The following is a 288,358-nucleotide window of genomic DNA, read 5'->3' as shown; positions in this document are numbered from 1 at the left end:
CTGCCACACTCAGACTCGCCGACCCTCCTGGCTGATCCGTGGACCCGGGACACAAATGCTTCTCACCTAATGGAACGTCCGGGTCCTCTTAGGCTCAGCTCAAGCGCCCGTCAGAACGTTACCCTCCTTCACGTCCACGTCCACACTTCTACTCCCACGTCCACGTCCACCCTCGTGAGGGCAGCGGCCACAACAGACCTTTGTGAGGTGCTAACTGTGTGCTGGGCACTGAGCGGTGGTCCTAAACAAGCCGCCTCATCTCATTCTTACAACTACACGGGGTTGTTGCTACCCCCCACTTTACAGATGACAAAACTGAGGCCCCGAGAGGTGAAGCAACTTACCCAGGGTCACACAGCCTGGACGCGGCAGAGACAAAACGGTAGCGGAGGCCTTTCTGACCCAGACCCCACTCCCCACATCCCAAACTCTGAACCCCCCAGCCAGTGGGCATTTTAGATTCACTACAGGAGAAGGTGCTGGTTCCAGATGTCCAAGTGTTCAGGTTTGAAATGGACGGGGAATCAGGAGGGGAAGGGGAAGAGAGACTGGGAGAGTGAGGGGGGAGTCGTCATTCGGAGGCACCTCTGGCCAGTGAGCAGAGAGGCAGAGAACCACAGGTGACAGGGCAGAGCGGGAAGAAAGGCAGAGATGAAACGTGCTGGAAGCACCAAGTTAATGGAACTATTAAGTGGTTCATCCTTCCCAGCTAATGAGGCCCCCTCTACGGGAGGGAGGGGCCGGGACAAGAAGGCACTGTGGCTCAGTTTCTCAAGGCACTGGAGCTAATGAAGTCACCGGAGACTCGGAATTCCTTGGGCACATCTGGCTCCGCTCCGTGGCGACGCTATTTTAAGTTCAGTCTGAGGATGACCAAAGGAGAGAGAGTCCCCTGTTAACATGATGAGCTTGGGGGACAGGAATTTGGAGGTGGGGGACAGGAGCTCAGAACTTGTCTAACACGGACAAAGGACCCAGGATGGATGCAGGGATGCAGGGACCCGGAGGGGGCTTCCAGGAAACGTGTTTGAAAGGGTGGAATGAAGCTGCAGCCCACAGGGTGAAGCCAGGGTTCGAGGGCAGGTGTGACTTGCTGTCCTGGGAGGTGGCGTGGCATGCACACTGCAGACACACTCAAACACACGATGAAACCCGTCAGCTAATATTTATCCAGCACCTCATGTGTGCAAAGGGCAGAGACCAGTAAGGCTCGGATCCCACGGGGCCGAGGTCTGTGGGACTCCCAGCTTGAAGCACCATCCTGCTTCTCTCGGCAGGAAGCCCGCGCTCCTCCGGGGCTGTCTCTGCCTCCTCTCTGGACACGTCTGCCGTGACCTCCTCCCTCCCCAGGGCACCGGCCTCCTGGGTCCTTCCTTCAGCTCCTCCCTCCGGGCTCCGGGCCTTTGCACCTGCCATTCCTTCTGCCTGGCGCACTCTCTGCCGTTAGCTCCCATACAACCTCAGGTCTCTGCTCCAACGTCACCTCCTCAAGGGACTGCCCCTGACTCCCTACAGGGTTGGTTCCCTCTGGAGGCTCTGACTTAATCTGTCCCACGCCTCTCTCCCAGCTTCTGGTGGCTTCTGGTAATCACTGGTGTTCCTTGGCTTTTGGCCAAATCACTCCAATCTCTGTGCCCATCTTCACATCACCCTTTCCTCTGTGTGTCTGGGTCTTCTTTTCAGTCTCTTATAAGGACACTGTCATTGGCTTTAGGGCCCACCCTAATCCAGGGTGATCTCAATCCAAGGTCCTCACCCTATTACATCTGCAAAGGCCCTTATTCCAAATAAGGTCACATACTGAGGTTCCAGGTGGACATGGCTTTTGGGAGGACGCTATTCAACTCATCCCCTGGCTGTAGAAAATTCATCACAACTGGAAATAATCCGTTATTGGTGTAATTGTCTGTTGGATGCCTGTCTTTCCTGTTGGACGTTCAGGTCTATGAGAACAAAGACTGGACTGGGCTACTCCTGCAGCCTCTGCAGTGTCCAGTCAGGGCAGGCACACTGTGACTGTTTGCAGAATGAATGTTGAGGCTGGCAGGCTCCTGGAAAGGAGGTGAAAAAGGGCACGCCCAGGGCCACCCCTGCCTTGTGCTGCATCTCCCGATCCCAGGGGGAGGAGGGTCCAGGAGGTCCCACAGATAGTAAGAGCTAGAAGTGTTCCTGCAGATTGGCTGGCTGTCGGCAAGTCCTCAGGACAGGATGGGAGGGCACAGGCGGGGGGCCCCGAGGGGCTCTCAGATGGGGGTGCCAAGGAGAGGGTACCACAGGCCAGAGTCACTCCCAGTCGCTTAGACATCAGGAGTTTCCTCTCCGTGTCTTCAGTTTTCCTTTAAATCTTTTCATTTTGCTTAATTATCGTCCAGGTGAACAGTAAGTGAGAAGGACACAAAGGGTTAAGGAGGGCCGAGAGAAACTTACCTCAGGGCTGTGAGCTGGAAGAGGGGAGGATGTGGGGATGCAGAGGCCGAGGGAGATGGAGAGTCTGGTCACAGCATTAAAACGTTTTGTTCCCTTCACGAGGCCAGCAGGTCAGCGTGGCTAAGAGAGTGGGCTCTGCACTTAGACTGGCCTGGGCTTGAAACCCACATCGCCACTCGCTAACTCGGGGAACTTGGGTGAGTTCTTTAGCCTCTCGGAGCCTTGTTCCCCCAACTGTAACACCAGAATAATTGTGTCTCCTTCCAAAATGCATTGACAGGATGTGCTGAGAGCACCACACTGTGCCTGGCACAGGGTAAGGGCTCAATACGTGATGGTGATGAAACACAACAGAGGTCAGGGGAGGTGTGGGGCAACTCAGGGCGTTGTAACTAGGTTCAAAATCTCCGAGCTGGATTCTAAACGGCTTTTCCATTCAGTCTTGAAGGCGGGGCCATGCCTGTCCAGTCACCCGTGTAACTGTCCCAGCACCCAGCGAGGCTCTAGCGTGTGAAGGACCTCCATAAATACTGTTTAATTGACTAGAAGTTGAATGAATGAGTAAATGAATGCCAGCAACCCTTCTGTTCTCCAGCTGCCGAGGACGCTGGGTTATTTCTCACTCGACTGGCTTTTCCTGCTTTCTGAGGTCCTCGACCAGCCTCCAGACTGCGTTGGGACAATTGCTATTCACAGAATCCTTTCTAGTGTTGATTGCTGAGGTGGAACAGCCCCCCACCCCAAACTCGGCCACCTTCCTCACCCCTCTCCACCACTGGTGACTCCGGTGAGTTTCATGATCAATTCCCCTCCAGAAACGTTCTGATGAAGCCGCAGGCTTGCGCCAGGCAACCTCCCAGATCAAGGATTATTTCACCAAGCTGCTTTCCTCTGTGACTTGTGTTCATTAGCTGCTGCAAGGGTCACACAGTTTTGCTGGTTCAGAGAGGCCATCTCTGAGCAGACAGTCCCCCTGGAGGGAGGCTCTCCCCAGCCTGCCCCCTGGGAGAGTGGGGAGTGACTGGAAGGTCACTACTGACCAGACCCAGTGGCCTGGAGTCTGTGGAGGGAAGCAGATACCTGGCAGGGGGTGGGATGTTCTCAAAGAAGAAGATATATATATATATATATATATTTTTTTTTTTTTTGCGGTACGCGGGCCTCTCACTGTTGTGGCCCCTCCCTCCGCGGAGCACAGGCTCCGGACGCGCAGGCTCAGCGGCCATGGCTCACGGGCCCAGCCGCTCCGCGGCATGTGGGATCTTCGCGCACCGGGGCACAAACCCGTGTCCCCTGCATCGGCAGGCGGACTCCCAACCACTGCGCCACCAGGGAAGCCCTCAAAGGAGAAGATATTAAGATGAGCCATATGATATTTCTGATATTCAGCCATTTGTCGACTCAGGAAAACGGCATTTCAACCTAATAGGACCATCTAAGTTGCTCCTATAGAGAGGGAGTGTAGGAAGAGGTGAAAGGAGTCAGGAACCAGGTCCGGTCCTGCTCCACTACTGGTCAGCTGGGCGGCTGAGGGAGCTTGGCCTCGTCGCTCTGCGCCTGCTTGTTGAGCACCAGTAACCATGGCACCGCCTCACAGGGAGGGCCTGCAGCTTCCCCGCACCTGTACGCATCACCACCTGCCTCGGTGGTCACTGCAGAGCCAGGGCACAGTCAACAGCAGCTGCTTCAGCATTAACTAGCAGCTCCTCGGGGCACTGGCAGGGTGTGGCTGTTCTCCTGTTAGCTTTCCCACCACTCGCTTCTTCAGAGTTGCTTTTCTGGCAAAGGCACCCCGGAGCTTCCAGAGACTTTGGGGAAAATGCGCGTTAGCTGATACCAGAGAGGTCCTCTGTGGCCCACTCCCGTTGGCAGGTAAGCCGAGGCCTCGCATCAATACATTGCCTGACACACATAGTATACTCAGCAAACGCTTGCGGAATGGATGGGCAGATGTTTTTGTTGACTTCTTGGGAGACTGAGAACTAGGCTTTGTGAGTATGAGACACACACACACACACACACACGTCGGGAGTGGAGGTCTGAGAGTGGGCACAGTAGGAGAGCGTGACCAGCAGTCAGAGTAGAGGAGGTGAGGCTTTTATGGGGCCATGGAAATCACTGGCATTTCCAGCCCACCGTCCAGGTAGGGCTTGCCCCCCGGGTACTCTCCGTGGTGCTGAGCCACCATCTTGGACCAGGGGCCCAGCAGCCTCGCCTCTCTGCCGGGGCTCAGTTGAAGCCTCTCCGAATTCCGAGCCAGGGGAGACAAGAAGTGGCGGGGTGGCGAAGGGCGGATAGAGAGTGAGAGGTGACACCAGACAAAGGCTGCTGGTCAGACACAACCAATGCCGGACCACTGGAGGGTGGGGCTTTTCTTTTTACATGACTGCAACCCCTAAGCAATAACCCCCCACTGTGGGAAACTTGGGCACTTCTCCCACACCCACTGTGCGCTGATAACACCTTTACGGTGAAAAGCAAACCCATTCCACGTCTCCAGACCTATGATCTGTGCTCACACCCCTCGCCCTTGTCCACCAGCTCTTTGCAGGCCATTGCACTCACTCTGTTCCTTTCAGCCCAGGCCTTTTGCTCACCTTCCCACTGTCTCATCTATCCAGCCCTTACCTCCTTCCAGGCCCATCCTCAGTGTAGCCTCCCCCAGGAAGCCTCTCTTGACCACTGCAGCCCCCTCTGCCCTCCTACTGAACTTAGAGCCAAGTTTAGCAAGCAGTGCTTCTCTAGCTGCTCCCCACGAGCTTTCTCCTTCTCACCACCCAGCCGCGGGCTCTCAGAGGACCTGATTCTTGTCCAGAAGAGCCGAGCCTGGACTGTGCGAGAACATCCCCGTCATCATCACCATCAGCGGACCGTCAACCGCCATGAATGAGCGCTAACGCCGTGCAATGGCCGTGCTGGCACTTCTTCTGCTTTATCTCACTGAAAACTCAGAATAACTCTTTGAAGCAGGTCCAGTTATTATCGTCGTTATAATGGGAGGCTCAGAGGGACTGAGTAACTTGCCCGAAGCCATAGATGCACCAGAGCCAGGGTTCAAGAGAAGGTCTGTCTGACCTCAGAGTCCAGCTCTTAACCGCCAGTCCAGCAGATTCATAGCAATGACCCATAACTGAAACACACGCTGAAACCAGCTCAGCTCTGCTCTTTACTTACGGTGGAACTCCACCCCCCAGAGAATCAATGCTAGAAGAATCAGAGACAGTACGGTTTTTTACCGGGATGGACCAGAGCCCTGCAACGTTCCCCTGCCTCTAAGAGTTGCACTAATTTCTACAAACATTTATGGAGTTCCCATTGCATGCCATGCAGTATGCAGTATGACGAGTACTGAGTCAGATGGTCATAAATACAACACATGCTGACACTGTCAACCTGTGACAGAAGGTTTTAGAGAATCAGGAAAGGAGTTGGTGGCCCAGCCCCATCTTTCTCCTGGAGGCCCAGCCAATAGGTGGCACCAGCTTCTCTGCTTTCAGAAAGACCTTGGAGTATTCTGAAAATTGCACGGACTCCTGGAGAGACAAGAGGGACATTTGGGACAGGGGCTCTGGAGTGTTCAGGAGACAGTGAACCATAGATACGCCTTATCTGGTGGCTGCTTTGCATTGTCAGGCTGTCGGATAACACCAAACCAGCCAGGGAGCCAAGCCGGTCCATCAGGATGGGATTCTGTGTATGTGTGTGGTGTCTGTGTGGTGAGTGGTGCACATGCATGCCTGTGCACTTCTGCATTTCTTTTCAATTAGAGATACACCAATCCTGACAAGGAACAGGTGCAGGAACACGATGAAATCATAAGGTTATTGGAGCATGGGTGTATGATGGGGAAAATAAGGTAAGTGAAAATCACTTCCCTCTGTGTGTGTGTGTGTGTGTGTGTGTGAGAAATATCCAGCCAATGAGAAAATGCTGCTTCCGCCGCTCTCAGAGCTGATGCTGAGCAGAGCAGGGTCTACCTGGGGAGCTCTTGGAGTTGCAAGGTTGGGGTTAACAGGGGCCACTAAGATGCTTGTGAAGGGGCCTGGTCAAGCTTCTCTCCCTCCATTATTCTCCAACATGGCCCTCTGGGCCGTTCCTTCCTGCTCTGAGCCTCCCCTGCCCCTTGTACCCTCTTCGCTGTATCTTTCCCAAAGGGGCTGTTGTCATGTCAGAAGCCCAGGGCTTTTAAAAAAGCCTTTCTCTCCTCATCCTTTGATTCTGCCCCTGTTTCCCCCGGGTCTGCTAGAGAACAAAGTGCATGAGTGAGCGGGAATGGAATGGGTCCCTCGTGTCAGCCTTCCTTTCAGGCTCCTGTCGATGGGGGGAGTTTCGATTGCTGGCTCAGTGGCTTCCTCCTCTCCCCGCTGTAGGGAAGTCAATGTCCCCATGTCCTTGAGAGTGAGAAGGGCCTCTCAGTCACGACCACTCAAAAGCAGGATTCTATCACTCCACAAATATTAGTGCCTACTGTATGCCAGACACCATTATAGTTGAGGGGATCAAGCAGATGTTGAACCTTTAGACAAAAGCTTTGGCTCTCCTGGAGTGGCTTTGCCATTTACCAGCTGTCAGACCTTGAGCAAATAACCTCCTTTTTTCCATCTTCAAAATGGAGAGAACAAGAGTGTATTGTTGGGACTTCCCTGGTGGCGCAGTGGTTAAGAATCCATCTGCCAATGCAGGGAATACGGGTTCAAGCCCTGGTCTGGGAAGATCCCACGTGCCGTGGAGCAACTAAGCCCGTGTGCCACAACTACTGAGCCTGCGCTCTGGAGCCCGCGTGCCACTACTACTGAAGCCTGCGAGCCACAACTACTGAGTCTGCGAGCCACAACTACTGAAGCCTGCGCGCCTAGAGCCTGAGCTCCGAAAAGAGAGAAGCTACCGCAATGAGAAGTCCGTGCACCGCAACAAAGAGAAGCCCCCGCTCACCACAACTAGAGAAAGCCTGCGCGCAGCAACGAAGACCCAACAATGAAGACCCAAAGCAGCCAAAAAAAAAAAAAAAAAAGAGTATATCGTTTATTGCTACTATAATGCTGCATAACAAACAACCCCCAAATCTCAGTGGCATGCAAAAATAAGCACTTATTTCTGTGGGTGGAAGTAATATATGCCACTTCCAGGCCTGGCCCCCAAAGCCTGCTGTATGATCCCCCAGAGCTTTCTCTTTTTTGGTCTCATCAGATACAGAGGGCCCAGTGAGGGACTCCAAGGCTCTAGGGCAGTGGTGGGAAAGCTATGACCTCCCTCTGTTTTTGTAAATGAAGTTTTATTGGAACATGGTCATGCTCATTCCGTTCTGTGTTGTCTATGTCTGCTTTCATACCACATTGGCAGAATTGAGTAGTTGCCACTGTATGGCCTGCAAAGCCTAAAATATTTGCTATCTAGCCCTTTACAGAAAAAGCTTGCTGGCTCCTGCTCTGGGGGATGGTGGAGCCACTAGCTGGAAGAAGCCTAGGTCTCTGGATGACTGCATGGGGCACAGTCTCCCCTCCTGCAATAAGCTTCATTGGAATGTGCCACAAACAAGAAAGAAACCTTCATTGTGTTGAGCTACTGAGGTCGGGGGCCATGAATACACACTGCCCAGAGCTCCGATTCTGGCAGATTCTGGCAGCATCAGAAACACGGCTGCCAGGCTGTCCTCTCACCCTGTGCCCTGCACACCCTGGTAGGGAGGCTTGTCTTCAGGCCAGGGCTCCTGCAGGACCACAGTCACTTAGGCCTGGTGACCTTGAACTGTGGTCTGGGTGAGGTTACTTTTACAGAGTGGTGGGGACCCTTTTCTCCTCATGGGAGATAAAGTAGTAAGAAGACCTGAGTGTGGGGAGAGGGAAGCCCATGGGCAGCCTGTACTGGTGCCAGCCTGTTGGTCTTGGAGAGGCAGCCTTGTTCTCAGGACGGTCATCTTAGGGAACATGACCTTGAGGGTTTGTCAATTACTGGCTGTGTGATGCTGGATAAATTACTTAACTCTCCCTCCCCAAGCTTCAGTTTTCTTATCTGTGAAACGTGATCAAGAGGATCTCTCTCCTAGAGTTGCTGGTAATGTGGGACCTTCGGCAGGGAGGCATGTCCCCCCCCTCCCCCTCCCCAGTGGCATTTACATATGGTGTCCCTTCTCGCTTGTATTCTCAGTGCTTTGGCCCCTGGAGCCCTATCCCTACTGAGGATACCCTGCCCACAGCCCTGGGTCCCCAGGCACAGCCCTGACACCCTGGGCACCGCTGCCTGCACTGGGGAGCCCGTGCTCATCTGTAGATGGGGCTGAGCCATCCGCCTTTCTCTCCTGGGATTCTGACCTAGGAGGGACTGGGATGATGTGTCAGCGGAGAGGTCATGCTGGACCACGTACCAGAGGAGCAATCGGAGGAATATCCAATGAGAGAGAAGAGTGAAGCAGACCCAGGAAGAGGAAAACCCACGTCTCTAGGAAACAGTCCGTCCAGTAGCACCTTCTGATGTGCTGTGTCCGCACGGCCAGCCGGGGCGGGCGGTGGCTCTCAGGCTCAGCCTCGGTTATAACGTGTGGCTACTGACCACCTGAGGTGTGACAAGCGCAGCTGAGCCAATGGGCAGTGGGCTTCAGTTACGTGAGAGAAACGTAAACTCTGCTCACATTTATTTCATTAAATTAGTTCTAATTCAAATGTGGCAGCTGGCGGTCACCTCGGACAGCGAAGCTCTAGTGCCTTGCTGCCGTTCCTCCAGGCCGAGGTCTTTCCTGGGTAGAGGGGCCGGGAGCAACCCCTGCCACCGCGATTAAGCTGCCCCGGGTGGGGTTTCCCAGGCTGGGGGCTGGGGCCTCCCAAGGCTATAGCTGCGTGCGTGTGAGTGTGAGTGTCCGTGCACGGTGGGAGAGCATGCCACTCGGGAAGGGAGGTCAGGCCAGGCAGGCCTGATGGAGCAGCAGGTGAGGCCCACCTTCTCCCCTCCAAGGGCGTGGCCTAGAACCTCAGTTTTTGTGTAGTAGTTTCCCTGAGTAGAGCCCTTAACGACAGAACTTTTGAAGTGAGCTGCCCTGGGAATACGTCTGCCAGGCCATGAATTCCTTAAGCAGCATCATTTACGCCTTTCCTTCTCTGGCCAGCTCTTCATTCTGCTCCTGCGTCTGACAGCTCTGGTCACCCTGGGCAAGTTAGTTAACCTCTCTGGGTCTCAGGTGACTCATCTGTCGAGATGGGGAAGTGAGCCACAGAGAAGGCCTTACAGTGGGCCAGGGCCTGGTAGCTGGGTCACGCCACACACGCTGCCTGCTGAGCCCAGAGACGGCCAGCAACTTGCTTATAAGCACACAGCCGGTAAGGAACAAACACAGCCGAAGTGCCAACTGCCATAACTCGGTACCTTCACACTTTGGAAATGAAGGAACTCCACAGACAATTAGATCTGAATCCTAGGCTAATGTGTAAAAGGGGAAAAGCTGAGGCAGGTGATGGGGGGCTGAGGAGCTGCAGAGCTGGGGGGCAGCACCAGGGCACTTCAGAGCATGGGGGGTGGGGGGGGTGCCGTGATCCTAACTAGGATCTTGGAGCCGGAGTGACTGTGGGGCTCCTGGGAAGAGAATTTGGAGGCCAAGGGGCCGTGTCCCCGCCCTCCCACCTTGGCTGAAATGTTGGCAGATTCCATGATCCTGACTGAGCCTTGGTTTTCTCATCTGTAAAATGGGATAATCTTAGCAACTAGGTTACATACATGAGGGGGTTGTGAGAACTCACGGCGCTGTTGTATCTAAAGCCGGCGCACAGTAGGTACGCGATCAGTGGTAAAGGTTGAAAACTCCAGCGGGTGCAGAGGAAGGCTGTTCAGAGAAAGAACTAGGAAACAGCCTGTTGGCACCTCTCCTAAGAACAGTCCCTCCTAAAGCAAGGCTGAGAGGGACCCTGACAGAGGAGTCCTGGGTGGGAGGGGCCTGGCCGTGACCTTGGGTGACCCTTCCAACTCTAAAAGGCAGGAGGACGCGGGGAACCTCCTGGTCCTTCAGTTGAACCCCCCCCCCCCACCCGTTAAGGAGACGCAGGGGAGGGGAAGGAGGAAGTGTTTTGGCTTCTATCCACCCTGACTTGCCCTGGGGTTCCCGAGAACCTTGACTTCATTAGCGACTGCAGCTCTGAGCCTTGATTCAAAAGAGGCATCTTTTTTCCCCTTTCTCTTTCCCCCTCAGTTCTTTCCTGAGCAGTGATTTCAATTTGCAGCCGACTCTCTGGGATGGGGAAGAGGACGGGGCTGGGAGCGAGCTCCCCGCCTACCCAGCCTCCTCTCCCCTCCCTTTCCTCCTCTCCCCCTCCCTCCCCTCCCTCCCCCTTCCCTACGCCCACAGTTGCAGGCCTGGATCCGACACACCTGCAGTGCGCATTGATTGCCTGATTAAGGGGGAGATTGATTGGTCCCTGCTGTCATTAGCATACAGTTAGCAGTGACCTCTCTGCCTGGCCTCCCGCGGGTGGCTCTGACCTGAATGGATCAGCGAGCCTGACAGGAAATGGGAACCTGGGGAGAGGAGGGGCAGAGCAAGGGTGGGGGGGACCTGAGGCTTCCCAGTGCCCAGGTGGGCCGGGAGTGGGCGAGTGTAGGGGGAGGCCCCTCGCCTGGCTTGGCCCAGGACCTTCCACTGCGACCAATGGACCTCAGTTTTCCTCGCTTCTAAATGGGGAGATGAAGTGCAGTGTTTCCTAAGAAAGTTTTGTCCGAGTCAGAAAAGCGGGGGGCCCTTGCCACCCCAAACTCTTCATCATCTCCCCCACCCTCCCAGCCCCTCTGCCCACCCGGACCGGAAGCCCCCTGAAGCTGAGCTCTCCCTTCTCTCTCCAAGTACTTTCACCCTCATTGTCCCGCAGAGAGGAACGGCAGCTGCTGGGGTGTGGGCAATGGAAAAGCTGGGCGTGGTTGGAAGGTCCAGGCCCACCCCTGGGGCGCCCACAGACCTTGATATGCACCCACACAGGACCTGAGAGCCATTGGGGGGCTGAGGGCGGGGTCCCGGGTTTATCCACATCTGTGGTCCAGCACAAACACTCTGTAGTGGGCTGAGGGCTGCCTGTCCCCCTCCCAATTCCCAGAGAATGATTTGAAGCTGTCAAGAGTATGGAAAACTAGCTCCATACACTGTAAAACAAAGCCACTCTTCTATTTGCTCAGTGGCTGTGTGACTCGAAACTTTTTCATAAAGCAACATTCGGAAACGCCAGGTGCTCTGAGAGAGGTTGGGGGTAGGGGGTGACCCCAGAGCCCCCGGCCTGGTGGAACTGTCCCTCCTGGTCCTCAGAACGACACCCTGTGCAGAGCATGTGGGCCGAGCCTGGAGAGGGAGCATGCCAGGGTGGTCTCAGCACAAACTTTGGGGTCAAGTTTGAACCCCAAATGGGTCCCTTAGCAACTCTGTCACCTTCTGCAAGCTCACAACCTCTCCGAGCATCGCCTTCCTCATCTGTGACGTCGGGTGATATTAACTACCCTGAAAGGATCTTTGAAGGGCTTAAGTGAGATCGCCGATGCGTGGTGTGGAGTGGGCCCTCGCGATGAGCCGTAGGAGGAGGACTGACTTGGTTGTTTTCACCCTGGTGAGCGAGGATATGACGCTGTATAATACGCTTTGCTTATTGACCTCCCGAAAGCATATGCCTTGAAAACAAACGTAAAGGATCACTGTGAGTTCTGTAACCACAGCAAAGCCCAGTCTGATCCGTCCTAATGTGATCGACAGCGCTGCCCAGTACCTGGAACACTGCAGGTGTGCAGATGTCGGGCGAGGTGAGGCATCTTGGACTCAGAGTGCTCCCAGGCTCTGTCCCAGGGTGCCTGGCTCAGCCCTGTGGGTTGGGACACCTCCTCCAGGGCTCTCACAAGGTGACGATGAAGTCAAGCCCAGACCACTCCCCCAGCTCCTCGGAAGGGAGATTTCCACCTGGCCGCAGCGAGGGGATATACGGACCAGTGGATGGCCGTGGCGGGGGCTGGGTGGGCATGACAGGAGAGCAGGCCTGGTGAGCACCCCTGGGCTGGGCAGATGTCTGTGTCCAGGCCACATGCTGAGATCCTGGGGGGTGGAGCCCTTGAGATGGGAGGCCTCTTGGGTAAGGTCATGTATTCCTTTGCCAGAGCTGCTCTGACAGAGCACTGCAAACCGGGCATCTTAAACAGCTGACAGTTGTCCGGAGGCCAGAAGCTTGGGGTCAGTGTGTCGGCAGGAGTGGCTCTTCCCAAGGGCCCCAAGGAAAGGATCTGCCCCAGGCCTCTCTCCTTGGCTTGTGGATGGCCGCCTTCTACCTGAGTCTCTTCTCTCTGTGCGTGCCTGTGTCCACGTGTCCCCCTTTTGTAAGGACATCATCTTGGAGTAGAACCCGCCCTAAGGACCTCATTTTTTTTTTTTTTTTTTTTTCGCGGTACGCGGGTCTCTCACTGTTGTGGCCTCTCCCGTTGCGGAGCACAGGCTCCAGACGCGCAGGCTCAGCGGCCATGACTCACGGGCCCAGCTGCTCCGCGGCATGTGGGATCCTCCCGGACCGGGACACGAACCCACACCCCTTGCATCGGCAGGCGGACTCCCAACCACTGCGCCACCAGGGAAGCCCAGGGCCTCACTTTAACTACGACCTCTACAAAGACCTTGTCTCCAAACAAGGTCACACTCTGAGATACTCGGGGTTAGGACCTCAACATATGAATCTGGAAGCACGGCTGCGCCGGCGCACCGAGGGGAAGCGGTAGCAGCCGTGATGGACGTGCTCCGCACGATCCGGCGCCACAAGACCACCATCTTCACGGACGCCAAGGAATCGAGCACCGTGTTCGAGCTGAAACGCATCGTCGAGGGCATCCTCAGGCGGCCGCCGGAGGAGCAGCGGCTGTACTAGGACAACCAGCTTCCGGATGATGGCAGGACACTGGGCGAGTGTGGCTTCACCAGCAAGACAGCACAGCCTCAGGCCCCAGCCACTGTGGGGCCAGCCTTCAGGGCCCAGGAAGCCTTTGAGGCCCTGTGCATTGAGCCCTTCTCCAGCACATGCGAGCTTCTGGCTGTGACGAAGCCGCCGGACCCAGGAAGCCGCGCCAGTGAACAAACTGTGTGGTGAGAGACCACTCCGCTGCCCCCCCGCAATAAAGGAGATTCGGGTGTCCCCCCAGCAAACTATGAATTTGGGTGGGGGGCACACATCAACCTAGAACAGGTCACTTTGAGCTCAGAGCAAGGATGGGACAGAGAGGTAGCTGTGGAGAGCTTCCTGCCTGGTCCAGCCCACGGGAGGGCAGACAGAAAGCCCCAGGGACTCAGGAAGCAGCAGCTCTTAGGGGACAAGCACGGGGGGCCGGGCTTTCAGCTGCTGGCACCTGGCTGAGACACTGGGAGCCTCGAGCAGGGCCTGGCAAACACGGGCGGTACCGGCCAGGGATGCAGGCCCAGCTGGCTGGGCCGGAGAAGGCTTCCTGTGAAGTCGCAGCCTTTGAAACCTTGACTAATAAGGTTTTCTTCTCTTTCTAAGTTGAATGCATCAGTGGCTTCATATAGGATCCCATCTGTCCGCTCCATTGCTGCCAGTCGGATTCTAGGCCCCTGGCCAATTAAAAAAACCAAACCAGCTTAGCATGAATATGCTTGACAAATAGTTTTGTGAGCGTTCTGTTTTCCCTCGGTGGAAGAGAGGCCTCTTGACTGCCCTTCTGGGTCCTGCTTCCAGAATAAATCTAGAATCCTGAAGCCAAGGAGCCTGGGTGGCGTTTGAATTAGCACCAGGAGGTGGAAAGCGACAAGGAGACGGCTGTCAGCTAAATGCAAGGAAGGCGTTTTCCACCACGTTGCTCAAGGTTGGAATGGAGGACCCACGGCACCCTGGGCCTGTTTCAGGTTTAGCACTTGGTCCATGGTAGTGTGAGCTTTTCTTCACCTGGACGTCTCTCCCACGGGCCCCTCGAGCACAGTGCTCGACGCTTGTCATTAATAATTAATAACTTGTCATTAATTGTGGGATGATGAACAAGCGCCCAGGGAGGGAGCCAGGGCGTCACCAGGACTGGTCACCTATGGGTGTTTGGTCTCTTGGTGGGACCCTGGGAGGACATCCACACCGCAGCTGGCCGATGGCAGCGCCCTGGGATTCCCCAAGGCCGGACATGTTGCTGGAGGGGGTGTGTGTGGAGCGGTGGCAGGGGGTGGTGGGGGGGGCGATGTTTGCTGCTGGGCAGTTACCTGACTTCTCTGTGAGAGGGTGTGTGCCTAATGGCGGGAGCTCATGAGGGCAGGCGCCACCCAGAGGCCAGGCTCCAGCAAAGAGTAAGCAGAATCCCTAGTGGGGGTCAGAAGAGTGGCTGCGAAAACCAGACATCTTGCTCAGACACAGCTCTTCCAGCAACAGGCAGACACGAAGCGGTCTGTGCCCGGCCTGCAGCTGAGCAGAGAAGGCCTCAGCTCCTGTGACAGCGGGCGGCCCCCAGTAGCAGAGAGACAACATCTGTCAACAGAGGAAGCAGGCAGAGGACACTACACTGGGGGCTATTTCTGCAGGGGAGACACCTCGCAGGACAGTCGACCTGTTAATATGCTCAACAGATCTCCAACAAACCCTGATGTTTTTAGGACCCTCACCACGTTCTATCAGAGCCCGGCCCTGCCCTCCAGCTGCCCTGGCCTGTGGTTCCCTGAATCCTCCATGTCCGTGACCCCTCACCACAGGGCCTTTGCACACACGGTTCCCTCTGCTCCAGGGCTCTCTACTCCCCTCCCCCAGCAGCCGACCTCTGTCTTTTGATGCCGACATGATCAGATGTCAGATCAAGCCTTCCTTTCCTGCCTTCCCTGACTCCTAGGCCGGCCCAGGGCCCTTTGTCCCGGGTTCTCGACCAAACCTCACCACTTTCCCTCCGAGCGGGACTCTCAGCTTGATGCCACACTCCGAATCACATGCCATGTGCCCGCCTGGCTGTAGGATTCCCGGGAGAGGGGACGTTGTCTTACTCGGTCACTCTTTTAGCCCCAGAGGCCAGCACAGGCTTGGCTCACAGGGTTTCTCAGAGGAGTGATGCCACCAGAGCAGGAGCCCGTGCTCCTTGGAGTGGCCAGAACTCCTGACAAGGGGGGTCAGTGGTTTAGAGAGTGTTCCTAGACCCGGCCCTGGGTTCGAATTTCCATTCTGCCATTGACTGACTTAGTGGTGGCTTCAGGTAAGTCAGGTAACCTCTCTCTCTGAGAGGTGGTGTCACCTGTTCCGTAAACAGGGCAGTGGGAGGAGTCAGTGAGAATATAAAGGCCAAGGAGCCCTGGGTGCAGGGCCTGGCACAGGGCGGGCTTGGCTGCCAGGGGGGCCAGCGATTCTGCCAGTCCCTCTCTCTCTGCAGGCCTGGATGCTGCTTATTCTTGCCCCAGGGTGGGAGCAGGGGACCTCCTCTGGCTGCCCCGGAGCCATGCAAAGCGGCAGCTGCCCTGAGCTGGCCGGGTAGGCAGGGCCCTGTGGAGACCTGGAAGGCTCTGGGCTGCAGGCACAGTCGGTGGCAGTGGCTCCAGTCCAGCCCAATGACTCTGAGAGGGGCTACTGGCACTCACCACCGGCCCCTCTGCGTCCTGGGCCAGCGGAGCCTTTGGGAAGAACAAGGAGGGGTGGGCGCCCTGCAGGAAGCCGGCTACCTACGCCTGCCCGGACCCGCTGCCCCGGGAGCCCATGGCTTCCCCAGAGCTGCTCAGACACCAGGAGATGTCCAGCTGGGATGGAAGCCAGCAGCACAATCTCGAGGGGCTCACTTAACCTCTGGAGGCTCAGTTTCCTCATCTGTGGGTTGGGGGTGAAGATCCCTACTGTGTGCAATGCGAAGACATTCACAAAACTGCCTGGCACGAAATAGGTCCTTAACAGTCTCGGTTCCTGACTCTCAGCCCACAACTTCCCTGCACTGTGCTCCTGTCCCCTCACCTCCATCCTAGAAGCAGGGTCCTTCTCTATGGTCTTAGGAGAGGATCCCAATCCCTCTCCGACGGCAGAGTTCAGGCACAGAACGGCTTCTCCCCAGCAGGAGGCAGCGTTGATGAGAAAGACTGCCATTAGCATGGGAACTGGGCAGCAACGGTGACATTTCAGGACTGGCTCTTGGGGCAAGAGATTTTCAGGCTGAATGTGACGAATGAGGGGGTGGGAGGAGGGAGAGTGAGGAGACGCTGGTGTCCCCCTAAGATAAGGCGTGAAATCCAGCTTCTCCACTCCCTGGCTGTGTGACCTTGGATAAGCCTCTTGACCTCTCTGAGCTTCCTCCTCTGTGAAATGTGGGCGGTAACTGGTGCCGATTCCTATCCCCCAGGACTGCTCTGAGGACCACATGGGCTCCATAGGTGAAGCCTCTAGGCTGGTGCCCAGCATGCGGCACGCCCTGCCCTTCCTAGTTGCTGCTGCTGCTGCTGTGCTTACTTTCTATACCAGGAGCTGGTAGAGCATTCGAAAAATTCATCAGCCCCAAAACCTCGTCTCCCCAGCAACGGCAGCAGGGCTATGGGAATACAGCTCGAGGCCTGGGGAGGGGCAGACATTTCCAGACTCCTACCAACCTGGCTGCTTTGAGAAAATACCTAACTTTTTGCCCTTGGACTGGCCAACCGTGTTCACGGCTGGACTGGCTTCTAGAGGGAGTGGAGGCCCAGAGAGGCCGAGAGACTCGGCCAAGGTCACTGTGCCCGAGAACCTAGAACCTATGTTTCTCCATAAGCCAAGCTGCCTTCTCCCAGTGCTGCTGGTATTCCTGAGGGCCTGGCCGGTGAGAGCACTGGGGAGGGGGAAGCTCTGGACAGCCAGCATCTTGAGGCCATGGGACGGTTGGAATTTTCCAGGACCTGCCTGCAGGAGCAGCGACCCTGGCCAACCTGCCAGTCTGTGCAGAGCTCCTGGCACTGACCCAGAGGCAGCTTCCAAACATTCTTAGGCAGAGGGCACTGGGAGGCAGCCCAGGCTCCCCCGATACCCGGGAGGGGAGTCGCCTGTCTCCGCCCAGAAGGCAGAGGGGGGAGGCTGACCAGGGCCTGGCATGGAGAGGGAGATGGCAAGGGTACAGCCGGGTGACAGGCATCTCTGTCCCCATCTCCCCTTCCTGCAGACAAGCAGAAGGGCCAGATGAGGAGGGAAAGCAGGGAGATGCAGAGGGGGAGGGGAAAGAGAGACAAGGCAGGGGGGCCTCCTTGGCCATTAAGCAGGAGTGAGGGAGGTGGCCTGGCTGTGTCCCCATGGATGTCATCATACGCTGCCATGGCCCGGGAGCAGTGCTTTTCCCGTGAAATGGCCAGGGTTTCCTTCCCTCCCTCAATGTCACCTTCCTCTGGGGTTTGACACCATCCTAGTAGAAGAAGTAATTAGGTGACCAAGTGGCCACTATGGTGGCCACTCCAAGGGTCACACTCCTATGACCCTGTCCCAGGTGGGGCCCACCTCTCCTCCCCCAGGAAGCCTTCCTGGATTGCCCTCAGCTCCACTGAGCACCTTTACCCCTCTGGGCCCGGCCACACTCTAAGCAGTTGCCATGAGGCATATGGAGGGGTGGAGGGGGCGCAGGTCATTTCACATCCATGGAATAGTGGACCCTTCACAGTGAACCATCCAGTTCTGAGGGCCTGACGGTGTCCAAGCAGCTTCCCAAGTTCACGGTCAGTATCCTGAGATGGACCAGTCTTTCCTCTGTGTGTGTCTGACACACTGGGGGCAGGGAAGGAGGGGGAAGGGAGGAAGAGACTTTGACTCTTTTTCTTAGGCTGGTTTAGTGGCATGAATGATGTTAGATGGCCCTTCGGTACATTGAGTAAGAAAACAGCAATGCTGCCCCCACTTTTTCAGCACTTCTTACTTGCAGGGACCAGGCTAAGTGCCTCCTACGCATGCACCTCTGAGATGGGCCTGACACTGTCCCCACCTTACAAAACAGAGGCCTGGAAGTGGCCCAGGGTCTCACAGCCATGGCAGGAACTGGCTCTCAGCCAATGGGGAGCGTTCGAAGCCAGATGAATCACCAGCCCCACCCGTGAATTCATCCCCGTTTTAGAGACCAGAAAATAGAGGCCAGTGAGTTCAATGACCACCTCGAGGTATCACGGGTAGTCGGGTAGATCTAGAGCCTGGGGTTCTTCCCCCTGACCGGGGATGGCAGACGTTTCACTGGCTGCCTGCCACGAGTCGATCTGGCTGCCTGGAGCCCTGGGCTAAGAAGGATTCAGAAGCCATGTTTGGGCCCAGTGGGAAAGGGCACTGGGGTTGATTAGCAATGTCTGCCAAGGGTGTGGGCAGGGGAGCAGTGGCCTGCCTGTCACACGTTGCCCTGCTGGATTATACCCTGTTAGCCCTGAGCTGACGGACGCCTTCCTACCCTGGCAGTCAAGAAGTCAATTTGATTTCCCTGGGGGCCTTACAGGCCCATCGGTCCTAGAGCTACAGTCTGGGGGCTTCATGGAGGGACTTAGGGGACTGTGACAGCCTTTGAGAACCTGAGCTGGCACATCCACTGGGCATTAGTGGTGATGCCCTGGTGCCCAAGGCTTTCTGCACTTTGGGTTTTAGCCTGAGCCACAGCAGGGAGAATGCTGGGGGTTTTAATAAACCTTTCCAGAGAACAGCTTTTGGAGCTGGTCTGTATTATCATAGAAGAACTGCCCTGGGATCTGAAGACGAGGGGGGCCATTCGGAATCTACGGCACCATTTTCATAAGAGCCAAATGAAATTCAAGCTCCAGCTGCCTTTGGCTCCCAAACCACGACCTCGGGCTGCTTCTGCATCTCAATGCTGCAATAATAAATCTTCCTCCGTGACGCGTGCAGAGGTGCACTTCCCCGACCCGCTGTGGGTGTTGGGAGGCAGCGCAGGTCCTTGCGACATCGAGGGTGTATTACGTGTGTCAGAGAAAGGAAGGAACAAGTGTGCAAGTACGGCACTGGACCTGCTTAGCTGTGCTGACCATGCTGGCTAAAAAGAGTTCGTCTCGGAAATTGGTTTTCCGCCTTTGTTTGTCCTACCTTACAGGGCTCAGGAAACGGGGGCTCATGGTCCTCATCCAGAGCAGAGGAATCTGGAAGTGGAAATGGACAGGAGAGTAAGAAAGGCAATGGTGATGGTAATCACAGTGACGTGCCAGGTCCCACGTGCCGGGGGCTGACCTCGTGCCAGGCTCTGTGCTAAGTGATTCAGGTTAATTTCTGCAACAGCCCCATCAATGGGTGGTGTTACTAGTCACAGATGAGGGGATGGAAGTCCAGAGAGGGTATGTGACTTGCCGGGGGTCACACAGTCAGTAAGAGGCAGGGCTGGGATTACTGCCGCTGGCTTCTAAAGCCTCTGCTACTAGACGCATCTGTGGTGGAATTGGGCTGCCCTGGCTTTGGTGTGTAAGGCTATAGGGCCAGCCCCGGGTCAGGAGGGAGCTGGAGCCTCTATCCCAGGGGAGGTATGGGTGGGATCTTCCCAGTTCCTTCCCCTGGTCCCTCTTGGACTCCTAGTCTTGGAACTGGACCTTAAGCCAGGGCTGGGTCTCACCCAGGAGGTTTTAGAGCTTTCTGGACTGCCAGAACCTTTAGAATGTAGCAAAAAATGATCACACTTTGATCCACTGGCTTGTTGGCATGAGTCTGGACTGCAGCTGGGAACAAATACATTCTACTGGAGGCCTCCAGGGACAAGGTGAAGGCACCTCAGAGGTCACCCAGGTCAGAGATCACAATGTCAGGTAAGGAAAAAGGCTCCTGGTGGGGTATGGTAACCCAGAGCATGCCCCACCTTTCCCCCTCCACCCAGTTTTTGTTTGTTTGCCTTTAAGTATAACCCACATAGGAAAGTGCCCAGAGCGTACGTGAGTATGTGAATGAGTGCCCACGAGTGTATTAATTTACACACACTGGACGCCCGTGTAACCAGCACCCCAGAAGGTCCCTCCCATCTATGTGTGCATTTCTTGTAAGTGAAATCATACAGCATGTCCTCTTTGTGTCTGGCCCGTGTCACTCAAAATCATGCCTGGGAGATTCACCCATGTTGTTGCCTGTCATGGTAGATGACTCATTCTCATTGCTGTACAGTATTCCTTTGGGTGAGACTATTGACAGTTTACCCTTGCTACTGTTGTTGGGCCTCTGGGTAGTTATACACATGCTATGAATGGTCTGAGGCATGTCTTTCCTGAACATGTTTATGCGTTTCTGGTTGGAGCAGAATTGCTGGGTCATTGGGTATGCCTATGTTCAGCTTTATTAGATTTGCCACACAGTTTTCCAGTGTTGTTCCAATCTACCTTCTACCAGCAATGCATGACAGCTGCAGTTGTTCCACATCCTTGCCAACTTCTTGGTATTCTCCATCGTTTCATTTTAGCTGTTCTAGGGGGTGTGTAGTGGGATCACACCATGGCTGCTCTTTGCATTTCCCCGATGGCCAGTGAGGTTGAGCCTCTTGTTATATGGTTATTGACCATTTTTCTGGGCCATGGTTCTGGCCCCTTTTTTCTCCTGGTATGTTTGTCCTTTTCTTACTGGTTTATAGGCATGTTTTAAATACAAGTCCTTTTATTGCAAATAACTTCTGTGGATTACCTTTTCCTTCTCTTAGTAGGTTCTTCTGTTGAGTAGATATTCTTACAACAGTCCAATCTATTAATTTTTTAAATTTATGGTTAGTGCTTTTTTTTTGCCATATTTAAGACATCTTTGCCTATTCTGAGGTCACAAAGATGCATCCTCTAAATGCTTTATTGCTTTGCCTTTCACATGTAGAGCTGTGATCCACGTGGAGTGTGTTTTTTGTAATTTGTGAGGTATGTTTTTTTTTTTTTTTTTTTTTTTTTTTTTTGCGGTATGCGGGCCTCTCACTGTTGTGGCCTCCCCCGCTGCGGAGCACAGGCTCCGGACGCGCAGGCTCAGCGGCCATGGCTCACGGGCCCAGCCGCTCCGCGGCATATGGGATCCTCCCAGACCGGGGCACGAACCCGTATCCCCTGCATCGGCAGGCGGACTCTCAACCACTTGCGCCACCAGGGAGGCCCGTGAGGTATGTTTTTGAGGTGACTTCCTTCCACCATTATACTGTAGGGGTGCCCCTGTTGACTGTGCTGGGTGGGTGGGGGGAGCCTCTGTTTTTGGAATCTCTCTGTCCCATTGGTCACAATGTCTATCCTTGTGCCAGTCCCATGCTGTCCTAATTACCAGGGCCTCAGAATAGGTGCCATCTTGCTCTGTTTTCAAGGTCTTCTTGTTTGTTCTTGGCTCTTTGCTTTTTCATATAAAATTTTACATCAGCTTGTCAATTTCTACCACAAAGAAACCACTGGCATTTTGGTTGGCATTGCATTGAGTTTAGGTATTAATCAGGGGGAAAGCATATTTACAGTATTGTAGTTTTCCAATCCATGAACAGAGTATATTCCTCTATAACCTCATTAATTTCTCTCAATAACATTTTGTATGTTTCAGTGTAAAGGTCTTGGGTGTCTTCATAGGCTTCTTCCGACTTTCAAATTTACAGCTAATTCACAAGAATAAAATAATGGCAATTCTAAACCTTGCCCACCTGCCCTAAAGATACAGCTGTTCTGCCCCCAGCTGAGTCGGCCTGTGGGAGAGGGGCCCGTCATGGCCAAATGGTCTTCAATTTTGTTTTAAATCTTGGACTTTAAAAACCCTAGACTTTGGTGTGTGTGCAGGAAAGGGGTAGCTGTGCCATAGCAGGCCTGAGACAGCTACCCTTTGAAAGGCCTGCATGCAAGGTGGGCCTTGGACTGGCATCTGGGAACTTGGATTTTGGGAGAGTGCCCACCACTCCCTAATATATGAGTGGCTCACTGTGCCCAAACTGTTGGTGCAAACCATGTGGTTTGCACCAACATGTGGGATCTAGTTCCCTGACTAGGGATTGAACCTGGGCCCCCTGCACAGGGAGCGTGGAGTCTTAACTGCTGGACCACCAGGCAAGTCCCGGGGAATCTGGATTTCTGGCATGTGCTGGGCAGAAGGTGGCTACGTGACCAGCTGCCAATAAAAACCCTGGGTGCTGAGTCTCTAAGGAGCTTCCCTGGGGGACAACACTACAAGAGCATCCTGCATGACTCCACTGGGAGAAGACTCTTGGAAGCCCGCACCTGGCTTCTTCTGGATTTTGTCCCATCCGCCTTCCCCTTTGCTGATTTTGCTTTGTGTCCTTTTGCTGCAATCAGTCATAGCTGTGATACAACTATATGCTGAGTCCTGCCAGCCTTTCAGTGAATCGCCAGTCCTGGGGGTGGTCTTGAGGACCCCCGACACAAGAGGATCAGAGCCTGCTGCTCCTGGGTCAGGACTGCTTCCAGGAGGGTGTAACTGCTGGGAGAAGAAGTAGGAGGAAGCAGGTTACATTTCACCTTCTGACGGGAGAATGTTTGCAATCTAACGCTGTGCGAAAAAGAAGTGGGTACAGAGCAGTCTGTACCACACGACATAATTTCATTTCATAAATAGGATGTCTCAGCATTAAGAAGTAAGGAAATCCTGACTCATGCTACAGCTTGGATGAACCTGGAGGATATTTTGCTACGTGAAACAAGCCAGACACAGAAGGACAAACACTGTATAATTCCACGTGTATGAGGTCCCTAGAGAAATCGAATTCATACAGACAGGTAGTAGAATGGTGGTTGTCAGGGGCTGGGGGAGGGGAAACTGGGAATTAGTGTTTAATGGGGCAGAGTTTCAGTTTGGGGAGATGAAAAGGTCTGGAGATGGATGGTGGTGATGGCTGCACAGCAATGTGAATGTACTTAATGCCCCTGAACTGTACACTTAAAAATGGTTAGAATGGTAAATTTTGTGCTACGTATATTTTACCACAGAAAAAAAAAAAAAAAAAAAAAAAAAGAATACAATAAAATAGGATGTCTCTGTGTTCACACGGTCACAGTCCTGGAAAGGCACAGACCGACCCATTCATTCATGGCCGTCACCTCCGGGTGAAGGGATTGTGGGAGATAGTTTTCTTTCTGCTTTTCTATTTCCCACTTTTTTTGGCATGGGATATATATTGCTTTTTTAATGTGAAAAATTTCAAATACAGAAAAGCATGGAGAAAAATAAACCAAACATTTATGTACATATTACTTTTGTAATTTGGAGAAAAATTCTATTAACAATAGATACTATGAGGGGGAAGAATATCAATGTCCTCAACCAAACAGAAATATTGGAAAAATAAGGACAACCTACTTGTTTTGCAAAAACACCTCAAGCCATACTCCAATTGGAAAATACTCTGTGGAACGTGCCAAGGCCTCTTCTGAGGAAACTGTTTCTGGCTGGGCAGTGGCCACCGGGGTCATGACTGGGAGGCCCGCATGGATTCCTGGCCACCCAGACCTCCGACTCGGAGTCCCTAGGGGGCCCGGGTGCTGCACGGTAAAAATTCCAGGTGGTCTGACGGTTCACTGGGCTTGGGAACCCCTGTCTCTAGGTTCCCTGACACTGCGTTTGCAAAGGCCTCCTTCACCTGCTGTGGCTCTATTCCTGTTTGGTTTGGATTCTGATCCGAGTGTGAACTGGGTCCTTAAAGCCCGTCTGTAGCCAGACCCCAGGAAGTGGTGCCGTCACCCCCAGGGAGCCAAGTGGAAAAGATGGGATGTGCTAGAAGAATCCGTCACCTCTAACAGCGATGGCCCAAGGTGCTCGCCCGTGGAGGGAAAGCGCCTCACCCCACATTGTCACTGGGATTCTACAGGGAGAGGGCAGGGCTCAGGCAGCCTGTGTGACCTGTCCAAGGTCATCCAGCTAGTGGGTCTGCAGGACGGAGGGGTCCTGCAGCCCCGACTCCATAGGCCCTCTGGAAGGGCGCTGTCAGGCTGACACGGAGGGAGCGGGCTGTGTCCCGTGGCCCTTGTCTCTGGGACGGCAGACCCTGGACCGCTTTTCCGAGGACCGCTCTCTCCCAGCCCCAGAACCTCGCTTTAGCTCTTTTCCACCTCCTGGAGAAACATCTGGGGGCGACAGCAGTGGGGGGACCAGCAGAGGGACAGGCGGGGGCAGGTCCCGTCTCCCCACCCATACCCGCTCCCCACACCCTTCGCTCCAGCCCAGCTTCGCGGTGGAAGAGGTCTGCTCAGAATTCACAGCTGCTCAGGGGCTCATGAATTATGTACGGGCGCCAGATCAATCTGTCAGCACCCTGTCAGAGAGGAATCAAAGGCCCCGGCGGCTGGCCGACGGCTCTCTCTGTGCGGAGCAGCAGCGACGTGGCTTTCAAGGCCGCCGTGTGAGCCCTGTGCCCGTGCTGGCGGAGCCCTGGGCTCTCTGCTCCCCGCCCCTCCCCAGTGCCCCGTCTCTCTGTTTCTCTGCCAGGCGCAGATTTGACAAATGTCTTTAAAGGCAGGGGAGGGGGTAACAACAGAAAACCCCGGCCCGTGTGTTTTGAGCGCGTTCCCAGATGCTCCTTGGGAATAATTGATGCCAGCGCCAGGTTTGTCATGAGACGGTCACCTTGGGTGGGGAGAGTTTCAGCCACATCACAAGCTTCCTGTGGAGCTGACGAGATGGCCTCTCCCAGCCCACACCCCCATCCCAGGGGCGGGTGGTCTGGCTCCTGAACAGGAGGTTCTGAGTTGCTCCGTCCAGGACTCAACAGCTGGCTAAGCGGAGGGCAGGGGAGAGCCAAAGCAAGAGAGTGGAGGCGGGTGGGTGGCCACTGGGCAGCCCTGCCCTCAGAGAAGCTGGAGATGGACCTGGGAGGGCGATATATCCATAACAGATGCCAACAGACCGCGTGGCTCAAGATGACAGAAATGTACCTTCTCATAGTTCAGGAGGCCAGCGTCCAAAGTATCAGCAGACGGAGGCTCCGAGGGAGAATCTGTTGCTTCCCCTTTCCTAGCGTCTGGAGGCTCCGGCACGCCCCAGCCTTCCTTGGTTTGTGGACACATCACTGCGGTCTCTGCTTCCATCTTCACACGCTGTGTTCTCCTTTGTGTTTCTGTATCTGTGTCTCTCCTTTCTATAAGGACACCTGTCCCTGGATTTAGGGCCCACCCTAATTCAAGATGATCTCAAGATCCCTATCTTAATTACAACTGAAAAGACTCTTATTCCAAATAAGGTTGAGCTGAGGTTCTGGGTGGACACATCTTTGCGTGGGGGGCCAGCATTCAACCCACTTCAGCGGGAGACACAGCAGCACGAGGTACAACAGGGCCAGAGCCGCCTGGGCCAGACGGTTGCTGTGACCTCCTCCTCTCAGGGCACAGCTGGGCCCCAAGTCCCGCCTGGGACGGAGTCCCAGGACCCCGAAAGGAAACCTCTGGGAGCCTCTGCTGGCCTACCTCCCCACGGCAGCCCACCGCGCCCAGGTTCCAGCTGCTCTGGCTGGGACGGGATGTTTTATTACCACTTAGGAGACGAGGGCTGTGAAACTCAGAGGAAGTGACTTTCTCGGAGACCCAGGCCAGGGAGCAGCGGCTGGGTCATGGTTGGCGTCTGGGTGACCTGGGGACTCTACCTTCTCTCGCTCTGGGCTGCCCAGCTGTGCTCCGGCCCCTCTGTGCTCCATCGTCTGTGATGCCGCTTCTACCTGCGCCCATCCCCCAGCCTCGTCTGCCCTCCCTCAGCCACACCCTCCGGGCCAGCCACTGCGGCCTCTTTGTGGTCTATGGTTCTCAACGCTATGGTACATTCAGGTTCCCAACCCTGGAAATTCAGATTGAAGGGAGCGGGGTGTGTGTTTTCCAGGCACACAGCTCATCCTCCAAATAGCCTTGTACTCCTGTTGAGCAGGGGAGCCCTCTGAGCATGGGCGTAGCCCCTCCCCGCTCCCCCAGGGCCCTGCACACAGGAGGTCCTACTGCAGCTGAAAGGGGGCTGGCTCCGATGAGCTCCTCGTGGCCCCGTGGTTCAGAAACACATGACAGTCTCCCCTCCTGGATCAGTCAGGGTTATTGGGGTCTAAGCAACAGAAAGTGATGCTGGCTAATATCAGGAAGAATAAAGAAGGATTTGTGGAAGGAAATGGGGCTCACAGAATCAAAAGCAGCAGTAAACGTCTCACACCCACCAGGACGGCAATGATCAAAAAGCCAGAATACAGCAGGTATGGTGAGGGTGTGGACAACTACGAAACCTTGTGCACTGCTGGTGGGAATGTAAAATGGTGCAGCCACTGTGGAGGGGTCCTCAAAAACTTAAACATAGAATTGCCATTTGATCTAGTCATTCCATCCTGGGTATATTCTCAAAATCGAAAACGGACTTGAACAGATGTTTGTACACCCGTGTTCACAGCAGCATTATTCACAACAGCCAAGAGGCGGACACAACGTAAATGTCCCTTGACGGATGATAGATAAACAAAACGCGGTCCATCCACACAATGGAATGTTACTCAGTCTTAAAAAGGAAGGAAATCCCAACACAAGCTGCAACGTGGATGAACCTTAAAGACATTATGTAAGTGAAATAAGCCAGACACAAAAGGACAAATACTGTATGACTTCACTGATGTGGGGTATCGAGAGTGGCCCAATTCTCAGAGACAGGAAGTAGAATGGTGGGTGCAGGGGCTGGGGGGAGGGGGATGGGGAATTAGTGTTTCATGGGGGCAGAGTTTCAGTTTGGGAAGATGGAAAGTTCTGTGGACGTATCGTGGTGACGGTTGCACAGCACCGTGAATGTACTTAATGCCACTGAACTGTGCACTTAAAAATGGTTAAAATTAGGCTTCCCTGGTGGTACAGTGATTAAGAATCCTCCTGCCAATGCAGGGGACATGGGTTCGAGCCCTGGTCCGGGAAGATCCCACATGCCGCAGAGCAACTAAGTCCGTGCGCCACAACTACTGAGCCTGCGCTCTAGAGCCCGTGAGCCCCAACTACTGAAGCTCGCGTGCCACAACTACTGAAGCCCACATACCACCACTACTGAAGCTCACGTGCCTAGAGCCCATGCTCTGCAACAAGAGAAGCCACCACAATGAGAAGCCCGCACACTGCAATGAATAGTAGCCCCCGCTCGCCGCAACTAGAGAAAGCCCACACGCAGCAACGAAGACCCAACGCAGCCAAAAATAAATAAATAAAATAAAATAATTTTAAAAAACATTTAAAAAATGGTTAAAATGGTAAATCTCATGTTATGTATATTTTGCTACAATAAGAAAAATTAAACCGAAAAATACAAAGCAAAGGTGAAGAAGTCGGCGGCGGAAAGGGCAGGTGGGAGGCAGCTCGGGGGCGAGGGGAACAGGAGTGAGGCCAGGCTCTTCCTGGCTCTGAGGAAGAAGAGGCTCCAGCCGGCGTCCAGCCCTCGGATCCCTCAGCTCAGGGGTCAGCATCCCAGGGAGCGGGGGCCAGCTGGCTTGGTGAGGGCCTCGTGTCCATCCCTTGTTCAGGGGAAGGGGGCGCCTCCAAGGACAGCCCTTCCAAGACAGCATACGAGTGTCTGGCCTGGGCTGGGGGCTCCCAAAGTCACCTCAGGGTGCTGCCTCAGGATACGGTGGGACGGATGCTGGGCCCGCAGAAACGAGCACGGCTGTGCCGGGAGAGCATGAGCAGCACTTGGAAGCCCGCCGACCACCGCAGAGTCTGAACTCGGGGACACCAGCTGTGGCTCCAGGGACGTGTGCAAGGTCAGCTGCACGAGCTGCCTGGGAGCTGGAGCTCGGTGAGCTGCTGGTGGGACCTCCTATCTGGCCTCCTCCGCCCGCTGTACAGAAGCTGAGACACTTCTCCGCTGCTCACTCTGTGAGTGGGAACCGGGAGCTCCAGTCGGGTAGACCCAATCTCACCCAACGATCAACCCGTCGCTTTGGGCAAACGAACTTCCCGAGTCCCACACGGCACTACTCCTTCCCAACCTGGCTGCTTGTGGTGCAGGAAATGGGATGGCGGCTGACGGCAGGGGTCTGTGGGTGCACAGCAGCTCCATCCTCGCAACTCTCTGCTGGGAGTGGCTGCCCAGGAGCCCTCAGGACTGAGCACTACTGGTGAGGCTTCAGGTAATGTCCCGACGGTCCCTCTTGCCTGGGCCCTGGGGTGCTTGCTCTCTGGCTGGCCCGGTCCCTCTTCCCAGCCCCTCTGCGCCTCCCCCGTGTGCTCCAAGTGACCCCTGGCCTCTTATCAACCATCGCAGCCTCGGCTGCAGGGTCCTCACCACTTTGCGAGCTGGCCCCACAGACTCTCAGCTGCTTCCAGGCATGTGGGGTCGCTGCAACCCATCCAGGCCATAGGGGAGCCGCAGGGGCCAGGGTTTCCCAGGTTGGCTGCGGGCAGCCTGGGAAGTGATCTTTTCCCAGAGTCTCAAATGTGAACTTGGACAGAAACCTCCCTGCTCCCAGTTTTCCTCTGGACCAATGTAGCATCCCTTTGGGCCAAAGTCTGGAGAGGGGGCACGGGGACACGTGTTCCCCTCCTACTCTCCTCTGCATTTCTCCACTTCCTGCCCTTCCCTGTCTACCTGGAACTTCCTCTAGTTTGCACGGGCGGGAAGGGCTGGGCTTCAGGCTTCCCACTTCCTCTCCATAAAGAGAACATGCAGGGATGGATTGGTAATGTCTGCCATGGACAAGGCAGTGAGGAGGCAGGTCTGTGTGCTACTCATTTGCCACCTGGGGCTTATCCACTTCTGGCTCTGAGACATGTCTGGCCATGTCTAGCAAATGTTGGGTGGGACCGAGGACCCCTGAGTGAGAAGCTGTCCTCTGGGGAGAGGGCATCGGTTGACTAGCCTGATGGAGCAACAAACCTCAGTGTCCCCTGGTGGAGATACCATTCTGAATTGGACAGTTACTTGAGTTTACCCTAGGTCTACCTCCTCAAAGATTCACACCCACGTCCAGAGGACAGGGAGGATGTGGTTGAAAACTGAAAGATTCCACTGAGATCTCTCTAACAGAATGTAACAAAAAACGAGGAGATCCTGCTGAGCTTGGAGGGTTGAAAACTCAGGAAGTCCCACCAAGAAGCTCACCCTGATGATGCTTCTCCACCAGGTTTCAGGACTGTCTCCCTTTTGCTGGGAAGACAATGATCATCAATTTCTACATGTTCCTTTTGATGACTGCTCGAGGATGCCGGTTTCAGCATTCTGGCTCCTCCAAGGGAGGACTAAGTGATATTGGTTTCTAGACGTGGTATTCACTCCTGCCAGCAAAATCATCCATCATTGTGTGCAAACGGCTTGCCTCCTAAAGGCCACATTATGAGAAGATGCCAATAAGCGTATTTACATTTGCCGTTGCTCCATCAGGGCAGCCGTGCAGGAGCATCTGCTGAGTCTGGACTTTTGTCCACATCCCCATCTGCTCCTCCAGCCCTCTTCATCAATTGTAGATTGAGTCCGTCTTGGGTAACCAATTGTTGGTGGGTTGCTGGGCATTTTCTTTTCCTTTTAATTTTCTGTATCAGGTTTAATTAAACCAAGGTGTGCCTGACCCTGTCAAATCATATCAAAACAGGTCTCCCTGCTGCAGGAGGAAAAACACCAGCATAAATTATCGATTAATCTTCATTCAAACGAATCTATCAATGACTTTCTCCAGCTCGGTGGACCTGGGGAGCCCTTAGATATTTCAACGCAAACAACATTTGAAAGCTTCATTTCAAAGACGTCTGAGACTCATTCAATAGCAGTCAATTGCTTCAGCAGCAGTGGGGGGCTGCCCCTGAAATGCTGAAGTGCAATCATTCACTTTGGCCCCAGTTCAGCAGTGCCTGTGATGTGTCCTGTCTAGTCAGGGAGTTCCATCTGGTCCCTGCTCTAGGAAGGGGGCAGCTCACGGCTCAGTGCGGGGGAAGAAGGGGACAAAGATAGACACATGCACAGAACATGCAGATATAATTTGTTGGGTGCTATGATAAGGGTATTATGGAGTAATACTGATAATCACACAGAAACCTATTGTGATCATATGGAGATCTAATGTTTAAACTGACTTGGGGAAGATATCAGGAATAGCTTTATGCAGATAAATTTGAAAAGTGAATGAAACAGACAAAATGTTTTAAAAACATAACTTATCAAAACTATCACAAGAAAAATACCTATCTATTAAAGAAATTAAATCCAAAATTAAAACTCTCTGACAAAGAAATTTCCATATGGCTTCACTGGTGAAATCTACTAAACATTTAAGGAAGAAATAACCCCAATTTTACACAAAATCTCCCAGAGAGTACAGAAAGAAGGGATACTTCCAAGTCATTTTATGGGGCTAGCATAACCTTAATACTAAATCCTGACAAGGACATAACAATGAAGGAATATTATGGATCAATTATTTTCAAGAAAATAGATGCAAAAATGCTTAACAAAATATTACCATATCAAATAAAACAATATCAAAACCAAGTGGAATTTATTTTAGGAATGCAAGGTTGGCTTAACACTCAAAAATCAATCATAATATAATAAAGGAAAAAAATACATGATCATCTTCATTGATGCTAAAAAATTATTTGATGGAATTCGATACCACCCATGAAAAGAAAGCTCTTAGCAAACCAGAAATAGAATGGGACGTCCTTAACTTGATAAATGATATATATTAAAAATCTACAGCAAACAGCATACTTAATGGTAGATTACAGAAACTTCCACTTCCCCGAACCTCAATCCTGAGACTGGAAGTGAAACAAGGTTTCCCATTACTATCACTTTTATTCTACATTGTACTGGCAATTCTAAACAATGCAGTAAAGCAAGAAAAAAAATATAAGGAGTGAAAGAAAAAAATGCACACTTGTCATTAGTTATAGATGATATCACCATATACATTGAAATTCCAACAGAATTTACAACAAACTACCAGAATTCATAAGAGAATTTAGCAAGATTCTGGAAACAATGTCAGAATACTCACTTTGCTTATTCCAGAAACAAACAAAAAAGAAATGAAATGGAAAATAACATTTACAATAAAATAAAACATAAAATACTGAGGAATCAATCTATGGAAAGACATACAAGACCTGCCACTATACTGAATAAAGCCTGTAGTCTGTTTAACAGCATTGTACTGATGCCCATTTCCCGGTTTGGATATTGTCGTGTAATTATGTAAGATGTCACCATTGTGGGAATCTCGGGGGAAGGGTACACAGGACTCTCTCTGCTATTTCTGCAACTTCCTGTGAGTCATCATGATTTCAAAATAAAAAGTCTTTAAAAAGTGTACACCCCTTGATTTAGTAATCCTGTTTTTGTGATTCCAGCCTAAGAAAAAATTAAAACGTACTCAAAGGTTGAAAGGATACTATATTTTTGTGCTATAGGACTGCCATGACCCAGAACCAGAGACTGGGTGGCTTTAATAACACAAAGTCATTTTCTCACAGTTCTGGAGGCCAGAAGTCCAAGATCAAGGTGTGGGCAGGATTGGTATCTTCTGAGGCCTCTATCCTTGGCTTGCAGACGGCCACTTCCTTGCTGTGTCCTCACATGGCCCTCCATCAGTGTGTGTTGTGTCCCAATCTCCTCTTTATAAGGACAGCACGTACATTGAATTAGAGCCCATCCATGTGACCTCATTTTACCTAATTCCCTCTTTAAAGGCCCTGTCTCCAAACAGTCACATGCTCAGGTATTGAGGGTTAGGATTTCAACACATGAATTTGGGGAGGGGGGGGGACATAATTCAGCCCACATTATCTTATCCAAGCATTGTCTCTAGTAATGAAAAACTGAAAACAACCTATGTGTCCACTAATGGGGGATTGGTGGACTGAACTGGGGGGCACGTATGTGATGGAACACTAGGTAGTTATTTGAAAGGACAGAAACGTATGCTTATTAATGTTTAAAGATGTTTACAAGATGCTTGCGAGTAAAAGAGCCAGTTACACTATGGCATATAGTAGTATAACCTGATTTTTTTTTTTTTTTTTTTTTTGTGGTACGCGGGCCTCTCACTGTTGTGGCCTCTCCCGTTGCGGAGCACAGGCTCCGGACGTGCAGGCCCAGCGGCCATGGCTCACGGGCCCAGACACTCCGCGGCATGTGGGATCCTCCCGGACCGGGGCACGAACCCATGTCCCCTGCATCAGCAGGCGGACTCCCAACCACTGCGCCACCGGGGAAGCCCTAACCTGATATTCGTTAAGAAAAAAATCTGTATCTATATCTGGAAGGGTTTGCATCCCCATAGTAACTGTGCTTCTTTCTGAGTGTCATGCTTATGAGGAATTTTTATTTCTTCTTAGTGATATTTTCTATTTCTTTCCTTTAAAAGTAATGAACATGTATTATTTATATAATAACTTTTTAAAAAACTTATTGAAAAAGAACTTTATAGCACATTTTATTGCCCTGGGAGTTCACTAGAGAAAATCACGAAGAGAAATTCCAACAACTAACAGTGTTCTTATTTGTAAGCAATAGAACTAGTTTCTAGCTGATTTAAGCAGAACATGGATTCATTAGAAGGGTGCGGGGCTCACAGACTCTCTGGAAGAGGCCGAGGACCCAGCTCAGAGCCCCTGAAGCCAAGGGGGAAGAACCAAAGCCAACAGGATGGGTTAGTGAAGACGCCGCGCTGCCGCTGGGCACAAGATGCCGTGGGTGCTCTGACTACCGCTGCCCCCGGCGCGCCATCACCCATCACCAGGACTGATTCCGCAAGGTCCTCACCGCTCGCCTCTGGCCAAGGTCGGGGTGGGTGCCGCTAATGGGCCGAGTCTGGGGCACATCCGCCATGGTCAGCTTTGACAGTGGAAGGGGGAGGCCTCCGCAGACCCAGGAAGGCATTTCAGGTGTTGGTGACCAAACAGAATGGCATCCTCGGCCCTTATGAACCAAGAACAGGGTCAGCAAACTAGGGTCCGTGGGCCGAATCCAGCCCAAAGCCTGTTTTTGTATAGCTCGTGAGCTAAGAATTGCTTTACATTTTTAAATACAGTAGTAAAAAAAAATTAAAAGAAAAATAGTATTTCTGGACATGGGACAATGTAATGAAAGGATAATTTCAGTGTCTATAAAGTTTTATTGGCACATGGCCACATCACATATTGTCCATGTTTTTTTTTTTTTTTGCGGTACGCGGGCCTCTCACTGCTGTGGCCTCTCCCGTTGCGGAGCACAGGCTCCGGACGCGCAGGCTCAGCAGCCACGGCTCACGGGCCCAGCCACTCCATGGTATGTGGGATCTTCCCGGACCGGGGCACGAACCCGCGTCCCCTGCATCGGCAGGCGGACTCTCAACCACTGCGCCACCAGGGAAGCCCCGTCCATGGTTGCTTTTGCACGATGATGGCAACTTCAACAGGGATGAGCAAAGTTGTAAATATTTATGCTCAGGCTCTTTACAGAAAGTTTGCTGACCCCTGACCCAGAACGATGATGGCCTCCAGCCACAACCATGCCCTGTTCACTGTTCTCGTTCGTAAGGACCAAGGGATCTTTTGGGGCTCATGCCCAGGCAGGATGTAAGATGGGAGCCGGGTCCTCACATTGAGCTGCTTTGAGCATGTCTCAGGTGTGTCTCCTGGTCTCTGCTTCTCATCCTGCATCTCATCAGAGCTCCTGCTACCCACCTGCTTCTTTACTGTCTTCTCTAGAGCTTTTCTCGGTAGCTCTGGGTTTTTGCTTTCTCGCAGTTTCTGATTCCTCATCGTCCCAGCTTGCTCCTGGCCCTTTCCAGGCCCTCGCTCCACCTCAGGACCCTCTCTCCCTGAATCTTCTCAGCTCGGCTCTCTGGTTGGTCCAGCCTATCTAGGCAAAACTTCTTACACCAGGTCCCCTTGTGGGCCAGTGACCAGTAAGGGCCTAGCCACTCTTGGTCCCCTCAGCATGGCCGGGGCGGGGGAGCCATGAGATACATGGCATGGACACCTACAGCTGCCCACGCACAGGGAGATGTTTCCCTTTGAAGATGCTGGAGGGGTTGGCAGATACCACCATGTCCAAGGAAACCATGGAGTGATGCAGACCAGCGATGCAAATCCTGCACACATTGCGATGCATTCAGAGGCATGGAGGAGGGCCGTGCAGAGCTGCTGAGAGTGTTCCAGGCACCCTTTCCATATACTGGGCCATTTACTCCTCATATAACCTTGAGAGGGAGACCAGTGGGCTGGCCAAGCCTGTCTCCCTTTTCTCCCAGGCACATAGCTGGACGACATTTCCTAGCTTCCTTTGCAGTTTGGTGGAACCATGTGCTGAATTCAGGCCACGGAACATGCGTGGAAGTGATAGATGCCACTTCCAGGGCTGGCTTATAAAATCCTCCTGTGTCAACTCCCTGCTTTCTCTTTGCCAGGATCTGCCAGCTGGACGTTGATACCAGGGCAACCTTGGAAGCTACATGTAGAAAATGACAGAGTGCCTTTAAGCCTGGGTCCCTGAGTCACTGTATGGAGCAGAGACCCTCCTGGTCTGTGTCCCTGAGTCACTGTTTGGAACAGAGCTCTTCCTGGCTGCTGACTGCACTTTTCACGAATGTAGTAGATTAAAGATGGTCACAAATTCTGTGAACTTTTCCCATTGAAAGGAGGGGTCTATATTCCTTCCCCTGAAATGAGTGGGCCTGCTAACTGCTTCAACCAACAGAATACAGTGGAAATGATACCATGTCTATTTCTGGCCCCAATCCTGTTTCTTGGAGCACAGGCTCTCGGGGCTGAGCTGCTGTGTGAAGAGGGTCTACCCTGCTGGAGAGACCACAGGGAGAGGCCACAAGACCACAGGGAGAGGGAGAGGACCAGTAGAGGCCAGGCTTCCGGTGTCTATGCCAAGGCACCAGATGGCTGGCAAGTGAAGCCACCTTGAACCCTCCAGACAAGCTCAGCCACCAGTTATTTCAGTCAATGCCACATGGAACACAAGCTCACCCAGCCAAGCTTTGCCTGAATCCCTGGCCCCCGAAATCATGAGAATAAAAAAAATGGTTGCGTTGTAAGCCACAGTTTTCAAAGTAGTTTCTTTTTTTTTAAAGTAAAGTGGTAGATAACCAGAACTATGAGTGAGAAATAAATTTCTATTATGTCATATCATTGACGTTTTGGGGTTTGTGTGGGTGCTGGTGTTCCCTTAACTAATTTGGGAGATGCTATTATTAGGCCCCCATTCCAGGTGAGGCACAGGATGTCCTGCCCAAGCTGATGGATAGGTGGTAAGTGCCAGAGTGAGGAAGCGGCTCCGGACCGGCTGATCTGGGCTGGCTCGGTTGGCCGACTCTGCTCCTGGCTGGTCTGGCTCGACTGCTGGGTAGATCCAGGTCTGCTCTATCCGTGTTCATTCTGGGGCAGCTCTTAACGCAAGAGGCAAGCCCTGCTGTGCAAGCACAACGTTAGCCAGTGCTTGTGGTGAATCTGCTTATCTTCACGGGCCCAAGCCAGTCCCAAGGCCACGCCCAGGGTCAAGGGGTGGAGGAAGTCCACTTCGCCCACTGGGAGGCCACAGCAAGGGGTGAGGACACACTGCTGTAGGGAGGGGAGGGATCGGGACCAATAATTCAATGTATCCCAGGAGGCCGAAGTCTGGCTGGATGGGAAGACGAGGAGGAGGCGACTTCAGGCTAAAGGAAAAACCACCTGGAGCTCCTAGTCTTAATACTTTAGTCCACGTGTGACAGCCTCAGCCCATCTTGGGTATTTTGTCCTCTGTCCACATTTTTTTTTTTTTCTGGTACACAGCCCTCTCATTGTTGTGGCCTCTCCTGTTGCGGAGCACAGGCTCCGGACGCGCAGGCTCAGCGGCCACGGCTCACAGGCCCAGTCACTCCGTGGCACGTGGGATCTTCCTGGACCGGGGCACGAACCCGCGTCCCCTGCATCGGCAGGCGGACTTTCAACCACTGCGCCACCAGGGAAGCCCCTCTGTCCACATTTTGACAATGAGAGTTCTTGTCCCCTGGGGGAGGTGAGCTGTGGGTCCTCCACCCGGTCCCTGGGGGCTCTGGACCACCCTTCCTCCCAAGCCCCTGGGCCGGGCGGCCCTCTTCTCCCCCTCGGCTTGTTCTGTCCCCCTTGCAGGTGTGAGCAGCCTTTGGTCGCCGAAGATTTCCAGTCCTGCCAGACTGACCCTCCCCATCGCAGGCCCACTGGCCTGGGGGCAGATGAAGGGTGCCCCCCACTGCCCTCTCCCTGCACAGAGCAGAATCGATACAAACTATCCACGCAGCTGGCAGACTTGTCAGAGGGAGCCTGGCGAGAAACTCGGGCTCCACTGGGAGAGGCAGGCCTTAAAGACGAAGGTATTTTCAGCCGGAAATTTTATGAGAAGAAAGGCTGTCAGGCCCGAGAGGGCCTGTTGTCCATCGCGGCCGAGGCTCCTCTGCAAGAGGGGAGAAGCCCCACGCCGGCTTGAAGAACCCCTGCTGCTGGGGGTGGTGTCCCCTCCCAGAGCTTCTGAAGACCATGCGAAAGTGCTTGCTGACTAAGGGATTCGCAATTCCCGACCTCCAGCTTTCCAAAGTGTGGGAGTGAACCTTTCTGCTCAATAGCTGTGTTTTCTCTTTAGTGGGAGATGCTCCAAAGTGTCTGGGGCCCTTCTCTCATCCCAGCGTTGTAGAACCTTCTGGGTCCTGGTCCCCTTTGATGGAGGCTGTAGACCTTCCCCCCCCCATCTCGTGCAAGTTTGCCAATGAAGTCAACTTGTCTGTCATGGGGCCCTGGAGCTGAGAGAGACCCCTGGGGTCCATGGATCCCCGATTCAGATGGCCTCCCTACTCTACGGGGCACTGGACACAGGGGCTTCCCTGCTACCCTACCTCTCTCCTAGGGCAGGGGGAAGGCAGGGGTTTTTGAATTCCAGCCGTGGGACTTGGCCTCTGGTAGGAGGTGCTGGGTGAGCCAGGCTCTCAGTGATGGCAGCTCCTGTCCCAGTTTTCTGGACCAGCCTGCAGGTTTCCCACAGATGCTCACAACCCCAGCACCTCTTGCTCAAAATCCACCTGTCCTTCCAGGCTCATTTCAAATGCCACCGCCTCCAGGAAGCCCTCCTTGATACCCAGGACCCTTTTCTCAATTCCCCGTAGCCTTTGTCTGTTCTTTCCTGAGGGCCTTGTGACCCCCCACTGGACTGCATGCATCCAGAGGGAAGAGCCCGAGCCCCAGAAGTGGCAAAGCTTTGGTGCACACAGCTCTGGGGTGAAAGCCTACCTCCTCTACCTTATAGCTTGTGACCTGGGGCAAGTCCCTTATCTGCTGGTGGGCAGTGAGACTGTGGGCAGGGGGAAGGTTCCCCTAGAGAGGGAAGGGGGAAGCTGGTGGGCAGCCGAGCCTGGGATCCTGCCCTGACCCAGGCTGGAGCTGGGCTTCGGGAGGGAGGACAGGTACAGCTTTGGGGTGCCTGCCCCCTACTTCCAGTTCCCCATGGACGGCGCTTCTGGTGATGACACCTCACTGGGAGTTGTCAGGCCCCGGTGTCTCTGTGTCTCATTTCCTTCACACCCTCGACCTGTGACCTCCGAGGTCGTATCACTGCCCTCCCCCTCACCATCCCCCTCCCTGTACTAGCCAGCCGAGGAATAGGAGGCGGTTCTGTTATGAACACTGGCCTTGAAAGGGGAAACACATTCACACTGAAAAACACATTCATGAAAAATTCCGGCTTTTAGTACAACTAATGATCTGGGGGCCAAAACAGATCTGGAATTTCACTTCCTATTCCCCCCACTTTCTCTTCTTTAAGAAAACAGCATGTCCACACATCTCAAAAGCCTGGGTCCTCTGGTTGTTTGGGATGGAGCCAGTCCCGAACTCACTGGAGCATTGTCCCAGCTCACTGCGTAAAATGAGGCTGATTATGCCAAGGACAGACCTACCCTCTTCTTTCCCTCTGAAGGATGTTTCATTTTCAGCCTGGAAACCAAACATGGGGCTGGGCTAAGAATCCAAGTGCTTTGCTTTAAACTGATCCCAAATTACTGTCATAGCCACGACCAACAGTAACAACAAAACAGCAGCAGCAGCTGACTTTTATCTAACGTGTTTGTTGAATCTGCACAAAATCGAGGTATCATTCCTGTCAAGGAGGCCTCCAGACTGTGCTTGTTTGCCTCTCTCAAGAGGGAACTTACTACTGCGAGCCACTGAGTTTAGAGGATTCCAGGCGCGTGCACCCAGTGTCTTCTCGGGGTGCTGGCAGACGCTGCAATGCTTTTGCTTTCAGACAGCAGGGCTCCTGGTTGCAACAGCCTAAATGGACTTTGGCATCTCATACAGGAAAGCATGGGAATGGAGGGATGTCGGAAGCTTCCAGAATCAATAAGAGAAGCAGAGAAAGGCAGGAGCCGAGGCTGGCGGGGCAGCCGGAACCACAGCTGGGCAGGCGGCTGCTGCTGCCGGCACCCGGACTGGCACCAAGGCCACCGGATGGGCACTCAACTGTCCCTGAATCTTCGCTCCGTTCTCCCAGAATCCGAAGCCTCCAACTGGTTGAGCCAGGCCCATGCCTGGCCCAGCTGTTAGTGGGGCGGGAGGTGGGGAAGAGAGGGCGGGAGGTGACAGGAAGAGCCGACGTCCTCCTAGGACTCACACGCTGGGAACCCCGAGCAGGATGGGTGAACTCGGGCTCCCAGGCAACTACTGGGCTCACCACAGCCCAGGCCAGAGGGTCAAGTCGGACCAAGTTTTACGTGACACCCTTCTCCCCAGACACAGCCTCCTTCCATCACTAGAATAATACACATGCTGAAATAAGCAGTAGGTTATCTGGAGGGGCAGGAAAAGAGCCTGTCAATGTGCTGCCTGCCCCGGCTGCCCTGGGGGTTTCGTCTCAGGATTGTTTCTCATGGTTTTGGCCTCATGTTTCCAGTGGTCGCAGCAAACCCCACATCTTGGTACCAAGGAGGGCCTGAATGACTGCCTTTTGCTCCTTCTCAAGGTCTGGAACCAAGAGAGAAGATAAAGACCCATGTGACATCTGTCCTAGAAGTCACCCAGCAGGGAGGAGCCAGGATCCCAGCTTCACTGTCGAATGAAGCCGTGGCACAGGAAGAAAGGTGGAATCACCGGCTGGCCAACCTGTGGAAAGGGAAACCCAGAACACGATAACCCCTTTCCCTGGCGGGAGCCAGGTGGTCAGACAGAGCATGGTGTCTGCTCCTTAGGATGAGGAAGGGCCAGTCACCTCAATTTCATCTTTAAAATCCTACTATTCGGCCTGAGAGGCAGTGCGATGGTGGTTATGAACTTGGGCCCTGCAGCCAGGAAAATGTCCAGCAGCATGCGAGCTGTGTGACCTTGGGCAAGTGACTTAACCTCTCTGAGCCTGCGGCCTCATCTGCAAAAGCACCTCAGGGTTCTGTTCTGATGGCAAAGTTGGGTCATGCAGACAAAGGGCTTGTGGCGGACATGGAAAGGCGCTGCCCGTGTCATCTCCAGGAAGGACCTGCTGCCCAGCTGCTGCAGTGTGGTCACCAGAAGGGCCCGGCTCTCAGCTCCTTCAGCGGGGCCTGGACTGCAGAGACCTGCCTCTCCACCCCAGGCTGTGTTCTTGGGGACAGTCGGCATCCAGTGACTGAGAGAGGCAGGCGTATAGGTCTGGCTGTTTGGGACCAGCGTGGGACCCTTGGAAAGACAGTGCTCGTCTGAGCTCCCCCCAGGCTGGCTGAGTCCTCACAGGGACTCCATTCAGTGTCACAGTGTCACCATTCAGCCACTCCCTCCGCCCAGTCCTGCTTCTGCTCTCTCCCCTTCGCAGGTGCTGATCGCTAATAAACCTCTTGCATCCATCTCAGATCCTGCTTCCAGAACCCAAGCCACAGTAGGGCTTTGCACCACGCTGGGCACACGGCGAGTCTCCCTGAGTGTCCTATTAGTCCTGTTACATCATCACCACCACCACCACCATCAGCAGCATCAGCATCAGCATCATCATCACCACCATCATCATCAGCATCAGCATCATCATCATCATCACCACCATCATCATCATCACCATCACCATCATCATCAGCATCATCAACATCACCATCATCATCAGCATCAGCATCATCACCACCATCATCAGCAGCATCATCATCACCACCACCACCATCATCATCAGCCTCATCATCATGCCTATCCAAATATCAGGTTGAAAGACAAGTAGATAAGTTCAAAATTGGGTGGAAATGAAAAACCAGTGGCCAAAACAAAGTGAAATGTCCAAAGAGCAGGCAAAAAGTCCTGTCTGGGAGAGGGGCTTGGGGACCTGCCCTCAAAGTAGCTGAGACTCTTAAAGGCCCAGGAGCCAGAATTTAGAAATGCATGTAAATCGAGGTAAGAAAAAGAAAATCCAAGAAGTGATTTAAACAGGGGGTGCTGTCATTGGTCACATGTGTGGCTTCTGATGTTTTAACTTGGGGTGCTGGCCACATCTGCAGACCGAGCTGTTCTAAGCCCAAATGCCAGCCTCTTGCTGGCACCCTTGTCTGTATCACCGCCCATCCAAGTTCACGGGTGGCAGGTGACAATGTCTCATACTCCTCGGCATGTCCAACTGCATGAATCAGGGCTTGGGGGAGTCGGAACTTGGACTAGAATATCTTGGTATTTAATAACAGCGAGAAAGGATGTGGATGGGGAAATCAAAGGACTTTGTCGCTAAATGCCTTAAAAAGCTATTTTAAGTGGAGTTGATGTTTTAAGTAAATTCCACTCAGCCCTCCCATTAACCCCTTGAAATTGGTTGTGAAAGATTTTGCTCAGTGATGGTCAGAGAACCATCCGTGGAGCTGGAGGGCAGCGACGGCTCTGGCTGCACCTGGGGGAGAATTAGCTCAAGGCGGAGATGCCGGCCCCCTCGGGCCTCTCCAGGGAGCTGGGCAGCACCTGCTTGGGTCCACACTGACCACATCACTCAAGGCCACGCTTAGGAACAAACTCTTTGTCCCCGTCTGAATCCCTCCACACCTGGCACCAGTCACCCGCCAGAGGAGCAAAGGGACAGATGGGGGATTTTACAGGGCGGACACTCAGGCTAGAGTGAGAGGGGAACTCAGGGCTCCCTCATTCAGTCAGTAAGTCTCCGGATGAGGTGCTGGGACACACAGGGACTCAGTGCCTGCCTTTCACTCCAGGGGGACACAGGACACTGCTGTGAGGTCCTGCATGAGGTGGGTTGGGGTGCTGCATATATGCATTTTTCTGAGCCACTCGAAGGTAAGCTGAAGACATTCTAACCTGCTCCCCTCAGTACATCAGACCGTGTCTCCTAAGAACAGGATACGTTCCAGCATCAGCCCCCAGAAAACGGACGCTGATGCCCTGTGATCTGCTGTGCAATCCCCACTCTAATTTCTCCAGCACCTGGGACCACATCTCAGGCCGCCCTCCCCAGCATGTGAGTATTGACTCCTCCCTTCCTTCACTCCACAAACATTTACTGAGCGTCACTATCTGCCAGGCCCTGTGCTAGGTGCAGGTGATGCAGAGTGAACAAGAGGATCCAGGTCCCTGCCCCTGGGGTGGGGGGCACCCGCTAGTCGGGGAGAGAAAGTCAGCAGGAAGTGAGCAAAGCAATTCTGGAGATTGACACGGGCCGTGAAGCACATAAACTGAGTGACAGACTTGGAGGTGACTTCTGGGCTGGGACTTGGACGACAGGCAGGGACAGCCATGCCCCTTTGTATCGGGGTTCCAGACGGCTCCTTCATTCATTCACTCACCCACTGTCTAGGGAGCGAAGGCACCCCTGGTGCCCAGCGCTGCCCCAGGAGCTAGGGACGAGGGAGGCGTTTTCTCCCGTGCCTGACCCGGGCCTGTGAGGGCAGATCACTTGGCTCTTAGCTCACAGCTCTCCAGGTAGAAGGGAAGTGAACTCCAGGAGCTGCACTTAAGGGACCGTCTATTGTGAGGAGCTCCCTCCTACCTGGATGACGAGACCAGGACTTGGAGCCAATGCTGTGACGGGCTGAGACTTTTTTGCAGTGGGGAGTATGTCTGCACATCCACTTGTGTCCAGAGGGCACAGTGTGATAATTTGAATATGTCCACAAAGTGTGTGGCACGTCCTCCTATGACGGAGCCTAATTCCGCTTCCCTTGACTTAGTGACTCATTTCTAACAAAGAGAAAACAAGCGGAAGAGATGGCACAGGAGGCTAGGTCATAGGAGGCGCTGCGGGTTCCTGCTTGCTCTTTCTCTCGGTCCCTTGCTCTGCGGTGGTTGGCTACCATGCGGTCAGCACCCTTAAGAAGCCCTGCGGAGGCCTTCCCTGGTGGCGCAGTGGTTGAGTCCACCTGCCGATACAGGGGACACAGGTTCGTGCCCTGGTCCGGGAAGATCCCACATGCTGCGGAGTGGCTGGGCCTGTAAGCCATGGCCTCTGAGCCTGCGCGTCCGGAGCCTGTGCTCCGCAACGGGAGAGGCCACAACAGTGAGAGGCCTGCGTACCGCACAAAAAAAAAAAAAAAGAGAAGCCCTGTGGAGGTGCCCATCTGGCAAGGAACTGGGGCCTGAGTGACATCTAAATCGAGGATGTGGTTTCTTTTAAGTTCATCTTCTTGATTATCCAAAACACCCACAAAACAAGGGCAGGGCCAGGTAGAGGCTAGTGGTGGGCAGGATGTGGAAAAATCCTCTGCTGGTGGTGAAACGTAAGCGGGGAACACGGTACAAGGTGAGGAAGAGAAGTGAGGACCTGGAAGTTGTTTGCTGTTACTTGAAGGCTTAATCAGCCGATCAATACAGTTCACAGGGCAGAGGGAGTTGCAGGCGTAGTGAGTCGACATGAAAAACGCACGAGGGGCTGGGGGCCTGGGAGGAGAGAATGAAAGAGCCAGCCTGTTCTATTTGTCCAACACTGGCCAAGAAATTAAATCGGAGAGGAGGAGACGGGGCGCCACGGGGATGCTGCAACTCAGAACATACGTGTGCAGCCACTTGCTCTTCACGAGGCCAAAACATGCTGATTAAGTGGCTTTCCTTAACTAAAGATGGATTCAATAACCTTTAGCAGTGTTGAACACCAGCAGAAACCAAAATCGTGTGGGTCTCCAAAGAGGCAATAGGGGTGTTAACGGTCTTGAGAAAGGCAGCCAACGTGCCACAGGGGAAGGAGCGCTCTCAGCACTGGCAGGGCCTTGAGTGCAGCTGTGATGAACACCACATCCAGGAACGAAAAACGGCAATTGGGGGCTTCCCTGGTGGCGCAGTGGTTGAGAGTCTGCCTGCCGATGCAGCGGACGCGGGTTCGTGCCCCGGTCCAGGAGGATCCCACATGCCGCGGAGCGGCTGGGCCCGTGAGCCATGGCCGCTGAGCCTGCGCATCCGGAGCTTGTGCTCCGCAACGGGAGAGGCCACAACAGTGAGAGGCCCGCGTACCACAAAAAAAAAAACAAAAAAAACCAAACGGCAATTAACTGGAACTCTCAATTAGCTCCCCAGTAAGGTGAGAGAGAAAGAGGAAAACAGGCCTCTACTGAGGTTTGTTTTAAAAACCCAACTTCACCAGTTGTCCTTGTGCCCATTAGGATCAAACTCAGCCATAAGTGAAAGTACATCCAGAACAATGGTGCCTTCAACAAGACATTCTAGCCTTCTCCTACATAAAAGAAGAGCAGGGATGGATGTCAAAGTTACCAGAGAGCCAGGCTCCTTCCGTCCTGCTGCTGTGGCATCCTCAGCATGTGGCTTCTACCTCATGGTCCAGCTTGGCTGCCTGAGCCCAGCCATCATGTCCACACTTCCACCATCAGGAAGAAAGAAGGTGCAGAAAAGGCCTCCCTCCTCTCACCCCCCACTTAAGAACCCCCTCCAGCAGCTGGACATCATCTGAGTCACATCTCAATGGCCATTTAACTGTAAAGGAGCTGGGATATGAAGTCTTTATCCCAGGCTCAAATTGGGAGCCTTATTAGGGAGGGAAGAATGGAAGTGTGGCTACTGGCGAAGGCAAATAGCAGACTCTGGCCATGTCCTGAAGTCAGAATACATTCAGCCCGAATCAAAATGATGTCTCATGTCAAAACAAGACATTGCCCTTGAGTGCAATGCGAGAGAAGGGGAGATCGACAAAGGCGGAGCATAAGCCCCACCCGGAAGGGGGAAAATGTAATGCGACAGAATGTTAAAAGGACACAGAATTAGTCATGCAAACTCTGACATTTAAGTCATGATGCTATTCATGCTGTATAGTACAGAAAAGGTAAACTTTATCCAGACAGAAAAGAAAAGCCTACCTGACCATATCCACGTATTCAGCTCTCCAGCTGGCCCTCAGCACCCCGATACTTTAGTCCCACTTAAGGCATGGCAAGGTCCTCAGTCTGGACCCTGGGCTCCATGGCATGAGAAAGGTCTGCAGTTAGTCTTCTTGATCCGCACAGTTAACCATGAAACAAGCCACGAAAAAAGAAAATCCTAGGTTCCTCATATATACCTACTAACGTGCTTACAACCTATCAGGGTGACAGTCAGACACTGATCAAATATGTCCATGAACAAATAGAACGTTCCCCACGCAGTCAAGGCCAAGAAAGCCAGTAAGGGGGCGTGTTAGGACCGGATTAGGCTGTGAGGGGTGGAAGACACGTGTAACTGTGGCTGAGACAGATGCTGACTTCTCTCTCGACCTCTAGGGCTGGGGGTGGCAGCCTTGCGGTGCATCTGTCCTAACTTGCTCTGCACAGCAGCCTCCTTGGTCCCAGAGGGTGGCTCCTCCTCCCACAGCATGACCAGGAAGGGCGGCCCCCATTCTGGTTTTTAGACAAGTTCACACATTCTTGACACACCTCTTATTTAGAGATGGGGATTAAGGAGGCCACTGGTGAGGCCTGAAAGGGGAGTGAGGAGAGAAGGGGACCCTTGTCAGGCAGTGGCAGGGAGTTGGGCAACGCTGTCCCTGTGGATCAAGTGCGAGCCAGGAAACCGCCCAATGGACTCAATCATCCTCTTAAGGATACTTCCAGGCTCCCAGTTAAAGAAGCTGCCTTGCTTCTTATGGGCTAAAAGGAAACTTCTCAGTTTTTAAACTTAAAGGAAATATAAAGGAGCCATAACTTGCTGGGTTTGAAAATAAAGCTGTTTCTCATTCCTAGCCTCTCCAGATGGTGTGGGGGCAAAAAGAAAAAAAAAAAAAAGAAAAATCTCAAATTAAAAACTGGCTTCTGGGCAAAGATCAAACCAGGGAAGGCTTGTGCAATACCTCAGAGACACCTAGAGCACGGCCTCACAGCGCCAGTCACCAATTTACTGCCTTTCAGCTGCAAATTCACCCTTCATTGCCTGATCTATACAATGGATCTGGGCCCTTCGAATACTTCTTCTTTGCCTGCTGGCCCTATGTTAAGCACTGACCGCACACACTGCAGGAAAAGGGACCTTCCCCTTCCCCACCTGGCCCAAGCTGCACAGGAGTGAGCTAGGTTCCTGCAGGGGGCCCTCCAGCTCCTGGTTCCAGCAGCTTCTCAACTCCCTCTGTTCAAGTTCCATGGAAACCAGTGGTACTCTTCTCTTAGCACCCCAGCAAGACATAACTGTGTGTCTTTGGTGGGGTTAGAGCACGTGCCCACCCCTGAACCAATCATAGTAGGACTGTGTGTGTTGGGTGAATCTGATACTAAGATTGGCCAGGACTTCCTTCCCCTGGAGTGGGGGTGGGGAAGGGCACACTGATGAGAGACAATCTAATCGAAGCAGGTGGATTGACAGGAGGCATCAGGGGTTGGTCCCCCAGAGGCAAGGCAAGCTCCTGTTTTATCCCAAGAAGGGTGACACCACCACGGTGTCTGGATTCCTGTGGTCACGTGCTCCCCATGCACAAATGCGGCTCGTGGTAGGACAGAATCCCTGACATGCACTTGGCTGCCTGGGGCACTCAGTCATCAGGCTGTGGCTCCTGAGAACCCACAGCCTCTATGCAGTGAGGTGCTGAACTTGGAAATGCTCAGGCCCAGGTACAAGATTCAGCAATGAGACACCTTCACTGTGGGCAATGGAACTAGACTCATCTTATCCCACTTGCCTCACATCACGGGTATTTATATTCTGAGAAAGGAGGCAGCTGTAGGGCCCCCCTTGTCCCTTGTCACCTTCAGCCCTTCCCCTGCAGTCCAGGTACGGCACTCCCTGCCCTGAGCAGGTGGCCTGGCCTGGGGTCCCTCACCGAGGCTGAAGACACGCTAAACAGTGTCACAATTCACCCATTTACAGGTTGTCCAGGCCCCCGTGTGTCAGGCCCACGGTTAGGACTGGCTCACACGGTATTCAGTGTCTCTTGCTGGTATGATCTCATAACCACCCTTCGGCTATGGCCCCTAAGTTCTACAAAAAAAGTTTTATAACTACCTGCCTGCTTCCTAATTAGATCCCTACTCTTTCATGCTCAGAAGTTTTCTTGAACTTTGCTGGTTTGCAAACTAATGGAAAGAAACAGGTAGGAGAGCAAATTAACTCTGGCCTTTTGGCGATCATTAATATGACCAACTACCCTTTGGAAATGAAAGGCCAGTGTGTATTAGCTTTAGGGGCATCGAGTGCAAAGTCAAATATCAAAAGGCCATGGCAAGAAAGGGACTCGATTCTAATCAAGGCAGGGAGATGCGGCACGTTTCACAGAAATGCAGATAGGATCGGGAAATGGGGCGGTGTCCCGAGACCCTGACATTCTCTTCTGAGTACTTCTGCTTTCCAAATGGCATTTTAAATCTCTTGTGCTTAAAAGATGATCTTGATGCACAGCTGAGGCTGCTTCACAGAGGGGAAGCCTTCCCTTGGGGTTGCCGCCTACCCTCTGGATTCCTTGCTCTGAATATTTTCTTCAGAGCAAGCAAAGAGAGACGAGTGGGTGTCACCAAGGCCATGGCAGAAGATGGAACAGGCCCACCTGGGTGACCACTGCCCCAGAACAAACTCACTGTGCCTGCAATGGATGTCACTGACAAAGCTGTCTTCACTGTCGGGCCCTTTCTCGTTTGCCATGTGAATTGCATCCCTGGCACCTAGTACCTGCACACAGTAGGTGCACAATAAATATTTGGTGTGATCACTAACAGGACTTCCGCACTGGATGGCCAGAGTCACTGGCCCAATTCACAGATGAAGTACCCACACTCAGAGGGATCAAGTGACAGCCCGCCGTCACCTACTTAGGAGCAGAGAAGACACCTGAGCCTGGCTTTCTTATTCCTTCCCACTTTCGGCAAATATTTATTAAGCACCTACTGTGTGCAAGGGGACAGGGCAGTGCCCTAGACAGACACGGTTCCTTCTTCATGGAGTGGACCCTCTTGTAGGGGGCGTGGACAAGATAAACAAACAACTAATGTCCAGTGTGGTGGGCGCTCTGAAGAACAGCAGAGGAAAGGGGCAGGAAGGCATGGAATGTCCACGCTTTTAGCGAACGGCCAGGAAGGCCTGTCTGATAAGGTTGCTCCTCCTGGGAGAACAAGAGAACAGCCTGAGCTGGCACTCTGTGTGCCCTCTTCTAATTGAAGTGAAAGATGACTCGGACTCAAGCTAAGGTAGGAACGGGAGAAACAGTAACCTCTACCATCTAAAAAGAACCTACTGTCTGTGGCATTGTTTCCAGTGTATCTGTATGATGTTTGGGATAAATGACGCTAGCAGCTACTATAAAAAGAACACCCCAAATCTCAGTGATGTAACACAATAAAAGCTTTAGAAGTTTACTTCTCTCACACAAAATCCGCCACAGAAGCTCCTGGCTGGGTGGCTCACTGGGGCAGCTCGCCTCCAGGCAGTGACTCAGGGATTCAGAATCCTTTCATCCTCTAACCCTACTATTGTTGCGTGCCTCAGAAAAGGAAGAGAGAGCATGGGAAATGCGTGTCTTCTTTTAGCTGCCTCTTCTGCTCATGTTCCACGGCCCCACATAGATGCAAGTGGCCCAGGCAATTGTCTGGCTGGGTGTTTAAGAAGAGGAACTAGGTTGGGTGAGCATATGATTAATCTGGAAAAATAAAAAAAGAGCAAACCATGGGGCTTCCTGGAGGCAGGATGTCTGGGCAGAGAACAGCTCAGAGGCCAGGAGGTGGGAACGTTTGGCGCTTCCTGAAAAGGATTCCACGTTGGAGGCTCTTTCCACGCCCCAGCCCGGTGCCCCTCCCCCCGCCATGTTTGAGGATGGTGTCCTCCCAGAGGAAGGTGACAGCAAGCATGAGGCTGGGGTGATGACAACCCCTTGTCCTGAGTGTGGGCCCCCAGGAGCCTGTGGGGGAGGGACCCTAACCCTAACTCTGGGCATCCTTGGGCATGTGGGGTCCTGCCTGGGAGGGATGGGTGCTGAGTGCATCACGGGAAAGGGGCGGGCAATCTGCTGAGGCAGATAGCTCCTGCACCCGGCACATCTCTGGGCCCCCTCCGTCCCCTTCCCACAACAGAGCCATCAGCATGTGGTTTGGGTGGCTTGGCAGTCTGGAGGGTGGCAGCTGTGATGGGGGTGGGCGTCACCCCCAGGAAGCTCTCCCAGATTCACCTAGCAACCTCACACAGGCCTGGTTAAGTGCTAGGGACTCGGCCCCCAGCTGCCCATCTGACCGCAGGATGCTGCCCGACTGCCATCCCATGACAGGGAGGGCGAAAACCCCTGATATTAGACCATGCCTAGCAGAGGGGCTGTATCAGAGCACTGCTCTCCGGGGCCCAGGCCGAGCGGTAGAAACAAGTCTGTCACTGCCAACGCTTTCTTTTAATACGCTGTGCTGTAGCAGATCTATTTCATTTGGACACTGCAGTTCAAGTGTTTTCCTGAGAAGAGTTTTGGGGAAGTGGAAATCACGTTGACTGAGGGAGTTTCGTTCTGGTCCCCACGCTGTCCCTGACCTGCTGGGTGAGTGAGGAACAGGGCTGCAGGCCTTGGACGCCCTGAGTGACTGTCTAATAGACAGGCTGAACGAGAAGGCAGCTAAGGTCCCTGCTGGGAGAGGGGGAGAGACAGAGACAGAGGCAGAGACAGAGAGAGATGGAAGGGTTGGGGGGACCTCCAGACAGAGGGACAGAGAGAGAGACAGAGAGAGAGAGAGGGAGAGAGAAGGGTGGGGGAGGGGGGAGGTAAGGGCGAGCAACAACGTTCACTACAGCAAAACCACAATCTGAAACCCAGAAGGTTAGGCTCAACACCAAAAGCACAACCCATGATCAAAAAATTTCATAAATTGGACCTCATCAAAACTGAATATATCTGCTTTGCAAAAGACCCCATTAAGAGGATGAAAAGAAAAGTGACAGTTGGGAGAAAATATGTGCAAATCATATGCCTGCCAAGGATTCATATGTAGAATATATAAAGAACTCTCAAAACTCAGCATTTAAAAACAATCTAATTAGAAAATGTGCAAAAGACATGCACAGACAGTTCACCTAAGACAATATCCAGATGGTAAAGAAGCACATGAAAAGTGGCTCAACATCATTAGCCACTGGAGGAATGCAAGTAAAAAACACAATGAGGTATCACTCCACACCTAACAGAATGGTCAAAATAAGAAATAGTGACACTACCAAATGCTGGTAAAGATGTGGAGAAACCGGATTACTCATACACTGCTGGTGTGAATGTAATATGATACAGTTTGGCATTTCCTTTTAAAGCTAAAAATGGACTTAATATATGACCCAGCAATTGTACTCATGGGCATATATATTCCACAGAAATGAAAACTTATTTTCATGCAGAAATCTGTACATGAGTGTCCATAGCAGCTTTATTGATAATGGCCACAAACTGGAAACAACCAAACGTCCTCCAGTGGATAAATGGTTAAACAAGTGTGGAAACCACTGGAATATTACTCAGCAACTAAAAGGAATGGATTATTGATACACACAGCAACTTGGATGAGCCTCAAAGAAATTATGCTGAGTGAAAAAAGCCAACTTCAAAAGGACGCATACGGCAGGATTCCATGTATATAACATTCATGAAATAAAATCGTTCTGGAGATGGAGAACAGCTTACGGGGTGGCCAGGGGTTAGGCATGGGGAAGGAGGTGTGTGTTGTTTGAAAACGGTAGCATGAGGGAGTCTTGCAGGGAGGGTACGGTTAGATATCTTGATGGTGTGGTGGTTCCACGAAGCTACACACATGGTAAAACTGTGTGGAGCTACATGCAGACACACAATCACACAGACACATAAATGAGTGCATGTGTAGCTGGCGAAATCCAAGCAAGCTCTATGCATCGTACCAATGTCAACTTCGTGGTTTGAACGTTGTGCTGATACTACAGTCGTGCAAGACGCTGACATTGGGGGAGGCTGGTGAAGGGTACACAGGACCTCCCTATACACGCCTTGGTAACTTCCTGTGAATCCATAATTATTTCAAAATAAAAACCTAAACATCCAGGAGAGATTCATTGCCTAAATTATGGTCATCAAAGCGTGGAAGGCCACTGCCACACAAAACCCAAGGACAGATGAAACAAGGAACACAAAACCCTCAGGGCAGCATCACTTCCCACGCTCCTGACACAGGAGAGCATGCTGCTCGGCGGAGGCTGCTCCCTTCTCTTTCAGAACAAGGGTTTCCGCCGGACCCACAGGGGCCCGGTTAGAGACTGCATCCTCCCAGCAGCCCTTGCAACCAGGTCTGCCATGTGACTAAGTCCTTGTTAATGAAGGTCAAGTGGAACTGATCCATGCCAGTGCTGGGTCTGGTCTTACAACACCTGTGCGTTTTACCCTTTTTGTAAACTCAGAAGGTGCCTGTGACTCAGCTTCCACCATGCAGACCATGTCCCAGGTCACGTGGGTGAGACGACGGAGGAACAGGCTCCCTGAGTGACCACGTGGAGGACAGCAGCCCTGGGGTCTGAAGCGCTCCCTTCTTCTGGGGCGCTGAAGTGGAAGAGAAGTAAGTGTCTATATTCTTTAAGCCACTGTTTTGGGGCCTCTGTGTTGGAGTAACTTAGCCTTGGCTAAACAGAAAAAAGCAGGTTTCAAAACAGTACACAGTACGATCTGCTTTTTTTACAAAAAATGTGCACGCACCAACACGTCCATAGCAAGGTCTGGAAAGGTATACACCAAAGTGCTCTGGTCATTGTCTCTTGCTAGTGGGAGTGATGGGTATTATCTTCTTTGCTTGTCCACATTACCTAATTCTCTATAAAAGGAACACACGTATTCCTTCTGGAATTAAGAAAGCGAGGCTATGATCGAGATGACGGCCAAGAATCAGACAAGGGTGAGTAACGCGTTAAGTAACGATCCACCCCACAGGTGGGGGGCTGGTGGAGCTTGCTGGCGGCCCAGGCTGGCTCTCAAGCTCATGGCCTCTTACTGTCCTCCACCCTCCCCTCATCGCCCCCCTCGTCCCCTACCTTCCCCGTACCTTTCTTGGCCAGAGGGACACTTCACTCTTTTGTCTCTATCAAGCTGGGGGACCCATGATGCAGATGAAGCCCGCTGGTGGCAGGACCCACCTGTTCAGTTAGCACTAAGCCACCGCTCCCACTGTCCCTGAGGACAGCCAATGTGCAGCTGAAATTTCAAACTCAATTAGCACAGAGACAGGCTGAAGCTGTTCTTGAGTAACTAATCATCTAAAAGCTGCCAAGGCGATGCTCTACCTGGGATGTGCCTGTGAACTTGAAGGTTTATCTCTTTGAGTACTAATAACAGGGAACAGCCAACCAGCAGTTTAAAATGCAACTTGGGGGTTTCCCTGGTGGCGCAGTGGTTGAGAATCTGCCTGCCAATGCAGGGGACATGGGTTCGAGCCCCAGTCCGGGAAGATCCCACGTGCCGCGGGGCAACTAAGCCTGTGTGCCACAACTACTGAGCCTGCCTGTCTGGAGCCTGTGCTCCGCAACAAGAGAGTCTGCGATAGTGAGAGGCCCGCACGCTGCGATGAAGAGTGGCCCCCGCTTGCCACAACTAGAGAAAGCCCTCGCACAGAAATGAAGACCCAACACAGCAAAAATATAAATTAAAAAATATATATATATAAAATGCAACTTGGGAGTGATGTTTTGAGGTTCCTTCCATGAATTCAAGGAGCGGGGGTGGGGATGAGAATGGGGGAAGGATGGCAGAGACGGGGAGAAAAACCTGCCTGTCCTAGAAAGTGAAGCCTAATTATTTCCCGAGCAGACCAACTGGAGGACAGGTTTGTCCACGAACGCCCCGCACAGGCTCATCTCTGATGCACGTATGGTGTGGCCTTGAATGAGCTCTGCCTGCGGTGGACCAGCCCTGCTGGCTGCACCCCAAGAAGCAGGTGGAGTGGAATTGGCCCACCCTTCCCTGTCGAAGGCAGGACAGTGGAAGCCCCCCCGCTCAACTTCGGCACGCCAGTGGGGACGCGGACGCTGTGAGGCGCCGACGAGCAAGGTGGGTCGTCCTCTATCTACAGACCCGACGGCCCCAAGACGCCTCCCGTCGAGTCGGCGGGGGTTCGGGACCTTGTGAGAATCCTGGCGGCTGAAGTCGCCATTCCTTCTCCTCCTCCCAGCTCGAGTGACCTTAAAAGGCTCTCGATATAGCATCAGGCCCACACTCTGACACTCTAAATGCGATGGAGAGTTTGCACATTAACACTGAAAGATCATCATTTTGTGCCTGCAGCTTTCCGTCAGGAGTGTGAAGTGTAAAAACATCACTCGATACCAAAAGGCCAATTCCCAATTTAGTGCGGGGAAAAAAAGTCTGGACAACCTTTTACGGCCCTCCTCATCCCATTCTGTCAGCTCCTAACGGGCGCCCTGCTGATTAACAGTAACCCGGCCGGCAGAAAGTACGGGGTAGATGCATCGCTGCTTATCCTGGCACAGAAGCATCTGTAAGACAGAGGTTTCCAAGCTCGGGCCGAGTGCTTCTCGGGCAATTCTTGACACGACACACTCAGCAGAGCAGGGACTGGTTAGTCTCTTTGCTTCTGGGGAGGAAGCTTTGCTGTTGAGTAGCCATGGAGCTCGACAACGCGGGCAGCGGGATACCCAGGCCCTCCGGGCCTTGAGCACACAACAGGGAAAACAGCACGAACCCGCCGGGAGTAAAGCAGACAGCATATGGAAAGCGCCTGGCACAGAGGAGATGCTGAGCTGTCAGGTGGTAATTAAGTCACGTAAAATACCTCGTCGTTCTGGCCTGGGGCTCCCCCGTGCACAGTCTCAGGAATGGGGGGCTGGCACACCCGTTGATGGCCATGCTCCTTTCTGTAAGGGGTACCAAAGGATGCTTCCAGACCCAGTGGCTAAGCCCACAGCAGCATTAGGTCCCAGCTTCCTCCCAATCCACATCATGGAACTGATCCCAACCCACCTCCAGCCTCTACTTTGGCCCACTTCAGGTCAACATGTTCTCTAGATTTGAACGGTTGACACACAAAGCCAGGCTCTCTCATGGGTGTCTCTTAGACACCAAGTGTTCGGGGACCTGGTGAACAAGCCCCTCCCCCTCCGGCCCCTCTCACCTTTCCAGAGCCCAGCCCCCTCCCTTTCAGCTTCCCCCACTCGGCACTGAAGAAGAAGGTCAAAGGGGGGAACGCCCTAAAGGTTGACTAGCTGGACCCTTATATTGTTTCCCCTTTTAATGAGGGAAAGTTAAAAAAAAAAAAATAGAAGAGTAGCACGCATCACCCACCTATCCAATGTCCAGCCTCAGTAGTTATCTGCTCATGGCCAATCATGTTTCGTCTACAAGCCCCCGGCCCCCTCCAACTCTCCTGCCTCGCCATCACTGGGCCATCAGCCGGGCGTCTTGTGGGAGAGGGGACGGGGTCTCACAGAGGACGAGCGACTTGTCTGAGTGCTACAGCTGGGAGTAGGAGGCCAGAGTTGAGGCCCGGGCCCAGGCACGCCCTTGGCACTTTTTGTTGTTGCTACACTCTACCTGTGCTCTCGTTTATTTGTTTATTTTTATTTTTTATTGAAGTAGAGTTGATTTACAATGCTGTGTTAGCTTCTGGTGTGTGCTATTATTTAGTATTTTTCTTTAATGGTCTCACTTTTTCGCCTAAGTGCCTTAGTTTCACATGGAAGCTTCTTATCACGCCTGTAAATGGGGAACAGGCATCAGGGGCCACAGAGAGTAGGTATCACTGAAAACGACGCAGAGAGGACAGGAATAATGTCCCTCCGTCTAAGGACAAACCACCGCCTGCCCACGGCTCTGAACTCAAGGTCTGCTCTCTCTCCACTGGAAACAGAGCTCGGCGGGGGGTGGAGAGATCTTTGGGACCCACGAGGACACTCTCAGATTTGCTGCAAACACTTAAAAATCCAAATAGCTCTCTTACAATGCGGTGTACTGTCACCACAAGCCCATCAATCATTAGAGGGCTGGTTTCCTCACACGGGAACCTCCCTGATGTGCCCTGTCAGCCAGCTGGCCGTCGGGACGCGCCTGTCATCAGCACACGCGCCAACTCACCTTGTCGTCACTTCACACGAGCTCTGAGTACCCATACGTCCTGCACGGGGTCAGTCTACTTGCCATTTAAATGCCTTCCAAAAGACGTACAGCCACGTGACAAAATGTTATTATACACCCAATGTCCTCAATTCGGGATTTTCTGGCAACAAACAAGTGTCTTACAAGACCAAAGAAAGGAAGATAACCCGCAAGTCAGTGCAACTGTGTTATTATGCTCTATTACCGGCGGCCCTGGGAAGGGATCGCTTGTCACATGTTAAGACAGTAAGACTTGAGGCAGGAGAGACCGCAAACCCCCTTGGAAGACATGAAAGGAATTCCAGGGCAATGAAAGGCTGGTGTGACTGATTCATGTATCACAACGGATTATCATTAAAGCGTGTGCCATCGTTTAATTGGCAGCATGCTTTTCTTAGGGGATCATGAAATAGTGGTGCATCTTACAAGCGATGGCATCTTAAATGTGATAAACCCTGGTATTTAATCTAAAATCACCCGCTGTGTGGAAGTGTTCCTGGGTTGCCAGACCCACCCCTCAGAGTCACTGATTCAGCCAGCCTGGGGTGGGGCCCGAGGATTTGTGCTCCTAATAAGCTCCCATGATGCCACAGCTACTGGACCATACTTGGAGTGGCACTGTTCTATTGCTTCCCCCATCACTAAACTCCCTTTATCCTCTGGGTCTTTTTAGCCTGGCGGGGGTAGGTGTGGAGGGCCTGGGTGGTACCAGAACCCAGGTGGGAGCCACCCATTCTTCTGGACACCTCGGAAGGCAGCATCTCTCTGGTATTGTTCACCACAAAGAGGACGTTACCTGTCACCTAGGCTGGGCCTGCAGAAAGCTCTGGGGACTCCCCTGTCCTTCTCAAGACCTTCAGCAGGTCAACACTTCTTCATATAAACAGGTTAGGGCTTTAAATGTCAGGGGCGAGGCCCTGAATAAACTCAGCAGACTGGGCTGGAATCTGTTCACGGTAATATTTAGGACAAAACGGGACAAACAAGCCAGGCACACCTGTCCCGCCCGCTCACACGTGTTCTGGCTGGTAACACAGGAAGAGTCCTTTCCCTTTGGTATATGTATGTGTGAATGGTTTAGTAAAATGAAACATCTGTGTACTTTTTCCCTCAAAAAGAACAATCCATTTTTCAAGCCGCTGAAACGTCTTTGAAATGGAATATTTGCCAACACTTCCCTCTCTCCCGAAAGCAAGAAACAGGGAAATATGTCCTCAAAAAGAATTATTTCAAACGCAGACATTACTAAGTTATTTTTCCTTCAAAAGGCCCAGATCTGCTCACATGTTCACGGAACTGAATGTAAAAGGTACTTTAAGAAAGCGGAGACAAAGCCTTGTCCTGGGTACAAAAGGTTTATTGCTTATAAAAATAAGTTATGGAACAAACCAAAAAACTCAGCACGACACAAAGGCTCACTCCAACTATAAAATGACTTAGAACATGGATCCAGGTGGGTCAATGGACTAGTACTGCGAACATACACGGGAGAACATGCTGCCTAACTTCCTTATACTGAGTCCTAAGACGGTCCCTTTGCCTTCCACGCGCCAGCTCAGGTGTACAACAGTCCCATTAACAGAGACGGAGTCTGCTCTTCCAGAAGCTCGGCCTTAGCGCACGACATGCTGTTTTGCGGAAGCGAGTGGGCGGCGGTACTGCTATCCGGGCCGCAAAGACGCATCTGAGCCATCGTTATGACTGAGGGCTTGTCTGGGAAGGTGCTGGATGGGGGTCTGCGGGCTGGCCCGGGGCTGGGGCAGGGCTACTGCCGGCAGGTGTCGTGGAAGGCTTCGAGGGTTCGGAAGTCCCTCCACGTCGGGGGAAGGCCGTCCTGCAGAAACTTCCCGCAGCGCTGGCACGGGGCCTGGAACAGCTTTATGTAACTTCTCAACCAGGTCTAAAAAGAGAAGTGAGGAGAGAAATGACAGAAATGGGATCCGGGTGCTTCCGATGTCAGCCTTCCTGTCAAGCCTAATGATCACCAGGAGAGAGAGCTTGAGTCGGCTGTGACCCCCAAGAGGTGCCCTGTGATTTTACAGAAAGCTCTGTGCAGAATCCACAAGGTCACAGCGCTGCTGATTCTCAGTTCTGGCGCCCCGGGCCCCTCCCAACGAAGGGAATTTTAAAATAGAAATCCCTGCTCTCAGGCAGGCAGCGCTCCCGGAGGAGCGGCCGTGAGCGGCGGCGCAGCCTCGCGGCCCGGCGGGGGCATAACCGCATTTCATCGATCCTCTCCTTGTTCACCACCCAGAGGTGGCCGCAGACACGTGTGGAGAGAGGGTGAGTGGAGAATTCCCCACTAAGGTCAACGTGCCTTCTTTCTAATCTGATTTCAGAGGTCACCACTCCCTGTCACAGAGTGGCCCAGACACACCTGGGGGGAGGGCAGGGACGACCTGGGGCCACCAAAATAACATCATAAACGGCAAGTACACACCGGAGGGGTTCAGAGTGCAGGGGTCCTTCGGGCATCATACATAAGGATGAGACTCCAGTAACTCGATTCTCCAATTCAAGGAGACTTACAACCGTACCAACCCGAGCCCACAGCAACAGGTCAGCGCATGAGGCGAGCTCCCACTGTGATGGGGGTGTGCGAATCTTGTCACTTAACATCCTCCTGAATCGGGCAAGAGGGAACTGCCCTTTGGAGAGGTTGGCCGAGTGGACGGACACAAACCCTTCTGCTTCAGCACAGCTGCCTTCCTGGTGGCAGACCGTGGCTCACCCACCCTGTCCCCCTTCCAAAGGCCAGGGTTCAAAGTTTGGGCAATAAACATGAGGATGTCAGTGGATCATTCAGTCAAACTATGTATTCTTCCCAAACCCCGAAGTCAGTTACCAAAGGGGAACCGGGCGTTACAAACGTTAGGCTAAAGAGCAAATCTTTCGATCCATCCAAAGAGGAGGCGCTCGCTAGAGATCGCCAACTGAAACAGTTCTCTCTACACGACAGAACCTCTGCGACGGCTCCGCTGAGCCCCAGGTCTGCTTCTTCAGCCTCCCCAGCGTGTGAGCCCGTCAATGAGCCGGGCTGTATTTTCTGAGAAATGAACTACAGGCTCCTAGAAGCTTAACTGCGGCAGCAAACGTGACGAGGTGGATCGGACGAGCAGAACTCTGCCTGGCTGTCAGCACTGAGCAGCACTCGCTAATGGGCCCATTTTCTGAGTATGTTCTCTAACGGGCAACCTTACTGGCCAGAGTTAAGATGGGAGCCTTAGCGGCAGTGAGAGACGGAGCCTAGCGACGTGAGAGCACGAAGCCCCATCAGCGTGGCGCTGAAACAGCTGGCCACGCCTGCCAGGATACGCTGGGGCCAGTTGTTGGCCCTGCGGAGACCGACCGGCGGGCATGTGATCAATCAGTGAATCGGCTCCAGGGGTGGGAGCCAGGGGCAGAGGGGAGTCCTGACGTGCAGGACCGATCTCCAGCACGTGAATATTCTGGTTCAATGTCAAGTCACCGACGGCCGAACAACCAGCTCGAGAAACTCTGAACATTAAAGGAGAGCCGGCGGGAGCCGACGTCAGTGCGCCGGGGGGATGAACCGACGCCAGCACGCCGGGGGGATGGCTGTTTCTGAGCTCTGTTTCTGAGGCTGTTTCTGGGTCACTCCCCATCCTGAGCTCTGACCTGGAAGTCTAAGGAGTAGGGGTCTTGGAGGAACGGTGTCATGGTACCTGCTCAGCGCCAAGCACAGGGCCCGGCACAGATCAGGAGCTCGATAAATACCTACTGACTAAATCAACGTTGGAAAATGTGCTGGAAGGCCACTTCTGAAACCACCATGTGTTCGGTAATTATAGGAAACACCAGCTAATTAAGCGGGACACGGTTTCTCCTAGATCTCTTCCCAGTTGAAAGGAAGTATCATTTCCAAACTGGACCGTCTCCCCCCTGAGAGGCCCTTGCGAGCTAAAGACGGTCAGCTACCTTCCGAGCTGCCTGTTCTCACTTAAGGAGCCAAGGCTCAAGGGGGACACTTGACTCCTGAAGCCACTTACCATGAAGGATCGGACCACGACGTCGGGCATCTGGGGCAGCTGGTAGTGGAGCAGGGCGGTGGTGGCATGGTCCGTCACCTGGGAACCAAGGAAAATGCCTGGGTCAGAGCTACTCGGAACCAGCACAGAGAAAACAAGATGAAGGCGCTCTTTTTATATGACGTCTCGTGGAGGAAAAGACATCTAAGAAAATCTGAAGGTTGAAAATTAGTTAGCAAAGTTGGGGGAAGGGAGGGGAGGTGCGTTGTAAGCAGACAGGACACAGGTATTCAGGCCCGGAAGCAAGCAAAGTGTGGAACCTTCCAGCAACTCCAGACAGGCTGCAGCACCTGAGAGAGGCGTGGCCAGAGGTCAGTGGAGAGGTAAAGAGATGGCAGATCACAGTGGGCTTTATAAGCCCCGGCACTGCATGAAACACTGCCTGGACACAGAGGCTCGTTTCCAACTGTCCATATTCGACTTCATCTTTACCCGGGAACAATTTTCCTGCCAGCGTAACTGGGCTTTCTACTTCCTTTAATTCCCATTCTGGCTCATAATTTGTAGCCATACAGATTCTGTGATTGCGACCCTGATCATTTCTGATGATCTTTCCCCGAGGCCTCACAGATCCTACTGTTACCTTTCTGAAAAGCCGTGTCACTCCCAGCGTGGTCCCGTCTGACCAGCTCCCTGAAAGCTGTGGTCTAGTGGGCCATACCCACTGACCCATAACTCCCCCAGCAGGGCCAAGGGCATGACTGCTTTAAGTTCACTAGAGGCATCTGGGGACCAGATACAACGTGTACTAGGCTTAAGTCCCAGCTCTGTCTGCTGACCTGATCCAACTACTCAATCCCTCTGGGTCTCAGTGTCCCTCCTGAAAAGCAAAGGGTTCGCCTACAATCCCCTGTAGTTCTGAAATTTGATGACACCATGGATTGCTAATGCCTGCCATCCATCAGCAAATTAATAGACTATTCCTAATTTGATAGTTGTGTCCAAACTCATGGTTTATTTCATTGTCTTCATTAGGGGGTCTTGTCATTACAAATGCTGTGGTCAAAAAGCAAAATGAAACAAAAAAAAACCCCAATAAAATGATTAACTTTGTGAACAAGAGTGAACACGGTGTGTTGACGGGCCTCGGCAGCAGTTAAGCAAACTGACCAGGTGGAAACCAGCAGGGCTGGTTCAGGTCCCGCACAGGGAGTTGCAAATGATCCAGAAATTAGTCCAGCTGTGTGTCCACACCCAAGGCCAGAGAGGCTACACCCTGAAGAGTGAGGATGCAGGCTCCCCAGTTCACCGAACCCCTAAGATGCGATTTCCCCTGGGATAAAATGGTCATGCATGTGAGGTGCTTACCCTCCAGCCATGCCTCAGGCCCGCCTTCCCCGTCTCTTCTGCTCTCCCTGGCCCCTGGACTGGCCCTCTTTCCTTCTGGACTTTCGTGACCTGCCTGGAGGCTGGTGAACCCCACTAGGCGATCAGCTCTGCAGGCGGGGATCATGCTCATCCAGTTCATGCTGTGTCCCCAAGTCCTAGAATATCACCTGGCATCTAGCAGGTGCTCAACACATATGTGTTGAATAAAGAAATAAACTTTAAAATGGCCACTCATCAAAGGCCACATACCAGAAACACCTGTACTGGCTTTCTTGCAAATACAGCAATGGTTCACATATCCAACACTGCTGAGAAATTCTTACCCAAATGACTTTCAAGATAAATGGCACTTATTCCTTCAAGTGCAAAGACTGTTTTTATTTTAAGCGTTTTTGACAGACAGCTTTCTAAAATGAGCAATGCTTAAAAAAAAAAAAAAGTAGAATGATAACTTGGCAAAATGGCGGGTAGTGATTGGCGGGGTGAAATGAACGGCTACAAAATGCAGCAAAGGAAACTGGGCCCTGATGATATCTGCTTAAAGCTTGGTTCTTACCCATCAAGATGCCTTGCTGAAAAAAAAAACCACACAAGTGCTATTTATAGGCTGATAAGACACTCCTTACAATCACATTTGCCATTACAAAAGAAGCAAAGTTTCCGGAGAACTCCTTCTCCTGCCCCTACTGTTTATTTTACAAGCCTCTTAGAAGCCCCACCCTGAATACAAGCACGCAGAGCAGGTGTGTCGTCGTGTGTCCGCTGTCCCCCAGCTGCGGGTGCGCTCCTTTCCCAAGATGCAGAGAATCCATCTCCAGTCCCTGGATGAGTCTAGATCCATCCATTTTGGCACCTCGGGCACCTGGCCTGGGGCCCGATTTCCCAAACAGACGGATCACCCAGAGGCCACGTCCAAGGCTGGGAGGCTTTGTCTGACTGCATGTTTTCTTTGCCTTTCTTTTTACAATTTTTAGCACGGATGACCAACATTTAACATTCAGAAAATGTCCCCTAACTTGGATCCTCGGCTTCTCAACACATTGGAAGATCTGGGGGCAGTAACAGTGTACCTGCCTGATGGGTTGCTAATGAAGATTACATCAGTCCAACCATATGATGGGCCCTGTGACTGTGACCTGGCCCTGCCCACTGGCCCCCACAGATCCAAGAGGCCACCATCAGCGGGAGCTGAGGAGGGGCAGCGCCTCTGGGCAGGGCAGGTACCTGCTGCTTGCTCTGTGTGCCGTCTCACACCCAGCCTGCTTCCCTCTGCTACCTGCCTGGCCCCTGTGGCCTTTGGATTTTAGGGCCTTTACCCAAACAGCGCCAAGCATCTCTGCCCTTCACCCTCCTGTTCGCTGGGTGCCTGGCCTGGCAAACCTGTGCTTCTCTACCCCTCCCTTCCTTAGCGGACCTCTGGACTCGACCTCTTCTGGCTGAGTTTTGATAACTGCCCGGTGCTGAGCCAGGCAAGGCATCATGCGAATTACAGGGACATCTAAGGCGCTCTTTCAGACCTGTTCCTCCTGTTTGTTTTCAGTAATGACCGGCCATCCACCCAGCAGCCTAAGCGGGAAACCTGGGCTTTTCCTCCCACTTGTACTCAAGCAGCCTCTTGCATTACAGCTCATTTATCTGGAATCCCTCTACTTTTTCCCAGTCCACTGTCTAAGCTTCCACCTCCTCCTGTCGGGATGACCAGAAGAGCCCCAACTGGCTTCCTCTGGCTGTGGCACCCAGAGCGGTTGTTCTGTGGCAAGGGGTCAAGTCTGTGGCTCTGGAGGTGTAAACTCTGGCTCCACCGCTTCCAGCAATGCCACCTTGGGCAAGTTACCTCATCTTTCTTAGCTGCAGTTTTCCCATCTGGAACAGGGTGATAATAACAACCATTACCCATCACCTGGTATAATTGTGAGGATTAAATCAAATAACGTGTGCATGATGTCCAATAAATATTAGTGATTATTATTACTAAGCTATAAATCTAACTATGTCACTTCCCCACTGAAAACCCTTTCAGAGCATGTGAATGCACTCAGGATAGAATCCAAAAGTGCAAACGTGCAGGACCTGGTCCGGCCTCCTCTCCCGACCCCCTCCCACTTCTGAGAATGTTTCAGCTCCCCGTGCTCCACCTCCTCCTCCCTCCTCCCCTCCCCTCCCTCCTCCCCTCCCCTCCCCCTGCTTGGCTCCTCTTCCTCTTTCTGGGCCTGGTCTAGATCCTTGTGCTTCCTGACCGGGTCACGTCCCTTTACTCAGATCTTGTTTTTCACAGCATTCCTCACAACTGAGCTTGTATAATTATTTTTTTTTTTGCAGTTTGGGTTTTTCCCTAACTTGGCTGTGAACTCTGAGAGGCCATGTCTGCCTAGTGCCTGACACAGAGGTTTTCGAGTTGTGTGTTGACTGAACGGATGATCCCTTCTGTCTCTGAGACGTCCAGGGAGACTGGCTCATGTGAGGTTTGGGGATAGAGGCAAGGGCCTTAGCGGGGTGGGGAGTGGGAGACAGGAGCTAAGGACTCTGAACCCTGGTCTACCCTTACTCTGCTGGGAATCTTGACTTTCCATCTGCTGGGAGTTGCTGGGGTTCACTGGCCGGTTCTTCCCTCCTTCCTGGCACAGGGGAACTTTCCGGTCTCTCCTGGAGTTGGGCCACAGGGCTAGTTCTGACCGAAGCATCAGGAAGCGGAAGGGGCGTGTGCTACTTCCACAGGAGATGGTGAAGAGCGGGTGTGGACTCTCCAAGGCCCCTCTCCCCCTGCAATGCTGGGAGCCACACCCTCAGATGGTGGGTCTGCAAGGCGGCGGAGCCTCCGTGAAGTCGGGCCCCAGAGTGACTGCGTGGAGCCCAGCCCTCCGACAACTCGGGATGGGTGTATGGTGGGAGCAAGAAATAAACTCTGTTTGAACAAGAACAACTATGAGGTCTGTTTGTTACAGCAGCCTTCTCTCTCCTCTTCAGACTGAAATACTGTACCCTCCTTGGATTATTCATTTCCTGTCTCAAAGATGAGCCATGGCCTTTGCGAGGTCCACGAGTCCTGTAAGTGGCGGCACACACAAGTTCAAGCTGCGACCTAGGAAACCTCCAGAATGGGGCCGCTTGAAATGTGGTTCACGGACCAGTAGCAGCAGCATCACCCAAGAATGTGCTGGAAACGTGAGTTCTTGGGCCCCAGTGTAGACCTAGAATCGGAATCTCTGGGTTGGGGCCCAGAAATCAAGCCGGCCTCTCCAGCTATTCTCAGCGATGCTAAAATGCAGAAAGATGCAACTGTTACTTAGTACCCAAATCCCCTGGGGATCCTGCTACTGAGCAGCTGCGAATTACGCAGGCAGGTGTGGTGTGGAGCTGAGACTGGGCATTTCCAACAGACCTCCAGGCCTGCCCCTGCCGCGGCTGAGGGGCCAGGCCGCTCAGGGGGCTGAGTATTCTGGGCCCTACAGGGAAAAGGCATTTCATTCTGGGGCATGACACAAAGGACTACAAACCCAAAGGAGAGCTTGTCTTTTTCATGAATCACAATGAACGACACTATCCAAATCTCATGATGGTGCTGTGGAAGGAGGGGTTGGGCGTGGTAGTGGTGAAGTATTTTCAAAATGAAATATTTTCACAGTGGGTGGCGGTGGATTGGTAGGGTTTTCCTTCCTTCTGAAAGGTGCTCTTTCAGGACTGCGGGACAATTTTATTAACCTATGGTAGCCGCATTAATGAGAGCTTATGATGTATGTGTCCCGCTCATTCAATCCCCACAGTAGCTGAGGCGGGTGCTCCCCTGGGTCCATTTTAGAGACGAGGAAATGGGGACTTACAGAGCTTGGGAAGATGCCCCAGGCCACACAGCTGGCGAGGGGCGATGGGTACGTGGGCCCAGACCCTGCAGGCCCAAGCCTACAGCACTCCCTCCTAAGACACCCTGGCCAGCTCTCCGGTTTGCTGATAAAGGTGCACATCCCAGGGGCCCCGGTGTCATCTGCCCACCACCTCCCAGCCCGGCAGGCAAAGTCTACAGCAAGCCAGAGGCCCACTGCCAGGCGCAGGTTAGACCTGCAAACGTGGCTGGTAGGTAACAGGCTTCTCAAGATCAGAACAAACTGAATTAACTAGAAAATGTCCTCCTCCAGAAACGGCTGGAGTCGCGCAGCAAAGCTCTGTTTTGGCATCTGGCTCCCAGGCAGGGCACGGAATCAATTTTTACATTACTGGGCCGGCAATCTGGCCAAATTCAGCGTCTTTTTTCAAAAGGCCCAGTATATTCTCTTAATTGCCAAATGGTGGCAGCTTTTTCTAGTGCTGACATGATCGTTTAATTTCTTCAACTTCCCATCACCAATTAAAGAAATATTTTAATAGAAGGAAACAAAGCTAATTTGCTGTTACGTTCTCCCTCCCTCCCTCCCAAACTTCCCCGACTGGTAGGTTCCCGTGGCTGAACTCCAAAGCAGCAGGTAAGACATGGTTGTCAGATGTTGGAGAAATTCACCTGCAATGATCTTCCTTTTTGTCAAAGCATTCCACCTTCAATATTTTTTTGTTTCCCGCTTTTCAACAACAAAGTTGGTTTTTTTGCTCAGCTCCAAGATGTGGGAAAAAACAGGCCTGGGGCAACAACAAAAAATTGCTATTAACTAATTTAAATCGACTCTGGACCAGTCCAGCCTTCGTTCGGGTCCCATTGTGATGCTGAGCTAATGAGAGTCCCCTGGGAGATGAAAGCCGCCCTGTCTGGAAGCTGAGGCCACAGAAGGGCACTAATGCTCCCGAGAAAGGGAGGCCATTCATCCACCAGTGAGTGCTGGTTTGAAAAGAGCTCCGGAAAGATCAAAGCTGATGGCGAACCCAAGGAAAGAGGGAGGAGAAGACATGAAAGTAACAATCAGCCAGGGAGATAGGGGATGCGGCAAACAGGAGTCGGGTGGTGGGGGGAGAGGCCGGGGGCGGAGACTGTGCTGAAACCAGCAAGGGCGGGAAGAGGACGCGCACAGAAAAACAGAGCGGCTCCAAGGAGTATGCAGACACTGGGGACTTCGCCAAGAAATGTCCCGTTTCATCTCAAGGCAAAGAAAAACTGCAGATGCTCTGGCTTAGTCTGGGGTGGGCACCTCCTCCCCCTCAACCCCGTCTCAAGGCTGGACTGCAGGTGATTTATTTACTTAGAGTAGGGTGGCATTCCTATTGCTGCCAACACACCCACTTTGCTTTATGCACCTTTCTTTCAGTTCTCTCCTCCACCAACCAGGGCTTACTGAAATTCCCTCTCCCCCAGGCTCAAAGAGGCAGAGAAAGAAGGTCTTCCAGCACACAAACTGATGGGGAACTCAGCTCAGAAAGGGAGAAAGGAATCTTTCAAGAGACCTTGGAACAGCTGCCAGTCAACACACTGAAGAAGGAGACTCCAGTCAAAACAAGTCTCCCAAAACTCCTCTACCATATTGCGTGCAAAGAGCTTCTGACGTCTAGAGGGTCCTTCGGAGATCAGGAGTTATTTTAGCTGAACCCTAAGTGGAACCGCCTGCACTAACGGCAGGTTTCCAAGTCGACGTCTGCTGAGCACCAGCTCTGAGCAAGGGCTGGTCTACACCACGCGGCCCGGTGAGGAGCCCGGGCTTTGGGGCCAGACTGCACAGATTTGGATCTTGTCTGTCACTTAAGAGCCGGGTGACCTTGGACAAAGATTAAATGGGTCAGTGCAGGGAAGGTGCTTGAACAGTGCTTGACAAACGGCAAACACCCACCAAATGGGAGTCATTCTATCTTTTCCTCACCAGCCCCACAACCTTGTGATGGCACTATAGGCGGAAGACGATTTCCATTCCAAGGGAGGGAGCGAAGTCACAGAGAGGTTAGGTGACCTGCCCAAGCCAAGCAGCAGAGCAGGGCCCTAGGCCTTCGGGGGACAGAGGCTGTGGGAGTGTGTGGAAAGGTGGCACGTGAGGCCACCTCCTCCCTACTAGGGAACGGACCCCAAGACTCTCAGGGTAGAGGTGGGACTCAGTCCCAAGTGCGTTCGCTTCCACCTCAGCTCTTACCACGTCCACAGCTGTCCCTCGGCCTCACTACCAAAAGCTTCTGCCCATCTTACTCAACCACCTACCCTGAACCCAGCACCTACCCTGAACAAATCCCGACACAGGACCCTCAAGAAGATCTCAAGACTGAATGAGTCTCCCTGCCTTGCAGAATGAAGGCGGGAAACGGGGCAAATGAAAGCCGGCAGTGTGAAGTCAGGTGGGCAGGCATGTTAATCAAGGAAAATCAAAAGTACAGCCTAAGGAGGGGGGGCGTGTGCTAAGAAAAGGGGGAAATCCCGCTGCTGTAGTATGGCTTTGGCATACAGAGTCCACTCTGCTTCCCACCTGGGCCCTCCTTGAGCTGTGAGGGCAAAGAGAACGGGTTCAAGTCCAGCAAGACTATTTTCTGCTGAGGGTCAGCCCCTCAGAGCCTGGGTTTTATGGCGGCCAAACTCTGTTCTTCATCCATAAGGGGAGAACAAAGGGCAGAGTGGTGGTACACACCAAGGATCAGTGAGACGCAGGGATGGGACCAAAACTCTCCTAACCTATTATCATCCCCCAGCAGTTTCCTCTTTTAAAAAGCAACAGTGTGTTATATTTCTTGGTGGCCCAGGGACTGTCCTCGGGGATTCCTGAGTCCACTCAGGTTGTAGGCATCGTCCTGACTCTGTGCGGGCTTCCAGGCTGGAGGGGAGAGCTTGCAGTGCAGCAGAGGTGAGGCGTACAGACTCTGGAGGCGGGCTGCCGGGCACCACCCCCCAGCTTCTGGAAGGCTGTCTAGGCTGGGGGCCAGGACCTGTGCTGTTAAAAAAATCCCCCGGGGGATTCTGATGTCAGCAGTGTTGGGGAACCACAGGTGAACGGGCCGCTGCAGGTCTCTGCCCACTTCCCACCACCAGGGGGCAGGACCGCAGCCACACAGCGCGGGGTGGGAGCTGAGCCTGGACACTGGCTCCAGCAGCTAGGTGGCGCTCTTCCCAATGCAACGGACTAACGGCACTGAGTACATTACCTTACCTGCCAGCACGCAGCCCACGCAGCCCAAGCCCTCCCCGGCTGAGCTAGGAGAGCTGGGGCCTCTGCCTATTAAAAGTATGTCCCGCAAGATTAATAAATAGGAAAAGTTAAGTACAAGTGTTTAGAAGTTGCTTATTTAAAAGAGAAGTCTGGGGCCTCCCTGGTGGCGCAGTGGTTAAGAGTCCGCCTGCCGATGCAGGGGATACGGGTTCGTGCCCCGGTCTGGGAGGATCCCATATGCCGCGGAGCGGCTGGGCCCGTGAGCCATGGCCGCTGGGCCTGCGCATCCGGAGCCTGTGCTCCGCAACGGGAGAGGCCACAACAGTGAGAGGCCCGCATACCGCAAAAAGAAAAAAAAAAAAAAAAGAGAAGTCTGGTAGAGACCCAGATCTGGCTCTCCTCCGGTCAATACCTGCTTCCACATACCATGAAGAGGAGCTTCTCTCTGGCCTGTATTAATGTGAACCAAAGGCAGCGAGGTGGCAAAGAAGACCCGGAGCTGTCAGGAGGCCGGGGTACAGTCCTGGGTTCATCACTAATTATCTGGGTGACTCTGGCCACATCACTCCTCCCGCTGGCCCTTGGTAAAAGAGCACGAGGCTGCGATCACGGGGTGCCTCAAGGTCGGCACTGCAGGGCCTGACTGCACGCCCCCCGAGGGTAGCTCAGTGCCGAGCTCCACCCTCAGGCCAACCAGCGTCAAGTGAAAGCCCTTTGTTCTTTTAAAAAGGACACACTGATCCCAGCAGGGGCAGGGGCACCAGGTTCCTGCCCCCCCTCCACCTGCTGCCCTGATGTGATGTCACGGGGTCCTCAATTTCTGGGCCAGCTACCAAGAGCTCAGAACCAGGGAGACGATCAGCACAGCGCTATTCTTGGGAACCTCTTCCCATCTCGATGGGTTTCAAAGAGACGCTGGAGCACAAACTAACAGGCAGCAAAGCCAAACATGTGTGACTTAGTCGTACACATGCTGGTCCTGCAACTCAAAGAAATATAAATAAACTTTCATCTGCTGGATATGCTTTAATGCTATACAAGGAGATTAATCCAAGAGTTTGGGTCTCTACTCCGGGTTTTGCCAAAAAAAGACCCACCCTTGACGAGCGGGACACTAGGAATCTCTCCAAAGGAGAAAATTCTTTGTGGGTCTGGGAGTCAAAGATGTGAACCTAGTGTGTTAAATGTTTAAAGAGCCAGCAACCCGGCCAGCAATGCTGCTCCAAGGATGAGCACTGGTTTTATGAAGAATATTTAAAACAGTCCCAGAAGTACTCATTTCATCAAAAGAGGAACCATGATTATTTCAAAATTGAAGGCTATGAAGCCAGTCCTGAAAGTGCCGGGGGCAACGGGGAGCAGTGCAGAGACGGGCTTCTAAAACTGGGAAAGAAGTCCAGGAGAGCACAAGCATGGGGGTTTAGTTTTTATTATGCAGCTGGAGTCTCTAATCTGTACCCTGGGTTCGTGTGCCACGGGTTCGGCAGGCTGAGAGGCCCAAGCAGGAAGCAGCACGGTCCAGGGGGACTAGGGATTTACTTAGACAGGATCAATACTTCCCTCTCTGCTGATGAAGGAGTCATTTGCATGGGCTCTGAAGGGCTTAAAACTGTCCCCCGGAGCCTGGCAGTGCTGCTCGGGATGAGACCAGGGGCAGGGCTGTCTGGGCTGGAACTGGGGAGGGGAAGACAGACACTGCTGCTCCATCCTGCTTCAAACCCCTTGTCACAGCTTTGAGATCAAGCTCTGTCTGAGAAGGATGATATCTCATCTGTAAAGTACAGAACATGGCCTGTGGCACAGAACAGGGCCTCCATAAAGGAGTTTTTGTTTGGTGTGAGGGGTTCCAACCCGACCCTCTTCAAAGTCCCAGCCAAGATGCCACTGATGCCCCAAAGGGAAGCCCCTCAACTCCCAGGACCCTTGAGAGCAGACTGGGCGGATCCTCCAGAGGCAGATGTGCCTCTCCCAGCACCCCGCAGTCACACCTGCAGGATCCTTCCCAACACCGCGGCACGGCGTATGCGGTCCTCGATGGCCTGGGACCTGGGTCCCAGCCTTGTCTCCCTCGAGCCCCACATCACACACCAGCAGTACCGGCTGCTTTAGCAATCCCTCCTCCCAGACCTGCTTCCCTGACTCTGCTCAGCCCTCAAGCCTGGAATGCCCCGCCCCTGGCTAAGTCCTTCTCTCCCCTGGAGATCGAGGCCAAGGGCCTCCCCTCCCACCCTGGGCTCTTCTGGACCCCCAGCAGCACCCTGTGGACCCTCCGGCCCTGCGCTTGCCCGACCCGTGACCAGAACACCCGCCTCGCCCCAGGCTGTGCTGTGCACTGGCCCCACTCACCTGGTAGGACCCCAAGTGAAGGAGAGATGAAGTGGGCAAGATGCTATTGACGTATTTTTGGCCGGTGGGGTTAGGGGGGCAGAGTACAAGGGAGAGTTCAGGGGCGGGAAAAGCTGAGGCCATGGGGCAGCGTGGGGAGGAGGGCCTGGATGACCAGGGAAACCTCAGGGTGGACTTGAGGGAGCTCTCCAGGGTGCTGACCAAATTTAAGCTTCTGCCAAAGGCCTTGCGCCGGGCCGAGAGGAGCCACTCACGAAGGGTCCTTCCCGTTTCCCAGGATTAAGGAAATTAAGGCTCTTCATTTAGAAGAACAAAAAAAAGTTCAATGCTTTCCAGATGGTAAAATGCCAGATTCTGCTGCTGGCTGCCTGGGAAGTCCAGGCCCAAAGATACCTGAATTGTTCTGTACCCACTTGGTGTGATGTTATTTTCTGCAGGAACAGCCTTGCAGTTAGAGAAACACATCCAAAGACATCTGGGCTCCCAAGAAAATACAGACAATACCACCAACTTCCCCATCCAAACTGAGGCAACTGCAGGAGACAGAACAGGGACCGTGGAGCGGGAGTGAGCCCTGCCCGGGAGACGGCTCTGCTGCTGTGGCGCTGGGTGCCTTTGCCCAGCCCTTGCTGGGTGGGGACAGGTCAGGGTGGAACACATCGGTCTCATGTGCCTTCTGCGGGTCACCAGAAGTGCCACTGGCCCTCTCAGGACACGAGAGACTGTTCCAGGTCCTGGGACCGTGACTGTACGTCAGCGTGTCAGGGCTGCCCATAGGGCACTGCTGGGGGTGGGTGTTGATGTGGGGTGCCCAGTCCGTGAGGCAGGTACTCTTATGATCTCTGTTTACAGATGAGGGAACTGAGGCAAGTGAGGCCACACTGAGAGCAGTGGTCAGCTGGGGTCTGAACATGGGACAGCCCAGCTCCCAGCCACTGCCAGACTGCTCACTGTGGGGAACGTGACAGGAGGCCGGCCAGGACAGGGGAAGGGAGGGGGCTGGGGCTCACTGGGGGGCGGGCAGACAGACATGCTGCCAGGAAGGTGCCCTCAGCGGCGGGTGGCCTGTGGGGTGGTGGGAAGGGGCCCGGGAGGGCAGGAGGCCGGGCTTCCCAGAAGCGGCTGCTGGGTTCTGACCCGGGGCACACGAGTCTCGGGCAACCCCTCAGGAAGGAAGCAGCTACGAGATGAAGGCAAGCGCTCCGCGCCTCCCTAATGGCAGAGAACCACAGACCGCTTCCAGCGGCGGGCGAGGGGGCGTTCCGGCTCCACTCTCACCCTCAAACTGGGGCGCAAGGCTCGTGGTCATCACCACCCTCAGCAGCGGTAGAGGGAGCCCTGCAGAGGGAAGGTGCTGGGGTATCATAAGGGGAAAACAAATGATCAAATCTACCCCGGGTTTCAGAGCTCGTGAATATTCAAACACGGCCCTTAGGAGACAAGGTGGTGATAAAGGCTCTCGAGCTGCAGCGTGAGTGGAGTGACCCCCCGCCCTTCTCAGCTCCCAGGGACCTGGGCTAACCCTTCACAACGTCCCCTCCCCTCTTCCCTTTGCCCACCCAGCCCGGTGGTCCGGCTCTCAGCTCAGGAAGGGGCTGCCCTCCGGGATAACCCTGGAACTGTCCGTCGCCTCTCCTGTCCCGAAGCTTGTCGACAGCCCAGTGCTTGGCTCCTGCAAGGTTGCCACCCGTGCACGCCCCACCCCACCACTCACTGAGACCACGGACGGGAACCTCTCTTCCTTCGTGAGGCTGCCCCCCGGCCCTGCCACCGGTCAGAGTTGCTCCCTCGGCTTTCTGATTGGGGCTGCCAAGACACACGTGTGAGGCCGCGACGGAACACACAGACACAGGACGCCAAGGCCACCATATTCGGTCCGTCGTACGCAAGCTCTCCTCTTGGAGGAAGCTGGACAGCATCTGCGAGAAAAGGGGACCACGAGAGCAACGGGATCCAGCAAAAGCAAAGGGCCCTCCTACGACATGAGACCGCCTTTTGGAGGCTGAGGGGTCCCCTCTAGGCGCGGGGGCCTCTGCCGATGGCCTCACCTGGGCAGGGCGCCTGCCAAGGGCGAGGACAGAGACGTGGCCCGCTGCCTTCGGGCTCTCGCCACAACCACAGCCTCCTCAGGGGCCTTATCCGTGCCATTGGAAGAGGGGCTTCTGGAAGGAAATGGAAGTGAGCTGGGAGGAAGAAATGTGAGATGTTCTAGAGCACGAGATGGAGAAGAGCTGAACGCCTGTTGACTGAGCCCCTCTGGTGACGTGCGACGCTAGAGCAGGTACAGACACTCAGCCACGTGGGGACAGCTCCCCTTCCCGGGGCTTGGAACGAGCAACAAGTTAGGTCCGCCACATACTATTTGGGTGGGCACTCAATTGAAGCCAGGTACTCAGTGTCTCCAACAGTTCAGAGAATCGGTCCTTCTAGGGCTCACGCAATCTTGTCTATTGACAAGCACTGGGTGGCCGCTTGATAAAGTCTGCCCCACAGAGGCCAGTGTTTGTATCGAAGCATGAACGAGGGAGCGAAAAAATGAACGAATGAGCGAACACAGGAATGAAGAAGCCATGGCGGCCTGCTCAGAACCTTATCCACCACCTGTCCACGGCTAAGCTCTGCACGGGACCGAAAGGGTTACTTCTCCCTCTGCTGCCTCTAGAATAACGTCTGTGGACGAGGAACCAGACATCTGTGGCTACGACTTTTGTGCTCTGCCTGCAAGTGAAGGAGCTGCGACGCAGGTGCCAGTCCCTCCGCCACCGTCTCTCTCGTCCCCACCTGCCCACCTGGGGCTGCACACACACTCCAGCTCTTTCTTTGGCCTCCCTGCCAGGACTTAACGCAGTTAAGTAGCTGCAGAGTTGCTCTCGCTCTTCCTAAGTTACTGGATGAAAATGCCCACTGGTTTGAAGTTAGGAGGTTAAAGATCAAAACAGTGGGTGCCCCTGCAGAGTTTAAATGTCAGAAAAACATGAACACGCTTGAAACCTTTCCCGGCTCTTTGTGATTCTGCCCTTTCAGACGGTGCCCCCTATTCCGAAGTTCCATTCTCTGAATCTGCTCTGTGGGAGGCTTGCTGGCTATAAAAAGCTCCTCTGCCCTAGGACCGAGTGCAGAGAGCCTCCGGGACACCGTGGTAAACGATGGGAGCCTGTCGGCAGCCACGGCTCCACAGCCAGCTGTCCCCAGCCCTCCACCGCCGGGAAGGGGGCTAATGAGGAAGAGGGGAAGGGCTTGCTGACAGCCCCCGTCACAGACAAAGGCAGGTCGCATTTAGCTTCACGTGCTAGGATCTGCCACGGGACCTCGTGTGCTTGGCTTTAACCTGGGGAGCCAGGCACAGCCCGAGGAGAATTTGACAGGTGCGTATTTCCATTCTCTCAGCGCCTGATGCTATTTTCCAGAAATAAAAAGGCGAGTGTAAGCTTGGCTTGGCTCTGCGAGGCAGTGTCCCCTCCCACCCGCGGCTTTGTCACCTTGAGGGAAAGACCTGGGAGGGCTTCCCGCCTTCCCATCAGGCCTCTCTCTGCGGTGGCCACCGCTGCTACTTGTGGGCAGGAAAACACACACAACACACAGTAACTGCAACCGCATAATGAGTGCCAAGGAAAGGAAGCGCTGGGGCCCCACCTACAGCAGAGCAATGCAGGGAGACAGCTGCCCCAGTGCTGCTCACGGAGCCACGGTGGTAGCTACTGTCCCCACCTCAGAGCTGGGTCTGGGGCACAGTTCTGGCGTCTACCCACACGGTTAGGACACTTGGGAACTGTTTCCTGCCTGAGAAATGACCTCTTATCCGTGACCAAGGATCCTCTTTGACCTTGTACTTCCCCAATCACTTTTTTTTTTTTTTTTTTTGCGGTACGCGGGCCTCCCACTGTTGTGGCCTCCCGTTGCGGAGCACAGGCTCCGGACGCGCAGGCTCAGCAGCCGTGGCTCATGGGCCCAGCCGCTCCGCGGCACGTGGGATCTTCCCGGACCGGGGCACGAATCCGTGTCCCCTGCATCGGCAGGCGGACTCTCAACCACTGCGCCACCAGGGAAGCCCCTCCCCAATCACTTCTACTCCTGTTCCAGGTTGAGTCCTTCTGGATCAGGTTGACAACTGAGCCTCCCCCCACCGGGTTACTTGGATGGGTGTAAGCAGGTTGATGACGGGCAGAAGGGAACGTTTACCACTGTGCTCTCAAGCAGCGTCTTTCTGGGAAATGCTACAAGCAACATCAATCAGGACACCTCCAATTTAAGTGGATGGACAGGAAGAAAATAGAATTCTAAGCAAAAGCTGATACTAAAAAGCAGAGTTTGGAAATGTTGCCACCTAATCTTTTCTTTTGGCATTTTGAGTTTGAAATGTTAAACATCATCCTGTCAACTGGACCAGGCCTTCAGAATCTGCAAGGAACACGGCGGTGCCAGCCTTGCTTTCAGTGCACAGTCTGGCTGTGGAATAGGGAGGGCTGCCCTCTGACCCTCAACATGGCCTGAAACTAACACAATGAAATAAGCCCAGTGAGGTCACCCCCCATCGTGATTCCACATTCCACATTCCTCATCTTCTTTACCAACATCTTCCGCAAGAACAAGATCCCAAGCCCCTTTGAAGCAACGATGATTAGTTGGAAAGCTTTACTGATAAAGGATTAAACTGAATTCTGTACTACATTATTTTCCAATATATTCCTTAATTTGACAGCAAATGGACAATGTTTCAGTAGGGGCGAGCACGGACTCTGTAATCCACTAATTCTTACCTGACCCTGAAAAAGGAAAAGAACCTCGATGTTATCTGCCTTTTGTTCTCATCAGAAAGCACCATCTCCTGTCTCCAAATTATGGTTCTTTAATCTAGTACAGGTCAGTCGCAGAGGTCAAGTCCATTTAGTTAAAAAATAGGTGAGGGGAGGGATGATAAAGGAGCCTCAGAAAGGGCTCTGCATAAATACGGATAGCATGCCATTCACCAGTTGAGATAAAATTCCCATTTCTACAAATTCATCCATTTTTACTGCTTCAAACATGTTACATAAACTACGAGGAGGCAATTGGCGAGTGCTCCTAAATCTCCCCAACTAACCAATATCAAATTTTAAACACTGCTGCACTGTGCGTTTGTAGTTTTAAACAAACATAAAGAGTGCTTGGCAGGTTATTTTTAGGGGTGGTAGAATAAAAATATAGCACTTTCTCTCCAAATCTATGCTTCACCAAATCTGTGTTTCACACATTCTACAACTTCCTAATAAACTTTCTGCTTGCATTCAAAAATACTTTAATACTACACAGAACATTAAAAAATATATTTGCCAAGGCAAGCCTGGGCAAGGCCCTCCCTCATAAAGGGTATCTGAATGGAAATTGGACATTGTTAAAATCCCAGGTTGTGGGTCTGTGATGCTCGGGGCCCCTGAAGTCATTGCCCGCCTTTTGTGGAGCCAGAAAGTAACTCACTGAAATACCACAGAGGACACTAAGATAAACCAGGTTAAAAAAAAAAAAAACCAAAACTGTTTTAACGTTCTTCACTGGGAAAGCGAAACAAGATGCAGATAACGAGCAGTGTTCTTTCTCCTCAGAATGCTTTTCAGCCAGCTGCTGGGGGAAAATAAGAGCTGTCGGCAGGGACAAAGTTAGCAACTAAGGCCGAGGCCTTATGCAAGCTGAACAGGTAAAGGCCTTGGGTATGGTCACCTAGATAAGAAGGCCAAGGTTAAAACGTCGTTGCCTACACTAAAGCCCACATGTGACTACGCACTTTTTTTTGTGGGGGGGTGCTGCGTTGGGTCTTCATTGCTGCGCGTGGGCTTTCTCTAGTTGTGGCAAGCGGGGGCTACTCTTCGTTGCGGTGTGCGGGCTTCTCCTTGCGGTGGCTTCTCTTGCTGCGGAGCGCAGGCTTCAGTAGTTGTGGCTCGTGGGCTCAGTAGTTGTGGCGTGCAAGCTCTAGAGCGCAGCCTCAGTAGCTGCGGCACACGGGCTCAGTTGCTCCGCGGCATGTGGGATCTTCCTGGACCAGGGCTCGAACCCGTGTCCCCTGCACTGGAAGGCACACTCCCAGCTACTGCACCACCAGGGAAGCCCGTGACTATGTCCTTCTTTCCCTTAGGCTCTGGCCCAGGGAGGGAGGCTGTTTTTGCCTTTCTGCGTCTAGGGAGCTCGGCTGGGGGAAGGACTGGGACTCTCAGGAGAGCCAACACTATGACTCTCTCTTTGAGATGAATTTTAAGTTTTGGACTAGTTTCAGATTTACAGAAAAGTTGCAAGCGTGGTACACATAGTTCCCATATACCCCTCACCAGGTTGCCCCCATTGTTAGCATCTTTCATTATCGGGTACGTTCATCACAACTAAGAAACCAGTGTTGGTTACTTATTATTGACTCAAGTCCACACTTTATTTGGATTTCACCGTTTTTTCCATTAATATGTTCTTTCTGGTTCAGAATCTAGTTGTGATAAGATCATGACATTTTCACGCTTACGTAGGCTCCCTAAATGTGTGGTGTTACGCCTCAGACTGCTCCCCAACCCTGGACATCTGTCCTTTGCTTCCCCCTTTCAGTGTAAAGGGGTCCAGGGAGCAACGCGAATTGAGGTACATTAGACATCAACAGAGGGCTGGCCCGTTATGCTCCTTTGATGCGAAAGCCCAATGCTCACTGCTAAATGGGGATGGGGTTTCCTTTGGGTGATGACAGTGTTTTGGAACTGGACAGAGGTGGTGGCTGCACAACAATGTGAAAGTCTAAGAGCTATGGAACTGTTCACTTTAAAATGCTTATGTTATATGAATTTCACCTCAACTGCAAAAAACCCACCATCCTATGCTAAGCAACCCGGCACACCCTGGACACAGTTTTTACTCAAGTGGGGATAACTCGGGCCCAGCTTTCAAAATCACATCCTTCCTCCACACTAATCCCTCCGCTGGCTTCTCACTGAATTGACAGTAAAATCCAAACTCTGCACCGGGACCGAGAGGCACCTGCCGAGCCAACCCAGCCTCGCGTGCCTTCCCCGCCGCCCTATGCCTGCTCCCATCGCACGGGCCCCAGCGGTGCTGGACCGTGCAAGTCCCTCCTCCACAGCAGCTTTCAGGGCTGCTGCTTCCACTGTCTGGGACCCTCTTCCCGTGGCCCTTCGCATGGCTGGCTCCTTCTCCTGCTTCCCGACTCAGTTTAAATTTTGCTGCATCAAGGCCTCCTGAGACCACCCTGATGCGAAGGAGGTCCCTCCTGTCCTCGACCACAGCCCCCGGTAATGACCTGGAGTTCTCTTATTGATTCTGCTTCCTTGCTTGTCTTGTTTCCCCTGTATTCCTAGCACCTAGCATAGTGCCTGCCCACGGCAAAGGGGCTCGATAAATAATTGCCGTTGAACGTGAGGAGGCAGTGAGTGGATTTACAACCAACTCTATTATTTGCACTGCTGGATGGAAGCGGACACAGAGGACGGATAGCACAGAAGAAAGTGGCTGATGCCCTGCAGGGGACCTGGCCTGAGGGCCATGAGAGAAGCCTTCAGAAGCCTCTTCAGAAGCCTTCAGAAAGATTGAGCTGGGCCAGGGAAGGGACCCTTCTACCACTGGGAGCTGGGAAATGGACTTTCTCTGGTCACATTTCATTTTTTCTGACATTTCCCAGAAAGTATTTCTTGGGGAAGCCCAACATCTGAAAAAGATGCCATTGTAATACAGAGTGGGGGTGGGGTAGGGCCAGCCCACATTCCTCAGCCCATCCTTAAGGCACCTGTGTAGATTACAGGGCTGTGAGAAACTGAATTTAAAAACTGTGGGTTGAGTCTGAAGCAACTCAAAAGCCTCTGATTTTTTTTTTAAAGGTATAATTTATATACAGTAAAATTTGCCCTTTGTAGGCATATAGTTCGTTCCGTGAGTTTTGAAACATACAGTTGTGTAATCACCATAATGAAGACACAATATTTTCATCACCCAAACGTGTCCCCTTATAGCTCCTGGGGGACAATCTCATTCCCTCGCTCCTAACCCCTGGCAACCACTGATATGATTTCTGTCCCTAATGTTATCTTTTCCAGAACATCACATAAATGGAATCATACAGTGAGCAGCCTTTTGTGCCTGGCTCTTCTCACTTTTTAAAAAGCCTCTGATTTAAGACCAATGTTTACACCTCGAAGTATTCATATTTCCCTTAGTGCCTCCTGAGGAAGAAGCAAAAAGTACAACTTACCTTCTGGAATACTTGATAGTTGGATTTGGACCATATATCAAGCTGTGGGGGGAAAGAGATAAAAAATATCAGCATCAATTTTAGAATTTTGGACTCCAAGAAATGATATTGTAACTACTGTTATTAAGCTTGAAGAAAAAAAAACATGATTATAGAAAAAACAGAGTCTTGGGGTTGAAAGGATCCTAAATGTCGAGCCTGAATTTCTTCTTTATCAACCTGTGGTGATTTGAGAAGACGATACGAAGAGATATAAGAAGTCAACCTGAGGCACTTGCTGCGTCCACAGCCCCATGAGCTGAGCCCCTCGTTCACTTCTCTAACTTTGACCCCTGCCACGGTTCTCTTGCGTCACCCAACGTGCCAAGGTCAGTCCTGCCTCAGGACCTTTGCACCTGCTGTGCTCTTCGCCTGGACTGCTTTTCCCACAAACCCTCCCATGGTTCCTCCTTCACTTCCTTTGGCTCCAACATCACCTTGTCAGACAGGCATCTCCCAGTTACTCTAAAATATTCCCATACCTGTTGTCTTGCTTCTCTTTATCCTTTCAAAAATTAAAAATCTTCATAGCTCTTAAAACTAACTGAAGCTTTTATTTCTTTTGTTTACGTTGTCCTGGCACAGGACCTAGCATGTTACAGGCATGCGTGGAGGAAAACAGCCCCCCGCTGTTGAACACCTGTTCCATGCCAGGCACGCACTGGTCGTTCCACACGCACTCTCCCACTCACTCCCCAGAACAAGCCTGTGTGGCTGGGCCCATTAGCAACCTTCCTTCCCAGATGATGAGACAATGGTTTGGAGCCATTCAATTGCCCATGGTAATCTGGAGAAGCTTCTTACGGTCTCCCTTGGTGGTGCTCAAACCTGGGTGGCGTCAGAAGCCCCTGGGGGAATTTCTTTTGTTTGTTAATATACAGATTCCTTGGTCCCTCCCCTGGAATGTCTGAATTAGTAGGTCTGGGGTGGGCCCGAGAATATGTTCATTTGTTTGTTTGTTTTCACAGCGCTCCGCAGGTTCACTGTGATGGCTGGTCAGGTCAGGAGCCCTGGACCCCTTGGTCAAGGAAACAGAGGTCTGAGATGAAATGTGGGCAGAGTTCAGAGTCCAGTCCTCCTCTGGCCACACTTGGTCCTACACAGGGTCATCCGTGGCTCAGTCTCACCAAAACCACTCTGGTTTGACAGGTTGTATGAGAAATCAAATCGGTGCCTTCTCACTGTTTCAAGAGGTTAGAACAAACAGACTATGGCAAAAATAGAACCACCCCCAACACAGTGCAGGGGACAGAGCAAGGACAGTGCAGGTTAAAAGAGGGGCCATCACTAGGTCCCAAGGGTGCTAACAAGTCAACTTTAATATACGAGTTCAAGAGTTGAGCAAACTGAAACCCCTGGTCAACGGGCCTCTTGAAACCTGCCTTTGGGGTTGGCCAGTGGTCAAGGTGGAAAGCCGAGACACGGCTACTTAAGCCTGTGTGCTGTGTGATGACTCTGAAGCATCTGGGGGCATGGGGACCTGTCAGATGGGAAGACTCCTCTAGGAAGACCGGAAGGGAAGTGCTGCGCCCGACGTGGGACAGTTCGGGGTACTGTTTCTGTTCTGAGGGCTTTCTGAAAACCGCCCTTGGCAGTGAAAGGCTGGGCTGCGAACAAGCATGTGTGCAGTTCTCCTGGCTTCGTCCTGTTCATAAGTGGAGGAATCTGGGTGGTGCTGAGGACGCCCCCCTGGACTCGGCAGGGCTCCGGCTGGAGAGCATAAGTTTAGCGGATCCAAGTCCAGGGACGACAGCGGAGGAACTGTGATTGAACGTTTATTTGAATCTGTCTGCCTCCCCCCGATCCCCACTGCTGAACCATCTCCTTCCTGGATTTCCACAAAAGCCCCCACTCCTCTCCTACTCCAGCTAAACTGCTCTCCAGAAGGAAGTTGTCAATTTTTAGTCACTGCCCCCCAACTCAGGCCAATTGATGGAGTAAGAATTTTAAAAATCTTAAGGCATTAGATTTTTATTTTGACAGGTTAGCAATTTGCAGAGGAAAAAGTGACATGTGACCTCCAGATAACTCGGAAGGAAACCTCAAAAGAAACATATGAAGTTAATTCCCTACATTGTCAATCCTGTTGAAGAAAACTGTTGGGCAGCGGGTCATATTTGGGAGGATAAGTCAGGTTTATATCAGGATCTTAGCGCCGCGGTTTAGCGCAGGGCTCAACAAATGTAGCATTTAAAGACTATTCAGACATCGCGGAAGGAATAAGGAAAACTTTTTGTATCTTTTCGTTTTACCAAATCACTGCCAAGATGACAGGGAGATGCCAAAGATTCTAAATCTAAATTATTGGAGAAGTCACTTCAGTATCTGAACTAATACAGTTCTCTTTCCATTTTCAGCCCACAGCTGTTTCTTCTGAAGTTCTCTGCTGTTTATCCTTCCTGCCTGTTCACATCATACACAGGCTGACATAAACACAGGGCCATGGAAAAAGAGAAAAGGAAGAATCTGCAGATAGAGTGAAAAGTTCGTTTTAATTTAAAAGAGAAAATTACATACATATAAAAAAACCTTCAGTGTCTGCAAAATGTTTTAAATAGAAAAATCATCCAGAGAGAAATACGCACAGGTTTAATTAAGAGATGGACTCTCTAGCCTGATTGTGGCTTCTCAAAACACACAGCGCTCATTCCAAGTGAGGGTGTTGCTCTTTTTGAAGGCGTTGAACTACATTATTCAGGACCCTAGGGACCAGTTCTGACCACCTGGGATAGAAGGACGCTAGACAATACGTCCTGCTTCCCAGGCGCACAGGGCTGAGAAAGGGATCCGAAGACAGTGGCTTCCCCTTTTGCTGTGAAGGCACAGCAGGCAGTCTGTCCTTGATTTTCTGCTAGATTTATGCCAAAGAAAGCCATTTAAGCAGGCCTTCTAGCGTTAGTGTCCTGCCTCTCCTCAGGGCCAGGAAGATTTCAGAAATTCATTTCAGGGACCCGGGACTGATGCAAGTGAATATTTATTAGCTTCAGCTTATTTGCTACAAAGGAGGGCATGGCTACCAATTTTTTGCTGGCTGCAATATTCAAAAAGGAGCATTCTGGAAGCTACAAACTTTCAGCCCCATGAACGAGAAATTATGCTGAACTATAGTGTCAGGGAAAAGAAACTAAGAATCCCCCAGTACTCTGGGCAAGCATTAGAAAGATCTTAAAATGGAAAAGCCAACCTTATGGTAATTGGGGCTGAATCTGCAGTCTTAGGAGCAGCCTGTGGGACTCTGGGGATTAGAATGAGTATTTTAGGGGTGGGAATGTGGTCTCTTTTCAGATAAAATAGAAACAAACCCCACAGATGACCAACTGCTTCAGCACGGATTCATCTGCTCTAAGGTTACACGTCAGATGTCAAAGGTCCTCCTAATGCACAGGAAGAACTGGTGATAACAGTGACAGTCAAATTCACTCACCGAAATGAAAAATCCGAATGCCCCCAAATCAGTAGGCAAAGGAATGCTGACTATGATGCCCATCTGCACCTCCGGCACAGCCAGAGAGGGCAGATACCATCTGCAGGTGACCATGTGTTTAGCCTGCACTGCACCTGCGTCATGTTTCTAAAGTCTCCCAGCAATTGCACGAGAATGATAAAATTATTTCCAATTCACAGATGAGGAAACTGAGGCCCAAAGACGTTAAGCAGCTTGTCCAAAATCACATCGTTAACATGTGGTAGAGAATTCAAAACCAGGTGTGTCTCCAGAGGCCCAGCTCTTAAACTGGGAGGAAGATGGCCCTGTACCTAGAATTCAGAGGGAATGCTGACTCACAGTGCCCCCCCTAAGCTGTCACAGCTCAAAGTGGTGGTGGGACACTCTTGCAAAGCTCAAGATGACAAACCTTTCAGGTCTACTGATGTGACAAACATCGCCACTAAAATTCCTTTAGCAGCAAGTGAAAATTACGGCAGCTTACCAGAAAGTTATCAATTCTTCATTTCAAAAAATAGTATAATGAAACTATAAATTATCTAAAGTTAACACTTCCAAATAAAACTCATAAGCCTCACAGGCACTTCAACGTCTAAAACTTTTATTTATTAGTAGCTTCATCTTGCAAGGTCAACAGGTGATGTGTCAGTAGGGGTAGGGTGCTATAAACCAGCAATGGTGATGGATTTCTCCATGGTCATCCAAGTTTTCAAAACCACAAACTTCTATCTGTTCATCTGCTTAAGTCTGCCCACCCTCCCCTGGAGAATAAAAAAGTGAACCAGTTTTACAGGTCTGTTCTTCTTCAACTTCTCACTTTCAATCAGGACATGCACTTGTTACTAAAAAACTGCTGAAAGCACAATTTCAGGGCATCCTCTGCATATGAATTAAACCGGATTCCCCTTCCCCAGCTTTCACCCTTCCCCCATAAGTAACAAGAGGCCATTTTCCTGAAGGTTGGCTCAACAATTTCAAAGGCTATAACAAATCAAAATGTTCCCTGCATCTAATATCAAACGGGGCTGATGCCAACACTTATTAGAGGAATCAGATTCAAGCTTCCCCCAACCCCCTCGACCGAAACACACACACACACACACACTCTGAAGTGGGAAGAATGCAGGGATCAGAAATTACCCTGGAGACAGCTCTCGTGTCTTTGAAGGCTCCCTTTGATGCCACCATTTCTTTTCCTCTCTCGTGCGAGGAGGCTAAAAGCGGCCTTTTTTTTATTGATATGGGATAATTAATGAAGCTATAGCATTAACATAACCTAAATCCCCTAATAAGATAAATTCAACCAAGACACATAGTTTTTCAGCTAAGTCTGACTGCTGTAAAGTCAGGACAATGGCCAGGTGTTCAGCACGCTGAGTCATGGCTCTTTGCCATGATGACAATGAAGAGTAGGGTGGTAAGTCTTAACAGCATTTTAATATTTTGTTCGAGGAATTAGTCTGCTGGTGCTTGGCATCAAAAATATGCTTCACAGGTAAAGACACAGGATGATCAGGGTAGAGGTAGTGGTTGTTAGTGCAAAGTGAGAGATAGGCTGGCTGGGATTCTAATGAGGGGAAACCTGCCAGAGCTGGAAATCGGGGTGGCGTGGGGCCACTCTTGTAACGACAGGGCTAAGCACCCTTTCAGAAGCTGGTTGCTCTCGGTTTGGAAGAACACAGACAACTGCACAGGCAGGAGGATTTCGCAGTTCAGACCCCTAAGCCTAGGCAAGGCTTTCCAAGCCACACCTAGTGCATCAGGGCAGTGATCCACCCCCAGGCAAGCGCTTAGGCACCAACTCAGCAAATGCAGGGCTGCACCTTTGGAACAGCAAAACTGCAGGCAACGATTTGTTCTTAGACCACACTTCAAGCTCCGAAGGCTCCTTCCAAACGCTGCATTTTATTTGGGATGTGCCAGACGGGTCAACACGTTAATTGCACTAATGCTTGCATGTATATAAATGTATAAGTTCACATATACCAGTAGCAGTACTAAAAAGAGAACACTAATAATGGCTGCACAACTTTATCATTTGTAAGGTACCCTGAAAAAAAGGGGTGAATCGAATTGGCTGGGCTTAGATTCTGGGCAAGCTTCTCTGACAAATGCGGTAAATGTGCCTTTAAAACAACAAGTGGGGACTTCCCTGGTGGTGCAGTGGTTGGGACTCCGAGCTCCCAGTGCAGGGGGCCGGGGTTCGATCCCTGGTTAGGGAACTAGATCCCACATGCATGCCACAACTAAGGAGCCCAGGTTCCACAACTAAGGAGCTCACATGCCGCAACTAAGACCTAGTGCAACAAAATAAATAAATAAATATTTAAAAAAACAAAAACAAAAAACAACAACAAGAACAAGCGGACTCAGTCCTCCTAATCGTGCTCTTCCTGCTTTTAGGGTCCCTGCTTATCTCTAGGCCAATGTATGCAGCTGTAAAAGGGAGCAAGAGGTCTCCTGTACCACCTTTGTGATAGGACTCAGAATTCAGGCTCCCAGACACACACTCACTTTCCTTGTGGTGAACAGAGAACCCGCGCTAATCCCTCATTAGGGAACCACGACCCGTGTGCACGTGCGTGCTTCCTTTATTCTTTATTTACGACTTCACTCCCTGTTGCTTCGTCTAGTGCCCGTCTCTCATTTCTTTTTTTCTTCTGGCTCTCATTTCTGATTCTCCATTCTTCCATCCCACCTGAAGCATTTTCACATCCCCAGGAGGCTTTTTCATTACCCCCTCCCACACATTACTATTCTACTGTGTTTCAGGCACTGAGGTATATCCAACAGGAGGGAGAGAGTGTCGGGACAGAGCCTGGACCCTCGAGGAGCCCCCGGCAGATGGAGGTCTGGGATCTGGCTCGGTGAGTGACTGGAGGCAAGTCATGTTACCACGCTGGGTCTCAGTTTCCTTGTCTGGAAGATGAGACTAACCGTGGTACCTACGGTTCCATAACCACTGGAGGCAAGGTCTGCTTCGCACAATGCCTACCAGACCAAACATGGAGGACGCTAGAACATTCATTAACTGCAAGACAGACCTGCAACAAATAATCAGGACAGACGAATCCTAGTACTAGAGGAAGAGTGTTCAAAATGCCACGGAGGGTCGAGCGGATGACGATCACTTGTGCTGTGAGTAGAGGCAAACCCAGGCCTGCCACCCCCAGAGCCCGTGCTCACAGAAGAGGCCTCTGGGAAAACGGGGGCCGGATGAGAAGGGACAGGGCACTCAGCCAGGGTAAAGCCAGTGAGCTCGCCAGGTGGACGGGAGGGGGCGAGCGTCCCAGGTCAAGGGCGCAGAGCACAGGTGCAAGTGTGTGGAAGAATCTGGCACGTTCTGGGAGCCACAAGGAGCACAAAAGGCTGGAAAGTAAAAGACGAAATGTATGTAGAAAGTGACGGCAGATGAGGACGCAAAGGCGGGCAGAGGCCAGACCACTAGGCTTTTCTATGCCTTGCTAAGGGGTCTGGATTTCATTCTACAAGCCAGAGTTTTCAGAAGTGTGTTTTGCCAAACACCAGTGTCACAATATGCTCCAAGAATAAAGGAAGAAAAAAAATGGATGGTCAGATTCGTTAGGAAAAGACTGCATACTATGTATCCCTCTTGGGAGCTTCATAGGCACTCAGGCAAACTAAGTGTTTAAGAATTTCCACAGTAAAGAGAGAATCCGACGGAACGTTCTCTAACCCAGGGTTTCTCAGACTTTTCTGATCATGGACTGCTTTGCGCTTAACATCTACTAATACCCCACTTTGCTGCTTAGGGCAACGGGGATAGGGCAGAAAGCAAGAAATCATCCCCTTGGCTGTGTATTTCAGGAAGACAGCTCTGGAGGCCAGGTGAAGGAGAGACGGCGGAGGGAAGCGGGATGGCAGACTGGAAGTGAGGAGGCTGGTGCAGCGACTCAGCGGAGAGAGAAGGAGAAGCGAGGAGGAGTGAAGATGGATGCGAGGGGCCCAGCTGGAGGGATAAAGAGGGAGACTCGCCAGAACCCACTAACAGACTCCATATGCAGACAGCGGACGGAAGGCCTGAGCAGTGAGGTGGTACAGTCACCCTGGAGAAGGACCAGCTGAGGGAAGCTGAGGTTGATTTTGGACAGGCTGAGGTCTGTCTGGGGAGGAGAGGTCTGACCTCGACACACATCAGGAGTGATCCCTGTGCGGGGGGACATGTGCAACCACAGGGGTACATGTAAGAACGGCCAAGGGGCATGAGAGGAGAGGGAAGAGAACCCCCAGTAATCTGGGAGTCAAGGGGGTAGATGGGAGGAAAGGAACTACTCATAGCAGCTGAGGAGGAATAATCAGAGAGAAATTCTAGAAGAATGCACGTGAGACTATTTTCTAATTCCCTTGTTTTAAGTGCAGAATAAAAATAATACTAATCATTTATTGACTATTAACTAGGTGGCAAACCGCCTGTGTTATTTTGGACACTTTCAGTATGGGGTAGTTAAATAAGTATCATGTTAAAGATTGATATTGATATTGAAAAATAGGTAAAATCTCCACTCCTTATAATCTACTTTCAGAGTATGCTTCACTGGCATCCTGAATTTGGTATCTCTTACAGCACGGTCATTATTAGTACCTAGCTTTTGTGTATTTATTCTTTATATCCCCAAGTCACTTGTAAGTCCTTGGAGAGCAAGGGTGTGTTTCATAGCAGGGGTGACTATAAAGTGGTAAATCTTGAACAGAGGCAACAAGAACCCTGTCTCTAGATGACCACTGACTCGGGCTCTTGGCGAGGGTCTCCACCGCCCCAGCCTTGCCTCTGCTGCTGCTGCGAAGGAGTTTGGAATTTCTCGTTTAGAATTGCCATCTGAGTTTCTGAGTCCCATACACAACAGATCACACTTGTCCCAATTATCTATTTTATTCTCCACACTTGCTCCAAAGACACTTTGGGTTTTCCAAAAAGAAAAAGGAAAGCTTCCCTGGAGGACTGCTTTTCTCTCAATGGGGAGATTTATGAGAACTCTGCAGGACCCAGGGAGTAAGAGTAGCTTCCCATGGGGACAACACTCAAGTGGAACGTGGAAATTCGAAATGCTGGGTTACTTGTTCAAAATACAAACCCACTTTACAAACCCAAAATACAGACCCACTTTACAGGTCACACCTTTTATATAACACACTGTTATGTGCTAAGCTACATTTGTCACCTGTTTTTGGAGAACATTCTATCCTCATTATAATGTGGCCATTGGGTGGTAAGTGCTGGTACAAACAAACTTTTAAATTTTAATGGGATTCATGAAGAGAAGGGAAAGCTCCAGGGAGAGGTGAAGATGGAGGCCTAGTGTCAGGAAGTGACCAGGGTGTATCTGGGTGTGTGTCTCTGGCAGAATGCTCATTACGCTCTGGAAGCAAACACAAATGAAGGCTGTCGACTCTCATTAGCATCCTCTGGTGCTCTCTGTATCTCCATATGGAGAGTGTGTAGTCAAGAGAAATTAGGGGTTCACGTGGGTGAACTTCGCATGAAACAAATCACTCATGGAAATAACTCATCTTTTTTCAATTGTAGCGTTCAATACGGACTGCTATGGACAACCAACTTCTGGGGGCTACGTGCCAGTTTCAAGGAAAATGATCATTATCAGGTTGTGTGTCAAATTAACTTGAATTTCCCTCATGGTTCTAGGAAAAGCAAAATGCTGAACCCTGGGCTATTGATGTGCTGCGCGACTAGGCAAAAAAAAAAAAGAAGGGAAAGAAAAGAAAGGAAGAAAGAAATCCATTTCCTCAGAAGACACATTTAATGAGGCAACTGGGGGTCTAAGGTGATAAATTAGAAATTCAACTAAGGGTAACAGGCTTAAAGGAAAATGCAGAAGCTTGATGAAAAATGCAAGGGGAGAGAGAGATGTTTTTTTGTAAAGTGTTCAGCTTCATACTGATAAATCTATGCTTGTTGATCATTTTAGCTATGATTGCTAGTGTTTAATGTCATTCATCTGGGACTCTATTACATTTGTTCTGGGATACAGAAAATAAAGGAAAAAACAAAAGACTCCAGAATGCTTACCTTGCCGTCTTCCGTGTAGACATTCTCATTATACCCCTTTACTATTGTTCGATCAATGAACAGGCTCCGCATGACGACAATCACTTTCAACACCTTTCCCAAGGTCACCTGTCAAAACACAAGTGTACAAACATGAATGCTTACACTGGAACATGCAAATCACATGAATTGGGCAAGACAGTGAGAAGAAGAAAGGATCACCTCTCCTCCTGTTCCTGAGAGACACACCAGTGGACACTCGGAGGAAAGGCGCGGTGGTGGCGCCTTGTGCCAGCCTCCTAAGGCATTTAAGATGGCGTAGGTCCCAATTCATCTAACTACCCTGAATTTATTTATAATATTGGCTTATAAACTCTCAGGATAACTTCCAAATGTTTACTATCTGCTGGATAAAGTAAGTTTCCCTTTTTTTTTTTTCCCTGTCTTAAGATTATCTTCTTCAAAGACTATCTTACAATTCTGGCCTTCTAGGAGTTAGAGCACATTTGTTTTCATATTATGTCATGAGCCTATGTACACCCATGGACTATGTAGAGAGTACAATAGACAGATGAAAGGCAGGCACCAGATACCCCCTGGTTGAACTATCTTTTTTTTTTTTTTAATATTTATTTACTTGGCTGTGTGGGATCTTCGTTGCGGCACGAGGGATCTTTCTTAGTTGCGGCATGTGGGATCTAGTTCCGTGACCAGGGATCGAACCCGGGTCCCCTGCACTGGGGGCACGGAGTCTTAGCCACTGTACCACCAGGGAAATCCCTGAACTATCTATTTTTAACAGCTGGTAAAAAGTGGAGCAGTTCTGAAGGTAAATGAAAACTCGCTGAATTTTATCTCCAAAAAGGAACATGATCCCGTAAATACATTTAAGTGCATTTACTCTCTTAGAACCTAAGCACATGTTATAGATTTAAAAAAAACCAAAAACCAAAAAACCCTAAAAAAAGTGCAGTTTCATACATGCCAGGGAAAAAGTGACCTGCTGGGCTTGCTGAACAGGCTCAGCCTTCAGAATAGAAACAGCGCCTTCTTTTCTTTTAGGGACTCACAAAACCCTTCTGATACTTTGTCAAGCCTCCTCTTTCATTTCCTAGATGAGACCCTAAAAGCAGACTCGGCAAAGGACCCAACCCAAGGCGCACTGTCTGGGTTGGTCCAGGAGGCTCTGACATCACAGAATTGGCTAAAAGGAGTCCTGCTGGGCTCAGACAAGAGTCTCTGCTCCAAGCAGCAACCCGAATACTGCAACTCAAGCAGCAGGCCGTTTCTCGGGACGCCACCTTCAACCATCCTTTCCTTACTTCCTCATTCCTTGCAGTTCTTAACCTACTGCTCAAAACAACAATGGTCTTCTCTTCTTGATCAGTCCTGGGTGTCAGTGAACATTACTAATACCTAGTTCCTTCAATAACGTCTAGTGCTGAGTTGATCTCTATTTCTATATGCCCCAAATAGTATAGAATATAAATGGGGTAAGAAAAAGATACGACATGTTTATTTACATTTAAGAGAATGTTAAAAGCACCTTATTTCTGGATAGTACTTTAAAATATTGCTATACCATGTAACATTTAATAGGTCATTTCTTGCATAACTGGAAATCACTATTTAAGAATGCCAATAAACCAGCAAGGTAGTAACAGAAACTCTGTCTCTAGTTTACATGCAGTCTTGGAAGGAAGCAAGGGAGGGAGAGGAACCCAGTTACAGTTTTGACAGTCATAAGCACTGAAATTAACAGCCTCTCGCTGGGTTACAGTGAAGGTCCAACATACCCCGTCCAACAGTGTCACCATTTTCTAATATATTTTAACTCTCTTTGCTAAAAAGCGTAGATAACTAAGCAATTGTTTCTTAAAAGAAACGAAATCTAGCTGACTTTAACTGATAAATTATCTTAGTAATTTCTCAAGCTTCTTAAAATGAAATAAAAAAAAAAAAAAAACAGGGCGTCCCTGGTGGCACAGTGGTTGAGAATCTGCCTGCCAATGTAGGGGACATGGGTTCGAGCTCTGGTCTGGGAAGATCCCACATGCCGTGGAGCAACTGGGCCCGTGAGCCACAACTACTGAGCCTGCGCGTCTGGAGCCTGTGCTCCACAACAAGAGAGGCCGCGATAGTGAGAGGCCCGCGCACCGTGATGAAGAGTGGCCCCCGCTCACCGCAACTAGAGAAAGCCCTCGCACAGAAACGAAGACCCAACACAGCCAAAAATAAATAAATAAATAAATAAATTAAAAACGAAAACCAACCAAACAAAAAAAAAAAACCACACTAAAGATACTAGAAATGTTATATTTAATTTTTTTGTTTTATAAGTGATTTTTGGTATTTTAAAGTTAACTAATAGTAAAATAGTTAATAAATGCATATTATTATGGAACAATCTAAAACTAGAGAAAAAAGGAATAAAATAATTGTTTATAGACTTTCCACCCAAAGATAATCACCACTTTAACATTTTGGGGTACTTCCTTTTGGTCTTTTTACTATCAAAGATGCATGGTTTTGGAATTTTTCACGTTTATAATTGAAACTAAACATATAATTTCAAGTCAAAATTTTATTTAAAATTATGAGGTAAGCATCCTTCCATATTGCTGTGTAGTCTTCAAAACTGGCATTACAAGTGGCCTGGCATTCTACTGAGTGGCTATACTATAATTTCTTTAACCATTCGCCTATTGCTGGACATTAGTTGCTTCCAAATTTTCCCTAATATTAATATTAGGCTGCAACGTGCCCTTTTGTTCACCAAATTTTTGCTGCATTTGGTATTATTTCCTGAGGATAGATTGGTAGAATTGTAATTACTGGGGCAAACAGTACAAATATTTTAAGGCTTTTGATACAACCTACCACAACGGTTAAGAACACTATGGTCAGCACTCCACTCGTATCAGCAATGGGTGCTATTAAATCAAAACAAAACAAAATAAAATCCACCCCCTCCCAGAAGTACCGACTTAATTACCTTCTTTAAACCTTTTATTATGGAAGACTTAAAAAAACATATACAGAAGTAAATGAAATAGTATAAAGAACCTCCATGGACCCATCCCAATGTCAACAGCTACAAGTCTCGGGCAGATCTTTGTTTTACCTACACCCTCACCTACTTTTCCCTTCCTGAATTATTTTGAAACCAATAACAGCCATGGTATCATTTTATCTGTAAATATTTCAGTCTGTATCTCTAAAAGATAAGGGCTCTGAAAACAAAAAAAAACATAGCCATGCTGCCACTCCACATTCCACACCTAAAACAACAACAGGAATTCTCTAGTGTTATCAAACCTGCAGTTCGGTCAGTGTTCATTTCCAACAGTCTCATAAATGCCACATTTAAAAAAAAATTTGCTTGTATCAGGATCTGAGTATGGTCCACACAGTGGAACTGGCTGACCTATCTCATAAGTCTCTCCTAAACTAAAGGTATCCCTCTCTCTATCCCCTCTCCCCGTTCTATTTGCGGAAGAAACTGGGTCATTTTTTCCATAGAGTTTTCCACAGTCTGGATTTTGTGGATGGCGTCCCGGTGGTGTACATGTTACTCCTTACTCTGTACTTTCTGTAAATTGGTAATTAGATGAGATTCAGGCTTGATTTTTTTTTTTTTTTTTTGGCAAGACTACTTCACAGGGGTGTCACAGACTACCAACAGGAGGCATGTGAGGTCATGTGGCTCAGTTTGTGATGCTGGCAGTTGATGACCCATTAAATCCACCAGGGGTTACAGACGGTCGTATTCCAATGAGATCAACAGCCTTCATTTATTAGCTGGAACACTTTTATAAAGAAAAACTTCTCCTATCTACTAACTGGTTACCCAGTGGTAGAATTTATTATATATGTGAGAGAGGATAAATGCTCAATTCTTTCCATTTACCAGCTTTCTTTTTTTAAACTTTTAATTTTATATTGGAGTATAGTTGATTGACAATGTTGTGTTACATTCAGGTGTACAGCAAAGCGATTCAGTTATACACATACCAGTTTTCAAACAATGCACTGTTTCACTAGTTTACTTCCAATGTAGATGGCTTAGATTTTTTTCCCTTAACATTATTATAAACTCAAGGAGTGAAACATCTTTGATATATGTTTGTCTGACGCAACTGTTCTTCTTATGGATGCTCGAACTGCTCTGTCTGTGGCTGGTGGGCATCTTTTTAAGGCTGAATCCTTTCGTAGTAACCCTAGTCTCTGTGATGGCTTCCTTGCTGTCTGGTATATATACCCCAGGCCTGTCCTGTACGGTTCCCACCTGAGGTCATGAATCAGCATCTCCTCAAGCAACTCTGGTTCTTTCCAGTGGGACACGGTATTTCAAGACCACAACCAGAGCAAGGGGCAAATCATTTTCTGATAGGTTAAATTTTTTGTTTTTCATTCTATGAATCTGAATTAGGATAGTTTTTCCTTTCCCCCTTTTTTTTCTTATCCTACATTCATTTATGTATTGAGGTTTAAGCGTTTCAACTTCTTTTCTAATAAAAAAAAATAAGGTCCTCCGCATACGGCCCCCCCACTCCTGCCCCCCCCAATCATACTTTGCACCTCTGCCCCCCACCCTCAGCCCGTCATACCTCCCCCCACCCCTCCTGCCCAGTTTGCTCTGGAGTCCTGGGATAGGCTGGTTCTCCATGCCCCACCTCGTGTGCTGTGGCTTCATGCTATCAGGGAAGGTGCATGAGCCAGGGAGGCTCATGAAGTGCACCCCTCCAGCTTCTGTCTATCCTGGGCTGCGCTAGTTTATGGACACTCAGTGCTGTGAAGTCTGGCTCTGGTTTACTTTTATCATCTCTTGAACCTGTCAAGGTCTATGAAGTTTGTCAATTCTTACTTTTTATAGAGCCAGAAAGGACCCTGGTACTCAACTAGATTGAATATGCATAGAGTTATGGCTTTTTGAATTTCTAACACGGTCATAATGAAACTGCATACACTATTCTGAAGCTTCACATTTCGAGGCTTTGGAATCAGGCGCATTTGGAATCGGGTCTCGCCTCTGCTGCTGGAAAGCTTGGCCCAGTTACTTACCTTCTCTGAACATCACCTTCCTTCAGCTAATGGAGATCAGAAATGCCGCGAGGAGTCAAGGAGACAAGGCGCCTGGTAAGGGGTGTGGCGCGGGGCCTGGTTCCCAGGGGCAGCTATTGCTACTCAGCCCAAAACCTTGTCTGGACTTCACAGAGGCGAAATGATTTGAAGCCAGTTAACGTCGAAGCTGGAACCAGAAGGGTTGCTACCTCCAGTCCAGTGAAATTGCCACCTAAGCTAATGTGACTTTCTGCTGACACACCTGGGGCTAAAGGGACACTGCAGAGAGTGGGTGACGGTTGTGCAGGCCCTGAAGTATGAACAAAAATGTGCTCCTGTTGAATGACTGCTGAGAGTCTGCAAGCCTGGGGTGCAGGCGGTGCGGGGAAGGTACGAAGCTGCCACGTGGGCTCATCTTGCTGACTCCCAAAAGAGGCCATTGACTGTGAAGGTCAAGTGCACTGGGACTCTGTGCCACACCTGTCCCTTACAGGCAGGGTGACCAAGGGTGAGTCGAGTCACCTCTCGTGCCTGCTCACACAGCTGCAAGACGCGGAGGGGCCCACTGAGGAATTAAATGCGACGACGATCCATGGGAGACACACGGCCGCGGGCGGGGCGCACCACACAACTCACCATCCATCAACCTTCGTTCTCCTCAGAGGTGGTGCGGTGGACAGGGTCCTGTGAGCCCTTCGAGCCCTGCCCTCAAGATGGAGCTTCGTGCGTGTTCTCTAACGTTCTTCCCAGCTCGCACGTCACCCTGTAATGATTCAGATTCTTGTGTATCTGGACGGTGCCAGTTCCTAACGTATCTGGATGCAGCAGGTTGCAATGACCTTGGAGTTTTGGTAGACTGATACTGCAGTGCACCATATACAGGCCAACAGACACGGTTCTACAAACTAGCCAGTGCTGGCCATGGCTGGAGCAAAATGCCCAGAGACGGGACCACAGGTCGGTGCTTGGCAACTGCTATGGGATCCCACAAATAAAGCTAATGCATCTGGTAATGAAGTGAGCTTGCTGTTGCCATGGTAACCCTTCTTCTACACTGAGCAGGTCACTCTCTGCTTCTGCGTCTGTCCCCGTGTGTTCAGATGGCAAGTTGAGAAGAGTCTAGGGGTGCACTGTGCTTCCCCAACGGGAACCGAGGCGCGCTTGGAAAGGAAGCCGCTGGGCTGGACCACCCAGCCGGCCGTCACCCTTCCAGGAAGTGCCCTTAGAGATGCTGTCGCAGCCCATCCCCTTGTGGGGGCTGCATCAGCGGTCTTCTCTATCTGTTCTACGGCAGTCGCCTACCAAGCTGTGTGGCGTTGGGAGAATTTCTAGTTCACTATGGCGAGGCAAGTCGCAAAGTGGGAGGCAAGCTGAGGAGAACAGCAAAGATATTTCATTCTGCTCTGCCGCTGACTGCTGTCCGACACAAACATAACATATCTGGTAGTTGAGACGTTATCTACACTGGCAGACCAGGTGAGCTCCGAAGGTGGGAGAAGCTGATCGCTTGCAACCTCACTCCCCTGGGCTTGTGCAGGGAGAAGGCACCCTGAGCCTGAGCAGTAGCTGTGTCTAGGATGCAGCGGAGGCGAGCTGACCAAAGGCTTATTTGCACGAGGAACCTGGACTGGACACAGCACCCCCTGGCCCGGCATAAAGCACGTGTGTGGGAGGTGACATGGGGAGCACAATACTTGTCACTCAGACAAAGGCTGCATGGATGAGCTCTGCTTTGGGGACAGGGATACAGTTAAAAAAAAAAAAAAAAGAAGCCAACCATATATACATACATGTGTCCACAAATGTTATTTTTCAGGTACAAACAAGGTAAAAGTTTACTGTGTAGGTGTCCTTAAGGGGCCTGCTGTACTTGAAATGATGTTTTTCAAAGTGTAGTTAGAAAGGGGTGGGGAGGGAGGGAGAGGGGGCAGACGGGCACCTACAGGAGGTTCAGGAACAGTTTTTCTTCAGTACAGAACCAAGAACCTTCCTCTCTGTACTAATGACAAAGAAAGATGAGGATAAAGTGAATGATCCCAATAAGCCCTTATTTATTGAATATGTAAGTGTATGTATTATGTGAAGCACTGGGCAAGGACACTACTTCAGAGAATCATGTAACTTGAGAGCTGGCAAGTTTTAAGAAGTCATTTTCTCCAACTCCCCCATTTTCAAAGGGGTAAACTGAAGCCTAGAGAGGTTAAGAAGTATCAAATATGGCTCCTACCTTGAAGGAGGTGATAAAACTGACATATGCCTGAACTAACTGGAGGGTGGTACACGGCGCTTGACCACATGGGGCTCACCGTGTACTTGAGAAGTTTGGGGGAGAAGAGTGCTGCGTCACTGAGCTGTCGGAACATGCTGGGTTGGGTACCCCACGATCTGAAAGGCGGAGTTGGTTGTACAGATGAGCACTCCCCAGACGACCTCCCATGAAACATTCCTCCAAGAGATGTTCTTAGATGTGATCTGGAAAATGCGTTCCCCCAGGCTGTTCCCTGATGCCTGGGGGTCTTCCCCCGAATAATGCAGACACCCCCTCGGCTCTATGACAAGGACTGGGGCGCGCCCACGGGGCTGTGGTTTCCTCCTCTACCTAAGAACCCTGCAGTACAGCCCAGGCAGGTGTCTCAGTCTCATTCTGAATAGAAGCAAGCTGAGGTTTAGCAAGCTTTCAGGGCAAGGTCACTGCTGTTCTGCGCAGGGCCAGGCGCCTGCCTCTTGCTGTTTCCCCTTCTCATGCCTGGTCCGTGACCCCGCAGCAGTGTCTCTGAATCACAAGACACGGCGACCACAGAGCCTTGGACCATCTAATCCTCAAACGGCCAGCCATATTTTCTGGAACTCTGGTAAGTGGCTCAAAACCGTGCTTCCCAAGGCTCCTGGCTTCCCTCCCAAATGGCTTTATACTCACACTCCTGACCTCATCTATAAGATGCCACTAAAACACTTGCTTTGTCTAATTTTAGTGTTTTTGTTTTTTGTTTTTTTTTAAAGTGAGCGCTCTGAATTCTGCACAGCTGCTAGGTATGTGCAGCCCTGACAGAACCGCGCTGGGCGGAATTGTTCTCTCGACAGCAGGCCTCGCAAAGCTGCAGCAGCAAGGACTGGGGCCTAGAGGTACAGAGGGAAACTGGCTGCTGCTTCTTTCTAGGAAAACTGTAAAACGGGAAACAGCCAAGAGAAGACGGAGACAGACCAACCCTGAAAGGCTGAAGCGCTGGCCAAGCTGAGGTAGCGAAGATGAACTTGCTGTCATGGCTGGAAGAGGAGGTCACTGGTGCGGGGAGCTGGGCAGTAACCCAGTCGTAACAAGAAAATGGGCTGCGTGACTTGGAAACCAAGAGGTCAGACGGAGGGAGCATCGAAGATAAAACTGATATTCCTCTACGCTGAAGGTCACTTGTTTTTTGCTCAATGGGGTGGCTCAGTTATGCCTCTGATGATAAAATGCAATGCAACGTAGTGTGATACAAGAAAGAGAAAATCAGACTGGAAAGCGACTCCCATGGATGGGCTAGATTTGAGATGTGAAGTTGTTACAGCCTCAAGATGTGAATTATACCTTCCCTTTTGACAAAGACCTAGGAAAAATAAGGCAGAGAAGCTGACTTTAGGTTCTGTCTACCAAGAAGTTAGAAAATCAACTTGTCAGCAAGGCAAGCAAGCATGGGGGTTACGTTTAAGGACTCTGGGGGAAGGAAAGACCTGAGTTTAGATTTCAGCTCTGGCCCCTCCTGGCTGTGTGACATGAGCCAAGTTACCTGGCCTATTAAGCCCCGGCTTTCTTGCCTGTAGGACCCAGCATAAGGCTGCTGTGGGGAGGAAACGACACCAGACTTGTGAAGGGCTTAGCACTGTGATTCAAACATGGCCAGCACGCCATCCGTGGTCATGCTGGGTGACTCCCTCCTCGCCCTTGTCATGGGGGACAGGCAGCATGGGGAGGGGGCAAGGGCCAGGGCTTTGGAGCCTGAGAGACCCAAGTTCAAATTCTGCCTCTGCCACGTACAAAGCAGCGTGGCTCTGGGAAAACCAACTCACGTGAGCTCTGGCTTCCTCGTCTCTAAGATGGAACCCTTTATAAGGACTGGGCATCCACTGCTATTAAGTGTCCAGGGGAGTCACCACTGTCACTCACTACATGGTAGCAACTGCTGTATCACTGCGGTAATCTTTTTTTTTTTGCGGTACGCGGGCCTCTCACTGCTGGGGCCTCTCCCGTTGCGGAGCACAGGCTCCGGACGCGCAGGCTCAGCGGCCATGGCTCACGGGCCCAGCCGCTCCACGGCATGTGGGATCTTCCCGGACCGGGGCAGGACCCTGCGTCCCCTGCATCGGCAGGCGGACTCTCAACCACTGCGCCACCAGGGAAGCCCCGGTGATCCTTTTTAACAGTTACAAAGCACCCCGCCCAATAAGACAGGTTCATTTTTCTTTAGGTGGCTTGTTCCTTTGATGAGTACATTTGAATCGCCTCCTAAGGAGCCATCAGTGTTAACCATCTGGGCACTTCTGATCTTCCTGAACCCGTTCCTCTCTTCAAAAGTCACAACTGCCCTGGTGGGAGTGGAGTTTCATCAGAGAGGTCTTACTCATTTTCCAAACTTGTTTTCATGACAAGGAAGGATTAAGAAATAAGTTTCCATTTCATACGATAAATAACAACTTCCTCACAGCCATCCTCTCTCATCTGGCTTCATGTTCCCCTCAACAACAACAAAATTCACACACAATGTAAAGAAGCAAAAAGACCACAGAGAAAAACTGTGCTTCCCGACCTTGGTTTCTGGCTACCTTATAGGGTTTCCCTTGCAGTGTCATGAAAAATCCCCCAAACCGTCAAAACAGAATTTAGTTCATTTCCATTTTTAAAACATACATGCAAATATATAACATAAACCCCTCTGGGAAAAAGGAGAATACGACGCCTGTATAAAAATAGGGCATCAAGATTCCAAAAAGATGTTGAGAGAATCAAGTGGGATACGGGTTAGCTGACAAAAGGAGAAGCTGACTATTGTTTTCTCCAATATGCTGAAAACGTCAAGTTTCTACTAAGGGATGTGATGCGGAATCCCCGTCAGCACACACACCCTTCACTTGTCCCCTGCCCTGAACACGGCAGCAAGGAAGCCACCGCACTCAACGTTCCTGTCTTGCAGGACATGCCTGCTGCCCGGGAAGCAGCTATTTTCTGTCCTGGGCAGGACCAGTTGGCCCAGGGGTAGGAACTGGGTCTGGTACAGAAGGTTCTCCCCATACTGGCTAGACCACGTACACTGCCTCCTTCCAGAATCTGGCCTGGAGAACATGGAGAAGACTGGGAACCAAAAATAGCACTCCTCTGAGAAGGAGGCCATGTAGCGAGAGAGGGCGGAGGAATGAAGTGCTGGGGAAAGGAGGAGGGGAGACGGACGGACGGACGGATGCACTGGAGCCTGGAGCTGCCTTGAGGTGCAGACGGCTTGCTTTCCAGCCCTCCCCCTCCTTCCACCCAGCAGTTACTTGTTAACGCACGTCATGTGCAGGCCTGGCATCAGGTACGCAGAGGTAAACGAAAGAGACCTTCAGAGAGCTAAGAGTCCTGGTGCAGGAGACGGGCAACAAATAAGTATATAAATAAAAATGTATAATTTGCCAAGAGTTTTAAAGGAAATAAACAAAAAGGGAAGGGCTCAAAGAGAGACTATTTAGGCAATACCTATGTGTGAAAAAAATGACATTTAGATCAGATGATTCAATTGTTCGTTCGTCCATTGAATTCACTCCAGTATTTCTTGGACACTCACTATCATACCAAGCATCCGCCTAAGGATTAGAGATGGAGCAGTGAACAAAACATCTCATAAGGGTGCATTCTTGGGGTGGGGGGAGGGGATGAGCAGACAATAGAGAAACAAAAATATATCATCTGTGTGGGGCTAGGAAGGCAATAAAGCTGGGTGAGGGGGCAGGTTCACATGCGGTAGAAACCTACTACCTAAGGTGAAGCTAGGCCATGCAGGGTGCTGGGGCAGCGGGCCCGGCCATGGGAGGAGCCTGGCAGAGGCCTGGGTGGGAAAGACCCGGGGAAGGAGGAGGCAGCCGGTGGGTGGGGAGGGCAGGAGAGACGCAGGCGCCGGGCAAGGGCGGGCCGGGGTGCTCGAGAAGGGCAGAGGCTCTGACAAGAGGCTAGCTGCATCCGGGGTGAAGTGGAAGTCACTGCGGGGTTTCAGCAGAGCAATGACAGGTTTGATGTGTGCTTTAAAGAAACATGTCCTTGGCTGCTTGGTGGAGAGATCAAGAGAAGAAACAGGGAGACCACGAGAGGACGATGACAGCTTCGACTGGGGCTGTGGCGGCAGAGGAGGTGTGACGCCAGTAGATTTCAGATAGAACGAAGATGGAACTGAAGACAGGATTTGCTGACAGATGGGCTGTGAAGTGAGAGAAAGGGGGGAACTAAGGAAGCTTGTAGGTTTCTGGCTTGAGCACCAATTAGATGGTTTTGCTGTTTACTGAGATAAGATGGGGAAGCAAAGGGGTAAAACAGGGGGCAGGGAAAATCACTTCTCTTTTATGAAGTTTAAGACACTTCTGAGACGTCTCAGTGGAGAGATGTTAAATGGGCAATTTGGAGACTGAGACTCGCGGCTGAGGTCTGGGCTGGATAGTTCAAGTTTATGAATGATCTTATCAGGCCCTCATTTTCAGGGCAGTCTGGGTGAATTCAGATGACCTGAAACCTCACCCTAAACCCACGCAACTGAGCAGCATTATTTGGGCTCTGAGGAGCTCAGGGGTGTTCTTCCCGGAAGAAGGTGGGTCTGTGGACTTAAACAGGAACCATCCCATCGACCGGGCGATTCATGTCCAGGTGAAGGTGATCCCCACATAGATCTGCCACTTGCCACCTGCATTAGAATGGGACCACGGTGCCTTCTGGCACATGTGACCCCATTACACCTCCACTTCTGTCGATACCCTGTTAGGCAGCGCTTGGCTTTTTAATATTTCGACTGTAGGATATGTGCCAACTTGACCTTGATGTAGAAAATTTTAATTCAAATCAATACATGGCCAAGGTCACTTTAAAATCCAATTAATATGAATGGGAAAATATGCCCCACAGTTGTGTGAGCTGAAAATGGAACACTTGCAAGTTAACAGCAACAAAAGACATAGCCACACAAGCCTGTCTGGGTCCTTCTGTGTTTGATAATGCAGCTAGCTGTGTCCTTAAATACAGGCAGTTCTTAGAACACCGAAAAACTTTACATGGTTTTGGCTTCTGTTTAGGGGAGCTTAAAATTAAACTGTAGGTTCTTTTGAAGAAAAATATAAAATGTACTGAAAACTGTGAATTCCTATAACCTGATTTTAAATAAATTAAACCCTGGACTTCAACTCACCCAGGAATCCCTAGAGAAATCTAAGACTTTAATAGAGTTTGAATAGTGGCAATGTATATTTATATAGAACACCTGCACAAAACTGCTTGCAATGATAACCGTAATGTAAGGGGAAACTGAGGCAGATATTTCCGAGACCTACTTCTACTAGCAAAGGCAACCAGGGCTACAGGTCGCTTCCTCCTCAGATGTACCACCTTTGCCCCCACATTTACTCCTTAGTGATTTTAGAGAATTGCTTACTCTATACCAAGAATCAGAGAATCATGCAACCAATGATGAGGACACTATGATGGCTGGTTCTTCCAGGCTGTTCTCTCTTCCTTCGGCTTCATTGCCACCCCATCTGGAACCCCAGCTTCCCTACCCTTAAACCAGCTTAGAATAGAATATAAATCAAGCATCCATCTAAAAAGATAAAACTGCTTTGTAACTTTGAGGAACGACTGCAAATTATGTAAAATTGGTATGAAATATTAGGGGTGCCAGTGAAATACCATAAACCTATTTCTCAATTTATTTTATATTTGGATATTAAAAAAAAAAAAAAAAAAAGGCTGCTGAAGGGATTGGAGCTGAGCCGTATGAGGAAAGGCCCACTTTGGGTGGCCTTTTCAGCATCCCAGGGAATCCTCATGGATTTGAGGTGCAGATGTCCTGCAACATGGGGCTGAAAAGAAAGCTTCAACCTGAACGCTGCCGGCTAAGGTCACGAGACAGTCGTGTGAGGGCGTGTGTTCACCTCTCCAGATTACACTGCGGTAGCAAATGAAAAGCAGCCCGAGTCTCTGCAGCCAAAGGACAAGCTGCTGCCTGGCATAATGTCTGTTCTGTCCTCCCCTCGTGGACTGGTTCAAAGGATCGCTTTGCACTCTCCTTCATTCGAAAATAATACAAACCAGCAGACTTCCCGTCCATCCGTCCCTCTCCCCACCAAACGCCAGTTACCTCATCTGTTGCTAGCATGAATGCTCTTCACACACTCATTATTCTTTAATGATGCCTGTTTGTAAATAGCAAGATGGGATGCAATTAAACCATGAGAGGCTAAATAAACACATATACTAATTAGGATCTTTACAAGAGATTTTTTTTTTCATGTATAGACTGGAATTTACCTTTCATTAATCTAACTTAATTGCAATAGTGCACCAATAAAGAGTCAACACAAATTAAGTGCTCTAAATAATCTCCCCATATTAAGGGTGAGCAAGTGATCCTTCCTTTGGGTACCAAGCCCCGTTCTGCAGGAGGAAATGAGATGGGAAAACAGCACCACTAAGCATCAGGAGAAGGAGTTCGGCAGCGCGACGGGTATCTCAGCACTGTCACGATGCTGCGCTTCAGGTGCCTGAAGTCAACGAGGTCAGGGTCATAGGTTCACACTGCAGCCTTCACCCCTCATGAGACGACTAGCTTTGCTCAGTTCGGAGGTAGCAGACATCACCCCTCAACATTTGTCAGCTTTCTGTCACTGGCTCCAAGAGAGAAAGAGTAAAGGTTTGGATCAATCAGTTCAAATCCATTCCCACCCCTAGAATAATAACGCCCAGAAACATTCGCTCTGTGGCAAGGCAGTACACAGCAGAGATTTCTGCACAAAAGGGACGTCTGTTAAGTGCAAGAAAAGAAGAAGTTCTGGTGTTTTAACCTTTGATTCTAGAAGGCGTGAAGGATTATATACATTTGGCAACTAAACTGAACTGAAGCAGAATATGATGGTGTAGCAACATCAGATGTCTTTTTTGCAAAGGCCTCTGAGTACCAACAATTTATTCATTCAACAAATATTGACTGAGCCCCTCCAGGTAGCAGGCGCTGGCTGGATCAGGCTCAGGAAACTACTTTAGGAAAAATGTCACTCGCTCCAGAACTCTTTTCACCTTTTACATATTGTATTTGTCCTTCCCTGATCACTGCTGCTAAGTCATGTATCATCTTCCTCTTTGTCAAGCACAGACATGCACGGATGCACAGAGGCCCCGGCTTCCCTCCTGCTTCCTAACTGGGCCAGTGGTACCACTGGCCTGGGGACTGCAACTCTGAAAAAAGCCAGGTCCTGAGAGGTCCAGAGGGGCAAGATGGCTGAGGCAACTGCCCTGAGGACCTGGGACTCTACATTCAGCGACATGACCAAGACGGCCTCAACCAGATTCCCCAGTTCCTGATTTTAAAATAAATACTTGGGATGTTCTCCATGACATTTCCCAAACTGTATTCCATGAGAAGGGGTCTGTGGCCAAATAGGTCGGGGAAACTGTGTAGACATCCTCCTCCTCTTGCAGATCCACAGCGTACAAGGGCATATGAAAGGCTCTGCAAAGGACTGCAATGAAGGAACCTGCTTAACTGGCTTTGTTTAACCAGTGAGTGCTTCTGAAACTTACTGCACACATCACCCTCCTTAAGAATTCATGTTGCAAGAAATCCACTGCGGGAAACACTGTTATATTACTACCAGGAAAGAAATACCCTGCCTATTCAACCAGTCCCCCGCAGCCTGGGTCCTGTTCCTCCAGGCTGATACTACACCTCAGCTCGCTCCCTGCCTGCCTCCCTCCCTGCAGGTAGAAACAGCACTGCATCGCCGACCCCAGAGCCTGGCACCCACAGGACCCAGGATCACTGCACACCAGACCAACAGAGGTCCCGATGATGGAGAACGGCTCCCTGACAGACTGTGGATAAAAATGTATCAACCCTAAGATGTTTAACTGTTCCCAGTTCAAGAACTTCCAAAGATTCACTCAAATTCCTTTTTATGGTTACATTAAAAGTCTCTGAAAATCCTACTCTTGTAACAGCAGTACCAACAGCCCTCACTTAATCACTCTGGTAGATCATATATAAAAACAAAATAGAGCTAAAAAAATTCATTCCATGTTAGTGAGCAGATGTCTAGCCCATTTGCAATTAATACGACCCACTTCCATACAATCAGACTGCTTAAAATTCCTGGAACAAGATGTAAAAGTTAAGATGCAAATGTTCTGATTTTAATGAGAATGAATGGAAGCTATAAAATCCACTCTCCCTTTGAGGGTAGGTACAATCTACATAGAAGTCCCAACTGCACACTAAATTTATCAACAAAACAATCATTTGATAAAGCTTGTGTGAAAGAAGAAAACAGAACTGGGAAAGTCAGGAGTATATTTGGAAAGCATTTCCTACCAAGATTAAATGTTATCAAAGCCATTATTCTTTTAAGGAGCTTTCAAGAAAACTTGACTCATTTCAGTACATTTCCCCCAGTTACCTATACGTACTAGGAGATTCTTGTACTCCTTTGAGTCCATGAGACCTCATCAGTGGACAGTGCAGAGGGTGACAGAAAAGACCATGACTTTGGTGCTTCCTGGATCACCCTTCAAATCCCAGCTCCATCACTTCATATGACCTTGAGCGAGTTAGTTACCCTTCTGAGCCTCAGTGTTCTGTCTATAAGATGGTGATAACATCTTGTGCTGGTGTGAATATCAAATCAACAGGGGTGTATTAAAGAGCCAAACAGAGTTCCAAGCACATGGCAGGCATGTGAAGCGGCAGCGATTATTTGAAATATTATATTCATGGTGGCAGGGGCATACTTGTCTAGGATCTGAAGACAAGTCTCAACTTTCACTTTTATTTCTCCCTGCTTGGAAGGCCCTCCTGTTGGCTTACCAAAACCTTACCCCTTCCTCGATGGTCCAGTTCGGAAGTCTCTCCTGTGGTCTGTATTTTCACTAGGCAGCAGTGGGTTTCTCAAGGTGTGGACCCCACAACTCCATCTGAATCAGACACCCCACCCCTGGTCACCCTATTGGCCCTGGGCCGGAACTGACATTCCCAACAAGCACCAGAGCCTAGCCAGTCTCTGAACGTTGGGGAGACGCCTAACTCAGGTGATGCTCAGTCGGCCTCTGTTGAATGAAACAGCAAAAACCGAGAACTTGAACTCTCACAGCACTTACTTGTGCCCCCTGTGTTCATTCATTCGTTCCGCAGCTATGAAGGGAGGCCCTCCTCTGGGCCAGGCACAGTTCTAAGCCTGGAAAGTTGACAAGGACCAAGAAAGAATCGGATGACATATCTTCCTGGGGGAACTCGCAGTTTCCTGGGGGATTTGCTCCAGGAGGAGAGTAGACGGGCAGGGGCCAGGCACGAACCCTCCTTTTATCTTTCGTGACTGGCACAAGCCCTGTGGAAACCAGACACTCAGAAACGATTTGATGACAACCGTGAACAAAATCAACAGGCTAAGTCTTCAAAGGCACAATAAAATTCTTAGAGATCTGGTAGTAGTTTGGAAACATCCAGAAATGACAGGGCACGCAGTAAAGCAGAAAGAACGTGTACTTTGGAGGCAAACGGACAGAGTTTAAACCTCAGCTTTGCTACTTATTTGCTACCTGCTTAGGGCAACTTATGTTGCCTCTCTCTGTGCCTTACCTACCTCAGAGGGCTGATGGGAGATTACACTGCAAACAGCACATATGTTCATTGAATAAATGTTTACGGGGCACTCAGCATGTGCCGGGCACTGTCCTAGGCACTGTGGATACAGCAGTGAACCAAACCAAGTCCCTGCCTTCAAAGAGCTCGTCTTGTGGAGGGTGGAGATTGACAGTAAGGTAATACATAACGTGCCATATGGTGAAAATGCTATAAAGAAAAACAAAGCAGGGTAAGGGACAGAATGGCACGGGGTGGGGTAGGGTGCTATTTTAAATAGTGCCACCAGGGGAGACCTAGAAGCTCTTGGGAAGCGAAGGAGAGAGCCAGGGGCAGAGGGCACAGTTGGTGGCAAGGCCCCGAGGCCGGAGCAGGCCTGATGTGCTCTGGGAGCAGTGAGGAGGTCAGTGTGGCCGGAGTGGGTGGATTGAGCCAGGGGGCAGTGGCAGGAGATGGGGTCGGGGAGGAAGGGGACCGTGTAGGGTCTGACAGATCGTGGTCAAGATACCTCCAGGCGCGATGGGAAGCTGGTAGAGTCTTCTAGGCAGAAGAGTGACATTTCAAAAGTAGTGCTCTAGCTGCAAAGTGGTTACAGTGTGTGAAAGGTGCAAGGGTGGCAGGAGGCTGCAATCAGCCAGGTGAGAAGGGACAGCAGCTTGAACTGGGGTGTCGGGTGGAGCTGGTGAGACGTGAGTAGATTCTGGATGTATTTCTTTCCTTCTTTTTTTTTTTTTTTGACTTTTTTTTTTAAATTGGAGTATAGTTGATTTACAGTGTTGAGCCCGTCTCTGCTGCACAGCAAAGTGACTTAGTTATACACATACAGACATTCTTTTTTATATTCTTTTCCATTAGGATTCTGGATGTATTTCTAAGGAAGAACCCGCAGAATTTACCAATGGATTGGCTGTGACAGAAAGGAGAGGCAGAGGCCACTCCAAGACTTCTGGTCTGGCAACAGGACGAATGCAGTCGTCATTTACTAACACGGGGACCACTGCCCACGCGCAAGTGGCAACGTCAACCGGCACCTGGGCCTGAAGTCTGGGGAGAGACCTGGGTGAGGATGTAAACGTGGGCTTCAGCAGCAACTATTTAAAACATATTTAAAATCCTGGGATGGATGAGATCACCTAGGGAGTACGGACAGAGAAGGGACCAGACCCAAGAACTGAGCTCGGGACACGCCAATGTTTTGGGAAGAGGAAGAGGAATCTATAGAGAAGACTGAGAAGGAACAGCCAGGGAAGTGGGGGAAGATCCTGAATAAGTAGCAGCTAATATTATGAATGTTAACTTTAAGGCAAAACCCAACAAAGCCCCTACTTCAAAATTGTTTGACAATCCTCACATCTCTGTAGTTGAACAAAATGGAGAAATAACGGATGCCCTATAAAATAAGCATGATCACCGAGTAGTCACCTTAAAAGCAGACACAGAGACCGTCACTATGTAATTTTAACTAAAAATATAATTCAAGAACGAGGAGAAAAAGGAAGGTGAGAATTCTCACCTATGTTTAAGAAACAGGTCCCACATTATTGCAAAGGGTTTTTGAACAGAAACAAAGAAACTTTTCTTATGTTCACAATGTTTATGACCAACAGTCAACATGGTAATTAAGCTATGAACGAGGCCCATACAAATTGCATGATCTTCAACAGATGTCTAGCAGAAATCACTGCAATCCGCCCCCTCATGCCCTGCCCCCACCCTGGCCGTCTGAGCTCACCAGCGGCTGGCCTGGCTCCAAGGATTAAGTAACCAGGTGATCTTCACAACAACCCCATGAGAGAGGACTCTGATCAGCTCCGTTTTACACGGGAGGAAATGACGGCACAGAGACGTTAAGTGACTACCCAACGTCACACGGCTGGAATCGGCCAAGCAAGGAACTGAACCCTAGCCGCCTGGCTCCAGGTTTGCTTAGGAGCTGGGTTGATTATGATGGTGATGAGAATGATGACAATCACTACTCCTGTAACTACATACAGCACAACCAGTTAATTTTAATTAAAATTCAATACAAGATAATTTACATAATTAATACTATAGACCATATTAGTATAAACTCATGCTCATCTTTTTTTTTTTTTTTTTCTTTTTGCGGTATGTGGGCCTCTCACTGTTGTGGCCTCTCCCGTTGCGGAGCACAGGCTCCGGACGCACAGGCCCAGCGGCCATGGCTCACGGGCCCAGCCGCTCCGCGGCATATGGGATCCTCCCAGACCGGGGCACGAACCCGTATCCCCTGCATCGGCAGGCGGACTCTCAACCACTTGCGCCACCAGGGAGGCCCTCATGCTCATCTTTTAATTCAATTGCCAACCGAAAATGGATTGTGTATGTCACTTTTATTAGAATCGAGCAACTGTTTTCTCTCAATGCACAGACACAATGAAAAGATTAAATGGAGGAAAAATCAACTGCGTAGACTGGGATTAGGGAATAAAGTAAAATACCAAGATAAACTGCTTTTAAAATCAGTTGAAGATTTAATGCAGCTCTAGAAAGTTTCGATTATTTACACGCTTGGTCTATGCCGTGTAAATCTGGGCTAATGAGATTCAATTGCTGTATATAAATCTGAAGCAGGACAACCCGACTGTCTAAAGAAAATAGCAGCTTGGACTCCTGTGTTAATAACTCTTCAAAACAAAGATTATGATTCACGAAGAGTAACATCATTTTTGCTTCACATTATTGATTGCAGGGGTATTGAGAGAAATGGCTCCATTGGTCAAATATAAGCTCTGAGACAAGCTGCCAGGGAGTCAAAGACTCTACTGATCAGTATTACTGTTCTTCTAATAACAAGACCAACAATGACAATTTATTTATTTATTTATTTATTTATTTATAATTTTATTTATTTATTTATTTATTTTTGGCTGCATTGGGTCTTTGCTGCTGCGCGCAGGCTTTCTCTAGTTGTGGTGAGCGGGGGCTACTCTTTGTTGCGGTGCGTGGGCTTCTCATTGCAGTGGCTTCTCTTGTTGTAGAGCATGGGCTCTACGCGCATGGGCTTCAATAGTTGTGGCATGCGGACTCAGTAGTTGTGGCTCACGGGCTCTAGAGCGCAGGCTCAGTAGTTGCGGCGCACGGGCTTAGTTGCTCCGCGGCATCTGGGATCTTCCCAGACTAGGGCTCGAGCCCGTGTCCCCTGCATTGGCAGGTGGATTCTTAACCACTGCGCCACCAGGGAAGCCCAACAACAACAATTTCCATTGTCTCTTTGCCCTATGGAAATTATGAAGCCCCAAGAGAACGCTCCTTCTTTGTAAAGTCCCCCGTGTCTAGTACCAAGGGCTATGTAGTGCTACGCACGGGGGTGGATCACAATAGATCCTCACAGGTACCCGGCTAGGTGGAGCACTTCCCCTTAGGCTCTTCAGAAAGGTTTTGTGCACAGTGGTACACAATTACAGGTACTGTCAACTGCATCTTAAAGCAAAGTGATCCACTTAAGATCAGTCCAGGACCCTGCTGCACGTTTTTTAACACAGGCATCAACAGGACTTCAGGAGCACAAAGGATGGAACTCTCTCGGCCTGAAGAAGTAAGGGTGGGCTTCTTGAAAGGTAACATTAGACCCCGATCTCAAAGAAGGCACAGCAGTTTTGCCAAAAGGGGCAGGAGTTGGACAAGGACACCACAGAGAGAAAAGCAGGCACAAAGCACAGAAGCAAACGGGCACGGAGTGTTGGGGGAATCTTGTGGTTTCTAAGGAGCCCCTGGAAACGAGGAGGTATTTTCGCTTGTCACATTGAGTGTGGCGAGCCACTGGCATTTAGCATTCTGGGGTCAGGGACACTAATCCTTCTGCAAGACACCACCAGCTCCATACCAGGGGCGACTGTCCCGTTCAAAATACCAGTCGTGCCTCCACTGAGAAACACGAGAGGGTACCCAGGTGGTGGGGGGAGACAGTAAGAGGGGAAGAGGCTGGAAAGGAAAACCGAGGCCGGGTTACGAAGACCGCCCACATACGCTTCCCTAAGGAGAAGGGCTTTACCCTGCAAGCAAAGGAGTAGGAGACTGGCTTGGGGAGACCTGCCCTTTGGAATGAGCACTAAGTATGGAAGATGTAGTGGAGGCAGAGACCAGGGGATCAGCTAGGTAGCTGCAGCAAGAATTCCGGCAACAGGGATGAGAGGGGGGAGGTGGGCGGGGGGCCGACGGGGAGGTGGGCGGCAGGACGGACAGCGCGTCGGGGAGAGTGTGCAGGTGGCATTTTGTGTGTATGGGGATGGCTCACTGCTGGAGCTTACAATTCGGGGTCATCTTTCACATAGTGTTTGATCAATACAATTCTTGTATCTGCTACAGAAATGAAGATAAGTGATGGAGCAGAGAGCTACCGAATTGGGAGCAGGTATAAGACAAGAAGCCTGGAACTCAGGTACCCTGGAAACAGACCCAACACTTTCGCCATTGAATAAAACTGAATTAAGCCACACACACACAAAATATAGTTGTGGTTTTACTACTGCTTTTTAAGGTAACTGTGCATTTACTCAACCCCTTTTTCTGAATTTTGAAAACAGTTTTACCCTGCCTCAAAAAGGTAAGTGCCAGGCTTCCCTGGTGGCGCAGTGGTTGAGAGTCTGCCTGCTGATGCAGGGGACACGGGTTCGTGCCCCGGTCCGGGAAGATCCCACATGCCACGGAGCGGCTGGGCCCGTGAGCCATGGCCGCTGAGCCTGCACGTCCGGAGCCTGTGCTCCGCAACGGGAGAGGCCACAACAGTGAGAGGCCCGTGTACCAGAAAAAAAAAAAAAAAAAAGGTAAGTGCCACAGGTTTCCACTAGACATTAATTTCATAAATCAATTAATAATATTTAAAGCTAAAATCCAATGAAACTCCTTTGGAGTTCAAAGAGCGTTCTCCAACATTTAAATTCACTATTATAAATGCTAGCCTAATGAAATATACCTGGTAGAGTTGGTGGAATGTGCTTCCCAAGTTTGGGAGGATAAATGCAATTGAGATGTGTTGAGGGAAACTAGAGGTCTGAATCATGGGCTTCCAAGGCATCATTAGAAATGACAGACTCCAGGAATTATTGGCATATTAGCATCGGGGGTGGGGTGGGGGCGGTTCTGGGATGCCTAAGTAGGTTATGCTTAAGTTAGACTCAAAATTTTTAGGGAATCTGAGGGACACTATCAATTACCACTGAGCCCTAAACACACATTCATGTAACAGATGTAAGTGTCCCACTGCCTCTGGGAGCAACTGTCTTGAACCAATAGGTAAAGAAACTAAAGAAACAACATACACCTAGTAAATAGTATTTGTAAAAAATGAAAGTGGGGGGAAGGAAGGAAGGGAGGAGGGAGGGAGGGGGAAGGGAAGGAGGGAGGAGAAACAAAGAGGGGAGGGGGAGGGGAGGGGAGGGGGAGGGGAGGGGAGGGGGAGGGGAGGGGAGGGGAGGGGGAGGGGAGGGAAAGGGATGGGGAGGGGAAGGGGAGGGGAAGGGGAGGGGGAGGGGAAGGGGAGGGGAGGGAAAGGGATGGGGAGGGGAGGGAGAGGGAGGGGAGGGGAGGCGGAAGGGAGGGAGAAAAGTATAAACTACTCCTTGAAATTAGTTCTAAGGAAAAAAAATGCTTTTGTCAGAATATAAAAACGATGTAACTAAAAAAAAATTATGCTTTAGTTGTCATTAAACTGAAAAACACCTTTTTTTTTATTTTTTTATTTTTTTATTTTTTTATTTTTTTAATTTTTTTTTATTTTACAAATTTAATCAGTTATACATATACATATGTTCCCATATCCCCTCCCTTTTGCGTCTCCCTCCCACCCTCCCTATCCCACCCCTCCAGACGGTCACAAAGAACCGGGCTGATCTCCCTGTGCTATGCGGCTGCTTCCCACTAGCTATCTACCTTACATTTGGTAGTGTATATATGTCCATGTCGCTCTTTCACTTTGTCACAGCTTACCCTTCCCCCTCCCCATATCCTCAAGTCCATGCTCTAGTAGGTCTGTGTCTTTATTCCTGTCTTACCCCTATGTTCTTGATGACATTTTTTTCTTAAATTCCATATATATGTGTCAGCATACAGTATTTGTCTTTCTCTTTCTGACTTACTTCACTCTGTATGACAGACTCTAGGTCCACCCACCTCATTACAAATAGCTCAATTTCATTTCTTTTTATGGCTGAGTAATATTCCATTGTATATATGTGCCACATCTTCTTTATCCATTCATCCGATGATGGACACTTAGGTTGTTTCCATCTCCGGGCTATTGTAAATAGGGCTGCTATGAACATTTTGGTACATGTCTCTTTTTGAATTATGGTTTTCTCAGGGTATATGCCCAGTAGTGGGATTGCTGGGTCATATGGTAGTTCTATTTGTAGTTTTTTAAGGAACCTCCATACTGTTCTCCATAGTGGCTGTACCAATTCACATTCCCACCAGCAGTGCAAGAGTGTTCCCTTTTTTCCACACCCTCTCCAGCATTTATTGTTTCTAGATTTTTTGATGATGGCCATTCTGACTGGTGTGAGATGATATCTCATTGTAGTTTTGATTTGCATTTCTCTAATGAGTAAAGATGTTGAGCATCCTTTCATGTGTTTGTTGGCTGTCTGTATATCTTCTGTGGAGAAATGTCTATTTAGGTCTTCTGCCCATTTTTGGATTGGGTTGTTTGTTTTTTTGCTATTGAGCTGCATGAGCTGCTTATAAATTTTGGAGATTAATCCTTTGTCAGTTGCTTCATTTGCAAATATTTTCTCCCATTCTGAGGGTTGTCTTTTGGTCTTGTTTATGGTTTCCTTTGCTGTGCAAAAGCTTTGAAGTTTCATTAGGTCCCATGTGTTTATTTTTGTCTTTATTTCCATTTCTCTAGGAGGTGGGTCAAAAAGGATCTTGCTGTGATTTATGTCATAGAGTGTTCTGCCTATGTTTTCCTCTAGGAGTTTGATAGTGTCTGGCCTTACATTTAGGTCTTTAATCCATTTTGAGCTAATTTTTGTGTATGGTGTTAGGGAGTGATCTAATCTCATACTTTTACATGTCCCTGTCCAGTTTTCCCAGCACCACTTATTGAAGAGACTGTCCTTTCTCCACTGTACATTCCTGCCTCCTTTATCAAAGATAAGGTGACAAAAACACCTTTAATGCCAAGCATTTTGGGTAAGTTGCTCCACTCTGGTACCTTCCTTCGCATGGCCATTCTCTTTAAGAGCAGTGTCTCTAGCACTGTGCTTTAACCTGGAAGCCACCAGAAATACAGGTGGAAATGAAGTACAGCTGTTAAAATATACTGAATATAAAACAAGAATATGAACGTTAGAGGCTGAATCAGCAGGTAACCAGAGAGCCTCCCTGAGAAAGGACTTAGAGCTCCATCAGGGTTTAAGACCAGTGTCCTTAACCTTCTCTGGGAATTAACCACCCTTTCTAATGGGAGCCACATACCCTCCCCTCAGAAAAAGGCACATAAGTGTATCTACACACAGGGGTTCCGAGATTTCCTGAAGCCCATCCATTACCTTCTAGGAGTTCACGGACCAGCTGAAGATCCCTGGGATTACAACAAGAGCTAGTTTCAGAAAATTAAGTGAGAACAGGAGAGGGAACCCCACAAAAAATGCCATCTGTATGTGTGAAGGAGCACCGTATCTACACACACTTAAAATCACAAGCCTCAGGGCTTCCCTGGTGGCGCAGTGGTTGAGAATCTGCCTGCTAATGCAGGGGACACGGGTTCGAGCCCTGGTCTGGGAAGATCCCGCATGCCGTGGAGCAACTAGGCCCGTGAGCCACAACTACTGAGCCTGCGCGTCTGGAGCCTGTGCTCCACAACAAGAGAGGCCCCAACAGTGAGAGGCCCGTGCACCGCGATGAAGAGTGGCCCCCGCTTGCCACAACTAGAGAAAGCCCTAGCATAGAAACGAAACCCAACACAGCCAAAAATAAAAATAAATAAATTAAAAAGGCTCAACATTAAAAAAAAAAAATCACAAGCCTTCAGAAGATAAAGCCAAGCATGACTTTGGTGTACATATTCAGATGGAAGTGCTGCAAATATTTTGCCTAAGAAACCTCAGAATCCAGTGGGCCCTGAAAAATTATTGAGCCCGTGACCCCCTCTCTGCGTCCCTAGTGTAGTCTCCCCTTCTCGGTTTGCTCGGTCCCGAGTTCATCTCTGGCACCACAGGGGCTGGATACTCCAAGGGCAAGGAGCACCCTGAGGAAGCAGCAACAACACGCTTCAGGGCTGGGGATGAATGAAGTGACATCTGGGCAGCTTCAAGGAATTTTTTATTTTAATGGGTGAAGGTTTGAGCTCTCGAGTCACACAGACTGGGGCCTGAACTGTCACTTACTATTGGGGTTATCTTTCCGCTGTGTGACCCTGATCCTCTGCAAGGCCCAGCTTATTAACCTGGAAACGGGATAAAGTCACCTACCTCCTGGGGTTCCAGGCAGAACTAGTGAGGTGGGGTGTGTAAAGACCTGAGCTTGGTGTCTGGTACAGAGAGAGCACTGACTAAACAAAGACACTTACTGAGGAATCGGTAAGATCGGGCCCGTATTTCTGTTGCCAGTGAATTTTATACTTAAGAGGACAGTTTTTGTTTTATAAAATTTAATCCCAAGAATAATGCAGGGTTACAATAAAAGAAATCAAATAATATTTAAGTGTTTCAAGTAGAAAGTTAAAGAACTAACTCCTCTCCCCCTCCCCCCATGAGATAACCACTGCTCTACCAGGAGGGTAAAGACAGCCCCTCTGGACTGTTTACAAATGAAGGTACAAATAGGTGCATGTCCATTCCCCTCAAAGCCAGGATCGCATGGTCTCTACTCCAGGCTCACATCCCCTAATAGCTCATCTCAGTATTTTTTATTTTTTATTTTTTTTTGCGGTATGTGGGCCTCTCACTGTTGTGGCCTCTCCCGTTGCGGGGCACAGGCTCCGGACCCGTAGGCTCAGCGGCCATGGCTCACGGGACAAGCCGCTCCACGGCATGTGGGATCTTCCCAGACCGGGGCACGAACCCATGTCCCCTGCATCTGCAGGAGGACTCTCAACCACTGCACCACCAGGGAAGCCCCCTCATCTCAGTATTTTAAAAAATCTTTTAATTCAGCTTCTTTATATATACACACATCAATATGAATGAATATTCATTCAACACATAATTACTGAGCACCTACTATGTTGCCAGGCACTGGTCTAGGGGTTTGGGACACATCAATGAACAAACAGACAAGATCTCACTCTTGTGGAGCTTACAGTCTTTCTGGAGGAAACAGATAAGAGACAATAAGCATAGAGAATTCCCTGGTGGTCCAGTGGTTAGGGCTCTGCGCTTTCACTGCCGAGGGCCTGGGTTCAGTTCCTGGTCATGGAACTAAGATCACACAAGCTGCGAGACTCATGTAACGGACAAGAAAATCACATACTATCTTAGAAAGTGAAAAGTACTATTTAAAAAAAAATAAAGGACATTCAGGCAGATCCGGGGCAGGGGGTAGTTACACATACTGGTCAGGTGAGGTCTTACGGAGAAGGGATACGAGAGCAAACCTCGAAGGATATGAGGAATGAGGCCTGCAGACGTCTAAGGGCAAAGGCCCCAAAGCAGGAGGGGCGCCAGCAGGGATGGGAGACTGAAGGTGGAGTCACCGCAGACGAGGAGCCTTAGGAGGACTGGGGCTTCTACCGGAGTGAAATGGGGAGCCTTCGCAGGTTCTGAGCAGAGAAGACACGCTTCTTGAGTTTCCCTTTAAAAGACTCTCTGGCTCTGAGTGCAGAGGAGACAGGGGATGGGGGGAGACCAGTCAGGAGACTGCTGTACTGACCCAGGTGAGAGGTAATGGAGGCGTGGACAGGGGTGGTGGCAGTGGAGGAGGCGGGGACAACGGTCACATTCTGGACCAGACACAATTTCATGTAATGTAAAAATCTAAATATGCTCGCTTAAAAATGTTAACTTCTTATTTTGAAATAATTTTGAACGATTTCAGACTTACAGGCCCTATACGTTAGCGTTACATTGCATGAGCTTGGGCCTAGGTCCTTACATCTGGCCTCTCTCCACACACACACACACACAGGTGTGCACACACACCCCCACACACACAGAGGTGTGCACACCCACACTCATACTGTCTGGCATCAACCCTTCACCCATTCATTTTAGCATTCATTGGTGATTCTTGATTCTTATGTAAAACAATGATTACTATGGTGGCTACCAAATTTTCTAATTCTTTCTGCATCTATTAGTTCACATTCTACTGTAAGGAATGGTTTTCCCATAGCTATTTTTATGTTATACTGATACCTCCTCTTTCTTTCTTTCTTCTTTTATTTATTTCAATCAGTATGGACACGTGGATTACGATGGTTTCTGTGGGCTGTAATCCATTACTATCACATTTATCTTGGTGCTCAATGGTCCCAGGCTTGGCTGACAGGAGCCAAACTGGCTTCTGTGTCCATGGCACACCGCCCCATCATTCTGTGAGCACTTCCCTTGCTTTGGCCTGAGAAGATGTTCCAGGTTCACCTTGTACTTTCTCTGCCCATGTTCTGGAACCAGCCATTTCTCCAAGGAGCCTAGTTCTTGTTAGTGAGAATGCTGTTTAAAAACAAAGATGGGGACAAGAGACGCACTCATTGTTCCTGGAGTCTCACTGCTTGTAGACCATCTCAGCAGACGGAGTTGGGACATGTGTGCACATGGGTATGTGTATACACACTTGCATCTATTTCTATATCTATCTGCATATACATATCAAAAACAATTAGCTCATACTGATACTGCCAGTTTCAATCCAACACCAAGGGTTTATTCTAGCCTTTTCCTTCTGTTTGGTAATGTCCCTCTTCAAAAGGGAGAAATCTGGTTCCCATTATCTGCAATTTATTTCCTTATTTCCTCAATCCTAGAATACATATAAAGCTGTTTCAGAACTGTTAACCCATACCTTCTATGAAAAACTGGCAAACTACCAAGAGGTTAAATATTTATGCACAGGTATAACAATCCTTAGCCCAAGGATCTAGAGTCACAATGCTGTGTTCAAAGGTTACTAGGGTTAGCTCTCCATCCCTTCCCCAAAGTGTGGTTACATTATTCATTTGAAATACAGATAGGTTTATTTATTTCTGTTTGCATTCCTTTTTTAAAAAAAATCCACTCTAGTCGACTGTATTTATTTTTTGCATACATGAAACATTACCATGGTTCTAAAAGTCAAAACTAAACAAAAAGGTATTCTCAGAGACACATCCCCCTCCCTATACACATCCACCCTACCCTATTCCCACCTACCTCCCTCTAACCAATTTCTTTGTTTCAGGTTTCATCTTTTCTGTGTGTTTCCTCTACAAATGAGAAGAGAACAGATATTCTTTATCTCCTTTCTTACAAAAGAGGAAGCATATTAAGGATACTCTTACACTTTGGTTTTTTTCTCTTAACAATGTATCCTAGAAATCACTTCAAATGAGTCATAGAGGTCTTTCTCATTCTTTTATAGAGATGAGAAAAAGCAGTGGTGTGGCTCCACTGTGTGGCTGTATCATAATTTATTCAATCACTCTCCTCTGCACAGGCACTGAGGTTACTTCCAGTATTTTGCAATTACAAACAAGCTGTGATTAATAATCTTGTGCATATGTATTTTCATATTGTTGGAGGTGTGTCTTCAGGGTAAATACCTGGAAGTAGTACTGCTGGGTCAGAAGGTAAGTGCATACAGAGCCTTACCAGACGCTGCCGAAGTCCCTCCAAAATGGTCGCACCAATCTGCATTCCCACTAGCAATGTACGATGGTGGCTGTTTCCTTACAGGCTCACCAACAGAATGTGTTGTTATACTTTTTAATTTTTGCAAATCTGGTAGGTGAGAAATGGCACCTCGGTGCAGTTTTAATTTGCATTTCTCTAATTATGGGTATGGTTGAACATCTTTTCGTATGTTTAAGTACCACTTTTATATCTTTTCAGAGGTTAATTGTCTGCCTCTTTTCCTCATGTTCTATTCTATTTTTGGTCTTTTTACCCTTTTTAAGAGTTAAAAAACGATCTTAGGTATACTAGTCCTGTATCTGTGATACACGGTGCAAACATTTTCTCCCAGCGTGTAGGCTGCCTTCTGACTTTGTGATTTTTTTTTGCCACCTAAATTTTTTCCTTTTTATGGTAGAGGCCCTGTTGATTTTAGATCCTACCTTTATCACACGTAAGTTTTTAAATGTAATTAAGTCTACGTCTAGTCTATTTTATTCTACGAGCCTATTTGGCCATCCAAGAGCCCTCACCACACAGTTTTGTTTTTTTTTTCACACAGTTTTAATTATAGAGGCTTTAGAGTATGTTTCAATGGCTGACAGGGCAAGATCCCCTGGTAGCTTTTCTTTTTTGGTTTCCTATCCTTTCTGCATGCTTCTTTTCCAAATGAACTTTAGTATCAGCTAAAATGAAACCTTTCAATGAATGTATTATATTTGTTCACATTTATTGACAAGACTGATACATGTGGTCTCAACTTGGTCACATGATTGTATAGTTATTATGTGCATCGTATTTCCAATGCTTCTTTCTCTAAGTGACGTTTTCTTTGCTTGCTCACTTGTTTACTGGTTGATTGATTAATTGTATTTAGGAAGGTTTATATTTTTGTTCTCACGCTTACCTTTGTACTTATACATTTTAATGCCCTTAGACTCCCATGTTCTTAGATACTATTTTAGCATTTTGTTCGTCAATTTTTAATGGCATCCTTTAAACCTTACCTCTTACATATATAAAAATCAGTGAGCTCATTCTACTGTCATCTTTACCTATCCCTTCCCCCATTTTTTGTTGAGATTATTTTTACTGTGTTAGAATACGTAACATTTATATATTATTACTTTACCCTCATCACTTCTGTTTTAGTCTTAGATCAGCAATTAAATACATTATACGCTCACTCTGAGTCCTTAGGCTGAAGTTTCCCCACTCATCTCTTTGTTGCATGAATCTCATTCTCCAGTAGACTCCTCAACGTGGGCTAATGGGTAGAGAATTCTTGCATGTTTAAAATGGTTTTTCTCTGATACTTGAAAGACATATATACCTTTGATTCATACTTTCTTTGAAAATGCTGCTCCATCATTGCCTTGCTTTATATATATATATATTTTTTTTTTTTGTGGTACGCGAGCCTCTCACTGTTGTGGCCTCTCCCGTTGCAGAGCACAGGCTCCAGACGCGCAGGCTCAGTGGCCATGGCTCACGGGCCCAGCCGCTCCGCGGCACGTGGGATCTTCCCAGACCAGGGAATGAACCCGTGTCCCCTGCATCGGCAGGCGGACTCCCAACCACTGCGCCACCAGGGAAGCCCTATATATTGTTTTTGAGACATCCGATGCCAGTCTAATTCTTTTGCCTTGTAAGTTATTTGATTTTTTGCTTGGAAGCCTTGAGGATCTTTTTCTTTATCTCTGAAGTCAGATAGCATTATCAGAATACATCTTAGACTTGATTGTTGCTGGTCAATTTTCCCAAGTACCCACTGAGATCTTTCAATGTGCAAATTTAGACCTTCATTTGTAGGAATTCTTCTTAGATTACAGTTTTACATATTGGTTCTGTTCCATTATTTTGTTCTCCTTCTTCATGGCCTCCAATTATATATGTGTTGTCTCTTCTCTGTCTGTGCCTCACTTTAACCACTTTCTCTATGAACCTTTCTACTTCTTTCTTCATCTGATTTTCACTCTCTTGGTTGTTTCTTAGCCTTTCTTCAGTGCCCTTTATTAAATGTCGTTTGAATCTATTTTTCCTTGAGCATTTTGAAATTTAGTCTTAATTTGAGATAATTTTATCATTTTTTTCTGAGTACAGTAAATCCTTTTCATTGCTTCATCTTTTTTGCCAGTTTCTGTTTTTAATTTCTGAATTCCTGACTTAAGGATTTGTCTTTTCACCTCTCCAAATGCTTGAGGGTATTAAAATCAGTTTGGAGTGCTGTCTGTGTTACATAGCTTTCTTCTGCTTTGTGGTTTTTGCTTCCTTGGTGGTGGGGGCTGTGTGTATGGGGGATTTCTTTAGTTGAAGTGTTTATTCCTTCAACATTTTATTATGAAAAATTTCAAACATCTAAAAAGTTGAAAGAATTGTCAGGTGAACACCTGTATTCTCATGAGCTAGATTCTATACCTGTTATCATTTTGTTCTATTGCTTTATCACATATATATTCATCTATCTGTCCATTCATTCACCTTATTTTTTGGAAGAGTTTGAAAGTTGCAGACATTAGTATATTTCAACCCTAAACACGAAGGCAAGCATATCATTAAGCAGTTTAATGTTTGTTAAAAAAATGTTTTCTGAGGTAAAATTTGCCTCCAATAAAGTACATAAATCTTTAGAATGTACCATTCTTGGAATTTTGGCAACTGCACACAACCATATAAGCCACACCTCTGTCAAAATGCAGAACCCTTCCACCACCACACAATGTTTCCTCATGCCCTGCCCAACTCACGCCTGCTCTAACCCTCCCAGGGGAAGTGCTGTTCTGATTTTTATTCACCTTAGTTTTGGCTCATTCTAAAACATCACGTAATGCGATCATACAGTATGTACTCTTTCATATGATGCATTTTTCCCTCAGCAAAGGTTAACAGTGGGTGTGCAAGTGACAGCTCATTAGGATTTGTTTGTTTTTTACTCACACATAATTCGGAGTGTGGGTGTTCTTGGTCTCTCAGCCGTGTTTAACGTATGGTTTTTGTAGTTTTATTTGTTCTTGTTTTTCCATATTGTTTGGAAGATATGTGGAGAGACTTGAATTTAAATAACCATTCATAACATTTCTGAATGTGAACATTTTCAAACATAAAGGAAGACAGATTGCTTAATAACCACCCAAATTTAAAAATTATCAAAATTTTGCCATACCTGCTTTATTTATCCCTCCGTTTTCTTTGCTGAAGTATTTTTAAGGCAAATCTCATATATCATGTCGTTTGAGCTCTACATACTGAAGCATGTGCCTCTAAAAAACAGATCTTTTGTTTTATAACCATGAAAATGTTATTAATCCTAACAAAATTACCAACAATTCCTTGGTATCCTTTGAAATTCAGACCATGTACAGCTCCTCTGGATTGCTTAGAAAACATTCTTTTCCAGTTGTTTTTTTGAATCAGGATCCAGACAAGGTCCACATGTCACATACTGCTGTTAAGCCTTTTAAGCACTCCATCCTCTCCATTTTCCCCACATTAAGTTAGTTGTCCTGTAGAATGTCCCATATTCCCTTGACTTTTACTTTTTGACCTTTTTTTTAAACCTCAAAGTTTTTAATCACTAATAAGTCTCCATTCATATCACTGCCATTGCAACAAACATTTCTAGAACCACTTTTTGAAACTGAGTCTGAATAGTCTTAACATACTTCTTAAAGCAGCAGTTCTCAAACATTTCGGTCTCAGGACCTTTCTACACTCTTGAAAATTATTGAGGACCTCAAGCAACTTTTGTTTCTGTAGAATACAGTTGTCAATATTTACCATATTAGAAATAAAACAGAAATGTTTAAAACACAAGACTACAGGAGCCAACAGGTGCCCACATGATGATGTCATCCCTCACGATGTAGCCTCTGGAAAACTCCACTGTGAACTTGTGAACGAACAAAAGTGACAAAGGAAAGCGATGTCTGAGTATCACCATAAAAACTTTTGACTCTGTGGACCTCCTGAATGGGACTCTGTAACCCCTTGTTGCCAAACCATAATTTGAGAACTGCTGTTGTAAAGAATGGGTCTGATTTTTGGAAATAAATGTCCTTTGGAACCAGGTTTGGTAAACCAATTTTTTATGTCTCAAAAGTGAAGCAGCACTATAAAAACTGACTTTTCTTATAAATCTTATAAGATGGCATTTAACAAAGAATTCTGATAATATCCTGTGCTGTGACAAAAAATGGGTATGCTATGTTAAAACATGGGTACAGATTCATACAGTGATTGCTGTAGCATCACAGAATTTTAGCACTGGATGGTCTCAAGAAATTTCTGAAGGACAACTGAAGTTATTTCTGTCTTTGTATGTTTGGGAAAAACCTGTTTTACTACTTCAGAATTGTTAGTGGGGTGTAAATTAGTGCAACCGCTGAGGGAAACATTTGGCATTTTCATGGGAAGTTGAATATTTGCATGCCCTAAACCAGGGTTTCTCAACTTTGGCACTTTAATTTGGGGCTGGACAATCCTTTGAAGGGAGGACTGTCCTGCTCATTGCAGGATGTTTAGCAGCATCTCTGGTCTCTACTCACTAGATGCCAGCGACACCCCTCCCCCCACATTATGACAATTAAAAATGTTTCTAGACATCACCAAATGTCCCTTGGGAGACAAAACAATCACTCCTAGTCAAGAACCACTTCCCTAAACTAAGCATTCTTCTCCTGGGAGTCGCTCTAAGAAAAACCTTAGCCCATGGGTCCCAAGGAACACGAACAAGAATGTTCAAAGCAGGGCTTCCCTGGTGGTGCAGTGGTTAAGAGTCCAACTGCAGACGCAGGGGACACGGGTTCGTGTCCCAGTCCGGGAAGATCCCACATGCCGCAGAGTGGCTGGGCCTGTGAGCCGTGGCCGCTGAGCCTGTGCATTCGGAGCCTGTGCTCCGCAACGGGAGAGGCCACAACAGTGAGAGGCCCACGTACCGCAAAAAAAAAAAAGAATGTTCAAAAAACATAAACAGGGCCTCCCTGGTGGCGCAAGTGGTTGAGAGTCCGCCTGCCGATGCAGGGGATACGGGTTCGTGCCCCGGTCTGGGAGGATCCCATATGCCGCGGAGCGGCTGGGCCCGTGAGCCATGGCCGCTGAGCCTGCGCGTCCGGAGCCTGCGCGTCCGGAGCCTGTGCTCCGCAACGGGGGAGGCCACGACAGTGAGAGGCCCGCGTACCGCAAAAAAAAAAAAAAAAAAAAAAAAACATAAACAAATCAATGACCACTGATAGAAAAATGTATAAATTAGGATATATTCATATAATGGAATATTTCATATCAGCAAAATGAATAAGCTATTGTAGCTAAACCAACAATTTGAGTAGAATTTAGTTAAAAAATAAAAAAAAGAATGTTGAGTGAAAAAATTAAGTCCCTGAAGACAACATGTGATACCTTTTAAAAATCATTAAGATAAACAGGCAAAATTAAAGCACACACTATCCGTATGTATTTAGGAATACATATATTGGTGTTAAGCCCTCCCTCAAAAAAGGAAAGAGAATGACCCACAAAGGGAGGGATGACAGTTCCTACAGGACAGGGGCCGGGGACACTCACAGGGAGTGAGGCTTCAGATAACGTTCTAGCTCTCGGGCTGGGGGGAAGGTTCACAAATGTTCACTCTATTATTAAATAAACAAATACGAAAGGGCCACGTCTGGATCAACGATGACAGTGTGATCATCAAGCAAGGATTCTGATTGATTTAACCGGAAGTTAAAATTGAAAACATCAAGTGCCCAGCCCTACCCACAGTCTGTGAGGCCCAGAGCCTGGTCCCTGCCTGTTCTGTTTCGGAAGTCTCACCTCCTCCCCCTCTTCCCTCGCTCCCTGCACTCCAGCCAGCCTAGCCTCCTCGGTGTGATCTGCACACAAACTGTCTTGGGCTCGGGTCTTTGATGCTGCGCTGCCTCTCATGGGCCCGGCTCCGGGCTCGCCTCACTTCCCACAGGTCTCTGCTCACAGAGGGGTACCCTGAGCCCCAGCTCCCCGCACCATGCCCTCCTCTCTCCAGCCCCTGTCCGGCTCTGCCCCCCACCATCATATTATGCAACACCTGGCTGGTCTCCCATCCATGAGTGCAATGCAGGCTCCATGAGTACACGGACTGTGGTCAATGCTGAACAGTGCCCAGCACGATGCCTTCCTCTCCTGGTGCTCAGTGTTTACTGAATAAATATATGAATGCTTTAGCAACCTAGCTCACAAAAGGGCCTGATGCTTGATCTGAGACATATCAAAAAGGCCCACCTTCATTGGAACTCCATTATGGTTTAACATTATGCTTTTTTTTTTTTTTTTTTTTTGCTGTACGCGGGCCTCTCACTGCTGTGGCCTCTCCCGTTGCGGAGCACAGGCTCCAGACACACAGGCTCCGCGGCCATGGCTCGCGGGCCCAGCCGCTCCGCGGCATGTGGGATCTTCCGGGATCGGGGCACGAACCCGTGTCCCCTGCATCGGCAGGCGGACTCTCAACCACTGCGCCACCATGGAAGCCCACATTATGCTTTTTGAAATGTGCTCCACAGATGACTCGAGACTCGGGTGGGAAATGTGGCGTTGGGGCTCTATCCCAGAGCTGCTGAATCAGCATTTCTGGGCTGCCTGCCAGGAATATGCATTTTCCCCAAACTACACTGGTGATTCTTGGGCCTACTAAAGTTTGAGAACTACTGAACCCAGCAGAGAAATCAAGGCCCAAAACAGTTAAGCACTTTAGCTGTTCAACAGTCTTCCTACCTCATAGAGCGTGGGATGGAGTGAAATGAGATAATGTGTCTAAACGGTTTAAAACAGATGTGTCATTCAAAAACAAGGCATGAATATGTTAAAGAAACTGAGGGTTGGTAAAAAGTAGATTAAAGGGATTGATAAATGAGTTTTATCTGTTGTAAACCATATAATATATAAAGAAAGATTAATCTATAAAGTATTAAGGTATGTTTCAAATATCATGGTTGAAGTTTCATCTTTTTCTTCTTCTCTTACATTTTCATACCTAGTAGATCAGTAAAAAATTGTGGGTTAATATTTTAAATGCCAAAAGAAGCCAGCTGCTTGTTCTAGTCTGACTCAGTTAAGCTCTTACAATATTTTGACTGTTTGAAGAAAATTAATAATGGGATGTAAGGTGGTAGATTAACTGAAACTAAATATCAACACAGCTAGATTTATTTTTGGATGACTGAGCTCATCTCTTCAAAGAACGGGAACAGGATTTATTTTATCATGAGTTATTAACTTACACAACACCAAAACAGCCCCCGACCAGAGCGGAGAGAGCCAGCCCGAGTGTAGTTAAGGATTACGTAAGAGGCTGAAAGTTCAGATTTCATATTAGCCAGGACTTGGCCTGTCCAGGCTCCAGTCGATGACCCAAGGCTCACGAAGATGCCAGGAGAAGTTAAAGTGATAACTGCCCTTAGAGTTCTGGAAGCAGGCTAGTTTCCTCTCCCCTGAGTAGCAGGTCCCCATTGCAGCCGTGGGGAGAAACCGGTACATCCAGAAGAGAAAGATGCTTTTCTGCGTCATTCGTGCATTCACTCAGCAAACACTGACTCAGCCCTGATCTGTCCTCCCTTCCCTCCTCCTGAGCCTGCACTCCCTGTGGGTCCACAAGCAGGAAGCGGATACAATGCCTGGGCCTCCAGGTCAAGCACAGAGCCCAGGCCAGAGGTGACTGCTCCTACGTCTGATGGGCTCTGAAGCCCGATGTCTCCAGGCCAACAAGGAAAGGCAGGTTTAGCTTTCAGAGGTGCAAAATTGACCCCAAATCTCCTTAAAAGGTGCCAATTCGATACATAGTCCTCATTTTTTCCTCTCCCCTCTACATTGTGAAGAAGCTGTTGGTGACAGGCTGAGGCTCCCAGATACAGATCTTCGTATACCTAAGGCACCCTGCTGCTTCTTGGCAGGGATTGCTTGGTGAAGGAGGAAACCAAAATGGGATTACCAAACCTGCCCTTTGTTCACAGAATGCTCTGGAGTTCAATGACTTTATGCCATTTTTCCATGTGTGTGCACAAAAAATCCAAAAACCCCTCTGTGCTCACACTCCAAAACCAGAAGAGATCTACAGTGACAACAAAATCAGTGGAACATGCTGACCGTGGACACCAGGCCATGTTAACCAGAGTTGTTTCTGGACCCCTCTGTACACCAGTGTGGACACCAGGCCACTACATTTCACAATTCAAGTGACTCTTGGAAAAGGCTGTCCGGGGCTTCCCTGGTGGCGCAGTAGTTAAGAATCCGCCTGCCAATGCAGGGGACACGGGTTCGAGCCCTGGTCTGGGAAGATCCCACATGCCGTGGAGCAGCTAAGCCCATGACCACTGAGCCTGCACTCTAGAACCCACGAGCCACAACTACTGAGCCCGCGTGCCACAACTACTGAAGCCCGTGTGCCTAGAGCCCGTGCTCCACAACAAGAGAAGCCACCGCAATGAGAAGCCTGCGCACCACAACGAAGAGTAGCCCCTGTTCGCCACAACTAGAGAAAGCCTGCGTACAGCAACGAAGATCCAATGCAGCTAAAAATAAAGTAAGTAAAATAAATAAGTTTATTTAAAAAAGAAAGAAAGAAAGGAAAAGCTGTCTGCTCCACTGCTCCCAACACTGCCCTTCCTCCGCTGCCTCCGTGGCTTGGGCGAAAGCTTAAAAATATATCCTGGTATATGTGCAAGAATGATCATGCCACCATTATTTAAAAAGCTAAACCGGAAACAACCCAAACACACAATGACAGGCGAAAGAATAAAGTGTGTACGGTCACAGAATGAACTATTACATAACCATGAAGATGATCAAATTATCAGATACAACTACCAACATGGCTACATCTTAGAAACAACCACATAATATGACACTGCTCTTATAAAGTTCAAAATTCAACAAAACTCAATGATACATTACTTAGGGACACATGTCCATGTGGTAAACTCATACTTAAAAAATGAAGAGAAGGGGATGATAATCAGGATGGTGGTGATTTTGGGGGGAGAGGTAAGGACTGGGGAGAAGCACACACTGGTTATCTTCGGCTTCTTAGACTGGGTAGTGAGCTCATGTGTTTATCATTACACTTTTAAACTGACATACACATTACATATATTCCTTTGTATACATCAAATTACACAATGAAAGAAAAACAAGAAAAAATTACCCGCCTGGTGTCTGATCACCCAAGTCTTACTCACCAGCACTACGAAGTATAATCAGAGACGGGAGGAAGAGGAGCCCTGGAGGCCTGGAAGCCGTGTCCTGGCTGCACGAGCCTGGAGAAACCACGACTTCCACTACCTCAGTTTCTTCACTTGTGAAATGGAACCCATCGGCGCTACCTACCTTGAGGGCCTCTACGAGGAGGAAAGGAGATGAGCGCTAGGTAAACCACAAGGCTCCGCGTGGTTCTGGGGGCAGGGGACATGTACTCTGTCATACGGATTGTCTTCTCGGCCCTGCCTCTCTTCCCCTGAGGAGTGACCTCCTCCACTCCACATGCTTCTCGGGGGCTGCCAAGGCAGGACCCACCCCCCAGGGGGAGGGACAACTTCAGGTTAGGCCAGCGGGAGTGTTTCTCCTGGGATATATGAGCACAGGCGCAGGATGAAAAGACGAAAGGCAGTTGAGGTCCAATCACTTGGGCCACAGAGTCCAAAAGGGACCTTGTCCTGCTCCTGACACCCCTGGAGTGAACCTGGTTTTTGTCCCTCCGGGCAGGGCAGCTCTATCTTCATGTCTGTGAGCATCCAGTATCATTAAAAAGCAAAACAAAGACAAAAGCCAACGCTTTTCTTGCTTAAGTTCATCAGAGCAGGTTTCCGTTGCCCGCACTCACGGAAGCCTGGCTGACTCAGGAGGAAACGCTGCTTTATTACAAAGCACGGGTGCACTTGAGGCTTCGGCCGAGCAGGCAGAGGGAGATGTCAGCAGAGACTGCGCACGTGTGTCCTGCTTCAGCGGCCTAGGTGGTCTCCCCATCAGTCTCACCTGCCTCCCAAAGCTTTCAGAGTGCACCACCTCCCAGGTTCACACAATTCACTTCAGAAGGATCTCCAGAAAACAAGTTTCACGCTTGCCTGGACCTCGTGCAGTGGCGCCCCGCTGCCTACAGCACGGCTCTCACACTGTCTCCACCAGCCACAGGGCACAGGTGACTAGCAAGGGGACGAGGGGAGGTGGCAGCTGCTGGTCCCGCTCTCCGCCCAGGTGAAAATTCCCTTCAACCTCAGAGAAGATGTGTGTGGTGACAGCAAGTGGCCTAGGAATCTGCAGTCTAATAAAATACCATCTTTAAAAGTAAAAGCCAAATAAAGCCATGATGTGAAAACTATGATTATCCACCTGGCAATTTAATTCCGAATCAGATCACCCACTGCTCTTCCTATAAACAGACACCACCTTGTGTGAATTCCCATGTCACCTAAGGAAGATGACAGCTTGCTGGCCAGATGCACAGTGATCTGAATTAGCCACTCATGGCAGTGAAAACGGTGTGTATAAAAGCGAATTCTGTCCTTGATCGAGCCCCTAAACTCTCATCATCAGTCTATTAAAACAGAAGCTCAGTGAGAAAGCAGATGAGGCCGACAGGTCGTTGTGAAATAAAAGCCCACTTTCTCAGGTGGAAGTAACTCTAATATCTTAGACCTGTTTGCCTAGAATCCTGTTCTCCCTGCTCATTCCTGTCAATGCCAAATCCCTACCTTCATCAGGAAATGGAGGCTCAATGACCCAGAAATAATTTGAGCAAACCCATCTCACTGCGGACACTTTCACTTTTATCTTCATTAACTCTTTGGTGCCTGTCAAGTATCCTGGAAGTGGGATTTATGTTTCAGCTGCTGGGTCTAGAGGATCTTAACATTTAGACAATTTGTATGCTTAACCGGGGCAGAAAATATTGCATGTTTTCCTAGACGTATACAAATTGTTTTCTCTTTCTAGCAAGAGAACACCACATTATCTCATTCGCTGTATTTTTTAACTGGAAGAATTTTAAAGAAAAGTAGCATGTTACCCAGATGAACGTCACTAATTTGCCTCACATGTGAAATCCCGCCCAATTAACAATCCCACGTCTTTTCCTTTCTTAAGAGAAAAACACACATGCACACACAAGAAGCCTGCTCTCTTCAGGTGAGTGGACTGAGTGAACAGTCACTTGTCCTGGGTGACTACCTATTTATAAGAGTTTACAACGGTAAAACGCTGAAGTCCGGGGACTTCACACCAGGCCCCAGAGCAGCGGTGCTAGTGAGACGTAAAACAACACTCAGTCCTGAAGCTTGCCTTCCTGATGTCCATCAAAACCCACCACTCTTAACCAGTTAATTCTCCTTTTCTGTAAAACGTGGAGGCTCCTCAAAATCTGTGCTTGAGGAAGGGCTCCCCAAGCATGTGTATCAGTACCCAGAGCGCCAGAAAAGCACCTCATCACTCCAGAGCACCAGAAAAGCACCTCATCACTGCAGTCTCCGTGCCTTTCTAACTGCTACTATAATTTAGCATTTCTATTCTACCGTATTTCCCAAACACACCTGCCTTTGGTGAATTTATGTGAATACAAACATCAGTGATGAGGTCAGGAGGCCAACTTGCTCAGAGCAAACCCACATCAGAAACAACAAAATCAGACTTCCCTGGTTGCCCAGTGGTTAAGAATCCACCTTCCAATGCAGGGGACGTGGGTTCGAGCCCTGGTCGGGGAACTAAGATCCCACATGCCACAGGGTAACTAAGCCTGCATGCCGTAACTACTGAGCCCACGCACCACAACAAGAGAGGAGCCTGCGTGCCGCAGCTAAGACCCGACACAGCCAAAAACAAACAAATTAATAAATAAATATTGAAAAAAAGAAAAGAAAAAGAAACAACAAAATCGGAAACCGTCAGTGATAAGCACTCAGATACTTTCTTCAAATACGGAATGGATTTTATAAATGATTTCCCATAGCAGGATCCAATAGGCGAGCATTCCTATTGTCTTTGGTACACTATAAGACAGGTTCACCAAAACACCATGAACTGATTCAAAGGGGACAGGGTCTCACACTGTATTTCCTGTCTGGGTAACTCTTAGACGGGCTCTGCGATTTCGTTCAAAAGCACGTAGAACGTACTACAGAATGCCGGTAAAGAGAAATAACGCTGTTCACCATCAAACTGGGATTTAATTTCCATTCTAGAGCTCCGACCACGCAGAAACAGGTTAACCTGGAGGCCAGTGTCCTTGCACGTGTCCCTACAAACAGGTCAGGCAGAACTTACGAGAAGCATGGCGGACGTCCCATTGGGTCTGGATAAGTGGATGGACATTTCAGGGAACATCCTGTCAATGCGGCTTATCACATCGTCAACATATCTGAGAGGGAGAAAGACACACAGGTGTAAGAGCTGGAGCCCTAGTCACAGAAATACAAACCTACAGTACACTTTTCTTCTCAATTTAATTTTTCATTAGTGAAATACGTTTTTAAGAAGGCAGCTGGGATTTATAAGCCTTTTAAGGAAAAATACTACTCCCCAGTTCCCCCTCTTGCTTTTTAGTGATTTAGTGACCACCATTTTTTTAGTGATTTCTGTTGGTATTTACCGCTGTATTTCCACATGATGTGTTCTTAATGCCAGTTCTTGGTTGTTCATTTTAAGGTGTGACCTCGTGGCTTTCTTCTATAGACCAGAATTTAGTTCTGCCACCTTCCTGGCCACTGGGCTCCAATTACAGGGCCCCTCCCTCTGTCCTTCTGGTCTAGGGATGGAAGCAGCTTCCCATTTTGCTCACCTCTGTTTGCCTTCCTGTTTCCTCTTTGGCTTCTCATCTCAATCACCTCAATAATCAAGTCTCTGGATTAAATTCCTTCTGTTTTAAATACCTGAAGTCATTCCTGTTTTTCTGGTTTGAGTCTAATTCAAACAACCTCACCATTTTTGCTTAAATCAGTATTTATTGTTTACGTTCTAAAATATCTGCTATATATATATTTTTAATAGCTGAGCTGCATAGTGGCTTGTGAGTATATTTATTTACTTGTACAGTTTTTTGTTTCACTGGATTTTCACTTGATTCGTTTTCTGTGTACGTATTACAATTTTTTCCCTTAAACTCTCTACCTGACTCTAAAACTTCTCTGACTACGGTCAAACATATCAGACATATCAGTTTCCATTTTTTTCTTGGAAACATCCCTCTGAAAGGCAGTCTTCTGTTCTTCTGGCCCAAACGGAAACTGTACCTATTACGATTTAATGATCATTGAGATTACTGACATTAAGCACTTAGCATGGCATAAACTTAGGGCTCAAAATTTATAAATACTCTTCCTGGTATATCATGGGCATCGTGGGCATAGTCTGCAAAACTGTCCTCTCTTAGCAGGAAGAATCCCTCCCACCCCCAATACCCCAGTGGAAGCTCACTGAGAAAACACCAACCCACAGCATCAACAGAGCTGGGTCTGGCTAAGATCCTCTGAGAATAAAATCACAGCAGCATTTGTGCTCACCGTCCAATCACACGGACACAAAAGGGATGTAGAATACGGTAGCTGAGATGCAAAACTATCTGTTAAGGATTTTTACATTGGATTTCGTATCTGTTGGATATGACAAATTAAATTAGATGTCCATTAGATCAGGGACACATAAAAGCTATGTTCTCTTGGGGGAAAGAGGGAGACTCGCTGTCCACTCACAACATGAACAGATTTTAGTTTGAAACCTGGGGCTCATGAGAGAGAGCGGACAACACAATGCCAATTGTTAAAAAGTGAACTTCAGGGCTTCCCTGGTGGCGCAGTGGTTGAGAGTCCGCCTGCCGATGCAGGGGACACGGGTTCGTGCCCCGATCCCGGAAGATCCCACATGCCGCGGAGCGGCTGGGCCCGCGAGCCATGGCCGCGGAGCCTGTGTGTCCGGAGCCTGTGCTCCGCAACGGGAGAGGCCACAGCAGTGAGAGGCCCGCGTACAGCAAAAAAAATAAAAAATAAATTAAAAAAAAAAAAAAAGTGAACTTCAACATATGAGCTATGGGAGTCAGTAATCTTGCTGATTTAACCTATCAGGTTTTCCCTAGGGAACGTTATATGCAGTTTTCAACTTCAAGTTGAAAAAGGAAGGGGGAAAACTCTAGAAGGCCCAGTGGTGAGTAACAATGATAGGAAGACCAGAGCAGAGACAAGTGAGAAGAGGTGGAGGTGCGTTGAAGGCTACTTGCTCCTGCAGAAAAGAGGGCTGCCTGTGGGGAGACTCAGGTATTCTTCAAGTGTGCAAATGGCTTTTAAAACTCAGTACCAAAGAGCCATCTTCCATCTCGAGAAAGGACCACAAGGTGAGGATGTGGCATTATAAAGTGAACTAGCTTAGAAAGAAAAGAGGTATAAGAGGTACTGCTTAAAGGCAAGGCTCCATTCTGTTGATTTTGAAAATGGTTTAGAAAACAATCTTCCCTGGATGGCTAAGAGCCAGACTCACTAAGACATCGCGCATCGTCTCCCACAGTCCCTTCTAGATTTACAGCTTCACGATACACAACCTTGGCTCTAAGTTTAAACGCTACAAAGGAGGCGAAAAGGTGAGGAAAGGAGGAAATTAACTCATTTTTCACGACTGCCTACTGTTTCTTGAGATGGTGGAAGACAGGTGGCAACATTCATGTCAAAAGTTCACACCAGGTCACTGGAGACATTTCCGCATTTACAGACTGCTTTGCTAACTCTATGCGTGCGATTTAAACCCAGTTACTTCAGACCCAGCAGGAAGCAGAAATCCACTCTCCTGTGTGGATGGAGGTCATTGCTAAGTATATGCTAATGCGGAGGGGGACAGTCAATGTCTTCTGAAGGGATCCTCAATCAATAGCCATTATAGCTCTGGACAGTAGAATGCAAATGAATATGCAGAACTTCAGCACAAAGTTGACATCATAATTTGCTCTCCCTTGTACCTTTCACCTTGAAGATTTCAAAATACTTTCTAGAAAACGTGTCTCTCTAGTAGGCTAGGAATTTAGGGGGATAGGTAGGTTAGGTGATGATTCCAGAAACCAAGTTCAGTGTGTAGATTTCCAGGATTCTATGCCAACTACTTGACTTTGCTTGCTTTTAGAGCAGGGTCCAGTGTTCTAAAAGGGCAGACAACAAATGTTCCTTGACATTTCTGGAATCTTCTGTATACGAGCTCTTTACTTGTAAAGGGAGGTAGTGGCAGGAGAAAAGAGTCCCAGAAGAAATATGTGATGCGGACATGGGAAAGTGGAGAGGTCTGGGGCGGCATTGTTTGTTCCCTCCCCACCCAGTGATCTCAGATAAAGCTCAGCAAGCTCACTCCACAGATTTTATGAAACAAAAATGCATTTCAAGGAGACTGTTCTTCATTCCCACACCTAACATAAAGGAGATGCAAATTTCCTTTTTACAGGTGACATTATGTATTTGCCAAAAAAGAGAAAGAAAGTCAGCTGCATCTTTCGCTGAGGAAAACAATGTCGAAATCCTAGAAGCAAAAAATCAAAACATTTCATTTTCAAATAGACCCAACCTTCAAAACGCAAATGCACCACTAGTGACTTGACAGAAATAAGGAAAGCTTGGAACGGCAGATTAAAAAGCTGGAGCCGAGATGACATTTTCTTTCTGCAGAGGGTGGAGGTTGGCATGGGAGGGGCTCCTGGCTTCCTCTGTGTGCCCCGCCAGCCCTGCCAGCGCCTGCAGAGCTCAGAGCGCGGGCCCAGGACAGGTAGGAACAGCGCGCTCCCCTCCCACACGCCACCATATGCTGCACTCCGCTCTGCGGCAAGATCGGATTACTTTAATTTTTACCTTCGGAATATAGGCAAACAAGCACTAACACAGCAGTGGTGACTAGTTTACACTTGAGCAGACGCGGTGCAGAACGACATTAATTTAGTGCCAAATTGAGCAGTGAGTCACAATTTGCACATATCTGTCAACCTGTTAACAGGGTAATAACTTGGAAAGATTGCTGTTCCTATTTACATTACAGAGGCCTTTCGAAAATGGAGAGCTGCTTGGTTCTCCTCCTGGAAGCACTCAGCTGATCAGCTGGCTGGCTGGTCCAAGAACCAGGTGTTTAGAAACACAAACTCCTAGAAATCACAGGTTCAGATCGAGGTGTGATTCATAGTTTCAATATTTTCAGGTAGAAAATGAACTTTTAAGCAATTAGAGAATTCCATCTCCCTGTCCTGCTCCTCAGTTACTGTCAGACTCTCAACGGTTTCTGATCCAGTTTCCCCAGTGCATCCGATGGCTCCTTCTCAGGCTTTCCAAAGGCTTCCTTAGTACCAAGCTTCAGTCTTAACTATTCCAACATCTCTGCTGCATCAGAAACAATCACGCCTTTCTCAGAATCCTAACATTCGTCTCTGAAGCCCTATAAACCTTGTTCTCTTCTGATTTTCTTCAGGTAGCTTGGCCTGCTCCTTTAAATGTCCTTAATCAGAGAACTAAAGAACACCAGGATCTCAGAGGTCCTCTTACTCAAAATCCCCGTCAATCTAGGGACTTAACAGCGTCTCCAAGAGACAGTCTGCTTAAATAAACAACCCTGTAGCACACCTTATAAGACAGCCCCATGCACTGCTGGACCACCAGGCTGCTTCCAACCCACTGACCAGTATCTCCCTCCACCCAATTACTTCCTTCAGCCTTGAGAAATCACACACAAATATTTCTTCTGAAACCTAAAGGCTTTCTGCAAACATGTAAAAGACTATTGGTTTTCCGATTTATCAGTGTTTTTAAATCTTTCTTGGGTCACAGATCCCTTTCAGAATGCACTAAAAACTAAAATATATGTCTGCACAAAATTTTGCATGTAATTTTCTGCAGTTTATAGGTCCCTTAAAGTCCATTCGTGGACCCCAAGTTAAGAATAACTGTTCTAGACCTGTTCTAGAATGAAGGTATCTGGTTTTCTTCTTTAGTCCTTTCTGGATGGAAAATGGTATTTTTCAATAAAGCTATCTTCATTTTAGAAACATATATATATTTTTTGCAGCCTAGAAGTGAACATAACTGAAGTGGTAGTACAGGGGGTACAACGGGTCTCATAGTTCTGATCATCTTAAAATCATGCTTCCATGTTGGAGTCCAAGGTTAGTGTTTGTTTTTAAACTACTGTCTTTCACTGCTAATCTTTCCAACAAAGTCAAGGACCTACTTCCGTGACCTGAGAGGTCACCTGATAGTAAGTAACCCTTTCTGCCTTCTACAGCCACGCCACCTGTGCTTTACAGAAGCTCCTTGCTTGTAAAAAGAGAGAGCTCCCCTCTTTCTGCATCACTGCTTAAGGCACAGCTCGGTGGTGAACTTAACCTCAAGTCCTCGGAGGGCCAACGAGGCCCCGAGGTCCAGCTGCTGCTCTGCTCTGGCCTGGCCCCACCTCCTCTCCCTACGTCCAGAGCAGGCTCGCACTACCTTGCACGTTGTGCTGTGGATGTTCCACATTCTCCGCCTGGAGGATTCCTCTCGTAACTCCTCCCACCCCCTTGCCCAGGTCAGCCCTGTGCATGCTTCAAGTCTTTGGGTTCCAGCTTAAATGACACTTCCTCAGGGGAACCTTCTCTGACACTCCCCCGGGCGCCCCCATCAGTCAGCATGCCCTTCATCTCACCTCTTACGGCACTTTTTAAAAAATAAATCTTGGGCTTCCCTGGTGGCGCAGTGGTTGAGAGTCCGCCTGCCCATGCAGGGGACACGGGTTCGTGCCCCGGTCCGGGAAGAACCCACATGCCGCGGAGCGGCTGGGCCCGTGAGCCATGGCCGCTGAACCTGCACGTCCGGAGCCTGTGCTCCACAACGGGACAGGCCGCAACAGTAAGAGGCCCGCGTAACGCAAAACAAAACAAAACAAAACAAACAAAAAAAATAAAAATAAAAATAAATCTTTATTGGAGTATAATTGCTTCATAATACTGTGTTAGTTTCTGCTGTACAACAAAGTGAATCAGCCATAGGCATACACATGTCCCCATATCTCCTCCCTCTTGAGCCTCCCTCCCACCCTCCCTATCCCACCCCTCTAGGTCATCGCAAAGCACTAAGCTGATCTCCCTGTGCTATGCAGCTGCTTCCCACCAGCCAACTATTTTACATTTGGTAGAGTATATATGTCGATGCTACTCTCACTTTGCCCCAGCTTCCCTCTCCCACCCCATGCCCTCAAGTCTATTCTCTATGTCTACGTCTTTATTCCTGCCCTGCCACTAGGTTCATCAGTACCATTTTTTTTTTTTTTAGATTCCGTATATATGCATTAGCATACGGTATTTGTTTTTCTCTTTCTGACTTACTTCACTCTGTATGACAGACTCTAGGTCCATCCACCTCACTACAAATAACTCAGTTTCGTTTCTTTTTATGGCCGAGTAATATTCCATTGTATATATGTGCCACATCTTCTTTATCCAATCATCTGTCAATGGACATTTAGGTTGCTTCCATGTCCTGGCTATTGTAGATAGTGCTGCAGTGAACACTGTGGTACATGACTCTTTTTGAATTATGGTTTTCTCAGGGTATATGCCCAGTAGTGGGATTGCTGGGTCACATGGTAGTTCTATTTTTACACTTTTTAATTCTCTCTGTGTCTCCCGTCCCAGTTGTAATTAAGCAATTTTTCCGAGTGATTACTTAAGGTCTATCTCCTCAACAGGTCTCTCCAGGGGATTGCATGACCGCCTTCTTCAAGGCTGAATCCCAGCACCTGGCCACGGTGCCTGGTACCCACCAGACACTCCTTAAATATTTGCCGAAGGAGCAGACAGGACATTAAAAGTAAGCTATGCAGACGCCAGTTAGGCAGTTATGAAACAACTGCAATGCAAAGTTCTCTTTAGCAGGTGAAGATGTGACGTGCTGAGGTCACTACATTAGCCACCAAAGGTCACCAACAACGGCAACCACAGAGCCCCTCAGAACAAACCCCAAAGAAGGCAGCACAGAGTCTTCAAAGTCTTAAAGCTTAATATGCAGCTACAAAATCCCTGCATCTGTTTTAGGAGAAGCTCGATGTTTCTAAGAAGCAAGCGTCTTCTGAAGGCGTGCATTGCATTATTGACATGCCACTTTTCAAATGCTGCTTTTAATGAACTAATTAATTCTGCAAAAACATTAGTACAAAGATGTGTGCTATCAAATCAGGATTACAATACCAAAATGATAACAAAACAGAATGTGGAAGACATTTCTAAAGATATTGGTTTTGCAAAACATTAGTTGTCTCCCCTACACACTGAAATATATTGCAGAGTATCTGTTATTAAAGCCTTAATATAACTTGCTGGACAGATGGCTTAGTTCTCTAAAGTCTGACCCTTCCTCAAAAGAAAAACAAAAAACAAAAAAAACCCAACAAACCTGGACTCTAGCCAGTGATCCTGTGTTAGAGAGATGTTTAGCAGCTCAGACCAGATTTAAATAGCATTTACCCCACACAGTGTGTACAATACATGCTGTTTATTTTCTCCACCCATACAAAATCTGAAAGTTAGGAATGCATATATTAATAAACCACCTTTCTGGGGAAAGGGTAATGCCCAGCAGATAACAACAACAACAAAAAAAACAAGGAGTAATTTGCACTATTTGAAAATGATTTAAAATTTTCCTCCACACCTGTCCAGAATGATGAGACCAAGAGGACTTTGTCAGTGGGTGGAAACAGAAGGGGGTTTGTTTAATTACTTCATGAGAATGAGACTGCCTGAAACTCCAAATATCAATCTCAATATGCTGAAGAAAGAGAACTGGAAACTTAGGTCAAACTTGCTCACGTCCTCCACTTTGGTCAAATTTCTCAGGTTAGTAAAATATTTGTATCATCACGTAGGTCAAAGATGTTTAGTTATTCTCTAACTGTACGTAAAAAAGCAAGACTAGATGAGTGACAGACAGAAAGAGAAGCTAAGATTCCTCCACCGTCTCTCACCACACTCCCTCCCTTGCCACCTCTACCCAGCTAGCTACCTACCTACTGTTATTCTCTTTAAGGAAAAGACACTCAAAACTTCAAAATCTCTTCATGGAAACTCAACACCTAAGCAGACATGGCTGTCAAGAGTAGGAAGACCTGCTTCCTCAGAGCGGAACTGCAGCCAGGCCACAGAAGTAGAAGGGGAGCTTTCCCCTCTTCTCTCCTGAGTAGCTTATGAACTTTGAACTACGTGACTGTGTTACCTGAACAAATTTGGGAGAACCACCTGGGCAAGCAAACAAAAGCTACCTCCATTTCCATAAGTTGAAATAAATGCACAGACACTCACCATAAACTGAAATACAGAAACTAACCTTCCTTCTTCCATTGGATGTCAAGCAGCCCAGTAAGCCCTGAGTATGTATGAACTGGAACACATGGCAAATACCATCATAAAGACAGAATTCTTCTTATACACGATTTAGCATGATTTAGAGAGGTAAAGAATTCAGTTTGTAAACTATCCCTATTATCTATTAACAAATATTTATTGAGTGCCTATGGTTGTCAATAATTACTGTGTTCAGGGAATGATCTTAAGTACTAAGGATTAAAAAAAAAATGTATTAGCTGGTTCACAGCAGGCTTTCTCTGGAGGGACAGGTCCAGTCTGTGCTTTCTGCTGGAGAAGAGTCAGGTTGAGCAGGAAAGTAGGCCTTGCTTTCCAGTTTTCAAAGCACTTTTGTATTCTTTATCTCATTCGAACTCTCACTAACTCTGTAAAATAACAAGGGCAAGTGCAAAACTCCTACTTCATAAATGACAGAAAAAAGGAGGTTAAGTGACCTGCCCGAGGTAACAGTACAGCTAAATGGCAGAGCTGGGCCCAGAACTGACGTCTCTGATCCCCATTCCAGGGCTTTCCTGCACATCACAGTGCTTTTATAGGTCTGTGAGGATTGCACGGAAAAAGCAGATTGCCTCTTTGTCATTCCCCGGGCTTTATAAGACAACTGAGAAAGTTCTGAGTAGCGTATTGACAAAATGGAATCAATGCATGATTTTCTCTCTTCCCAGTCGTTCAGTAAATATCCACTTGGTGCCTAACTGAGCCCAGGGACATAGTGATGCTCAGGGGGTCTCCGTCCTCAGGGGGCTCACACTTCATTTGGTTACAAGCCATTTTCCTTCAAGATCACAGGCTTATTTCCAGGAAAAAACAGGACAACTAAGTTAAATTTCCTTCCATTCCCCAGTTGGAAGAAAATTAAAGTGCAAAGTTGGTAGGTTACAGGAAGGGGTGAGAAGTGAATACTTGTTTTGCATTTTACTTTACATTAATAACAAAAAGGTAGACGTTTTTCTCAATGTCTGCTCTTCTTGCATTAAAAATTTATTTAGGGGACTTCCCTACAGTGGATAAGTGGATAAGACTCTGCACTTCCAATGCAGGGGGTCTGGCTTTGATCCCTGGTCAGGGAACTAGATCCCACATGCGTGACGCAACTAAGAGTTCACATGCCACAACTAAAGAGCCCATGTGCCACAACTAAGGAGCCCGCCTGCTGCAACTAAGAGCTGGTGCAACCAAATAAATAAATAAACAAACAAATAAATAAATATTTTAAAAAATTTATTCAGATATTGGTGGGTCCCAGTTTTCCCTAAAATGTTGAAACAATGTATTTAGCTTGGGAAAGAATTATGATTTCACTCAACATCTACCTCCTCTGCAAGCTCTTCCATGTTACAGAAAGGGAAAAAACCCCCAAACAAACAAAACACCCATATCGAACTTTCCAGCAAGACCAATTTACAATAGTTGTTAAATCAGTCACCTCTGTCGGATCTGCGAAAATGACCCTCAGAGCTCACAGCCAGCTCCCTTTCATGCTGGGTTCCTGTAACCACACTCACCCACACCCCTCAGGGGAAGGGCTGGCCTGGGTTACTGCACTAGTCCCTGTGTTTTCCCACACCTGCCTGCACCTCTGGAAACAGGGCCTTTAGAAAAGACTCCTCAAACTGGAAACCGTCCCTTTGCTGGAGGCACCTCCCGGAACTCTAAAAGGTTCCCCTCAAATAAATCCTATGACGTTCCAACCAACCTTGCAATTCTCCGGCTAGAACAAGAAATCGGAAAAATAAATTCAAAAATAGTTCAACGAATTGAGAACAGTAGTGACACGACTATTCTAAATTGGTAATGAAGTAAAACTTCACATACACTGTGCTTAGCACTTTAGTTCAACATCATTCGTTTAACAAGTGCTTCCTGGAGTGTTTTAACGGTGGATGTGACTACTTTTGAAATTCATGGCATTTAAACAGAATAATGGGATCATAATGAAAGTATCTGCCTCACTGAGAAACTGTTACCCAGTCTTCTCCTCTCACTGCCTCTTTCTCCTTAAAGGGACCATGTCCCTCCACGCTGCAAGCACAAACCGTTCCTTCTCAGACCACTGCCAAGTGCTAGTTTGCTTTTCCCTCTAAGTTCACTGTCCAGTTCACATTTGCCCCAGACCAACAATTTCCAAAGTGTGACATGAAACTCACAGTGGCATGTGGGGTGGTGTTAGGTGATCTATGGATGAACACTTTCAATGTATATAGAAAAGTACATAAGTAGCAAATAAAACCTGTGATCTCATAGATATTACTTCTTAGAAAGGGGCTAAGTTTTAAAAATGAGTTTATTTAAAGAAAAATATTATGCAAATAATAGAACAGCTGACCAAAGATTATGGCAAAAATCCTACAGGTGGTTGAAAATGACTGAGTGTAGAAACGCCCTTCAAATAAGGCAGGAAATTAAACAGCTTTGTTTCAGAAAGGTTTTGCTTGTCTTTGTAGATTGTGGGGTTTTTCCATTCTTAATGAATCTTCACTTTTAGACCTTAAAAAAAAGAAAGTTTTCACCCATACATCTGGAGCTATTGAAAGGAGGAGATGTAGCTAAGCAGTCTAGGAGAGGGTAGGCGTTTAGGTCAGCAATACTGGGAGGCAAGGGCTGCGGCTGATCCATCACCCTGGGAGCTGACTACACTAGAAAGCGCGTCTGGGAATCTGCTACGTGAGCACGGGACCAGGGCCTCCTTAACAGAAAATAAAATGGCTTCCACTCGGGCACCAGCATGCATGGCCACTGGCTCCAAACTTCCTTTTGCCACCCTCGAAGGAGTTAAAAATTGTACCAGAACATATTTCTCCCAGTGGAGCCAAATCTAGGATTCTACCGGTGGCAGGTAAAAGATGCTTAGGGCACCCTGAACAAACTCTCAGAGGGCGCCCCCTACAGGTTTACGGTGGCCTCACCAAACCGGAGCCAACTCAACATTTACCGTATTGCCATAAGCTGAGAAATCTTGCAGCAGTCTTTCAAATCCTGGCATAAGCTTTTACACTGCACATCAGAGGAGAAATAAAGTTCAATCTGGGGCTTCCCTGGTGGCGCAGTGGTTGAGAGTCCGCCTGCCGATGCAGGGGACACGGGTTCGTGCCCCGGTCCGGGAAGATCCCACATGTCGCGGAGCGGCTAGGCCCGTGAGTCATGGCCGCTGAGCCTGTGCTCCGCAACGGGAGAGGCCACAACAGTGAGAGGCCCACGTACCGAGTAAAAAAAAAAAAAAAGTTAATCAATCTGACCCTCTTGCTCACCCCCCTGAGTCCTGCCTACTTGTTCCTCTCCCACAGCACTCCCATCCCAAGGAAGCTTTCCTCTGCCCAGGGAAAGGGGAAAACTTCAGAAGAACAAAGCCCATCATTTACAACAAGGAAGGTCATAAGAATGATTTGAAACAAACAAACAAACAAACAAAAAGCTTGGAAGGGTGACTTCATCCAGAAAATATTCCTCAAAACAGTCAATAACAGGCCTCTCTCAGTAACGAACACAACAAGCAGATAAAAATCAGTAAGAATAAAGATTTGAACAATACTCTCTACTAACTTGACCCAAATGACATATATATTCTATGTCCCCAAACAGTAGAATACACACACTTTTCAAGTGCAAATGGAAACATTCATCAAGACAGACTACAAGCTGGGTCTTAAAACAAGTCTCAAAATTTTGCAGAATGTGTTCTCTGACCACCACTGAGGTTAAAAATCAACTTAAAAAAATATATCAGGAAAACTCCCCCCGATATTTAGAAATTAAACAACACACTTCTAAATAACTCATGAGACAAAAAAGAAATCACAAGGGAAATTAGAAAACATCTTGAACTGAATGATCATAAAAATATATCAAAATTTGTGGGATGCAGCTAAAGCCAGGCTTGGAGGGAAATTTATAGTTTAAAAGACCTTAAAGAAAAAAAGAAAAATGACTAAAAGATCAAAGATCTAAGCTTTCATTTTAAGAACTAAGAAAAAGAAAAGCAAATGAAACCTAAAGTAAGAAGGAAGGAAGTAATATTTGTAAATGAGTGAAATACAAAACAGATAAAAAATAGAGAAAAATCACTGAAATCAAGAGCAGATAATTTGGAAAATAAATAAATAAAATTGAGAAATTTCTAGCTAGACTGATCAAAGAAAAAGAAACAGAAGACACAACTTACCAATATCAGGAATGAACAAGAAAACATCACTCATTCTAGAGACATTAAAAGGATAATAAAAGAATATTACAAACAACTTTATGCAAATAAATTCGACAAGTTAGATGAAATGAACAGTCTTTGAAAGATATAAATTATATAACTGATATAAGAAGAAATAAAAATCTAAATTGCCCTATATCTTTTTTTATTTATTAAATTTGTTATCAAAAGTCTCCCCATACAGAAAACTCCAGACCCACATGGATTCACTGGTTAATTCTTTTTTTTTTTTTTTTTTTTTTCTTTTTGCGGTATGCGGGCCTCTCACTGTTGTGGCTTCTCCCGTTGCGGAGCACAGGCTCCGGATGCGCAGGCCCAGCGGCCATGGCTCACGGGCCCAGCCGCTCCGCGGCATATGGGATCCTCCCAGACCGGGGCACGAACCCGTATCCCCTGCATCGGCAGGCGGACTCTTAACCACTGCGCCACCAGGGAGGCCCCACTGGTTAATTCTAACAAAAATTTAGGGAAACAATAATACCAATCTTAAGGAAACACTTTCAGGAAACAGAGGAAGAAGGGACATTCTCAACTGATTTGATGGGGCCAGAATACCCTCATACTGAAACTAGACAACAGCACATTACAAATAGAGAAAACTACAGACTATATTCCTCATAAACAAACACACAAAATTCCTTAACAAAATATTAGCAGATAGAGTCCAGCAATACATAAAAAAGATAGTACGTCACGATCAAGTGATTTCTAGAAAGGCAAAGTTGAATTAACATTGAAAAATCACCCCAGGTTGTGGTATATACATAAAATGGAATATCATTCAGCATAAAAGGGTGCATTTTGTGTAAATTCTACTTCATTAAGGCTGATTTTTTAAAATGTTTAGAATATGTGTTGAATTCTCTGCACTACCGTCAAATATTAATGGGGTGAGAGTCAAATTAAGTCATTTTAGATAAGTCTTCGGGAGACAAAGAGCGAGACTGGATCCCTTGGGGACTCTCGGTGGTGAGAACTTGGTTTGCTGCACTAAGTCTGTGTGAGTGTTGGGAAGACCATGCGCAACAATGCAGCCCTAAACCAGGCGAGGGGCAGGGGCCGCATGTGGAGTCACAGTCCTCAACGGCTCGGGAGCAAAGCTGGGTTTCATCATCATCACTGTCTTCTCATCAGAGCCTGGGACCAGTCCTTACAACTTCAGTGTAAATGGACGTGAATCCATAGAAAGTACGAGAGGAGATGCAGCCTTCACATACCAAACACGCCCACAGCAGCAGAATTTCAGCAGGACAACCTCATACCGTGATGCTCTTTCGGCCTCCGTATTTGCCCACCTGGATTATTAAGCATTTCACGTGCATTTAAATATAGAAAACATTTTGGATATGTTTAGACCTGTGCATTACTATTAAAGCAAGATATTTCCCTCAAAACAATTTTTGGATACTTTCTTTTCAGATGGAAAGGGAACAACAAATATTTTAAGAAGGCAGTACTGTAGTTCAGATCATAAGATCGCGCGTTGCATTGGATGGGTTCAAGTTCTAGCTCTGCTAAGTGAGGCAGATTACTGGGCTTCAACCCTCATCTTGAAACGAGGATAACAACAGTATCTTTCATACGGTGGTTTTAAAGAATAAAGGAGAACTTAGCGCATTTCCTAGTATAACGAACACACACATACACACAGAGCAATAGTAGGTTATACGATGATAAGTCAGTACATTAAACTCTCGCCCCGAATCCTAGTAACTGGGTCCTTTTGCCACCATCTTCTCCATCACCCCATCTTAGCCCAAAGTGTGTAGGGCAGTGTGCGTAGCTGAGAGGATCCTGGATTAAGTGTAGAAAGATCTGGGCTCTATCCTGGTTCTCCTGCTCACTCACAGGGCCACAGTGGGCAAATCATCTAGCTCTTCCAGCCTTGGTGTCCTCTTCTTTGGACTAGATGATCTCTAAAGGTCCTTCCAACTCTGGTCAATTCAATATACACTCCCTAAGAGCTTACTATATGCACAAAGAAGCAATTATACACTTTCTAAAGACTATCCATCTTCGAATGGTACATATGGTAATTATTCTAGAAAATTCAATCAATCAGAACACCCCATTCCTTAACCTTTGTGAATAACTGAAATCTATTGTACTGTAGTAAAATTCATCAGTGTTTTAACAGCAGGACTATTTCAACTATATAGTCCTGGCATAAAACACATTGCCTTTGTCACTGTCTAGTGGGGCCCACTGCTAGAAATGTCTGAAGAAACATATAACTAGAAAGGATTCCTGCAACCAAGTCTTAGGACTAAAGATGAGTGTCTTAACAAGAACCCCAGGAAACAGCAATTCTGTAATCAAGGAAATTTACAGGAAGGATTCTACCCACTAGAGTTCACACATGAATATTTACTGTGGCTGAGCAGGACGCTCAGAGGGCATGTGTAATTAACGGGCACACAACGAATGCATCTTTCACCTGAGGATCTGAGAATAAAACAGATAAAATCAAATATTTACTTGAATGCTAATGACTTTAGGAATAGAAGTCAGGAACATAAGCATCCAGGTCCTTAAATTCTTAAATTTCAGACACCCACTCTCGTAAACAGAAGATCTGCTACAACAAACAGATGCAGCTGTAACTCAGATTTGGTTATGTTATATCAATCACTCCATGTAATGCTCCAAATATCACCACATACATCTACCCTCTGAAGGCTTTAACTCAGTTCTGACCCGTGAAGGGGGGTGTGTGTGTGCAGGAATGCACGTGCACTGGGGACACAGCTCATAGTGATGGAATGTCCGTTTCTCCCGCTCGGACCTCTCCGTTGTCCTCGACACGGAGGACTCAGTGAATCACGCTGTGAATGAGTCAACAACACAACGGTGCCCAAATCAAACGCTTGGAACTGTGTTAATCCGGAGGATTACATGTAAAAGGAGAGAGAATCATTCCATTTTGGTAAAAAAAAAGGTGTAGTACCAACGTGAATAATAACAAAGGGATGACAGATTGGAGGGTATGCTTAGAAGATGAACACACCACGTAATCCTTTTTGGAAACAAGGTGTACAAAGACTTAAAACCAGGGGAGAGAGTCTGTCTCTAACAGAGAGGAGATGATACAGTTACTCCTGAAACGTGCAAATGGAAGTTGCTGAGTGAAGACAGATCAATTATTCTTGGTCGATGAGAATAATAAGGGAGAGTTCCAGCAGGGAACACCGAGGTTAAATATCAGGCACAACTTTACAAGTGGGAGGATTGCTAGCAGAGCAGAGCGGCGGCCCGGAGGCGAGGAAATGACCGCCTGTAGAGGCATTCAGGGTTAAACTTGACACCTGCCTAATTATGCCTGGAATTATTCCTGCCACAGTTCAGGAGAACGGCAGAAATGTGCCATCAGAGAGGTCTGTTCTGGTCCAAAGGGGGATGAAAACAAGGAGGTTAAACTCCTGCTTTTCAACACTTTTAACCCTCTGGTATAAGTGAGGGTTTTGCCCACTGGGCAAAACTCTTGACATTTAAACCCATCACAAGCCTGTTAAAATGGCCTGCATATGCTGCATCGGGCAAGAAATCAAGATAATGGCGACTTGTTTTGGAGAAAAGAAAGGCAGCCGTCTGCGAGGTCACTCTGGGTGATACACACCACACCCAGAGAACAGTATTTCTTCCCTGCCTGCAATGCTCTATGACATTTTTCAGTCTTAATTCAAAGCCTTCTTTGTTGAGTTCCAAACGGGCATATTACTTGTTGTTAAACAGTGTAAAGTGTTTAAGCTTGATTAGCATGACTCAGAAACTTTTCATCATTTTCAGGAAGGTTCTAAGGGCCTGCTGACAGCTCTGGGAAACAGGAGTTTTTTCAGATTTCCACTGCAAATGATGACTGACCATTGGCCTCTGCATTCCAAGGCCTAATGAAGGCAGTAGGGTACAGGACAGAGCTTGCACCTTCATTAACTAGCTGAGGAATCCCGTCCTGGGGAAAGACCTAAGCTAGCAGAGCCCACGCACGCCCACTGGGACCCAAACGCTCTAAGGCTAAAAGGCTTTTTGCTCACTCTCTGAGATGACAACGCATACAGTGTCACTCCCAGCACTTTTTTTTCCTCCATGAGAAGGACTTTAGTGAATCTGCCATTTTTGGAAATACAGTCCAAGAGTTGACAGATTTAAGAATCCTAATAATAGGGCTTCCCTGGTGGCGCAGTGGTTAAGAGTCCGCCTGCCGATGCAGGGGACACGGGTTCGTGCCCCGGTCCGGGAAGATCCCACATGCCGCGGAGCGGCTGGGCCCGTGAGCCATGGCCGCTGAGCCTGCGCATCCGGAGCCTGTGCTCCGCAATGGGAGAGGCCACAACAGTGAGAGGCCCGCGGACCGGGGAAGAAAAAAAAAAAAAAAAAAGAATCCTAATAATAGCCCTCACAAAGAATCATATAATTCTGGAGCCGGAATGCAACTGAGAGGATGGCTAGTCCAAATTCTTTACTCTTTGGAAGTGAAACTGGGGCACAGAGGCTGGCGGGCTTGGGTAAAACCTTCTAGCTGGTTGTAGGCCAAGCTGGGATTAGAATGCAGACCTTCTGAATCTCTTCCGGTCCTAGATATGTGGCTACTAATAAACGTTATGAACCAGTAAACTCTTCCAAAAGACAGATTTAAGAGCCTCTTAGAGTCACGTGTAAAAAAGTTGTCATTGTATTTTTCCACTGCAGTTTTAACAATATTCTTATCCACTCTCATTGTTCCAACAAAACATTCTGGTCATAGTTTAAATGTACTTGAAATTATGCCATGCGGTTTGGAGAAATCTTCTCGATCTATTTTCAAGCACAGACTTTGGAGAAATAATGAGTTTGTGTTAAATGCACGCTTGGACGTACTCAACTCAATCTAGGCAGGATGCTGCCCCGTGCTCAATACCTGCTTTAGTATTTTCTGCAAAACTTTTGGAAAAAAAACCAATAATCCAGTTACACGCATTTTCAGCACTCTTCCCTTCAGTGAAGAGGTAAAGCTGGATGAAGAATAGAGTAAAATGGTTTCATTTTATGTGGATTTCAAGTAACGGGCTAATGATTTTCACTCTGCAGATGTGGATGACACTTCAGCATTGATTCGAACACGCGGGATTCATCTATTTTGGTTTGTGAGAAAGTTTCTACTCTAAAGATAAAACTTTAAAAAACTGAACATATATTTCGAAAACCTGTGCTGCACTGACCAGTAAAATATTGAAGCATCATGTTCAACAAGACCATTTTCAAGCCATACATCACTTTCTGTTTGGGTCCGACCCAACTGTTTCAAAGTTCATTTTTACAGTGTTCAGGGCTAATAACAACCGCATCATTCACAGGAGCCATGTCCAGTCAGTTTCTACAGAGAGTAAATGGAATTTTTCCAAATAAATCAAGTTTTAGTGGAGAGAACAAAGACCCCCTGGGGTTAGCATTTCTGCAACAAAATGGCCAGAAATTAAGTTTAGATCATTTCAGGGTATATTTTTCAAGTGTGACTGGCTCAAAATGGGAGGGCCGCCACCTTAAACATGACATTTTTTAAAGTCCCCAGAAGCAGCAAGCAGGAAAAGAAGATGTGGACAACCGAGATTCCTGTATCATGGCAAAAGTGTTTCTGATACCCGTTGCTGTAAGGGGCAGGACCTGCAGCCTGGCCGCATTCGTCTACCACTACCGGACAATGGGCTCTTCCTTGTTAGCAAAGGTTTCAGAGACCTCACGCCTATGTCTTTGGATGCCTGAATTTAGTTTTATCCATTTTTATGACTATCTTTTAAAAACACAGATATATGTATTCCTAACAAGAAAACAAATTTATTAACGTTATAGGCATCAACTCAAGCCCTTGTGCTTTATATTTAAAGTTGTTTTTTGGTTTTTTTTTTCTGTTTCTCTTCCTGTTACGTAAGCATCGGCTCCTGGCTGTTGTCAGTGTGTGTGCTGCATGTTTCCACACGCGTTACCCTGACAACCCAAAGCAAATGGGCTCTGCAGGAGGGTCTTCGACGGTCTGGGAACATGGCAATAGCAACATCAGTGAGGCCCTGGCTCACGCTTCTTGGTTCTCGACTATGTGACCATTTGTCATGGGGGCCAGAGACGGAACAGTGACTGAGCGGGTGCGCCCCATACGATGCTGGTGAGCCACCTGGCATCAAGCCCCTCCAGTCGGACTGTGAGGCAATGGAGCAGGCAGCAGAGACGCTGAAAGGGGTGAACACGTGGGCTCTGGGGAACTTGGGCAAGTCAGTAAACACTCTCAGCCTCAGTTTCCTCAACTAAAAAATGATGGTAATGGTTGCATTTAGCTCAGAAGGTTGTTAGGATTAAATAAGGTGTTAAGTACTTAGAACAGGGCCTGAAACCAGGTAAGTACTCAGAGAACAACAGCTGCCTGAGGTGGTGGTAGTGGGCGGTGGTGATGATGAACGACTGGGACGCAGTATCCCGGCTCATCTGAGCCTTTGTTAATTCCTTCAATGCCAAGATGGTCAACAAAAATTTCACCCACTGAGGCAAATCACTTTGGCCCCTTGTCAGGCCCACAAATAAAGCACCATGGGGATTTTTTTTTGTTTTTTGTTTGTTTGTTTGTTTTTTGCGGTACGCGGGCCTCTCACTGTTGTGGCCTCTCCCCTTGCGGAGCGCAGGCTCCGGACGCACAGGCTCAGCGGCCATGGCTCACAGGCCCAGCCGCTCCGCGGCATGTGGGATCTTCCCGGACCGGGGCACGAACCCGTGTCCCCTGCATCGGCAGGCAGACTCTCAACCAGCGCACCACCAGGGAAGCCCACCATGGGGATTTTTAATGATGTAAGAACAAGAGGAAGAAGAGGGGAGTTGGTGATGGTGGTGGTGGGGGAGATCTTGGTCTTGTGATGTTGGTACCTAACCCCTGTCCCAATCTCTCTTATTTAAACCTTGAACCAAGGATGTGCAATTCTTATAAGATGGTGGTCTGTTTTAGAAAGTGGACAGCATAAGGTTTAAGCACAAGGGATCAAACTGGTCTGCTCTGATGGAGTCCTTTCGACACAAGGACATATTAACCGTATTTCAAGCTTTCCCACAGCACTATGCTAATGCACGTTCAGTGTTACATTCTAAAATACCTCAACCCCTCCAGCAATTCCATTCTCAGTTATTTTAAACTCACTGTATTTATGTGACTGTACCTTTCTCAGGAAAGGTTTTTTAAAAGTGAAAGTATATAAACTTAGAGATATCATGTATGCATTACGAATTTTATTTACCTCGATCTATATCATTTATAGGTATTTTCACTTAATGTAAAAAAGGTTTGGAAAGGTGAAAAAATTCAGATCCCTTAATTTTTTCTTTTGCAAATAAATTATTCATGAAGCTCTCTCTCTCATTCCCAAATGGTTAGGTTTAAACAACTGCTTAACGTGCTGTTTTTAACTGAAGAACACATTATTCATAAAGCCTGCAGCCCAGGAAACACTTACTTGCTAACTGGTCATTTTCATCTGATCAATGACTTCACAGCACTGAAACAGACCGCAGTGGAATATGCTTCCAGCAGGAGGCCAGTGGCATTAACAGCCTGCCTCTCATAAACAAAGCAAGTTGGTTAATGGTCATTTTATGGTCCACTTATTACCCTGAAAATCTATCACAGTGTGGCTTAGTCAACCTTCTCTGAAATGATCTGGGGGTACTAAGCACAGTGGGAACCTTCCTGTAACAGGTCAATGGATGAATTTATTTATTTCCAATTTGTTCTTTTCAAGTTGAAAAACCACTGAAGACTTTCCAAGCAATCAGCTCAATAACCACGGGGTGAGGCCATCACACTGGATGTGGTGGTCTCAGCCCTTCTCTGGCATCTACGGTTCCTGGGTCAGTGCTCTGGCTCACAGGCGGCCCCGGAGCCGAGTCCAGCAAAGACACAGAGCCTGGCTTTGTCTCCGTGGGGTCTACGTGTCCAGCAAAATCTTGGGCTATCTTATGTTCAAAAGTATCGCCGGGACTTCCCTGGTGGTGCAGTGGTTAAGAATCCTCCTGCCAATGCAGGGGACATGGGTTCGAGCCCTGGTCCGGGAAGATCCCACATGCCGTGGAGCAACTAAGCCCGTGCGCCACAACTACTGAGCCTGCGCTCTAGAGCCTGCGAGCCACAACTACTGAGCCTGCATGCCACAACTACTGAAGCCCGTGCGCCTAGAGCCCGTGCCCCACAACAAGAGAAGCCAGCGAGATGAGAAGCCTGCGCACCGCAACGAAGAGTAGCCCCTGCTTGCCACAACTAGAGAAAGCCTGGGCGAAACAACGAAGTCTCAACGCAGCCAAAAGTAAATAAATAAATAAATTTATTAAAAAAAAAAAAAAAAGTAGCACCAGGCTTCACTTTTTCTTAAACACAAACCCAAAGTTAAGAAACAGTTCAAACAAAAAAAATAAAGGATTCCATTTAAATGACAACGTATAGGCCACTCTCCTTTTTCGATACATATTCTCAAATTTCTCATAAAAAATATCACTAATTTTAGATTCACCACCCCTCCTCCCAAAAAAAACTGGGGGAATTCTCTTTTTAAATTACTGTCTTTCAAATATTAACGCTCCAGTGCAGAGTAACCAAGCATCAGCAGGACAGCGGGTGATAATCACAGATTCAGGAGTCCTGAATGATTCCTGGTGACCACGGGTAGCTACAGGTGCAATACGGTTCTGTCACCTGAGATTAAGAGTGCATTCCTGCTAATCCCAAACTCAAGATTTTAAGGCCCGGGCAGGTGGAAGTTTTCTTTTTGGTGAATTTCAAGTCACTTGCAATAGGGCTAAAAACTCAATGTTGTCCCTAACGTAAAGGAAGAACGACTTTTGCAGTTTCTGAGGATTCTTTTGCTCTTCTAGTACCATTTCCAGTGACATGGCTGAAAGTGAGCATTTGGAGTCTTTGTGTCAGTCACCATACCGTTGCCGGGCAACATGGGACAGCGGACAAGAACCTGGACTCTGGACACGGACCGCCCTAGTTTAAATCCTGCTCCGACACTAACTAACTATGTGACCTTGGCTGAGTCACCTAACCTCTCTGTGCCTCAGTTTCCTCATGTGTTAAGGAAACATAATAGTACCAACCTCACAGGGATTTTGGAAGAATTCAACGGCTTAATAAATGCAGAGTCCTAAGACGAGAGAGCAGCACCCCGTACGTACTATCTGAATGCTCGCTAGAACTTGACCTCTGTCACTCTTCACTAGCTGTGTGGCCCTCGTTCACTTTCTCGCATCCCAGTTTCTTCATCTGTAGAACAAGAACAATAATAGTATTTTCCTCGGAGCGTGGCTAAGAAGCACTGCATGTAACAAGTGCCTGGCACAGGGTCCGGTACACAACACGTGCTCCATGTGCACAATGACCACTGTCATTGTATCAGGAATCGAACACTTCTCACATTGCGTTCTACTCCATGCAAGAATCTTTGTGCTTGAATAAACAATATGCCATAAGCTTACTCAAGATACAAACCCTGGGCCATTCCAATTTGTGGGTGTTAATTCAAAAATTTCAGAAATGCCTGGTAACTATTTCTGGAACTGTACTTCACCAAGAAATCTCTCTTAAATGTATCCCCCCAAGACACCACTGCTGTGAATCAACAAAAAAACGCTCAATGGCTGCTTGCAAATGGATAATTGTCAAATTAAACTGAAGTGCATTTTTTTAAAGGTATCACTTCTGCTTTCATTATCAGATTACATTTATAGCAGAGACTCCAACTCAGAAAACACTTGTGTCTCAGGACTCTTATACTCAGGGGCTGGAATGAACTTAAGCTAACAGATATTTATCAGAGCTGAAAGGAACCCAATCCCCTTATCTTCTGATGGATGGAAACCTAGTGGCATTAAGCGGTAGGCCCAAGGTCACGTCATTACTAAGGGCAGAGGTGGGCAAGGATCTTGCTTTGCTTCTGGCTACAAGGCCGTCTTTCTTCCCACTATATTAGAAGGCTCTCCAATGCAGACATTCTATTTGTGAATTTAGAGTTTGCACTGTCTTAGACGCCAGTTCCTATTCCGTCTTTAGCCACAGTATGTGTCTACACACACGGTGCAGTGAGGGACTCCATTAACAGAAAGACAGAGACTGAGATGTCAGTCCTCTTTGCTGGGACATGGTAAACCTAGACTTTAAAATGTCTGATGATACTTAAGTCAGTATATATTACATTACTATTTTAATATCTTGGATTTTTTTAGTTTAAGGGGCTTTCAAAACATTTTCGAGAAATATTTTTCTTTTACTTATTTTTCATGGTAATATAATTATAGTAAAAAGAGTGTAATATAATCATAGGAAAAAGGGTTAGAGCTTTTGGGGAAAGTTTCACAATTTATAGGGTGGCCAGAGAGGGGTGGGGCCTTATGTGCCCTTGATTCACATCTACTGTCATGGGGCCACCACCATTCTAGCTCAGTGGGGATTCAGGAGCAAGTAAGACAGCCCTGACAAACAACCAGAGAATGAAGAGAAGCTTCTGTTCAGGTGGCGATGGGCATCGTGCACAGAGCTCAAAGCGGGTGAGACGGCAGCGTATGAGGGTGGCTGCGTCGAGGGTGGTCAGCACGGCTTCTGAGGCACCATTTAATCAGATGGAGCCCCCATAATTGTTGGAATCTCTCTCAATCTCCTGGAAACTAGACAGAGCAACTAGAGAGCAACAGTGAGAAGGGGATGAAATCTTCAGTGAAACTTGATTTTAAAAGTTCCCTACGAACCACAGAATATAGGTGGGCAGGACTGCACAGGGTCAGCAGCTGGGAGGCTGGGCGGTGGGAGGGGAAAAGGGACAACTGATTGGCCCCAGGGCCACACACCCCCAGGCCACCAGGAGACATTTCCTCCAAAAACAGGGGCCCTAACAGAGCGGGAGCCCTGAAACCTGGGGCTGGAACAGCTGGCAAATTGAGTGCGTCTTCTCAGTGTCTGAGTGAGGAGGATCGCAGACGCCCACGAGGGCTCCACGAGGGCTGACGGGTCAGCCCAGGCCGTAGAGCCGTCCAGCAAATGCTCCACTCAGAAAGGCAGGTCCTCCACGCCTGAGGGCGTGTGCTGGGAGTGGCAATCCCATGAAGCAGGAGAGGAAGCCCTGAAAGGCAGGAGGGCGGGCCGTCCAGAGCAAGTGCCCAGTAGCAAACACAGCACCTAAAGGCCGGGCCCCCAGCACCCTGGAAGGCCTGCGCAGCATGGAGCTCTGAGAGGCAGATGCCTGGGTCCTTTATGAGACGGGGAGGCCACCCGGGCCGCCACACTCCCTCCACAGGTCAGGGAAGTCCATCTCCCACCCTGGGACGCAACAGAAACGCGACCCTGCCCCATTCAATACAAGAAAAAAGAAGGTGCGATTGAACAGACTAGTAGTCCACACCACGAAAAAGGGACCACAAGCAGATAAAAACTGTAACCAATTATTTCACATGGAGCTAAGAGAAATTCAGAACACAACTAACGGATGGTTTGAAAAAACAGCACAAATCAGAAACAGAAGTTCTCAGAAGTGAGGTGGCCTGACAACAAGAACACATATAATGAGAACTAACAAAATTCAGGAACATGTGAGAACTACTCTCTAGAAATCAGACCAAATTAAAAGAAACATAAGAGCAAAGGGCCATCACAGAAAGCACAGTCAGAGAAACGGAGGCGAGAGGAGACAAGTGAGGAGTGGAGAATCAAATGTGCCGTGTGGACCTTGGCTGGATGCTGATAAAAAGCAAGCCAACTGGAAAAGGACATTTTCAAGACAACTGGGGAAATGTGAAGATGGGCTGAGTATTACATGATGTGAGGGAATTACTGTTAATTTTAAGTGTGATAATGACATTGTGATTATGAAGTGAATGACCTTATTTTGTAGAAACAAGTATTCAGGAGTAAAATGACATGATGTCAGAGGTTTGCTTTCAAACATTACAGCAGAAACAACTTTAAGAAAGCAAAAAACAAAGGAAAAAAAGATAAAATATGGCCAAATATTGGTGATTTCGGATTTAGGGGAAACTTTAATTGGTGAGGGGTACCTTCCTGCTGCTTGATCAGGGGAGGGCAGAGAAGGCAGAGGGAACAGTGCTGAGGCTCAAGGCAGGAACTAGCTTGGAGATTTCCAGGAACAGGGAAAAAGCCTGTAGCAGATGCGGGGTGATGGGGGGGAGGTGTAGTGGGGAGGGAGGTCATAGGGGAGGTCAAGGGGGAAGTGGATAGAGCTGAAGCTATGGAACTAAGCAGGGGCCACATTATGTAGGCCTTTGTAGACGAGGAGGAGGAGTTTGGAATTTGTTCTTAATGTGATGGGAAGCCACTGCAAGGTCTAATCATTAGGGACAAAACTGAATTTATGTTGGAAAAACACTGCTGTGTGTAGGGGCAAGAATGGAAGTAGGGAGACCAGTGAGAGGGGTTTGCAGGACTTCAGGTGTGAGATGGGAGCAGCTTGGACCTGGGCCACATTAGTGGTGATAGAAGGGTGGGATTTGACATGTAATTTAGAGATATCGCTAGCAGACTAGATTGGGGGGACGGAAAAGTGGAGGTGAAGAAAAGAAGACATTCACTCTTGGATTTTGGTTATCATAATGATCTGTCTAATTGCAATCTTTCTCCAGAAATGAGAAGAAAATTTCCCAGTTCTTTATGGTTATCTCTATACCATGCTCTATGCAAAGGGCCCTCTTTCTCTAAAAGAAAATTTCAAAAGCACTGTCAGATTTAAATCACCCTCAGAAGCCTGATGTACACATGCCCTGGCTCAGGCCACTCCCTACACAGATAATGAAGCCATAAACATACAGACTATGCAGGTAAGTGACAGAAGAGAGTTTACTGCAAGGCTCACGACACTCTCACTTAAAAAAAAAAAAAAATCCTACATGGGCAATTGTTATCTTCCCCCCAACCATCTTAGCTCTAGTACAGGTATCTCCTAATTGGGTTTGTTCCAGCACAAACCTAAAGGTTTCAAATATAAAAGGTTTGAACCGTCGAATATGTATTTCAGAGACTTTTGGAGGAATGAATACTAAAATGAACTGTCCCTTCTCCTTACGTGGGAAGTGAGGTCAAATTTCATATTCCATTTCTAATTGGAACAAGTCCTCCGTACAAAATAGTGTCTAGGTTTACCGAAAACTGACAGTTTTAGCAGGCTATTCCTCGATCAAACACTGATTTTCAGAGATGTTGTACTGTAAGCAGAGGGACAGACAGTCAAGCAGGGATGTCTATGTAGTCAAGGGACAAAGAACAGAAATATCTGCAAGGCAGCAAAGAACAAATGTTACTTCCAGCAATCAACTCCTCAAAAGTCAGATCCTCCTCCTGAGGGCACCAAAGTCTAAGGTGACAGGACATGTCACCTGTGTGGTGAGTCCTCCTCAGCACCCAGCACTGGGCCTTGCAGACATGGGGGGCTCAGGAAACATCCACTGAAAGAATGAATGAGTGTTGTCTTTGATTCTAACGGTCCTTCTCCCCTGAACTCTCCATGTCCCTGAGCTGAATGAAGAGAGGCTCAACTAGGGGCAATGCTCCAGAGGACACAGGTGGAGAAAACCCCTGGTGACATCACAGAAAGAACTGTCGTACCACAAAAGCTATAGTCTGGATGCTGGGCAGTCTACCAAGCTTGCTCCATTGGTCCTGTTCAGAAAATCAAGAACAAACTAAGCACCAACTTACAAAGGGAAGAAGTGGGAAGCGTATAATGCAATCATGGTAAGTTTTTCAGGAGAAAGGTGGAGGAAATGGGTCACCTCCCAGCCACTGAGGAAAAAAAGAGGCCCTGTGGGCGTGAAGGTTAAGGCCAAGAGGCTGAGCTGGATACGAGCCTCGTTATCAAGTAGCAAGTGGGCCACAGTGTCTAAAGTTTTCTAGATCTTTATCAGGAAAAGAGTAAGCAGCTTCATTATTCCAAATAAAAAGTGGGGTCCTTAAGAACACATACTTCATTTGTTTTGAAGCATTTAAAATAAAATTAAGCCTAAATGTATGCAGGAAGGAAGATAAGGAATGTTCAAACACCATTTATTTAGTATCCACCTGTAAAGGAATTTTAAGAACAGCATGTCATATCATGTCATAATATAATCAATCAGCAAGCATTTAGAAACAAACTTCACAGCTTTAAAAAAAATTGAGAATTTTTTCCAAAGAAGACATACAGATGGCCAACAGGCACATGAAAAGATGCTCAACATCACTAATCATTAGGGAAATGCAAGTCAAAACCATAATGAGATACCACCTCACACTTATCAGAATGATAGTTATAAAAAAGACAACAAATAACAAGTGTTGGCAAGGATGTGGAGAAAAGGGAACCCTCGTGTACTGTTGGTGGGGATGTAAATTGGTGCAGCCACTGTGGAAAACAGTGTAGAGGTTCCTCAAAAATCTAAAAATAGGGCTTCCCTGGTGGCGCAGTGGTTGAGAGTCCGCCAGCCGATGCAGGGGACACGGGTTCGTGCCCCGGTCCGGGAGGATCCCACATGCCACGGAGCGGCTGGGCCTGTGAGCCATGGCTGTTGAGCCTGCGCGTCTGGAGCCTGTGCTCCACAATAGGAGAGGCCACAGCAGTGAGAGGCCTGCGTACCACACACACACAAAAAATCTAAAAACAGAGTTACCATATGATCCAGCAATTCCACTCCTGGGTATTTAGCCAAAGAAAACAAAAACCACTAATTAGAAAAGATTTATGCACCCCTATGTTTACTCCAGCATTATTAACAATAGCCAAGATATGGAATCAACCTAACTGCCCATCAATAGATGAATGGATAAAAAGGATATGGTATGTATGTGTACACACACACACACACACACACACACACACACACACACACACAGGAATATTACTCAGTCATAAAAAAGAATGAAATCTTGCCATTTGTGACAACATGGATGGACCTAGAGAGTATTATGCTAAAAGAAATGTCAGACAGAGAAAGACAAATACTACATGATTTCACTTAAATGAAGAATCTAAAAAACAAAACAAATTAACAAATATAAAACAGAAACGAGTTACAGATACAGAAACAAACAGGCAGTTGCCAGAGGAAAGGGTGAGGGGAGAGTAAAGAGGTGAAGGAGATTAAGGGGTACAAACTTGCAGTTGCAAAATAAATGAGTCACAGGTATGAAATGTGCAGTGTGGGGAATACAGTCAGTAACTATGTCGTATCTTTGTATGATGACATATTGTAACTAGATTTATAGTGGTGATCATTTTGAAATGTACAGGGACATCAAATCACAATGTTGTGTAACAGGAACTAACAGTCTTGCAGGTCAATTATACTTCAAAAACAAACAAACAAACTTGCAGAAAAAGAGATCAGATTTCTGATTATCAGAGGCAGGGGGTGGGGGAAGGGAGAACTGGATGGTGGTCAAAAGGTACAAACTTCCAGTTATATAAGATAAATACTAGGGATGTAATGTAAATACATTAAATACTAGGGATGTAATGTAAACATGGTAAATATAATGAACACTGCAGTACGTTATATAGGAAAGTTGTTAAGAGAGCAAAGCCTAAGAGCTTTCATCACAAGGAGAAAAATTTTTTTCTATTTCTTTCATTTTGTATCTATATGAGATGCTGGATGTTCACTAAACTTATTGTGATAATCATTTCATGATGTATGTAAGTCAAATCATTATGTTGTACACCTTAAACGTACACAGTGCTGTGTGTCAATTATATCTCAATAAAACTGGGAGAGAAAAAAAATGAGAATTTTTTTCCAAAACGGATTACGTACTTTTCTATATTGAAATGTATAGAAAGTCATTACTATTACAGAATTTATAAACAATTTAATGTATCAATAAAAAACTGCAAACACCCAAATGCCTAGAACAAGAAGATAACTGACATTAATCACAAACCATCTTCCTGTCACCGACTCCTATCTGGAAGAATCCTCAACCCTGTCAGTATACTTTCCTGCTTCAATAGTTATCCGTCCATTCCCTCTTTCTTCCTGGTAACCCAAACCCTAACTGTGTCAGATATCATCCTGCAGGGAAGGCAGCCTCAGCCCGAGCCACAGCTGGAGGGTAAATCCAGTTGAGGTAATTCTGGGTCCCTGGGCAATGACCTAGATGCCAAGGGGCATCTGAGTGATGTGCGACCTTTGGGCCAATGAGACTCGTGGGGAAATCAGCTGCAGGGCTTCTGGGAAAGGTTTCCTTTTTCTTTTTTTTTTTTTTTTTTTGCGGTATGTGGGCCTCTCACTGTTGTGGCCTCTCCCGTTGCGGAGCACAGGCTCCGGACGCACAGGCCCAGCGGCCATGGCTCACGGGCCCAGCCGCTCCGCGGCATATGGGATCCTCCCAGACCGGGGCACGAACCCGTATCCCCTGCATCGGCAGGCGGACTCTCAACCACTTGCGCCACCAGGGAGGCCCCAAGGTTTCCTTTTTCTTAACGGGAGGCACCAGAATAGGCAGAACCACTTTCATCTGGCCTTTACCTTGTCAGGACCAAATGGGCTGCAGCCATCTTGCAACCGTGAAGGGGAGAAAGACTAAGGACAAGGGTCAACATGCTGAGAACAGCAGTCTGGAAAGATGATATCCACAAGCTACTAAATTACTGTATTTCACTGGATTCTAAGATACATTCTTCCCCCACATTTAATTATCTCTCAAATCAGATGTCTTTTATAATCAATAGTATGTCATAGTTTAATTGGCGGAGATTTTTCTTTTTCAGTGGAACGTAAAATGAGGGTACATCTTACAGCTGGTGACATCGTAGATTTGATTAAATATAGTACACCCCAGCACACTCCCTATCTTTGAACTTCTTGTTATAATAAATTGTCTTGTAAATAAAATGTCCTGCTGTTTAAGTTAGTTATACTGGGGTTTCTGATACGTGTGGAGTAAGGTACCAGGCTTAACTGATATACAGTCGTCCCTTGATATCCACAGGGGATTGGTTCAGGACCCCCTTCCCTCAGATACCAGAATCTGAAGATGCTCAAGTCCCTTATATTTATATAATGGTGTAGTATCTGCATATAACCTACTCACATCCTCCCATATACTTTAAACCATCTCTAGATTACTTAATACCTAATACAATATAAATGCTATGTATTCAATAAATAGTTGTAAATACAATGTAAATGCTTTGTTGCTTTTGGGAACTTGCTAGAATTTTTTTCCTCTGAATATTTTCGATCCGCAGTTGGTTGAATCTGCACATGTGGAGGGCCGACTCTACAGATCAAACAGGAATAACCTGGGGCTCCCATGTGATACTGAGTCCACATACTGATTTCCATTCTTTTCCACCTGTACTACTACTAGGCTAGGTTGTTAATGACCCTAGTCAGTCAGGATGTGTGATTATATCTAACCATGTAGATAGGGTCTTTACAGTGAGAAGGGGCCTTGGGAGATTGCCACATTTAATTATTTCATTTAAAAAATGAGAAAACTGGGCTTCCCTGGTGGCGCAGTGGTTGAGAGTCCGCCTGCTGATGCAGGGGACGCGGGTTCGTGCCCCGGTCCGGGAGGATCCCACATGCCGCGGAGCAGCTGGGCCCATGAGCCATGGTCGCTGAGCCTGCGCTCCGCAACGGGAGAGGCCACGGCAGTGAGAGGCCCGCGTACCGCAAGAAAAAAAAAAATGAGACAACTCAGGCCCAGAGGGAAGTGACCTGTCCAGAGATGCGGAGCCAGTCAATGGCAGAATTTGAGAGTCCTGACTGTGTGATCTGGGGTGTCCGGTACACCCACTGGGGCTTCCTTGTGCCCACATGCCCAATGGTGTAGCACAGGAGAGAAAACTGGGTTAACCGGAGAGAATGGGTTAACTCCAGCGACATAAATTCTCATCCCATTAAACTCTCGGGCACTATTTTTGCACTGGGCGCTTTCTCACCACTTCAGCTGTGTCCCCATGATCCTCCTCTATTTGTCCCTTCACTAGACAGTGCATTTGAGACCACTTCTCCTCAGTGCTGGTTTTCTATGTATCTCCTCCATTTCCCATCAGTTCAGAGGGCGTCTACATTTTTTTTTTTTTAAGAACAGCAAACCCAAAAGGTGCCAGGGAGAACTGCATGATTCAGGCATAAAAACTTTGGTGAGAGTGGGTGATCAATGGAATCTAAGCGATTTTCTGTCTGATACGCTTGGTTCTACGTTTAACTCTCATCTATTTTCATGCTGACCTTTAAGCCAATGTAAAAAGCCATAAAAAGAAACTTAATTACTTTGCGGTCATTCATAAAACTTGTTTTGGTTACTGTTATTTATTTTTTATCCTTTAACATGTGAGTTGGAAAAGCTTTGCTGAATACTCAAGTAAGTTTGTATAGTATTGTGGAGCCAGTATTTTTAAAAAGGAATGTATCTCCCACTTTATCACCGAATAAACAGCAGGTTAGCATCACATCTCTGTTATGATAAGTTCCCCTAATTTTTAATATTGTAAGCAGTCACCCCTCCGTATTACAAAGAGTATATATAGGAATGTGGTTAGTGGGCTGTCCAGACCGTGTTACTTTTCCTTTGAGCTTGCTGGCCAACCCCATTGCTTATTAATTCCTCCAACAGACAGTGGGCAGAAGCAAAGACAAGTTCAGCTACATGCTAGTGTAGCCAGAAAAGAGTGCAGGAAAGACTGGGACACATGAGGATGGTCATGTCCCAGGTCTCAGGACCGCCAAGTGTGGGTCCTTGGCTTCGTGCAGGAAAGAATTCAAGGGCTAGCCATAGTAAAGTGAAAGCAGGTTTATTTAGAGAGATACATATTCCATTGACAGAATGCGGTCCGTCTCAGAAAGCGAGAGCAGCCCTGGGAGAAACACACTCCACAGACAGAGTGTGAGCCATCTCAGAAGGGGAGAGGCCCCGACATAGAGGGCGGTTAGTTTTTATGGGCTGGGTTATTTCACAGGCTAATGAGTGGGAGGATTATTCCAACTATTTTGGGGAAGGGGCGGAGATTTCCAGGAACTGGGTCACTGCCCACTTTTTGACCTTTATGGTCAACCTCAGAACTGTCACAGCACCTGTGGGTGTGGCATTTAGCTGATGTGTTAATGAGCGTATTAATGGAGCTCAAGGTCTAGTGGAAGTCGACTCATCTGCCATCTTGGACCTAGTGGGTTCTAACCAGCTTATGTCATGTCCTATGGCTATGATCTTCTTTTAAAGATTGTGCCTTGCTCCCTTCCTGTCTCACCAGAACACCAAGGAAAGAACTAACAGAGAAGAAAGGAGACTAAAACTAAAACCAATGGCTACAGAGAAGCACAAGTTTGATAAAAGTTGAGTTCTCATCCAGTTGCTGCTTCTAAATAAACAAGCTTCATAAAGTTTGAGCAAATATTATCTCTCTTGGTTTCAGTTTAAAAAGTAGCTGTGTCTAGAGTCATTCATTCTTTTAACCAACATTTACCACATCCTGTACTGTCAAAAGCACTGGGAGGGCTTCCCTGGTGGCGCAGTGGTTGAGAGTCTGCCTGCCGATGCAGGGGACACGGGTTCGTGCCCCCGTCTGGGAAGATCCCACATGCCGCGGAGTGGCTGGGTCCGTGAGCCATGGCTGCTGAGCCTGCGTGTCTGGAGCCTGTGCTCCGCAACGGGAGAGGCCACAACAGTGAGAGGCCCACGTACCACAAAAAAAAAAAAAAAAAAAAAAGCACTGGGAGCACAAAGATGAACATGATACAGTCCCTGTCCTCAAAGAGTTCCTGGTCTAGAGAGGCAAAGAGAAACATCCACATGGAACACCGGACAAGATAAGGAATGACACAGACAAGAAACACATGGGCATGATGAGGATACAGATGTCTCCGGGATCAACTGGGTGTGAGACAGGAGGGAAGGGGGCAGGGTACAACCTTTAAAAGAATGACATAGCCACAGGACATGACATAAACTGGTTAGAACCAACTAGGTCCAAGATGGCAGAGGAGACTTCCACTAGACCTTGAGCGGCAGTATACGCTCACTGTAAAACATCAGCACGCTGAATGACACACCCACAGGTGCCATGACAGTTCTGAGTTTGACCAGAAAGGTCAAAAAGTGGGCAGTGACCCAATTCCTGGAAATACCCACCCCTTCCTCAAAACAGCTGGAATACTCCTCCACTCATTAGCCTATGAAATTACCCACCCCTATAAAAACTGAAAACCCCATACCCTGGGGCCTCTCTCGCCTTCTGAGATGGCCCACACTCTGTGGCGTGTGTTTCTCTCTAAATAAATCCAGTTCTTACCTATCACTGTGTCCCTCACTGAATTCCTTCTGCAATGAGACATCAAGAACATGAGCTTCATTAAGTCCTGAGAGCAGGTGTGTGATCTCAGTTAAAAGACCATGGGTTGGGGCTTCCCTGGTGGCGCAGTGGTTGGGAGTCCGCCTGCTGATGCAGGGGACGCGGGTTCGTGCTCTGGTCCGGGAGGATCCCACGTGCCGTGGAGTGGCTGGGCCTGTGAGCCATGGCTGCTGAGCCTGAGCGTCCGGAGCCTGTGCTCAGCAGCGGGAGAGGCCGCAACGGTGAGAGGCCCGCGTACCGCAAAAAACAAAACAAAACAAAACAAAACATGGGTTCAAGTCCCAATCTAAGTTTCATGGTTTCAGGTGCAAGGGACAGGAATTCACTAAAACTAAAGGAAAATGAAGGAGTTCATTGGCAGGACACCCAAATAACAGGAAAGCTGCCAGTCCTCCAAGGGAGAAGGCCTAAGAACTGAGGGGCTGCTGGGGATCTAGGCAGCATCTCTGTCTATCTCAGGGCCCACAGCTATTCCACTCAGCAGGGTCTGTGATGGAGGACTGTGGGGTGTGAGGTCGGCAGCTTATGTAGGAAGGGGTGTGAGGGCAGAGGAATTGGTGGAGACAGAAGGTTCTATAAGGACCAGAGTGATATTACAGAGAGGAGTTAAAAGAGATCTTAGAACTATATTAGTCCAACTTCTCATAGTTAAAAGTGAAGAATCTGGGGTGAACCGAAGTCTTGTGGGCCCAAGTTCACCTGGCTAAATTGAGAGAGCCCAGAAAGGACGAGCCTCTGGTCTCTCACTAAGCCCAGGAATCTAATGACACCCCTGCTCTAAAATGCTATGATGCAAGAGATTCAGTTATTTCTCCATTATCCTAATCAGTTGATGATAAGTTATGATATGAAAATCAAAGGCCAACGATTCTCAAAAGACATGAAGCCCCGAGGCTTGGTAAATACTCTGGAAAGCAGAGTCCAAATCCAAAGCGATGCGAGGGAACCAGAAATAAAAATGAAGAGAATTTCTCAAGAAGCAATTTAATAAAGATGGATGCATTGGGACTGACATACATACACTATTGATACTATGCATAAAATAGATAACTAACAAGAACACACTGTACAGCACAGGGAACCACTTAATGCACTGTGGTGACCTAAATGGGAAGGAAATCCGAAAAAGAGGGGATATATGTATATGCATAGCTGATTCATTTTGCTGTACAGTAGAAACTAACACAACACTGTAAAGCAACTATACTCCAATAAAAATTAATTTAAATTAAAAAAAAATCAAAGGCCAAGAGGAAAAAAAGAGAAAAATGAAACAGACATGGGTGGGGGGGGGAGGTGGATTAGGTTATTTTATTACTGGGATGAGTGACAGGATTAATCGAATGCTAGTCCTGAAACAAAACAGTGAACAAATGTTATCACTAATCCAATCTTCCATTACTGATAGGCCTTGCCAATGGATTAAAACCAATCCTGCTGGGATAAACGAGGCAATCTAGGGAAGTGAGCAAAGAAATATCTTCAAAGTCTCTTTTCTTCCTTGATAAGCTGAACTTTTGACTAATTTGCCTCATCACTTGCTTTTTAAAAATCTGTAAATATAAACTGTTTACAGTGATTATGGCAATAGCTACCAAAAGACATCCAACCAAATAACAAACACAGCAATAAACTAAACTGGTCTGAATGTAATCTACAATGCTATTATCTAATCAGGAAAGACTAAAAAACAGATCATTATGTAAGAACGCTGTAATTATAAAAGAGGCCCCCCCCCGTTTCCCGCCCCCCCCCCGCCCTCCCCCTCCCCCCCCCCCCCGGGTTTTGCTCTCCCAAACCCTGATCACAACACAGTTATTTCAAGATTCAACTTGCAGGAGCTCCATTTAAACAGGAAAAGCACTAATTGGGACTCTAGTAGCAGCTGTACTACTTTGATGTCAGTTGCAAGGATGAACTTGAGCAGAATTCTTTACAGCCCTGCCAAAGCCAGAGTTAGGAAGGTTAACCCTTAGGCAGCTCGTTCATCCAGTCCTGGTTTCTGGAACCCTATTCAAAAGTTGCTTCTGCAGGAACACTCCACATGTGACACGTCCTCTGACTGGGTCCCTGTGACTATCACAGAGCAGTCAAGTCGCAACTGAATAAGTCAGATAAGGAAGGGACGGCTCCAGAACCCAAGGCAGTCAGGTCAAAGCCTGGTTTCTGGAAACGGAAATGTTTTGAAAGGTCGAAAATTTGGTTTCCATTTACCATTACTGCTGTAGCCTTATACAGGAGGGAAGGGCCTTATTTTCCTTGAGTGTAAAAGTAAGTTGGTCTGTTATGGAGCTGGATGGATAGTGCTAATGGCTGCACAACTACGTGCAAGTACTTAATACCATTGAACTGTGCACTTACAAATGGTTAGGATGATAGACTTTAGATTATGTGAATTTTAACACGATTGAAAAGAGAAAGATCCAAAGAAAGTAATTTGGTCCAGATGATTGCTAAGGAGTATTCCAGCTCCTTAAAAACCAAAATGAGGGCAATCTGATTTATCCAGCCCACCCGCTACAGGCTCTCAGTGGTGCAGACCAACCTGCTCTTCTGGCTGGCCCCTGAAGAAGGCCCGTCCCCCCATCTCTCTCTAGTGGGGGTTCTGGAACCCACTCCACCCCTCAGCTCCCCAGTAGCCGTGGGCTGCTCTAGGTCCATAGGAAGGACCTAAGCCATCGCAAAAGTGAGTGTTCCTGACCAAAAATTTTAAACTTTAATTTAAAAATAATTAGAAAAACGGTGAGTTGGTTATTATTGACGGATGCTAGAGAATCAACCCTACTTTGAAAACTGATGGATAAAGGGAAATTAAGCATTTACTCTGCCTGTCCTAATAAGTAAGTTGCACCACTGGATAACCAAGCAGTTGATTGAGGGGAGTGTGTCCTTATAGAAGCGTTCCAGCGAGTAGATGAACAAAGGAATGACAGTATTAATATATTGTATTGGCCAGAAAGTTTGTTCGGGTTTTTCTCTAACATCTTATGGAAAAACCTGAATGAACTTTTCGGCCAGCCCAATATTACCACTCTGCGCCCTAATGACTCTAGACACTGACCATAAACAGCTGCTAGCATCATCAAAAAAGAGAGACAACTAAACATTCTGTGCCTCCCGATAGAAGACAATAGCATTGATGAAGTAGCCTTGGCAAAACAAGCAAATCAAACATGACTGACCAAGCTTCTTGATCCAACTGCCAGTCTATACAGTACACACAGAGGATAGAGAAACATGATCAAGAAAACCATGCGGATGCAATCAGCAAAACCCAGACCATGGGAAACTATAGGACAAACAACCGGGTCTCTTCAACAACAGCAACAAAACTGTGAGAAGAAAGAGAGAAAGGAAAGAAAGGAAGAAGAGAGACTGGAGAAAGAACTAGTTTGCGTATGCTCGAAATTCTCCATTAAAAAAACTTAAAAAAAAATAAAACATTAACAAAATTATTGGGGAAGAATTGGTAGAGAACAGATAATTTTTAGGGCAGTGAAACTATTCCGTGTGACACTATGATAGCGGACACATGTAATTACACATTTGTCAAAACCCATAGAATGTACAACACCGAGAGTGAACTCCTTGTAAACTATGGACTTTGCGTGATAATGGCGTGTCAATCTAGTTTCTTCAATTCCAACAAATGTACCAGTCAGGAGGGTACACATCTGCTGGATGTGTACACATCTGTACCAGTCTGGAGGGTACACATCTGGAAACACATCTGCTCGGTGGCAGAGCCACTTATCCCAGAACATTCCTCACCTTCGGACAGGGTTCTTTGCACTAGACCATGTTACCTACCTCCTTGCAGAGTAGCACCTGACCCCAGGAAGAAAGACAGATGGATGGACAAACGGATAGATACACGGATGGATGAATGGATAGATAGATCATAAAATCCACTCACCCACAGGATTCTATAGGATCTCTTTTTCCTTAGGCTGCTTGGTCTGCCCATACTGACATTTCAACTTTTTATTGAAAACATAATAAAACTACATGGATCTCCAATTCAGAATCTCAGCTCAAACTGTAACTATTTCTATTTCTTTTCTTTCCCAAGGGAAATATACTCATTTATTAATTTTTTTTTTTTTTTTTTTTGTGGTATGCAGGCCTTTCTCTGTTGTGGCCTCTCCCGTTGCGGAGCACAGGCTCCGGACGCGCAGGCTCAGTGGCCATGGCTCACGGGCCCAGCCACTCCGCAGCATGTGGGATCTTCCCGGACCGGGGCACGAACCCATGTCCCCTGCATCGGCAGGCAGACTCTCAACCACTGCGCCACTGGGGAAGCCCCCATTTTTAAAAATTTTATTTATTTTTTATACAGCAGGTTCTTATTAGTCATCAATTTTATTTTATTTATTTATTTAAAAATTAATTAATTTATTTTTATTTTTGGCTGGTTGGGTCTTCCTTGCTGCATGCGAGCTTTCTCTAGTTGGAGTGAGTGGGGGCTACTCTTCGTTGCGGTGCGCGGGCTTCTCACTGCAGTGGCTTCTCTCGTGTGGAGCACGGGCTCTAGGCACGCGGGCTTCAGTAGTTGTAGCACGCAGGCTCAGTAGTTGTGGCTTGCGGGCTCTAGAGCGCAGGCTCAGTAGTTGTGGCGCACGGGCTTAGTTGCTCCGCGGCATGTGGGATCTTCCCGGACCAGGGCTTGAACCCGTGTCCCCTGCATTGGCAGGCGGATTCTTAACCACTGAGCCACCAGGGAAGTCCCAGTCATCAATTTTATACACATCAGTGTATACATGTCAATCCCAGCCTCCCATTCATCCCACCACCACCCCCACCCCCGCCGCTTTCCCCCCTTGGTGTCCATATGTTTGTTCTCTACATCTGTGTCTCAATTTCTGCCCTGCAAACCGGTTCATCTGTAGCATTTTTCTAGGTTCCACATATATGCGTTAATATATGATATATATGCGTAAATATATTTATTCAAACTGTAACTATTTCTTTAAATGACTTTTGGTCTGCAAATTGCCAAAAGTACAAATATATCACTAACAAGAAAATCACTGTTTCTTGCAGGGAGGATATATAAAACAGCCTTAACAAGTGGGTAGAGGGGAGGGGAGAGGAGAGAAATTGAGCCGCTGCCTAACAAGAGCCATAGCTATAAGCACTAAACTGCTTTAGAAATGAACCGGTCACCTAATTCATTAAATATCAAATGCTGGACCAGGCAAGAATTTCCTCTCACTCAGGGCACACCTGATTTTGACCCCCAAACACAGACTACTGTAATCAGCAGAAGGCTGTGCCGATTAAGAGATTCTAGCATTCAGGAGAGCTGAAAACAGACTGGCAGGCACCAGTTCTTGTACACAGTAAGCTATTTCATGTGTCTGCACTTTGTCTTTCCATAAAACACATGGGACCTTAGGGCAAAAAGGTAAGGGGTACAAAATAATACATCACTCTTCACTTACCAAGAAGAAGCTGACAGGAGACAGTGCCGCTTCCCAATTAGTTCTTAAAAAAAATCAGTGCACACTATTCAATCATTTTGTGAATTTTGCTCTTCTTGGAAACTCTCTCTTTAAAATGGGTTTTGACTGTTTGCTGGAAAAGCTGTATAGAAACATCAGCGTGCCTAGTCCCATTTTTTCAAAAAGGCACAAGAGATGTTGAGCTTTAACTATTACTTCACTGCTCCTAAGGAGAGCCTTCTTAGTTCAGGGAATTCTGACACTTCTTGCAGGAGAGAGCAGTCAGCAAAGACACAATTTAATTCCTTGTTAGTGGAAGAAACAGTTCAATGGAGCAGATTAGGAAATAAAACCCTGGAGGAAGAGTTTCAGTCACCTAAATTTTTTGACAGAATTTGCACATTGTAAAAGCAAGGATTAAATCCCAGGTTTTCACCAGAAATCAGCAGAGCTTTCTTTTTTTTTTTTTTTTTTGATTCTATTATAAATGGAACTGTTTTCATTATTTTGTTTTGTTTGTTAATTGTTAGTGTATAGAAATACAACTGATTTTTGTGTATTGATCTTGTATCCTACAACTTTGCTGAATTTGTTTATTAGCTCTAACTGCTATTAACATGTGACCCCTGCGCTAGTCCACACACTTCCTTTCATCCCTATCTAATTGCTGAAGAGAAAGGGTAGCTGAGACTTGCCCAAGGTTCTACTGCCCCTTCCAGCTGAGCTCCAATGCAGCTTAGTGCTCCAGCTCACCCCCTTAACTGAAGAGGTTCTTTTCAGTGTACTATGCACACACAAATTCCAGCAGGTGCCCTCTGCAAAGCCTCCTTCCTGTCCATCTCTTCCAACTTCCCAATCTCTACCTCCTGTTTGCCTTCTTTTAACCATTATCACGAGCCCAGCTGGACTCCCACCCCAACCCTGGCCCTCAGCTCTAGCTGTCTGGTCGCAGAGATAACACTCAGTAAGTGAAACCCCAGCACCCTTTACCCGCAATCTCCTACCTGGAGCAGAGGACCACAGGGGGCATCCACCACCTCGGTTCCCCCCACAGCCCCTGGTAACCCTGGTCTCCAACAAGACAGCCCTGGTCTTAGGTGTCCCAGAGCTCTGCACACACGGCCCTGGCAAGGTCAGACCCTTTACCTGCAACACACCTTCCAGGAAAGCAGGCAAATCCAGAATGCAAACCAGATTTATTTTAGGGGTTGGCCCCCCACCCCACTTGGAATCTGGTTTTCATGCTCACAAAAAGGCAGCCCTAAAGGTGGGACTCCCATCTCCAGATCCAGAGAAGCTCCGGCCTAGCTTTCCTTATCAAGAGCTAAATCTGGACAAGGGTATCATTTCTCAGAGCAGCAGGGCTCCTAACTGCGACAAAGAACACCACGGAAATTGTTACCCAAAATATAAATACGATTTCAGAGCTGTTGGCGACGACTCCCATTTTGTGACTGTATGAAACTTAATTTCACACCTTGTATAAACATTTGCTCATTCACAGCAATTGTTGCAAGTTCTAAGGAAAAACCACTATTTGTTTTAGCTAAATTACAATAAATCACATGCTTCTGGTTTCTGCACAGGGTGAGAGCTTAAAGACATTTTCCCTCAAAACTGGCATAAGACGAGCGTAAGCTCCATGGAGTCTGGGCCCATGTGCTGAAATGAAACAAAAATACCGTCTCCGATAATGAAGAAGTCAAACACATAAGAAAATGCACAGATGATCCCCAATGCCTTTTTCTCTAGTTCGTTAATTTCAAAATGTGGCCCTTTGTGAGAAATAATCCTAACTGATGCAAGCGGCACAACTCTTTCTTCATCAACTACTCCAAGGAGAAGAAATGACTAGTCCCAAAGAGGAGGACCAGAGGGGACTCGCAGGATTTACAGCCACCCGGGTGGTCGCAGCTGGTATGCAGCCACAACGGCAGGAAGGCAATTCACCATATGGACACAACCACAGAGCAAGGCTACAGCATGAGGAAGGAGGGCTACAGTGAGCTGTGTGGGCCCAGAATCATCATACAGCAAGGGGAGCTCGGGGGCAGGGGTACACTGCCGGGCAAGGAATTAACACTCTTTCAGACAAAAACCCACCTCAGATTTCCCACCAAATCTGACCACTGATCTGTTTTCTTCCTACTTTATTCTGAAGTGGTAGGGAAGGTGAGAAAAGGGATTCTCATCAGAAAGAAAGCACTCGGGGAAAAGAGCTTACTAAGTACGCTTAGACCAAGCCCCCCATCCCACTTAGATACGTATACGCTAGTGGCATTAGCAACAGTGGTAGCAGACAGCATTTATTCTACTTCGTATGTCCCTCCACGTGGAGGAGTCGGCTACATGGATGACCCCCAATGGAACATGTCCTGGTATTTACGCCCTGGTGTTGGGCAGTCCCTTCTCCTTAAGTCTGGGATGATCTTGTGACTTGCTTTAGCCAACAAAATGTGGCTGTATTTCGATGTAACTCAGTCTCAATGCCTCAAGAATGTTACACTTGAGAAGGAAAATTTTAAGATGTGTATGCAGAATTTAGATATAAAAGCCAACCTGCCAACTTTCTCATTTCCTAATCATTCTGTAAAACTTTTCCCTCACTAAATAGGTACTGTTAATTGCCTGGGAAGAGTCTCCTTTTATGTCAGCAGTAGTTCTTATTTCAAAGGCTACCTGTAATGCTTTACAAAACTGGCTTTGACTTTGGTGTGAGACAAATATATGGAAGTTTATTACTACATTCAACCTAGACTTCCCTTCCAGTAATTAACAATAAATATTTTTAGCATCTGAAAATGTGCATCTCAGACAGATATGTAAATATTTAGCGCCATCCTTTTGAGACTGTTTTCATTTTCAGTCATGCAGGCGTATGTAAGTGTTTTCATTAATAGCCTAATTATATCGAATATTTTCATTCTGCACAATACTTTGCTTCTATATTTGAAATAATTGAATTCATCTGTACCAATAAATGTTCTAAATGGACATGTTAATAACTGAAATCAGCAAATATTGTAACCCTCAGAACAATATATAAAACAAGGACGAATGTTTATATTACACCAAGGCAAAACTGCCCATGACCTGTAGCTTGGCTCAAGGTCACATTTCAGTTTAAATTCCTTATGTCGCTCCAACTGATTCTGATGGGGGGGGGGAAGAGCTTACCACACTGAGACCATTTTTTTTACCTCTAGTCTCACAAACAAGACCCAGCATCTTCACTTGCTGTTCCAGGCCCCACTTGTCTTTACAACCTTATATTAATGCTCCCCATTCTTTTGTGTTCCTCTGACTGGAACTTTTCCCTCAGAGGCCTACATGGCTAAGCCTCCTGTCACATGTGCTCGAAGGTCGCCTTCTCAAGGAAGTCTCCCCTCACCATTCCTTTAAGGCAGCTCTCCCAGCTCTTCTAACATTCTATACATTACTTATTTATTATGGTTACTGTCTTCCACACTCTCTCTGCTAGGAATGTAGACTCCATGAGGAAAGGGGCTCTGTTTTGTTCACGGAAATATTCTGAGCACCTAGAACCATATACACATATATACACACATACATATAGCAGACACTTAGTAGGTATCTGTTTAATCAAGAATGACTTATCTGCCAGGCACTGTTCTGTTCTAGGCCCTGGGGTTACGGCAGTAAACAAGACAAACAGGGTCCCTCTTGCATAGAGATTTCAGCCAAATAATTTAAAAAAAAACAAAAACAAAAAAACAAGACAATAAACCAATAGAGGACAGCAGACAGTGATGAGTACTACAAAGATCATTAAAAGGTAGTAATGATAGAGTGACTGGGGAAGCTACTTTAGACTGTAGTCAGGGAAGGCCTCTCTGAGGAGGTGACATTTCAGCTAAAAAACTGAATAAGGCGATATCTGACTCTTGCACACGCTTGTTTTACCTTCCATGTCCCCGATCCGCCGTGGGCTAAGGCGAGTCACAGGCCCCCCCACCTTCTGCCCGGTCTCTGTTTCTCCTGGCACTTCTTGCCTTCATACGGTCAGTACTTTGGCCCCAGGTTTACCTGTTATGGCCTCACTGTGGACTGTACACTCTGTTGTTATGACGTTTCCCTCTACAGCCATTTACGCCGTGTGTCTTTTATTTTACTTTATTTTTGTTTTTGGCTGTGTTGGGTCTTCGTTGCTGCACGTTGGCTTTCTCTAGTTGAGATGTGTGGGGGCTACTCTTCATTGCGGTGCTCAGTCTTCTCATTGTGGTGGCTTCTCTTGTTGCGGAGTGTGGGCTCTAGGTGTGTGGGGCTTAGTTGCTCTGCGGCATATGGGATCCTCCCAGACCAGGGATCGAACCCGTGTCCCCTGCATTGGCAGGCGGATTCTTAACCACTGTGCCACCAGGGAAGTCCCATGCCATGTGTCTTGAACTCAACTTTCTGGTATTTCTATCACAAACTTAGTTTTCTCTTAGTTAGAAACACGGGATCTGTTTTTGTCCAATATTCCTTGAATATTGTACATAGTAGGATTTTGGTTTGGGGGACAATCTGAGTCTTTTTACTTTAATAGGTATTTCTATTGGTATTTATTGACAATATAGATGTGTAGTCTAAAATTGGTCATGTTATTTTATGGTTTTAGCTATTAACGCTTTGTTGTTGTTGTTGTTTTTATCTCTTGCTATATGGATTGTCTTTTCTGTTGCCTTGGGAGTTTATACTGCATCTTCTTTCTTTTTCAAGTTCTTTCTAATTTTACATCATATACTTAAACCTCTATTTCTTGATGTTTAGACACATCTCTGGCTCCCAAATAAGATGAGAAAGTACGCCTACCCAAACTCAATTCTATTTGCTCTATGAATGTTTCTACATTCCCATGTTTTATAACATTTACCTTCTCTTTTTATTCTTGACAATTACTTGGCCTTGACTATTTATTCAAAATGACAGATGGCTTTGCCATTATTCACCAGAATGTAAACATCTATGTTCCCTGTGCCTAGAACAGGGCTTGGTACACAACAGGCAGTCGATATACATTTGCTGAATGAATGAAGGGACACAGTTCATCCCTTGACTCGACTGGATTTTTGTCATTAAGTATGTATTCGAAGAAAGGTTCATGGGCCTTTCCTAGAGTTCACGCTTTATCCCCACCTCCTTTTTTTTTTTTTTAAAGAACACTGCTAACACTGCTATCTTTCTGTATAACACAACTTGGCTGAATATAAAAATTCTTGGGTCAAGCTTTCCACACAAATTTTGTGGTATGCTCCACGGTATCCTGGCATTGAATGAATGCTGTGGAAAACAATCTGAGGCAACGATTCCTGTAAAGGGTGATACTTTCTCTGGTCACCAGCTTTCAAGCAGGTTAAGACCCTTCCTTTGATTGACTGGTGCATCTTTTGTGGTTTTTAACTTCTTTTTTGTTTCTGGCATTAAGTTTTATGAGAAGAGGCCTGGTGCAGAGACCAAAAATCCAGGAAGTTTTTGAAACAAGGAATAAGCAAAGGTATAAAGATGAGAAAGAGCAGAAGGATATGGGAATGAGCAACCGTGGATATGATGTTTCCCTAAACCGGCCCCGCAGAGGAATTCACTCGGTGTGGAAGGGGGGATGGCTGGGAAGGTGGGCCAGCAGGAGCTGGAGCTCTCTTCCTTCATTCTAAACAGGTTCCATATTCAAGAAATCACTACCTCTCCAAATATCACACATGACAACGCACGAGATCAAAATGTTTTCCTGACGATAGTAAGTCAGTATTTTAGGTATTTCAAAGGCATTCTTACTTTCTTGCAAATTTACTCAATTTTCTATTCCCTCTTGCTTTCTGTTTACATTATCCCAACTGTCAGAAGGACAATATTTTGACACAATAGCGAGCAATTAAAATGCTACGGGCAGTCATGAAGAATTATGCATGCAACTGGTCCTCCTCCTACTGGAACGAGTACCAGAAAACCTCATTAATCTGGATTCTACTGAAGCAGTGGGGAAAGCAGTCCACTAGGAATCGGGACGCAGGGGATTAGCTCTGGCTCCCATCCTAGTTTTATGTAAGTTACTGTCCCTCCCGGGGCCTCAGAGTTCCCAGTTAAGCAATGAGAGTATATGCCGAGGTCCTGGGGCAGCAAAAAACCACTGGAAAAGGTCAGAGTTTGTGTCTCTTAAAACATGGACAGAATTAGCTGACTTTTAGTTTTACAATTTGTTTTTTTTAAATATGAGCTAGGAAAATTATTTCTGTAAATACAACAGTCACAAAGTAAAATAAAATCATGATATTAAAGGGATAAAATTATGAGCTCTTTTAAAAAATTTGTCTAGCATAGTGATTACTCGTATTTTTTTATTTTAAAAAAATGACAGAGTAAATACTGAGAAAATATCCTTTGTCAGCCACTTAGATATGCTTGTTTACACAGGAATAGTTATTAATGTATCAACTGTGATTTGTCCATTAAAGAAGCCATTAACTTTGCAAGCCTAGCTCTGAACAAGGATATGCAGAGGTGTGGGGAGATGGGAATGGTGCTGGGTTTCTTCATATTCATCATCTCATTCAAACTTCATAACAATTGCAAATGTTATCATCCCTATTTTGATAAATGATAACAAATGTTATCCTTATTTTGTGGGTGAAGAAACCAAGGCTATGGCAACTATATAAGTAGCAGGTGACTATAAGAAAAGAATATTTATAACACTTTGAAAATATTACGTTATTCAGACTTCACTAATTAAGACTGAGCTTCCTCTTAGCAAAACCATGAAGCAACGAAACTGTTGTGGTTCTAATATTTTACCTGGAACTTCCCCCTCAGGACAAAAGCAGGAGCCCAGGATCTCCCTTGACCTTTCATCCCATAAAAACATGCCTGAAGAGGCCTCAGCAGTGGGTTCTGTGGCTGTAAGCCACACTCTGATATTACTCCTTTGTAGGTAATGTGGTAAAATACATAACACAAAATTTTACCGTCTTAACCGTTTCCAAGTATTCAGTTTGGTGGCATTAAGTACATTCACAATGTTGTGTAACCAACTATGTTATTTTTAATTTAACTTTTTATTATGGAAATGTTTGAACTAGTCCCAAAGTAGAGAGAACCATATAATCAACTCTCACGTCAGCCAGCTCCAGCAATTATCCATCCTGTTTTATTTACCCACCCCCCATATAACCATACTTTTAAAAAAACTAAAATAGAATAACACAAATTCATTATCAATTCACCTACAATCTACTTCAGTATGATATGGTAGTATTTTAACACCTGCCACAGGGAAGCAACAGATTCACCTTTAAAGTAATTGAATTATGAGTACCCTGCTCAAAATACTTTGTTATTGACCACCCGCTAGCTAAAACCCACCTTCAGCCAGCACCCTCCCATGCCCCTGCTTTCACACAAACCAGGCAGCCCACGATCTTTTTTTTCTGGTCATGCTGCATGGCTTGTGGGATCTTAGTTCCCCGGGGATTGAACCCGTGACCTCTGCAGTAAAAGCATGGAGTCCTAACCACTGGGCCGTCAGGGAATTCCAGGTCATGATCTTTTCCCATCTCCGGTTTTCCTTAGACTGTCCTCCTCCAGTCCACCTAATGTTTCCTCCTCACACCTTCTCTGTTCAAGAAAGGCTCTGCTTCCTTCGAAGTCCAGCTCCAGTCCTCTCTGCAAAGGGCTGGGGCCCTAACGGTGCTCTCCTTCCCACAGGTGAGCCGACAGGTACGTTGTAATAAACACCTGTGGCTCACCTCCAACAACGCAGTGATGCTCCAAGGAGTCAGGCCCTCTGGAACCTTCCTGCTCTGATGGGCATCTTCTGTTTTGTCCATGGGCCTCTTTCTGACCGATCCTGAGGCTCTTGACGTGGGGTCCTGAAACTGCACGCGCTGTTTACATTGCTCGCAAGATTATACTTTCCGTGAGACCAGGGATCTTGTCTGGTTAGGTATCCCAGATCCCTAGTGCCTAGAACAGCAACCAATTCCACCCATGTTTATTGAGCATCCTATACATTTTCCAAAGGTGGGGAGTGTCTCTTATTCCTAAAAAGGTCCAGAACCTCCAGCCTAGTCCTTTTGGATCCATGCCTTGGTCATACAGCCCACCGGGTCACTGGTTTAAGGGTCACTTCAAGAGGGTGTGGTCTCTTGTTTCACCCTGAATTCCATGCTCTGCAGCTTGAAAGCCAGTCCTGCCTCAGGGTCCTAGGTTCCGACCAGTAGAGGACTTCCATTAGAGCAGGAGATTTGGCCAAATCTTACCTCCCGGATGACCTCCGCTCACAATAATCTCGCGAAGCACTGTCTATACACATCGTCAGGGGCTGATATTCCCTATCTGTCTCTGAACACAGTCTCACCCTTCAATCGGATTGCAAGCCCCTCACAGTCAAGGGCACATAACACTGTGCACTCATCAGACACAGGGTGGGAAATCCATAAACACCTGTGGTCAATTCATTAATCAATGCCACTGACATTACAGGGGCAGGGAACAATGAGAAACGTGGAGGTATGCTAAAGAGCAGAGCGAAGTGAGTCCTGTCTTTTAAATCGTAATACAGAGGCACTAAAAGAAGAGCCTGTTTTCCCTTCCAAGACACCTTGTGACAGTTTTTCATAACTGCTACTTGTACCCAAATATCTTTAAGGCAGATGCACAAAACAACAGACGCTTGCTATGTAAAAGAACAGCTGCATTTCAAAAAATGCAGGTGCCATCAGAGACCTAAGTCTGCACCTGCGGAGAGAGAACTTCCCCGAGACACCACCATTCAGAACTGACATGTTAAAGCAGAGCTGTTACTTCCGCATCCTCTAAGCCAGCCAGGAACCCCTTAGAAAACAGACAGGAACAACCTAATTTTATTAGTTGCTACAGAAATCCAAAGCAATCTATTTTCTAACTCCCTACTGGAAGCAAGAAAAATACCTTTGACACTTATCCCTGCCCACACCCCACAAAGATCTGAATCAAACTCAATAAGGGTAACAGGCAAATCTCCACTGAACTTTGTAAATGATCTGTCCTCTCACAAAGCCAAAGTATTAGCAATCTAACTTCCTGTTTTATGGCAACACACTTAAACATAAATTAATAATTTTCAAAATCAAAACGCAATAAGACATACAACACAAAATACATAAAACAGAATTTAATTTTTCTTTGAAGGTTCGGGAAGGAACTCAGATTTTTCAGTGTTTTGGATTAATTTAAATCAGGACATTTACTAAAAATGCCTATTAGTAGAGCTTTTTATAAGTTCCTTTGGTGACCTCTGTTGTGATATTTTATTATTCTTCACTGCCCAATTCCTGTGATATTACCTGGAAAGAAAGCAATGTGCTCCCATGTATACTCTGTGTGTGGGGGTGTGTGGGGGGGTGTCTGTACTCAACAGAAAAGATACAAGCCAACAGGAGACAAAATTTTATCTGAGTTTTAAACTGATGAGAAAAACAGGAAAGGAAGGCCTTGTTACTGTTTCTATCACCATTAACAGGAATCCTTTTACTTTGTAGGACATGGACGTGGAAGACGGCTATATGCAAACAAGGATAAACATCTACAAAATTCCAATCTATCCATATTGTTTCTCTTTTGGTGCCATGTCTTAAAAGGAATGCACATACTCCTACAAAGGATAACTCTTCAGAGCCCACCTCCTCCACGAAGCCTTCTTCACTGCCCCTCACTAGAACTCCTGACCCATAAGATTCATGTGGTGCGTACTACTATCATCTAAATAACAATATGCATAGTAACTAAGCACCTAGCACTTAGTGAGTGGTACTGCCCTACTGTCCTATTATTATTAGCCCCATCAACCAATGAGAAAACTCAGGGTGAGAGAGGTTAGTTAAGAAGCCCAGAGACACACAGAGAATAAATGGGAGACCTAGGGTTCAAACCCAAGCCGACTGACTCCCGAAGCTATTTTTTCAGCCTATACTTCCTTGTTTATTTTTCATGTGCACTATGTTCTAAGTCCCCTTGCCTGTGAATGTCTAAGGACAGGGGTTCTCTGTGTCCCTAGAGTCTCTACCACCACGCCTGACATAAGCTTGCTGAGAGTAATAACACAGTAGTTTAGTATCAGTTCGTATTCATTATAAAAAAAAAAAAAGCCCAGACTCTTCTTTTGCAAGCCCTTATTTACCATGTTGAAATGTTATACAGAATGTCGCGTTTTATTGTGCTTTGCTTCATTGAGCTTTGCAGATACTGCGTTTTTTACAAATTGAAGGTTTGGGACAACCCTGCATTGTCTGATGATGGTTAACATTTTTTAGCAATAAAGTATTTTTAAATTAAGGTATGTACATTGTTTTTTTAGACAAAGTGTTATTGCACATTTAATAGACTACACTATAGTGTAGATTTAACTTTTTTTTTTTTTTTTTTTTTTTTTGCGGTACGCGGGCCTCTCACTGTTGTGGCCTCTCCTGTTGCGGAGCACAGGCTCCGGACGCGCAGGCTCAGCGGCCATGGCTCACGGGCCCAGCCGCTCCGTGGCACGTGGGATCTTCCCGGACCGGGACACGAACCCGTGTCCCCCACATCGGCAGGTGGACTCTCAACCACTGCGCCACCAGGGAAGCCCTAGATATAACTTTTATATGCATTAGGAAACCAAAAAATATGTGTGACTTACTTTGTGATATTTGCTTTATTGGGGTGGTCTGGAACCAAACCCGCCGTATCTCCAAGGTATGCCTGTACAAAAAAGATTAATACTGGCGGTAGCGGGTAGGAACTAAGACCAGCATGCTGGATGCTAGCCATACAGTAACAGTCTCATGGCTGAGAAAGATTACGGCAGACAGGAGACACACCTCTCAGATCCCCTTTGGGAAGGCCTGGCCGCCTGGCTGTGGGGAGTGCAGTCAGCAGGCAGCCTCCAGCTGCCAGCTCATTCAGGGTCAGTGTCAGCAAGCCACTTCTCTGTGTTAACACTAATTCCCAGAGACCTAAACCTTCCTCATGGTCTCCCTGTTAAGAGTCGGGGGGACTTCCCTGGTGGTCCAGGGGGTAAGACTCTGCACTCCCAATGCAGGGGGCCTGGGTTCGATCCCTGGTCGGGGAACGATATCCCGCAGACATGCCGCAGATGAGAGTCCGCATGCTGCAACTAAAAGATGCCACAGGCCACAACGAAGATACCACATGCCGCAACTAAGACTCGGCGCAGCCAAAATAAATAAAGTAATTAATTAAAAAAGAAAAAAAAGAGTGGGGGCCCATGGGGGTCAGGAAGCAGATGAAGCCCTAGCCGAGGCCCGGCTTATGGCGGGTCCATCCACGGGGTCTGCGGGCGCAGCTGGCGTGCGCCCTTGAGGCCAACGTACTTGGCAGTCGGCACAACCACCACTTCAGGTCCTTGGTCTGTGGGGTTAGACCTTCCATAGTGGAGAAGGCCAGTGGAAGTGTGATGCTGCCCTGCCCCGCCCCACCACTGTCCCCCAGCCAAGACAGTAGTAGATCAAAGAGAATACTGCACCCCATGGCAAGGGCAGAGATTAGTACCATTTTTTTTTTTTTTTTTTTTTTTTTTTTGCTGTACGCGGGCCTCTCACTGCTGTGGCCTCTCCCGTTGCGGAGCACAGGCTCCGGACACACAGGCTCCGCGGCCATGGCTCGCGGGCCCAGCCGCTCCGCGGCATGTGGGATCTTCCGGGATCGGGGCACGAACCCGTGTCCCCTGCATCGGCAGGCGGACTCTCAACCACTGCGCCACCAGGGAAGCCCCCGAGATTAGTACCATTTTTAAGGATCTCAAGGATGCAGAGGAAGTGGTCTCCATCCTATCTGGACTGGTGTAATTTGCCAGTCTGACTCCTGCAGAAACCAGACAGATCCTGGAGGAAAACTGCAGACTACTGAGGGCTCAACCAGGAAGGCAGCCCTGATCACAGCCACTGTGTCAGATGCAGCACCTTTTCTAGAGCAGGATAATACAGTCTCTGATCATACAAAGCCATTGGTTTAGTGAATGCGTTTTTTATTCCAATCAAACAAGAAGATCAGAAACAGTTCATATTCCATGGTACAGTACACGTTTAGTCTTGCCTACGGGCAAACTTCTGCCCTCTGTCACAATATAGCAGGAAGAGCCCTGGACGTCTAGACATCCCCTGACCGTCACAGTGATCCATGACATAACGACATGATACCGATCAAGTCAGATGAGCAGGAGGTGGCCAGGTCGTTGGAGGCATTCGTAAGATACATGCTATGTCTTCCCCATCCATAAAAATGTTTAGGGATCCGGAGGCCAGGTGCATACCAGGACGTCTCACTGTAGAGAGACAGCCCTCTGCAGATTTCTCACACCCTACACATCGGCTGGGTATGCTGAGAATACAAGGCCCCGACCACTCTTTATCTGGGACCTCTCTCAAGGTTGTGCTTGCAGTGAGCAGCCTTGAGGGATAAGGTAACATCTCCCTGCAAATAAAGAGCAAACTTGCTGACAGGCTGCTATAATGTGATGGGTTTTCCAGGCTCAGTGTCCCTTCCTGTGATGTAATCCACTGTGAGGGCAGGCATCCATCTAGGCCCACCCGAATCATACCTTATGGGATTCAGGAAAATAAGGAGACCCTGCTGACAGCCTGGCTACTCCTTTTCCTGGGACTTCTGTCAGCATCTATGTAACTGTGGTAAGCTAACATTTTAGCTTGCAAAAAAGAAGGGGGAAGGGGAGGTAAAAGTCCCAGACCTTTCACAGCTCTTGACACCTATATAAAGTAAAACATAATGATTGCATTTTGCATCTCTTATCACGAGGAAAAGAAGCACCGTGTCTGGTGGGCCTCTTTGGGTGCTATCAGACCCACCAGGTCCTCAGGTTGCACAGGCCCAGCCACAATCAGCTCTGAGATGGAAGCAGTACACCCTGGACTGAGCATGAGGAGAACCAGAGGCCTTGGGCCCTAGGGCACCACCACGCTGTCTCAGCATCCCTCCCGCAGCTTGTGTCTGTTTGTATAGGGAATCCCATACGATCGACTGGAGGAGGAGGAAAAAGCCCAAGCCTACTTTACAGACAGGCCACCTTGGTATGTGGGTACAAGCCAAAAGTGCACGGAAGCTACATTACAGACCCACTTGGGATGAGCATAAAGGCCAGCAGTGAGGGAAAGGCCTCCCGACAGGTAGGCTTTGAGCATTCGCAGCAAGGTGCCAACCTTGTGTGGAAAAACAAGTGGCACAGGTTAGACGATATATGGGCTCATGGGCAGTGATGAGTGGTCCAGTCAGATTGTCAAGGGCCTAGAAGGAAAGACTGGAAGGTCAGGATAAGAAAGTCTAAGGTGCAGACATGCATGAACACATGGGGGTGCGCTGAAGGGTAGAAGATCTCTGTATCACCCACCATGGAAGAGCACTGGATAATCAAGGGGGAAAAGTGACCTGACCAGTTAATATCAGTCAACCTTGTCAGCATGATGGACCCATGAACAAAGTGGCCACAGTGGCAGAAATGGGCCCAACAGCACGGACTTGCACTTAGAAGAGTTGACATAGTTACTGATGCTAACAAATGTCCAAACTGCCAGCAACAGAGTCCAATACCGAGCCGTACAGTAATAGTGGCGTGGCTGACAAAGAGCGTGATAGGCAAGGACATGCAGCAACAGGTCCCTCCTTCAAGGAAGACCTTGCTGCCCGGCTACGGGAACGCGGTCAGCACTCGGCCTTCAGCGGTCAGCTCACCCAGGGACAGCCTCAGAGAGCCACCCCACTGCAGTCACGGCCTTCCTGGAGCCACCTGCGTCTGGTGACCGAGCAAGGCAGGATTATAAAGGCCAAGCCTGCTGGCCGACACAGGACAGCTCTTACAGGCCATGCTCGCTCCGGAGATCTCCTGGGCTTTGTCAGGCTGTATCGCAGTTAACCGTCTTCCCCTGTCCAATCATGCTTCTTCCCCCTTCCTCTGACAGGTGTTGACCCCTAATAAATATACTGCACCCAAAACTCCATCTCAGCATCTGCTACCGAGAAACCTGATCTATGACAGAGGTGAATGCAAGGCACAGCTCTACCTTGTACGGCTCAGAGGTGTGGGTTCTGGAGTCCCAGTGCCCAGGTCTGAACCCTAGTCCCGCCACCTCCCAGCTGGGAGACTCTGGACAAGGTACAGGCAAGGAGAGCAGCAGTACCTCTCAGAGGACAAATGTAAGAATTAAATGGGTGCCTTTTGTTTTGGCTTTCATTATTAACCAGTCCTATGCTATTTCTTCCCTCACTGTAGATTCGGCTTTGGTTGGTTGGTGATCTCTCACCTCATTTCTTTGAACCCGGAGTCTATAAATCTGGGCTCATTTGTAGAACAGAAATATCTGTCCCTACTGGCTGTTAAAGTATTGTTTCTCTGCCAAAAAGAAGTGCTAACAGGGCAGAGCTCCAGGGCCACAGGGAGCACTGAAGCAGAGAGCTGGAATTCGTAACACACAAATGCTGAAACCGCCCCCTTCTTGCAAAGAACCAGAAGCAAGGGCTGTGTGGCCTCTGCTAGGCTCACACACAAGACTCAATAAGCAATCAGTGAAGTTATCCCACGTGGGGAATCTCAGAACAGCAAACAGGGGTAGTGATTCTATGATACCATCCAAAAACATCACCTAAAAAAAGATGCAATTTTTTAATATCCTGTTTTGGGGTGTTTTTTTCTCTCTCTCTTCCTCCTCCACTGCCCCCCACCCCCCACCGAGTCAGGAGAAAGCGGGAGAATATCAGCAGGAGCAGAACAGTCAGGGGTCCAGTCCTGGCTCTGCTACTAATAAATCTCTGTGACTTCTTTGAGAGAAACACCTCCCTACCTGCACCCTCAGTTTCCTGCATGGCGAAATGATGGGAAGGAAGCAGCTGCCTCCTGGCTCTTCTGGGTCTGGGTTTTCGTGACACTCTAGACATGTCCCTCAACAATATGAGAGGTTCCTTAATGGGCAGGACAAGGCCACATGCTGTCTAAATGTCTGTTGGATGAACTGTATTAAATTAATTGGTCTTAGGAGACTTTAAATATTTAAGTACCCTTTGTTAAAAATAAAAAAGTGTAAAAAAAAAATCTTTTAAAGGAGAGGGGAAGTTAATTTCTAAGAACCCATCCTAGCTCTCCTCCGATCTGTGAAGTGAGGTTCTCTGCATGCCACACTTGGGGCTGAGGCAGGGGTGGGAGGGCGGGGCCTATTTGAACTGACAAGAGAATATGGGAGTTCTGGCCAAGAGAAGGAAAAGGGATTTGGTGCCTTTTATTTACTTAATTTCAGTTATTTTATTTTATTTTTCCCAAGGTGCCCAAGTCAACGGGGGAAAAAAATCTAAATCTATTTTGTTATATGTCAGATAGGAAAAGAACATCCTTCTAGAGCTACTGTGCTTGGGATTTAAACTGGCTTAATGATATGATAAAAATGAAATGAAATTTTACTTAAGACTGTGAGAGACTTACAAGGATATTTTCTTTGGGGCACTGAGATGTAAAGTAGGAGTAGATAAGTGGAAGGAAAAGGACCCTAGGAAACACTTCTGGGGCCGCAATGAGTGGGGCTAGGATTGGAGAGGGGACAAGTTATTGAACCTGTAGGTAAAACCCCCTAGGTTTCTTCTCTGGAGACTAAGTCCCAGCAAATCTAACTCTGTGTGAACTGGGGCAGCTGTACAAAGAGAAAGTTCCCAGAGCCAAAAGTTACATTCCTTCCAAAGATCTAACTGGGAATGTCTTTGCCTGAGCCCCCAGTACATCAGGGTGGGAGAGGTGGAGGGAGCATGAGGACGTTCTGCTCAACAACACATAATGGCGTCAGTCTGTGGGCAGGGCACTCAGGGGAATCCCAAAAGGTGGTTCCGTCCTATTACGAGTGTCCACCAGTGCTTAGAGACTAGGAACTTCTGCAAGTTTGATCCCAAGCCTGGCAAAGTCTCTTGTTGTGGTTATTAAACAGTAAAAAAAAAAAAAAAAAAAAAAACCTAGGTTTCCAGGGACAAAGATGAGAGGGGGAAGGGAGAACAGCAACCTCAGAAAAAGAGCCAAAGAAAGGAGCACGGGATCTCAGGCCCGCTATCACGGCCGTCTCCCAATCCTTTTCACATCACAGTACCCACAGATGATATCTATAGGACACAGTGATATAAGGAACTGCTCAAAGCCCCAGGCAAGTCTCCTTGCGAGCTGAAGGGATCAGTATCCCTTCACAACTCCAGGAAGTGGGCTCTGGGAGAAGGGCCACGTAGAAGAGTGAGAGGTGGGATAGAGTGGCCCCATTCAGCAGTTCCCACTTCTCAGAGTCTTGCCTTTGCCCCTTCCTTTTAGGGGTTAATGGGGAGTGGGCCTGTTTTAGGCTGCTCTAATATGAGCCACCAACATTATATTTAAGTCCGTTTATAGGGAATTTCAACTTTTCCGAGTCCACACCCTCCAAGGAGCCTTCCTGGTTCCCTTGGGTTGATTTCATATCCTTCTTTTGAACCCTAATGGCCTCTTTACTTGTCTCCCCAGGGCACGCTTAAGTTCTTTAAAAGAAGGTTTATTCATCACTGAATATCCAGCATCTAGCATCATGGACATCAGATTTTAATATTTAAAATTAATAAAAAGCAGAGCAGACTAAATAAATACCAATTAAAGATAAGGAATAGGGCTTCCCTGGTGGCGCAGTGGTTAAGAATCTGCCTGCCAATGCAGGGGACACAGGTTCGAGCCCTGGTCTGAGAAGATCCCACATGCTGCGGAGCAACTGAGTCCGTGCACCACAACTATTGAGCCTGCACCCTAGAGCCCGCGAGCCACAACTACTGAGTCCATGCACCTAGAGCCCATGCTCCACGACAGGAGAAGCCACTGCAGTGAGAAGCCCACGCACCACAATGAAAAGTAGCCCCCACTTGCCACAGCTAGAGGAAGCCCACACGCAGTGATGAAGACCCAATGCAGCCAAAAATAAATAAATTAATCAATTTTTAAAAACCGATAAGGAATAGCAAGAGTCTAGACTCCAGTGGTTCAGAGACCAGAACCCCTACCAGAAAAATCAGTACAAGTGAAATTAAAATCCTATCCCCAGCACCAATCAGCTCCAGACCCACAGCCATGACACAAGTACAGGAAAGAAATGGACATGGTGAAGAAAAATCATGACACATTCAAGTAAAATGTGCAGTGTCTGATCACCAGGTGCACCAGTCCCCAATGACCATTTCCTCTGAATTCCTCACAGCAACTGATAGAACGATGCACACACAGTAGGTACTTGACAGATACTCAACAATATATAATAAGTTATCTATGACAGGCTCTATATTAAGGCATTTTCAAAGCCATAAAGGAAAGGAAACCTACATTTCTCAAATTTTTGCACTTCACCCAAAGAAAATATACAGATGGTAAATAAGCACATGAAAAGATGCTCAACATCATTAGTCATTAAGGAAATGCATGTTAAAACCACAATGAGATACCACTACATACCTATTAGAATGTCTAACATTAAAAACACTGACTACACCAAGTGTTAGTGAGGCCGTGGAGCAACTGGAATTCTCACACCCTGCTGGAAGGAATGTAAAATGCTACAATCACTTTGGAAAACAGTTCAGCAATTTCTTAAAAAGTTAAACACACACCTACCATATGACCTAGATATTGTACTCCTGTTTACCCAACAAAAATGAAAGCATATGTCCATACAAAGACTTGTACATGAATGTTTATACTGGTTTTATTTGCAATAGCCAAAAACTGGAAACAATGAAAATGTCCAGCAACAGACAAATGAACAAACAAATTGTGGTATATCTGTTCAATGGAATACTATTCAGCAATAAAAAGAAATGATCTGATACATGCAACACTATAGATGAATCTCATAATAATTATGCTGAGTAAAAAAGTCACATTGAAAAAAAGAATATATACTGTATGATTCCATTTATATAAACTTCTAGAAAATGCAAACTAATCTATAGCAACTAAAAGTAGCTCAGTGGTTGTCCAGGGACGGAGGTATGGGGTGAGCAAGATTACAAAGGGGCATGAGGAAATTTGGGGGGTGATGAATATGTTGATTATCTTGATTATGATAAGTAAGGTGATGGTTTCACAGGTATGTCAAAAACTATATACATTATATGTGTGCAATTTATTATATTTTTGTACATCCCAATAAAGCTGTTAAAAAAAGCTATAAAGAAAAATAAGACACATCGGATCAGCAATGAACTAAATTGTGTACTTCTGATTTATACATTTAAAAGCATCCAAAATGACAATGCAACATGCTTAGTTGTAGATACTAGTTTAACTAGAAGGACCAACTACTAATATAAAATAAAAATACATTGAAAGGAAAAAAAGTAAAGTATCACCAGACCATCTTATTCTGTGGACCAAAGAGTCACAAAGCTAAATAAAGCTGGTCAGGGAAATAAGGTATTGATGACACCAGATACATCTGGGAGCTGATGAGGAAGCAACCAAGTTAGGATCCACCTTTTTCTGAGTTTTAAATCCCAGCGGGTTCTCATCAGTAGCCTTGAGCAAACAGGCTCTACCAAATTTTCCCCACAGCAATTATTCCCCTCATCTTATAGACGTTCTGACAAGTGTTTTCCCAGATACCTCCATCCCTGGAGTGTTCCTTGCACTCCTCCTGGAGCAGGGGTCCTGAATATCAGGGGCAAACAGGAACCACCCTGGGAGCTGTTTAAGAATATGGATGACTGGGCCTCTCCCCACAAAAAGCTCCCTATATGTTTCTAATATGCAGCTGGGGCTGGGAATCACCACTCTAAAGGCTCCTTCATCTCTGGAGAAGAGCTGGGCCACCACATCCGGCTGGTTGGTCCCTTTACTTGGGAGCCCGTTCTAGTCCACTACTACCCAGCTGTCAGAATGTCAGAGGGACATCCCTGGTGGCGTAGTGATTACGAATCCACCTGCCAATGCAGGGGACACGGATTTGAGCCCTGGTCTGGGAAGATCCCACATGCCACAGAGCAACTAAACCCGTGCGCCACAACTACTGAAGCCTGCGTGCTTAGAGCCCATGCTCCACAAGAAGCCACCGCAATGAGAAGCCTGCACACTGCGATGAAGAGTAGTCCCCACTCACCGCAAGTAGAGAAAGTCCGTGCACAGCAACGAAGACCCAATGCAGCCAAAAATAAATAAATAAATAAATTTTAAGTGTTAAAAAGGGGGGGGGGGCTTCCCTGGTGGCACAGTGGTTAAGAATCTGCCTGCCAATGCAGGGGACATGGGTTCGAGCCCTGGTCTGGGAAGATCCCACATGCTGAGGGGCAACAGGGCCCGTGAGCCACAACTGCTGAGCCTGCGCGTCTGGAGCCTGTGCTCCGCAACGAGAGGCTGCGACGGTGAGAGGCCCGCCGCAACTAGAGAAAGCCCACGCACAGAAATGAAGACCCAACACAGCCAAAAAAAAAAAAAAAAAAAAATGTCCCCAGAGTGAGGACTGACCTTGAGAGCTCATCCTAAGAACCAGCAGACCTTGAGCTCAGAGATTAATCTAGGTTGAGAAACTGGCTCCAAACAGAATGACAATGACCGGTTCCTTTACACTAAGCAAACTTGGGGAAGTGATATACCTCAAGTCTGAGGAAGCTAGAAATAAGTATAACCTGGGCTGAAAATAGGGTTTTTTTAAATTATTATTAAAAATTCCTGTGTATCTGCCATGAATGAGGACTATCAGAGTGACTGGCATCACCAGATCAAAATCCATTCTTCCCTAAAAGACTCAAGCTAAGAGACAAAGCCATTTCCTAACTCAGGCCTATTCCCACACTACCGAGGTCACTGTACCTGTTAAAGCTTACAGAACAGTTTTCAGCACAGATAAACAGAGACACTGGCTCAGTGCTTCTTGACTATTATAACTCTAAATAGGGACTTTCTGGGCCCAAATCCACAGGTTACTAATGGCCTACATGGCAGACAGAGAAAGAAAAAGAGCCACATCAAGAGACCACCAAAATTACTTTCCATTCCAAGAAAGAACAGAAAGATTAAAAAAAAAGAGAGTTTCACTTAAAACCAGCGTGGGTTGCGAATGGCATAGTGTGAAATATTAACAATCCTGAAGCTCTCTTTGTTATGCAAAAAGGGATTTTAAAAAAAGATCCAGCTTCTATCTGATGAGTGTACTATTTAACCACCCATTTCTTTTCTTCCTTTGCCCAGGAATGGCCGGAGTGATGTAATTACCACACTAGACAGCTGTCTTCCTGGATAAAATCACCTTGTAAAGGAGAAATGCAATTAGAGGATGCAATGAAAAATAATTTTTAAACTGATTTTGCAGGCTGCCACATTTGAGTTGGTGCTTAATGGCCAGCTTCTTTATCACAGCTTTCTATTTTATGCAATTTCTCTTTGATTCAGTATCTATGGAAGACATGGAGTCTTAAATTTTAGTCCATGTCACAAAGGGTCTGAGATAAATATAGGACAGATCAGCTGAGAAGCGAGGCCAGGACCAGAACCAGACAATAAAGGGCCGAAGTGCCACTTGACGGCGGGGCAAGGCTGGGCAGGGCGGCAGTGTCCTTCGCCAGCACTTCCTCTGTGTGCCCTCCTCTGGTCTCCCTCCACCACCCCTGGCAGAGCCTACCCACTCCCAAGACCTCTCCCATCACGCCTACACTGCTGACTGCCGAAACTCTACTTCGTCAACAACAATCCAAGCTCCAGACCCATATTTCCAAAAAAAACATTTTGTTGTGAAATTAAAAAAATATATACTCCAAGGTAGATAAACAGTATAATGATCTCATCGACAGTATTACATTCTCATGATCCAGTTTCAACAATGAGCAACTATTTTAATCATATCCCGCAACACTTTTGAGAAGTGGAAGGCTGGAGTATCTTAAAGCAAGTCGGGTCCATCATACCGTTTCCCCAAGGCTTAGGGGCACCTCCGATGTGCTTCAAAGGGAACTCATTCTCTTTTCCGTTGGTCTGTAGACAGGAGTACTTCTACACCTTTAGATTGCCTGCTTGATCAAGCATACACGTAGCCTGTAGAGAGGGCTTGATATATGCGTGCAGAGTGAACAGTACAAACATAAACACACTCGTGCGAGCACGCACATGCACACAAGCACGCACATGTGCACACACAGTAGCAAACTAGACGGCATGAAGCAGAGGTCCAGACGGAGGGTCTAGATAATGAGACGGGATCCAGGACTTGCTACTGGCTTCCTGCCACGGGCCAGCACTTCTGAGAACGGGTGAACACAAGGAAACCCTCTGGCTGAAGCAGGGGAGCACAGTAGTTCTCCTGTCCGTCTAAAGTATGACAGATCCTAACCAGTTATGGGTTTCAGCAGGCAGCTGTTAGCTGAACCAAATACGGTTCCCGCAAGGGGAGAAGGGGATCTTTTACAACACATATGCTAATGAAGCACAACGACATAGAGCATTTAAAACAAAATGGCCCTATATTTAGTCTCCATAGACAGACTTTTACATTAATATTTATGAGGGATTCCTCGTTTATTTCTCCCAGAGATTTTTCTCCTGCCCAAAAAGAGGGGATAAAAGATAAGTAACATGGACCAATTATCTTTTAAACAGCTACAAAGGACCACCGTATTTATCTGCATTCTGCTACTTGATTAATCTTCCCAACACACCACCTTCCGCACACAAGCCCCTGCTCACGGGCCCCAGGGCCTGCTGCTCCCTGTGGCGCCGCTGCCAAGGCCTCTGTCTGCCTTTCCGGCCCTGCTTTTGCTGCCCCGGCCTGCAGATCCAATCCTACCACCCGCACTCAGCAGAGCCCGACCCACAACTGCAAATGCTCACCTGCCAGCATTCCTGCACCTGGCTACCAGCCATTTATATACCCAACGCTTACGCTTCCAACTTATCAAGAGGTGTGAGCAGTACAAGCACACATCCAGCACATCTTGTAAAAAGACACTCTTGCCTCACCAGCTTGCGGGGGGAGGCGCGGCACAGAGGGGAACTAGCCTCCAGGGCTGGTTCACTCAGCCATCAGTATGTGAGCCAAGGCCAGGCTGGAAAGGGACACAGGGAACCCTGGTCCCCAAGGAGTTTCCAGGCTCAACAAAACACAAGGCAGACAGTGGCAAATGCCGTGGAAGGGTTACCAAAATCAAGCCGTTCAGGAGTTCAGAGTTGAAGGTTTCTATCTGCCCAGTCACTGAAACACATTTTCCCTTCCCCAGTCAATGCCACAGACGGAGAAAGACACTTTCCTTCTCCACCTGCCAATAACACAAGCAATAAAAACACAAAAAAGGACATTTCAAGAACTATTACTGACTGCGTCTTCTCCGGGCCCTTGAATGGAAACTCTAAAGAGCAGGAACAGGCAACAGTGGAGCCTGGATACATAAGAAGACTATTCCACACCCCTGGCCTCAAATGCCTTCTGATTCGATTTCAAGGCAGATGGAAAACAAATGTGAACAGCAACAAAAAAGCAGAGGAAGAAAATGAAATGATGCTTGTGCAGTTAAACTTTTACAATCCAATTGGGTGAGGCCCTGGGCTCCTCCCTGTTCCCACGCTGAGGTTACGGGTGCAGGCTGGCTGCACGAGCTCAGAATACCAGGTATCTGACCACCAAGGGCTTCTTTCTGTCACAGTGTCAAGATGGTCTGACAACATTTTATAGAGTTCTCACCCTTTTCCCAGCCACAGTCATAAAACCTCAAAATAGCTAGGTATACTAGTTCCTACCAACCTTTTAACCTGTACAGGGAAAGCTGGTTGAAACGAACAGGCTGAAAATTATTTTGTTGACAACACAGAGGGATACAATGAATTACAGGACTGAAGAGCCATATACAGGTAACCCCTGCCATATGAACACTCGTATCCAAACTCAAGACGCTGAATAGATTTGGATACATTTTTTTTTTTTTTTTGATAAGACTGGTATCCCTCACTATTCCGGGACACAGCTCCAGTCTTATAGGAAAAAGGCAAAAGAAATACTGAGTCAGACAAGCTTAAACAGAACTGATGTTAATAAATGAGCTTCTGTAGTGTTGGCTATTGGTAACTGATCTCCTCCTTATTAATAGGGTCCCGCAATGGAGAGGAAGATTCTTCCGTGTTCTAGAATGCAAACAATGCTTTAATCTTTAATTATATTCTCAATTTCAACTCTTCTGGAGAATTACAGCCACCTAGGCCTAGGATTATTTCTTTATTACACAGCCTCTCAGTGGTATCTAATGAATATTGTTACTTAATACTTGCCAGCAGGGGAAAGGAGGCTTTAGTGAATGTCTACTCAAGTTCTGATGACTTTTTGCAGAACTGCAAGGAAACTTCCAGCTGCAAAGTTCTCTGTTTCCTTTAGGGAACGCTTGCACTGCTCACCTGCCCAAGCGCAGAGAGTCGGCCTGGGAAATAAGCATCCCTGGAAAAGGGGGTTCAGGCAACGATGCTGTGTATTTCTAAAGCTCCCGGCAATGAACCGGTTTGCTTCTCATTCGTGGTGCATTCACGGTCGCTTTGCTCAGAGACAAACTAAACTCTAATAAAAAGAGATGCCAAACATTCTTGTTCAAGGCTCCTACCACCATCTAAATTGAAGAATTTAATATAAACTTATCAACATACAACCAAATTCTGCCCTCAACAAAATATCAAGATCCTCGGGAGGCAAAACAAAGCCCAAGTGATCAAGAAGAAAATTAGGTCCCTGCAAGGACGCAGGTTCACAGCCACTAACAAACGACATCTATAACAAGGTTTCTGTAACAGCATAGCAAATACAGAAACTTGGAGTTTCATCTCTGTGTGGCTGAGAAAAAAAACTAGTAAAAAAGGTCTGGAAAATCAACAACAGAAGAGATAATGACATAACAGCCAGGAAGCTACAGGAAGAGACTCTGGGTTTGGTGTGCTTCATCCTGGCAAATATTTGCCTTTCTCAGTTTAAACATCAATGACCACGGTAAGTGGAGCCCCCTCGTTCATCACTACCGCCAAGGACGGATTCATGTCACCTCTCTGCTCTCCGTGATTCCTGTAGGTTTCATGTTAAGCAAAAGGCAACAGAAGCCTCCGCCTTTCAAGAACAGAAGCTGTACTTACCACACATATTGGAGAGAATCCAATCATCTGTATAAGCACCATGTGTAATTTCAAGTCGATGATCTTCTTGGGAATTAGCGTGCAAGGCAGTGGCAGAAGATGAGCCTCTTTCAGTTAAACTCCCAGAACCAAATCAGTGGCCACCGCACCGAAGGCAATCTGTTGTTCAAACACGGGACCCCCTAGGTGTGCGTCATTATCCCTGTCACCTCCTGAATTGGTGGCCTTTCTCTCCAGCAACACTTGTCCCTGCACACAGTTTTTGTGTGTTGTTGCTGCTCAAACCTGAGGTAGGTCATCCAAGAACGGGAGTATGAAGTGAAGACTCCCCACACTCTCGAAGGTATTAGACAACATTGAAACAGATGCCGAATGGTGAGGAAATGCCACTGGCAGGCTCGGAAGAACACCAAGGAATCCTTTTCAGCAATAAAATGGAACGGAGCACCGACACACACCACATGAATGAATCTCCAACACACCACATCGAGCAAAAGAAACCAGGAGGAAGGTATTATGTTTGGCATGACTCTGTTTACACGGAGTTCTAGAAGAGGAAAACTAGGGAGCGGGGATACAAATCGGAACAGTTGTTGCCTGGGGTGGCTGAGAAACTGGAGACATGTACAGTCGACTCCTTCAAGGAGGTCTGCAGTGAAGAGGAGAGAGGGGAGCGGGGAGCTGGAAGGGGGAGGGGATTATGAGTCGGGTGTTCTCCCAGGAGATGGTTTTGGAACAAGCATGTCTGCATTCTACCAGGAGTGGGCCAGGAGAAGGGGAACACTGATGGAGCAGGACAGAAACAGGAGAACCACACGGAGAAATGGCTCGGAGCAGGTGAGAGGGGACTGGGCCTAGTGGACAAGCAGAGGGGCTGCTCTTGGCTGCAAGCGGGGACGGCGCATCTCCAGTGACTAGGGAGAAGGCAGCCTACGGAAGGTCCTTAATTTTGTAGGCAGGACCTCTTCACACGTGATACAAAAGAAACTGCCTGGCCTGACAACTTCCGGGGCAGGGGGTTGGGGGGGAGGCAGGTAATACTTTTACAACTAACCTTTCTGTAAAACAATTTATGTTTTTTTCCTGGAACCTAAATGAGATCTGTGTGTGCAGAAAATACGAACACAGGAGAGTCTTTCACCTCGGCTGCCCCTGAAAGCCAGCATTTCCTCAGGCCAAGTTGCTGAACAGGAGTCACAGGCCAGTCAGCTTGGCCATACTGATTAAAACCAACATCCCACGTTGCCACAAAAGTACACTAAACAATACAGCATAGAGTTGAGACTGCTACGTAAGAGAGCACAAGTAAACGTGGCTCCAGCTGACATACGGTAAGTACACAGCGATCTCAGGATGCAACTCACAGATCGATCAAGTATGACAGCCACTTCCCAGGCTGATCCCGATCCTACAAAGGTCAAAGGCTGACAATGTTTACCCTGCAACAGGGGACACAGCTCCTTTATGAAAACGATAGTGTCTGCCTGCAAAAGACTTAATATGAACACTCGAGAATCACGGAAGTGAGGTCCCTTCACCAGTGCCCTCTGAACGCTAACATGGGATCAAAGACCTTTCATCATGAACAACATCTTTGTCTCCTTACAAGCTTCTCTGGAGGGGGAGAAAGATATGAATCATTAATCCCACAAATCACTAATCCTCTGGGAACTCAGGGGAGAATCTGAGTTTTCAAAGACGACTGCTATTAAAGCCAACCGCACTTTAAAAACAAACACCTTAACGCGTGATACAACTCTCCTGCATTGTTGCCACGCCTGTGGTCTCGGCGCACTCAGGCACAGACTGTGGTTTGGTGGCAGTAGCTTCCGTGCCACCCAACTGCTGACACAAGCCAATGCAGAAACTCAACTGCCATCACACTAACAGACGCACAGAGTTCCAGGGGCGGGCGAGCGAGGGGCCCAGCCCCTGGTCCTTCACCGGCCTCCTCTACTGTTTAGAAATAAACCCTTTCCTGGTGAGCTGGGACGAAGTGAGAGAGTGGCATGGACATATATACACTGCCACGTGTAAAACAGATAGCTAGTGGGAAGCAGCTGCATAGCACAGGGAGATCAGTTCCGTGCTTTGTGACCACCTAGAGGGGTGGGATAGGGAGGGTGGGAGGGAGACATAAGAGGGAGGGGATATGGGGATATACGTATGCATATAGTTGATTCACTTTGTTATACAGCAGAAAGTAACACAACATTGTAAAGCAATTATACTCCAATAAAGATGTTAAAAAAAAAGAAAAAGGTCATTGGAGAATATAACACAGAAAAAAGAAAAAAAAAAAGAAATAAACCTTTTCCTTAGAATCCTGTAGGCCTATGCAAGAAAGCATCCAGCTCTCCATAAAGGAAAGCCTCCATCCTTCACAGCTGGCAGTGGAGAAATTGGGTGAAGTTTGGCTGGGCCTCCCTGCGTGGATCTCTCTCAGCATCCTGCCTGTGGCCTTCTCGGGCACGTTAGGACCACTTCCTTAGGACTTGGCACACTCGACTATGATTCCCTGCTACTTGTTTTGTTCCTCTATTTCTACTCAGAGTGTCCTGAAAGCCGAAATTCTATCTTATTCATCTCCAAATCCCCAGCACGGAGCACAGAACCAACCACCTATAGGCCCCGAATAAATATTTGCTGAATAAATAAGTCAATGGGGCTCACAGGCTCCGCCACTCTTCCCTCTGTGTAATGTCTCTCCTCATTGGCAACTGTGGCGCTTTTAAAATATGTCTGCAAATTCTTTTTTATTTTTAAATTTTCTAAATCTTTTGGCTGTGCCCCGCGGCTTACAGGATCTTCCTTCCCCAACCGGGGATTGAACCCGGGCCCCTGCAGTGAAAGCTCTGAGTCCTAACCACTGGACTGCCAGGGAATTCCCTGAAATATGTCTGCAAATTCTGACACTCCTTCCTTCACAAGGGAGAGGCTCTTCCCCCCCCAACCTTGAATGTCAGTGAGACGTAGTGAATCATTTCTAACACACACTATAGGGTGGAACTGATGCTACATAGCTCTGAGGCGAGGCCATAAAAGAGGACAGGCTCTGCCTGGCTCACCTTCTTCTAGATGGCTTGCTCTGGAAGAAGTCACCCCTAAGTCCAGAGGACACTCAGGCACCCTGTGGACAGGCCCACGTGGGGAGGAACTGAGGTCTCCCACCGACAGCTGGCACCAACTTACCTGCCATGTCAGTGAGCCACCTTGGAAGTGACCTTTGAACCCTGGCCCAACTTGCAGACGACTGTGGTCCTGGCTGCCATCTGACTGCAATATTATGAGAGGCTCTGAGCCAGAACCATGCAGCCAAGCCATTCCCAGGTAGGATCCACAGAAAATATGGGCGATTATGTTTACTGCTATTAAACCACTAAGTTTGGGGGCAACTTTTTACGTAGCAATAGATGACTACTGTAGCACCCCTGGAGGATTCGTGTGTTGTTTTATAAGGGAGTTCAAGGGATTTCCGTAATTACAAAGATAGTTTATGGTCATATCATACTTACAGTAAAAATTCTGTAATGAGTCATGTCCTACAGATAAAACCACAATATGGCTGATTAACAAGCAAATTTAAGTATTCCACAGGTCAAATTATACTACCTTAAAATCTAAGAACTACATTCAATAAATGTTGGGATGTGATACAGAACAATATTACAATTCTTCTTGAAGGTTGTCTTTTGTTTTTAAAAATTATATATTACATATGCATAGAAAAATATCTAGAACAATGTCCATCAAAACTTTAACAATAGGGCTTCCCTGGTGGCGCAGCGGTTGAGAATCTGCCTGCTAATGCAGGGGACACGGGTTCGAGCCCCGGTCTGGGAGGATCCCACATGCCACGGAGCAACTAGGCCCGTGAGCCACAACTACTGAGCCTGCGCGTCTGGAGCCTGTGCTCCGCAACAAGAGAGGCCGCGATAGTGAGAGGCCCGCGCACCGCGATGAAGAGTGGCCCCCGCTTGCCACAACTAGAGAAAGCCCTCGCACAGAAACTAAGGCCCAACACAGCAAAAATAAATAAATGAAAATAAATAAATAAATAAATAAATAAAAGCAATGTGTCATTTAAAAAAAAAAACTTTAACAATAACTTTCTCAGGGTGATGGTATTATTATTTTTTCTTTTCTTTTTTGATACCTTTGGTTTTTTCAAAATGTACAATATGTATATATTACTAGGGTCCTATTTTTTAGTCTAAAAAAATATATATGATCCAATTAGGCCAGCAGCTATGCATTACTGGTGTCTCTACTCTGGACATCTAACACTATAAGTGGCACATAGTAGGTGCTCAGTAAAAGTGAACAGAATGTCCTTTAGCTGTAGATCCTGCCTACTGGACAGTCACTTTACAAAGGGATTCCAGGATAATGTGAGTCCACAAAGCTCAATGATGTGAAAAGGTAGCAGTCAATTTTCACAGGAAAGAGGCTACTAAGTAAAGGAAATCATTTCAACGTTGTATTCTTAGGACGCCGTAACCACTTTTCTCTTTGAAACTAAGTATTTTGAGTGATTTATTATAAATTTATAATGACAGTTGTTTTCTTTCTTTTTTTTTTTTGGCATGTGAACAGAGTCTGTTGATTGCCTTGGTGCTTAAAATAGTTTCTAAGTGTCCTCATAATAGCATGTCACCTATAAACAGGTTTCAAGCCAATGCAAATTAACAAATGGTGAACAGATGGACTAAGAACTGACTTTTGTCAAGAGAGAGTTAGCAACAAACACTTTTGGCTCCAGTCTTGTGGGACCATTAGAAAGTCTTTCACTTCTCGCCAAGCATCTTGCCTCAGTAGACAATCCAAGCAGAGAAGGTGACAAGTTATAAGGGCCCATTAGACTTTTGAGAGTCGAAAGCTGAGATGTGCAGAACCACCACATCAACACATGAGAAGCATCAGACGGAAGGAGCTTCCTGCCAAATGGTGAAAACTCTCTCTATCCTGCATCACTCAAAGAAACTGTCCCTGTAGTCTCCGGAAAGGATGGCACCTGTGCATGCAGCAGACAAAAAATAACTTGTTGGAGGCTGGCTGGTTATGTTCATCCCATCCTGGAAGCACATGTTAACTGTGAAGAAAACCTGAAAGTCACAGAAATGGTGGCCTATGGGTGTCCACTGGTGAGGGCAAAGGTCCCCAGAGTCATCTCCTGCAATCTCCCCAGCTCCTGAACGGCCCTCCTCCTCCTCGTTCTCCGAGCCTCCCCCTAATGTCATCTCCTTGGAGAGGCCTTCTCTGACCACCTGTTTTAAGCAGTCGCCCCTCCTAACCACCCTATGTGTTCCCTTCCTAAGTACTAATCATAACCAGAAATCGTTGTATTAATTTGTTTAGGGGTACTTGTTTTTTGTCTTTTCCCCCCAGTTAAACCAAAAGCTTCAGGAAGATGGGACCACGTCTGTCTTGCTCATGATTGCATCCCCAGAGCCTAGGGCAGTGTGTGGCAGAGAGCAGGCATAATAAATAGCTGCTAACCAAAGAGAAAATAAATGAGATCCTGTGTAAAGGCAAACAACCGAATCTCCCCTGCAAACACTCCTTTGGACTGGAAATTTTAAGATGTAGTTTGTAACTGAGGATGTAAGCAAAAGAGGGTACAACAGGAGGGCGGGTTGGGCTGGGCAATGTGTTTAAAGACCAAGTCGAGCTTTGGGGAGTAGTGCCCCTTTCAGGGGAGTGTTCATGTGGATAGAAAAGCTACTGGCAAAGACTGGTGTGCTTCAATTTCTGACCCCACATCACTGACTGAGCCTTGGCCTTCATCGACTGGGGCTTCTAGTAAAGAACAACCCAACGGGTGGAATAATTGCGGCATATTCGAAGGAATACTACACAGCAACAAAAAAGAACGAGCAACCTGGACGAATCTAACAGATATTGTGTTGAGTGAAGACAGCTGATATAAAAGATTACATATTGTGTGATTCCATTTATACGAATTTCAAGAACAGGTAAAATCAATTGTTCAAGGAAGTCAGAATAGCTGTTAAACTTAGGGAGGGAGGCAGTACTGGGAACATGAGAAGACCCCTGGGGGGTTCTGGAAGTGGTGGCCACGTGGCTTGATCTGGGTGGAGCTACACGGAGGTATACACATGTGAGCAACCAGTGATCTGTACACTTTACGGTGTCTGCTCTCTCTCCTACTGGGAAAAGGAAGAGCACATATATTACTATTTTAAAAAAGAATAAGTGGGCCTAGCACTGATTCTAATCCCAGCTCTACTGGATTCCCTAGATGGCCTGCAGCTTATCACAATGTGCTCCTCGGCTGTCTCATTTGTAAGATAAGGAGAACTGCCCTTATGCTCTGCCAACTCTGGGAATGTGACAAGGAAACAAAGAATAAGCTCTGAGGTATCCTGAAGTCCTAGAGTCACACACAAACCGTGTAAACTATGAAGTGCATTATAACTGCTTCTTTTAAGACCTACGCTGTGACAAAGCGAGAGAGAGGCACGGACATATATACACTACCAAACGTAAAATAGATAGCTAGTGGGAAGCAGCCGCATAGCACAGGGAGATCAGCTCGGTGCTTTGTGACCACCTAGAGGGGTGGGATAGGGAGGGTGGGAGGGAGGGAGACGCAAGAGGGAAGAGATATGGGAACATATGTATAACTGATTCACTTTGTTATAAAGCAGAAACTAACACACCATTGTAAAGCAATTATACTCCAATAAAGATGTAAAAATAAAAATAAAAAAAGACCTATGCAAAATAGATTACCTACATGTTTGGTTTCTAATCTTAACAGATACCTTTTTAAAAGAAAGAAATGACTTTGCAAAAACCAGTTTCCACTAGTTAAAAACAAGCACAAAGCAGACGTCACCCAGGACAAAAGTATGTTTTTTAAACCCAGCACTCACTGAGGCGGTAAGACAAGAGTCGTGGGTTGAGCCTTTGGTCTACGTTTAGCAGATACTCCCATCTGGTTAGCAGAACGTTTCAGCGACTGTTGATTCAAAAGGCCAGATGCCAGACCTGCATGGTACTGCAACTGCAGAGAAAAACCAAATAAAAGGGGAAGGAAAATAACATTTGGTAAAAGCTAGACAAGGGGTATTACACTATCAATACTTGATACATCTTACCGGCTCAGAACGTTCTTAATAACTTCAAATACAGCTGCTAACATTTTGCTTCAAGGAATGTATTTATAAGGAGATAATCAGACAAATAGGAAAAGAAACATGAATAAGGTGTTCATCGTGGCATTACAAAATGATAAAGAACTGGAAACAATCTAAATGCCCAACAATAACTGGGAAATTGGGTAAAAAGAACTTTAAAACATCATTTTGTTGAATTAAAAAACAAACAAACAGGTTACACTGTAAACAGAGAGACACTTAAAACCATGTTCTCTAAAATGTTAACAGTGTATTTCTAAGTAGTAGAATTGGGATAATTTTTTACTTTGTTTTTCACTACTATTCATATATGCTTTATGTAAATGGTTTTAAAGCTTATGTCATTTTTTAAAAGAGGAGCCAGTGGGTTTCCTTAAAGACAGATTAGTTCTGGGAACTCTGGCTACTGTCATGTCTTGCTTATAATAAAAAGCATATAACTCATAGTCCACTGCGGTAAACCAGGAGCACAACAGGCTTACCATAAACAGATTCAAACATACCGCTGGGCTGCTGTTTCCAGGGGTTAAGACACAAGTATCAATCACAAGAATAAGCACATGAATATATCTTACGACAACGTATACAAATGGATATAGGTTCACTGAACAGAACTGGTTGGAGGAGTTAATTCCACTCCATGTACATGCAACTGGAACAATACAACTGGGGTAAGGAAGCAGTAGACTTTAAATGGGCTGACAGCCAGCATCCTTTGCTTTGTTCATGACAAACTGCTGAGTTTCGAGGTTACTTAGGACAGATCATCTTACTTTTCTAGACTTTAATTTCTCTATTGGAAAAGAGAAATAATACTGCCTAATTCTAAAACAAACAGGACTTTTCAAAAAATCTTCTTTATAGAGTTATAATTTACAAAAAATAAAATGCACACATTTTAGGTGTACAGTGTGATGTTCTGACAACGTATACCTGTGACACTGCCACCCCAATCAAGATACAGAAAATCTCCATCACTGCAGAAAGTTCCCTGGCGCCCCAATGCAGTCAATCTCCCTCGCCCCCAACTCCGATCATGAGGATCTTTCAATTTAAAATACAACTCATCACTCTCACTCATTGCCAAAGGAAGCTTATATCCAATTTGACATGGGACCATGACTCCCATCTTTCTTTTTAAATCCCATACTTTTGTATTTTAGATCTTAAGAGCTGTCATTCATCTCTATAATAAAATTATCCTTGAAAGGTGTCCCAATTTTCAACAGATGTAAATAAAGCATTCAGATGTGAAAATGCCAAGCTAAGAATTTGGATTGAGATCATTTATAACATCCAGCATGTTTCTTCCTCCCTTCTCAAATTAAGCAAGGTCTTTCAAACATTTATTTAGAATTAACTAATATACAAATAGTAATTCATTTTGAAACTCTGAATCAATTTATTTTCAAAATGCTCTTCCAAGGCATAGATTTCCTTTGCAGAGTCAGCTACATTACAGCTCATGGTAATGAAACTGGTGACCACCATATAAAAGGGGCCGGGCCCTGGATGCAAAGGGTAATAACATTCTGAAAAATAAATGGCCTCACCTAAAGCCATTGGGCTGCACACAAATACAGAGTGGAAGAAAACAAAACCAATTGAAATGATCTGCTTCTTGAAAGTGGCTATAAAAATGAAGATATCCAGTGACCCAGTAATACTGAAATGTCTGTGTTTTGGAGCATCCATATTGCTTTTTAACAGGCTCTTGATTTACTTGGTCGATTTGCTGTGGGAGCCTTATGGCTGCACAATACAAGACAAAGATATATCACATTGATAATAAGAACGGAGCTCTTCTTGGGGTGGAAAGGGGGGGCATAATTTGGCTCTAACAACTCATCGCAGACCAATGAATTTTGCTCAAATTTGTTTTTCTGCTACAGATTTCTTAAATGGGAAATCGATGGAAGCAAGGGACAGTACAAGTTTGAAAGACGATGTTTCAAAATGTCAGCTACTTGGGTTTCGATCTTCCCCACCAGAATTTGCAATGAGTGCAATATGCATGGAGCTTTATGGAATTAAAGGGAAAGACAGCTTGGCAGGGGTCCCCTCCTGGCTCAAGGAATCGTCTCTCCTTTTGGTTCTCCTTCTTCTTTGTATCTTATTGGGGTCCATGCAGGCTCAGCCACTCCAGCCCTGCTGACTCTTTGGAGGGGACGAGTCCTGCTAACCACGCAGAGCAGCACGGTGATTTTGCCCACCTGGCATCAGTTTGATCATTTGCCCAAACAAACAAACAAACCCAAAACAGCAGAGATGCATGCTAGCTGCTGTCTTTCAAAGGGTTCCTTTGAAACTTCTACCATCTGGGACGCTCTTAATGTACACCACACCCCTAAGAGCACATGAAGATGGAAGGACTTTTCTTCCCCCCAAACGAAACCTGCCTTTGAAAGCTGACTCACAGTGATTAAGCAACATTTGTTCACCATATATACATTTCCCAGTTTCCAGGAGCACAGCTCCGACTGTCAAGATCTATAAGGAGCCCATTAAATATTTACCGAACCATCTTTATAATGGGAGAAAAGGTCAAAGTTAATAAAACTGACAGGCAGCTCCTGTCCAACTGGATTTATACATTATTTAAGCACTAAATACTCCATTCCATGAAACACAGTTTAGATCTGAAGAGATTCTTGGAAAATGTTCACTCAGACAATGGTTCTAGAACAGCAGAAGGGAGTCCAGAGCTAATCTACAAATTAACATTAAGAACATATCACTCCCCAAAATACTGCCGTAAGTTTTCAATTACAGGCTCTGTAATATTTTCTATAAAAGTACATTTTAATAAACATATGTGGCTTGGGAACAACTCTATTTCAAAAGGCAACTTATCAAAGTTATAATGTGATTTTTCTATCCAAGATCATTTCTCCATTAATCAGCAAGAATAAAATGAAAGAGGGAGAGAAATAAAGCAGTCCATTCTTTTAACTTTCACATCTCACAGCTGTGGGGAATGGGAGTGTTCATGTGGTCAGCTGCGGTGAGGGGGCTCTTTATTTACTGGTAAGTGGCCACTCCGCAGTAGCTGCTATTTCCATGTTCTCTGGATTTTGAGAACATTTCTCTCAGTTCCTGTTTTGCTATCTATTAATGTCAAACTTCTATTTTCTAGGACTAACCTCAGATTTTTCTGTCAGTTCTCAACCTAAAGCCCTTTCTAATCAATTATGTCTACTAATTAGCTCTATATCTGAGATATTTTCAACAACTCATAATGATCTGAGGGAAACACCATTTTGAATTAGGAAAACCTCGATTTACTGCATATTTCTTAAAGTACTGCTGTTTTATTAATATTAAACATGCACAAGTGTTGAATGTTACCAGGTAGGGTCCTGGTAAACTCTAATGTACAGACTAAGAGCCTCTATAACAAGCATTCTCTTTGAAAATGTGCTACTGAACTCTGTTACTAACAAGAGCTTCGCGGTCTTACACATCTCACTCCCCTCTCTGCAAAACATGCGTTATGTTTTCTCCAAGGATCCACCTAGCTCTAAGGTTTGATTCCTCTAGGTTTCTAAAGAAGTTACATGGGTATTTGACTTCACCACAAAGTGTTGAAGTAATGTCCCTACAATTTCATACAACAGCAAACCCTTTTCCTCTGGATAGCCTAAGTCTTTACTGCTTTTAAAAAAGTCCAAATCCAATTAGCTTTAATATGCTTCAAATTACAAGTAACAAAATGTACTGGAAGGAAATGACATGAAAGGAAATTATTTTAAAAAAATAGGACTCAAATGCAAAGTTTCTGACTTAAATCTCGGGTTCAGAAAATCAGATGAGCAATGATCCCCCTGCTTAGTTCTCCAACTTGTTTCACGTCTTCCACGTTGTTCTGAATGCTCTACCTGCTCCAAAATAGATAAAGGACATGTTCTGCAATGGACAGAAGTTTGAGAAGAAAATAGAAGGAAATTCATCATACCGATTACATTCAATATACTAATTAAGCCAGTGGCGTTCAATTAGGCCTAGTACTTAAAAGCTGTAGTGTTTCCTAGAACCTCCCAGGGGTCCATGGTACAGCATCTATTCATAAGCAACACTATCCTACCCATGCCATATGGCCTGAATCTCACTTTAAGAAAACTGACATTCAAAAATCTCAAAATTTATAAGCCAGATCAATGAAGGCTTGATTCTTCCTACTCTGAAAACCATTATTTCGTTTTCAAAGACTCACCAAAGGCTTCTTTAAGGGTGGGGGCAAGTTCAACGACAACAGCAGCAAGACATCTCCGAACCTTAAGGCATTTCACTTTATTTCTAAAAATCACTTTACACAGAGTTACATATACGTTCCTAAGAACACTAGGAAGATACATTGGTACTTCCAGTAACTAAACCCTTTGGATGAAGAATGAGACAGAAGTCAGTCATAATAAATTCTGGCTGGCTTAGAGCAGGGCCACAGGAGGGGAAGAGGAGATCAAGGCTGGGGAGCCCCTGGGCCTCCTCCAGTCTCCCTCGGGCGGCTCCCTTCTCCCAGCAGAGCTCCTCTCTGTCACTGGGATTTGGCACCAGGTAAAGTAGCCTGGTGTTCTTTCTTGGTCCAGGAGTGACGCTGGCCACGAGGGAGACATACCTGGAGGATACAGCCTTGTTACTGATTAGTCTGCATTCTCTGCAACCTGCAGGGTAGTGCATGACGTACAGGTGATGCTAATGAATTTGTCAGCTCTTAAGTGGACTGGCAGATTGGTGAAACTGCCCTGGCCTGGCCTGGCCTGGCCTGTCACTGGAGCCAATCTAGAGAACAGAATGACTCCATCAGACAGTCCTCTTAAGGCTGGTCTCTTACAAAAGCAAACACACAGCTTTGCAGGTGCTCACTGCTGTGACAGAGCCATGAAGGAATCCTTTCTCCCTCTTACTCTAATTGCTAAAAAAGCGGGCATGTCTGAACCTCTCCGCAGGCTTGAGTTCAGGAAAAGGCATCCATGGGGACTGCACTCGGATTACTTCAAATCACAGAATTCTCATGTCAGACAGGAGTCTTAGTGAAGCCTCCCCTCACCACACCCCACCCCCACTTTACGGGAGAGGAGACTCTGACCTTAAAGAGGTCACACATATCACAAGAGGGAAAAAGGCCATTCAAGGTTCACGTTACACATCTTTTTCCTGTGGTTTTAAGTGTGCTGCATCTTTCTAACCGGAGGACCTGGCATTTGTTATCTCTGCTTCAGCAATGACACACAGGTCTTCTTCTCGGGCAGGCGGGAACTAGAGCTAAGGGAGCGGGGACGGAGCATCACTAGCATTCGCTGGCTCTTGTCTGCTCTGTTCGCTCTGACCTCTTGCAGGCGCTGAGATGTCACATGGTTTTCCCTCCTACTGACTCCAGTCATGTCTAAGGTGGGGAGTTTGGGGAACTCATTCATTTTAAGGTTTTAATATCATTTGGCATCAAAAACTTTAGAGAAAAGAAACCAAGGAACCATAGAAACCTCAATGTTGTCAGAAAACCTAAATTCTAGACTCAGCAGTAACACATCTGACCTTCCTAAGCAGCCTTGATATCAGTTGATGGGGCAACTGTGCTAGGGCTTCATGGGTTTTCATAAATTATCTTATTGTCCGGGAGAATCCACATGTGTATTATCTGTTTTTACTTAGGGATCATCTTTGAGAATTTGTGTAATACATCATGGTAGTAAGAGGCAAGGGCACTATCCACGTAGGACCACTTCCCCTGCAGATCACTGATCATAACAACCAGAGCTGGTTGGCATAAGTGTGCTGACAATCTTTCCAAGATGCAAGAGTGCACGCCAAGCTCACGGCCCCAATCTAGGGACATCTGACACCGGGATCAGTTCATGCCACAAACACCTGGATCAAGCCACACGCCATGAAGCTGGCATATGTGTATGTGGCACTAGCAGGGTGGGGGAGGCTAAGGTGAGATTTTCATACAGTCATATTTCTCCTAAACCATTAAGCTTTCAACTAAAACCAATATTTGTGCAAAACTAGGAACACTTCGTCACCACTTCGAGTTGCAAAAACCTTTGCCCCTCATTATTAAAATGTGTTTTGTTTCCAGCTAATGAGAAAGAACCATGTATTACAATAAAGCTCTGTTTCTTCTTTGGAACATAATTCTAAGGAAAGAAAGAAGCAAGGTTGCCTGGTATTATCTGTGCCAAGGAAAACAACTACAGAAAAATAACATAAATCTAACTGTTTTGCTCAGGTTTTTATCTAAATATCAGATAATGATATTAGCTTCTTTCCTCATTTTGTCTCCTACTGCTTCTTTCATATAGCCAATATGAAAAAAAAGAAAGAAAGAAAGAAAAAACAACCTTAGATTTGAGCTTTTATGGGTAAATGATTTTTTTTTTACTTGGGCAAAACAGCATCAATAAACCATAAGGAAGCCTCCAATTTATTTGCCTATTTGTTCTCTACTGGGAAGCTGGGTTTCAGGCCTTTCAATTACCATGAAAGCCGGACACCAAATCAGGGCTGTGCTTCTGCTCAACTGTGGCATCATTTCCATGCTAAAGGCCATTTGGGTTTCTTTTTTCCTACATATGAATCCTCAAATGTCCAAACTTCAAAACTGTCAAAGAAGTAAACAGAGAGCATGGATAGCAGTCTTTTTCTTTCTTAAATATCTGCAATGTTTAGAGTTGTTTAGAATTGTTCCTCTGGAGTGTTCCAGAACTCACACCTTTATTAATAGGCCTTTCTCCACAACTGCCCCTTTTTACACTACAGCTGTACGCATGTTATCATACTTCAAGGAGGCCAATCAGCTGGAAGAGTTACCACTCATATATCTAAACAGATCCAATAAAAAGCAAACCGTGAATGTGGCTAAAAATGGAGGAAACAACCATCGTAGTAGGGACTGTTTGTAGAGGCAGAGAGAAAGCAGACAAAAGAAAGCGAAAAAGAGACCCTAACAGACAGACAAGGGTACACAAAAACTGGTGTTCCCCATCTCCTGTTAACCACCTTGCCTTTCATACCAGGCTTTCAACCTGTTTATCCTGCACAGTCCTGGAGAGCAATGCACAGGGTCATAAAAATCATGTTGGAGGGCCCCTGGGCCACTGAAGAAGATGAAGGCAGGATATACAAATAGGATCAAGGCAAAATCCGACAATGCACTAATGAGAGCATTCTAACAGACTATTAAACGATGGGGACAATGAGAACATGTCCTCTGAAGAGGGACAACATGGGGGCAGTCTTGCTCACCTACATTCATATTAGAGGAAGCAGTCCATGCCAGATGGGCCATCATGTTCTTGTCTCCAACTAAGCCTGAACCACCCCAGAATAATTATCCATTTACACACTATACTATATCCAACAAAAAACAAAATGTGTCCTTGACCTTTCTCTATCACTGACCAAAGACAGAAGTAGCAGGGAAGAATGACACGCCCCAGAATTAGCTTTATATTTCCACCAGAAATGGCAAATACTAGTTTTCTATTGCATACCTAGGGCCTGGATCAAAAGTCTAAAATGGAAGGCTAGAATTAATTATGTCTAAGGTGCCTTCTAACACTGAAATTCTATGATGTTGTATTTCTCTATGAAAATGCAGTCTAAACTTGCATTGGTGAAATTTAAATACATTTTTGAAACACAAACATTTTATCAGTCACCAGAAGTCTCTACTTAAGGCAGTTAAAGAAGGGAAAGGGCTCTTTGTGATGTCTGATGCTTGGCTGTTAGTTGAAATCTAGCGCAGTGCTAGAGGTCTAGCAAGTAACAAATGTTTGTTGACACACACTACTTTGTTATTCTTCCCAAACATTCATAGGTGAGGCCTGGAGGAAGAACTGAGTATTCCCATATAATAGGTGTGTCCCTGGATATTTCTTTTTTTCTCTTCCTCCCAAAGAAAACAGAGATTTTTCAACTGAGAAATGAGTAAAATGACAACCACTGGACACTTCCATATCTCAATTCTAGACACTGAATTCTAAGCATTAGTCATTTGCCGACTTATCACTGAAAAGATTTCAGTCGAGAAACCAGTAAACATGATTTTTTTTAAATTACCAATCTGATCAATTTAAAATTATGATTAGATTATTATAAACTTCTTTTATGGGTAGTAAAAATGATTCCTATGTGCTCATAGTCAGTCAGTTTAGATTTAGTTGGACAGTTTAACTCTCCCTTCTTCTAATGTCATGAAATGCTGAGTTCTGCTTTAAGCATCATTTTCATTACCATCAAAAGCAGCCCCCATTGGCTTCTTCTGCTTCCTTCCATAAACATCATAAACATCTCCAGCGGGAGCCAACTGGCTCCAAATCAGGGATCTGATCAGCCTCAGCCCCAGCCCTTGCTTACTCAGGAAATGAAGCAAGGAGGCGGGGAAGAGGGAAAGGGAGCACAGAGAAAACTCAGAAGGAAGAAGAATGGGAAACAGGCATACGATCACTGACTTTAAAAGATACATAACTATGATGTCAGACAAGCTGAAAATAACAGGAGTGGAAGCAAAAGGCCAGTGGCTCAGGTCGGAGGCCTGTGAGAGCAGGAATCAGGAAATAGAAGAAGACATTCAGGAAGACACTTTTTTTGTTGATCATTTTTAACAACTGCCTTTTCCCTTCGGGAATAGGAGGAATAAGGCCTGGTGGCTTGGGGGCAGTAAGTCCAGGGAGGCACGTGCTTTCCTTTGTGCTCTGGCAGCAAAGGCTGCAACTCCAGAGGCAGTGTGGTCCCCGGGGTAGGAGGACGAGCTTTGTAGTCAGACAGCCCCGAGTTCAAACCTCAGCTCAAGTACGAGTTATTCTGGGCATTTCTGGGTGTTTCCTCTTCCCTGTGAGCCTGTTTCTCCATCAGCCCAATATGGGGGAAAAAAAAAAGATTTCTCTCACAAGGACAAAGCTGTTCTCTTGTTGACCGAGCACACTCCCTAAGGCAGACTTCACAAGTGCCTTTTCCTTATCTCACAACAACCCCACGGAGAGAGGTATCGCAGCCTCCTTTTACAGATGAAGAAACGGAAGGTCAGTCATAGAAATTAAGTGAAATGGTTCGTGCAGAAGATGTAAGCACAGGGCCCAGCGCCCTGGGAACAGACAGAGTTGGTCTTGTGATTATCAGAAGTGACTATGCCCCAAAATTCGCCTCTTCCAACAATGCCGAGAATGACCGAATTTTCACAAAACTGATTAAGAGTATATCACCTTTCAATCAAATACTGTCATCCTAAACATGTCAGATGATAAACTGGTAAGTGTAATGGAAAAAAGGAAAAAGTACCCCCCATCCCCGCTGTTCTGAATGAGTGAGGTATGCTGAGAAGGAGCCCCAACTTGGTTCCTCTTGTACAAACGAGGAAAAGGATCCATCACGCTGGTGACACCTCACAGCCAACTCTGTATAAAACTCTCCATAAAGCCCAGGACAGCTGTATGGAGCCTAGGGAGACGCTGTAAGCACTCAACACGAAAGGCACCCAGAGGATCAGCTGGGAAGCTCCTTCTAGCACACCGTGGAGAGTGGTTTTTAAAGCTACGAACCACCTAAATGCCCAGAAACTTGGCTCAACCTTGACGCATTAAACAAGCAAGTTACAGAGTATTTCTTAGGCAGCTAACAAAGTATTCAGCACTGGAAGATCAAAGTCTCTCTGCAGGCTCCCAGAGTACAGTCTTCCCTAGGTATCCACGGGGGACTGGTTCCAGAACCTGCCGTGGATACCAAACTCCGCAGATGCTCAAGTCCCTTATATAAATGGTACAGTATTTGCATATAACCTACACACATCCTCCCGTATACTTTAAGCCATCTCTAGATTACTTATAATACCTAATACAATGTAAATGCTATGTAAATAGTTATAAAAACAATGTAGATGCTATGTGAATAGTTGCCAGTGAGTGGCAAATTCAACTTTTGCTTTTTGGAGCTTTCTGGAATTCTCTTCCCAAATATTTTCACTCTGCAGTTGGTTGAATCTGAGAATGCGGGAGCCACGGATACAAAGAGCCGACTGTACTTGTTTCCTTCCTTATCGGCCTGTTGAAGGTTTTTTGTTGGTTTAAGTTCTGACTGTGAGTGTCTACACAGGAAGTATGAGAAAAGGCAAAGCAGGAGTCCATGCAGGATTTTCCTATGATAAATGTGGGGTTAGGATTTTTTCTTTTGGAAGGAAAAAAAGGCAAAACTCATACATAGAATGGGTATGTTTTCGGTTTAAAATGAACAACAGGTCAGCGTGAAACTTCTACTGATCAACAGGACTGAGGTACGACTTCTACTGATCTTAATCTAATTAAGAGCGTAGGTAAGTAGTCAACTATGTGGATATAAACCATGAGCCCTCTACTTAACCACCCATGAGCTTCGGTGAGTTGTTCAACTTTCCAGAGCCTCAGTTCTCTTCTATTACTGGAGATAATACTGCTACTCGATACCACTTGATTACCCTAGAAACGACCTGGGGTTTCACAGAGCAAAACCACAGTCAGCTTCTTGGAGTTAGCGAGAATTAAGTACATGAAAGCACTGAGCAAAGTGGCTGGCACAAAATACACACTCAAGAAATGTTAACTATGATTATTATTACTCAGCTGAGGCTGTTGAGCCATTAACAATTAGACTGAGTGTGAGGGGTGACTAAGCCAATAACTGGAAGGCCTTGCCTCTGATGAAAAAACCTTAGAGGAGATGGACCAGTGAAAAACGGGCCTGTTTCTGGGTGGATCTGGGTGAGGGGAGTGCACAGAGTTTGGCAGGACCATAAGAGAGCTGAGCCCCTGACACAAAAAGGGCTGCTCTGATGTGCAAGTTACTTACTTCTATGATGCTTGGCAGCCCTACTCAAACCCCAAATTGTGCTGTAAAGAACAAGTCAAGCATACAAAATGGGGACAGCAGGAGGCAGCTGGGAATGTCCAAGAAGGAACAGTGACAACACGTCTATAACCAGCCACATCCATCCAGAGGTGAGAAGCAGCCTCCTTTTGGACCAGAGAAGGGAAAATAGTAGGCAACTGGTGCCACAGCCAATGTTTCCTTTTGTTACACAATACTCAAATAAATACATTGCCTTTCCCCTTAAGTACCTGGCAGGTAGGAGCTGAGAAGAGCTGAAGCTAGTTCAAGCCAGTCCAGAAGTCTTTCTGAAGCCCCTTTTATAGGGCTGACCATTAGAGAATGCAATAAATGTTGGCTGGGAACGGGATGGCTTGACGGATGCAGAGCACAGCGCTAGACATGGATGGATATAAAAAGAAATGTCCTCTGCTTTTAGAGGGCCGAGATCTGCCTGGAATGCACGCTCCATAAGAGCAGCCAAGAGCACCGCAGAGCTCCTTAGTCCTCATCGTTAGGTGCCCTTGTCTAGAACAACGCTCCGCATGACAGTAATAATAACACGAGCCAGTGTGTGTGTAGGACTCATTGTGAACTAGGTGTTATTCTAATTCATTTAACTTAATCAAACTATGCAACCATCCTATGAGGTAGGTACTATTATCTATATTTTACAGATGAGGAAACTGAGCCACAGGTGGTAAGTGGCCTGCCCAAGGTCATGGAGCCCAGTCAGTGGCACGGTCAGGCTTAGAATCTGGACAGCCTGGCCCCAATGTCCCTGCTCTGTAACCACTACACTCCACGGCTTCTCCAGAACTTGGCATGTTCTCAGGAAGGATTCTTAATTTTATTTTTATTTCCTTTTTGCTTTTTTTTTTTTTAACAAACCCTTGTGTCGAAGTATTTTTTAAAATAAATGAATACATGAATACATAACTAGCAGGGGACGGCTAGGGGAGATCTGAACTAAATGACAGAGTACAGTGGGAATCTGGACTCTGAACCACCTTCTTGCATAAGGTCCCCACAAAGTGGGAGGATGATGGGCCTCTACTGCCTCCCCTCCCTCCCCTTTCCTCATCTGTAAAGTAGAGATAATAGTACCTACCGCACAGGGTGGTTGCATAGTTTGACTGAAGTAAATGAAGTAGAATAACACCTAGTTCACAATGAGTCCTGTATACACACTGGCTCATGTTATTATTACTGCTATGCTGAGCGTTGTTCTAGACAAGGGGAAAAGGCCCAGCTCAGCCTTCTCAGGGTGCAATGAGCAGTCACACCCAGTTAATAAGGGTTTGCTGTGAGGCTCCCTGGGAAGTAGAGAGAGCAGATGTGTCCCCAAGCAGGCCCCTTAGAAAACGGAAGCAAGCTTGTGCCATGCGGCCAACCGCTGCCCAGCTCACAGCCACTCTGACTGCTGGCACTTGCCGCCTCTTCCAACTCCCTGCAACCAGATGCTCTTGACTTGCCCTGTTCTCTTCCAGGCCTCCGCCTGCTGCTATGTGAGTGGACAAATTTACACACACCACCTTTTCACCCAGTTAGTGCCTTCTCACACCTGAGAAACAAAGGATGGACAAGAAACTGGCATTACAGAGCCACAATTCTTTTTTTTTTTTTTTGCAATATAAAAACATGTAAAAAGTTTTCAAAGTCAAAAGCTTTCTCATCGGGGTTTCCCTGGTGGCGCAGTGGTTAAGAGTCCGCCTGCCGATGCAGGGGACACGGGTTCGTGCCCCAGTCCGGGAAGATCCCACATGCCGCGGAGCGACTGGGCCCGTGAGCCATAGCCGCTGAGCCTGCGCGTCCGGAGCCTGTGCTCCGCAACGGGAGAGGCCACAGCAGTGAGAGGCCCGCGTACCACAAAAAAAAAAAAAAAAAAAAAAAAAAGCTTTCTCATCAATACAGGCGCCAAAACTCCTGTGGCAGCAAAAACGGACATGAACTGATGTGAGTCTATTTAAATCTTAATTTATCTCACGTAGTGTGAATAGTCAAACGTTTTGCTACACAATATTTGATTACAGGGTACTGCCCCAGACCCCGCTGGAGGCATTCGTAGTATATGAACCATACTACCTTTCAATAATCCAAAATATTCAAAATCCAAAACACAGTCAGACCTGAAAGCTCTGGATAAGGAGCTGTGAAGCCGAGCCAGGCAGTGGCGAGCGGGCCGGGCAGCACGCGTGACTTCTCATCACGCGGGTCTCAACCTGAACTTCACCTTCGCAGAGAGCTTCCTCTGGCCACCGGATCCAAAGGCGCCTCTGGGTACTCTCCATCACACCGCAGTGCTTTACCTTAATGACGGCAGTAAACCCAAACAGGTATTTTATACGTATTGTTCGTTTCTTTGTTTAGTGTTTACGTCCCCCGCTCTACCCCACCCCCAACACATACACTAGAATAAAAGCTCCACTGAAACCCAGACTCTGGCTCTCTTCGTCACCACCGCAGCTCCGCCACTCAGAACAGTGTCTGGCACACTGTTGTAGCTCAGTAAGTGCCTGACGAACGAATAAATAAGAAAACACTCAGAAAAGGCACGGAGGCATCGCAGGAACGGTGCACAGCCAGACCCACACACCCTGCCTACACAAATTAAAAATCCATATACTCCCAAGCAGTATGGATTTTTTCACACCCTCTGTGGACTTTACTTGGTAGGCGGTCGGGGGAGGGGTGCCACTGAGGATATCAGGCAGGGCAGCGGTACAACCAAAGGGTGCTGTAGCCTTATTCTTCAAAACGGCCTGAGATCCTCTGCCATCAGAATCACCTATAGGGTGCCCACCAAAAATGCAGATTCCAGGGCCCCACCTTAAATCTGCTGGATCCGAATTTCTACCAGGGAGCCCAGGAATGAACACTATAAGAAGCAACCCAGGCAGCTCTCAGACACACTAAAATCTGAATCCATTCACAGTATAATCTCAAAAACATTTGTTGACTCACTGATTGAAGAAGTCAGTCTCTAGCTGGAACCCACCGAGAATACGCTACACAGGGAAACCTGAGACAAGTAACCATTAGCTAATCTAAGGACACAACACTAGTTGGACCACCACGTGGATTCAGGGTTTTAAACATAGATGCAATATGCGTCCAGCGTTGAGAAGCTTCCGTCTTTCCAAATCCTATAAAAAAAAATCTGACTGTTTCATGCATATATTGTTGAAGACTGGTGGAGACAGCACGATAGGGACACACAGTAGAGACTGAAAGAGCGTTTAGAATTCTGAGACCCTACTCCAGCTCTAACCTACACTTGATTAAGCAAATACAAAACCTGCATTGCAAGAGTCTTCAAATAGTTAAAATTTCAATCTTTATAAAAAAGAAAACCCATCAGATTTGATTGATAAGTGTACTTTTTAAAACTAAGAGTAAAAAAGTGAAGATTGGCAACATTTTTTTGCCACATAATTTGCTTTCTTTGCCTTTTTTCACAGCACTGCACATAAATCAAAGAAATGCTAAAGAGGTCCATATATCACCAACTGGCATTTCAAAACTATTTACCAAGTCTTTAACAGACACAGGTCAGAGTATGGAAAACTATGACCAAGGAGGCTGAAATTAAAGGGAGAAAATTAACTCAAACACTAACAGAGAGTTAATTAAGTTTACAAGTAACTTTCCAATGAGCAAGTTATGATATTTAATAAGAATAGCCTCCGTGAAGCAGGGTTACAAACTATGCAGGGGGGCGGGAGGGGGGGTGAGGAAGACAAGCCAACAGAATTTTCCAAACAAGAATGTATATTTGAACAAGCTGCCTTTCTATGATTAAGCACCGAAATCTGGGAACAAGGCTGGGGAAATGATGTTTTAATAAGGTATGAGACAGGCTTGTGAGCTGCATTTTGCATTACCCTTGCAAAAAAAAGGGGGGAGGAGGGGTGTCCAAAAGTTGCAGATCAAAGTATACAGGCTACTATGTGTGTGTGAGCTGCTGCTAAAGGTGGCACAGAGGTCAAGAAAGGTGGACTTACATGGGCTCGACTTCCCATACAGAAAATGCAAAGACCCCTCAAAGGCAGCATGCTGAAATGGGTGGCTTATGTCCTCATTTTCAAGGACAGGAAGAGATGTAAAAGGCTTTTTACTTGTCTGCCTTCATCAGCTCAGCTTACCATAACAAAACACTGGGAGGCTTAATCACAGACACTTATTTCTCATACTTCTGGAGGCTGGCAAGTCCAAGATCCAGGTGCCAGCAGACTTGGTTCTCAGTGAGGGCCTTCTTTCTAGCCTGCACAAGGCCACCATCTCACTGTGTGCTCACGTGACCTGTTCTTTGTGTGCTCCAGAGAGAAAGCGCTCTGGTCTCTCTGCCTCTCCTAATAAGGATGTCTAATCCCATTATGGGGGCCCTACTCTCAGGACCTCATCTAAGTTAATCACCTTAAAGGCCCCACCCCCTAATACAATCACATTGAGGTAACATTAGGGCTTCAACATATGACATTTGGGGGGGATATAAACATTCAGTGCATTAAATGGTCCATCTGTTCAAGATGGCACAGGCCTGGTGAGTGCCTGGCCAGGTGCTCCACCATTATTCCAAGAAGCAGGGCTGTGTGCACTGGCACCAGAGCCATGCTTAGTCTTGGGGACAGCACCCCTCCTCCCCGTCACTAGAGCACTGCTGGCCTTCCCCTGTCCCAGCACAAGGGTAGTGGCTCTAATTTTAATGGAGTCACTGCTTCTTTGAGAAGTTCAGCTTTTAACACTGCAATCACCCCCCACGTACTCTCGCCCTCAACTATCACTCCGGAAAAGCTAACTGCTGATACCCAAAGTAAGAAGAAAGCTCCGCTGAGAAACAGGTTTTAAAACAGCTTGCAGGTAAAAGAGGGGGGAAAGGTCAGTCTTTTCTTCTCAAGAATTCAGTGTTTTATCATCTCTCTTTGCTGCTACATAATGAAATATTAGCATCAGACAGATCCTCTTAGAAGGCGTACTAGGGAACCAGAGACGTATTACTCTATTGCAAATCTGCCAGGTGCAAGTGTCTGCACAAATTTCTTAGAGTCGTGCAATGAAAAAGAGACCCTTCATGGAAAATATGAGCCCATTACATCGAAATGTGCTTTTTAAAATACTCAGATGTTGGAAACCTATGTGTAATAGGAGGCAAAATGTATCCAAAACAGGAGCCAGAGGTCTTCTTGTTGCACATGGTAGAATGAACACTCATGTTCACTATACTCCCTCCCCAAACCACAAAAACGACAGCAAATAAATAAACAGGGGGTGTTAAGTCCCAAGGATAAAGAGAATAGGAGAGGAGATGACAACAGAAAAGAGGTCAACTAAGCCGTAGAATATAGAAAGCAAATGGACCGGCACTACCGCAGCAGAGAGCAGTACTTGAAACCTCGCCTGGCTGGCAGGAGGTGGGAGGGAGAGGGGAACAGGGTTAAGGCGGTTGGTTGGGAGAATGAGTCAATAACGAGCAAAGTGAACTAGACTAGAATTTCCAAAGACTAAGGGAGTGGAGGCACCCAGTGTGGTGGAGGGCCAGTGGGGTGGGAATAAAAACAAGGAGTGTCGGTTGAGTCTTTTGTAAACATAGATCCCTACTCCCATCAAAAGCCAGGAGAGGCTGACCTAGAGAGTCTCAGAGACAAGTGAAAACAGGGGGACAAGTCTGCACTCGGAATGGCGAGACAGCCTCCCACCCCCAGCCTTCACAACAATCGTGGTTCACTATATGGCTTGGCTGTGAACAACACTTCATAGTCATGACAGTATAAAAACTGAGTATCAATTAAAGCAAATTGGTGGGGAGAAGGTGGGATATGAGAGTTAAATCTGTCTTCCATCGTGGAGTCAAAAGATGACATCTAAAATAGCAGTCTAAGCAAGTTGTTAAGAAAAAATGTAGGCAAGTATCCAAAGAAACAACTGAAAGAGTTCAAAGGAGTTCCCTCCAGGGAGCAGCATGTGGAACAGTCAAAGGACGAATGCTTTTGTTATAAATCTTGTAGGATTACTTATTCACCTTTTTGTATGCCTTTGATGAAAATAAAAACTACAACAGAAAACAGAAAGTAGAGCTGCAAAGTTAAGCAGGTCCTGAAAACGTAAGCCCCTGCATACTACAAAATGTGCGTCATCACCTGGGGACTATTAGTTTACTATAGTAACACTTAATTTTATTTCAAGTTTTACTGCAGCAGTTAAAGGTTTTTATAACAGCAGATGCCTTCCCTCCCACACATCAATTAATTTGCAAATTATCTCAGGTTGCAGAAATAATGAGGTGCAGAAAGCTTTTTTCCACTGGTGAGCACTGCCATCAGAAGGTAGATGTGGTGGGCGAGGTGATAACTGTGATGTTAGCTGCAAGCCAGAGCAGACTGGGCTCTGGAGGACACTCTGCCATTAGCCCGCTAGCCCCGAGGACCCGTCCCTGGCCTCAAATCAAGAGAAAGAACATAACAGCAACCACCATGAAAAATGGAAAAACAGTGGAAAAATTCTAGAGACGCGCAAGGGAGTGAGAGACAGTCTCTGCCTCATGAAATAAAATCATGGTTTTTATGCTCCTTTTTATAGGTTCTCATTCAGTGTTTGCCACAAAAGTAAACTTTTTGAAAAGAAATGATGAGGGGCTCTCAGTTCAACTTTGGACTGTGGTTTGGCAAAACCACCTGTCAAGCCCACACGTTTGATTTCTTTTCTTTTCTTCTTTCTGAAAGGGCTGAACCGAAGTAACCGAAGTTGTTTCAAAACACAGGGTTGAAAACAGTTACACCGCTTCTGGCTCTGCCAAAGAACTGCCTCTTTTCTCACTTTCACTTAAATCTCTCTTTTTTTAATGACCCAAATGATAAGATGAACGAGAAGACACTTTGTCACTTTCACCTATGCAAATAACGTTTTGTACAGAACAAGGCAGCAACTGTAGATCTTAACACCTTGAGGAGCTGAGAGGGCTCGTGATGCAGAGCCCATCGGTAGGAATGGCAAACACCCCCATCACCAGGGTCCATTTCCCTGGTTCCACTTGCTTTAGGAAAGCCCTCTTTTCCACCCAGCCTCCCTCTTGGCATCTTGTCCCCCCTCCCAAAGCCTTGAGTCGAGCCCCTCTCCTCATGGGAAGCGCCTGGCACTGCAGCCCAAGCTGAGCCATCTTTCTGGTCTGTGATAAATTGTCTGAGTGTGAATAAGCATTTCAGAAGGCTTCCTGCTTTGAGAATTCACCTTTCCAACAAATTAAATAGGTGTCTACAGCAGCCTGACAGATAGCAAACACACATTTTCTCCTTCACAACTGGTCCTGTCCGGAAGTAAACTATCACGCAAATATTTTTCATTCCCCACCAGCCGAAAGCAGTCTCATGCACGGCGTTTGTCCCTCTAAACACACCACTCCATTAAGAATGAACGTCAGAGCCTCTGGAGTTTGAGGACAATAATTTTCTTTATACGCTTGTGAAAGCAATCCGAAGTTCCCCTGACATTTTCTGACCTGGCATTGTCTGTAAAGGGCACAGGTTAACAACGTTTAAGAAAAGATCACATACAATATATAAATCATGAAGATTCCTGGGACATTGTTTAGTCCAGGACTTCAGATTCAATACCATTATCACCAAGAAAAGAAACAGCTTTTCCTTCCACTTCCACTTTTCCTTCCACACCACACTGGGCTCCAAAAGCACCATTAAAATGCCAACAAAGGCATTTTCGGATCTACAATCATTTGACATTTTTGCTAAGGAAATTCAAATTTGAAAAACTTTGGTAAATTTAGAGTCTTGTGAAGTACCACCCGCCTCCCCTTCCACTCCCCTAAAAAGGGCAAGAAAATTCATCATCAAAGGTTACCCCTCCCTCGAATGTCATCAGAGTGTGGTATTTCAGCACATACATTTGTGTATATAAATCTCCAACTGTTCTGAGATCTCCACCATCGCTGGCATAACCGGATGAGTTAATAATGGAACGGCTGCCTTCCTAAACTCCTTTTTATTTTCTCGTCCTTTCTGTTGGTGTAACTTAGACCCTCGGTGTTCTGTGCAAGTCTCTGGATTCTATTTGGCCTAAATGTATGAGGAAGACACCTTCCTTTCTTCCCCTACCAGGCCCCCTCTCCCCACTCAAGAATCCAAGGACATTCATAACTTGGTGATTAAAAATACACTATTTTTATTTCAAAAATTCAATCATAGCACATTCCCTTCTTTAAAAATTTTATAGCATCTACCACTTTCAATTTGGGATTTCTCATTCATGCTAGGTGAGCCTCTTATGTTCTATATTAAATGCAAGGCATGTGTGATCAGTACTATTAATAATATAACAGTGCCAATCTCAGAAGCAGCAACACAGCACTGACACACAGCCCCTCTGAAGAGAGGTGGAATCGTGAGCGCCACGGCGATATTATTAAACACATGGGGATAAAGAATGAGCCTTACTCTGGTCTGCCCCTCCCAGCTAGAGAATCAGGAGGAACTTTTCCTTTCTTTCCCAAAGGCATAACATATCATTAGCTCTCATAAATATAAACAGATATGAAACAAAAACAAGGGATTACCTTTATTAGATTCAAGGAAGAAGGAGAAGGTGAGTTTTAAAGTATTCATGGGATAATCAAGATTATAAATTCATCAAAGTGTATCACACTCAAGGATTTAAGGTCACTAAAGTCACCTTTTATGATTATGACAATAAAATAAACCCCAGTTCTCACTTCTTCAAGAACCAGTTTCCTAACAAAGCGTACCCTTCACTTTGATATCATCACAGTGCTCTCTCCAAGGATGCAACTTGGGAAATGTTCTCTAGAGATGTCTGTAGAAGAATCCAAGGTATACCTCACTCCCAGGTCCGAAAGAAGGCTAAAAATGAGCAAGTGGTGGAGAACAGAACCTCAAAGTGATAGCTTGGGTTTCTGACATGTTATCATGAAGACATTGAACAGCACCCTCCTTGCTTCCTCAGCAATCCCAGGTACTAGTTAACTTAGGGATGGCTCCTCCCTTTGCATGCAGTGGATTCAGTCAGAGTTCCTAACTGGGCACAGTCTGTGGCCATCACCCTTCTCCTGTCTGGTTATGAGCACAGGTCAACGAGAAAGAGACTCAAGGTAGGAGGACATTACATACAGGGTTTGTTTTGTTTTTCATTTCATTCTTTTTTTTTAATTCTTTATTGAAATATAGTTGATTTACAATGTCTTTATTATAAAACATCCGATTGTCGAGAGTAAAAAATGGGGACTGTTTGTGCTGAGACTTCAGCTCACAGGTATGTGAAGGTGGCCTAGTTCGTTCACAGCACGAGAAACTCGCCAGGGCACGTGCACGTGTGTGCACACACACCCGTGTACACACACACACACTTACCTCAAGTGAGCAGCACAGAAACAGAAAAGACAAATCAAGACTCCTAGTCTACACAACTTCTGAAACAGTAACAATAGCCTCTAAGTGTCTAGTGAGTGCCAGGCATTTAGTACTTACGACCCAATAAAGGAGAAGGTGTTCTCACGAACCCCACTTCACCTTTAAGGGAAGAAGCTTAGGGAAGTTAAGTCACTTGACCAAAGTCACACAGCTGGTCTCAGGTCCAGATGAGCCCAACCCTGCAAGTTTAATGACTAAGCTATACTGCCTTGTCAAATAGAGTTTCACTCATTCAATAATGAATGATTAAAAAAATAATAATGAATGATCGTTATAGATGTGCATTGCAAATCTAGTATGCCTGGCACTGCTCTAAGTACAATACTGGAATAAAGCAACGAACAAAGCAGACTCCCATCCTCGTGGCGAGTGCATTCCAGAGGGGCATGGGAAAGACAGTGAACAAAAGGAATAAGGAAAACACGCAGGATGAGAAACGTCAGGAGCGTGGAGAAAACTGAAGCGGGGGAGCAGATGGGGGCAGCGAGGCGGGTACAACACTCAGTAGGGTGGTCAAGGAAGGCCTCTCTGAGAAGGTGCCATTTGAGCCGAGACCTGAAGGTGCAAAGGCATCTTGAGGAACCCAAGGAAACTTTGGACGGAGGAGGAGACGCAAGCACGGTCTGTCTGGCACGCCCTGACGCTGAGAACCCCAGAGGGGAGCCTCTTTCGGGACCGCTGCACATTATACCCGCGCTGCTTCTCTCCCTCGGGCGCCCGTGGGTGGGTGAGCAGGTCTCCGGCCTCACCGCCGCCCCAACATGTGACGGCTGACTGGGCTGGTCCTGAGCCCGGGCCTCCTCTCTCTCCAGCTCCATTCGCCAAAATGCATCCAACACGAGGAGCGCTCCTCCTGACACTGCTCATTCCACACGTCCTCCCACGCCTGGTCACACACAGGTAAGAGTGTGGTAATGCACTTCTGTTTGCCCATTGGATTAACAAAGATCTAAAGACTAGATGAAATCGAGTGCGAGGCAGAAAACACGCACTTGGTCTCTGTTGGTGGAGAGTGTAAACCGGTACAACTATCCTGAACGGCAAGCGGACAGTATCTCCCAAAAGGGTAAACGCGGCTCCCCTCACGCCAGAGACTCCTCTAGAAACTTCCTGGACATCTGGGCAAACACTAACACGCCAGGATATCTGCTGTGGCATGGACTTGAATAACCTAAATTATTATTATTAATGACCTAAATTCCCTCTATGGAGAGCTAGGCATGGCACCTCCACAGAGTAGGCTCGGAGCAGCTGTTTAAAAAAGAATGAGGTAAGGGTGGTGAGGATGAAATACTGGTCTTTCAAAAGAATGCGTCTGACAGGAATTGCAGCCGTAAGTGAAGATCCCTTCATTCTTAGTAGGAGAGGGTCAGGATACAGGATATCTACTCTCCAATGCTTTAGCAAAAAATATAATAATGAGAGTATGCATAATGACAAAAATAAAGTAAATGCGGTTGAATCCAGTTAAAGAGTTTAAGGCACTATTCTTTCTTATGACTTTTCTGAAAGCCGGAAATATTCTCAAAATAAAAAGTTTACGAAAAGTGTCAAGACCATGGCCCATCATCACTGGGGGAAAGTTCTACGACACGTAGATGACCGGGAGCCCCTTCAAGGAGCAGGCATCCAGGCCGGCACCCGAAGCAGGCTGAGAAAGGGCAGGGGCGGAAGACCTCTCTGTGGCAATAACTAGCCCAAAGCTTCAGTCAGTCAGTGACCACACCATCCCCTGACCCAGCCGGAGAGCCAATAACGCAAGTTCTGACACAGATGCTGGGTCAGGGGCCGTGCAGCCCACGCTCCCACCCGCACATCTTCCCAGTCCAGCCCAGCGGGAGCTGACATTCTGACTGATGGCTATGAAGGACCTGCAAACTCCTCAAAAGAAAAATAAAAGAATAAACAGGATGAAAATACATTTGTGTGCTGTGTTACTTAAAGTAGAAAAAGAGATATTTTGGAAACACCTGAAAAAGCCAGAGAACAAAAATATTATCTGGCTAGCTTTTTTTTTTTTTGGGGGGGGGGCGGTGCACCGGGTCTTAGCTGCAGCAGGCGGGCTCCTTAGTTGTGGCATGTGAACTCTTAGTTGCGGCATGCACGTCGGATCTAGTTCCCTGACCAGGGATCGAACCCAGGCCCCCTGCTTTGGGAGCACAGAGTCTTACCCACTGTGACACCAGGGAAGTCCCCTGGATAGCATTTAATAAATAAGAACACCTCATTTTCCTAAGCATCTGGATGCACTGGGAATACAGGTCATTTGGTTTATCTGTTGTTATTGTGTTTTAACTGTATTAGTAATTCGTATGCCAGGACTGCCAACATCCACTGCTTATTAAGAATGAACGGGGCCTCCCTGGTGGCGCAGTGGTTGAGAGTCCGCCTGCCGATGCAGGGGATACGGGTTCGTGCCCCGGTCTGGGAGGATCCCATATGCCGCGGAGCGGCTGGGCCCGTGAGCCGTGGCCTCTGGGCCTGCGCATCCGGAGCCTGTGCTCCGCAACGGGAGAGGCCACAACAGTGAGAGGCCCGCGTACCGCAAAAAAGAAAAAAAAAAAAAAAAAGAATGAACGTGTTGCAACAGTTTGGGTTTGAATCTTGGCTCTGCCCTTTAGGACCTGAATGATCTCAGGCAAGTGACTTAACCTCTTTTTACCCCAACTTCCAAAACATACAATACACATAATTTCATAGGGTTGTCTGTGAAAACTAAAACACACCATTCACCGCAGAAATATTACTGATTCTATTTCCAGGTACAGTGCTAGGTGCTAGGGATACAGCTTTGAGCCTCATGGAGCTTACAGCCTGTTAAGTATAGCTAGACATTAAATAGATAACCCCCGAAACTAAAAATTCACAAACCTTTGTGACAAATGCCTCAACAAAAAGGCCCCATGCTAAAAGCCTAGGCCAGAAGGACATTCCCAGCAGAAGGAACAGCATGTGAAAAAGCAGAGGGAAGGGGGAGCTTGTGAAAGTGAAAGGCGAAAGTGCGTGTGAAATGCTGAATCGCAGTGCTGGGAGCAGGGGAAGCCCTCCACAAAGGGCGGCGGTGACAAGAGAAGCCACTGGACAAGAAGCACACCCTGACCATCGTATGCACGTAGTACTCCATTTATCGTGGAGAATGGGAAGCCTGAGTCACAAAGCAAATAGGCAGAGTTGAAATGAGTGTAATCTTAATTTACGGGCTCACTACATATGGGGCTGCTATATTCTGATGACTTTCCGAAATGACTTTCTGACAGAGTGTTGCCTATGGAATGAAAGCATGAACAGTAACAGCTGTGTGAGGTTTTCAAGCCCACGGTTCAGTTCTGTACCTGGGCACCAGCTTGTTCAGCCACAAATCGCCCCAGGCATCTACACAAAATAAGAGTAAGGTAGGCTCTTAGAACAGTGGTTCTAGCAGTTGAAAGACTAGTTACTGGCATACAAAACAAACAGCAAGCCATTGAAATCCACAGAGCGGATGGTAATTCATATTTCAAAATCTGAAGCTTGGATGGTAGAGAGAACAGATGGCTGTGCAATATGCAAACACATCCACAGCAACAATGGGCTCGAGCTGCCTTCGGTGGCCGAGAGCGAACTGGAGCTGCCGGGCGGTGAGGGGAAAGGACGGCGGTCTGGCCAAGAGGCTCCTGGGGACATCACAAAATGCCAACAGGCAAGACAGGCAGGGCTCTCCCCGAGCAGCTGGGCCCGGCAAGGAGAGGCATGTTTCTTGCACACAAGCTTTGGCCAAAACAGAGTGCGTTCCCGTGCCAGAAGTAAGAGGAGCGTGCAGATCTCTGGATCCAGCAGTGACGTGTCACCTGTCTCCCCAGTACCAGCTAAATCCCGCCTGCCCCACGGATGCCACAAGCTGGGTAGTGGGAGGACGGATGAGTGACGCAACGACTAAGGTGCAAAGAATCCGCAGAAGTTATAGTCGGGAGGATGCGATCTTTCATCTAGAACACGCTGCTACATATTTAAGAAAAAACAAAAAAAGACCCAAAGAGAAACTGGCTTCACCAAGGCGACACTTTCGTCCATTTCTTTCACTCATTCATTCGTTCGTTCAACAAATATTTATGGGCTGCTTCCTAAAATGTGCCAGGCATCTTCTAAGCCCTTGGCAAACATCAATGAAATAAACAAAGAATGTGTCCTAGTAGAGAAAGACAGACAATAAGCACTTTTCTTTTTTAAAGTAAAATATACGGTGTGTTGGAAGATGAAACGCGTTATGGTTTTAACAGGTGCAGGCTAGGGAGGCTGGAAGCGAGGGTGCTGCAATGTTAAATACGGTGCTTACTGAGAAGATGAATCTGAGTAACGATCTGAAGATGAGGATACAGACATGTGGCTGTTCAGAGGAAGGACGGTCGGCCCAGAGGCCCTGAGGTGGAGACGGGAGCACACCTCGGGGGTCTCAGAACCAGGAAGGAGGCTACTGGCTGGAGCAGAGACAGCAAAGGAGAGGGGAGAAGCACAGGGCTGGGAAGGGTGGTGGGCAGGTCTCACGGGGTGTGGAAGGCCACCGAAAGCATGGTGGCCTTTACTCTGGGACAGATGGGAGCCACTGCAGGGCTTGAAGCAGAGGAGTGACATGCCTGGACTTTCCTCACTAAAGGACACCCTGACCGCTGGTCAAGACTAGGCCACAGAAGCAGGGAGAGTCACCAAGTCCAGGGCAGGCCCAGAACAAGAACATGAATGTCAACCTGGTTTAACAAGGGCTTCAGATTTAAGTGGTAATAATTTGGTCCTTTTACTTTCAACTTGGACTTCTAAATTGCAAAGAATGTCATAGACCAAAATAACTCCCCACAGGATAAAGAGCTAATGGTTTTCAGATGGGAGAAGAACTTCTCAGGCTTCAAAAAACAGTAAGAACACAAACAGGACTATTAGTAGTTTTTATGTTCAAATGCTTTATCATCAAACCTGTCATTTACTGCGTGAGTGCAATGTGTCAGGCGCTTTGCTGAGAGGCAGGAGGGCTCAGGGGCCGGCGCAGGGCACGGCTCTGGGGCCAGACTTCACCACCACCCCGCCGTGGAAGATAAGCTCTCAGCCCCCTGAAGTGAGAATGGTAATAATAACTGTACATATGCCCTAGGGCTGCTGTGGGGATTAAACGTGTTAATTCACGACAAAACCTCGCCCACTGCCTGGCACGTGCCAGCGCTCAATAAACGTCGGCCACTGTCATTACTAGCTGCCACAGTGCAGTCGGCGTACGGGCCCCAGGTCGCCACACTGAGAGAGGAGAAGGAGGCGGGGCCTCACGGTTGTGGACACTGAGCTGAACCGCCCCCCCCCGGCTGTCTGATGTCAGAGGCCACGCCGGGTCCACGTCAGCTTAGGAGGGAGGCCTCCTTCAAGCGAGTCCACCTGGAGAGTGAATGAGGACGCCATTGCCCAAGGATGAGGAAAAGGAGCCAGGGGGCGGGTGTCCACCGGAGCAGAATCACGCCCCGTGTGGGCCAGGGGACACTATGACACACACACTGGGTCCCACCTTGAGGCGGTTTCACAAGGGACACCCTTCACCTCTGTGACCGCAGGGCCATCCCTTATAAAAGATTATTACCTATGGCCTCTCTTCTGGCTCTGAAATGTCATGGTTCTGTGTTCTGGATTCTTTTGTTTGCCTGTTTCTTAAGACCACAGAAGGGGGAAAAGTATCAATAAAAAAGCAGGACAATTTGATAAAGAGAAAACAGACAACACGTATTCCCCCTCACAAACACTTTCTGATATGATAAATCTCACTCACAGCACCACACCGTTATCAACCATTGCACGTCACTTTTCAAGATGTTGTCAGATAGAAATTGATTACTTGTGAGATTTCAGCTCGTGTGCTCAGCATCAGTCCTGACACACGGGTCAATCGACACTAAACAAGACCAGGCCTTTCAAGCCGTCGGAGCCTCACTCTCTTCCCTGAGGCGGGGAACTGAATTATTAAAAGATGAGATAGCAAGTGTCGCCACCTTTTTGCTTTTCTTCCCGATGGGAGAATAGGTGAAACTACACGAGGTAAGAGACTGCATGGCAGGTGACTTCAGAACAGTCACTTATAAAACACATCCATATAACACGGGGGGTGGAGCGGCGGGGCAACGGGGAAAGGGGCTGAGCGAGCCGAGGTGGCTCCACACACAGAGAAGGGGTGTCACCTGACGGGAGCCTGCCCACGCGAATGTCACGAGAAAGCTATAAATAAGGCTGCAAATCTATACGCTGGGCAAAAGTGTGACGCGGCAAACAAATACTAAGGCAGCATGTTTACTTTTAGCCGTGTCCTGATGGGGACAGACGGCGGGCTTAACTACACCCACACCTTTGAGCCCATTGAGATAAATCTGGATCAAGGACACGAAGGCCCCAATAAGAAGTATGAGAGGTGGCAAAGTATTACACTGACTCAGCAGGTTCTCACTTCCTCCCGCTGGCGCGTCCCAGGCACGTGCACTCCGCTCCACACTCACACACCAGCTCGCACTTCAGGATGTGCTGGGGCGGCTCCAGCAACATTTTGATTTTCCCCCTTCTTTTGCTAATTTCAGAGATAACGGACGCTTACCTTAGTCATTTTGCCTCGTGCTGAGACTGGGTGAGGGAAGGGATCTGCAGCCTTGCTCCAAAGAGCCAGGCTGCACCCGCGGCCAGGATCCAGGGCCACGGGGGTTCCAGCATGACTCCGGGGGGTGCCGCAGTGCAAGGCAGGGACGCATTACTCACATGACCAAACCATGGGCAGCAAAGAAGGATAAAAAGGAGGAAAGAGAAAGAACAAAATCAAGCTGAAGAAGAGGGGCAGAGAGGGGAGACACAAAAAGAACAAAAGGCAGGTCAAGAGAGGGCCGCCAACACCAGCATCCCTTAGTGCCTGACCTGGGCCGTCAGTGGAGGCCGGAAGGATGGAGAGGAGGAGACGCACTGACAGAGGGGAGAGGAGTGTGGTGTGGGGAAGCGAAGGACGCAGCACAGACACGGTCACGGGGGAGCCAGGCTTGAGTGGGTCGGACTGAGCACACAGACGTGTGTGCGTGTTCTCCCTGTTCTCACGTCCTCTGTCTTTCACCATCAGCTTGGTGATTCAGAGGCAAGGAGCAACTGCGTGGACACTAAGCTTTGGAAAGAACAAGGTATGGAAAGCGTAAGGGAGCGGCACTGAGTGGACATTTAACTTCTGAGAATCCAGCCTTGTGCCGGCGAGTGGCTGTACGACGCCCACAGAGCTCATCCGCGCCCCCTCCCCGCCCGGGGCTGCGGGCTCCCCTCGTGGAGTTGGCCGGCCTGCAGTGCTCCTGTGTGTGTTGACAGAGCTCTAGTTGTGAGCTGAACCCCTGCTACTGAAAAATGTGCAGTCACAGGAGCTGTGGACCAAAAAAAAAAATTATGTTTTTAAATTTTTAAATATTGTGTGGCTTAAAAACTTAGGACCGAAGTCCAAATTAGTACTGTGTGGCAAGAAGAAAAGGGGGCGCTGGGGGGGAATTCAGTCTGAAGCAATTACGGGCAAGCACATGCATGGGGTCTGGCCTACGATGGCAGCTGCCACTGACTTTCTTCTTCTCAAGAATGCAAATGATTAAGATAGATGAAATACCTACTTTGCTTGAATACTCTTGATAATGAGTTTCTTTCCTTCTTTTAAGGGTGTTTGATGTTGGCAGTTGATGGATCTTGAGTTAAATTGTTTTAATTCAGAACAGCACCATCTGTTGTTAGGATCTGCCGGCTCAAGACAGGAGGCAAGACACCACCGCTGAGAGCCTGCGAAGGTGAGAAGCAAATGGTGCAGGTGTTGGCATGGAGAGGCGGTGGCAGGGTGGAGAGGGCACTGTGCGGGGAGTTCAGAGACTGCGATTCTTGCCTCAGCTCGGCCTCTGGGTGCCCACGAGATCTGGGACTCCATTTCTTCCTCTACAAAACGGGAGACTGGCTTAAAGACGGCAATGACGGTGACACTGGCAATCATGACTGGCAGCTACAATTCTTAGTGCATTGCTGTGTGCCTGGCACTGAGAGTATTACACAAACGAACTCGCCTATACCCTTTTTATACCTTGTTTAAACTCCTTATGCCCGAAAGCATGTGTACTCATGTTGTCCCCATTTCACAGCTGAGAAAATCGGACTCAGAGAGGTAAAGTCACTTGCCCAAGGTCACACAGCTAGGAGTGGGAAAGCCAAAATATGTGTCTGACTCCAGAGACTGCGCTCGTAACCAGGAGCTGCCCAGCAGCCACTTAAGAGCCTTTGAAGAGCCCTGGGATTCCCGCCCTTCCAGTATCCAGAGCCCAGTGGCTACAATCTGCCTTTGCTCTGAGTCCTCACTGAAGCAAAAGCCAAGATGAGAGCTAAGCCATTCTGCTCCTGGAATCTCAGATCTGGGAGTGGACTCGGCTGCACCTGGCAGGACTGCAAGACAGGTCTCATTTCACTGGGCTCCACTTTCAGTCCACATCTGTGACCCGAATATTGAAGTGAGTTGTAAAAATGAACAAAACCTGAACTAGATCCAGTGGAAAATCCCCAGCATTTGATTTTTGAAAGGCTCGCTAAGTATCTTCCAAGATATGCTTATTCACTTGGAACCATGGCATTGACTGTATAAAAGGGGTGACGGTGTTCCCATTCATCGTGTGGACATTACCTCGACCAAGCCTAGATATGGGAACAAATTAGGGGGGCCAACAGGTTACCTTGTGAGGGGCAAGGTAAGTTTTCTAGTAACATCTGAAGTAGGCAAATATAAAACTCTCAGTAATAAAAGCACTACCTCCAAGCAACTTGAATGTACTCTTCGGAAATCTATATAATTAAAATGAGGAGGATGAGGAGGACATCCTACTCCCAAGAAAATGAGCAGATAATACAGTGTTTCAAAAGAGAAGGAAAAATAACAAACTACCAGAAGCTCAAGAGTTAGGTGCTAGCGTCACAGTTATTTTTACTGCCAGACTCTGGGCAACTCGTTTAACCTTTAAGGCTCCATTTTCCCATCTACCACCTTAAAAAAGGGGGGGGGGGCGGGGTAGTAGGTAAAAATGTCTGCCTTCAGGAAATAATAAACTCAAAATCGGGAACACTGCATGGTGGGGTGCACTGGGGGAGCTGGACGGGGAGGGGCTCAAGCACCTGGGCAGGAACTGTCCCCTGGCTTGGTTTCTTAAACTAGGAGTAGGTACATAAGTATTCACTTTCTTATTATTCATGCATTTCAGTATGAATAGCTTCATAGTTTACATATAAAATCTGGCATAATTTCAAAAAGAAAAAACTCTTCTGATTGCCCTAATGTGGAGAGCAAATGAAAATATATTCTCTCAGAAAACAGTAAACGATGACTTCGATTAAAATTTAAGTTAACAGATTTAAAAAAGAATTCTAATGGTCAGTACCGTAATTTATGATTCAGGAAAAAGAGTCTTGGCGTGAGAGAACCAACATTCGACAGCACAGTGGACAGATACCAATAAGATAAACGAGAAACCATCCAACTGAAAGAAGGGCCAAAAGCATGAACGAGCAAAGTGCAAACGAAGACACACAAATACCACTTCCTCCTGGGGAGCTGGCAGAGCTCTTCTTCCGTTAATATCCGGTATTGACAAAAATCACGGAAATGGCATCTGCACACACTGTGGTCCAGGGTGTCAGCTGGGACTTATTTTCTTCCTCATAATTGCTATAATTTCCAAATTTCTGTAATAAACCTGTAACTTTCATCATGTGAAATGTAATTTTTTAAGTGACTCATGAGTTTACTGAAAGGAGAAAAGAAAAAAAGGACAACGGGTGGACAGAGAGCCAGGAGAAGGGAAGGAGGGAGAAGAAGGAAAGGGGAGCCTGAGGCTTGGCTCCAGGCTCGGCAGCTGCGGGCCTGGCACAGGTCACTAGTTCTCCAGGCTCAGTTTTCTCCTCCATGAAAGAGGGACAACGATGCATATGTCAGAGTTGCTTCTAGGTTGAGAAATAACATAAAGCACCTAGCACAGTGTCTGAGAGTCTTACAGGTGCACAACGAATGCTCTTTTTATTATTACTCCTATTTCTCACGGCCGCCACTTCTTCAGGGGTCTTTCATCAGAAACCCTGGAGGGAGAAGGGGCTGGTGCCCAGGAGATCTGTCCTCAGGGGCGATGACAGAGGCAGGAGGAGGATGCAGGCTTCCCCCATCCCCGGGGTGGCTGGTCTATTGGCAGCCTGTCTGCCCAATGCACCACATTTTTAGTTTGCAAGCTAACATTGTTTCTAATTATCTGCTTTGCAGTCGGATCTGCTGACCTCACATCTGAAGGACAACACTGTATCTGTTTAAATGATCAAAAACAGTGCACATTTTACCCACAAAGTCCATGGTTGGAAAATTACCTGTAGAACTGAGTCAAAATGAAGACACTCATTTAATTTGTTTCGTTTCTGGTCAGTTTTCATTTAACAAGGAGCATGCCATTAACAAGGCAAAAATAAAATTTATTTAATCCAGTGGAAATGCATTAAAAACAGGGAAAGGTTTTAATCGAAAGTGTTATCTCACGCCACACACCAAAAGTAATTTTAGATCGATTAGAGTTAAAAGTATGAAATCAAGTCACAGAAAAACATGGGAAAAACAAGATGTGACCATCTCACAACTACTTTCTTCGTTTAAAAGAGACATGAGACAAAAAGAAAAAGACCAACAGATTTGACTAAATAAATACTTTAAAACTTCTGTAGGGGGCTTCCCTGGTGGCGCAGTGGTTAAGAATCTGCCTGCCAATGCAAGGGACACGGGTTCAACCCCTGGCCCAGGAAGATCCCACATGCTGCGGAGCAACTAAGCCCGTGCGCCGCAACCACTGAGTCTGAGCTCTAGAGCCTGCAAGCCACAACCACTGAAGCCTGTGCGCCTAGAGCCCATGCTCTGCAACAAGAGCAGCCACGACAATGAGAAGCCCGTGAACCACAACGAAGAGTAGCCCCCACTCGCTGCAACTAGAGAAAGCCTGCACGCAGCAACGAAGACCCAACACAGCCAAAAGTTTAAAACTAACTAAATAAATAAATTTATTTTTAAAAAAACAAAAAAAAACAAAACAAAACAAAACAAACTTCTGTGGGTTAAAGAAATATATATATAACAAAATCTAAGGCAAGCAACAAATTGGGAAGAATATATACAAAAGCAAAAAACCTTAATAGTAATAATGTTAATGAAAAATATTTGCACAAAGTACGCCAAGATATGTGTTCAAGAATACTCCCTGCAGCATATTTTTAAGTATAAAATAACTAGGCAACCTGTCTATCAATATGAGAAAGTAAAATATAGTGGCTATATCCATATAGTGGAATAGCATATGTATGGTGTACATACATATGATCTATATGATATATTACTGAATGAAAGAGAATTATCAGATGTTTTGTAAGATCCACTTTTGTTGTTGTTAATTACACACACAGGAAAAGGTCCTAGAGAACTATTCATCAAGCTGTTAATAGTGGTTATATCAAAAAAAGGAAAAAAAAAAGTGGTTACATCTGAGTGGTAGGGGTAAAAGGGTGGGAAGGAACCCCACCCTAGCCCTTTACTTTTTAGACCTCTGTGCTTGTTTGTTTTACAACAAACAGATATTATCTTACAATTCCACAGAAAGCAATACTGTGGCAGCCACTTCCAACTACTCGTCAATGTCTATTCTCCTTTATTTTCTTAGACACAGAAGCCCAAGTGTTTAAACAGGAGCCACTGCTGCCCAGCCAAAAGACTGTATTTCTCAGCAATCCTTGCACCTAGGTATAGCCAAGTGTCTAAGTTCTGACCAACCAACAAAATGTTCTGGCAGCTTCTGCGAAACCTTAAAAGCTCATGATGGGGGCCTCCCTGGTGGCGCAGTGGTTAAGAGTCCGCCTGCCGATGCAGGGGATACGGGTTCGTGCCCCGGTCTGGGAGGATCCCACGTGCCGCGGAGCGGCTGGGCCCGTGAGCCATGGCCGCTGGGCATGCGCATCCAGAGCCTGCGCTCCGCAACGGGAGAGGCCACAACAGTGAGAGGCCCGCATACCGAAAAAAAAAAAAAAAAAAAAGCTCATGATGACTGCCCTCTGCTCTTTCTTCTTCCAGGTTGCTGCTAGGAATGAGAATGTGATGATGGCTGGAGCTCCAGCAGCCATACCGGACAACTTGGGAATGAAAGTTATGCATGGCAAAGCAATAAGATAAACGGAACCTTGGTCCCTGACCATATGGAGCTCCCGTTACCAACCCTGGAATATTTTGAAAGGACTATGGCATCTACAGCCAAACCTGATCCTGATATAAATACATTTATACGTCTAAACTTAGCAAATTAATAGGCAATGATCTGAATTGACAAATAAAGAGAAGAAAAGAAATACACCTAGGAAATAATATAGAGGTGAAAGTTCAATCTCACTACTAATTAAGGAAATAAACACAGTAAGCTGCTGTGGTTCACCTATCAGCTAAGTAAAGATGGGAATATGTTTGTCTTATTTTGACAATTTTTTCCGATACTCACCTTTTCACACACTGAAATAAACGGGCCAACTGATATTGCCATGGATTGTCAAGTGATATAGTCATTTTGGAAAGCCAGTTGGTAATATGTACCAAGAGTGTTTTTAAAAATCCATACCTCATATCAGACCCAGGTAAGAGTGAGCATTCTCCACCCTGCCTCTCCACTGACTGCAGCTATAAAACCTGGACAGCAGGTACGGAGCAGTTATCTGAGGAGTCTGAGAAGTAAACAGTAGCAGATGAATTAAGGAAGAAGACCAGAAGGCAAAGTACCACTGAACCAGGGATGAGCGAACCATCTGTTTATCCTCTAGTATCCCCCAGCCTGAACTCAATGCTGCCCCAAACTGGAAGTATGCATCTCTAGTTCTGGCTCAAAGAGTGGGAAAAGGGTCACCCAGTTCAGAGAGAGTGGGCAGAATCGTCAGCTGTTGGGCTTTTTTCTTCTCTCCATCCTCTCATGTCCCAGCTCCTCAGCAACTGTAGCAGTGGCAGTGACACAGCATTAGCAGCTGCAATGGGAAACCAAAAGGGCCTAAAATTTTGAGGGGAGGTAAATTTCCTTTCCAATCAGAAGAGCTGTAGACCAGAGGGAGTGGAGGAACATGCCCCACCCTTTTGTTCTCTCTCTGCCCTCCCATTACTTCGTCCCAAATGCAACAGTGGGAAATACGTGTCAGGGCAGGGCAAATAAAGCCCCAGCTTTCTAGCCACGGACCAGAAAGGAGAGGCCCACAGAACCAGAAGGTAAGAGAGATGGCAGAAAAAGGTGTGCCTGGGGAAGCAAACTCCTGAAGTTGTTGATGAATTCCTGTACAAGCATGGGTTTGCCCCTGGAGAGCATAAAATATATTCTTACTTAACAACTCGACTATGGGACACCAAGTCACAAACACTGAGTGGCATAAACATGAAACAGACTGGAATAGCCACACAAAGCCTTTGAAAATGAAACACGGAAACCACAACCCACTGAAGGCCAATCTGAACCCGCAGTCTAAAACCCAATGGGGTCGACTGCCTGCTAAAACAAGAAGATCCATACTCTCCACAGAACTTAAACAGTTTCCTAACGTACTAATGAAAATGTCTAGGATACAATCCAACATTACTTGGCATATAAATGATAAGGAAAATGTCAATTCAAATAGGTAAGGTAAACATACCACTACAAGATGACAGAGATGTTGGAATTTTCTGCCAAAGGCATTAAATGGCTATTATAAAAATGCTCCAACACGTAAGGGCAAACACTCTTGAAATGAATAGAAAAATAGAAAGTCTCAACAAAGAAAGAGCAGATACAAAGAAGAGCTAAATGGAATTTTCAGAAGTGAAGAACAGAAACACACACACACATATCTTAGACCACTTGGCACCTCTGCAGTAGTTCAACTGGTAACCTATGGTTTCATAATAAAGCCTGTCCAAATCCTGAAAAATAAAAAAATCCATACCCTTTGACCCAATAAATCATACTTCAGGGGCTCTATTCTTAGAAAGTACTCCTAAGCAAAGATAAAACTTTGTGCATGAAGATGTTTATCCCATCAATATTTGTAACAATGGTAAACTAAATGTCCAATCTAACAGGGAAATAGTATGGGAAACTATGGTACATGTCCTGAATAGAATATTATAGTTTTTAAAATTTAAATTTTCTGAATACTACAGAATAATGTTACAATATCATTAAAAAAATTCTTGAGATATAATGGGAAACGGGGTGGGGGCAGTTTTGATTGTATATGAAGAATGAATACAACAAAGCTAAACACAAAAACAGTTACCTAGGAAAAAAGACTAGAAGGAAAGAATATTAAAGTGTTAACGGTGCTAAACTAAGTAAAGGGATTATAGATGCCTCTTTTTCTTCTTTCTGCTTCTCTGTTTTTCAGATTGGAAAAATAAGCACATATTACTTTGAAAATAATAATTAACTACTTCCTGCCTCCCCCGAAATTTTCCCTATCTTGCACTCTCAACATGATCTCTCAAGATACTAAGTCACATTACAGATTTTCCAACCAAAATTTTTCTCTCAGGATTGAAAAAAATGTTTCTTGAATGCAGGAATCTCAATTACTCTTGTTTCTAACCCTCCAGTCAAACACTTGGCAAGGGAAAATATTCCTACTGCTGATGTTTAATAAGTAATGTGAAATTATTCAGAACTACTCAAATCAGAACAGTCCTCCTTATTAGGAAAAAAAATTTTAATATGACACATTTGCAAGAACACCATTCCAAAGTAGCTTGGTCTCTATGGACAATTACAGAATGTCAAGCTGTCATACAGACGCCATTAATAACTAAACTGTTCTTTTGATTCCTCCTAACTTAAAGGTCCCCACCTTCCAAACTGTCAAGGAGGCCCCTTCCCCTCCATCTGTTCTACTGTACCAGGCTTAACAGGAAAGGCCAACAGCAGAACCCCTCTGGGCCCGTCATCCTGGCCCTTCAACCACATGGATAAGCCAGCCCACTCTGTGGCCACGGTCTGTCCTTCATCCGACACCCTGGTCACGGGGGAGGGGAGCAGGGACTGGCAGCATGCTGGGGTCTCATCACTCACGTTACAATTTCCAGAAGCAAAGCAGACCATTCCTAAACCACAGAAAATTAGCTGTGACTAATTTTCAGGCTAAAAAATGCACACTGGGTTTCTGCCCTTTAAGCATTGGTGTAACTGCTTAGTTAATTAGAGATGTGCTGTTAAAAGCAAACAGCGCCAAAGGAGAGCACAGGGTCAACTCCGGTGCCTGGGCAATTTGGTATCTTCTTCAATCTCCCTGAAATGTGATTAAGCATAACCTTTAAGAGTAGTGGATCACCAATCAATTTTGGTGAAACAACCTTGCATGGGACACAAGAGCGTGCCCTGTAGAGGGAGGAACCTACCACGGCAGCAGGGCCTAACCATCTCACTGTGCAGAAAAAGTTACCGAGATTTCTCTCAATTGATTTTACTTGCAAGGAAAACACATCATAAAACTGCAACCTCAGCAGGACACTGAAGGTCGGTCTTGGCTTCTTGAGGGATGAACTTGATATCAATAGTTATTAGGACACATTCATACAAGATACACAGGAGAGGTGGAAAGAAGATGCTGGTAATCTTACTTAATCCTGATGCGGCCCTAAATCAGGCTCTGCCGACTGTGGGAAAAATCAAGGAGAAACTTCAGTATTCCTGAGATGAGATTCTGTGTGCATGTGCTCATCTTTGGAGCCAGAACAGCAGCAAAGTGGTGATTCTAGAGCCCCATGAAGGGAGACATTGTGCAAGGGGCTGGAAGATCACCAGCGTCGATGCTTCACTGCTCCTGCACTTCTCGGTGACAAGTTAGTGAGACCACAATCACAGAACGCTGAGACCTGGACAGGACCTTACAATCAGAAAGGGTTGAGAAAGAAACACAGCAATTCGAGCACTCAGCAGCTGATACTTATTTCTGCTCCACCAACTGTCGACAAGGCTGGTTCCCAGAACCCCACGTTACCCTAACCACACATTCAATCCTCGGGAAAAGTAGAAAAGTGAAAACACTGCCAGAAAGAAATGGAGGCAATCCAAAGAGAGCAAGAAAAGGTAAAATTTCTTCAAAAGAAACCAGAGTTGGTATGTGTGTGTGTACACACAGGTTTTACACGGTTTTAAAATAAAGTTATTCCTTTTTCTTAAACCTAACACCACAAAGTGTTCTTGAGCCCAAGAAATTGGAGGAATAAAATGTTTCTTACACTGCGGAACAGGCCTGATCATATTTATTACCAATTCAACAAACATCGGGGCATTACTTGTGATGTAATACAAATGGTACTTAACTATGAATCAGGAAACAAGGGGTCCAGTCACAAGCAGGTGACATGGGAAAGCATCCCAGAAGAGGTGAGGGCAGGTGGGCCTTTTGGGATAGGGAGGATCTGGGAAAAAGTGAGGAGAAAAGGATGTTTCAGAAGAGGCACAGTATCAGCAAAAGGGAAATGTGGAATCCAAGTTGACAGAAGACTGACTAGTCTGCCTACAGGAGGGTACACTTAGGGCAACAGATGGGAGAGGCAGCCAGGGTGGGCTGCAGTCGGAATGCCAGGCTAAGGAGGGCAGGGGCCACCAACGGCTCACCACCCAGGACATCACCGTGGCAGGAAGAAGGCAGGCTGCAGGTGGCAACTTACAACCTGATTTTGGCTGCAAATGTCCAACAAGGGAAGTCACTGCAAGAGACAGGGTCCAGGCCCTGTCATATTCATGGGGAAGAGAACACTAGGAAGTCAATATAAATTACAGATGCGGAGTATCTTCATTTGACAGTAAAAGATACTAACAGCAACAACTGTAGCAGAATGCCTTCAAAGGACTCTTGCATTGGATTTCTCGCCGTTTCTCTGTAGGGAAGGCTCTGCCCAGTAGCTCCCTGCAAGAAGCCTCTGACTCTCACACAGGCCTCCCGGCTCCCCACCTAAAGGAGCCCCACCCCCATCTGTCCCTAACCTTTCATCCTGCTTTAGTGTGCCTTTAAAGCACTTCTTACTACCTGATGTTATTTACATTTTTTATTTGTACCCCCAACCCCTACCGAGAATGAAAGCTCCATGCGGGCAAGGACCTGAAGACTTTTTTCACTACTATATTGACAACATCTAAGCGTATAGTAGGCATTCAATACATACTGGATGAATGACTGAAAAGACTCAGTGATGGCCTCAATCAGCGTTTATCAATCATAACTTGTCCAAGAAAACCCTAGATTCAACACATACATACATATACATATACCTATATATACACATACACACACACACCCCCATGCACATATACCTCACCCAACACACACATACTGCTGCCAACGCTCTAATCAATCTATCCTTTTCAAGTGTCAAGACAGTAGCTTTTATAATCAATTGTGAGATGCTTCCCAAGTAATGTGTTCCCAGTAACAGAGTACATGAGACTGTCAATTATTTACTGATAAACAGATCAGATTCAAGGTTATCCCTCTAACATGTCTGCCACTCATGTGCATTTCAGTAAGCTTTCTTGAGTGGGAAAGAAAGGAGTAGAATTACAGCTGGCTGGTACATGGATTTCTGCAAGGATTAGCCCAAATGCCACATGTACTTCGTTCTAAAATCTGACAATGTTGGGGAGAAGAGAGGGCTTGTCTTAGCCACAGACTGACACGCTTTAACTGAGGGTCCACTTTCTTTCCTCATCCCGTCATTACAATACTTTTCAAAGACCTAGGCCATCTCTTGCCCACATCCCTGAGCCAGACATCAAGACCGTGGAAATACGCACAGTTAAATAAAAAGGAGGGTTATAGCACTGGTCTATATGGCCCAGAGTTCTTTCCAGCCTCTAGATCTGTGTCATCCGATACAGTGGCCACTGGCCACATGTGGCTACGTAATTTAAATTTAATTTAAAAAAATTAAAAATGGAGTCCCTCAGTTTACACTAGCCACACTCCAAGTTACATGTCAATAATACATGTTACATGTCAACAGCTACAGGAGTAACCTAGAGAACATTTCCATCATCACAGGAGGTGCTATTGGTGAGCACTGCTCTGGATTCCTAAAATGAGTATGTCACGTGCCAGACGAACTGCAATGGAGGAGCCTGAAGTGCCAGAGCAAGCCTCTTCCCTTGCCATCTTAACCGTGACGGGGCATTCAGCTTCTGATCAACTGTGCAAAAGAGGAACCATAAAATAAAACAAACTGTGGTCCAGGAAAAAGGGCAACAGGAGAGAGTAACAGGGCTACCATTCACTTTCTGACTCATTTCATCCAGCCCTAGCATTAGCTTGGCCGTGATACGCGCAAGCTGCACACAGCGAAGCTGTCGCAAGCAGAGATGGATGTGGCCACACAGAAAAGGGACGGCGAGGGAGGAAACCCACGTCAGCGAGTACCTGGATCTCTTGACTCCAGGAGAGTTGCCTTAAGACAGTTTCATTCTTTCACATTTCCTTTAAAAGGAAATTGTCTATTGTCTATTGTCTACAAACTTCTGCTTCACAAGCAAAACCAAAACATCTTGGAGAAGGGCTGACATTTAATCTGCAAACAGTCCCTTTTTTGAGGTTTCATAATGAAAGATTAATTCCACACAGTGGCTATCTAGTAGTCATGCACTGTGTGTGTTTTTTGAAATATACAATGGCTCTCAGGTTAAAGCCTAATAACTCTGTGCGTAACTAACATCTCAAAGGTAAGACTTAAATATACACACAATGAGAAAAAAAAAAAATCTCTCCGTAACAAAACCCAGTCAAACTTAGGAGCAGTGAGATTCTCCATACCACACTCCAGGTCAAGCGAAATTACTGCTCCATCCTGTTCTTTATGAATCGGCCACTTAATAATTCCATGGAAAGGTGGCTCAGAAATCTGTTAGTTAGCTAGGCTATAAAGAAAAACACAGTAAGGAAAAGAAAGTAATAGGGCGGGAGGTGCTAATTTCTTTACACTAAGCACCAAAGATCTGAATACAGACGGGGGCTTCTGGGGAAGTGGGGGAAATAGGCAGGTTGGTTAGAGGAAAATGCTTCCTTCTTATACACATGGACACGGACACTCTAGTGAGTGCTTACTACATGCCAAACCCTACAGGGAGTAATCCATAGATATTATCTCAATCCTCACAATAACTCAATGAGGAGGACACTATTACCCCAATCTACATGCAAAAACTGAGGCACAGAGACATTAAGCAACATGGCAGTAGTCTCATAGCCAGGAAATGGCAGAAGCAGGCTATGAACCCAGAAAGCCAGGTTCTAGAACGCAAGTTTGAAACTCTGGCGCCACAATCCCGATGTTACTGCTCTGCTTCCTCCTACTGTTCCCTTTTGTGTGCGTTACGTTCCAGGCAAACCAGTCGAGTCTCATTAGCAGAATACAGAGTTCACCAAAGTGTGTAAGATGGTGTCTACCAGCTGAGTCCTGGGCTGTTCCCAGGTGAACACCGTTTTACACATTAGTAGCTCTGTATTACAATGTCTATTAGAAAACCCATACATAATTAATCATTAAAGAAGTCACAAAGTTTCCTTTTCAAAGAAAATATATTAAGGAAAAAAGTTAATCTATTTAAAAGGTATCAAGTAATCAAAAGTAAAAATGATATGGGAAGAAGAAGAAGGTGGTATGGGAATCTCATTTTTTCAGATCGGCAAGTTCAGAAACTTAGTTTTTTAGCACCTTAACTTTTTGTTTTTGTTTTTTAACATTTGCTCACACTGCCCTTTTCACTTGGAATGTTCTTCCCATTTTCTTCCCCACCCTCCATGTCTGCCTGTCAAAAGCACGGACATCTTTCAGGGTCAGGTCAACACCGCCCGCCCCCGGCCCACCCCCCCCGGCCCCAGTCTTCTTCAGGGTGTACTGACCAGGGTCGTCTCCTCCAGAAGACCCTCAGAGGCCCTCTGAGCCTCGCCGGTGTGGTTTTGGCCCTCTGCTCTGTACCCCGCGGATGTGTCCTGCTCTCCGCTCACTGCACCGGAAGCCTTGCGAAGGCGGCCTGGTCTTCTCCAGGGCCCCACAGGGTCCAGCACACAAGGCCCTCCAGAAACATGTCCTAAAGGATCGTGCTGGGGCTGTGCCGAGCATTCTCAGGAGACGAGATGAGGTACTCCTCACTTCCGTCCACAAAGCAGAAAAGGTGCAAAAGAGCTATGTTCCAAATACTTCCTGAAACAGAAGTCTCCAGCAGAAAGGTCGGGAGCCAAAGCTATCAAGAACTGGAGATGATTTTTTCACTAATGCTCATCAAGTGTGATTGCAAGTCTGCGGGCCTAAACCAGGACTGAGCTGTTTGTAAGTCCTCCACAATGTGCCTCACCTTCTATGAGAACTTTATAAACAAAATACAGTAATTAACCTTGGGACCACTGAAAACCACATGTACAACCAGACAAAATTAATATTTACAAGATCAAACAGGACAGCAAAGACGATTAAATCAACAAGGATTTAGATGTGGGTCAACTCAGACTCCAAACCACAAATGAAACCTGCTGCTAAGATGCCTTCCGCTCACTCACAGCACTGCTAAGCTGCTTCCAAGACAGAACACTAGGAAGGGGGAGGCATGTGGACTAATATTACACCAATGGAGGGAGGACTGCTCATTACCCACGTGTTCACTGGGTCAACAGAGCAGCCAGGACCACTAAGTCCACAGAGAGTGCAAAAATCTCATTTTAGTCAAGCCTCCATCACGACGCAACTGTAACGAGTAGTCCTGCTAAGAAAAGGAGCTATTTACTGAGCCCTTATTATATGTCAGGCACCACTGAAAGTGCTGCAGGCATATGAATTCACAGAAGCCACACAACACCCCAGTGGGGAGGCTGCTATGGTTAGGCCCCCTTCGCAGATGAGGAAGCGCAGAGGGGCTTGTCACTCACCCCCAGGACACCCAGGAAGGACTTGGCAGAGAGGCAGAGCTTGAAGCTGGCATCAGACAGAGCCCAGGTGCTCAATCGTCGTGTCACATTCTGTGTATCTAGCTTTGCAGTTTTACCCTCAAACATAACTGACATAACATTTGCTCCCATTTCCACCACGATAATTATGGCATATTGTTTATTTTATGCCTTCATTAAGTAACTTCATTAGGTAGGACAAATAATGGCAGTTTTTACAGCTCATTATTAGTCCTACAATGCACACTGCTCCTGTGAGAAACAAAGATTAATCTTCCTACATCTGCACGGACGCCTGGTTGGGGCCATCATGACGGCGTAAAGGAGGCGCCGACCTCAACGTCATCAGTGGGCGCCCTGGTAAACGCTCACACGGCGACCCATCCCCCGTCCCAGCGACTACATGAGAATTGCTGGGTGAAAACATCACCAACTTCCAAGCAGGCATGAGCCATTTCAGAAAAGCAACTTTCTGACTTTCAGAGTAAGAGAGGAAGGCATAGCCATGGTCCCCGAGGATTCATGACGTACGGAGGAAGCTTCTGACTGGCTCAGCATGACTCCTTCCTCTAAGAACTGTCCGCCCCAACTCCATGGGCACATTCATTGGACCAGAACAGACAGCTGATTCCAGATTCCCTCGTGGAAAGTGGAACTGCAAGGTTCTTCGTCCAGCCCCTACTGCTCACATCAACTGAGGTGATACAAACGCCAAGGCCATGAAGCTGTCTTGCTCGACCGAGTGCACCCATCTGCAGACAGAAAAGCCTGATGGAGACACACAGAGAGCCAGGGACAAGGGACCATGAGCCCTAGAGTACCGAGACAGGCAGAGGCGTTGCTCTGGTTCCTGACCTCTTTCTGGTTCTCAGTGCCATCCCCCTGGAAACCCTGGCTCCATTTCCTGCCTGCTGGTCCCATAAAACACCCCATAAATGCCCCCCCTTTTGCTTATTTTCCCTGAAACCAGATAAGCCTAGAAAAGGTAAAAGTAAACATCAGCCTGCGTCACGTGAGGTAATCCTCAGCCAACCCCATTAAGCAGGATTATTTAAAGTGCTGGGGCTTGTTTGGGTCTCATCCACCTCTCAGGGGCGAGAGAGGGGGTGGGATCGTGGAAAGAGCCCCGGGCTCAGCCATCTCAGGGTTCAGGCAAGGCACCTGCCTCTGCACCAGCAAGCAAGCAGGGACCACCATGCTCAACTGGCCTGATGTGCAAGTCTCTGGGAGGTCCAAACGCGATCACGGATGGGTCTGGGCTGTGCTCTGCTGTGAGCAATTTCTCCAGGAGTGCTAGGTGTGCCTTAAAGAGGGAACACAGAGCTGGGCACTTAAATATTCCCCTGCGTTTGTAGCCAGTTTCCTTCTGCCTGAAATAATCAGGAATAACTTCAGTGGGACCTCAGTACACTTCATTTTCTCTAGGATAAATATAAGCATGTGGCAAAGCCAATGGGAAGCCAAAATTTCAATTTCTCAGATATTAAATTAGCCAGTGACTAGAAAATTCTGCATATATCTGGGATTTTCTAGCAGGTGGTCCTAAACATTACTCATCAAAGTGAAAAGACTCCCTGAGTTTAGGACTCATAAGCCCCCTGAAGGCAGAAAACCAAGTTTATCTCTCTTCAAGATGCTGAATAATCGACGTCCCCCTCCACTTTCTCAGCCCCTTCTTGACAACAAGGATGAAGCTGTCACCACTATGGCTTCCAGTGAGGCAACAAGTACAATGGAATATTCTGTGCTCAAGGGAAAAATTATGAAAAGTGACAATCCTATTTTTTTTAACGTTAAGAATTTTGTGAGACTTAGCCACCAGCTTAAAAATAAAATCTTAATATCAGGCTGAATGAAATATGTTGATCATATGAGATCATTCAAAAGTCATACATAAAAAGCATGATACAGTATGCATGATAAGGATTCCGGTTCCCTCTTCCTACTCTGCACAGAGAGGCAAAGTGCATTACTTTTTTTTTTTTAGCAACTGGAAGGTCATGTAAAGGACACTGACAAAAATGTCTGGGCCCTCCAAATCCACATCTCTACAACTTCAGTGAAAATGCATCAAAAGCTAAGGATTTTGTAACCAGCTCCATTATCAATACACCATATTTCATTTATTCTAAAACCTTCTGAAATCAAGATACATCTGAAAATTCTCTTTGGCAGCACTCTTTCTCGTGTTTTCCCGGTGGTACATAACATAATGATGCGTCTTACAATCAATGGCATCTCACAGTCAATATAACAGAAGCTATTTGGTGAAGGCGCCACCCCACACATTTCACACCACCTTCCCAACCCTGAAAAGCACTAACAAACCCACAAACTCGAGCCGCATTCTGGAAATCCCGCTTTATCTGAAAGGATGAAGCAACAGCAGTGGCTAGATGTCCTCACTACATCAGAGAGAAATGAAACGTAACTCCCATGCAAGGATCAGAGAGAACAGTTCTCCACAAGTCAAACAAGACCTCTGGGATCAGAAGCCAAACAAGTGTTTTTCCTTTTTCTTAAAAGCTTCTAACTAGAGTATTCACTTTGGAGAGAGGCTCGTATCTCAGGGAGGGCAGGAGAGGAAAGAATCACCCTCAGAGTGACTTCAGTGAAGAGCTTACAGACCAGCATGGGGCCCGGTTCAAGCGAGACAAGCTTCAAGTTTAAATAGTAATTTGTGCATAATTATCCTCACAGGTTGATACAAGATAGTTAGATTAAATAAATTAATCAAAGTACAAATTGTGCTGGCAAGCTCCAGCGTCTGGCTTCTCCTAAGGCCAACCTGCCAGCAGCACCAGGGCTGCGTTTCACAGCCCCCAAATCGGAGCTGGCAGGTGACGGGGGCAGAAGAGAGGCACTCACACTCCCAAGCAGGGGAGCCAAGGTGACAATCAGAGGGGCGGGCGGAGGGAGGGCTCCGCGGAGCTGTAACAGTGGAAGCCTTAAACACAAGATCCATGACAGCCCGAACACCCACAGCCATTTACACATCACGGTTGGAAATAAATCCTCGGGAAAGCAAAGATCAAGGGGAAGCAGCCATTAATACGCCTTGCCCGAAGCCCAGCTCAAGCCAGATCTCGTCTGCCAAGAGGTGTGACCGGGACGCTCTCTTTCTCTCACCCGACCCCCTCACTTGGAAGTCAGGTTATTATCAATATATTAGGATCAATGCTAATCTATTTCATTAGCATACTCCTGAGAACTAACATTTATTGAGCCCTGGGCAAAGTTCTTTACTTAATGCTGGTAACCCAAGGAGGTAAGCACTATTATGATTCCCATTTAAAAGATGTGGAAACTGAGACTCAAGGACCAAGGGACCTGCCCAAGGTCACCCAGTGAACAAACCACAGAGCCTGGGATCAATCTAGATACACAGCTACACGGTCAGGGGAGGAGAGGAGGTTCAAGGTAGAAAAAATATTAACATAGGAACGAAAACTGTTTCCATTTCTTTGTAAAAGAATAATTGATTGGCATGAACATGATGCCACGTGTAGAGATTCGTGGCAGAATTAGTAAGTGGGTCCCTGCTATGAGGTGAAGTAGCAGCGACACACAATCTGACAGAAACACAAACCCACGGCCACCGGCAGACAGACCAGCCCAAAGAGCTGGGTCAAAGGAACAGGGGAGAAGAACTGACGGAAAAGTTGTAAAACACCACCTTGACCTTTTCGGCTGTCAGCTCCATCTATAGCCATCAAGCCAACCGATAAACATCTTTCTTTGCAGTTGGTGGGAGAACAAGCACACAGGGACAGCATCTGTTGCTGCCCTCCGACTGGGACCCCTGCACAGTCCCATTCAATGGTCCCGTCTCTCTGGAACCTTCATCGGAGTGTCACCCTTTCTGAGCTTCTCTGCAGGAAACCTTTGCACTCTCCACCCATCACACTCCATTACTCAGCTTCCAAATTCAACTTTCAAACAACCTGTCTCAAACATCTCCTATTTTCTTTCAGAGGAAGGCATGCACGAGCTTTGCCTTTGTGTCCTGTCACCCCACAAGTAGCTCCAGATAATACAGTCACCCCTCATCTACAAAGGACTGATACAAGACTCTTTCTGCAACACTGAAAGATACTTTAGGAAAGAAAGCACAGGCAGGAGGAGAGGGACCACGGGAAGGAGGGACAAGGAATGGGTAAAGCCGTGAGGGATGGAGGCTGAACCTGGACTCTGGGAAGAAGTCCTCAAATCACAAAGTGAGGCAAGGCTAAAAAGACTGAAGGCGCCTGGTTCACAGCACACTCCTGCAGCCCTGCCCCCCAAGGTTCTAGGGCTTGGCTTCGGGAGGGTCTGTCCAGCCCACCACAGTCAGAGCTGGAGGTGAGGTTGTAGACATAAAAATAACAATACTCCTGGGGACCTCCCCGGTGGTCCAGTGAGTAAGACTCTGCACTCCCAATGAAGGGGGACTGGGTTCAACCTCTGGCCGGGAAACTAGATCCTGCACGCATGCCGCAACTAAGAGTCCGCGTGCCGCAACTAAGAGTCCGTGTACCGCAACTAAGAGTCCGCATGCCGCAACAAAGACCTGGCGCAGCCTAAATAAATAAATTTTTAAAAAATAAATTAAAAAATAACAATGCTCCTAGACCTCTTGATGTTTGTTACAAGACTGTGCTTTTTATACTTATGCTGGTAGTAGGTTGCAAATGAAGCTTGATGTGGCAAACTTTTAAACTATGTTGTTTTAGCTTGAATATTCTATACATTTTTTATTTTTTTATAAGTTTATTTATTTATTTATCTTTGGCTGCATTCGGTCTTCGTTGCTGCACGCAGGCTTTCTCTAGTTGCGGCGAGTGGGAGCTACTCTTCATTGTGGTGCGCAGGCTTCTCACTGCAGTGGCTTCTCTTGCTGCGGAGCACGGGCTCTATGCACATAGGCTTCAGTAGTTGTGGCACGTGGGCTTCAGTAGTTGTGGCTCGTGGGCTTCAGTAGTTGTGGCTCATGGGCTCCAGAGCGCAGGCTCAGTAGTTGTGGCGCACGGGCTTAGCTGCTCCGCGGCATGTGGGATCTTCCCGGACCTGGGATCGAACCCATGTCCCCTGCATTGGCAGGCGGATTCTTAACCAATGAGCTGCCAGGAAAGTCCCTGAATATTCTATAATAAGCTTTTATAAAGTATAACATTCTAAATCACTACAAAATTTGTTGTACTGTAAGAAGGGTGTAAATAGTTTATTAATAAAATGCTTTGTATGCAAATTTAAAAGAAAAAACCAATACTTCTCTCTCTGTGGCAGTGGTTCTTGAACTGTGGGGGCCACAGACCCCTGAAAGGATCTTGATGAAAGCTGAGGATTATTCTCCTGAAAAATGGACCTACTTACACTCAAGACCAACAGAAGTCTGACCGCAGACCCCAAATTAAGGACTCTTAACTTTGTGAGCTACTTTTTGACGACATATATTTTATCAAACAAAAACAGGCAAGCAGCAGTCAGGGTGGGAGGGAGTGGACAACCGACAGGCACAGAATATATATAATTCAATGCCCCCTTCAATCAAATGCTTAAATTATTTCTATGACATCTCGGCCACATGCCAGCAGAAGCTGCAGGAATGGATGAGTACTGTTGTGATGACCAAGGTCAGAGATCATTTCTACGGTCCTGAAGCTTTGGGGAGCTCAGTTATGTTTTAGCAACTCAAATTTAAAGATAACAACAACAAAACCCTGAAAATATGACATAATATAGCTAAATAAGGGAATTACAATTCACATAAGAAATTCTCCTTTGCCAGCCCACATATATATTTAAAATGAGATTACAGACAATGACCTTTGTGACTTATAACCATGCTTGGGGTCACAGATCTCATAGATGGTTAGTAAACTTCTGGAAGTTTCTATCCAAAGATTTTACCTAAAAGAAGAGCCATTTTCTAACAACACCCCCGTTATAAAGACACCACCATGTTCTCCAAACAGCAAGCAGGTGTCCTGCATCTGTGCCATTGAGACAGCAAAGGACACTAGAGAATGAAAGGATCTGAAGTCAGATGATCCGCGCCTCCTCCCGGTGGCCTGGGGCGGGTCTCTTAACTTTTAGGAGCCTGAGCTCCCTCTTCAGTAAAACAAGGCTAAGACGCAGAGTTATGATGATGAGGACGATAACAGTGACAATAATGGTGGTAACTGACACATACCAGCCCTCTTCTGAGCCCCTCGCATCTACTAAGCTTCTGATCTTCACAACAGCCCTGAGGGAGATTAACTGTCATCAACCTCATTGTACAGATCAGAGAACAGGAGCAAGTTGCCCAAGGTCACAAGTAGTAAAGAGAAGCAGCAGAACTTGAACCCAGGCAGCCAATCTGGTCCCAGAGCCCCTGCTTTGATCGCCACGCTACACAGCCTCTCCGGCTGGATGAGATGATGAACGCTTCCACACTTTAGAAACTGTAAAGTGCTGAAACAGGGACTTCCCTGGTGGCCCCGTGGTTAGGACTCCACACTTCCACTGCCGAGGGCCTGGGTTCGATCCCTAGTTGGAGAACTAAGATCCTGCAAGCCGTGCAGCGCAGCCAAAAAAATAAAGTGCTGAAATACAATATAAGACATTTCTGTAACGTTCACTGTCTCCTTTCTTTGCCCTTTCCATATCTGCCTCAAAATAAGATAATCTGCCTTCTGTTTGTATCCCCAAACTAGTTAAAAAAAAAAAAAAACTTAATATGCATTATCCTTCAGTAAGTCAGGCCGTGAGTGGAGTGCACAAACCAAATAAAGACACCTCAGCAGCTGTGCACCGAGGAAACACAGCGGCTGAGAGGCACCTCCTACCCGAACGTCAAGAAAAGTGGGACCTGGAACCCTACAGCCCCACCTCCCCCCTCAAAAACACGTCACTGGAATTTTAACATTGACTTCAAAGACAAGGAAGCTACTTAGTTAACTCAAAGTGTTTTGTTGGTTTGTCTTCTTCTGTTGGGCCTCGCTAGACATTGGAAATACCCTGGTGAACAGGCGGGCAGCGTCCCTGTCCCCTGCCCCAGCTATCGGTACTTACAGTCCATCGCGAATCACGCCACAATGTGGGCAAGGGGGGCTGCAGGAGTACAGGGGGGTTACCTCACCCTGACTTGGGGAGTTGGAAAAGACTCCTCCAAGTATGTGACCATAAACAAATATGGAAAAATAAAGTGAGAGAATATTAGCCAAACAAAAAGAGGGGTGGGGCCGGTTGAAATAGGCCACTTCAACAGCATGAGGGCAGGAGGGCGTGCAGGTTGAGTGCGGAGCTGGGGCACCATGTGAGCCAGACCGTTACCAGCTACATTACAGAGTCTGTCTTCATCCTGAGCGCACGAAGAAATCATCACCATATTTTAAGCAGGAGACTTGTGAGATCAAACTTGCACATTTAAAGGTCACTGATGCTATGTGGGGAGAGACAGGAGGTGGTGAGACAGGAAGGCCAGTTAGGAGACTTCTGCAAATGTCCCGGCTATGAGAGAAGACGCCCTGAAGGAGGGTGGGAGTATTCGCTCATCCATTTAGCAACAAACACTTACTAAGCACACGCCAAGCACTAGAAACCATGGCTCGACCCCAGTGCTGGAGGTGTAAGGGTCCAGCGCAGCTGACGTGCAGATGGAGTGAAATCCAGGAGGCAGGGATGCTGCCTGATTGATCTTGCTGGTTGTCCTTAACCCACCCCAGAGCCGGTGCTTCCAGCACTCCCCTGGCCATCAGCTCCCAAGTCCCCACCTCCCTGTGAGGCTGGCCTTATCTGATGAGTGGGAGTAGAAGGTGGAGGTACGTTGGGAACTGCCCTCCAGACCCTACCGGGGTGCAGATATTGTCAATGTGCCTTTAGGATCAACAACAAACTGGAGGCTTACGAGAGCCCTTTCCCATCTTGTGACTCATCAGAATAAAGCAACTGCACCCTCCGCGAACCAAAAGCTCCGAAAACCTTCCTCAAAAGCCACACGTGCCCATCACTTTGTGACTGAGAAGGACAACACGTCCCCACAGGCGAAGCAACGTCCCCACAAGACGTCTCACTAGGAAATCACCGCACTCCGGGTCTATAAGCCGAGGTCCCCAAGCACAGCATTTTGGCCGAGGATCCCAATGAGCTGCCAGCAGGATGATGTGGTGACGCTCTCTGAGCTACTGTGAAAATGCATTAAAATCTCAATGTTTGAGCTCATCCAAGCATTTAAAATGAACACGGACGGCTCTGGTTTAGACTGGGAAAAACAAGGATAGGAGAGCGCTGGCCTCTACAATCCTCTGAGGCTTCTCGGAACATTTTGAACGCATTTAGATAGCACCTTTGCTATCCAAACCAGGCTGACGGTAATCTAGTTAAGCAGCAACACCTCCACTGGCTCAAATTCAGTGTTATGGGGGAGAGGGCGTGGCGGACAGGAACTTGCAGCGCTGGAAGGAAACGCGTACCCACCAAGGGCTTCCTCTGTGCTGGCCCCGCGCTAAGAGCATTACCTGCCCAGAAAAATAAGTGTCTTCACAAGCATTTTTCGGGTGAAGAGGACGAAATCTGGAGAGGAGCTATATGACATGGAACTATATAACATAGAACTATATAACACGGAATTATATAACAAGGAACTATAAAACAAACACGGAACTATATAACAACACGGAACTATAAAACAAACACGGAACTATATAACACGGAACTATAAAACAAACACGGAACTATAGAACACGGAACTATAAAACAAACACGGAACTATAGAACACGGAACTATAAAACACGGAACCATGAAGCAAACACGGAACTATATAACAAACACGGAACTATAAAACACCGAACTATAAAACAAACACGGAACTATAACACGGAACTATATAACAAACACAGAACTATAGAACACGGAACTATAAAACAAACACGGAACTATAACACGGAACTATATAACAAACACAGAACTATAGAACACGGGACTATATAACACGGAACTATAAAACAAACACGGAACTATAAAACACGGAACTATAAAACAAACACGGAACTATAAAACAAACACGGAACTATAAAACACGGAACTATATAACAAACACGGAACTATAAAACACGGAACTATAAAACAAACATGGAACTATATAACACGGAACTATAAAACACGGAACTATAGAACACGGAACCATAAAACACGGAACTATAGAACACGGAACTATATAACAAACACGGAACTATATAACAAACACGGAACTATAAAACAAACACGGAACTATAGAACACGGAACTATAAAACACGGAACTATAGAACACGGAACCATAAAACACGGAACTATAGAACAAACACAGAACTATAAAACAAACACGGAACTATAAAACACGGAACTATAAAACAAACACGGAACTATAGAACACGGAACTATAAAACAAACACGGAACTATAAAACACGGAACTATATAACAAACACGGAACTATAAAACAAACACGGAACTATATAACAAATACGGAACTATAAAACACGGAACTATAAAACACGGAACCATGAAGCAAACACGGAACTATATAACAAACACGGAACTATAAAACACCGAACTATAAAACAAACACGGAACTATAAAACACGGAACTATAAAACAAACACGGAACTGTAACACGGAACTATATAACAAACACAGAACTATAACACGGAACTATATAACACGGAACTATAAAACAAACACGGAACTATAAAACACGGAACTATAAAACAAACACGGAACTATATAACACGGAACTATAAAACAAACATGGAACTATAAAACAAACACGGAACTATAAAACACGGAACTATATAACGAACACGGAACTATAAAACACGGAACTATATAACAAACACGGAACTATAAAACACGGAACTATAAAACACGGAACGATAAAACAAACATGGAACTATATAACAAACACGGAACTATAAAACACGGAACTATAGAACACAGAACTATAAAACACGGAACTATAGAACACGGAACTATAGAACAAACACGGAACTATGAAACAAACACGGAACTATAAAACACGGAACTATAAAACAAACACGGAACTATAAAACACGGAACTATAAAACAAACATTGAACTATAAAACAAACACGGAAGTATAAAACAAACACGGAACTATAAAACACGGAACTATATAACACGGAACTATATAACATACGGAAACCATCGCAGTGACTTTCACAGGAAAGAAGATACAATTCCACCTGATCACTAAACAAAACTCTTCAACGGCTGCCTCCTCATTTCCTGCTCACTAAGAAACAGAGGTCGAGAATTCATTTTATCTTGAAACTCGGGTGGTTCAAATTCTCATCACAAACACCATGGATAATGTAGGATTTCGAATCAACTCATTCTCTGGGAAACACACTGAATTATCAAGTGTGATTTTAAATAGTGAGCTAGACAAATGATTGGATGGACAGCCAGGCAGGTGGCCAGGCAACAGGAGAGGACACAGTGCAGGCAGCGGGCCCCAGCCCGCCCCTGGTGAGACACTGAAGTCAGTGCACAGGGCCAATCTCACCCACGGGCAAAATCAGCCTTCAGGGCTCCAGGTATTTAAATGAAATTTAAACAGACCCATTCGCTGGGAATTCCCTGGTGGTCCAGTGGTTAGGGCTCGGCACTTTCACTGCCAGGGCCCGGGTTGAATCCCTGGTCGGGGAATTAAAATCCCGCAAGCCCCGTGGTGAGGCCAAAAAAAATAAAAATGAAAATAAACAGACCCATTGACAAATAAGAGAGAATAACAAATGTGCAGCACCCTTTGCAGTCACTAATCCATATCAAAAAAACAACACGTGGAGAGTTCTTTTAGGACACAAACAGTCCAACTGGGTCAGGTCTCATGTCAACGGTGGCAAGAAAGTCAGTACCCTGACTGATTGTTTTTTTGCCTTTGGACACAAATATAAGATAGACATTTAGTGTTCTCTTAAAATCAATGAAAACCCCTTAAAACAAGCACAACCTGGGACCTCCCTGGTGGCGCAGTGGTTAACTATCAGCCTGCCAACGCAGGGGACACGGGTTTGAGCCCCGGTCCAGGAAGACCCCACATGAGGTGGTGCAATTAAGCCCGTGCGCCACAACTACTGAGCCTGCGAGCCACGACTACTGAAGCCTGCGCGCCTAGAGCCCGTGCTCCACAACAAGAGAAGACACCGCAGCGAGAAGCCCGTGCACCGCGACGAAGAGTAGCCCTCACTCGCCACAACTAGAGAAAGCCTGTGAGCAGCAACGAAGACCCAACACAGCCCAAAAATAAATAAAAATTAAAAATAAATAAATTTACTTAAAAAGGAAAGAAAAAACAAGTGCGACCTTAGGCTACAGCAGAATATGGGCAAACTGGTAACATGCCCAGGGCAAACAAACCAGAAAAGTGTATATTACAGCAATAAATTTGCATTTGCGTTAAGCACAAGACAGAATTAAAATGCACCAAACTATAAAAACAGGATGATATTTAAGATCTCAGGAGTGCAAGACAAAATTTCCTTTACGTTCAGGCCCTGTTCTAGATAAGTTACAGGTGTTAATTAAGTTACCCAGCACCTATCAGTTATGCTCCTTTCTGACAGTAAAGACAGGTAAACTGAGGCATAGAAAGGCCACTGATTAAGGGGGAAAAAAGACCAACAGTGGAGTCAGGAATTATTGTTAGAATCATGTGCTTTGGGCATGCTGATCAAGTTAGAGAACTGGATATATGCTAAGTTCCAGGAAGATGGGAACTGATCAGTTTCATTCACTGTGTCTAGAACAGTGCCTGAAACATAGTAGATGCCCAATAAACACGTGTTCAAAAGATGGATTAGATATTTCCAAGCAAACAGCACACTACTCAAAAGCAGTTTGGAAATTAATATGATTGAGCATTTTATACCAAGTGCACCCACTTTCTCACATATGAACGCACACACACACTCAAAACCTGCAGACTCTCTCGCTTCCCAATCTACTTTGTATGGTCATCAGAAGAGCACCGAGCCCAAATGCTCAGGGGCAGCAACTACTAATAAGTGATCAGTAATTCGAGAAGCCTACTGACTGAAAATCATGATGGTACGATGTAACCCTCCAACCCTAAAACACACAGAAACATCCAAACGGGGAGAAAATAAGAGCAACTGGCATCCCATGAACCCACTGGAGGACTAAGTACAATTCCTGTTAAAAAGGGGAAAAAAGTGGCCAGGGGGCTTATCTTTACACAGTCATCCCTGGGGTCCCCACCCATGCCAGGAAGGGGATAAGAGGCTCCACAGCAGTACCTTTCTTTCCACGACATGCCCAGCAAACATGCCAGTGAGTTGCTAAGATCCTAACTTCTCATATCATACTTATCACAGCGGAGCTTAAAGCAGATGAGGGTACCTGCCTCTCTGAATCTGCGGGGCCTGGGGCTGCTCTGCTCATGGAGGTCAAGGCAATTGCCCTGAGCCACATCCATGCCTAGGCTGGGCCCTACGCAGTCTTGGTCTGCGCACAGACTGCAGCTGTCAATGGGTCACACCCACCCCCGTGGTTCCCTCTGATACAGCAATGTGGACTGACCACTGCTCCTGCTTCACTGACAGGGGGATCAGCAGACACAAAACCACAGGTAAATGGCAATATTTTAATGGGCTTCAACAGCGGAAGAAACCTCTCTGCTTGCCTGGACATCCGGATGACATTCCCTTTTCAGGCTACCGAACACTGCAGGTCCCAGTTACAGGGCTGGCGGTGTGGCCCTTGGACAAGTCACTCTCTCTATAAAAGAAGGGGCGCTGCCCCACCTGATCGTGGAGGTCCCCTTGAGATCTAACACTTGGCCAGAGGAGGCACAGTGCCTGGAGTCTGTTTGGAAATATGGGGGGACTTGGGGGGCTCAATTACGAGTGTCTACTTTGTCCCCGACGGAAGGCCTTCAAAGTGACACCAGAGCCCCAACCCTCGAGGAGAGGGGACGGACCTGGAGGGCGAGCAGCTGCGGCAGTGCAATCAGCACAGCTGCTGAAAGCCTGTGGGGCAAACACAGACCAGATCAGGTCTGCCTGGTCATTCTAGAGGCTTCTCTGCAGCAGCGCTTTAATCTCTGGGCTCCTCCCAGAGGAACCGGGCTGCGTCTAGCAGAGCAGCCACAAACGAAACTAGAGATTTCAGAAAGAGCCTCCAATCCACAGGGTTGAGGCAAGTTTGACGGTGCAACAAGCTACCGACTTGCCAGAACCTACTAGATGCGTATACTGTCCCTGGGGGGAGTGAGGGTCTTGGGAGTTTCGGTCACTTGGTCAAGTCAGCGAGGAAAAGCAGCAGGCCGAGCAGGGCCCCGGCCCAGGGAGCGCGGCAACCAGCTCCGGAGAGCCTGCTGGAGACTCCCAAACAAACACGTGACTGCTGCAAAAGAAGGGGAATGCTGACGGCACAGGACCCACGGGTGAACCCCTGAGCCCAGCCCAGAGGTCCTTAAGATTAGGGCATGGCCGCCAGAGAAGGGATAAAGCCTCTAGGCGCTCCCTTCCACACCTCCTCCCTTTCAGTTCCCCCACACCCAACAACAACACAAAGCTGCAAAAAGTCAAGGGCAAGTAAATCGCAGCAGACTCAGAAGGGAAAAAACTCAAACTGATCATCTAAAAAGGAAAGAGGAAGAGATTTAGAGGCTCCAATTTACTTAGAAATAGCTACTAGCAATAACAACTATTTACTACAGGCCACTATACATCCTACCCTGAACCAGAAACTTTATATACAGCTTCTAATCAGACATTCAGACCAATCTGATGAGATTGGTATTATGTCCATTTTCTAGTCCAGCAGGCTGAGGCTCAAAGGTGTTAGATAACACCCAAAGTCTAAGTCCTAACACAGGACAAGGCTTACCCTTGTGGGGATAACAAACAGGCAGAGGAGGATAAAAGCTGTCACAGGTGTAAACGCAGGGGCACCTAATCTGGGTACATCTCAGAAGACTTCCCAGAGGAAGTCTAAGATCTAAATGACTAAGACTTTTCCAAAGAAAGGAGGGAGAAGGGAGAAGAGCGTGTGCAAAGACCCTGAGATCAGAAGATTCTGGGGAACCGCAATGCATTTTGCAGACGAGAATTGGCAAAAATAAGAGCAGGGCAAGTGGGAAGAAAGGAAGCTGAACGCTGAAGGATTCACGATGAAATGACATGATGTCGGGAATTGCTTTCAAATACTCCAGTCCTCACCCCTGACCCCCAAAAAGGAGAGTAGGGGGATGTGGAAATCAATGAAATAAGAGTGGCAAAATATTCTTAATTGTTGAAGCTGAGTAGACAACGGCTCATTAGATAATTCTCTTACTTTTGTGTAATTTGAAACTTTCCACAATAAAAAGTTTAGGGGTTTTTTCCCCCAGAAAGGAAGGAAGGAAGGAAGGAAGGAAGGAAGGAAGGAAGGAAGGAAGGAAGGAAGGGTGGGGGCTAGAGAAGGGAGCTGGTGCCAGACCGTGAGGCCCTGCACCCGGACTGCTAACGGTAAACAGGTCATCTGCCAGGCTCTGCGCTGCATACTCAAGGGAGTATTCACGTAATCGTCACAGCCACCCTAAGACGCAGGACTGTTGGTGACATTTTGCAGATGAGGAAACTGAGGTTAAGAAGTCTGGCCAAAGGTCTGTCTGCTTCTGGACTCAGGCCCCTGGGTGCGATAACTAAAATGCCTCCCAGTGTCAGCGGGAGCTGGAATTAATCCTAAGGGAGATGGAGGAAACCACTGAGGAGCAACCAATCAGGTGTCTTCTTTGTCCAGGTCCCTGGGAACTGCCTAGCGGAAAATGGCTGCAGTGGGTGGGGAGGGGCAGGAAGCCAGAGGGGAGGCAGGAGCATTGCCCCAGGCAATAAGGGGGGCCTGGGCTCAGACAGCGGCAGTCAAGGTGGAGAGGAAAGACTAAGCGGTTTTGGAGGGGTGGCATCAGTAGATCTTGGTCAGCAGGTGTGAGGGTCCGGGCACCCCGCCACGAGGAGCAGGTCTGGGGGCGGGGGCAGCGTTTCAGTTCTGGGCTCCTTCTGCCCGGGAAGCCTGTGAGTCCCAAGTGCAGATGTCCAGCGGGCACTCTGACACAGGGGTCAGGATCTCAGGCGAGCTTCTAGGCTGGCCGGAGTGCGGTGTCATCCGTGTACGGCTGGCAAGTGAAGCAGCAAAACAGATGGGCTGGCCCGGAGCAGGCGCCGACCACAGGAGAGAAGCACTAGTTATCTCTCAGCTCTTTCCCAGCTCACACCCGCCATGAGGAAAAGAAGACAAGCAAAAGGGGAGGCGTAACATCAGATTCTTTCTGCACTTGTGATGATACACTTCCTTCCCCACCGTCAATGTGCAACTTACCAGGAACAAAAATGATATGGGACAATTTCCTGTCTACTAAACATTCCTGGAAGAGAAGAGAAAGTGCCCTTTTCAGGCTCTGGTTACAATCTACACAAAGCTTTGGGCAAACCGCACAAACCCAATCAGCCCAGAAAAGGCTACTATAAGACAGCCAAAGAGGGACTCAGGCTGAGTTACCCTCACCCCCAGCCCCGGACAGAGTGACTCCTGTAGGGCACGGGTGACACACAGCCGGCAGCCTCTGCAGCCTGCCCAGGGCAGCTTCTCAACAGAGTTCCTGCTCCTTTAGAAAAAAGGCAGGAGGGGATCACACATCTGATTCCAGGCCACAACAAAGTGACAATTTTCAGAAACCACAACTAATAAGTAGAACATAAAGATACGGAATTAGGCCAAAGCCTTGGGGTGGAACCCACTTAGAACTATGGGGGCATCAGGTGATTTTCATGACGGCTTACACTCGGTGTGTTACAGGAGGCTACTGCTGTCTAGAGAACCTCTGAAAGGTTATCTTCCCCTAAGGGCCTCTAGGGCTGCTGCTCTCTCCTGGTCTGTTCTGAGATGCTCTGTAGTGTACACAACAGTTGTGCTTAAGAAACGTTACTGGACAAGAATTACTCTCCTCTACCCCCCGGGTGACACTTTCATTTCCAAAACCACGGAAATGCATAAATGACTCCACTGCTCCTTCCCAAGTGACAGCCAAAAGGGACTCGAGAGATCTTCAGTCCAGCTCTTCATTCTACCAACAAGGAAGCTAGAACCCAGAGGAACAAAGCCACGGGCACAAGGGCACACAGCTGGCGAGCAGACAGCCAAAGCCAAATCCCGGCCTCTGGAGACCTCTGTCCAGTGCTCTCCTGACCACCGCTGCCTCGACGAAGCTTGGCCAACAGTATTAAAAGGAGCAAGAAGAAGCACGAACACCACTGCACGCTCACTACACACTGGGCACTGCTCTGGGTACCTCAGGTGTACTACACTCATCAGTCCTCCCAACAGCCCTATAAGGCAGAAGTGTTATCATCTACTTTTGACCGATGAGGAGGCTGAGACAGAAGGAGGGTACGGAACTGACCCCAACTCACAAAGCCGGGGAGTCAAACCCAACAGAGCCCGACTCCAGAGCCCTGCCTGTAATGAGCACCCAATTTACAAAATGGATACAATCCGAGCTTATTTTTACACGGGCCCGTGTGTGCAAACATTTTCCTAAAGAAACAGCACTAGAAATCCCAGACTAGCCTATGATGTTTTCCCCACCAGGTAAGAGGACTACAGACCAATGGGAACGCTGAGCTCTGGGAGCAAGGCCTTATCAAGTGCCAAAGTGAGAGGATTCCTCCTCAGTTTGCACAGATGGTCTGCTCTGGGCAAGACATAGCCCTTCTCCCCAACCTCTGTGCCATCCCCTCATTCCTCATTTCTTCCCAGGCCCCTCACCCTGTCTTCACCATCCCTCAAGTCCCACATCCCATCCAAACCCCTGGCTCCATATCAAAAGGTTACCAAAAGGTTAGCTATCTTCCTCACCAAACTCCCAAACCTCCAGGTTTTATGAGGAAAGAGCCCCCTCCCACTAATTCATACTAATGTGTGAATTGTTGATATCTATGCCCAGGCTTCCTCTGGGGGAAAAGGTGCTGATTGCCTGAAAGAATCTGATTTGTAGAACTTCAGAAGAATACACTGAAGTCAAGCTTGGGAGGCTGTGTGATACAGCGGAAGCCACTGAAAGACAGGCCCGCACTGCCTGGGGGTCTGTCCTCGCCACTTTGTTAAGATGATAATACCAGCCCCAGGGCTTCCCTGGTGGCGCAGTGGTTGGGAGTCCGCCTGCCGATGCAAGGGACACGGGTTCGTGCCCCGGTCCGGGAAGTTCCCACATGCCGTGAAGCGGCTGGGCCTGTGAGCCATGGCCGCTGAGCCTGCGCGTCCGGAGCCTGTGCTCCGCAACGGAAGAGGCCACAACAGTGAGAGGCCCGCGTATTGCAAAAATAATAATAATAATAATAATAATAATAATAATACCAGCCCCTAGAGAGTATTTACTCTATGCCAGGTAAGTGCTGTACTTATATTACCTCATTTAGTCTCAACGTATTTTTCTGTGGTGGGTACAACTATCGTCCCCATTTTAAAGAATAGAAAACTGAGGCACAGAGAGGGAAGCTTCATCATTGTCAGGTAGCAGAGCTGGGATGTGAACCAAAGTGGTCTAGCGCTGAAGCCTATGCTCTTAACCACTGAGCAATACTGCCACTCCGTAAACAAACACACACATACGCTTAGTGTGCCGGGAATTATAACTACCATTCATACACACTTATGACATGTGAGTTGTTCTAAGGCACTTCATACGCATTATTTCATTTAATATTCCCTATAACACTATGATACAAATACTTGTATTACCCCAATTTTACAGACGAGGAAACGAATGCTTTAAACAAGTTTTTCACGTGTTCAAGGCACAGCGTAAGTGCAGAGCTGGATCATATCTCAGGCAGCCTGACTCCAGAACTTACAGTTAAGCCTTGACATTTCTGACGGTACCTTCCTTTACTTCTGAATCCAACAGTATCTGGAAACCCCGGAGACTGGTTTTGTTTGGTTCTTTTTCCTGTTTGGTTGTGTTACTCTTTGTTCTTTTCATAATGGCTCACACAGTATCAGGCCTTTGGGTGGGGAGGGAGGAGAAGGGTGCAGGGTTCAAGGTCAACCAGGGCAGTCACTACGGCAGTCAAACGCGCTCTGCTGGTAAGTTCATGCTGAGTGACAGGGAGCCAGGAAGGTTAGGTTTAGGTGTAAGAACACCTCTAAGGATGGTACCTGGCCCCTCTGCTAATACTAACAATCCAGAACAGTGCCTGACCCAAAGCCATGATGATTAAGGTTTTGGGGGGCATTTATGTGATTTTGTTTCCTCATTATGTTCTGAATGAATCCGTATTCCCTGAGTGAGCCGGGGGTGGGTCTGGTGATAAGGAAAACACTAGGAACAGAAATTAGTTATTGATGACACACCAAGTGGGATAATCCCTAAGAGGCTGACGGAGTTGACTCGCCTCTTCCCAGTTTTCGCATTTCTGCCAAAACAACAGCTGCCGCAGAACACCTGACATCAAGTGCTGTCGCTCAAATGAGCCCGACTCAGTCAACTCCGGACGACGTCTACCAAGTCCCATCCCCTCCTGAGCACTGGCTGTCAACCCAGCTCTCTCAGGAAGGGAACACCAGATGACAGGCAACATAGATGAAACCTCCAACCTCAGCCCTCAAAGAGCTTATCATCAGTTCACCAACTGACCTCACCTTTCCTTCCAAATTACCCTTCTGGAATCTGGCCCTGGCCTCCAGCACAGGACCTCAGAATTTTCTCTCATCTACATGTGGCACAACTAGATTTCTCAGTAATGGCCCAAAATGGAAATGTCCTGATGGCACTTCATCAAAAGTGCAAGCAAGCAAGCAAACCACAAAAGGGGTTGTAAATTAAAAATTCAACAGAAAACCCTTTTTACTTATTCTTTCATTCATTCAGTGAATTTTAATTGAATGTGCACTGAGTACCAGGAGCCCTGCTAGGCGCTGGGGACTCCCCCCTGGGAACGAGAGGGACACAGTCTCTCTCCTCAGGGACCTAAAAGAGGACGGGGCCCCTAAGGGAAAAGGCTCCGTGTTGCAGTTTTAACCAATCCTACCCGTCCGCTCCATGATGCCAAAACGTCAAGAGCACCTTCAAGGCTGGATGTGAGGGACACAAATGTTATAGCAACTTAAAGCCACTGAGTAACTAGATTCGGGTAAGAACAGCTCGGGAAGGTAGAGTAGAGGAAATGTCTTCAGACTTTCCAACTGAATACCCTTGGAATTGAAATTTGCTCTTTCTCTAATAAAAGTGGAAAAGTAAGCATGCAAAAACAAAGAAAAGGCAGCGCCAGCCCCCTCCTCAGGGCCCATTTCCCAACCCCGGGAGAAAGTCACACTTCTGGGGTCTTTGCTCCTTGAGACATCACCAGGAAAAGGCTGAAGTCTTCGTCCCCTTTTCAGGCAAATACACAAGCAGCCTCCTGCCATAAACAAGTGAAGAGAGTCAAAGCCGGAAATCAAAGCCTGGAGACAGGACACTGGAAACCTTTGGAAAGGGGCCTTCAGAATAGTTCAGCCTAACTCTCAGCATATCCGAACGTAATAAGCGATAATAAGAAGAAGAACAATCCAGAACAGTGCCTGATCCCAAGTCATGATGATTAAGGTTTTGGGGGGCATTTAAGTGATTTTCTTTCCTCATTATGTTCACATTCACTATCTTACAGCAAGGACCGCGTTGACGCCAATTATTTTTTGCCGTCGTCGAGAGCTTGTCATCTCTCTACAGAACAATAATCTATAGGTGCACAAGAGTTGAAAGCTAAATTCTTTCCCCAACTCAGCATGGGAAAAGTGCTGCTCCCAGCAATTTGACATCATTTCATTAGATTAGATTAGTTTTTATTTTTCTAGGTTAATTTTTAAATGTGTTATCCTAACAATTATGCCAACTACCATGTAATTAATATTCTGACTGACTTTACAAAAATTACAAAATCCCCTAAAGAAAATAATTAGTCAGTAAGCATGAATGAGACTTCTCTATGGCCAACGGCACATAAAATAGAAAGTTCATCACATAATGGGTGGTATCAAAGCCTTTCCCACACTTCCGTCAATTCTTAGCCAACAGTGCAGAAAGCTGACATTGGCAAGTTACCCTCAACTTCACCTAACATATTAATGCACTTTCTGGTTTAAACTCTTCGAGGGTAAAATGAAGAATGATGAAAGCTTTTGTAATTAAAAAGCTCTTTTCATTTGTAAGACAGGCATGATAAACACATATCATTGCTGCTTCCATATCCCCAGCTGGAAATTAGAATACTGGCTTATTTCTTGGGGCTACTTCTTGAGTTTATTAAAGAAATGTACATACGGCATCCTTACCCTTGTTTTCCTCTTTTCTTTCAAGGTTTGAAGTACAGTATTCACATAATAGATCTTAAATCCCTTCTAGGGTAAGGTAAGGTATAAATAAGCAATAGTCAAATAGGACATTCTCTACCATAACAGAAATAAAAAACATGTTTCCCCTGTAGCCCACCTTTGAATAACTGGCAGGGGCTGCCTAGCCCCAGAACAGAGTTGTGAGCCCAGAGGTGGCCTTAGCGGGAAAGAATACAGAGGGTGGTTAATGATGTCTGCCCTGGACAAGAGTGACAGTTCGAGGACCATGTCCCATGTATCTGTCATCTCCATCCTTCAGTAAACCACTAAAAATGAGTAAAATGTGATACCGGTTCATGAACAAAATATAACATATGAATTGCTCCTGTGATGAAGGTTAAAGGGGGAAAAATGTTTGCTATAGTCAAAACCTTAAGCCAACCCTGATTAAAGCATCACGTTTTAGAGGAAAGAACACTGACCTACATCAGGAAAGGCAAATTCTAGTCTAGCTATGAAGCCATGAGCAGGTCGGTTCACTTGGCCTTGGTCTGCTTGGCTATGAAATAAGGGGGTAAGCTAAACATCTCTTAATCATTCTCTTTATTTTGCCAATTAATGGCATAAGACTCCAAAACCCCCTCTCTGCTGGGGCACTCGGAAGCTGGTGCTTTAGAGGCATGCACCATGCCAGGACATGACTGAAACCCCTACACCACTCACACTGCTCAGATGGGACTTCAAATCTGTGATACATTTCTACATCTAGTTTTAACCTGTAGCATCTCCAGGACAAGAATTTCCACATACATAGTATTTCTTTTCCTTAACACATCCTCTTTTCCACCTGAGGGCAAGGGTGGGGGGCAGGGACAGGGTCTTCTATGTTAATACTCTAATAAATTCAGCAAACAATTAAAACTACCTTTATTCAAAAGAGTCATCACTTCAAGTTAAAACCAGTCGCTTCCACTGGAGTCCCACGTACTCATGGTTTCGAGATCAGCCTAAATCTTCCCACCACTGAAAAGTCTCCATCCCTCAAGCCTATTCCAAGAACATTACCCACATGATACATGAACACAGCTTCCACGTCCAAACACCAAAAAGCAAGACTTTCTACCAGGAGTCCAACCAGAAATAAGTCACCCAGAGATCAGAGCCCACCCAATCACCAGGTAAACTCACATTAAGATGTCCAAGCGTGCCCCTGGGGAAATAAGGAAGCTCAAATAGAACAGCCTGAGAGGGCAGGGCTATCTGCGTAGGGCCAGAACAGTCTCAGGTCTGGCCCTGGCAACTGCAACAGACATCTCTAATTTCTTGTCTGCCCTGTGTCCTCTCCTGCCTCTATCTAATTCCAAGCAGCCCCAATTCCCGTGCTTCAGCTGATCTGCACTGGGCAGTCAGAGAATCCCACCCCCTGAACTCAATGAGCTGTCTGGGTAGGTAGGGGCCACCTACCAAACAGGGCCAGAATCCGTTTTTAGGGTCTGGTGTGGACACCTGGAGATCACCTGGTAGAAGGACCATGCAAACCTACAGCTGCCAGTGTGTCTTTTCCACCACTGGGAGATATCAGGCCAACACTGAAAAGCAGGCGTAGACAGGGCAGGAGAGTGACAGATCCCCATACCACCTGGGCACCCTGATCCTCAAGACTGAAGTGGGTCTCTGTCAACAGCAGCCCAGAGCTTGGAGGACAAGCCTTAGAGGTTAAATGCACGCATCCCAGGTTCAAGCTCCTTCTTGAAGTGCCCCACCATAAATCATTTCTCCCTGAGTCTCAGATTCAGCCGCCAGGGTTCCACTGCAAACCAAAGAATGTTAAATACTCCTCCAGACAAATTCAAAGGAAAAACTCTACACACTGGAAACACTGTCAAGGCTCACCTGTCACTTAAGACCTGAGAGGGAAAAGAACCACAGGAAAGAGGAAAAGGATGCCGGGTAACTGGAGGGGGAAGAGCAGCTCACAATCAGTGACTGTAGGAACAATTATGTCCAGGGAGGCAGTGGTCTAATGAGAACAGCTTCCCAAATGTTCCAAACATATATTCTAGCTTTCTCTCAGCAGCAAAAAAACCAAACAAAACGCAATAACCCACAGCACCCAAACAAGAGGAACTTGTTAGTAAACCAACTAACGGTTTCCAGGCTTATGAGCCTAACTGTTCCTGTTGTTTTTACCCTACAGCTGAGTTTTCCTTTTACAGTTGTCCTAAGGTCTACGCCACGGGCCTGCCTACTGCAGGAAACCATGAATAGCAAATTCTAGGGAGAGTGTTTAGAACAATCTCCCTCAGACGGGTGTAGAATAATTAGAGAAAAGAGAGTATTAGGAGGTTATTTGTTTTACGCATAGTATATACACTACTATGTATAAAATAAATAACCAGCAAGGACCTACTGCTGGTTATCTATTTTATAGCACAGGGAACTATACTCAATAGTTTGTAATAACATATAAGGGAGAGAATCTGAAGAATACACACACACACACACACACATATACATATCACTGAATCGCTGTGCTATACACCTGAAACTAACATGATATTGTAAATCAACTACACTTCAATAAAAAAAAAAAAGAGAGATGGGGACTTCTCTGGCGGTCCAGTGGTTAAGACTCCGCGCTTGGGTTCGATCCCTTGTTGGGGAACTAAGATCTCGCAGGCCGCGCGGCACGGTGTGGGGGGGCGGGGAGAGAGAGACGGTAATCTACCAAACAGTACTCTAGTGATGTTCTTCCATCAACCATGGGGAGGATGGGCCAAGCAACATAAACCGTGTGAGTGGCTGCACACTTAGACCAGCAGTCCTTCATCTTCTGGGGGTCGGGGACCCCTCTTGAGAATCTGATGAAAGCTAGGAAGTCCTCCCCAGAAAAACACACACACACACACACAACATTCTGCATGTGATTTCATGGGGTTCATAAAAGCTGCTCCCTACACCTAGCAACCAGGTTAAACGCACCTGACTCTGAACAATCCTCAAAGACTTCAAAGGACTACATAATCTCTCATAGGGAAAGTCTGAAACTTCCAACTCTGTAACCCAATGCTGAATCAAGAACAAAAAAGGAAAGAAAAACCCTCACTCTCTGCCTTTATGAAACGTAAGAAAACTTGTTTTTTCCTGTATTAGCTCCATGTCTGACACGGCCCCCTTACCTTGTTTGACCATTTATAGGCCTGAAGGAGCTGACTGTAGAGAGGGGTTTTGTCCTGCACGGGATCCAGACTCAACAGCCCGCTGTTATGCAGAGGATGGTTCTCAGAAGGCTTGCCGACCAAGTTGCTCAGACGTTCCAGTTCACTGAAAAGTAAACAGATACAGCAAATAAACCCGAGTCCACTGAAACTCCAGTGCTGAGCCAACGACATTGGTCAATGGCGGTTCTTCAAACTGCCCATCAAAAGTCCCTTAAGAAGAAATACTTTCTGAAAGGTTAAGAAGGCTAGGGCCACTTGAGACAACCCCTAACTGGGGGCTGATCTCGTTTTGCAACTGAGCTCTCTGGCGCCATGCTAAAGGAGAACAAGAGTTAAGAGCGATGACATCAATAAGCCTCCTAAAATCAGCCTTGAACAACACGAATCATTCTCTGAGGGGGGGTGGGGGGAGAGGAGACTTTCTGGAATTTTGAAACGCAGTATAACACTGCTTCTCACTAAGAGTTTTCAGACCCACGTACAGATCAGTACCTTTGGCCGAACAGCAAGTACCTGAATAAATGATGACGATTTACCATTCAGAGATAGATTTGTACGTGGCGCTTCACAGACGGTAAAACTTAACAAAACAAAGAAGAGGTAAAATAAACAAACGAATGGGAAGACACCACCGAGGGGCTGTGTTAAAGAAACACGCTTCAGTCTAGCAAAAAAAAAAAACCTCTAGAGCAGCTTGGGAAAGGGAGTCAACAGCAAAAGCACATTCCAGGGCCTCCCTGGTGGCGCCGTGGTTGAGAGTCCGCCTGCCGATGCAGGGGACGCGGGTTCGTGCCCCGGTCCGGGAAGATCCCACATGCCGCGGAGCGGCTGGGCCCGTGAGCCATGGCCGCTGAGCCTGCGCGTCCGGAGCCTGTGCTCCGCAACGGGAGAGGCCACAGCGGCGAGAGGCCCGCGTACCGCAAAAAAAAAAAAGCACATTCCAGAAGCACGCCAGTCTGAGGGGCCAGTCTCAAAGTGTCAACAAAGGCTTTGCAGGAACAGCTTCTCGTGCCACGTTCATTCTGGAATCTTCAACCACCTTCTTCTTGGTACTGCTGTCTAAAGATTTAAGAAGGCAAAGGGGTGATGTCAACATTCTTAAACTTTCTACAATGGTGAAGGGTTACAACATCCTGTATATTACCAAGGGAAGCCAATCAAAGAGGAGACAGAAGAGAGTTAAGAACCACCAGCGCATCCCCTCAAGCAGGGTAAGTATTAACTGGCACTGCGCCAGAGAACAGCAAGTGGGTGTGGGAGTTGAGAAGGGGTGTGTGATTTCCTGGCTTTCCCCCAAAACAAGAATGGCAACTACTTAGAGGAAAATAAATAAATAAATAAAAAGAGGCTCCCATCATTTGGTCACCACCTCCTCTTCCATCCTACCTCCTCCTTCCATCTGGTTACTAAGGAGACCAAGCTGAGATGGGAAAAAAAAAAAAAAAAAAAAACCCAGCCACTCCAGAAATTATAGGATGACTAGCTCACCCAATGCCTTCCCCTGCTAAGGTCAGTTCTGAGAGGTAAAAGGCAAAAAATCCTGCAATTCTAACCCTCCTGGAAAGGACTGACTCTCATAAGCAGGGGAAGGCAAGTCCAGGACCTAGCCAATTAAAAAGGGCCTACTATGTGCCAGACATTTTACAAACATCCTCTCACTTAATTTCACTTATAAAGTAGAAGGTGACTTGTAAGAAAGAAATATACAATCCTTAACCCTAAAAGACCACAAATTAATATTTGTTGGGGGGCGGGGGGAGGTGTAAGCAGAAGTGATTAAGCTGGTTAAGGCCGAGATTAGGTCTCTCTAGAGGCAGAAACTTAACAGGACCAGTGAGAGTGGGAGTGTAAGTACTGATCAGGTGGTTTCGGAAGGGGTAGGGGAAGAAAGAACAAAGCCTATTTTGTCGCGTTTGGGGGTGGGTTAGAGTGGAACTGATGAATTCCAGGTTCAGGGACGCAAACCTGGGGCCAATCAGATGGAGTGCACTTGGCTTTGGGGCAGTGCTGAGCAGGTCCTGTTTGGTACTATTTTATCAGACATGGTGGGGCCCAGAGGGCCCACAGGTGAGAACCCTGTCGAGCTGAGATGAGGAGTGGAAGTTCCTGGGAAGAGCACGTCCCCCAGTGAGAAATGGAAGGACCACTGAGGAGGTCCAGGACGGCGGGAGACAGCCAGGACCTGGAGGCCAAGAGAAGGGAGACGAGAAAGCGGGGGTGGAGGATGAGGTGGCCCTGAGGGGCAGGTAGAGGCTTGGAGAGGAGGGAGGGAGGGCAAGAGAGCAAGGAAAATGGACAGCAGCCCCTGACTGAGGAGACTCGCGCGGGGTCGGGACAGGGTGGGAGGTCCCCGGCCCCTTCAGCCGGTACCTACTTGAGGTCCCGGTTGACCGAATGCAAGTTGTCCTGGAAGTGCGCAATGAAGGCCTTCTCCCGGCCCTCCAGCGTCTCCTTGTTCCGCATGCCATCCTTCAGGCAGTCGAACACCCTGCTCACGCTGGAGCGCAGCGCCTGGATGGCACTGATGGCCTGGGCAAAGGCTTCCAGGTTCACGCCGACACTTAACACGTCCGCCATGTTGCCGCCGCCACACCGGGCTCTCCAAAACCAGCGAGCAAAAAGCCGCGCTCGCTGATGATGCAAGCCCTCGAAGGACTCTGGGAAATGTAGTTCTCGCGGGGCGGGGCGGCCCACATGATTCCTCAGAGCCCTGTCCCAGAGAGGGTTTCCACTTTAAACATGCGTGGGCAGGAAAGTGATCCCCTGGATCTGGGGAAGTCGGGCTGCACGCTCGGCTTTCCTAATGGTGACAAGGAAATACAGAAAGTTCCCTCACTTCCCCAAACTTGCACTTTTGGGAGTCACATGGGAAAGAATTGCTCAGAGCGTTAAGGTGTCCGTGGTGTAAAGGGTTGAATAAAATGCTTCCAAATTCGTAAATCAATAGGGGTGACGGGAAATTTCTTCCCTACAGTAGAATGCCAACTAATAAATGTAGAAGGAACGATGGAAAGAAAATTACCATTTGGCAACCGTTAGATTAATAACCGATTCAGATAGGAATGGAAGGATGCTAGTGGGTGAAAGTGTGAGGAGTAAGAGCACAGTTACATAGTCTCAACGTATCATTTCACAAGAAACTTGCTAATTAAGAAGGGAAAAATAATGATCCAGCAATTTCAGTTCCAGTTACATACTTAAAAGAAGGAAAAGCAGGGTCTGGAACAGATATTTGTACACCCACGTTCATAGCAGCATTATCTACAAGAGCCAAAATGTGGAAGCAACCCAAATGTCCATCATGGGATGAATTCATAAACAACATGCAACATATACATACCAGGGAATATTTATTCACCCACGTTCATAGCAGCATTATCTACAAGAGCCAGAATGTGGAAGCAACCCAAATATCCATCATAGGATGAATTCATAAACAACATGCAACATATACATACAAGAGAATATTTATTCACCTTAAAAAGGAAGGAAATTCTGGGACTTCCCTGGTGGTCCAGGGGTTGACTCCGTCGGCACTCCCAATGCCGGGTGCCAGGGTTTGATCCCTGGTCAGGGAACTAGATCCCGCATGCCACAACTAAAGATCCCGCATGCCGCAGCGAAGATCCAGCACAGCCAAATAAATAACTATTTTAAAAAAACAAGGAAGGAAATTCTGACACATGCTACAACATGTGTGAACCTTAAAGACATTATACTAAGTGAAATAAGTCAGACAGAAGAGGATAAATACTGTATGATTTCACTTATATGAGGTACCTAGAAGAGTTAAATTCATAGAGACAGAGAGTAGAATGGTGGGTGCCAGGCGCTATGGGAGTGGGGATGGGGAATCAGTGTTTAAAGGGAACAGAGTTTCAATTGGGGAAGATGAAAAAGTTCCATGGATGGTGGTGACGGTAGCACAGCAGTGTGAATGCACTTAATGCTACAGAACTGAACACTTAAAATGGTTAAAATGGTAATTTTATGTTATGTATATTTTACCATGAAAGAATTTAATTCAGGAATGTAAAGGTAATAGGTAATAGTGACTTCATAGTGGAGAAACCTGGCTGACACTACCCTTACAAGAGATCAAGGTCAACGTCACCAGTGTAGGACAAACCACCCCCTGATATGATCCACTGAGGAGAGCACAACATGACTTCTGTGATATTCCTGCCAAAAATGCAAAACCTGAGTCTGATCAGGACATCTGACAAACTCAAAGACATTGGACAAAATAAATGACATCTGAAAGAGAAAAACAAATACTGTATGCCAACACATATATATGGAATATTAAAAAAATGGTTCTGATGGGGCCTCCCTGGTGGCGCAGTGGTTAAGAGTCCGCCTGCCGATGCAGGGGATACGGGTTCGTGCCCTGGTCTGGGAGGATCCCATATGCCGCGGAGCGGCTGGGCCCGTGAGCCATGGCCGCTGGGCCTGCGCATCCGGAGCCTGTGCTCCGCAACGGGAGAGGCCACAACAGTGAGAGGCCCGCATACCGCAAAAAGAAAAAAAAAAAAAAAAAAAAAAAAAAAAATGGTTCTGATGAACCTAGGGGGAGGGCAGGAATAAAGACGCAGATGTAGAGAATGGACTTGAGGACACAGGGAGGGGGAAGGGTAAGCTTGGACGAAGTGAGAGAGTGGCATGGACATATATACACTACCAAATGTAAAATAGATAGCTAGTGGGAAACAGCTGCATAGCACAGGGAGGTCAGCTCAGTGCTCTGTGACCACCTAGAGGGGTGGGATAGGGAGGGTGGGAGAGAGGCATAAGAGGGAGGGGATATGGGGATATATGTATACATATAGCTGATTCACTTTGTTATACAGCAGAAACTAACACAACACTGTAAAGCAATTATACTCCAATAAAGATGTTAAAAAAAAATCACAGATGAGTGAAAGAGCTTAACAACTGAGTGAATGGCTTCCATGTTTCCTTGAGAAGCCAAGAGTGTAATCTGTTAGATATTCTCCAGAATAATGAATTGGCATGATCAGCTCTCTGAGTTAACGCCTCTAAAACACGGTCAAATAAATTTGTGCTTGTCTCTAAAAAAAAAAACAAAAAGACTGACATCTGACAAACTCAAAGACATTAGACAAAATAACTATTGACCTATACTTTCTCACAAAACACTTGTGTCACGAAAGACCAAGAAGGATGGAGGAGCAGTTCCAAATTAAAGGAGACTAAAGAATGCAGCCCGTGATCTGGGATTTTCTTTTGCTGACCCGACTGAGACAATTGGTGAAATCTGAATAAGTTTTGTAAACTAGTTCATAGTATTTTATAGGTGATGATTTTGTTCATCGTATAGTGGTTATGGAAGAGGATATCCTCATTTTGGGGGAAATATACCCTGCAGGGCATAAAGGAGCATTGTTATGTCTGCATAAAGAAGAAAATAGTATGGATATGTTTATTTAGAGAGAGAAGGATAAAGCAAATGTGATAAAATACTAACAGTTGTGGAAACTGGATGAGGAGTATACAGAAATTATTTGTACTATTCTTGCAATTGTAAGTCTGAAATTGTATCAAAATACTTTGTTTTCAATGGCCATCGACAAGAGGCATGGAAGGTGTAAACACGATCTAGGTGGCAAGAAAAGCCTTCAGTTCTACCAGGCTGTGCGGACCAGGATTTTGAAATTCTGTAGTTTATCTCAAGCCCACTTCCTTAATCATTCCGCCACTCTTCTCCAACCTCACTCCCCTCACACCCCCTCAATTAAAATTCTCTAGTTCTGGAACAGTAAAGATAAATTCTGCTCAAAAAGTGGGCTCTCTTGGGGCTTCCCTGGTGGTGCAGTGGTTGAGAGTCTGCCTGCCGATGCAGGGGACACGGGTTCGTGCCCCGGTCCAGGAAGATCCCACATGCCGCGGAGCGGCTAGGCCCGTGAGCCATGGCCGCTGAGCCTGCGCGTCCAGAGCCTGTGCTCTGCAACAGGAGAGGCCACAACAGTGAGAAGCCCGCGTACCGCAAAAAACAAAACAAAAAAAACTGGGCTCTGATGTTGCTCTCCATGAGTATTTAAATTTAAATACCATTAAAATGAATTAGTAGTCCCATAAGAAAGAAAGGTGTTTTATTGTCTTGGGTTTATAGAGTTGCTTTCATTTTCTGACATATACCTCACTTTTCTAGTGTGGCCATTTACAGCATTTCCTAAGGAGAAAGGGTAGAGATAGCAGGAAACTTATAGGTGTGGAATTTTAAACAAGTCACTGAGCCTCACTGAGCCTCAGTTTTCCCATCTGTAAAATAGGTCTAGTAATAATACCTTTTCTTATAAGATAGCTGTGGGGTTTATAACACCTTGCAGGCAAACTTTTGAAATATTGTTCGGCATATAATAATCACTCAGAAGATCATAGCTGTTAGGAGGATGTGCTGAGAAAGTTTCTGATGGGGCTGTGACATGTGCTCCCATCCCCCACTTGAAGATTCTTTGCACAGAATCAAGAAAGGATTAGCGAGAGATCTATTCAAATGATCTCTAATGACATGACCCTGTTGCCAAGAGCTTGTCAGTAAACTGTGTCCTATAATTCACTATTTTTAATGGCCTTTTCTTATCTCCTTTGTAGTGCAGGGGGGTTGTTTTTATTTTTTTATGGTTTCTGTAGAAAATATTTTTTAACTTTTCAAAAGTAAAGTATCCATGTCTGTTGGCTTGTTTTGGTTGTGGCTTCAGTTCATTCATTCTTTCTAGGGGAAGAGTAGAGAAGGCTAACTCCATTATCATGTTTTTTCTCACCTGAAGGCTTAGACAATATGATTCCTGCTGTATATTTTATCCCCGGGGTGGGGTGGGGGTGGGTGGGAACTGTACCAGTCTGTTTCTGCCCACACCCATGTGTATCTATAAACACGAAGTTTTGCATACAATTTCAGGGGGTTCACAGCCCCCACTAAAGCCCAAACATGAACCTCTGGTTAGAATCATGCTCTAAGGCAAACACCATAGGAGGATGGCTGGCAGCTAACTTGTAACCATCAGGTCTCCAATGCCTTGGGCACAATAGATGTTCGCTCTGTGAAAGCAATGAGTTAACCCAATATATTATATTTGCTCCTTAGATCCTCTCCCCAAATTATTTCATCTCTTTGTACACTCAGATACCATCTCTCCCTCCTGCTCAGCCTTCCTCCTGCCACCCACCCCGACACACACACACACATACAGACAATTCGATTTTCCTTTGTCTCATTCTCTGTTTCAGTGGTTTAGACTCTGATTGGCGCAATAAAGTACAAATATGCTCTGTTCCCACTGTCATTAGTTTTCAGGATTTCTCTTGGACTCTGGTCTTCTGGGAAACTCAGAAATTGATCAGTGGAAATATATATTTTCCCTGAACCTAGTAAGGAGTCTTTCATCATGTCAACAAAAAAACTTGTCATTAGGGAAAGGAACCGACAGAGTTTCTCTAAGGTGTTGTAAATTCTTGAGACTGTTGGCACATATATGCTTGCACCTGTGTGTGTTTGTGGGATAAAAATTACTTCAAAGGAGTTCATTTTGAGAAATATCAGACGTTAATTATTACGATCTCATGTGTGGGTAAAAGGCAGCACCCTGCTACTAATACCTTCCAGAATGAACAAGCCATTAGCTTGGTGTTAGCCGCTCAGGCGTATTAGAATGAGCAATCAGGATTAAAGTTGTTAAATTAAATTAAAGTTGGATTTAATTAAAATATGCTGCAACTCCCATCATATTCAGAGAGCATGTGTTAAGCACTGAGACTGAGAAAGCCCCCTCAACAATGAATGATTATTAAGGATTCACTAGACGCAGAACACGGCATTGGACGGTGGGCAGAATGTCACCAGATAGATTTAAAACCAAACTTTCGGGCCTCCCTGGTGGCGCAGTGGTTAAGAGTCCGCCTGCCGATGCAGGGGATACGAGTTCGTGCCCCGGTCTGGGAGGATCCCATATGCCGCGGAGCGGCTGGGCCCGTGAGCCATGGCCGCTGGGCCTGCGCATCCGGAGCCTGTGCTCCGCAACGGGAGAGGCCACAACAGTGAGAGGCCCGCATACCGCAAAAAGAAAAAAAAAAAAAAAAAAAAAAAAAAAAGATACTTCTTCCCACAGTGTCAGAAACACTCGGGGCTTTAGCTTCTAGTTCTTCACAGAAATCCGGGGAAACCCGTCTCATTTCTTCACTTTAAAAAAAAAATAAATAAATTTAAAAAAAAACCAAACTTTCCTTGGATAAGCCTCAGCGGAACGGAGCCGCCTGTCGTAGTCAAGGTGGCACAATGCCTAAGACCTTGGGGGTGGCCCTGAGGGTCACACTGAGGCAGCACATGGTTCTGGGGACATGGTAGGCATTCAAGTTAGTCGATCAACAAATACAGATAATGAATGTGCTCGACATTTTGCTAAACACCTGGGGAGCCAATGGTAAAACCAGGCCCAGCCTAGCCTGATAAATATCACTGAAGATATCTTGAAGTAGATTATGTGTTCTTCCCCATTCATCTGTTTAAGGCTCAGGGCATCTGTCATTTTTAAATTGCTTAGAACCAGGTTTACTATAATTAATTGAAGCAAGTTTGGCAAAGAATCCTCTTTTGGTCTCTTCTGAACCTACCCCCGCTCCTGTTTTCCTCTTATTTCCTACTTCTTATGATGTTGACACAGTGATGATGATGATGACGACGATGATGATAACAGTGATGATGGTGACCAAAGTGATCCCAAGGACCAAGAAGATTCCTGGAGGTCAGGAAATCAGCCCAGGCTCGGCCCCACTGGGGTCTCTCAGGCAAATGAGTTAACCCTTCTGAACCTTAGCTCTTGCATCTAGAGAATAAGGAAGTGGGATGGCCCCCAGAACTAACCATGAGGTGTATAAGATTAGAGAAACTTTTTATTAATTCAAGAGCGGGGAAAGGGAGAGAATCATTTGCCTTTAATGCCGATCACAAGCACTGCACCAGGGTTCCTGCACTCCCAATGCATTCATTTACCTGGAGACATCCACTGAGTGAAAGGATTAAATAAGGATCCAAGTAGAACACATTGCTGTCTTCATGGCGTTCGCTCACAGCCTAGCAGGGGAGACAGTCACAAATGGGACATGAAAAGCAGTGAGGTTCACGTGTGGGGTAAGAGACCTGAATGGAGAATTTTGGAGGCCTTAGAGAGGGTGGTCACAGCGTCCTCCTGCAGTGGGGAGGCCTGGGCGAAGCCTGCCAAGGTGACTAGGGGCTAATCAGGTGCAGTTGGGGTGGGGGAAGGGTAGAGGTAAGAGAGTTCAATAGACAGTTCTAAGTGGAGGTGCGACGTGTGGAGATTAGATCTGTGTTTGAAAGTCCATTCTCTAGCTGCAGAAGTGATCAAGCCTAGAGGCAGAGAGACTAGAAAGCCAGGGGGCCCTCCACCTGCAGAGCAGACAGCAAAGGACCACATGCGAGCCATACGCTTCCCATCTCAGGAAGCCAGGAGGTATTTTAAATATTTTAGTAAATTATTGATTGACCATTCGGATGCTCGCTTAATCAACAACGAGCATGTTGTTAGGGACCTCCGCTTTCTGCCACGTTCATACGTAATTAAGTACAAAACATCTCGGGAATGGACCCTTTTACCAACACATTAGGCTGAATCAAAGTGGAACAAAACACAAGTTGTTTGCGCAGGCTTGACCGCAGCCCATTTGAGGGAGGAATTGCCTTCTAATTCCATTACTGTGTTATGTGGATGGTGCATTTTAATTAAGAGGAACCATGGACGGCCAGCATCAGAAGCTACCAACCCTGGAACCCTCACCCAGAACCTGGGGGCAGATGCCAAGCTTGTGGGCTCCCAGGGAAAGCCAAGACGTGGGACAGCCGCAGCAGAGCAAGGATCTTTGTCTCAGAAGCTCTCATTCAGCACCCCTCCTCCCCGTCACATGCCCTTCCAGCTCCACGTCCTCTCCTCCAGCTCTTGGTAAGCCTCAGGAAAGACAACACAAAGAAGGCATATCAGATTCCTGACAAAGAAACGATCCATTCACCTTGGCGATGAAGTCTTATTTTTTTTAATGTGTTGCTTTATTTTTCCTCATTACAAATACACGCTTACGTTATAAAGCAGAAACTAATAATAAAGAAAAAAACCTTCAAACAAATATACGCTTACTTTTGAAATCTTGGAAGATGTAGACAAAACCTACATAAGAAGATAAAGTTATGCATACTTCCACCTCTCGACATTCTGGCTATTCACACGTACACATTATTTTACAAAATTGGAAGCATACTATTTTGTGACCTCCACTTTTCGTAATAGAGCCTAGATACCTTTCCCTATCATAAAATAGTCTTCGAAAACATTTTAATTATTGCAAGGATTCCATTCGATGGTTTACAGAATTTCTTGAATCCCCTATTGTTGACCATCTAGGCTTTTCTACCTTAAACAATACAGCAGTGGACATCCTAACTTGTAAATTTTTGTGTGTAAAGTGAACCCGTTCCTTGCAATTGATGTCTGTTCACCATTTGGCTGCAAATTACTTTCCCTGTTTGGGGATAAGAGGTGTAGAGGAGAACCAGGAGGCCAGTTTCCACCTCCTTGGTATCACCAGTCCATTCTTAGGAGGCAGTGGACGGGGGGCAGAGGTAGAGGGAGCACAGGCCTTGGAGGACAGACAGACACATGTTCAGGTCCCAGCTGCACCACTTAGGAGTGATCCCATTAGAGAAGTGTTTGGCTGCAACTAACAATCACAGAAAAAGCTAAAGGTAGTTTAAAGAGAGGAGGGCTTATTGGTCTCATGTGGTAAGTGGTCTAGAGGTACATATGGGCTGATGCAGTGACTCATCAGGGACCCACACTCTTTCATCTCTCTGCCCCAGCACCCTCAGCCTCGTTTCTGTCACTTCTTGGTTGCAAGAAAACTGGGTCCCAACTCTGCATTACAGGCAGGAAGGAGGAGGGAGGAGCAGAAGTGGCACAGCAGCAGACTTGCGCTCACACCTGTTGGCCAGAATGATGTCACATGGCTACCTTTACCTGCAAAGGAGGCTGGAAAATCAAGTTTTATCTTTCTTTTCCAGCACAGCTGTCCAATAGACATATAATGTGAGCCACATATTTCCTACTAGTCATAGTAAAAAAGGTAGAGAACCTCACACCTACTAGGATGGTTACTATTTAAAAAAAGAAAGAAAGAAAATAAATTTTGCCAAGGATTTGGAGAAACTGGAACACTTGTATGCTGTTGGTGGGAAGGTAAAGTGGTGCAGTATGGAAAACAGTACGAAGGTTCCTCAAAAAATTAAAAATAGAACTGCTATGTTATCTAGCAGTTCCACTCTGAGTATACATTCAAAAGAATCAAAAATGGGATCTTGATATTTGTACACCCATGTTCATAGCAGCAGTATTCACAATAGCCAAATGGTGGAAATAACCCAAATGTCCACCAATAGATGAATGGATAAGCAAAACATGGTATGTACATACAATGGACTATTATTCAGTCTTTAAAAAGAAGGAAATTCTGACACAAGTTACAACATAGATGAACCCTGAAGACATTATGATAGTGAAATAAGCCAGTCACAAAAAGATAAATACTGTATGATTTCTCTCATATGAGGTACCTAAAATAATTGAATTCATAGAGACAGAAAGTAGAATGGTGGTTGCCCTGGGCCGGGGATAGAGGGAAATGGGGGGTTGTGGTTTGATGGGGACCAAGTTTCAGTTTTGCAAGATGGAAAGAGGCCTGGAGATTCATTGCACAGCAAAGTGAATGTATTTAACACTACTGAACTGTACACTTAAAAATGGGCAAGATGGTCAGCTTTATGTTATGTGCATTTTACCACAATGGAAAAACTAAGGACAAACCAGGTGAAATTTCAACAATAGATTTTACTTAACCCAATATATCCAAAATATGATCATTTTAATATAAACATTACTAATGAGATCGTTCCCATTCTTTTTTGCCTACTGAATCTTTGAAATTCTTTGTATGTAGCTAGTGGCTATACTATTGAACAGCACAGCCCTAGAATAAAGGCAGGCCAGGGAGAATCATGAGTGGGAAACAGAGGTTGGGTCAGCCAGCTTGACCCTTGGTCAGGTTAATTAATCTCCCTGAGCTGGGGGATGGGACACGGGCGGTGTTCTATGTGACTGATGCAAGAATTATGTTGGTTAATATGTGGAAAGCCCCCAGTAAACTGTCGGGCACAAAATAGCTGCTGCTGTAAATAGTAGTCATTGCTATTCATGTTTTCATGTATCCATGGAGAATGGAGATAACAATTAAAAAGGACATTATGCGAACTGTTTCTTTAAAAGTTTGTAAGACAGTAAGGGAAATTTGAACATATTTTGTGGGGTTTTTTTTAAGGTTCATCTTTTAGAGGGATACACTGAAATATTTCCGGATAAGATGATATAATATACGAGCTTTGCTTCTCAATAATATGGGGGAACAGAGGTAAATGAGGGAAAGGGTGAGAGAAGATTGACTGTCAGCCGATAATCGTTGAAGCTGGTGATGCGTTTGTGGGTTTCATTATATTGTTTGATATTTTTCCATAATGAAAAGTTTGTTTTTTTAGGGATATCATGTGGGTATTGAACATGCCTTGAGTTTTTCAGATTCTAGGTCTTTTTTTTTTTTTTTTTTTTTAAGGATTTGTTGGTTCTGTTGACAGTCTGGTAGAAATAAGTGGTCTAAGTGGCTTCCTGGGCACCAAAAGCAGCCAGCACACTGTCCACTGTGACGGTCATTGCTGGAAAGAAGAAAGCATGGTATGGCCAATAATCACTTTATTCCTCCTGTATAATTTCCCCAAGAAAGAGACTTCCATTTTCTCTCCACCCAAAATGTGCTGGCTTGTGTTATCTGTGCTGAGTTGAAGGCTGTTTACATGGTATTTGACTCTATTCAACTACTTGATTTTCGGGTGGGTTTTTGTGTTTTTCTTTCCATAATTGAAAATATGTAAGAGCTAACCATAGTAATCACTTTTATTAAGTATTCAATTACTGAAAGGCAAAGAACTTTTTTTAAAATAACAGCTTCTGGGCTTCCCTGGTGGCCAGTGGTTGAGAGTCCGCCTGCTGATGCAAGGGACATGGGTTCGTGCCCCGGTCCGGGAAGGTCCCACATGCCGTGGAGCGGCTAGGCCCATGAGCCATGGCCGCTGAGCCTGCGCGTCCGGAGCCTGTGGTCCACAACGGGAGAGGCCACAACAGTGAGAGGTCAGCGTACCGCAAAAAAAAACCACACACACAAAAAAACAAAAAAAACAGCTTCATTGAGATAGAATTCACATACCTTAAAATTCACTTTTAAAAGGTTTTTTTAAGCACATTCACAAAGTTGTACAACCATCACCACTATCTAATTCCAGAACATTTTCTGCTTGCCTTAGTCCCTGGAAACCACTCATTATTTTCTGTCTCTGTGGATTTGCCTACTCTGCAAATTTCATATAAATGGAATCATATGATACATGGTCTTTTGAGTCTGGCTTCTTTCACTCATAGTGTTTTCAAGGCTCGCCTATGTTGTAGCATCTATCAATACTTCATTCTTTTGTGGCAGAAAGGAATGGACATGTCACCTTTTGTTTATCCATTAAACAGTTGATGGACATTTGGGTTGTTTCCACTTTTTTTGGCTATTATGAATAATATTTCTGTGAACATATGTGTACAAGTTATTGTGTAGGTATATGTTTTCAGTTCTCTTGGATATTTATCTAGGAGTAGAATTGCTGGGTCAAATATTAACTCTTCTTCAATTTTTGAGAAACTGCCAGAGTTTTCCATAGTGTCTGCACCTTTTTACATTCCCACCAGCAGTGTATGAGGGTTACAATTTCTCCACATCCTCACCAACACTTTTCGTTGTCTGCCTTTTTGCTTATGCCCACCCTAGTAGGTGAGAACTGAAATCTCATTGTGGTGCTTATTGACCATTTGTATATCTTCTTTGGAGAACTATCTATTCAAATCCTTTGTCCATTTTTAACTTTATTTGTCTTTTTTTTTTTTTGCCATACACGGGCCTCTCACTGTTGTGGTCTCTCCCGTCGCAGAGCACAGGCTCCGGACGCGCAGGCCCAGCGGCCACGGCTCACGGGCCCAGACGCTCCGCGGCATGTGGGATCCTCCCGGACCGGGGCACGAACCCGTGTTCCCTGCATCGGCAGGCGGACTCTCAACCACTGCGCCACCAGGGAAGCCCTATTTGTCTTTTTATTGTTGTGTTTTAAAAGGGCTTTTAAAATTAATTCTGAATAATACCTAACATTGTAGTGAACATAACTGAGCACATAGTAAAAGTTCTTTGAGATATTCATCATACTACACCTCACCCAAACTGCTAACCAGCACCCCAAATTGTACCAGATATGACAAGTTTTCATTATGAATAGCTACCATAACCAAAATATCTCCAAACACTTCCATGAAAGAGAACAGAGGGAGGAGGAGGGTGCCATTCATTTTTATACCTTGTGTTTTCCGGGCAATTGCTGGCATCTGGCTGAGTGATTGCTCTCTGGGTACTGCTCTTAACAGGAGAGATGTGAATGCAAGTCAACTAAAATTCAAACTGCTATTAAGATCAAGGCCATATGAATGGTGACCACCGAGTTTGAAAAGAACTTATAGAAGGGAGAGTCACTTTATCTGGGAGGCAGAAAGGGCTCATGAAGGGTGTAGCGTTCAAGCTAATCCAGCCATTCTCAAGTCTGTCTGAAGGATATTCTGGGATTGATATCCATAGATTGATATCCACATCTTGATTCTCAAATATTTATTCAATAAATATTGATTAATTGAATATTATAAGCCCAGGGGATTCAGCAGGGTACACGGTGAGATAAAGTCCCTGCCTTGCAGAGCCTACATTCTAGTGAAGGGAAGCAGATGGTAAAAAAGAATAGCTGTATCTATAATAGGTCACATAGTGAGAACTGTTCAGAGGGAAAATAAAGCAGGATGAATGGACAGAGACATGAGGAGGCAGCCGTTCTGATAGGTTGGTCTGATAAGGAGAGCTTTGAGTGGTAACCGGTGTGAGGTTAGGGATTGAGCTGGGTGGATACCTGTGGGAAAGGCATCCCTGCAGAAGAGAAGGCAAAGGAGAATTCACAGGAGACAAGATCACATAGGGTCTTTCATGCAAACATCTACCATGGAACAAAATAGCTCTTGGTCCACACATCGATGTTATGTTGATGCATTCCATCAGGTCTTTGTTGGAGTCATCTCGGTCATCTCACTTTAATTCTGACATGTTTGTTGTCATGTTGTTTTCTCGTGGAAGATGAGAGGGAACCAGTAGGAGCAGAAGGTCTGGGGGGGTCTTCTGACTGAGTGGTGTGGTCTTTAGGCCTTTCCCTTTGAGAACCTCTGTACTAATGCGAATCTGGTTTTCAGCAAAGTCCATACCTCTGAAGAGACCATACCTAGAAGCTGTGGAAGGAATAGAAGTTTGGGGATTCAAATGAAATAAACAAAATATTGGCCAAATCTGGCTTCACAGAGGTTCAAGACATCTTCTCCTTTGTCTATGTGTACTCTCCCCTGTGGACAGGTTCCTAAAAAATTATGATATTTCTTACTGGAGAGAACCTACCCAAGTCGTCATCTTCTTTCAGTAGAGGAGCTGGATGTGCTTCATTTGTAGCAGAGAAGATGAGAACAGGAAGAAGGTCGTGATGGTGACCCTCAACTTACCTTTGTGTCAACCACGGGGAAGACTCCTGTGTAATCTAGTGGCAATAATGAGGACCAGTTGTAGGGAGGAAGATCTCAACCTAACATTACAAAGGACTTCCTAGAATCAGGAAGGCAGTGAGTCCAATGACTAAAGGTATTCAAGTAGAAAATAAATGGGCATTTACCTGGAGTCTATGCAGGGGATTCTGACACTGGTTGGTAGGGTAGACCAGAACCCCCTTAGAGTTAAGAGTCTATAATCACATCGTACTGTCTTTCTTCTAAGTAAAAATCAAGACCATTCATGAATGGGAACCCCATGGAACAACTTGAAGGTCATTTACAGTGCACTCTAAGTGTTTTTCCTCGAGTTACATGCTGTTAAGGGGGCTTTAATTAAGCTTTCCCCGCCGGGCACAACCAGGCTGTTTGTGGTGAGTGCAATATGCCGTCCCAGAATATGTCAAACTTCATTTGCAAAATATCAGACTGCTGTTTTTTTCCCAGAGCCAATCTGCAGAGTAATACGTTCAATAACTTTTGCTCTTTTCACTCTCAAAGATAGGTCTCTTTTTGGAGTCGATAGCGCAATAAATGCGGAATCTGGTGCAAATTCCAATGGAAAGAAAAGATATTGTTATTTAAAGGCCAAATAACGGCTTAAAATTAGAGTTGTGAAGGCATTGAAAAACACCAGACTTCCCAGATGGCTTGGAGATAATTCACTGTGCACTCAGTCCGTTCACACGCTAAAAAAAATACTTTTGACTCTGTTTCTCCTCAGATTGAAAGTTGGTGCCTGCTTTAAACATATGTGCTTCTCTCTTTAAATTTAGCTCTGAGTCATGTTGTATTACATTAGGAATTCAGCAGGCAGGCACTTGGAAAATGTACATCAATGCGTTTATTTTTAAATTATACAAAAATAAAAATATATGTTTAAATATATTAGGCTGTATTTTTGCCCAGTTTCAAAATGGTTGTTCTCAAGAACAGATTAGATAAAAACAATAATAACGATGATGACACTCTGATTCTGGAACGCTGCCCATTCCCAAGGATCCCAGAGCAACTTGACAAATCCTATCTCTCCTCGCCCCCAGCCCAGCTAAGCACGGGATTCGTCATTGAAACCTCCGCCTCCACCACGGACCAGGCAGCTCCCTTAACAGCTGCAGGGCGGCCTAATTAAGATGCTCCTTCCCCCAGAGTGTCGGGTTGCTGGGCAGAAGTCAGCTAGGGGTAGGAACGGTCAGAGGGGCAGAGGCGGACAGTCTGTTGGGACATCTTTAGCTTAGAGGCTACACTGGTGGACTATTGGGCACAGAAGGACAATGCTGGGTTCAAATCCTGCCCTGTCCCTCCTAATCCATGCATCCTTGGAAAAGTGATGGGATGGGGCCTCATGTGGGTCTTGGCTTCCTCATCTGTGAAATGGAGAATGGCTCCCATTTAGGGGTTGCTGTGAGGACTGCTGAATAGAATTCATTTAATTAATTTAGTCATTCCCACAGAACAAATTTATTAAGATCTATGGGACAAAGTGGTGAATAAAATGAACAGACTCACCGTCCCAGCCCTCATGATGCCTATGGACTTAGTGGGTAGAGAGACACTTAAGGAATAATCATAGCCATCACTATTTAATCAGAATTATGATGAACACAAGAGGAGAGTTTGCAATGTGGGACCCATCCTGATCTGAAGGCTCAGGAGAGCTCCAGCAAAGAAGTTAAAGAATGCAAACTGTCGGGTGGTGCCCAGGCATGTAGTAGGTACTTTTTAGTCCTTTTTATGGGTTTCCTATGGCTGCTGTAACAAAAAACTGCAAAGTTAGTGACTGAAAACAACACACATTTATTCTCTTACAGTTCTGGAGGTCATAGATCCTAAATGGTTCTCACCTGGCTAAAATCATGGTCCCCACAGGGCTGTGTTCTTTTTGGAAACTTGAGATAAGAATCCATTACCTTGCCACTTCCAGCTTCTAGAGACCCCCTGCATTCCTTGACGTGGTCCCTTCCTTCATCTTTAAAGCACATCACGCCGACCTCTGCTTCCATCTCCACATCTCCCTTTTCTGACTTTGACCCCCACCTCTGCCTCCCTTTTATAGGGACCCTTATGATTACACTGGGCCCAACTGAATAATCCTGGGTATTCTCTCTGTCTCAAAATCCCTAACTTAATCATCATGGCAAAGTCCCTTTTGCCATATAAGATAACACATTGACAGGTTTCAGGGATTGGGATGGGGGGAGGTTATTCTGTCTACCACAATCCATGAAGTTTAACATCCAAAAATAAGACTAAAAGAACAGAGAGAATAGAGGGGAGGAAGTTATTAAAAAAAAAACAAAAACAAAAACTATGCATGGCAGTTTCCCAGAACTATATGTTTCCAGATTTAAAGAGCCTTCAGAGCGCCGAGCACAGAAGCATATCAAACGCTCCAAAGAGAGAATGTCGTACTCAAAGGATCAGGGATCAGGCACTGAACTTTTTTTTTTTTTTTTCTTGCGGTACACGGGCCTCTCACTGTTGTGGCCTCTCCCCGCCGTGGAGCACAGGCTCCGGACGCGCAGGCTCAGCGGGAACTCTCCACTGCCTTAGAAAACATAATCTGCACAGAACCAAGTGGGTGTCCCAACCTTAGTCCTGTCTCTGGAAATATTTATTACACTAGTGAATTAGCAATAGCACTTGATGCTTTTATCTCAGTACACTTTCATATCAACCCTGTGCAACACGAAATCTATCATTTAATTTCCATTTTACAAGTGAGGAAACTGAGTCTACAGTAGCTAAGTAGCAAGGTCACTATATAAGCTAGTGGCAGAGTCAGGTCTAGAACGCTACATTCCCAGGCACTGAACTTTTTAACACCATCACTGGAAATTAGAAGATACAGTGCAGAACCTTCATAATCCCGAAGGAAAATAAATTCCCAGCCCAGAATTTATTAATAATTTTATCAATTAAGTCTAAATGCGGACAAAATACATTTCAGACGTACTAGGTCTCAACAAATTTTCCTCTCACGTACCCTTTCTCAGGAAGCTACTAGAGGATGTGCCCCATCAGAATGAAAGCGTAGGGCTTCCCTGGTGGCGCAGTGGTTGAGAGTCCGCCTGCCCATGCAGGGGACGCCGGTTCGTGCCCCGGTCCAGGAAGATCCCACGTGCCGCAGAGCGGCTGGTCCCGTGAGTCATGGCCACTGAGCCTGCGTGTCCGGAGCCTGTGCTCCGCAACGGGAGAGGCCACAACAGTGAGAGGCCCACGTACCTCAAAAAAAAAAAAAAAAAATGAAAGCGTAAACCAAGAAAGTAGAAAACAGAGAATGTAGGAAAGAGCAGATGTAGCACAGGAGAAAGGCAAAGCTTACCCCAGACGACCCAGACCACAGGTGTGCCTTGGCTCACAGGTGTGCATCAGGCTCAGCACAGCAATCAGGCCCAGGGTGTAGGACTCAAAGCAAAACATGGAATTTATAGGTTCCTGAGGTTTTTGTTATATCAACAAGAATTTTATAGTTATGATGTAGAGTTTGGAGATATAGTTAGCTACATAGAAAACTAAGCGACCAGAAAAATGACTAACTCTGAGAAACACAAATTGTACAAAAATGTAATCATAGTACATTGGGTGGTCTTGGCAAACAATATTTACATAAAGCATAGGACAGTAAGCACTGAATATTGATTTAACTAGAATCTATGAGACTGAGAGGATGAGTAGAGGGGAAGTATGAGGGAGGTGGGGGCGGTGAGAGAGGCAGAGAGAGAAAGGGAGAGAGTGTGTGTAAGAGAGCTAAATCCTCATTTTCTCTAGTGCAAGTCAAGTTGCCTACAGCTGAAAGATCGAGACAGCTAAAAGAGTTGAAGGTGGCTGCCTCTGGGGAAAAGATCAGGGTCAGCAAGTGGGACCAGTTTAAAATATAAGCCTTATAGGTCTTTTTGACTTTATAAACTATGTACATGTATTAAAGTAATCTTTAATAAACTTTAAAAACATTTTTAAAGGAGAGAGATGGGAAGAATGCTCCCTGAAAAAGGAGGCAGGTGGTGGGTTCTGGGAAACGTAGCCCCTCCGTCCGTTTCAGGTTTTCTCTGATTTCAGCCTCATCAAATGGTGGGAGGGAGGTGATTTCAGTAAAGGACATCAAATCTGTAGGAGGTCCGGCTAGGTCACGAAGCCCTCTGCCCTCCCCAGCAATGACAGAGGCTGCTGCCAGGAGAGCAAGCGGGGTGGCGGACAGGGCCCTGTGAGCTGCAGGCAGCTGTCACTGCCTGGAATCCTCCCAGCAGGCCTGGTGGCCCCGGTGGAGGGGTCAGCTTGGGAGTGACAACACTTCCTGGGATAGACCCGGGTGGGGAGGCAGAGAGGAGGACTGGAGAGATACTGGGGAGATGGGGTGGGGGGATGGGGCTCTTTCTTGCATTCCACCCCCGACACTCACTGGGAATGTGAATACAGTTCAGCTCGCTCGGCAGCCCAGCCAGGGCCAGTCTCCATCCTCTGCTATCCTCACCTCTCTGTTCCACCTCAGACGAAGGAAAGGGGGCAGCCCTGGCGTGGGGACTTACCTGGGGAGCAAAAGGAAATAGTGCCCTCCATCAACAAGGAGGTGTCTGGCTCCTAACAGGGCTACTCCTGAGATGTGAGCAAGACCCCAGGCTGCACAGGCTCTGACACTCTGGTGGTGAAGAGTTTAAAGAACATGGTCACTTCTAGTCCGGGGATGGGAGAATGGCAAGTGACTCTAGTTGGTTTCCTCTATCTCTCTTTTAAAATGTGATGATGATCACCGTCAAATTATGCTGGGCCCTCACAAGCAAAACACATTTAAGATGTGCTGTCAAAACATTGAAGCCCAGACTTCCAGGGCCTGACATCCTCAAAGGGAGATGGAAACCCAGTCTGGAGGCCCTTGAACAGTGGACTTCTCCCTCTTGAGCCCAGGGAAAAATAAGCTTATCCCTCAAATTCTCCATGGAACTAAAACCCATGTTTTATGCAACTGACTCGCCTTGCTGATTAGTAACAGATGTTTAAAAGGTGGGTATAGGGGCTTCCCTGGTGGTGCAGTGGTTGAGAGTCCGCCTGCCGATGCAGGGGACACGGGTTCGTGCCCCGGTCCGGGAAGATCCCTCATGCCGTGGAGCACCTAGGCCCGTGAGCCACGTCCGGAACCTGTGCTCCGCAATGGGAGAGGCCACAACAGTGAGAGGTCCGCGTACCACAAAAAAAAAAAAAAAAAAAAAGGTGTGTATAGTGGAAGGGTGGGCTGTCTGGGGTCAAGTGAGTTTGGAAAATGCTAGGTTAAACAAAGAAAGTGGCAGGAATGCTAAATAGTTTAATATTCATTGTAAATATCCAAAGAAGGTTGTTCCTTTTGACAGTTGCACCTGTTTCCAAGAAGCATCCCATAGGATTAGAATTCCATGGAAGATGCTTTGGGAAACACTGGCCAAGCATCTGGAGCACCTGAGGGCTTGGGAATCCTGAGCCCTCATCTGCAATGTGCTTGGTCAGAACACACATTCATGTTCTTCTCTGTCCCCCAACCCCCCACTCCGTGAGGCTACCCTGAAATGTTTGCAAGCGGAACTCTATCTTTTTCTCATGCACCAGCCATGTAATGCCTGGTTTTCATACAAAGCATCTTTGTTTTTAATTGATTTCTTTAGACACGGAGAAGAGCCTTGGGAAATAGAACCTTAGGGGACCTGATTCTTCTGGTTCTTTCCTGAATTCTTGGATCTCTTTTCAACCCCCCCAAAAATTATCATGAGAATTTTTAGGCCACACCACCCTGAGAATCAGAATTGTTTCGTTTCATGCCTTAGTACCCAAGGGCCGAGACATACGTATTTGTTAATAAAAGCCCTCATGCAACAGTTTCAGAAAGGGCCCCTTTATACCTTTTTCAAAGTCAGAATACCATAGGTCTACTTGCAACAGAGTCTTCTCATGCAGTATTTGTGCTTTCAAGGCCATGGAAGGTTATAGGTGACAAAGATAATCTCATGAATATCCCTTGACTCATACTCTCCAAGGCCACTGACTTTGCACATCTGAGCCTGGTGAGTCATTAACCCTATCTTCCTTCCTTCATTCATTCATCTGTCCAACATATATTTAATTAAGCACCAACTCTTGAGTCAGGCACTGAACTAGATGCTTGGATACAGTGAGCAAGACAGATGTCACCTCCGCCTTGGTGGAATTGACAATCCAACTTCATAACTGATATTAAATATTTCCTGCAGGGCCACCATGTGTGGTTGTGCAGGGTGTTCACTGCACAAGGGTTCGAGGCCAAAGGGGCAAGTGGCAGTTGAAATCTACCCCTCAGTGCACTCACCAAGTCAATACAGTTTGGCGCTGCATCTATCTGGAGGGGCCCCTTTTTCTAATTTGCACAAAGGTGCTGCTGTGTGGCTCAGCAGCAACTCTGACTTCCTATAAGGTTATAGGGATTAGAGACCTGTGAGTAGCCTCATGTCAACGAGTTCTGGGTTTATTTTTAGGGTCTTGAAGCCCCAAAGTTGAGCTGAGTGGCTGTTCGTCCCACATTACAAACAGCAGGCTTGCACTTGCTCATCTGAGAAGTGAGAAAGAGAAAAGTGGACTTTGACCAATTCTATTAGGATGGGTGTCAATTATTTCCCGAAACAAGGCCTGTGTCCTCTAGCCATCCTTTGAGAAACTGGGGCATTCAGCCTTAACCACTCGGATTTGTAAATTAAAAGTTCCCCTTCCCGCACTGTCTGATCCATCCTGAGTAGCACAGGTGTGTGTGTGGGCGGGGCCGGGGGCAGGGCCGGGGGAGGGAGGGGGCGGGGAGATCAGCAACAGCACACAAATTCCACCTGGCAATTTTTACCGCTTAAATTCAATGTTTTCTCACTCTGGGTGGGGGGAATACTCTTTAAAAGCTGTATGGCAGTATTTGAGAAAGTGTTGAAGACAGAAAGGGGGAAATGTGATAAATCTTTGTGATTCCCAAAGTGTGTTCTATGTTTGAGAGTGAGATCCTTTTTGTGTGTGAGTTTCCTGGTTCAGTGCTTCTCAATTTTTAATGTGTAAATGAATCACCTTGATACTTATTCAAACTCAAGTCATGATGCAGCAGGTGCCTTTCTAACAAGTGCCCAAGTAATGTGGATGTAGCTGATCCACATACATCGCAAAGCCCTAGTCCACGTGCTTTGGCATTGGAGACACCAGAGTTAGTGTCGTGCTCTGTCATGTACTCGCTGTGTGACCTGAATGAGTTAATTACCTTCACTGAGCCTTCACTTTTTCCTCTGTAAAACAGACAGATGAATCCCCACACCTTAACCTTCTTGTTAGAATCACATGAAATGACACATGGACAGCAGCGTGATGTCTGGCACATTGGAGGCACTCAATCCATGTGGGCATTATTTTCCCTCTGCCTTTTAAAAAAGGAATATCAGAAGAAGGGAGAATACTTAGTAAAACAAAACCTCAGTTGTCACGGTCACCTGGTCTTTGTCACAGAGTCTAAACCACAGGGGCTCAGAACCTGTGTTTCTAGTCTCAGGCCCCCTGAGGGCTGCGCCTGTGCCTGGCACCTAGTTGCTGAATGAATAAGGCACTTCCGTCAATAATAGTAGCTGTAGGCGGCAGTGGAGCCCACGTCCCCCCTATGGTGGCAAAATTAGAATATGTGGGAGGTGGGGGTAGAAACTAGATGAGAAATCTCTCTCTGAGACTCTGATACCTCCCCCAAGGGGACATCCCTCCTTCCCATTGAGGAATCAATAGTCCAAAGGAGCCTCCAGAAAACTTAATTTTGCCTTCTCTAAAATCATGCATTGTTCAGTACTGTTCTTTCATGTGAGTCCCCAGAGAGGAAGAGAACTGCAAGGGTGGCTTGGGAGCCTTTATCAGCTGTGCTGGGACGGAGGGTCACCCTCCTGGGATCCCCAGCCTTGGAGACCTCATAGTTCCTTAATCTCCTCCCTGGGGTTTCAGCATGGAACTCTTTGTAGGGTTGGCAGGTCTCTGGCTAAAGACTCAGGCACTGTCAACGTTGCAACTTGTTCTCACCGGTGTGTCTCATGGCTGCTCCGCCCCTGCCTCTGCCCAGCCAGAGGGGTCTTGGTATCCTTCTGCCCAGGCATGAGTTCCAAGCTTTTGCCCCACTCTCCAAGCCAGATTGAGCTGTCTCAGCCTCGCCTTTCATTTTCTTTCTCTGTGGGTATAATTGTGTTGACAGCTACGAGGAACCAAATGTTTCCCTACATGGTTTAGAAGTGTGTGGCCCATGAGATTCCTTTTCATTTTGTTGTTTTCACCAGGACGGCAATGAGCACAGCTGTCAGGAGGAAAACCTCAAAACATTTTGGGGAAATAGCAAACTTAGCATCCCAGCAATGTGTTACCATTAGACTAATGAATCAATCAGGCAGTCAAATCACATTTACTGCCTGAGAAGACTGTGCCTCGCTCTGAACAGGTGTAGTTCAGGGTGCCAAAGCCAGGGGCCCCTCTAGTACAGCCCAGCGGCAAATGAAGTCCAAACCCAAGCGAGAGGTGGGAGGAAATGGGGGGCAAACAAGGTGGGATACATGTTAGTTGACCGGTAGGCAAATTACCAAAAGCTGTATTTAAGAGCTGAGAACTGGGAATTAGAAAGACAGCAAAGGTGGCAAGAGAAACAAACACATCATCTCCCTGAATCCATCAAACTACATCTCTCTCCAGTAGGACTGGATTAGATTTATTTTTTGTCTTAAAGGGATTTATATTTACCTGTTAAAAACAACTTCGAAAATAAAGAAGTGCATGAAAAAGAAAATTGTTCACAACCCCACTTCTGGCTGGATATACCATTTGTATATATCCTAGTAATATGTTTACTAACTTGTGTGGTTCAGGAGAACCTTGAACAATTGTTAAATAAATACATCCCTCCTCCTCTTTACCCTAGAGCAGGCTTCCTGAAGCTGTCCACGTGAGAAGCAGCCCAATTGCAGAGCAACATCTACAATTCTGAGCATCATGCTCATGACCCTTAAGGCTCATATTAGAATTTGCTCTTTGTTTCTTATGTCTGCAGTATCTCAGTATGTGTGGTATGTCATCCGATCAGTCATCAAGTCCTGATTGTTCCACCATCAAAATGTATTTCATATCCAACCACCTCTCACCACCTCCTCTGATGTTTCCCTTGTCCATGTCACAGTTATCTCTCATCTGGAATGTTGCTTTATCTTCCTCTCTGGTCTCTTTGCTTCCCATTTTTGCCTTCCTATGTTTCATTCTTCTCACAGAAGCCAAAAGCATCTTTTGGGATTGATGTATACACACTACTGTATATAAAATAGATAACTAATAAGGACCTACTGTATAGCATGGGAAACTCTACTCAGTACTCTGTAGTGACCTATATGGGAAAAGAATCTTAAAAAGAGTGGGTATATGTATATGCATAACTGATTCACTTTGCTGTACACCTGAAACTAGCACAGCATTGTGAATCAACTATATTCCAATAAAAATTTTCTTAAAAACCTGTAAATCGGGCTTCCCTGGTGGCGCAGTGGTTGAGAGTCCGCCTGCCGATGCAGGGGACACGGGTTTGTGCCCTGGTCTGGGAAGATCCCATATGCCACGGAGTGGCTGGACCCGTGAGCCATGGCCGCTGAGCCTGCGCGTCCGGAGCCTGTGCTCCGCAACGGGAGAGGCCACAACAGTAAGAGGCCCGCGTACCACAAAAACAAAACAAAACAAAACAAAACAAAAAAACCCGGTAAATCAGGTTATGTCATCCCCTGCTTGTAACTCTCCTGTGACTTCTCATTGCATTTAGAATGAAATCTAAACTCAATGCTCTGCCCAAGAGGACCCCAGCCAACCTTCCCACCTTACCGCTTACCACCCTCTCCCAGGCTCACTCCATTCCAGCCCTGCTGGTCTGCTTGTTGTTCCCTGAATGTGCCAAGTTCACTCCCCACCACAGGGCCTTTAGATATGCTCATTCATCTCCCAGGAATGCTTTTCCCACAGATCTTTGTATACCTGAAGGTTTTCCTCCATGAAGACGTTCTCTAACCACTCTTTCTTTAAGGGAAAAAAAAAAAAAAAAAGCTAACTCTCCAAGCCTATTTTCTTTCTTTTTTAAAAAATATGATAGTTACTATGAAATTATTGTTAAAGTACACAATCACTCTCATGGAACTTTAAGCTGCAGACTTCCAGAATCTGAGAATCATAAAATTTTGGAACCTAAATTTCACAGTCATGGGATCTTCATTATGTCAAAGCTGAGAGTTGAAGATTTCGGAAATTGTCCATTCTAAGAAATTCACTGCATAGATGGAGAAACGGGTCCCACTGGGACTGAATGACTTGCTCAAGGTCCAACAGCTAAGGGGAGAACTAGGATAGAATCAGG

At 47.0% G+C, this 288,358-nt stretch overlaps 1 protein-coding gene across 1 annotated transcript; it reads right to left on the bottom strand.

Moving 5' to 3' along the window:
• Positions 1-55,986: 55,986 nt before the first annotated feature.
• On the bottom strand, positions 55,987-264,792 carry MED27 (mediator complex subunit 27). Its single transcript, XM_060101070.1, has 8 exons — positions 264,573-264,792; positions 262,157-262,301; positions 197,129-197,259; positions 128,072-128,165; positions 87,151-87,258; positions 77,621-77,662; positions 58,661-58,738; positions 55,987-56,550 (listed from the first exon to the last, which is right to left on the bottom strand). The coding sequence occupies exons 1-8, from the start codon at positions 264,773-264,775 to the stop codon at positions 56,416-56,418; spliced, it is 936 nt and encodes a 311-aa protein (XP_059957053.1). The 5' UTR covers positions 264,776-264,792; the 3' UTR covers positions 55,987-56,415.
• Positions 264,793-288,358: the final 23,566 nt, after the last annotated feature.

This window comes from Mesoplodon densirostris, chromosome 6, assembly GCF_025265405.1.
Source record: "Mesoplodon densirostris isolate mMesDen1 chromosome 6, mMesDen1 primary haplotype, whole genome shotgun sequence".
Classification (NCBI taxonomy): Eukaryota; Metazoa; Chordata; class Mammalia; order Artiodactyla; family Ziphiidae; genus Mesoplodon; species Mesoplodon densirostris.
Note: the sequence above shows the minus strand (reverse complement) of the source record. Positions and strands in the feature narration are given on the sequence as shown.

What these genes read in the sequence shown, in the direction of transcription:
- MED27 (XM_060101070.1), bottom strand. Translation starts at nt 264,775, where the DNA reads ATGGCGGACGTGTTAAGTGTCGGCGTGAACCTGGAAGCCTTTGCCCAG. An exon ending in GGACGTCCGCCATGCTTCTC is followed by an intron (nt 87,259 to 128,071) that starts GTAAGTTCTGCC and finishes GTGTTTTGACAG; the next exon opens with GTGACCTTGGGAAAGGTGTT. An exon ending in ACTATCAAGTATTCCAGAAG is followed by an intron (nt 58,739 to 77,620) that starts GTAAGTTGTACT and finishes CTTGGTTCCCAG; the next exon opens with GTGACGGACCATGCCACCAC.